Raw genomic sequence first — 288,358 nt, 5'->3', positions numbered from 1 at the left:
TGTTTTTATTTATTTATTTTATTTATTTTTCTTTTAGACAAAAAGAATAAAACACGGCAATAATGATTCTTGAGGTTAACAAAATGAATGTGTATACTGGTCACCGAGAAGAGGCTTACAAAAAAAAAAAAATGTAGAACACAGAAGGAAGTGGTAAGCCCACAAATCACGATAATTTTTCCCGCCATACTTTCAGAAAATATTAAGAGAAGTTTGCATGCATGGCAAAATCATCAACGTGCATGACTAACTCCAAAATTTAAAGAAACAGAAATCATTTACCACTTTCCAAGGAAAAAGAAACTGAACAAACAAGCCAGTAACAAAGAAGCACACACACACACACACACACACATACACACACACACACATACACACACACACACACACACACACACGCAGAAAAGAAAAATCCACAGAATACAATCAGGAGGTTCCAAATTAAGACAGGAAGAATAACCATGGCAACTGCATGTTTATGCAAATCTATTGTGTGATTATGTTAGGTATATTGACTGTAAAATGTCTACGTCATTACTATTGTCTTTATAACAAGCATGTACCTTTTTAGAAAAGCTAGGGTTACGTACGAGCAAAGCCATGTTGCGTACTCCATAAAGGGTGAAAATTCACGATTAGCTGAGGTTTAAAATACCAAAGACATTAATTAAACACACACACACAGACACACACATTGCTAAACCTCGTAAGCCTACATATTGCATCGTTCCTTTCTACAAAAGTATTAAAATGAGGGAACTTTACAACGGTACAAGCCTTAGCAGCTCGGTATGCCGGTGCATTGAGACATCCACTTCCATCTGTTAGTCGATTATTAGGCAAAAGAAAAACAATAACAATGAATAAACAAGAGATTACTAATTAATAAACAAAAGAAGATTGGCGATAGGTAAAGTTGTTTTGCTCACAGGTTTGTACGTTGTCCACTTCTCTGAACTGATTCACTCCATCATGACACCTTTCCGGGAGTTTGATACACTAGTAAAATTGGAGACAAACGCGGGAAAACTCAATCGAATTCCCAAATTGATTCATTGTTACCGTCTGCATTCGATATATTTATCTTACAGACGATCCACTTGAACAATTTTCGTCTGGCTCAGCGTCTGGTGCACTGGATCTTGCTGCAGATTGGACAAATCCGACTTTGCTCTGATTACAAAATGGAGAATGGCAGAAGCTGTAGCCTGTAACCGCTTCGTAATGGGATATACGTTTCCGCACTTTTCCACCAAGTTCAGATTATTCATGTCAATCTCAGTTAGAGGCAGTACGAACTCTTCATTACCGACATGTCCAAAGTGAATTTCTATGGTACGGAGAGAATTTTGTACGGGTAAACACTGTTCTTGATTTCAAAAGTATTAAGTCTTGGATTAAGACTGTCCCCGCTTAGAGTTGTCAGCGCTTGAAGCGCGGATTCATTTTATGCCATCACTAACGGAAATGAAAAAAAAAAATTACTAAAGAAGCTTCATGAGCAGGAAAAACAATCTAATGAACGAATTTTGGGATCATGACGTTATTTGGGTTTCGGGTTTCAGTTATTCTTGATGATGGTAATCACTTGTGAAATTCATATTTCCTCTTCCTGGGAAGTAGAGAGGGAAAAGGAACGTCGCTTGAGGATTCCCCCCCCCCCCCCCATCTTGTTCCGCGGCCCTTGCTGAGATAGTTGTTTTAAAGGCGATACAATCCACCGTTTCTTTCTCTATGAGTTTCTCGCTTAAGCGTATAGTTGTATACATATGCATAAGATGAATTATTTCAATACAGTAATAAAAAAAATCAATGTAATACATAGGCTATATAAACATATTTGAAAGTGGGGAAAATTATCAAATTCATAACCTACATTAAACTATTCGAACAAAATAATTGTGATTTTTTTTTTTTGGGGGGGGGGGGGAGGTCCATGTTAAAGACAAGTTTATTGAGCTGTGGGCCACTCAACCAATGTGAAATACAACAAAAAAGTGTATATGTATAATATGATTATATATATATATATATATATATATTAATATCTAAGTGTGTGTGTGTGCATGGGATGCGTCACCACTTTACACTGATAAAGTCGCAGAGAGGAAACAAAGAGCAGTGCATTTAGCTGAATAAAACAATATCTTCGTTTTAAAACTCGATCTAAGCCCTTTGCGTGCAGCATATCTTTATGGTATTTTGCGTTGACCTCCTATACCCAATTTGCTGTACGAATTGCAGCATTTAACCCCCAAACCGATTTCCTCGAAGAAGCTTGGTCTACTGGACGGGATGTCCTAACATATTCCGCGATGGGTTTCTAGAAATGGACGAGACATATACATCATTGGAGTCTGAGATAAATTAAAGAAACCTCAATCAGAGCAATCTAAAGTGTGACGACTTTAAGAGGCTTCTAATGCCCCTCGGCTTATTTTCTTTCTTCCCTGCCTTCTTCTCAGTGCATCTCATCCTTCCTCTCTTTCTTTGAATTTGCTGAAATTCGCCGGATCTGTTTTTCCTCGTCATTGACTTGTAAATCAATTCAAAGTACTTGAAATACTTACTCCAGAATGGAGACCGTATATCCATGCGCAAACAGCCTGAACTCGTTGTATAAGCATATTGTAGAGCGATGTAGTTTGCTTGTCCGTTCATTGGGTGCGGTTTGATTTTCGATCTATTCCATGTGGTCACTAGATAAAGGGGTAAATTAAAACATGCAAGCAAAGATGACTTTGAGTACCCTACGACAAACAATGCGATGCTGAGAAAGCGACTTGCCTGTGAAATCTTCCGGATCAGCACATTTGCGATTTCCGATAAGACGACGAACAAAGCTCAGATTAACGATTTAAAGACATACATTGTGTGTCTCTCTGCGAGAATAAATTTTGAGATAATACACGGGAAAAGAAAACAAAATGCAAAAGATCTGAGAGTTTCTTCATATCTACTCAAGATCCCGTCTTTATCCACGGAACATTTTCATTGCTTCTAAAATGGTAAGATAGGCTTACATTAAAAAAAAAAAAGTGTTTTCAGATTTAGGGTGACCAGACACTATACAGCAGTACTATATATGTTTATGTATTTTCATATTATGTACATGCAGTTTTATATTGTTTGTGTACTATTAAATAAAAAACATTTAAAAATTCGTCTATACTATAGTATCCAGCTCTGATGAGGATATAAAATCGAACATTTTTTTAGTATAATGTGACTTTTGGACAAGAACAACAAGAAAACATTATGCTTTCATACGAATCTCTTACCGCATAACATCGGATCACTCTGCCAAAATGGATGGAAAGATCGCTCATTTTGTGGTTTGAAAACGCGTGAGGTTATCTATTGCTTACAGGCAACATCTGTCGGTACTTTACGTGCTGCTGACATTAAAAAAAAACAATCTTGCAACAGAAAAGGCTACATATGAAATATCACGTTATACTCATAGAGCCATATCAAATTGCTCGAGTATATGCCTTCTAGAAAGAGCACGTTTTGTTGTTTTGCTTCTGCGGTTATAATCTGTCTGTTAAGTCAATTTGCAAAGGAGAATTCGTGGAACTGTTCGTTGTTTGGTAGCATGCTTCATGTGACACATTGACGTATCATTTTCCCCCTAAACGTCATTTCGTACTTCTCCCTCCCTCTCCCCCTCCTCCTTTCTCCCTCAATCCCTCAATCTCTTTCTCTCCCTCCCTCTCAGAATACAGTCTCTCTTTACAGTGGCGGATCCAGTTAAGGGGGAGGCATCGGGGGCGACCCCCTTTCTTGTTTCAAAATAAAAGAAATAAAAAAGACCAAACAATGAAAATGGGCGTTTGCGTTCTTCCCCTTTTGATTTTCTTCCAGAGAAAATTGCGATGAAGCATTTTTTTTTATTGTCAGCCGATGAAACCCGGAAGTGGCCATTATTTATTTATTTATTTATCTATTTATTCATTCATTCATTTTTGCCAGATGATTAAACCCGGAAGTGGCACCAGAAATATCCCCCCCCCCCTTAGAGAACTTTTGGATCCGCCCCTGCTTTGTATATGTCCCCTTGTTCTCCCGTTCTCCCGCTATGTATCTCTTCCCCCTCCCTCTCTCACCATTCTCTAACCCCGTATCCCTCTCCCTCTCTCCCTCTTGGTATTTTCCCTTTCTTTCACTCTCTCTCTCTTTCTCTCTGTACTTCTCTCGCCCTCCCCCCCCCCCCACCTCCTCCGATTGGCCATGTCTGCATGTGACCCCATTCAAATCTCGCAGGTGTAGAGAAAGTGGCAGCCAGTCTTTGCATGCCGCCTGCTTACTCCGACTCGGGCCATCAAGTTTCACGTGGCGAGAAGCAAGGCTTCCAACAAACAGCGTCCAAAAAGAGAAAACACAGACACTCATCAAGTTAAGACAAAGACAAAAACAGAAAAACAAAGAAAACATGTTCGAGGTGGAACTCCGCGTTTTCTGCAAAAGTAAGAATATATATATATATATATATATAAAGGATTTGACTTGAATTAAAACTTTTTTTAAGAAAGATGAATGAATACCCGATTCATTCCATCGGTATCAGTGATTAGGTTTGACAAAGATTTGCTATAAATTGCCCAGCTGGAGTATTTTTTGGAAGAGCATTTCTTCTGACAATGAGTGACAATAACAAGACGAAATATCTGGGCAACAATCCCGAAGTCATGAGAGTGCTAAATATTCTACGTTTATTCTAATAATACCTGTATTTGCATATATATATAATATAATATAATATAGATATATTATGCATATGGATATATATATATATATATATATATATATATATATATAACATATAATAGAGAGAGAACATTGCAAATATATCATTTCAAAGAACGTAAGACACAAAAACATTAACGTGCACATGCACACACACACACACACACACACGCACGCACACACACACAATTATGTCCCATACAGACGTAAGAAAACTTTGCATACAAACACACGTTGTTGAATTGCAGTCTTCCCATGCTATCGTATGAAGATGTGAACCTATCCTTGATTGTTAGTATACCGTCACTGATATCCGTAACTTGTTAGATTTCCACCAGACTTGAGGAGCAGTCTGGCTGATTCAAATTAAGCTTTCAAACACACACACACACACACACACAAACACACACACACAAATACACACACAGAAAAATAAGGCGACACTCGTCACAGAGCTGGGAAGTTATCACACAAGTTGCAATCATACCGGGTTTGCTAGTGCCCATTAAATTGCCTGTTACAATCCTTCGTTCCTAAATACTCAAAACTGAAGGCACTACACCTACATTAGTGACTTCTGACATCATAATTTCACACCTGTCATAAGCAAGGCTAGGTCAAATTGGACATCCATTTCACTCTCTCCTTATACTCATGAAATCACTCCTTAACAATTTTTCAGTGTTATCACAAACATGACGATATGTTCATTTTTTTTTAGAGAAAATTCTCAGAAGTAAGGTTTGATATGATCGATTCTGCTTTCATTTCTAAGTTTTTAAAGAATAGTCTTTCCAAAAAAATATGTGTTTGATTTATCGGTCTTTGATATCTCTAAAGTAGTAGTTAAAAGTCCACTGTGTGCTACATCAAGGCCTGTGTGCACAGTGTCTGCAGCAAGTCACTGCCCTGTCCATTTTTTTATGACGTCAATGTTTGTTGTTTTTTTTCCACCGCCGTGGAGTCAAGTTATGGAAAAGGAATCTGTCTTCATCGGAGTGTAGTCTCAGTGGCGGTTGGGGGGGGGGGAGGGGTGCGTGCGCCCCCTTTATTTATTCTTTCTTAAAGGCGCCCCCTCTTTACGGAATTTCTGGATCCACCTCTGAGTCTGCCCAGAGAGGGAACGGTCTTTGACCCCCACGCTGTCCTTAGGACGACATGTGTTTCATTCATCAGATTTACAGTCGTAGCTCCCCAGCATGATGTGTATCACGGCTGACCGGATAGTGCTCTGGAGATCGAAGACGTTGTTTCGCCCCTCACTGTGTTTACTGCGATTCATGGCGACAGAAGACACGACATGCGGGAACAACAACCCCAACAGGGAAGCAATGGTACTTATCTAACATATTATGCTTTATTATCATTAATGTTTACAGTGCCACGCCATATGTACCATATAAAGTTTCAACATTGTCTAATTGTGAATGAAAAATTGTGAATTCCGATTTTATCAAAATGTGTCTTAATGAGAATAACATGAAAATATCAATCGAATTGGATGGAATTGAGCAATGTGCTTTTCAGCATGAAGAATTGGCCTATTCCCATTCCCGAAAGAACGCGGTGACATTCAGGGTGCATTGCACTTGCAAATGAAATAAATCTCAATCAAAAACGGTGCACTCACTTTACAAAATAAACAAACACAGATGAAGTGTTTTCATTTCCGTTTCCACTCAGCTTGAGTCTGTCAAACACGCTGCGATCAAAATGTAGGCCATGACTAGAGTTCATTGGCTGCTCTATATTCTTAACAATTCGTTGCGCATTGTTACGTTGGTGACGTAAATTCTTTGATTTTGGGGGTTTTGTCCCCTTCGAGCGTCTAACAACAATATATATAGTTTTCAGGTCTGTGAGACTGTGGTAAAAATTGGCCTACTTGCATCGTGTAGAGAAGCCTATCCAACAAATTCTCTACCAACATTTTTTTTTTTCTTCTTGAAAATATTCCGTTCGATATTACCTTTATTGTTTTTGTTGTTATTATTATTATTATTTTTATTTTTATTATTATTATTATTATTATTATTATTATTACTATCATTATTATCATTATTATCATTAATATTATCATTATTATTTTGCAATAGATGTGGTATGTACCACCATCACAAGTGTAAGAATAGCCATTGGAAGCCAACAATTTATCCGGAAAATCAATGCAACAGGACACATGATAAGCCACATCATCATTTTTGTCACATACTTCCTGGTTTGCTTTAAACTCTCGACAAACCCCTCCGGTTATTTCAAGGTAATTATTGCCAGTGAAAATCCGACTCGGAACAGTTTGTTTTCGCTGCAAGAAGCCGTGATTGAGCCAAAACCATGTATCCGGTGGTGATTACTCTCAACTAACATTGGGTAAGGTATCCCTCCCTACCTCCCTCCTTCAGTCTATCTGATAACCCTAAGCACACTGCAGATGAGACTGTTTGAGAGCAATCCGTATGATGGACGGATGTTTCCAATCTGACGGTATTAGACTGGATTTCGAGGAGATCAGACCAATCCCAGATGAGGCGGAGAGCAGACAATTAAAAAAAAACTCAAAGCTTTCAGCGATGTTTCACATAATCCTTAGTCACTCTCAATGTTTAAGCGAATCGCGAGAAGTAAAAAAAAAAAAAAAAAAAAATCAAAAAGATGACCTTCCGTGTTTCCCATTGATGGATGAACCTAAACAATCACGACATCTGTCTTTTTGTTGTTGTTGTTTTTTTTTTTTTTTGTTTTTTTTTGCAATTACAATGTACTAGTATCACATGTCTTGAAAATAGCCAAACTTCTTAGTCTGTCTGCCTGTATACATAAACATCAGATTGTATGTAGCATTTTGATTTTGATTTGATTTTGATTTCTAGAGATTTCTGGAAGAAAGAAACTGCACTTTTGATCATTTTGGTTTAATTCACACAAAAAAATACAAAAGTAAAAATATACCCATTATTTGGGGGACAATGTTCATTTTTGTTTAGCCAAATAATGTTACACACGTGAAAATTGTTTTGTTATTTCATCAAACCAACATAGTTTGAGTTAATCTGCAAACTCTCGAAGAAAAATATCCATTTGAGAGAAAACAGTTAAGTAAGATGACTAGGAAAAAAAGAAATGAAGAGTAATACAAATAAAAACGATAGATTTTCTCCATCAATATTCACGTGTTCGAATGGGAATATCAGACACACACACTCACACACACTCACACACACACACACACACATGTATATAAATTATATATAATATAGCACACATAAAATATATAAATAAGTATACAGAGATATGTAGATAAACAGACAGATGGATCGATAGATAGATAGATGGATTGATTGAGTGATTAAATGAATGAGTGAGCGACAGACGAATGCTCACTGTTACAGCAGACTATCAAACTTTCTTCATACACCTCCTATATGGACCAAGCGAGGCAATATGGCGGGGTTGTCTGAAAACGCAGAGCGATAGGATTCGTTTAAGCCTTGTTTGTTGATCTCACGTGATGTCGAATAATTATATTGACATGACCTAATTCTTGTGTGAGACGAAGTTAGTCTACATAAATGCTGTCATGAAGCTGGAATCAATGCCCCTGGAATTGCGATGTGTTCGTTGAAAGTATCTGACTGCAATTTTGTAGAGAGCAAAGGGGAGCAATTGGGTCTGCTGATGGCCGCAGAATGACTAGCGCTATATTCAATCAAAACAACTCAAAATCATGCTTATTCATAGGTTCATCGTCTTATTTTTTTTTTACTTTTTTTTTGCGCAAATATGTCACTGAAAACAATGATAGATGTGAATGAAGACGGCCGTTGAAGTTCCCATGTGTATAGATCACTTTAGGCTGAAGTATTGCATGGATTTATGGCAAGCTAAACTCGTGTCAAATTGGTCCTTGTTGTGGTATTATTGCCACGTGTCTTGATCACTCGATAGCCCGTGACGTACTCTGATTATGTTTATTTGTAAACCGTTTTGCTCGAATCCGCTCTAGTACCTGAAGATTACGGGGTAATATGAACACACCAGATCACTTTCTCCCAGTCAAAGAAATTTCCATTCGTTGACGTGTATTGTGGTTGACGTACGATTTGTGATTGGAATTGATATTAAGACGTAGGTGGATTTATGTGGATTTCCCTAAGATCTTATGTGCCCTGAAATTCAATCGCCTTGCTCAGTCACTTTAAAATCACAGTCTCAATATTATTTTCTGTATCTCTCTTTTTCTCTCTCTTCCTAATCTGTTCATCACTATTTCCAGTGAAAAACATATGATTGTGACATTTTAATAAATTTTACCTTTAATTGTGTCCCTATTTTTTAAAGACCCCAATCTTTCTCTCTCTTTCTCCTCTAGATAGTTTTTGTTTTTATTCATTAAACAGACAGTGGAAGGAAAAAGTTTCTATTAACCCTGCAATGCATTCTTCATTAATGCCATTCCTCCCCAGTCTTTAACCTCCCCCCCCCCCCATTTTCCCGTTTCCTGCCACTTTCTCCAGGCTTATCTGTTTTATTTCAATCATTGATCGGAAAACCAAACTATACACTTATCCTCGAGCGTGTATACTTCTTCAGAGTCTGTTTTCTCCTCATTCAAATCAGGGTTACATTATTCCTAGACCAGATGAGACAAAAAAAGGCTCTAGTATGTTAAAGGGCAAAACGAAATGAGACTTTTCAATGTGAGATTGTGCTACTGCTTTTTAATTGCTATCAACTGACTTTCATAGTAACGTAGACCAATCATCTACATGAGTGAAGAAATAAAGAAAAAAGAAACGCAAGTGTTGTTGCTACTTTAATGAAATACATTCAAAACAAAATTAGGTCTTTTTGTTTCAACTGTCTAGAAAAGCAAAGTTATTTGCCAGCATTTTAAAACCTCCACACAGTATCACTCATTGATGAGCACTTGTCAAAATAACTGATTGACGTGAGAGGTAAAATGACCGGACCGTCCATATAATTATTGATGTAGTCCCTTGTTGCCATAGATTTCCTGTCCGGATACAAGTACGTCAGAAACAACTCTAATAGCGCAATGCACGAGTAATCCTGAGGACGATTACTCGGCACGAACTTTTCCACAAGTAGCTATTAGCTCGTAAGATACACACACACTGTGTTATTCTGGGTAAACACTGGTGAGCATGTCGGAAGCTTTTTCTCTAATCTGGCATGAACGCTGGTCCCATGGTCATCGACCTTGCCTCGTGCTTGCCGGCTCGTCGACGGCGGGCGAACAGCAAGATGTTCTCGGGCCCGTTGCGAGCTCGTATCAAGGAGCGGTAGGTAAACGCAAGCGTCTATCGAGGGTGTGTTTTTCTTTCCGCAGGCGACGTTGAGCTATTAATACCTCCCTTGAGTGGGCCCTCATACTGAAGAGCGCCACGGAGTGTGTGCGTTTTTTAGGCGTGTTGATCTTTTTTTTTTTCTCAGTGCGAGAGAGGGAGATCCAAGGAGAGATAATGCAAGAACCTCTCAACTGATATTTGCAAGTCTTTTATATTTCGGCTATTAGACAATGTATACAATCAAGGGAGTGCCATCTATCAGCTCTCTAACATCAATCTATAAGTGATAGCCATTTAAAACCATGCTTCTGATGTACTCATATCAATTAGTGATAATCGCTGGCATGAAAATGGCTCAATATTACAGCATTTCGCGCGTTTCTAGGCACGTGCACGCTTTCACCAAGATTTTTTTTTTTCAACGAGTCTAAAGTCTGGGATTTAACTTTATGACACGCTTGGGAGAGACTTTAATATAGTAATTTTTCTTGAGTGGAAGGAATACAGGCTTTCCTTTTAATTTTTCTTCGAGTCAATAAAGAGGATTAGAATGTGATATTGTCGCAACTGACATTGTTGCATCATGTAGCTTTTCTGTTTTCTTCAGTAACATTAATTTTACTGTTTTTCTCCTGTTTAAATCATTTCCCCTCAGTCATAAGGACTAAATAGATATCTTGTGTTGCTTAATTTCCCATGTCTGATTTATACTGACCTCCGACTGAACAAGCTTGTTTTTACGTAGACCCCATCATACTTTTCCTCTGCTATTTTCATGAGAAATATGAAAAATAAGTTGAAATTGAATTTGAATGTGAAATAACATCGATCAAGGGGATCAGATAACGGACAGTCGATGAAAGCAAAATATTCCAAGCTGTGATTGACGTGCTCGCACAATTATTATCATTGCGCTCAAACGTTGCATTTTTGGGTGTGCGTATGCGTGCCTGTGTGGATTTTTTTTTTTTTTTTTGCCGTTACATATAGACTATCTTGTGAGATACGAGTAACAATACAGCACAATGCATGGTTTTACCCCAAACAGATCAATGGGTGTGAGGTTAATTGTATATGTGCGTATGCATGTGTGTGTGGGTGCGTATGTGTGTGCGTGTGTTTATGCACATGTAATTATTCTGTTTTGTATAACAAATTAATGTATGGGAGGGATGGGTGATAGGTTAAAAAAATGATGAATTTAATTTCACCATGAGATTTTAACTTACTGCAGGAATTGTTGAAATGCTGTATTCTCAAGAGTGCAGATTATGTAATGAAGCAGATATTGATTAGTTTGATCAAATTGATCAAGATAGCTTATGAGATTTATGCAGAATTTTATATCACTCTTCTATACACGTTATGATTTGCATAGAATATTTCATTGTATGTTCAAAAAAGAAGAATGTGATTCAGCACCACCAGTGAGAAGAATACAGCTGCTTAGTTTTGTTCATACTAGTTTCATTGTGAAAATGAGCCTGATACTGAATGAAATTCAAATTAAGAATATAAAAAAAAACTGTTTGTGTGTGTGTGTGTGTGTGTGTGTGTGTGTGTGTGTGTGTGTGTGTGTGTGGTTGTGTGTGAGGTGTCAATGTACATCTTCCGATAACATCCTGGCGGGTGACTTCCCAACTTTGCTACAGAGTGTGTAGACTGAAGTGATGGGACTACAGGTTGTGAGTGACTTAACGCGAGTGGATTGTGTGGGGGAGGTTGGGGGAAGGGATCCTTCACTGTGTTCCGAAAAGAAAACTATGAAATGGCAGCTCGCATACAGGTGCTCGTCAAAGGCCTAATCCGAACTCCAGCTGGTATGAGTCCTCCATCTGCAAAAGACAAGAAGTTCAGGAGGAGGGTAACTTAATCAGGATGTCACAGCTCTCCACGCCTGGCATGATATAAACTTTAAATTTCTCTTGACTAACGCAGGCATGTCAGTGCTTGTTTTAGGAGTCATAAGCTGAAGAACAAGATGTATATCATAAAATTGATGTTTTTCGCTCACTCCATCGATTTTGACATTTATGAGCAATGACGCTGTAAACAGCACTATTAATCAGTGTTTGGAACAGGTAGTGCGCCACTTTGCTCGCAACAAGTGGTATATGAATAGATACTAGCTTTCTTTGCAAATACTTTTGACAATAAAGTTATGTCTGCTTGATAAATGGTATATGAAAATGATAAATCTACTTTCTGAATCGATGGAGTTCAGAATAAACTAATTCAGAACTAATGAAGGTACATAACTCGTTGCCATCTTTTCCTTGAAGAGACTTTTGCATGATGCCACCAGTGCAAACATCAAACACTAATAACGATAATGATAGTGTTTCTTGTATTTACGTCGCAATATAGAGTAATCGGTGTGACTATGATAATAATATATTTGTTACTCACTATGTGGGGACAGCGGAACTTGGAAGGGGGCTGTCCTGGGGCTGCACTCAAACCCTCGAGCTTTTCCCCTCAAGGAGGGGGGGGGGGGCGAAGCTTGACCCAACTAACCACTAGCACTACGCCCCCCCCCCCACACACACACATACACACAGACACTAAAACTGTTCAGCAGCCCCAACATCTATCTGTATAATGATAATGAATGCATCATGCTTACAACGGTGAGTGCATACAGTACTCACAATTTTACCGATGTACAATACCACATTATGTATATCAAGATATTGCACATGATCATACAGACATGATGATTATAAAACACATACAAATATGCATCTTTATACCTATCTACTAAAACTTCTGACTTTCGCCTTTCTTTTGTATCTTTCTTCCTCTATCTCTATCTCTGTCTCTTTCTTTCTCTATCTATTATTTCTTCCTCTATCTCTGTCAAACTGTTAAAAGAAAGAATACCTGTCCTTCGCTCCGTCTTTCCATAATGCAGCTGTAGCTCGTTAAGCTGTCTGGTCCAATACGTCGATGTATCATACACGATTCATTCTTCATTCTTGTGTAATTTATCCATCTGCGCTGCTTTATCTGCCACAGACATCATAAATTAATACAATGAATCAAAATATCCCAAATATATTTATGTAATGATAATATACGAGTCACAGACAAAGTGAAGCATTGATATCATGGCATACTCTGAGTAGGACATTTCATTTTTATATTTTCTCCCGCATAAGCTCAAGGTCAGGAACGACATTCCATAATGCATTTTGCCTCCTGGGAAATCCCCCAAATTAGCCTTGGCACGCTGTGGCATGACCTTGACGCTCCTTGTCTATCGGTGTGTGTGTATCCGTAGGCCACTGTCAGAACGTCGTGGTGCGCGTTCCTTCTTCGGTGCTATACATACAAGAAAGCTACATACCTATCATGCATGATATTCACTCGTATATATGATTTTTCTTCTATTACGTTGTTACCAGGTACACTGCTTCAAAAGTTCGTTCTTGCATTGATTTTGTAAATAGACACAACAGAAATAAATCAAAATGAAAACGTTTTCACCACAATGGGACAATTGTTTCGGAGTGCAGTGCTCATCGTTTATCTCAGACAGTGTCATAAAGAATGAGGTGCTGATATATTCTTCAAAATCAAACATTTAAAAACACAATCAAACATCTAGTACCATGCAATTGACATCTGTGTCACGTGACTGTATTAAGTCAGACCCACGCTGGTTGACTTTAAAGTTGTACTATCCACATTGATATCCTAAAAATTTTACTCATGTGGTAACCATTCACGATTCCGTTGCCTTTTTTCGGTGTTTGAGTGCAAACTATAGTGATTCTTTTATTAAGGGATGTCCCACATGGATACCCAAGTCATCACTTAAAAAGATAAATAAAGAATCTCTATTGTCACTTTATTGGCAACACAGGTCTTCATCGATCGAAAAAAAAAAAGAACGACAAACCAAACAAAACAAGATGATGGACAATGGCGTTGTAGCCATGATAAAATACGACGCCTATCTAGCAATCAGGAAATCGTTGTTTCGAGTTCACTTCGAGTATGTTATGGCCATATGTTTTTTATCATGGCCACCACCAGAACACTACAAAATCCGTGTTTATTTGCGTCAATGAAGGACAATTTGTCAACCAGTTACAGTAAAACCAACTCGACGCGAGAATTCATCAATTTGAATGCACTCTCTACATGATTCTGACTATAATAACCAATAATCCTGCATTGCTACATGTATAAAGGATGGAGGAAGTACAAAAGGAAATCAGTGAGCCTGTCTAACCGTACTAGTTTTCTTGCTTAGAAGGGTAAATCTGAATAGCTCATAATATGCTATCCAGATGAAAGTTTCTCCTCACTCTCTCAGTCGCGAAATCCTATAACTTCCCTTCATGTTTGCGAGAAGAGATCTCGAAGATGACACTCTCAATAAGGATATATTACACCTAGATATCTAAAATGGGCAGGCCAGCGTCGAACATTCTACCAATCGAGGTTAACGGCCTTTACACAATGGGGTGAGATGAAATGGATCGTACTATAAGATGATGGAAGAACTGGGTCGATGCATGTTTCAGACGTATTTCTAAGAGACCCACTAGTCTCCTTCCATGACGAGAAAGAGAAGGAGAGATAGACGATGAGACGGACCGACAGTCAGACAGAAGAAGATAGATAGATAGATAGATAGATAGATAGATAGATAGATAGATAGATAGATAGAGAAATATATATAGAGAGATAGAGGGATAGATAGAGAGATAGAAAGATAGAAAGATAAATAGATACATAGAAAGATAAATAGATATATAGAAAGATAGATAGATAGATAGATAGATAGATAGAGATATATATATAGAGATAGAGGGATAGATAGAGAGAGAGATAGATAGAAAGATAAATAGATACATAGAAAGATAAATAGATATATAGAAAGATAGATAGATAGATAGATAGATAGATAGATAGATAGATAGATAGAGAAAGAGAGAGGGGGTGAAGAAAGATGTGGGGGAGGAATGATGATCCTCGAAATATGAGTGCCTAATAATGATCCCCATGCACACTAGTGGGCGGGACGGGTTGGCAAGAATCGCGGCAGACATTCAAGGCATTTAAAGTTTGGAAGAGTATGATTAGATTTCCAGGGGGTTTTTTTCTCCCGGACCCAGATCCAGTCTTATATTGTGAGTTACAACAGTATCACGGTAATAATCATCAAAGCAACAGCAAGAAGACAGACATACAAGTTCACTAAGACATCACTAAGACATCAATCGACATGAATGAAATCTATATAGGACTGATTTGAAACATAATGAAAAGAAAACGAATCATTCAGATTTAAGAGCTACTTTTCATATAGATTTTTTTTGGATGTTCTTTGCATAATCGGACAACAGCAGTCCTCAACTAAATGATTTAATAAGCCTCAAACATAGCATCCAATGTTACGTCTCCCTATATACATGGACACGCACGCGGACAACATGTGTGTACATCTAAACATATCATCATTTTTATTACTATTTTCTGAATGTTTCAATGTTTCAGACACATCTCACACGAGAAACGAAAAACAGTGTAAATAAGGGTGTGATATGAAGGATGATGGAAACCTTGATATAAAGGGTGACAGTTCTTATCAAAGAGGATGGGAAGGATATGAGATCGCCTCCAATATACGATTACGTTACGTTTCAGTATCGTGGTGATTTCGCTCCATTTTACCATCATAAGACGATAGAAAATACGTGTGCAAGTGAATATGCGATACATTCCGGAGAGCCGAATAGTGCAACGTGTATAATACCTTGGAACTATCGACGATTTAGCAACAGACGATTTTTATGTGGTCGGTCCTTCTTGCAATTTATTCATGATTTCCATCAGCCTTGAATGTGTGTTTACTCTCCCCCCCCCCCCTCTCTCTCTATAGAATTCATCTATCCTTCCCTTAAGCCCTCTCTTCTTCTTCTTCTTCCCTTTCTCTTTCATCGCCGTCCTTGTGTTGCTTTCCTTTTCTCCTTCTTACTCACCAATCTTTCTTCTTCCCCTCTTTCTCGTACCTTTCTCTAGACATTTCCACTTTTTATGCTTTTTGTGATATCATCAACTCCATTTAACCAAATTTGTACATTTCGTCTCATATATTCATGTGGCTAAACCTTCATCTGTTTTCGTTTCAAATGTAATTGTCAAATCAGCTCATTCCGTCTTCCCTCCTTACTTTTAACTTAGTCGGAATGTTATTTTATTATTCGTTTTTTTTTTTTTCGTTTCTGGCGGTGGGGAAATCCCCTCCGTTGTACGTATTTATTACGTCATTATTTTGAAATCAACAGCTTGTCTGGTTGCGACGGACAAAATGTAGATATTTGTCACGCTCGATGTAATAATGTAGATCAAGTAGACATTATTATATCACCAGGGGTATATCATGATGGCGCAGGAGACAGCAGTGGCGGTTCCAGGTGGGGCGCACCAGCCGCGCTCCCCTCCCCCTTATTTTTTTTTTAAACGATAGAAATAAAAAGAAAAAAATGGAGGCGCGTGCGACCCCCTTTAATTTTGTAATGGCGTCCCCTCTTCACGGAATTCCTGGATCCGCCCCCAGAGACAGTGCCAAGAGATGCTGCTTTCCCGACAAACATGCAGATTACAAACAAAATGTAAGAAAAAGAACGTTTGAAAACGTGGATAGATGATGATGCAAGCTAAACGTGCCTACCTCTTACATTCCCCGGACAGCTGAGTCTTATACTTTCCTTGATGATTTTTTTTTTCTCAAAAAAAGAAGAAGATAAATAGCCCATTGACACTCGCTGTAATTTTTCTCGAGGGAATTTTGGCGTGCAATCAATGATGAGTGAGCATTCAGCGCTCTGTATGACACAGCCGTGCCCAGCTACACAAATATTGCTAGCGGTATACATGTCTAATACACAGCCTCCCTCCCCCCCCCCCCACACACATACACACACACCATTCGTTATCAATATCATGAATGTTGTGTGTTTAGCTGACACGACCACATACACACACACACACACACACACACACACACACACACTAACGCACACACACACACACACGCACACACGTCTTAATGCGACTCCATGCTCTTTATCTCTGGAGGGCGTGGCACTCCAGAAACCAAGAGAGCAAGTTACACACACCAACTTACTATTACAATCAAACGAGACATACTATCCTTGTAACGCCAAGTTATGTCGCTAATGTGCATAAATCCACCTTAGTTCAGTACGTGAAGTCAATTGGCAGCTGTTCATTATGTCTACCACTGTTTGAAAAAGAACAACTTAGCCATTTCAGTTGTCAAAATCGGGCCTTATATCGGACCGTATAGAATGTTGTGCGCTGTATATCATAAGCTTCGGTTGTTTGGACATTAAATTTTGTGTCAAGCGGTAACGTGTAGGAATCTATAGAATATTCAAAATTTGTAATCTAACAGCAAGTGCGACATATTCTGTGTGTGTCTGTGCATGTGTGTGTTGTGTGTGTGTGTGTGTGTGTGTGTGTGTGTGTGTGTGTGTGTGTGTGTGTGTTTTGTCCTCTGTTTATGGCACTGAGCGTGTACCACGTGTCGTCATGGTACTGTCATGGTAGCCCAAAGTTACGTAACAATTAATGCAGTGTCCAGGGACATATAATAGGAAAATAAACGTTTCAACCGATGGATAACAATCAACACATTTGTAGAGGTTCATATCTTTTTAGAATCTTTCAGGTAGACATAAAATAATGGAATAATATATTCTCATGTCTGCTTCGATTTTTAGTGGTAATACTTTACTGGAAAATTTGAACACTTGGTTTTAACACCTATGATACGTCTCGAAGTTGTCTTTTTCATTTTCTGTCTGGAGTTGAATTATTTTTAGCTTCGTACGTCGTGTATCCCAGATAACAGAAAACCCCAGAGCATCCTCCGTCTGGTTGAGAGCCCCGTGACAACTGGACGGCATGCTTACGCGGCGCCATGTATACCACCGAGTCAATTCCCGCCGTCGGGCCAGTACATCACGCACCTCTAGGGTTTCGTGTTTTAACCATCCACCGCCAAGCGGAATTCCGTTTACGGCCGCCAAACATGGACGACATCCTTACCAGCAGATGGCGTAACCTTCACGGAGACCTGAGCAAGAACCCTTGAGAGCCGCTCCAAACCCGGCCATGTTAATTAACAAGCTCATTTTACCACGCCTTGTTAATGACTCGACAAGGTAGGGAAATTTGGCGTTGTGGTGGTATGTGTATGAGTTAAGTTGATGGTATCAGGGGACAGCTCAATGCCGTTCATGTAATAACTCAACTTTGTCTCTATTGAAAACATGATTGAAATTAATTATTCTTTCATCCAGAGTAAGTAGGCCTAATGTAATGGTCTATTGTGATGCGCATATCCATATTACAATGTTTATTAATATCAGTTCCAAATCAAAGGCCCGGGATCAAGCAATTTATTGATTCCTCTGGTTTGACAGGGTTCATTTCATGTCTGCGGAAGAAAAGATAAATTGTGAAACCCAAAATAACCCGTAAATCAATATCTTTCAGAGCTCAGTCTAAGCGCGATCGTGACGTTGTCATCGTTTCCTTGATTAAAAGCTAGTGACGTCAATCTTATCTTGTAACTTTTGTTTTCCTGACTTACTTTCAGATGATAAGGTATACCTTTTGACAAACATGCAGCAATCTGAAATGATATGGTGAAGGTCATTAGTCATCCATTCAATTGGCTTCTATGAGGAATATGTCATTCTCATGAGGGCTCTGTCGATGAATATGTCACTATCATTACATTCATTCCGATGATAGCAATCAATCACAGGGAAGCATTGATTACAATTTCGGCGACGTTTGTTCAGCATGAATTATTATCATCATGTAAAAAAGCAATCACGTTGTTCCAAAATCGTGTTGTTAGGTCATTGTTGTTGTTGTTGTTTTTCTCTCTTAGCTCCTGCACAGTTCAATACACAAAACATAACTTGTCTCTACCAACAAAGAAAGCTATTCGTCGGATCGTCGTGCCGGCTCAACAGACGACTCATTCACAAGCGCCCGTCATGTAATGCTTTAACCCACCATATCCGGCAACTGACTGCGCCATGTATCAAACCCATTGTAAATTATTGCTTTATAGGAAGCAGTGAGTTAAATGCGTTCTGGCTGTCATATCATACACCCCCCCCCTTTTTTTTTGGGGGGGGGGAGGATTCATCTAATATCTCATGAGGACAACCATCTGGAGAAATATATGCAACCTGAAAAGCAGTGAGGGAAGCGTTATGGTGTATTGGACTCTGAGACTCCTTTAAACGAGGTTCTCAGTTCGAATCGTGGTCGAAGCATGCATCTTCGAAAGAGATACTTCATCACGATGTTCTGTTGACCGAGGTGCAGAAAACAATGAGTACCTGACATTGCTCGAGTGATGGTGAAAGTATATGACTATCTGGAAGAGAGATGACTGCTCCAGGGGGTGTTTCATAAAGCTGTTCGTAAAGTTACGAACGACTTACGAGCGACTGGTGATCAGTTCTTATGCTGAATTATGGAAATTCTGATAAGTATAGCACATCAGAACTGATCACCAGTCGCTCGTAAGTTGTTCGTAACTTTACGAACAGCTTTATGAAACAGGGCCCAGGTACAAAGAGATCACGTGACTTATCCTGCCTTCCACTGTCATCAGTCTGACTGTCTAAAGGTTCAGATTAAAAATCATCCACAGATATATGTCGCCAAATTCACAGAAAGCCGAAGAGACTGAGGATCCTTGCAATGCTTGTCGCGAATTTCGCTTCAGTTTTTCAGTGCATTAAGATGTTATCTTGTCAACGCATTTCGATTCCTGTAATGGGTAGCTGATTTCCTTTCATTTTCTGTGCGTATGTGTGTGCGGGTGTGCGTGTGTGTGCGTGTGTGTGTGCGCGCGCGTATGTGTGTTAAACACCACCATCATTAACTACTTTTAGCCCGCCCTTTACGAGGTGGACAAACACCAATCATCCTCCCCGTCTTGGTCTCAACTTTCAGCGACCCGCCGTGGGCAGTAGCTCACGGAGGCCAGCTAAATTGGTGTCCCCGCCATCTCTGATGATGAAACACGAGGGTGAACGTATCAAGTGGCGCGCAACTAGATCGCCAGGTGGTTTCACGGTCCATTTCAAAAACTAGGAGGCAGAAAGGACCGGTAAAGAGAACGAGATAATGAAAGATCCAAAGGTAGACACAGAGCCTTAGATAAAGGTGACTGTATATTAAACTGACCTATCTCCATATTTTCTTTTATTTTGTCTCTCAATTTCATTGTCTGCGTCCTTTTGTACATCATTCAAAGAACATGCCTGTCACTTTCTGTGACTAAATTTATGATATTGTTTGCTTGTTTGTTTGTTTTTGTTTGTTTGTTTGTTTTTATTCTTCCACATTTCAACGAATAAACCATAAACATAACCAAAAAAGAAATGCATGGGTGAATTGTAAAATACAGCATTTAAGACAATTAAACATGCGAAATATGTATATATATATATATCATCAAATCATTCTGATTATAAAGCATATTTCACTCTCAATTATTAGTCACACACACTTACAAACTATAGACTCGTATAAAAAAAAGAATTACAATGATGCAGTGATATACATCACGAACACAGTAAAAATGGGTGCAACAATACGCTGAAAATAATGGTAAGAATTCAGTGCCTCGTGCAGAGATTTTCAAGTGATCCATCTTGAGTAATGCTCGTGATTATGTCATATATGTAGATGTATTCAAATGTATGTAAATTATTATATGACTCTAGATACACACACAAAAATAGCCACAGCGAAGTTTTATATTACTATGTTAACATTAAGTGTTTGATGTTATTAACCATGCAAAGCAATACATACATTTCATATTATACTTTAAATGCCAGTAATTTTTCATTGTGCTTCATTTCTTAAATCCATTACCATGCATGTAAATTAATATCGAAGAAAAGTATCAGTTTGGAATAACACGATTGAGTGGTTATGTTATGTTTTCGTACTGGGAACACATACGAATCACCTCGTAGTTTGCAATAGCTTACCATGACATGATTTTTTTTTTTTTTTGCATAGTTTTCCGGGTTTTGAGTTTTTGTTTTTTTCCTTTCGACATAATGCTTATCTCACTTTATGTATTCCCATTATGTCTCTTTGCTGAACGGAATTATTGCGTTTGGCTGCTATGTTTGACTTTTCTTACAAAATAAACCATTTCCGTTGAATGTTTATTTCGTTTCATTTCAAGTTATAAGACTTTCGATTCTTTTTGGTTCAATATCTCTCTTTCACTCAAAGTGAAATTAGATACTAAGTGAAATAGCCCTTTGAGTGGCAAAATCTTGGATTTTAATCGTAATATGCACCGATGAAGAAGCACAGAAACTGTATACTGACCCGTCGTGTCATCTTTTTCTCTCGACAGTAAGATACAAATCAGTCAGGATATACTTCTCCCCCTTCAACCACCATATCAATTATCCTTTTCTCTATCCCTTCTGTGATAAGGGTAGGTGTCGAATAGCAACTAATATTTTTCTTGCTTTTTTTTTCTATTTCTCTGAAAAATCTTCACCGCGAATTTTCGATGCGAAAATAAATATTGAAGGCTAAAACCTTTCTTCAGGTTTTCTTTACGTTTGCTTTAGGATAACTCAAGGTTTGGTTTGAGATCTAAGCTCCCTGAACAAAGAAGGAAAAAATGGGAGATTTGGAAAAGAGAGGAAGTATAGCCTGGGGACTGGTGGGGGGAGAGTTAGATATCCTCGTAGGAACCGTCTCTCGCCCACTCATTGACCAGATATGGTTTCATGAACGCTAATGCCGCCTTAAAGGTGATATTTTATTATCAACGTCAGGGGAATAAGGAAATATTACTGAACAAAAGAGAAAAAGTACTCGATCTCCTGATGTATAAAACTTGGTAATGATAAAAGTGATGATAATGATAATAGCAATAGTAATAGCAATAATAAAATATATATATATATATATAATAACAAACTGTATTTCTTCATAAATCAAAGCATGCGATCATTCTGAGGTTATACTACCCGCGTAAAGGTAAGTACAAAGATACAATACACTTTTCAACGCAAGCGACAGTAAAGAAATATGCACAAACATGATACATTTGTAGAGTACTATAATGACATATGAAAATAATGACATAAAGTATATCTAACATTTATGTAAATACTTCTTAAAAAGAAATATGTTATATGTTTACTAGGATAATCAAGTAGTGATATCATAGATAGGTTTAACAACGTGAAAATAGTGTTGAGCAACATTGAATTCGATTGATAAAGCTCCTGATTTTCCGAGGATTTTAATCCGAACCATAAATATACCATTTAGCTTATTTGCGGGTTTAGTATTTTGAGGAAGATAAGAAGGCAAACCATTCAGACGACAAATTCTTACAAGATAGAGTGAAGATCTTTCGAGAACATTTCACGAGAATGTGAAAAAAAAAATGCTATAATGTGTATCGAGTATACCGATTTCATGTGAATCTACGTAATATTTCTTGTGTAATACCTTCATTTTGACAGTGGATTTTCATTTCATAGCCACCTTTCTGATTGCTACAAGCACCCCCCCCCCTCCCTTGAACAGATTCACTACACCAATTCTCATCAGATTATTTGGGATATGTCCTTTCCGCAAGACGAGCATAAAGCTAGCTGATTGAAGATCTTCTATTTGTCATATAGGCGTAAAACTTGCACCACGAAGATTATTCATTTATCAAGATGTGTCACACATTCAAACAGGGTCACCAGAGCTTCAAATTAAAAGATTTAATAGGTCCGAAAGGGCCACCATAGATATAAGTTAATGTCGAGCGCTGTATCATGTATAAGGGCTGGAAACAAATCAAGCTACGCTTAAGCTGTATCGCCCTTCTGTATTCCTTTTGTATCACGTATAGACTGACATTAAACATTGTAAATCCCATGGAGACAAAATTATTTGTAAGCAACATATCCAACCGACAAGCGTACATTTACCATGATAACGAAGGAACTAATCTGATCAAATCAAAACAAAAATCAAATTATCAAAAGACTGAACACACAAAAATGCACAACGACTGAATATAAGTACAAGCGTGACAATAGATTACATCATCAAAACAAAACTAAGACATGATTACAACAAGAAAATGGATAGAAATATGATAAACACCACAATTTTAAACCCAGCTGGTACACAGTATTTGACGCAACGAAAGAGAATGAATAAATTATATTAGACTTTAATAAATATTGTAATATATTAGTGGACAATGATGGAAAAACTTGAAGAAAATTAACAATAGGACATACGACAATTTGGAACAACTAAAAAAGTTATAGAGATAAAACTGTAAGTTTCTATTATGACTACCATAAACTAACATGATTCTCTATTTACAAAGGTAGACCCTGGTGTGAAGTTGATATCATGCAGTGCTGGCATCCTTCATGGTAAAAGGCGAACGGAAGTCTGATCGATGACCATGTTGTCAGGTCTTCCATCTTCGCTCCCGAAAGCAATATGAATTATGAATCATAAACATTTCCGCGGTATAGTATCAGCCCAGACCCAGTGTGGCACACAACCTGTCATCTCAAGAGATTGAGAGTGACGATGGTACAGCAGGTGTGTGAGGAGGATTGGGAAGGGGAATGGAGTATACTTTAATCAAAGATAATGTCAAGTGTCGGGCGGATGGGGAACATTTCGTGATAATGTCGACGCATAGCATATTATTGTGGTACATTGGTTAGCATTTGTCAACTCCTATATGTTCTGCACACAAACGCACACACACACACAATACATGCTTATGAATATATGACTATGAAATAAGTGTCTGTGAAATATATATATATATATATATATATATATATATATATATATATATATATATATATATATGTATATATATATAATTCACTCTGAATTGTTCCATTCATAATTACAATACCAGGAATGCCCGAAATATATACACACCATTAAATCGGATTTCAAAAACTCAAACTTCCATATTTTACCAAGGCCCTATTCTTTGGAATACCCTTCTTCCATCAATCAAGAGTAGTAAGACTTTAAGTCAATTTAAAAGGCTTCATAAAAATATATTTTCAATGAAATGTATCTGAAACTGTAAGTATAAGTATGCATTGTTTCCACTTCTGCCTCTTTTCTTCTCTTTTCTTTATATCTTCCACCTTTGTTTTATCAATTGAATTTCTCTGATAATTGTTCAGCTGAAATGTATTGTTTGTAGGGGATCATTTCCAACAAGCCTCTTGTGTGCTTTCTATGATCCCTCCGTTCAAAATGTATTAATTGCAAGGCAATTGTGTTTTGATATTTGTAAATGTTATGTTTTGATATGGGAATAATGAATGAATGAATGAATGAATATGTCCAACATCTCGAAGTATGATAATATGGGTGCTTCTAGTTTTCCTATCCTAGGCCTGAAGACAGTGAAGTTGTAGTATGAAGGCACTCAGACACTCAGCAGAGCCGAATACGCTCTGTTTGAAACTGTTTTTAGCTGAGTTCCCCTGCATTCCCTCCCCCACCACACCCCTACCCCATCCCATCCCCCTGCCCCCATCCCACCCCCTCACACACACACACACTTTCCCCCCTCGCGACCGACTGACATATCGCGACGTGGTGAATTTCGCAACTCATCGTCGCCCGCGAAATGTTCCTTCCCGACACGCCGTTCCTCATCAGCTCATATCCTTGTCTCGATTTTATTGCACTACATCCGCAGAGACCATTGGTAAAATCCCCTTTATTGGCTTCTTAATATAACAGGACACCTCGTGGAGATTTTGCAGTACATTTGTCTTATATTGCCGCTATTCTCAAATGAGTGTCCATAAAGTGCTTTATTTCGAATTCACTTCCATTCGAAAGCTCTCATCACGGAGGAAATGAAAATGAAGTAATCTCATGCAATTCACGAAAATACCATGCAGATGAGACGGAGTATTCGCACATGGCTATTCTATAAATGCCATGTAATTTATATATATATATATATATATATATATATATATATATATATATATATATATATATATATATACACTGGACAGCAAAAGAAAGTACCCACTTCTGTCAAAGGCCGCATATAAAAATTCACCACCTAGAAATAAACAATTTTGGTACACAGGTATGCTGCATTATCCATTTGTAATCACATAACCAATGCAAGTGATTATCTTTATTACAAAGAAAAAAAAATGACATGCACAGCATCTTGGTCATTGAATCAAAAGTCCCACAAAACAGCACTTTCCACCATGCAAAAATGGCCACTAAATGGATAACATTTTTAAACAACCAATATGTCAAAGTGAACACCTGTTTTGTCAAAATGATGTTAATGAGTGTATTCTGTATTTAGGGATGCTACCCTTCCTGATTATGCTAATTCTCAGAATAAGATCAGTTAGCTCTTTAGACTGGACATTACTTTACTCTGATCTAAGCAAGCTTCCATTAGAAAATTATGCCATCTTGTAAGGCTTGTGAGGCTCATTCTGCTACATTTTGTGACTTTTGATTCAGTGACCAAGATGCTGTGCATGCCATTTTCTTCTCTGTAATAAAGATAATCACTTGCTATTGGGTATGTGATTACTAATGGATATTACAGCATACCTGTGTACAAAAATTGTCTATTTCTAGGTGGTGAATTTTTGTGTGCAACCTTTGACAGAAGTGGATACTTTCTTTTGCTGTCTATATATGTATATATATATATATATATATATATATATATATATATATATATATATATATATATATATACATAATATTACATAACAGCACCACATACTGCAATAACCCCCCATACCTCCTCCTTACCGTCTGATTCACAGAGGATCATTCCAGTATCATTAAGTCGCGAGTAACTTATTTTCAACCTGACTAAACAGTGTGAATACTTGTGAATACCGCGTTCTCTGCGGTCTTGGCGTTAGGCAGACACCTCCTTAAAATATCTCCGACACTTTTTTTTTTCAACTGAATAAAACATTCAGCGTTGAACTGAACGACGCGTCCTTCGAAGTAGCTCCCATTAAACTGTCTGTCTTTGAAAATGTCTCCTTTTTTCGAGTAAGAATTTAATTCTAGGTCTTAAGATGTTAGAATGCAGCAATTCAAATACGACATCAGTTTTTTTTTTTTTTCTTGTTTGCAACTAGTCCGTATTAAATGGTGCGATAAGCCCAATCCCATCCCAGCTCATCCGCCCCTTCCCCTTCGTCCTACTTTGCAAACATGAAAAACACTAAGCTTACCCTTGGGTGTTGTAGAAATTCGGAGGTTTTACGGTCGAAGGACAATTAACCACAAAACTTTTCATTCATTCAAAGCCACGCCCCCTCATCCCCAAGTGCCCAACGCAAGCACGCCCGCAGTAGACAAGTTCAAGCGCAATTCGCACTCAATACCCCGTCAAGCTGTTCGCTGCCGTATGCGATTAATACCCCCACAAGGGCTTAAACAGTGACCGCGGTGATCAATTCACCGAACAGGGGCGTCTCTCTGCTATTGACCACGTGTTACTGTGAAGGTCGGGTCCAGGGCGCCAAACGCAATTACAAGCGGTCATTGCTTTGGGTCAGGACGGTATCACGTGTCCAACTGTCCGAGAGCAAAGATGTTTTATACACACGCTTAACCAAATTTTAGAGATCTGGGGCATTTACTAGAAGGAGAAGGAAAAGAGCACATAAAAAAAACCAACAACAACCAACTTCTAATGCCTTCAGCGAATTATTTCATGTGTGATTGTACGTGCTCAGCTGGTGGAGCATGATTGCCGATTAATGCCGAAAGCTGCGCAGCGTCTTTCTTTGTAGCATTAACTGTATTCCGCCTTTTCTCACCATCTCCGTCCACATCAACCTCGCAGCACCAGTCATTCCTAACACTAAATGGTTTGCAACTTGAACGGTACAGTCTTCTGAAGATGTGTTTTATGTAGAACACCTTGGACCATCCTGGAGATCCTTGTGTGTCAATTCATCTTCTTCTGCAGCCTCTCAATCTGATTACCCCTCCCTCTTACTCAGTCAGTCACCACTGATGGATTACTCGCTTTCCTTTTAGAAGTCATACTGGGTAGCCACCCAGAAACTAGTGCCCTCGCCGTGGCATCAGTAATTTTGCTGTTAAGTTAACAGCAGTCGTACAGAAGACACCGAAAAAGTACATGGGAAATCTCAGTAAGATGTGAAAAAAGACTCACTCATCAAGAATAAATCTAATTTGTCGCCTACATCTGCTCAGTAATAGCTTATTCAGGAAGTAAATGTTGCATTTCTACGTCATCAGCTGAGTAAAACGCTACCCCGAACTGCATCGAATATTAGCTATTTGGTGCCGTATGAAAACCTCTAAACATTTCACATCTGCCTTGCACAGCAGTGACTTCACACATGACTTAGAATAACACATTCTTCAAACGGACAAGACAAATGAATCTCAGTTCATGTCCTGTATTTATCATTCAGTAGTTTTATACTTTATTACAAGAAAGACATTGAAATTATGTTGTTTCTGTTGCTGTTCTCAATCACACGAATAGTGGCGATTAATTATGTTCCCGTCAAATTGTCGTTATAAGCTTCCGTAAGTTACGCGGTCGTATTTTGCGTTCCACACTGGCAATGATTCGGTGCCTTCGTCAGCATGAGCCTGTGAGGGTGGTTGAGTTTCTTCGCCGTTTCAAGTACCGATATCCTTGAGGAGTTAAGCTGCAGACTTACCGGCAGAAATTGGTGGGGCAACCTCGGCGGATTACGGGCGCACTTTGCTGCACTCTGCAGCGGCTCCTCGGGGGACCTCGGCGTGTCCAAGGCACGATTCAACCGATGCTCGAGACGTTCTTGAAAAACGAAAGATTCGCCAGATAATCCCCTCGCGATCCCCACCCGTAGTCCTCTCATCCGAGGGACGGTCTACTGATATGGTTGTTAGATTTAGGTGCTGTCATAAATTGTGATGCTCAGATTAATATCCGTAATAATCCTACCTCTCTCGTCGTCCCTATCTCTCTCCTTTTTCTTTCTTTTGCTATCTATCATTTTCTGTTGGCTTACTATTAATGTCTTATGCTCCAGCATCCTATTAGTCACATTGATATCATGCCCTGTCAGTTCCGCTCTGGAATGCCGTGTTTGAAATTAAATCACGTGGTTTGCAGACCAACCAACTGAAGATTGGTTATCTTTAATAGCAGCCAGCGCTATTACGTTGCATTACGAGACTTGCTGGTATCATCGCAAAACGTATCATGTCTAATTTCATTTCATTTCATCTATTTTTCTGTTTCCATCGCTGCATCGGCCATTTTGAATACCTTTCAGTCACGTAGTGTGCACTAACATCACACTAACTGACCCCAAAAAAAGCATAATGGTTTTCTGTTTATTTTAATTTGGAAAGAGAATTCATAATTGTCTTTCGGAGTTGTTGTAGAATTTCATCGGGATGTATGTATATATGTATATATATATATATATATATATATATATATATATATACATATATACATATACATATATAACAGAAGTTTATCTAAGTATTTAGTTTTAACCTACCGTACGGACTTCATCTCAAAAAGTTAATTGACTCACTGAAGAAAGACGTATAATTCCGAGTGCCAGTTATTTTTGTTTTGGTGACCAGCTTTTTGATATTTTGTACGCAGTGAATGGCTATATGACAAAAAAAAAAATAGAACAAAACAAAACAAAACAAAAACAACTGTTGTTTTGGTTGTATTACACGTCATGTTAGGCTTTTTATCTTAGCTAAGAGGATATCAAAACTAGAGTCCCAAATACAATGTGTATCAAAACAGTTTTGTGTAGGTCCTATTTTAGTCCGAGTTCCGCAGAGTATTTTACTCTCTCGTTTCTTACGGTTTATCTCTCCTTTTCTCTTTTTTTTTGGGGGGGGGGGGGAAGGGGTGGATAAAGAATCGTCAACGTACTATTTTGCACTCACTGGAAGAATGTTGACACAAGAATTAAAAATTGCATTCTATTTATCTAAAATCCGGACATCATCGAGCTAAATTGCGTGAACTTTTCATTTCTTAAAGATCATGACTAAGTGAGCTCTGATGACGACACTACCTACGCATTGCGTATGAATAACATGTCACAAACACGCTTGTCCGCAGACTGAAACGTAAGACCTTCGCGGGGGAGGCGATTTGGATTTTTTCATGTGTTAGGGATGTGTTTATATTTGCTTAGCTCTCTTTCAGATTGATTATGACATTCACCGTTGTTCACTGTTGGGGAAAAGACGGAATCTAGTTACAAGTGCAATAAGGACTCAAGTAGTGCAAATACGCGAACACGATTATTTTGATGAAGAGGGGAGAAGAGTCATTGTGGAAGGTGGGGATAAAAATAGAATGAGTCTAGGAAGTTCTCCGTAGATGGCGCCAATCAAACTTTAATTACAGTTGCTTACACAAACCGTGCACCTTCAGTTCTGTTGGAAGAACATGATAACTTCGGAGAGCAATCATAAATAGAAAAATCCACATCTAAGCAACTTTTCAAAAATACCTTGATATTATTTTGACATTAATATGACATGAATACAATAAACAATCATTGACTGTATACATCGTCTTATACGGTCCTTCATACTCGTTTGTTGATGTTTACCATAATGATGAAGATTGTCGACATATTAATCTCTCCTATTACTTTTATTGTGACTATTGCTATTATCATCATCATCATTATTACTATCAATTTAAGTACTGCTGTAATCATCAGTATCACAGCTATCTATTCAGCATATTGGCAAATACCTGTAACAACAAAGATACAGAAAAAGAAAAAGAACCGTTGCAGACCTTTTTTTCACTCTCTGTTGAGCATGCAATCAAGAGAGCACGAAATGAATTATTTCTATCAAGAAGCACAGACCCGTCATCTTTTCTTGTGATTTATTTTTTGGTACATAGTTTGTTGTCCCGATGGTATTGTTCATGCTTATTAATGATTTATGATATAATCACCCGATAGATAACTCTCACTGATTATTTGACGACACTCAAAGGTCAAGTGCAAAAACACATCCGGGACATTACAGCAGCTAGATATTTATGAGAAACAGTACCTTAGAGTCGTGTATGCCTATTAGATTACTCGCATACATAAAAAGTAATTTTTATTTAATTGATGATTAATTATATCAAATATATATAATGAAGGAACGAATGGTTGGAATAATATATATATATATATATATATATGTGTGTGTGTGTGTGTGTGTGTGTGTGTGTGCGGGCGCGTGCGTGTGTGTGTGTAAGTTTATGTATATTGTGTTTATTTCGTAAACTTATCACGAAAATTGTAATATATTGGTCTGCGTGGTGTAACACAAAATCGGGTCTTTCTGTAATCATTTAGAAAATTTTGACGTCAGAATATATTTTTTCTGCAGCCAAAAAAAAAAAAAAAAAAAGGAATATCATATTGTAGGCGCAATCAACAAGCCCAAGATTTATTTGATATCTCTAAAATAGCCACAAAATGAATCTGACCGGTAATCGCGGTGGGGGAGAGTGTATGGCAGGGAAACTCTATCGTAAACAACTCAAATGATAAGAAATATATTTCTCACTTTCAACACCCATTTATCAAGAAAAAGAAATATAAACTTCAATTATACGTCATATTGTTTATCAGTATATTTTATTCTAGCATCATTCAAGACGATAAGCTCCTCATATACGTAGTAATGGCTAATGAAGTTCTAATTGTGGACATACTTTGTATAAAGGTATTGGTTTACGGTGCTGGTCTCTTTCCTCATTTTTTTTTTTTTATTTTTTTTTTTGCAGTGATTTATCATTCGACGTCAATTCAAGAATTTTTTTTTGTCATTGCATTTTGTCAGATATTTCTATAATACCTTCTTTAATAAGGGATCTCCTTCTAGAAATTTTATCTGCCCTTTCGTTATCAGTACATTTGAGACATCTCGTAATAATATTATTGTTCTGATCAAACTGTAGTCTACATTCATCTTTTCCGCCATTTTTCCATCTTCATCTTCGCAATGAGTTGTAAGTAACAGTGTAATTAGATACGAGGAACTACAGGTATTTTAGGTAGGTTGAGAGAATGAGGGAGAGAGAGAGCGGGAGGGGGAGACAGACAGACGGACAGACAGGGCGAGAGAGAGAGAGAGGGAGAGAGAGATTAGGCTGTGTTTATGGATTGCAACTAAATTATTCACGACAGTCAATTACGACAGTTCATATCGACCAATCAAAAGATGAGAACTAGCAGGAATTGTTTACATACGAAACACATTGCAATCGAAGTGTTCGCATGATAATCCCATTACATCCCTAATTGTCTCGTTCATGTGCTCTAGTGGCGACAAATTGACGTCATAATGCCTTGCCTACACTTGTTGATGACTGATGAGAGATTTCTATTAATATAATGTTGACAAGCGTCCAAAGTGTCCAGCGCAGCTTTCTAACTGCTATAATAGGATAATCCTCAAATTTATCTACATGATATGAGTGATTATGTTGTTTACTTTATGTGGGCATTTGTTTGTTTGTTTGTTTTTAATAGACAGATCTTTCAGCGGGGGTGAGAGGAACGAATACACGTAAACTGATCAAATTCCCGAAGAAGACAAACAAGGATTTACTGGCTTGCTATAACAGATAACAAGTATAAATATGATTAATCTGTCAGTATTTCCCAACACACTTGTTTTTTATGCTACCCTTTGAAAGAATGTAATCCTTTCTCGCGAAAGCTAAAGAGCTGCACTGCTTTTCTGAACACTTCATACCTATTTTGAGATTGTTTCTTTCTTTTCATTTCTTTGTGTTTGATTCTTGTTTGTTTTATTTGTTTTTCTTTTCTTTTGTTGGTCGTAGGTACACCCAATAAAGAGAAGATGAATCAACCTGAGCAAAATATTCCGATCAAGTTTGTTTCATCAGAAATATCATAATGAATTGGCGGTGACACGACATTTGCTTCTGCGACAATTGCTCCGGTCTTATTTCCTCCAAGAACTTAGGGTTAGGGCTAGGATTGTGATATGTTTTTGTAGGTTTAGTTTGAGGATTAGGATTAGGGTTAGGGTTATGTTTGGGGGTAGGTTTAATGTTTGGCTTAACGTGCGGATATTTCATGGGAGTAATTATCGCAGAAGCAAATGTCATGGAACCAAACTGTCAACTCACTTTGTTATTATTGTTCAATGAGGTCAATGAGTTCGTATTTGAACTGTCATCATTCCATTCCCACTGCCCTAACCTCCTCTATATGAACGAGCAAGAGCATCTCGACGTGAAAATTTACACATGGGACTGTGCGACGGCTCCGTAACGTACAACGACACAGGAACCATAAAAAGAAAAGAATTAGCATGTATATTAAAATTCAGCACCTCTGAAAGCATTGTGTGTTTGCTCTTCTACGCGATAGGTGGCTACGGGCTATGTAAGATACACTTCAGACGAGTAAGAAGCAGTGTAAATTGGTAGCTACCGCCCTGTCTCTTCCGACGTTTATTCCAACCACACAATTTTCTGGCGAATATAAAAAGAGAGCGGGAGGGGGCAAATCGACGATAATCTGATAAAAAGGAGTGGGAAAACTGTATTTTTGCTGGGAGACTTGCTATAATTAGTTCCCCTTCCCTGCAGACGCGAAACCGCGCGGGGAATTCTTGTTCCAGATTCATACCATTATACAAAACGTCGAAAACTTTCGTGTCGCGCGGGAACGCTTGTCTTGTTTTTGCCAACACCCGCGCCTTGTAATTTTTTGATCTGCTGTACTCTTTCCAGCGTCAGCCACACGCTTTCAGTTGTCATTAAACTTTCCTCGGTGGTCTAATTCTGTCTCTTTCTGATCCCAGAGTGCCGTTCGAGCTTTCAATTATTTTCCATTTTGTCTGCAATGTATCTGCTTGGTGACAATCATGGCCGACTTCGCCTGTTCCTATGCGGATTCGTTTGTTCTGCTTTGCGTCAAAACTCCCTTACTTCCGTTGACTCTTGAGCCTCAATGTTTATGTCAAACGTGTTGTGAAAAGAATGATAATCGCAAATTTTTAATATTCTTTGTTCTAAATATTAGAACTTGGACCTTCTTTTTTTTTCGAACGTTAGGTATTAGATAACTGCGTGCTTTCTAGATAGGGCAGCACGCAGATGCAATTTGTAAATTTTGTGAAATTTTCACAGAAAAAATGCCGTATATTGCTGAATGACGCGCCATTTCTCTCAATATCGACGGCTTATTGATATAAATCCAGGACGCTTACGTTAAGATATGAAAAGGTCATGGAAATTTGGCGCACTATTGTCGAAATAAAAATAGCATATGGGTCTGTATAAAACCCAATTGTCTTAACAGCTTTATGTATACCCCCTTCAACAAGTTCGATGTTAGTATTGTTACTGGCAGGGATGCCGATATTGTTGAACCCATTCAGGATATTGAACTTCATCAGAAATTGCAATATGAAAGATGAACAAAAGTGATTCTGACCTTGTTTGTATAGAGAAGAGGTAAATCTTATCTTTATACAAACAGAAATTGTTTGTAAGCGGCAATTCACTGTTATAGAATCATCAGTCAAACATTGAAACAAAGTAGTCACTGCTTATTTTGGCATGGTCGCCTCCCAGGCGTGCTTGATCACCTAAAGTCATCGAAACTACGCTTATTGAAGGTTAGTATAGCAGTTAGATTGATTTCATGCAGAAGCACACAATTCATCAAGTTGTTTTGGAGAGATGTTCGTGTTATATTTGCCATTTGCCCTCCCGCTGCATGAATGTCACATTAGAAAATTTTGTTATTTTGTTTTGTCTGTGTATGTTTTACTTTCTTTATCGACATGATCTAGATCAGGACCAATGTGAACGTAGATACGATGAAATCGTCTAGTGATTCATAGATTTCTTCGCTAAACTCTCTTTTCAATTCAGTAATTCCGGTCGAAATTTGATGGTTTGTCTCTAGATTCGGTTTTATATACAATTTTCTAAACATTACTCCGACTGAAATACGGTATGATCTATATTCGGTGATACCCATTTAAACTGGATAAGGGAGAAAGCGAAGACGTGCTTACCGGCCTGACGTGTTCAAATCATGTCTCATGCATCTTCTCATGGTATAAATGAACAATATTATTTTCAGTCAATACTGAGGCACGCGGCTCAGAACATTGCTATCCAGCCAGCCAATCACCTTTCAATGTGAAAGTCAAATTTGTATTTGAGACCATGTTTTCAGCGTGTCGGAATGCCAAAGATATCACAAATATGATTTCCCTTTTTTAAGAGTATATTTATGATTATCACGTGACTAACTGGTGAGACTCGTAACTGTCAGGAGATCTATTCTATTCTATTCTTCATTCTGTGAGAGGTTGAGATTTTTTATAAACATATTTTTTGTTTGTTTGATGACAGGGTTATCTGAACACTAAGACAAACAAATTTGAACACTAAGACAAATCTGAACACTAAGACTGAACACTAAGACAAACAAATTTGATTTCATGAACTTGAAACTTGATTTTCCATGCCATCTTTTTTTCTTCGAATTATTAAAGCTTGTCCTCATCACGCAACCTCCCTCGTAGAGATAACTGATAACTGATGTTGAAATGTCATAAATACGAAGAAAAAAATAAAGGGACAATCAAGTTACCATGGAAATAAGGTCATGAAATTCAGAGTTGAGACTCTTCGTTGTCTAAATCACCCTGTGGCGGAGCGCAGATGCAAAACTAAGAAGCAAAACAAAAAACCCGAAAAACGATGACATGGCAGCAGCCTCTGGGGCTAAAATGACAAGTCAACTCATGTCTTGTGTTTTATGGAAAAATACGTTAACCATGAATATTGGCAGAATACGGAAAGGGCGCCAGGGGCTAAAAGAAGATAATTTCATCGAGTAATGCCAATGTTCTTCTCTCGTAATGTTGAAATCAAATTTGCTCATGTCGTGCAGCAGGCATGTTACCAGTCTCGTCACAAGAAACAGCCGATGGCATTAGATTCATATAGCTGTGTATAAAGCATCAGTGGAAAACATTAGTTCACGTGAATGCTGGCCCCTGACAATTTGATGTGTCTGTCATGATAAAGAGAGGAGGGGAGTAGATGATGTGGACAAGGTGTGACGTCACATCTCACAGTGCTCCACTTAACTCAAGACGGCGTTTTGATTTGATTGACGCACATCAATGTGATTGTAGGCATATGTTACCTGGCCTAACATCATGTTCAAACTTGCCTTTCTTACGGTGATACTGAAGTCATCGTATAATTCCATTTCGTGCGTCAAAAGCTGTGAAAGGATAGCGGTGAGGTTGCGGCGGTTGAGATGAATACACTGCTAAACCTGTCGTTTGACCGCCGTACTTCGGCGGCCACAATCCTGCACCTCTGGTTGTATTCACAGGGGGTAAGGTCAAGACACTTTCGATATCACGTGCCAGGGGATCTTGATCTAATAACGTTTCTTTCCAGCATTGCACGAGACAGATAACATTACGGATGTGAAGAGCTGACTCGGGTGTGATGTCACACAAAGATTGAAATATCCCTGTCCAATAATAGCACAGTTTACTCCCACTCGAACTCTAGCAACTGCATTTGGTGTAAAGTTGTGAGGGTGAACACTCACTCCTTTCAATAATTCACGTTGTCGATGTGCGTAATACTCTGATTCCATACAAACTGGCTCAAATTCTAACACCAATGGGCATTCACATAAAATAATGAATGTATATTTGCGAATATTATTATAGATAAGATATTACTCAATATGAGAACGCATGTATAACCATTTTCACAAACCAGTCATTGGATTGCAGTAATCACTGACTATTCTGAAGGAAAAAAGCTTTAATTCTATATAAACAAATTTCATTAGTTTCAGTTTCAGATTTTTTTAATATTTCTCAACGTGTATGGAAGGAATCTGTATGGCAAAGTCAATAATTTTCACATAAAGATATAAACAAGAGTACTCATAATATAAGAAGTATATAATCATGCAAATATTATGGTATACGTGCATATATTTCGTGGTATATCTTAAAGTATAAACAGGTGAAGGGCACCGTCATCGATTCGCTTGACTTGGATAACTGCTTCTGCATGGACATTAGGGTTTCTTACGGTTCTCTCTTACTATTAAATGGAGGAACAAAACACATATACACAGAAATAAATATACAGAAGTCAGTATATTCCCTTAACCTTTTTTTAAAATCTGGGTCCGTTTAAAGTCATGTGCGTTACTCACAATCATACGCATGTAGACCCACACAGATTTGAATGCAATTCCTTTTTCCGTTTCCTTTTTCTTCCGACGTACAGTTTATTCATTAGATTTCACCAATGTGCCAACCAATCTCATGTTTTACTATGAAATTGCATAATTCATTTATTTTTCGTCTTTATAAGAATCCTGTTCCGTTTAACGTTTCAGTCTTTCTTATGAGAGAGAGAGTCTAGCCTCTGAATTCTACCCAATATTTTGATAAAATTTTATGTCGTTATTTTTTTTCCCTCATACCTCTTTCGCCTCCATGTACCAGACAAGCTATACTTTTGCTTTAGAATAGATGATGTGAACGACCTTTTCCATGTATATTAAAACCCCGCATTTGTATTCACCTATAATGCTCTTATTGTTTGGCCGACCATCCCACACAAAACGAAATAGATAGCGAAAAGAACAGCCATGTTGTATGACAAACCTGGCACCATATTGATTGAATATGTTGCCTATAGACTGATGACCTAATCTGTACATTCTGGATAAAAATCAAAATCTAATCCTAACAGTAAACCTGCCAATCGAGAATTTTATCAAGATAAAGTTTTCAAAGAATCACAACAATAACCGTACTTCATTGTCCTATTTCAAAGAATTCTTACCATTTTACTTGTCCTTGCAGCAAGGGGAAATTATGGGGTATAGTCAACTCACGACAACTTGTCATGATACTGGCTCAATAAGCCACGACTCCAGTTCAAGAAACGATAATGCAGTGATATTTGTAATGTCAACGGATAATGTTCTCATGCCAGGGAGATTTCGCGACATTACAATTACAGAAGGATTATCTTTCTGTCGTCACATGAAGTCCTCAAATTACATGTAAATTTGTCACACACTGTCTGTCTATATCCTAAGGCAATGTAACATGAAAGTTTACGATCATTGGCAGTCTCATTTTAGTACCAGATAGTGATTGGTCAATTGAAATAGCTACTTATTGATCTTCTCCGCGGTAGATTGATTAAGTTTAAGTTGCAAGGATGCAGAGACCACGGATGGCGTCATAGCCATATAAAAGCAAAACTTAACTTTCATAGGATGATGAGTATACGAAAGCAAAGTTCATTTCCAGTTCATCTCTTCCATCATCTCTATCTGGTTTTTTTTTTTTTTGTTTTTTATTTTATTTTATTTTATTTTGTTTTGTTTTGTTTTTTTGCTTCCCCTTTCCTTGTTGTAAATGAGGAGGAGTGAAAATATCTTATTTTGTTATGAGTGTTGAAGAAAATTATTGCCAATTATCTGCACACATAATTATCTTGGACATTTTGGCCCGAATTCACGAAGGTGGTACAAATGAACCCATGGTTTAAACCATGGACAAAAACTATGGAGCGCCAAGTGTCGCATGGAATATTTCGTTACGAAATCAGTCATTTCGTCGATGAAATATTTTTTTGTAACGAAATGACAACATTTTGTAACTAAATGGACATTTCGTCAACGAAATGATAATTTCGTTAACGAAACGGTCATTTTGTCGACAAAATGACCAATTTCGTAACGAAATATTTCATGCGACACTTGGCGCTCCGTGGTTTTTGTCCATGGTTTAAACCATGGTTTCATTTGTACCACCTTCGTGAATTCGGGCCTTTGAATTGAATCCTCAAGGTACTTCACGCCCGTGAGTTGTTGCAGTTTTCAACTGTAGACCGACGTCCAACGTAAATACTCTGATACTCTTGTGTATGTGGTAAAGGATAATTAGCATGCTAGGAAAACGTAAAAGTATCAACAAAATGAGCACCAAAAAAAAAAAAAAAAAAACGTTTGTGAAGATGGATAATGTTTGGATGCCATATCAGGGTTCTAATTACTCCTGTGAAAAATTGCCAGATAGGCTTTAACTGGTGGACATGGTGGAGGTACATTATTGCTATTAATCACTGTCAACACATGACAAAGACATCTAAAATGCCACAACAGATTACTTTCTCCGCTTCTTTTTTACTTCCAATGTCGAGGTTTTATACTTTCATTGTTATTGCAGCAGAATGTTAGGATTGATAAAACCGACACTCGGCGCACATTTTTGGTATGAAAATCAGGACGGAATTCTATCGATTATCTCAATCCTCGACATGGATGAGCGTACGACCTCAACATGGTTATTGCGTTGATGACGTCACCGGGAATATTAGTACAAAACCTGCCACAACTCATATGCGTAATGGAACGCGGTGCACTCAAGGAGGTACTAGGCGAGCTCGCCTAGTACCTCCTTGGTGCACTGTGACGAAAGTGTGGGAGTGTGAGGTATATACTATAGTTTTCAGACACGAGTATCATGAGCAAACAAGACCCATACAAACACTCACAACCCTCCCATGATCGTATGAAAAACATTGTATGTAAATACTCACATTTTACACACACACACACACACACACACACACACAAATATATATTGGCATATATTTCCCCATATATAATACGCTTAAAAGCCATATTCAAAGTTCTACAATTTGAATTGCTTGCTGTTGTTTTTGCTTTTTGAGAAACGGAAACATCGACATTCATTATCTCCACTGAATTTTAATCATCACGTATATCATGGCACTTTTTTTTTGTAAAATGATACTCATACGAGAAATAATTTCATAAATTATTCTATCCTCCTAGACCTACTAACTTAGAATTCCATCAACAGTGTTTAAAATCTGTTTACCCGTGATAATGAAGGAGTTGATTTTTTTTTTTCCTCCAGGTAATCGGTGAGATATCAGTGCAGTAAAGAGCGAGGTGTACTGTCCTGGCTGTCAATCTCAGTGCTGGACCACGAGACAAAATATTCCCTGGCCCAGAATCAATCATTCATGTCACGAATTCATGGCGACGATCGATCACGAATCTGGTCTCTGACATTTTTTCCCCGCGATGAGTTCGTCATTGTGTCCCCTTTTCGAAGCCGCTAAAAAACAAGGCCCACAATGAGTGGATATCGATCTGGATACGCGAAGGGGAACTTTAGAACGCTGTCCCACACGTGCGTGCTACGCGCGATATATTGTGATGATTGAGAGTCACCGAAGTTTCAGGTGCTCTGCGATTCGTCATCTCTCCACATTCCTTGTTTTACCTTTTTTTAGCTCAAATGTCTCTATGTGAGCTAAGAATGCAGACATGCAGCAAGGTAGTTTGGGGTCAGTAGACCTTCTCTCCCTCTCTCTCTTCACTAAAGCTTCCCTCAACACACATACAAACAGACATTAAGAGTTCATGACATTCCACATGGAAAACGTTTGTCCGATTGCCATTTTATTGATAATCAATTTTTCTTTACGATATTTACGGAGTGGTTTAATTGTGCGGCGACACGACGTTTGCTCCTGCGACAATTGCTCCGGTCTTATTTGCTCCAAGGACTTATGGTTACGGTTAGGGTTGCGGCGAAGTTTTAGGTTTAGCTTGAAGTGAGGATTAGGATTAGGATTAGGGTTTTGCTTGGCTCACGTGCAGATATTCATGGGAGCAATCGTCGCAGGAGTAGAATTCACTCCACTGTCAAGTAGCAGAAACAATCATGTTGTCCTGTGAATAGTCTTCTTTATCATGTGTATGTAAGACTTGATTGCAACCGTGGTAAAGTATAGTAGTGGCAATACCACAGTAGCAGCAGTAGTAGTAGCGTGTGTAGTAGCAATAGGTAGTAGTAGTAGTAGTAGTAGTAGTAGTAGTAGTAGTAGTAGTAGTAGTAGTAGTAGTAGTAGTAGTAGTAGTAGTAGTAGTGGTAGTAGTAGTAGTAGTAGTAGTAGTACACTCTAAAAACGCAAATGTTGAATTAACATTTAAAAGGACCGAGGAGTGACAGCATTTTTTGAAGTGTTGCATCCAACTTTTAAAATAACATTTTAAATGTTGAATCTAGCAGGAAAACCAACACTTTGAAAATGTTGTCACTCCTCGGCCCTTTTAAATGCTAATTCAACATTCGTGTTTTTAGAGTGTAGTAGTAGTAGTAGTAGTAGTAGTAGTGGTAGTAGTGGTAGAGTAGTAGTAGTAGTAGTAGTAGTAGTAGTAGTAGTAGTAGTAGTAGTAGTAGTAGTAGTAGTAGTAGTAGTAGTAGTAGTAGTAGTAGTAGTAGACGCATAATCGTAGTTCTGCGGAAGTGAAAGGGTAAAGGTTATTAAAGGGATTTAGTACCCCAAGGAATAAATGACTTTCAAGAATAATATTGCATTTTAGAAGACACTAATTTCGTGGCATATTCAAGTATACATAAAACTGATTAAATTTCTACCAAAGATTAAGATTTCAAGTTGGTTTTGTTTTTGTTTTTGTGAAAAAAAAAATCGGTAACTAAAGTCATGTATTTGATTTTCTTCTGTTCCCTGTTGACTGTTTCGTTATTGGTGTGCGCAACGATGCCGTATTAACACACGAACAATGGCAGTGTTGTTGAAATTGATGCAGACACATCTATCTATGGCCAAAGTCAGCTTTCGCTTCATACCATCAATCGAAATCCTCGCTCCTCTCTTCCCGTTGCTGCTTTAAAAACACTCACACACCACTCTAGCGTTATCCGCAGTGGATTGATGAGAAGCCGTCGATATGGGCGGAATAAGGTCCTTCAACACGGCGCCTCTAGTTTCGCAATCGGACTTGTTCATATCTCTACCCCGGAAGTACATCCTGGGGGTGATGTATGACACGTCAGTAGAGTAAATACCCCTCATTGTCTCACTTCACGCAGCCTGCCAGCTAACCTCCCCTATTTCTATATATTTTTTTCCTTATCACGCGCGGGGAGAAGCGGTATATGAGTGTATAATACATGTATAAGTATATTATCATTATGTAGTTATGAAGTATATATATATATATATATATATATATATATATATACATATAATATAATATGTGTGTGTTATGTATGTGTTTGTGCGTGTTTTTGTATCTAAATGTGCGTTTACATTGGACTGTTTTATCGTATGTTTTGTTTCGTTTTGTTCCGTTTTCCCCTTTCATTTTTGAGAAAACATGCATACAAAACTTATATATTTACATGAAAAACACAAGCAAGGACATCTAAGTCTTGCTTGATTTGCAGCGGAGTAAAAAAAAATATTAAAAGAAAATCCTCGAAGAGAACCTACAAAATGCACACCTTGCCTGCCTCTTAATCAACCTTAACCAGTATAAAGCGTTTAGTCTCAATAGTAGTGGACTGGAGAGCTTTTCTAATTAAACAAAGTGGAGGAATGAAAACGGGCGGGGGGGGGGGGTGGAGGTGAATAAAAATGTTGACGGAAGTTGAATGTTGACGGAGGCAATTCAGCTAAGGACAATCTTCGACAATTCTATGGAGGGTATACATAGTGACGTAAATCATGTAAATGTCGATGTGCATCGAAAAACGAGAAAGGGCTATAGATTGCGCGCTGCCTACATACATCAAATCTCTGAGACATGAGTCTGGCCTGTAAAGACACCTTGGCACATTCAAGGTGTAGCGAAAGTTCGATGCAGGCTTTTGAAAATGCTATAATCAAATAGAATGTATTCATCCAACATCATTAGTTTCACTTTGCACGCGAACACATTATATCCTAAGTGGAACTTTTAGTAACTCATGCAAGGAAGCCATTCTAAAATGTCATGTGATGGATCATAGAAGGTATGCAGCACGCTAACCGATTGAGCCACATGCCATAAAAGCAATTGTGGTTGATTGTACTCCAAGAACCCACAGCAATGTGTGCATCCATTTTATAATCGTGTGAGTTGGTCCAAGGTTGTAAGTAATCGTCTGATCATCCCATGCGAGGCGTCTCTCCCCGTTTTAGAGACCGTATAATCGTTGTTTCCACCATCATTTCTACAATAACAACCTGACGCCATGGGCTTACCCGCTTGCGTCATAAACACAGTTAACACAAAATATGAGATAAACTGATGAAAAACACAAAAGAGTATTACAAACCCCCACAAAAAGAGCGGCAAATGAAGAAATTAAAGACCTCGTTTAAACATTGTTACCACATTGCCTGTGCTGAATACCGTCTGCGCGTAATGAGGCGCTAATATACTGTCACTCGTCACCCTCCCCCCCCCCCCTCGCTTCTGCATTGCTTGTTACACAATCAGCGCATTACAGAATTCGTATAGTCATATCCTATGGGGGAATTGGCCTAGATATCACGCTAAATATTACGAGGATCCAAGTGACATAGTTTTAAAGTGTTTAACTCCGGGTTTCACGTGAAGATGTGCATGTGTTTTGTTCTTTTTTTCTCTGACAGTGCTGGAGTAGAGATGTGGGGCACGGCGGCACAGCGGTGGGGACAAAGCCGAGGACTACGGAGGCTCGGTCTCAAGGAATGCGGGATATGGCTTGCAGATATCATAATCGGTTTAATTACAGCCGTGTGTGGGCATGATGCAAAATATTCGCTTGACCGTAGGCTGTGTGTACCCTCTCAAGAATCCACCGTCCACAAAAGTACCCTTCTAAACTCTTGTTATAGCTCGCCTCACCTAAAAGCGAAGAATCTGGTATCTCTTTCTTGCCAAATATAATACCAGGGCCCCTGCCCCTTTTCTTCTACGGCATCTTAAAATACTCTTGTTTCTCTTCACTTGAACGCGAATCACAGTGCTACATATTGGCAGTGATGATCAACCCATCCACTTACTGTCCACTTGTTGATATGAACATTGCGCCATAAATGTCCAAAAGACCCTTCTGTGCTTACGTTTCAAGCCTTTCCGATAACCTTTTGTCCAAATCCTTTTATTTACATCAGTTCAGCGACTGGGCATGACCCATATTTCCACGACATAAAAGGTTAGCAGAAGATGAATCAGAGAAAATCAGTAGGCCTATTGCACCGGTGCATGGGAGAAGTATTCACCGGTGAAGATCATGGTATTACGAGTGCCATTTTTACCAGCACAGGTATAGGAATTAAAAGAATGGTTGTGGAACTGACAGCAGTTGTAGTATACGTGTCGTTGCAGGAATAAGAACTGCGGTAATGATAACATTTAGCAGTGGTAGTGGCAGTAAAGGTATAGAGTATACAGTGTTCAGAGGAAATCTTCTCGTAGCACTGAATAATCTCGTCGAGTCCGTGTTTGTTATGACGGGGTTCGTCTGTATAGTCGCAGGTAGTTATTTTGTGGTAATTTATGAATAGCAGTACAGTGTAGTTGCAGTGCAAGGTAGTAAAAGTGTATAGTAATAGGAAGGACAGAATAATCGTATAAATTGCAGCAACAGTAGAAGTAGAAATAGGCTTGCTATCATTCGTAGCAGCGGTAACAAACACTGAAATAATGATAAGAGTGACTATACCACTATTAGAGTAATTGACCAGAGTGGAAATGCACTCTGAATAAACAGAAAATGTCTTCCTGTGTTTTTAGGTAATTCAGATCAGCGTAAATTGGATTTTTTTTTTTATTGTAAGAAGATAAAGGGGATCTATGGGAACGAAGAGTAAAGGAGAAAGAGAAAGCGAATCGAAAGAAATAAAAAACAACAACAGAATCTCAGATATAGAGCGCATCGCGAAATCTTGAATGGTGACCAAAGTATCTAAATTCTGTAATACTAGACAGTCGGATAATGTTCATGGGGAGAATTAAGTGTTGCTAGTCATGTCGGATTTCGCGGGCAAAACTTATTCTTTATCAGTAGAGAGAAGATTCTGACCGCATTCTGCGCACTTGTTGGAGTAGATTATCCCCTAAAGATAGAAGCAGCATGAACCCATTTATGAAATTCAGTACTGCCTCACGCTGCAAGGGAGGACATGCTAAAAATGAACCGATGTACGATTATCAATGAAATCGTTTTCCCCACTGCCCGCCCCCCCCCCCCCCAACTCCTTTTAAGACACTCAGTCAGGAGTACCTTAGGATTCGAATTTCTTTCGCCGATTCATAACTATGTCGTTCAATAAAGAGCGCTTTACAAACCAAGCGTGTCTTATGACTCGTAGATAGGATTGATATATTGATAGTCATTATTATCACCTCGATTGCTTTGGAAACGACTAGAGAGAGCGCATCACTCGCTCGCGTAGTGTATGGGAACAAAGACTCGACGGTAATATTTGCAAGCGACCAAGTGCGTTGGCCAATATCGCGCTTTTACCCAGGGGAGAAAATAATGCTTGCGGGGCGAGCGAAAGGAAGAGTGAGAGAGAATAGAGTCAGTGTAAAAAGAGAAGATGATATTGAGATAGGAGTGGGTGAAAATTCGGGTTAAAACAGCAGAAAGAGATTATTGCATTCAAGCACACACACGAAAGCTCACAAATAGTGAATGAAGAAGAGGGACAATGTGGAAACGGGGATATAGATTTTTTTTTAAAGTGAAAAAGGGGAAATTATAGAGACAGAAGATGTTGGGGAGGAAATAGCACAATAGAAAAGGGGAAAAGATGCCAGGATACTATGGGGTAGTGAAAGAAAGGCTGTGTTTCATTCTCTAATAATGCAGTCAAATCACAGTACAGGTGTAAGCTGACACGGGGAAAATGGTAGGAATTACTGGACAGCTACTTTTGGGTGAAACGACACATCATGTCGTATTCAAGTGAAAAAAGAAACAATAAACAAACAGATAAACAAACAAAACAACTATGCCTATGTAGTTAAAGAAGGTTCGGACGAATATCAAAAACAAACAAAGATGAATCGAAAATTGAAAGGACAAGGGGGTAAGGGGACTAAAAACCAGCGCATATTAAACAGAATAAAGCAAAGGCGCAATTCACGCCCAAGAGGGCGCTCTCCACATTAGTTCTCAGTATCGGCAAAATTCACTTTCACAGAGACTTCCTTTCACAGGCTTCACTCTGATTTGAATAGAGAAAGTATGTAGAAATAAAATTAGTTAAATAAACATGATTTGTTTTTTCTTTCATGTCATGCGTGATAAGAGAACTCTCTACCACACGATTTCTACTGCTCTAGCTGCGCTGTTGATTGAGTTAAATCATTTTCTTCATTGTCACTGTTTGAGTAAGCGACTACATAAAATCACTGAGCATATTGGTAACTGGTGAACTGTATAATTGTCCCCGCCGAACGAGTTCGAGCAGGGGACTATGAAACGGGCTCCGTACGTGTGTGTGTCCGTGTGTGTGTCCGTCCGTGTGTCCGTGCGTCCGTGTGTCCGTGTGTGCGTCCGTGTGTGATCAAAATCTTCAATTTGCTACTTCTCTGTCATTTATGAGCCAATTTTGATTCTGTTTGCTTTATATGATAGCACTATGTGGGAACTTTGAAACTTCTACACAGAATTTCAGTTGTGACCTTTGACCTTGACCTTTGACCTGTATTGTACATTTTGCTACAAAATGCTACTCCTTCACCATTTCTAACCCGATTTCGATTCCGCTCACTTTATGTGATGGCACTAGGTGAGGGCTTCAAAACTTCTACACAGAATTTTGACCTTTGACTTCTTTGACCTTTGACCTTGATTTTTGACCTATATTGTACATTGGCTACAAAATGCTACTCCTTCACCATTTCTAACCCGATTTTGATTCTGTTTGCTTTATGTGATGGCGATACGTAAGGGCTTCAAAACTTCTTCATAGAATTTTGACCTTTGACTTCTTTGACCTTTGACCTTGATTTTTGACCTCTTTTGTACATTTTGCTACAAAATGCTACTCCTTCGCCATTTCTAACCGGATTTCGATTCCGTTTGCTTTATGTGATGGCACTAGGTGAGGGCTTCAAAACTTCTACACAGAATTTTGATCTTTGATTTCTTTGACCTTTGACCTTGATTTTTTTACCTATATTGTACAATGGCTACAAAATGCTACTCCTTCGCCATTTCTAACCCGATTTCGATTCCGTTTGCTTTATGTGATGGCAGCAGGTGAGGGCTTCAAAACTGCTACACAGAATTTTGACCTTTGATTTCTTTGACCTTTGACCTTGATTTGTGACCTGCATTGTATATTTTGCTATAAAATGCTACTTCCGGCGGGGACATATATTACGCACCGCGTAAATTCTACTTTTCCTTGTTTTGAAATACATTGTACATATACCAGTGGAAGTCATGTCCTGAAGCACGGCTTTGAAACTGCATCCCTCTCTTCTCAGCATTATGCAATTCATGCTAAGATATGGTTGTAGGCCTGTTTTTCAATCCTTGGGATTAAAAAAGAGAGGGACATAGTACATGTATATGAAGCATACACAATATCATGAACTTTTACACATGCTGAACAGAGTATATTATGCACAATAGGTGAGAACCAATAATATATTGAAAAAATTATCTTTATTTTGGACATCAAGTATTTGTACTTTATCACACTCAAAAATTACATGTTAAATAAATGCACAACAATGGGCATTTAACAACTATGTCTTGTACCTTTCAGTGAAACGATTGACACATCATCTTAATATTCATGTTTATTTCATTTTCTGATGCTTACGCGAGACTAGCTTGACTCTGCCTCTATCACACACACTGTGTAATGCCACATACTCTGACAAGAGATCTGCAATAAACTGCAGGCAAAAAAAAAATGCTAATTATTTAAGTTTTTAGTCAAATATTGATTTGAATTTCAGCAAAATTACCTTAATTTGCTTGTTCAATTAATTGAGTTGTCATGAGATAAAGAGCTTTCTTTCCAACATGTCCTCTCTATGGCCATGAAGAGCGAACTTTAGATCTGCAATGTGAATGCCAAGACAGTGCAGCCTCTCATGCTAGACGATGGAAACAGCTGTCTCGCGCATGTGCAGAACACCATTTTTTTTTTTGCCTGATTAGCTTCGTCTTTGCATTCACATCGCAGATCTAAGCTCACTATTGAGGACACCACTTCAACAGTCAGTTCAGGATAACAATCGCCATTGCACAATACCAATAATGTGTACAGAAGAAGCAAAACTTTCTGCATGAATTGCTACCACTGTATATCCCAGAAAGACATAGAGGGTGATAAGTCCTTCAGTGCTAGGGTGGGAAATGGTTGACACGACTACCTATCATCATCCCTGTCAAAACAGTCAAGAAATATTGCAGACACAGCAGGACATGACTATGATTGGCAGGGGAAAAAAACAGATGGTGTAAAATTGTATGAGTTTAGAAAAGCACATAAAGAAAAAAAAAAAAAAGAAGAAAGAAAACCAAAAACTCTTCCAGTCTGGGATTCAAGCAAAATACAGTCAATCTCACCCAAGTCGAATCCAAGGGAACCAGGGAAAGAAAAAAATAGTTTATTTTACACACATTTTGATTTAAAAAACTTATTTAACATGTGTCTATTACCATCCACACAAGAATTTTTCTTCAACTTAGCCATTTTTCACCTTATGAGGCGTTGACTTAGGCGGGGTTGACTGTACTTGTCAAGGTGATGTTATGCGGACATAAAAATTTTGCTCTATGTATAAATACTAAAATATATGTGCACCGCCAATTTTGTCATATTATTTACACACGGCTATGTTTTGTGAGCACTTTTGTGTGACCAACACATACACATTGAAATTAGACCATAGCTCTTGTGCCAATGATGAAAACGTCAACGTGACTAACAGTGCATTCACATCCTACACGGTTAGTACAGGTTCTGTGCTTTATTATGTTGGTTTGTAGTTGCTCTGTACTAAATTACAGCCTCCTGTCATTGTCATTTGATGAATATAAATTGGAAAACCAACCCCAATGCACATGTGTTTTTACTGTAAGCTGGAATACACATCTTAACTAAAAACACTGCAAATAAAGTCATTTAGAAAAAAAATATATATATTTTACAAAATTTGAAGATTCCTCTTTCATATTCTAGCTACGTTTTCTAACACATACATGTATATCGCCATTATGTTATGTATATGCAGCCAATGCAGGAATAACTGCAAGCTTTCTACAATGAATACACAAACCCTGAACAATGGAAATACATGTATTCCCACTGAATGGAATTTACATATGATTTTGCATACTAACTACATGGCTGATTTTTTTTTTCCAGAATCACAGATATTAATGAGTCAGCCCAGTTTGAAAAGTTCATGGCCATTCAATACACGTCTTTCTTTTCAGTAAAGTTCAACCTCACAGATCAGGATGCTAAATTGACATCACATTCAAGAATCCATATCACAGAGTGTACCAGTTGCATATAAAATTATACCTTGCATAATCATGTAGGGATACAAACATGAACACTTGCATTTTGTTTAGATGAAATGTGTTTGAAATCATCACCCTAAGAACCTCTTATACATTCAATGTAATGTGAAGACACAGCACTGAACCACACATATGGCATAAATAGTGCTAAGTATCTACATCAAGTTTTTCCCAGCTTTATGCAAATGCCCATATACCACGAGGCTTGGGCACTTTGCAGTTTACCTTGTACAGACCAATACTTGTATGACAAGAGATTTGGGGTCACAAGATTGTTCTCATAATGACAAAATATGGATGTCCATACACTGCAACAAAAGTGTGAATACGTAAGACTAGACCATTGCTGTACATCAAGGCCTACTCGCAAGTCAGATCATCATCTTGCTGGCCTATGTTTGTATCACATGTTAACAGTGTATTTTGTGTCTGGAGTATTGTGACAGGAGCATATTATGTACTATTATATTGAATATCAAATTTGTAAATATGTATTGGTAAACTCATATCTAAACTGCCTGATATCTTATTTTGAATAGTCAGTATATTTGTGGCTCCACAAGTGCAAACCTCGTGTAAGGAAAAGAGAATCAAATTGTGTAAAATAAGGTATACCTACAGCAAGCTATAATTTTAGTCCCCTGGTAGTTAATCAAGTTATTCTATGGCAACATGAGGTCACCTATAACAATATTTCACCTGTAGTTCCCCCCCCCCCAAAAAAAAAAAAACACACAGAACAAAAACAAAAACAAATGCTCCCAAAAGACAGAAAATATCAAAATTTTTTACTAGTACAATTGCATGTCTTTAGGCATTAGCATTTTGCTGAATTTCCTTGCATTTCTGTTGTTCTTTGCCCTAAGATAACTGTACTTACACTCACTGTGTTTCTCTTTTTCTCAGTACAGCAAATGAGGAAAACAAGGAAAATCTTAAGGTCCTGACAACCTCCTAACATTAAGAATTGCTCCTTCAAGGTGAACAGCACAGCGGCAGAGTAGTAGAATCTGAAATGTTTCCCTAGGGTCATTCTTCTTTCATTCACCAGAGTCCCTCAGCTGACTGTGTCCACTCAACTGTAAAGCATCTACAGCCCCGCTTCGCTCATTAGACAGTCGCTGAGGTAGACCTCAAAGTCTTCTTTGGTTTCCCCCTCGTCAGGGAGAGATGGGGGCACCAGGTCACCGACTTTCACACCCTCAAGGATGGCAGTCTTGGCAGTGTTTAAACGATGAGCAATGATCTGCATTTCTTCCTTGCTGCATGTCCCTGTGAACGTATAAGTAAGAATCAATATGATGTCAATTCATTTCTTTTTTTTTTTTGGGGGGGGGGGAAGGGGGGACTGAATTTAAATACTTTTTGCAAGTATGTCTTGTCCAACTGACACCTAATGCTTACTTTTAAAGACATCTTATGTAATTGTATTGATTAGAAATGACAATTTAAAAAATACATGTACTTATTTTGTGACCTATCACTACAAGGACCTGACATACACTTTCATTCTTTTTTCAGTATTTTCCAAATGTCATGGCTCTACACTTCCCCACTTTATCAAGAACTTATAATGTATATGGCAAAAAGTGAGCCATCACAAAAATACACATTTTGAGAAAAATCAACTTTGAAGCTAATTGGAAGACTGTGTATTGAAACACCAGTAGCCAATTTGAATATTCTGTAATCTCTTTCCTCACATTTCCAAATTCATTCTGTACTACTGAAATGACAAGAAGCAAAAAGATAATTATCATAGACTGACTGGTTATATGATAATGAACACATGCTACACTGTAATTTTTGTTGCTTATATTTACGAAGAAATACATCTGTTTTTCACATACTAATTTAATGGGAAAAAAAATCTTTAGTTGGATTCTTTTATAAACATAAGTTATTGACTAGAACAAGCAAATAGTTCGAGTCCCTTTATTTGTTATAATATAATCATAGAAGTCTTTAACCTTTTATAGAGCTTACAATGCTTAACAAACACATAATACCTGAACATGTGACAAAATACAGTTCATATTCATCACAGACATCGCTAAACTAAAGGGTACAGGTCTGAATATTATCTGAAGTCAACTGGATGATGTCACAAGCATTCAAAAGAAAGGAAACACAACTTTGTTGGCCATTGATTTAGGTCCAACACCTGTTACTCTGATCCCTGATGCTATTAACAAATAGTTTTGTTAAAGGAACACTAAAAGCTTGCAAAAGATAACTTATATATGCCAGCAATTTTCTTCAATATTTATAAGTGAAATACGTTTTTCCTTAGCTTCTTGTTTTCCTAATTATAAGTAGAACAATTACACTTGGAGATCACTGGTCTTCTGAAGAGATACTCCCCTGTTTCATTCCCTTCTGTGTTAATGAGGTTTTCCATTGTTTTCTGTGACCTTATTCCAGCAGGGTGGAGTGCTTTCAACTAATTCAACAGTCTTAGCTTAATGGTATGATACAGTTTTGGTTTAGATGGGGCTGCAGGTTTCTAACTTTGTGTGTGTGTGTGTGTGTGTGTGTGTGTTTGCGAGATAATGAGAAACCTCATATGAAATATGAAAGAACATGTATTTCTTGGTGGAATTCACAGTTTATTTGATGAAATTTGGTCTTAAAATGGCTGAGATATCCAAAAATGTGATAGTAATACAATGCGACAGGCCACAACTTTTAGTAGGATCTCCTTGTTTTACCTTGTTGTTGGATATTTCAGTCATTTCAGAACTGATTTTCATCAAATAAACTGTCAATTCCCCATAGAATTGTATGCTCTTTAACATTTCATAGAGTGGTTTCTGAATATCTCACAAACATTCAAAGCTGAACCCTCACCTCAACCAATATTATACCATCACTTTAACGTACTCTTGATCTCATTTGCACCGATCCCAAAGCAACTGGTTGAAGAATCAATTTGCTAGGATATTTCCACCACTGGATGTTTCACATTCCCTTTGTGCTGTATTCCTGTTGAATCTTAAAGAGGCACTAGACGCTCAGTTTGAAGGGCCCTTGATCCCTTTCACAAAATGTCTCAATGCGACTTGCTATGAGATTAAAAAAAAAGGTGTCTCACGTCTATCCGCAGAGTATTCATTTCCTCCGCCAACTCTGTAAGTGAGTCATGGGTAAACACATTGCAGGCGAGCTGCATGAATAGTGGCGAGTGTCTATTTACCAAAGGGGACTCACTACAGCCGGAGTTTTCCACTCTGTCACCCTCACAATTCATTCTGCAACCCTGCAAACGAAACCTACTTATAATGCTGCATGGTTACATCCTTTGTCGCTGCCTCCCTTATGCAGATCTAGAATAGACCAATTTTAACTAGAATGCTGGAGATGTGAAGTAGAATGTGTACTCCATAGCTTATGAATAGAATCGTTGGCATAAATTGGGCTAATCTTTCAAGTTTTAGCTCTTTCACTGGTTCAAAGACAATATACAGTAACTAAAAACAGAAACTTGATTAGCTGGTGATTTTTTTTCCCTTCAGATTTGGTAATTATCGCAGAATGTTAAATTCAAGCCCGTCCAAGTGACTAGGATGTCAGCATATAACAACTATGCACAGTTTTTATTTGAGTGTAATCTGAAAGCTTTAATACAGCAGGCAAAGGGTGCATTTACAACGGCTCCACCCAATCTATTATCTACAACATTGCTGCCACTGATTGATAAATTGCCCTTCATTTATGTCAGGGCTGCACACTAACCCATTTTTCTACTGGTTCCACCTGTCTGTCAGACCAGTAGGTACCAAGTTTGTTTTTTTTTTTCTTCATTTTTTGAATGGTCCATTCCTGAAAAAGTTACTGGTCTGACAGTGATTTTCACTGGTCCTGCACTGTCAGACCAGTGCCAGTGTGCAGCACTGTCTATGTATTAAAAATATGCATCAATTTTTCAGTGTTTTAGTAGTAGCCATGATCAAAAAAAAAAAAAAAAAAAAAATTGTGGGCATACTTACTCTGCTTGGACTCGGACCTACAACCTCCCGATTACTAGACAGGCATTGTATGCACTCGACCATCAAGCGTCTGCCCGACAGCCAGTGCTGGTTCCTACTTACTTAAACCTTGTACTACATACAACCTGTTGTCAATGCATTTGACATCTCATCAAGAATAGCTCTAGCACAAATTCTGTGGTATTATGGCAGCCTGAATCGGCCTTCTTGCTGTCTCTTATTACTTCAAATCAGTTTGCAACTTTTGTATAAATCTAATGCATATTTAATACAAGCAGAAGACAGAGGCATATCACATTCTATAGAGTGTGTTATATTGACAATTGAAAATAAACATTGATAATACAGTACCGACCTCTCCTATCCAACCTCTCCTATCCGGCCTCCCTTTATCCGGATCTCTCTATCATCTGGATGGGATCTCTGCGCATTTTTTTTTTTTTCAATATTATAATGATTCCAGCAAAAAGGGGGATTTTAAACTCAAACAAAACTCCTACACAAACTCACATAAAATAATTCCAAGCATAATTAACATACATTCACATCTAATTTTCATCTAAATAATATTCACTAACCCTAAATCACAGCAGGAATGCATGGACAGAGAATCAGAGAATTCTGAACGCAGACCAGCTGAGGAGGACGTGACATGTTGATGCAAAATGGTAGCTACCATTGGGTAGGCAGTTGCTTGTATCAAACATCAAGCCTCCCATATCCGGCCAAATCCTTCGTCCGGATGAGCGCCGGTCCCAACATGTCCGGATAGAAGAGGACGAACTGTACATGTATTTGTCCGTTCTTACAGAAGAGCAGGCTTCGCCACTCTAAATACGCACTGATATACACACAACTTACACAATGGACACCTTTAGACCTCTATCTTTAGACTGTTTTCATATCACAGTCACAGTCAACTACATACAATTTAGGTCACTAAAGAGCAGCTTGACTGACTCAAAAACAGATCTAAACAACTCATTTTATACACACTCTCAAATGGATTAAGATACTCAACCCCCTCCAACATGTATAGACTTCACATGAAGGTTTCTACTTGACACATATCCTATATGGGGCTTACCCTTGGAAGCCAGCATGGTCTCAGAAATGCACTTTCTCAACACTTGGTCTGCCTGGTGTAGAAGGCTAGCAGCACACTCCGCTCGGCTTCTCTCCTTGAAAGGACAAGACCAAGAAACAATTCATCTTATTACTGACCTTTAATATGGTAGCACACAAAATACTGATTCATAAGGGCTATGTCTCATGTATGATAAAACTGTTGATGTGTACCAGTAATGTACATCACTACTAGCATACTGTCTTCTTACAAAAACCAATATATGTGAACATATTTGTATAAGAACAGAGGGGTCTCACACTCACCTGAGTATTGTAAGTTTACCTTCCACAAATAAGTCAGTTCGTGGTTCGGCATGAGCAAAAAGGGTCATTTGTACGATTAGAGCATGTTGGTATTCAAATTCACTGAGATAATCATCTGTGATGTAGTAATCATTCATGTTTATAATACATGAAGCTCTGCCACAAACAAACTTGACAGTACAGTCATTAATGCACATTACATTAACTCAGAACGTAGTTGGTTTCACACACACAAAAAAAAAAAAATCTTTTAAAAGGTTCTCTAATTTGGGGGTTCTAGGCAATGAGGGGGGCATCCCAGACCTGCCATGAATAAATTGAAAATATGTAGTCATTCATAGCAATAAGTAAGTTATATCTCTTTTGGTTCAAGAGAAGACAATTTCTAAAGAGCCTTTAATGTATGGGCTTCATGTAGGACTATGCCTTGGTGAGGTTCAAAAGACTCACCTTGGCTTCTTCATCTGCCACCTCTAGAGGGGGTACTGCAGACTGGAAGGCAGCCTGTACCAGCATCCATACGGGAGCACTGTTAGAATGAATAGGGATGATCACAGTTAATGTTGTTCATAATCATCCCCTACATAAACTCATGGCATGCAAGTAAAATTAAAAGGTTATTACAATAGATGTACCAGCCAGAATCTGCTAGAAGTGGGAAGTGGTAAGAGTTGAAGTTTTGTTTTGTTGTTTTTTTTAAATCAATGCATTGCTACAGTGATTTTTTTTTCTCCTACATGAAAATTCAGATAATGATATCATACTATCAAAGTTAAGGCTACGGTTACAACCCCCAAAATCAGCCTGCTCGGCGACCGGTCGACAAGTTTTTAGCCAATTTCGGTCGGAGAACAACCGGCGAACGACCAGTGACCGACCAGGCACCACTGATTTTTAGGGCATTGGTCAGTCGCCACTGAAGCTTTAACGCAGAGTTAAAATTTCAGCAGTAACCGACCAGTTTTCACTCGCTGCCCAAAATACGCTCGGTGTCCGAACTGCATCCTCCCAGGCACTGACCCAATCGAGCGGTCGCCGCCAAATGATTTAGGGAGCAAAAATAATAGAGACAAAAATGACAAAAGCACAGAAGAAAACCGAAGGAATAGATCGAGCGGTGGCCGTCGAGCGATTTAGGGACTAAAAAGAATAAAGATAAAAATGACAGAAGCACTGAAGGAAACCTGGGACTAGATGGCGGAGAGAAGCCAGGGCAATGTGGAGGAAGCAGGGGGAGGGATAGAGGCAAGGAAACCCCACCAACATCTCAGCATCTCAACATCTCAGCAACCAACATGAGGGACATGGAAGATAGGGACAACCGCTTTGGGGCAAAAGAGATGAAAGCTAAAAGTTAGTGTTTTACAGTTAGTAATATATGGTTTGGTTATCTTATCATTTAGTAAAGCCCTATTGAATGAAGAAGTCATGAATGACAAGAGATAGGGAAATGAAAATATGAAATTAAATAAGAATAGGAAAACACTGTTAAGTATAGAAGCAAACCGAGATATTTTGGAAAATTCTATTCTATTCTAATCTTTGTTCCATCTTTGGTTTTCCTCCTTTGTTTGATTTCCTAATTTTTCTAGTTATCTGTGGCTTCACATAACTGAGGTTTGGTAGTTGATAACTTAACTCTTAAATCTTTACCCTCGAGTTTTATCTTAATTAGTCAATTAATTGATTATCACATCACAAATCACATATATGGCTACATGAATAAACCCAGGTAGCTCTTGAGAAATTTCCGGCAGAGACCGGCGGGCGGCCGCCGATACGCCTACGGGACACCAGTAGATGACCTATCGTCCACCCGTCAGTCGCTGAGCGATTTCGTAAGAATCGGCCGGTGACCGGTGGGAGATCGTCCAGTTGCCAATGGGACATCGCTCGGTGACTGCTCAGTCTCTGCACGGAGAAGATCCCCATACGGTATTTCGCAATTTTTTACCTGAAATCAACCGGTGACCGATGGGAAATTGACAGGGCATCGCTCAGGCATCGCTGAGGTTTTATAGCCTGCTTGACATCTCCAAAAACTGCTGGGCGTTGCCAAAATTTCAGCAGCGACCGAGCAGGCTACAAATCGGTTGGTCGCCGCTCTGAGTTGTGACCGTAGCCTAAGACAGGGACACTGGTCTCTTGCACTTCTTATCGCATACTAGATATGTATCTATAATTACAGAGTGTACATAGTGGGGGCACTATCCAATGATAAATCGTTGGAAGGAATTTTCATGACAACTTCTCTAATCACACTGATGCCTTCAACTAGATTATTTCATTTCTTTTCCAATCCAACAAGTGGTGCTAATGGTTATCATTCGAACTGGAGTGCTGAATAAACACATTGGCCCGAATTCACGAAGGTGGTACAAATGAAACCATGGTCTAAACCAAGGACAAAAACCATGGAGCGCCAAGTGTCGCACGGAATATTTCGTTACGAAATTTGTCATTTCGTCGACAAAATGACTGTTTCGTTAACGAAATTATCATTTCGTGGACGAAATGTTCATTTAGTTACAAAATGTTGTCATTTCTTTACAAAATAATCATTTCATCGACGAAATTACTGATTTCGTAGCGAAATATCCCATGCGACACTTGGCATTCCATGGTTTTTGTCCATGGTTTAAACCATGGTTTCATTTGTACCACCTTCGTGAATTCGGGCCATAGTGTCGGTTTATTTCACTGGAAAAATAAATGTAAAGATGAAAGAAATTTGGCAGAATTTACAACCCAGGATTCAGAATGATTCATGCACATTTTTCAGAGACATTAAAAGCACTTAGCTTAACTTGCTATGCTCTTTCATCACCTATTCAAACTTGACCTAGTTGCCTAGTTGTAGATTAGGAAGCCCACTCGGGTGTAGCACTGCACCTCTGCTTGAAAGAAAGGCCAAATTGACACACAAAAGGGATTAGGGAGATTAGATAATCTCTATTCACTGACAATGAGTTTCCAGACATCATTGCTAATTGGTGAATAAAGCACTCAAGCATGGGTGTCTATCGACAACCAAAGCACAATAAGGGTTAACTCACAGAACCACATGATCCACTGGATCTTGGACATCAACCAAGAAAGAATTCTTCTCCCAGGGGGCCTTACTGGCATCCGGTAGCTCCATCTTGGTTGCCATGGTTACAATGGTGTTCTCTGGAATCTCATTCTTACGGCCGCTGTTCCTGTCCAGGGCCACTTTTGCACTGCAAGTGAGGCCGACTTGACAGAATCCTGTGGAATCTAACGTCAAAAATGATATAACAGAATCAACATCACCTGGTGTACTCAGCTCAGTTGGAAGCGAAATACATGTAGATGATATTCTCACATGATTTATATTCACATATCTTTCATCCCTTTCAATCTACTCACATTTCATATAAATCATCAATATGCTGCATGAATGCTCTGTCTGAATGCATATGAATGAAATCTAATTTGGATTACCTTTACCTCCATTTCACTATCTGCCCTATCCAAGATGTTTGATTGTATTAAACTTAATCTGATGCTTTTAAAACTACAAGAGTATTTATAAACAAATATATACAATCAGGCAAGAAAATAAAGCAAGAGACTCAGTGGATCTGGTGCTCACTGAGTATCACAAGTTCATCTTTCACACATTCGTGCAGACTATTACCTGAAAAGAAAATATAAATTAAGGGGGCTGGGGGCTGTCCAGAGGGGTATAGTATCAATTTGAACACGTTTGTAATTATAGTAAATATTGGTCAAAGTTGTACAAACTTTGACCATGAGTGTTCACAGAGGATCAAAATGTGAAAACTGGCCCTGAATTTGGTCTTAGCCACAAGGTGGCCACCCTGGCTCCTCCATAAACTAACTTGAAAGTACATTCACTGATGTTTTCACTCAGAGTACTTCTGGTTTTATAAAATATTTATAAAGATTCTCTAATTTTGGGGCTGTGGGGTTCCCTGGAGGCCCCGGGGGAATGGGGATGGTGCCCATTTGTACACATATATATTCTGTCTCCCAAGCGATAATACTTGCCAAGCTTAGTGGTGGGAGTTCCCCTGGCTCAGACCTGAGCAAATTTGACATGACAGTCACCAATGTACTTACTCATAGCACTAACATAGATCTATCACTTCGGGTTTTAGAGAAGATTTTTAAAGATTCCTAAAATTGGGGGGCTTTCTATATCAGCATTCACTCAATCCACATGTACCGGTATATTTGGATTTCATTCCCCAGTAACTGGTGGTATTATAAAATCACAACATGTGGTGACCTACATTTTCGAGCAAGCTGGAAATACTCATATCTCATGCTCCTGTAGAACATGTTGTCATCAACAAGGAACAGAATCTGGCTGCAGTTCGTCTCTCCTCCACTCCCAGCCAGGGAAGCAGTTAAACACGCAAGCAGCTGCCTCCAGACTACCTCCCTGATCACCTCACTACCTTCGCTGTCGTCGCTTGGAGGCTCCTCCCCTCTTGGGCCGGGATCATTTTGGAGATCTGTGATGACCTGCGTCAGTGATCTTTCTTTCTCTGCCAGCTTCTTGCAGATATGGTCCATACCAATCACAATCTGTTTTCGGTATTCCTTCCATGCAGAAGATCCCTGAAAAAAAAGAAGAAGCTGTATTTAAGCATTCTTATATTACTCAAAACAAAGAAGTCATCTCTTTTCTCAAAACTTCCAGCAAAGGTTTTGAGAAAAAGAAATACACACACTACCTTCCCATGACTTTATCCTCTCAAGAGGTGTGAAACATGAAGAAACCATTCTTGTATTATTACTAACACACATAACTGATTGCAGAAATATCTGCAAAAATTAGACAATATTTTAATGACCTGCTGAAACATACTCATCAATATTCAGTGGGTATCCAAACTTTCAAAGTGTTCTTTAGGGCATGCAGCTATAATACAACTAAACTCTTAATGTTAGTGTAGTTAGGCCTTTCATTTGGCTTCCGAAGATGTTTACAAAATACTACCTGTCTACTAGTACCCAATTGATACACAGCCCTGTCGCTGTACACAATAAAGTGTCGCCAGATGCTGTGCGTCTGGTCATGCTGTTAACTATACTGGAGGTCTACCAATCCACCATGACTACTATTATAAGATCTACTAGTACTATCACTGGTTAAACCAGTAGGTTTGCTGGAGTAATACTTATTGCTCTATGTTTTTACAAATATATTCTAGTTACGCACAGTTGAGCCAGCCATATAACGTTACATTGTAACAGTTACATGGAGACACGAAGAGATTTGAGATGTAAAATATGTCCATTAATGTTAGAATTAGTAGAATAGATGCAATAAGCTCATTGGACAATCGTTGCATGAAAATGACAATGTATGTAGAGTGGGTCATACTGCACTCCACTGGGGATCAAACAGATATGATATTTCTTAAAACATTTCTTACAGAATAATAACTGATCTGAGGGAATTGAATACCTTCATTTTGGATCACGCAGGTACCGGTAATGAAAATTTCTAATTTATTTTTAACAGAGCTGTGAAAAAGTAATTGTTTTTGTTTGTTTGTTTGTTTGTTTGTTTGTTTGTTTGTTTTTTTTGGGGGGGGGGTAATTAGTTGTATTTCATACACAAAACAAAGGAGGAATCTCACATAACAATAACATTCTACAATATCAACATGATAGAAACATGATCAAGACAATACAAGTCAAGTCAAGTCAAGACTAACGTTAGGTTAGAGTCTGACCGGAGAGTTGAAGAACCCGACTTTAACCAGTTGGCATTCTACTGTAAATTACTGACCAAAATCCAAAGTACGCCAAAATTAAATAGACTAGCACAATGATGACAGTGAAGTCAATGGCAAACATTTCTTAACCTCACTTTCATCTTTGTAGTCAGATGTTCTTTGGAATTATGACTAACGTTAGAGTCTACACAAACCTGTTCGTCCTTTGCAAGATCCAGGCTTCGAGGGATTATCGTGTCATAACAAATGTGTACAGCAAGCACGCCCGATCTGCACTGCGTAGTCTGCACCGACGCCAATTCACCTATAAGTTTGCATAAACTCGTCTTTCCCGAGGCCGGGATACCGCAAATAATACATAAACACGTATCCGTGGAAGTCATCTTTATTCTACAGCTGTTGTGGGTTTCTGTAATAGATAAATCTGGCGAAAATGTCAATATTTCGGAGCAGGATTCACGAAGGGCGGTAACATAATTCTTCAGTCCATTGGCTGGGATCGAGTGCACACAGCTGAGTATGATCGATCACAGTGCTAGTACTGAACGGGATTTCTTTTCCTACATAGGATCTGACAGCAGTTGTTGGGAGTGGGTGAATGGAAGAATACGAGTAATCGATCTGCCACCCACTGCCAAAGTAGTAAGAAGTAGCACTTTGAGTTCTGCTTTGAGGGATTTCCAATATAGATTATTGCATGGAATAGTGTACACAAATCATCAATTATTTCAGTTTAAGTTCGTAAATGATAATTTATGTTCTTTTTGTCATAATGAGGAAGAGACGTATAAACATATATTTTATACATGTGATTTTGCTAGGAAAGTTTGGGGAAAATGTAGTACTTTCTTTGAATATGTTGATTGGCAACAGTTGAGTTGGGAAGAGATCTTTTTTGGTATAGAGCTACCAGATAAAGGAAAAGCTCAGTTAGTTAACCATGTTATAATTTTGGTGAAGAAATTGCTTTTTTTAGGAAGGAAAAATAAGACACCCCCAACGGAATATTTCATTAAAAGGTCTATAGAGCAGGATAGGTTAGAAGAAGAAAAATTAGCAGTTATACGTAATACGTTGTCAATACATTTACAAAAGTGGGAAAACTGGAAAAAGAATTGAGAATTTGCTTTACGTTTATTTAACAGAGTATGGTCTGCCGCACATCCACCAGGAAATGCCTTTTCCACGCACTCGTATTAAGTGTTATAATGTAAGTCAGGACACACAGGTTTCAGTTGCTTTTGAGGTTTGGTTGTGATGGGGGTTCTGGAAGGGGGAGGGGGGATGGGGTGGGGTAGTAAGGGGGAGAATGGACGGGGGTATTGAGTAGGGGGGTGGCGAGGGGGTTGTTTTTGTTTTGTTTTTTAACAAAAAACTTCAATCAATGGATATTGATATTTTAGGTTGGATTGTATGAAAGCTGAAAAGAAATATTTTTGGGGTAAGTGATTCAGTTAATAGAATTTATTATGTAATGAAAGAAAAAAAATTGTTAAGAGATTGAGGAATTAGTAATGTAAAACCAAAAAAGAAGAGATGTTTATATGGATTGTATATATTGATTGTGAAAAAAATGTACCAGAGTGTATCAAAACATGTTCAACCGATGTAAAGTTTTGGTATCAGTGTTGCATCCAATGTTGAAAAGGACTATAAAATTGGTCCGGAGATTTTTGTATCAATTTATTTGTATATTATGTTTCCATTGATGAAGAATAAAATATTCTTTAAAACAAAACTGCCATAATGACATATCGTGTACATAACGATGACATAGCCTCAGGTACAATGTACAAATATAATAAAGAGCAATGTAATTGAATTGAATAATAACCAATGTAATAATGGTTTACTTCTTACAAAATATTGATAACATTTCCATGTAATCACGCCATTAATCTGTTGGAAACAACAAATACTTGTAAAATACAAACAATCACTATCATATTTTCAATGGCAGGTCTCGGAAAACAGAATGTGTATGGGTTTAGGGTAAATTAGGGCATATACAAAAATAAGATTACAGCAAGCAGAAAGAGAAGATAGAAAAATGTGCCAGTGCATTTAATTAGTGTTATGTGTAAATTTTATATGTCCATAAGCATAAAATATTTCATTTTCTATGATGGTCCTCCAAGGACCACCAAAAGAAAAGATATGGTATTTTTTTTTTGCCCTCTACATTATAAGCTAAACTGAACAACTTTATGAATTCAATAAACAAACCAACTCTAATCAGTCGTTAAACTCAGGAGGAATGCAGTCTATAAGTTTAGACAAGAAATTGCAAAAAAAAAAAAAAAAAAGACGACAGCACCTTGAAGGAATATCACGATGTCCACACTCAAAACTGAAATGATAAATCCAACATTAAAAAAAAATGTTGTCAGTCCACGAACCCTTTAAATCGTAAATTCAACACTCAAACTGTTGCATTTACGATTTCATTTTTAGAGCGTAAACATCGTTGTCACCATCTAGTATTTCTCTTTCATTTTGTGTTACATGAATACAGTTGTAGTTGTTGTTGTTGGTGTTGGTGTTGGTGTTGGTGTTGGTGTTGGTGTTGGTGGTGGTGGTGGTGGTGGTGGTGTTGGTGGTGATGGTGTTGGTGTTGGTGGTGGTGGTGTTGGTGGTGGTGGTGGTGGTGTTGGTGTTGGTGGTGTTGGTGGTGGTGTTGGTGTTGGTGGTGTTGGTGGTGGTGTTGGTGGTGTTGGTGGTGGTGTTGGTGGTGGTGGTGGTGTTGGTGTTGGTGTTGTTGGTGTTGGTGTTGGTGGTGTTGGTGTTGGTGTTGGTGTTGGTGTTGGTGTTGTTGTTCATTTTCCATCTGTGAAGATGGCTGGATAGCCCATATTCAGCTACACTAAGCTGGTCTTCCATGGGGTCCAGTTAGATGTGGGGTGGGACCACTTCACCGGGTGCGACCTGCTCTTTGCGTTGAATGAATGAAGCGGGATCTTTTACGTGCATGAGCTGTGACTCTCTCATACACGGGACCTCCATTTTATGTCCTATCCGAGGGACAGAGTGTTTTGCCTCTTGCTAGAGGGGACGGTATGTTTACACACAACATTGCTCAGTCCAGACTCGGGTTCGAACCCGGGCCGCGTGATCGTGAGGCAGACGCGCTACCGACTGCCTCACCGCCCTTTACAAAGTTTATCACTTTGTAATGATAATAATAATAATGATAATAGAGTGTACCGCCCATATACAAAATGAAATGGTATACAAATCCAATATTTTGAGTATTTACAAGTTAAGGTTTGAGGATTGACAACATTTAAAACGTTGGATTTACAATTTATTTTATTTCTTTAGAGCGCATGCACAGAAAGTACATATGACGTGCTCGACAAAGATTAATTTTAAGAAGTTTGGCTGTGAAATGTTCTTTCATAACAATAGCTTCAACTCGTCATGTAAAAGGTATGTAGGACGGACGGGGAATTCTACCGCAGAAGTGCAGTGTATGACCTATTTAGTAAAATCATCATGATGAGTTTTGATTAATTCATACTTTCTATTTTTCCACAGTTTGAAATTTCAGCTGGACAGCTGATTTTCAAAGGGGCCATGAAACAGATAGTGTACGTTGTTTATATTAATCATTATAATCAATGTTAGGTATTGAAGGAGTGTAAACAATATAGTTATAATAACAGTGTTTCTGATGGTTTATTTTTCGGAGAAATATAGTGATATCTCCATATATTGTGAAATTTTTATATGGTAGGATGTTTGGGGTTACAACTGACCTCGTGCATCGTAATAACTCCAACACTATCACCGGGCCCAATGGTAAACAATGGCTTTATAGCTTTCAACATTATTTGATGTCTGACTAAACAGATACATGGCCTCATAAACGTAAACAGAGGTTATGGGACAGAAAGAAAGGTGAAATAAAATGATAAGATAGAAAATACATCATTGAAATGTGTGTGTGTGTGTGTGTGTGTGTGCTTGTGTGTATGTGTGCGTGACTGATATGGATTGTGAATATAGGGGTATATCTCAACACACACCACATCATTTTTATGATGATAATAATAACAATAATAATGATAAAATACTACTACTACTACTAAATTGAAAAAGATATAATAATAATGATGACAATAATGATGATGATGATGATAATAATAATAATAATAATAATAATAATAATAATAATAATAATAATAATAATAATAATAATAATAATAATAATAATAATAATAATAATAATAATGATGATAATAATAATAATAATAATAGCAATAATAATGTATGTGTATTTCTATGGCGCTTTTTAAGCTCACTGGTGCTCCTCATAGAAATTTAATGTAAGAAAACTAGCAACCACATAAGGATAAGGCAAAGGCAAAATAACAGTAACAAAATGAAAAAATTACATAATAGTGATACAGTAATCAATGATAAACTATGTGCCCCTCCAAAAAAAAAAACAACAACCAAAAACAAAACTGGTGGCAGGGTTATCTGTATAATTTTTCAAGGGATGTTGTTATCATAGATCAGATTAAACTTGGTAATAGTCAACCAAAGATGTATGTGTTTTGTTATAGTGTTTCTCCACCGATTGTATAAACTTATTCACATTGTATATTGCCACTGGTGTCACTGTTTCATGAAAATACATTATACATTCTCGTTATTCAATGATATACATATTCTTATGTTCACATTATCCCGTTAAATGGGGTCATCCCACCACACCGACACCCACGAGTCATACAGCCCGCGAGTTCGACATTGAAAACAGGTCCATGAGTCATACAGCTCACGAATCATACAGCCCATGAGTTCGACACTAGGCAAATAAAGCCCATGAGTTCGACACTGGGTAGAAACAGCCCACGAGTTCGACAGATACAACACGGCGCGTATAATGTGTCGGTCTCGTGGGCCTTGTTGGCTTAGTGTCTAACTCATGGGCTGTATGACTTGTGAGCTGTATGACTCGTGGGTTGTATGACTTGTGAGCCCCGGTATGACTTGTGGGCTGTATGACTCGTGGGTGTCGGTCTCGTGACGTGCACCCGTCTAAATTACACCAGATAAATAATACGCAGTGACACATTCGATGTTATTTAGTCGCACGGGAGAAGAGATCTGATTTTTATGTAATTTGAATTTTTGTCATTATAGATTCTCTGCCCTCCTACACAAATTTGCACACCTGATGGGGTAAACGACTTAGTGACAAAATGTGTCTTCTGCCCGGGCACCACAGGCACTTTGCATCATATACCCTCAAATTGCCCAGTTTTTCTAGATAGATACGAGCGGCGACATAACAATCTGCTGAGGTATATATGTATAAAACATTTCTTGAAAATCTGTCCAACGGGACGATTTACACTGATCTAGAATTAGAAGGGCACTCAATCGCCGGGGGCACCCCTTACCTCCCCATATTCTCACTACAAATTTGCGCCCAGATTTAAGAAAACTAAGGGAAGAAGAACAAAATATCACGATTGTCGAACTAACTGTTCCCTTTGAAATGAACCTCGAGGATGCACATCAAAGGAAAGTAGAAAAGTATAATTCAATTGTGGGGATATCCAGGATAAGGGCTATGCTCAATGTTGTTCTATGCCTATTCTCTATATGCCGTTTAAAATGAATTCTGAAAACAACAAGTTCCAAAATTTCTCCGAATGATTTTTTTTTTTCCAGACACTCTCTAAACTCGCCATACTCTCCTCTTTTTCGATGTCTTATGCCAGAAAAGAGAGAGCTTGGGGGAGGTACGGCATCTAGATCCATAGGGTTTCATTAGTTAAGCAATATTCACACCCACCATTTTCGCCTTGAAGTCGAAGTGGAAGTACAGTAATACATGTATGTTTGCCGGTCCGTCCGTCTGTTCGTAATCATTTTATTTGTATATATTGTGTGTGTGATATAATTTCAGAATATTATTTGAGGTATAGTAGAATTGTTTGTATAATATACGAGCGCAGGTGTTTATGGTTTATAATTATGTGGTATTGGCTGTAGATTTTTTTTCGGGGGGGGGGAGAGGAGGAGGTTAGTCGCAGGTAGGAGATGGGGATAGTAGGTGAAAGTCTACTTTTGTCATTGCGACTGGCTTGAATTTCTCATAGATTTTTGTGTTTTGTTTCTGTTGGGAAGGGAAGGGAATCTGAGGTCAAATGATATGTTCGGAAAACTGAGATGAGATTATTGTTATACACTGTAATATTATGGGTGAATGGGCAATTGAAAAAAAAAAAATGTTGAATTTTCTGCTTATAATTTTTGTTTTATGTTGAAAATAGTTTATAATATATTTGCAAACTGAATGGGTTTTGATTATTAATAGGTGGTGGGGAGGTATGGGGCACAGAGCCAAATAAAGATTCAAGTTGGTGAAGATGTGATGAGATGATGATGATGATGATGATGATGATGATGATGATGATGATGATGATGATGATGATGATGATGGATGATAAGGCTTATGTATTATATGTTTGTATATCATTTCATCATCTTTTAACGATGATTATTGGATTAATATTGTGGAAGATAATTACACCACTGTTGTTAGTGTAACGCAGAACTAGTATATGCATTGATATTTGATTGATTAGTTAATATTTTACAGTTTATGTTTGATATGATATGTATATTTTGTGTTGCAGTAATGTAAACTCCAATATTGTTTTTGTTTTTTTACCCCATGTAAGTATCTTAACCTGCCTTTGGTTTTGAATGAAACGGTGGACCTAATGGTTCTTTTGTATACATGTCATGATAAACAACATTGGCAGAGTCATTTTAAAGTCAGATAATCGATTCATTGAATTTACTAATATTGACATGAATGATTGAGTCCCACCTGTTAACATCTTTGCATGCCAACGAAGCCACAAAGTTATGTAGGAAACAAAATTACCTGTAGGGATCGATCAGACCACGACTCCATGATAACATTGTGTGGAATGCTGTGTGCATGTGTGTTGTCTGTGTGTGTGTGTGGGGGGGGGGGGGGGGAGGTTGTTACTACGAGCGAGGGGACATGGGGGGGGGGGTTGGACCGTGCGGCGGCAGGCCAGTTCACGTCGTAGGAAAGAAATCGCTCGGAGCGCGGGTTCGGAGTGACCTTTCCCGGCGCTTCCCGGCATCACATATTTTCATACAAGATGGTTCTGCTCACTTCAGTTCGGCGTGATAACATATTTTTGGCATAAAAATGATGATGCTTTATGGGTCTTTTCAGAATATGAGATTAATTTACCACCCTTTTTATTACGGTATTACACGCTGACTAATTTTGGCAAATCGTGTCTCTCGGAAAGATGCATGTTCTTCAATGAAAGAAAGGTCAAATATCGGGCATAGGACTCGTAAACTATTTGCAGGGGTGTTCCAATATTTGTAAAGAAATAGAAATTAATAAATCATTCGTGTATTGAGTAGTTAAGAGGTAATATTTCACAAAAGATATTTTTAGAATGTCTTTCAATTATTTTGAATCATTTTGAGGTACATGAATTATTTTCTTCTGATATATTTTTCATACAGGTGTAAATTTGTGAAATCGACATTACTTCTACGCACTTCCGGTTGACCTTGTGTGTCGTAGCACTGCGATTGTGTTCTCGCAAGTTTCATCACATGGGCGAAATCGACAAGATACGGAATTGATGTTCCAACATATTGTGTAATTCCCTTGTTTTGAAAGACTACTGGGCATCGCTGATCACCAGATTGTCGTTCATATAACTGAAGACTGCTATCCAATATTTGGTGGTTGGTGAATAAAACGCGGCGCCGTACGGCGTTTACAGCATCCATTCATTTGATTCGTGGCCCCATTCATTCCTGTGCAAAGACGGGCCAACACGAGTTGCGAATGTGAAGTGGTTTCCCGAATTCGTGTCTTCCGCAATACGTTCGCAACACACACAGAAGAACAGAAAGAATCGGAATCAGTCTAGAAGTTGCAGTGTGTACGCTCTATAAAGAAAGATGTCGGCACAAGAAGAGACGGCTGCAGACAGGAATGTCGAAATATGGAAAATCAAGAAACTGATCAAAAGTTTACAGGCAGCAAGAGGGTAGGTTTCACTTCGCTAATCGCACACACCAGCACATATTCACGCGCGATTGCCACTTCATCAGCACTCGCCATCTGTTTGTGTGTGTGTCGGTGTGTGGATCCTGATCGTGGATACACGGCCACAGCTGCACAGGCAGCATGGTTGAAACGAAATGTGTTGTCACATGGTAAAATTGGTAGAATTCATTTCGATGTCAAAGTAGGGAAAATCGTTGAGCATTCACAGGATGATTCAATAAGCATTCAAATTGCATTGCTGTAATGGCATACATAATCAGTGATATTGATAATGTGGTGGGGTATCAATCTGTATACAGTGCACTCCCGTTATAGCGAACACGGTTATAACGAAATTCCGGTTACAACGAAGTAAAATTTAGGGCCGCAACATTGTAAACTCTATGTATTTTCATTGTTTATTCATTCGGTTATAACGAAATTTCGATATAACGAAAGAAAATTGCCGGTCCCGAGGACTTCGTTATAACGGGAGTCCACTGTACTACCGTAGCGTAGGCGTAAAAGTGGATATTTTTGCGCGACTTTTTTTTTTCGCGCTTGGCCGGGTAAGATTAGTTTCGTCTGTTTTTAATTCTGCGGAATCAAGACATCAATTACTGGAACATAAGGCAAGCAAACATTTTCGCATGCTTTTATTTTTCGTGCTAGTTTCTGGTTGCGCAAAATGCGCGAAAATTTCCACTTTTACAGTATGGTAGATTAAACTACCAGTACCATGGTTCGCATTCGGTAAGTGGAAATGTAAATTTTACCGGTTGTAGATTGTAGCCATTTCTAAACACAATCAACTTGGTAAATAACTTACTGGGCGTCGGCATAGGTAATTCAGGTACAGGCATGGCAGGGGTCCATCAAGGTTCATCCTCCGGTGCCAAAATTTGACTGCGTGCAAAAGCTAAGCAGGTTTCTACAATATTCCGGGGGCGCGCTGTAACCAGTATACAGTAACTTAACGCGATTTTCTGGGCTGGGGTCGCTGTTGCGGTTAACGTTTGTACATGTACAATTGTAGCAGGCGGTCAAGTTATGAACATCGCTATGCCTATGATCGAATTTAATGGGTGGCTTGCATTAATTCCAGTAGAATGGTGGGGGCTAATGTACTTTATTTAGTTTTGACAATGCAGGGGTTTAGGGGCCACTGTTTTGGCCTGACTTTGACCATTGACACTTATTGATGATATAATCCTGCTAATTGAATGTTTTACTTTCAGCTGCTCAACGATGCTATTGCAAACCAAAGTCAACAATCAATAATGAGATTATTGCCTATTGTCGGATGCCTATGGAAATCGCATAGTAACCCATTCGCTCCTGGCTCGCTATCCCCAATTGTATAGATATGCATACGCCTAACTGCGACCAGCAGCCCCATTCGCATAGCGTAATGGGGCTGCGGACTGTAGCATTCAGGATCATGACAGGGTAGTATCGCGGACAAATATCAACTTAAAATCGAAAAATTTATTCAATTTGAAGACTCACCAGTGAAGTTGAAGTATTGACAACAGGGTTCGTGCAACGTTTGGTTCTGTCAATAGTCCCTGTCTGTTCGAATTGATGACTTAATGTGACTGGGTTGAGAGGAACCTAGGAGAGCTACACTGAATTGACGGCCAGCGCATGCGCACACAGACATCTTATCCAGTCAATGGATTTGAAATTTGTGCGCATGTGATTACATAATACTGTAATTCCCAAAATATCAATCAGAGTCATTGTAAGGTCAAAACTTTGCGTGGCCCCTAAACCCCTGGATTGCCTTACTTTTGGATCCATGTTGGTGTCTCAAATTCTACCAAACCAAATTGTACCAAATTACAGGAAGTAGTGTCTACTTGAATAAAGAGCTTATTTTTGATTACTTGCAAATTTGAAACTAAACCAGTTATTGTGAAGCGTTGAATCAGTATAGATTTTTATACTGATGTTGTTCGCTGACTCTTTGCAAGCCTGTACATTGCGATCGTGCTGACACTGCCTGCGCAATCTGAAAGTGAAGGTTGCCATACATGTATATGCATAGAACATATCTTTCAAGTAAACAGAAGCTAAAATTCAGTGTACCCGATAGAGTGTATTAATTTTAGATTGAGTGATTAATAGATTGTGGCAAGTTGAAAGAAGTCAGTTGAGAAATGTGTGTTTGTGTGTGTGTGTACTGTGTTTGTGCCTCTGTCTGTGTGCATTCCTGTGCACTGTAAAAACTGTATTTCTCAACTGACTTCATTCAACTTGCTACAGATCTAATCACTTGTACATTGATTTTTGGCACCCAGTTTGCGAGTTTGCAATCTGTCTCTTATACACCTCTACATGTATGCTGTCTCAAGGCTAGACCTTTCAAGATTTCTGATTACTTTCCTGGTTGTGTCAGTGATCATAACCCAGTGCTGCACACTGGCACTGGTCTGACAGTCCCTGACCAGTAAAAATCACTGTCGGACCAGTAACTTTTTCAGGAATGGACCAGTAAAAACGGGAAAAATGGGGTACCTACTAACTGGTCCAACAAATAGGTCAGACCAGTAGAAAAATGGGTTAGTGTGCAGCCCTGCAGAACTAGAGCTGTTTCAAATAGAGATATTGCAGCTAGCAGAGCTCTCCTTAGGTTTTGTACACATCTGGACTTCTGTTGGCTGCATCAACCAACCAAAACCCTGGCTAATCTCCCCTCAGGCTTAGTACCGGTATGTAGTTTTATGGCACTGGCTATGGCTAATCAAGTGTGGTAAGTATTTGAAATAAGAAGTGTGATCTAAACACTAACGATGGAGCAGCTTTTTACCAGTTGGGCAATTCCGCGGTTAGTAACGTTACATTTGAACAAATTTTGATATTTATTTTTACTAGTGAATCACCATTTATTCATTTCAAGTGAAAATCATGTTAAAAACAATCATCCTTCCCAGGTTTATAATATAGCAAAGAATGAATACAATCCAATGAATATTATTGCTATGGCAACTAAAAGGGCTGGTTAGTAACGTTACGAAAAAAGGACATGACAAAAAAATCAATGTCTCATAACAAAAAGTGTGCAAAAATTCAAGTTAACTTCAAACAAAGTGTTGCATTAATTTCAACTATTGCATCATGACAAATGTTCACACAAATACTTTTAGCAGTTTGACCGATAATTTGTTAGCTAGACCCCCAAAAGCATGGTTAGTATAAGTAACGTTACGGTTAGTAACGTTACATTTGTCCGGAGTAATTCTTGTTTGTTTGTTTGTTCATTTTTCCATCTATGAAGATGGCTGGATAGCCCATATTCAGCTACACTAAGCTGGTCTTCCATGGGTTCCAGTTGAATGTGGGGTGGGACCACTTCACCGGGTTAGACACCCTGCTCTTTGCGATGAATGAATGAAGCGGGATCTTTTACGTGCATGAGCTGTGACTCTCTCATACACGGGACCTCCATTTTATGTCCTATCCGAGGGACAGAGTGTTTTGCCTCTTGCTAGAGGGGACGGTATGTTTACACACAACATTGCTCAGTCCAGACTCGGGTTCGAACCCGGGCCGCGTGATCGTGAGGCAGACGCGCTACCGACTGAGCCAACTCACCGCCTGCAGGTCATTCCACCCTTTTGTAATTGACAAAATGTCTCAAGACTTCTGGAGTATTTAAACGTATTCATCTTTTACCCTTTAGCAAAACTTACAGTTGAGGAAAAGTTTTCAAAGGAACCCACTGTAACTTGCATTTACATGAATTTCAGCATCCCCAGTCCCACATGTACATTTTAAATGATGGTTTTAGATCTCGCAAAACCAATGAATATGAAAAATAGAATCCACTGAATGTGAACATCCATGGCATTAATTGATACCTAAATTAAAGAGTAAGATAAAGAAGCACATTTCTTCTATCCATGTCATGTCCACCTAACTGCGGAATTGCCCAGTTGTACTCTCTTTGCCAGAACAGGGAATGTGTATGATACATTTGATTGTTTCTAATTACAGCAACTGTAATACAATTACGAAAAAGATTCTTTATCTTCTTTTATCACCTACAGTATTCATGTTGTGCTGTTTCAGTCCCAAAAACTTTGCATGCTATACTTGATATCCGTGCATAAAGGCAGTGGTGTGTGCATGCAGACGCATTTCTTTCAAAAACTTTGTCATAGATTGGTGCTTTGTCATAGATTTGTGATTAGTGCACATGTAAGATGGTTAACTTCTTCGCAGTTCCAGTTGGCATTTAGTTCAGTTTGTACAGGTCTTTAGGTTGTCGTCCATCCCCACTTGCTCTTTTCTCTGTTTCTCTGATCACTTTCATTTCTTACCTATTCAGATATGATCATTCATTGCATCCCCACATTTGATCCTTTTGTTCAACATTCGGTGTTTGTATCACCCCACATAGTTGCAATTTCCGTTCTACTTTCTCTCATTGGTAGTTTTAGTGAATTGGGTTCTTACATGAACATTATAGGGTAGTTGGCCTCCTCCAATGCTGTTATCATTGTTGGTTCCCGTAGCTGAGTTGATTAAAACACAAATTTTTAATATTTTCATTAGCATTTTGAATGATAGTAAAACATTTTTTTTTTTTAATGATGCTGTGCCAAAATCGATGCACGAGGAGACGTGAAACTTGACCTAATATTGGTGCATTTGCTGAGTCCCAGCACAGTAAATATTTGATGTAAATTTCCCATTACATATCCACCAATCAGAGCGGTCATAACATCATGACATCAAAAGACAAATTTGGAGATGTTTGTCATGTGAACAGTTTTTGTACAGCCCTTGCATTTTGGTCATCAACACAGCAACAACACTAGGCTGAGAGCCAATTCAGAGCCAATTCGATCAAATGGAAAAGCAGTCAAATCTATAAGGCATTGTTATATGGTTTAGTGATGTTTCTTTGTTACATTTGTAATTGTTGTTATCATTGTATTGAAAAAACTGTTCATGCTAATGGCACTCCATGGCAAGGTCCCAAACAGTAACAGCCTTGTGACTGCACAGACTGCACTTGATATCTACCCTAATTGTTCTGCCCTGCTAGCCACTGGATTTCTCTACCCAGCTCAACCACAGCAGCCACCGGGAAGAGAGTACCATACCTTAGAGACGTTCAATTTCCCACTTGATCTTGAAACTGGTAACAGCATGTTATTCAGTAGTCACTCTGTACCATGTACATGTAGTATCACAGTATGCCTATGGTAAACTCACCAATCTGCTACTGTACTGTATCAGTCTATTCTTAAAGGGATGGTACAGTTTCGGTTGAGATGGGATTAGAGATACAGGTTTCCAACATTTTTTGATGATGATTTTTTTAGATACCATGGTAATGAGAAACCTCTTATGAATTATGAAAGAGCATAGAATTCTAAGAGGACTTCAAAGTTTATTTGATGAAAATTGGTTTTGAAATGGCTGAGATATCCAAAACAAAGCAATCATTGTTTTACTTTTTTTTTTGGATGTCTCGGCCATTTCAAAACCAATTTTTCATCAAACAAACTTTGTATGCTCTTTAGCATTTCATAAAGTTGTTTCTAAGTACATGTATCTTGTAAAATGTTAAAGGCTGAATCCTCACCTCAACCAATACTATACTATCCCTTTAAAATCTCCTTGACTCTCGCAGGGTTTACTGAAAGATACAATCTTCCCACCTCCCCTGCTCTGCATTATCTGACGAGAGAGTCCACAATATACTGTACAAGCCTTGCAACTTTAAGAATTTATTCTGCCTCTTACAAGATGGTAGGGCAGTGATTTGGCCCAGTCAGTTGCCTCCCAATCCACATGACTTACAATAGGTTTGATTCCTGTTGTAGGTTAAGCTCTAAAGAGGCATAACACTCAGTCCCTCGTACAGTATATAGAATGAAGGTCCGGTGTGTGAAAGAGTCACAAATCATGCACATAAAAGATCTTGCTTCATTCATTAATCACAAAAAGCAGGGTGCTTTACCCTGTGAAGTGGTTTGCCTCACACCCTAGTGGACCCCATGGGAGACCAGTTACAAGTATTGTAGAGCTGAGTATGGGCTACTCAGCCATCTTCTCAGATTGAAAATGAAACAAACAAACAATGTCCCCCTACATTTTAGTTGTTTGTAGAGAATAAAGAATCTAGATAGCTCTATGGATTCTTTGTTATTTTGATGTGAAAATATTGGCATTCCAGCTGCATTACCATACTGATGTTATCACATTACAATATCTACATCTAGTTTCAATCGTCATGAGCATTGTATGTAGCACATGCAGGTGACATGTCATACATACATATCTCACCTGCCAAGTACACTCAGATGGAAATAACACTTGACCAAAAACTCATAGTGTCTTGACATTTTCTTTGGAGGTTGGACAGGTACATGTCATAGTGACAATACTAAGTGATTCATTTTTGTTTCCATATCATGTTTTTCGTGATGGGATATCGTGGTGATCTGTTTAGCCAGTTGTTGTCTGCAGTGGTTAGTCTTATTTCGTTGTTTTGTTTCAGTTTGTTATGAACTGTCAGAGATAGATTCTAGTGGTGCCCAACAATATGCAATAAATCCCATTACACAAGGGTCAGTAATAATGGCCAGTAGAATATTGACACATACTTGATCTACATTGTGTATAAAATCAAGTCATTTGTCTACAGCGTGTGTGTATTTTTGTTGTTGGAGAGATAGTGAAAGTAGTGTGATTTGAACAGTCAGGTGGGATTCCCAGTCAAACATGCATTGCCACATCCCAGTTTTGATTCTACTCATGGACTCTAAAAACAGCATTGTCAATCTGTTATCAGTCCTTATGCACAGTGTCAAAGTAGCAATGTTGTATAGAAAAATGTACTACGATCAACCTTGCTTCTCGCATAAGTTGAATAATCGCCTAAATCAAAAGTCTTTTCAAGTCCTTTTCTCTTTATATTCTATTGATTTTAATCCCTCATATGAAAGTCAAATTTTCTCTCAGTCGAAGCTATTTCTTCAGTCCAAGTAGATCCAACTTAGAAGGCAAGGTCAGCTGTACATGTACAGATGATACAAGTACTTAAAAGTGAATACCATGTGTTATGTGTTCATGCCAAGATTATAGCAGAAGTAAAGAAAATACACATTGTATCTTTTCAAGATTTTGCTTAGTCTTGCCACTATTCTACCATTAGAAGTCCTGAAATCCCCAACAGTAGCAGTCTTTAAATCACGACTCAAAACACATCTTTTCGTTTAACTGTTCGTTATTATCAAGCACATCAGAAGCTTTTGCAGCGCAGATATGTCTATAGGTTTTGCGCTTTATAAATTGGTATATTAATATACTGTATATTATTATATATTCATAGAGTTGAACTACAGATATATTAACCGACATTGTACAGAACAAGTTGTCCAGAGAAATCAGTCTAATTCGTACATGTCTTTCCATGTGCTTGTGTTTGTTGTACAGCTGTATTAGTCCTTGGACATTTATTTTGCCAGTCTGTTTTATAAGTGATTGTATAATGAATGACCCTAACCCGCTAAACTACCAATTTGAGTACCATTGTAAGCAACTACAATACTACCACCTAGTTAATGTTGACATAAAAGGATAGAACTGCTAAGGTCAACAGAAACGCTCTGAATCTTTTTTAAAGTTGAATATGGAGGTCAACTTTGGAATATTTGACAAGTAAAGTCCAAGGTGTTGATTGTCAAATGGGTTTCTTATGTCCCAGTCATTCGAGAGCATTTTGGGAGAATGTGTGTGGCATCCAGGCATGATATTTTTTTTCTCAAGTCTGTACACATTGTGCTATTTTCATGTACCAAAATCACCTGAAAATTTTGATTTCCTTTTTTTTCTCAAAAAACCTCAATATCGTCCCTGGTGGCATCCTCTGATTTGCATCTCCTTGTTGAATGCCGATGAATCCTACTGACCATCACTCGTATCAATGCCATTACCACATTACCATGTGTATGAAACGATATCCGACAGTCACTGGGAACTGGGCCAAAACAGCTGGCAATGAGCGAAGTGCTTCCACTGAAGAGATCTCTGATATAAATCTAAAATTATTGTCGGCACAGATACTGTGATGGATCTTTGGTACATTTAAATGTGCATTTATGCTTACAAGCCTTTTGTAATTAGCACACAATTATAATCATGACTTACAATTGTAGTTAAATGGGAAAATGCTAATGTGTGATTGACATTTATTTAATGTGATGTACAATATGTACGTGTAGGTGTTTGCTTTCTGTAAGTACCCCTGCCAGACGTCTTGTTCTGCCTTTATTAGCATCTCTGTTTACTTACAATGGAAGGATTTTCAGCTTCATGCATTTACAGGGTGCTTTCACAGATTTTAAAAACTGCTCTGGATTATCAGTTAATTTCTTCAAAAGTGCAAGAAAATGAGGATTAAGATGAGGATAAAATGATGTCTTAGTGCTTCCCACAACAAAAGTGGGAATTCTGTTAATTAGAGTGCCCAAGGACCTTGCATGACTGATAGAAAATTCAAGATCATCGAACTGGGCAGTCAAAGCATTTCATATCTAAATGCATATAAATATCATAGACCTAACAGTTTGTACATGTATGAACTATGAGCAGTATTTGAAACTCACATGACCATGAATTTGCTCAAAAATTGTTGGCTGTCCTCGAAGGCTATCAGCTGTAGACAATAAAAATCAATAACCAAACCCCACACATACTGTATTATTCATTTTCCCTTCGTTATTCAAGAATTCAAGAACACTTTCCTTTTAATTGTTTCTTTCAAAAAAGTTAAAGACCCCCATCTAAATTGTATGATGGCCTTGCATTTTATATTCCTACCTCTACCCGACCTTGCATACAGCTGTAGGTACATACTGTACATGTAGTGTATACCAAACCAAGTAGTATGTCATGTGGGAGGATTATTTATAACAATTAACACTATGTTAACAATTCAAGACTTATTTTCGTGTATTTTGCTAGGCTATCATTCATGTTATAGAGTCCTGTATCATATGGCACGGACTCGCTGCAACTGAAGGATGATGCTATTCTACAGAAAATGGCAGACTAACTGTAGTTCAGAAATGCAAATAGAATTGTGAGGAAGCTGTGTCAGTCCAAGTTGTTACTTTGCAGATTAGTGGTTTTGGCAGAGCCAGTCAGCAATGCAGTGAGGCGGACTTTTAGTCCTGAAAAAACAGTGGATATTTAATCATGAGTCAGCCAGCAGGAGTGCCATAACCTTCCAGGGTTTTGCCGCAAAAAGGAAGTGAGGTTCGATGGTGCACTTGGATAGGAATTGCTGTCGATGTTGCAAGACACCTGCATTTTATGAGTGCCTGTGTAGCATGGTTGAATTGCCACATACACCACCAATAAACTTGTGAATTATGGATGACTTAACTTGAATTTGTATACAGCTACAGTAGGCAGGTAACGTAGAGTACTTTGTACTGCACATGATGTGTTTTGTTTTCACTCTTAGCCAAATTAGTTGTTGCTACACGTACATTGTCACAGTTGTGTACTTTAAGCAAACTTCAGGAGTTTCCATATTATCGACCCCCTCAAAAAAAAAAAATAATAAAATGACAGAGAAGAGGTACATTGATATGTGCATTTTTTCTAAAAGGAAGGCATCATACTGTATTTTCAAAGAGACCCCTTGAAATCACTAGTGTGCACATACTGTATGTCATTGAAGCATGCCTTTTAATGTTGAATACACTAGTAAATCTTCGTTCTACGACACAAGCACTTTGATTTTTTCCTACATTGGCTTTGCATGCCAAGCCAATAGCATTCCTCACAACCTTGAAGACAAGTGGTGTCGATCTCTCTATGTGCTGAAACATCTCGCAGAGAAATTCATCCCTGTCTACAATAAAACTGTAGTATATGAATCTGCTGATGAACTGACAGTGCATGATAAAAATGTATTTATGATTTAAAAAAAAAAAATCTTTCTGATATATTTTGCATTGTGATATGTCTGTGATAAAGTCTGGGTTAATATCAGTAAGTCAGCATTCATGTGCATGTCCACTATGCAGTAGAGTAATGTGCCCACTATAGTGGCCCATCGAGATGGTTTGTTTACTGGTAAATCCTTTGTGGACAGGCATGAACTATTTTCAGCCGGTGGTGGGCGTGTGTGACGACATCACTTCATGGATCCTGGCAGGGGTACATTGTACCAAGATGAATCCCCCCCCCCCCCACCTCCCAATCCGCCCCCATCCTAATCCGCCCCCATCCACCCACATCCAAGTATGATGTCAGTATGATGGACATCAGTCCTTCAGATTGAAATATGACATTTGCACTTCATACTGTGGTGTGATTCATGGGGAATGATGGTCACTCATCGTGATGAATATTTTGATATAGCAGTCACAATGCTTTTTCATAGCTTGAGAGAGGGGGATGGGGACAGAGAGATGCTACTAAGAATTATGATGGAAATGAAATTATTGAGAGTGAGCAGCTTTTTGCTTCTGTGTTCTGGCACAGTAAACATATACTATAGAACATGTAAATAGTGTCTACATCTACATGTACAGGTATTCAAACATTGCACAATCACAGCAATAATGGCAATAAGAAGCTTACATACATTAGACAATGTAGGCAACATTCCAGGTTCCTGCAACATGTTGCAAAAGTGAAAATTGCTTTGAGAGTGCAAATGGTTATTCTTTGTACATTATAGTTGTATGAGTTGATATGTTATTGTTTGTGTGTGTGTGTGTGTGTGTGTGTGTGTGTGTGTGTGATGTCATGTCATACACGTGTAGGTAAAAGTTTTAGCAGCATGAAAAACTCAATTTTCAATTGTGATCTCTTGACAATAGGGCAGTTTGACATTCTTGGAATGCAATTGTTGGTCTTATTGCATCAAACGTCCCTCACATGTGATGAGAGAGGATTGAGGGGCGATCATTGCATGCCAGTATGTATTCATCACAATGTCAGTAAAGTGTATCGTCGTGCTGAAATCTCCACAAGGGTAGTGTTACATATTTGGTCTGGACAGTAAATCCCATGTTTGGAATGACAACTTCCTGTCATGAGGCATGTTATTGGACCATGTTTTGAGAGAATTGTATGAGATGACTCGTGATTTTCTTTCTTTCTTCTGAACTAGAATAAGCAATAACCACAGCGCTGTCAAGAAAGTACTTCATTTGAGATTGCACAGTGCAACCAAAACCAATATTGCAAATAATTTTTTTCTTTCTCTTTCTTCCCATCCCCCCCCCCCCCCAGGGTTCATCTTTTTATCTATTTATCTATTGCATGTCTATCCTTTACTTTTCCATCATTCTTTGTACTTTTGCTCAGTGGTCCTAGAAAAATGCAGTATGATGTTTACAATGTCTACTGACACATTAATAACAAAAGTCGCTGGTACTGTGTGTAAATTGCACATCATTACTTAATGCAAATTAATTGCCAGTATTCCAACCTGCAACACACCATTTTGTTCTCACCTTTTGTCACAGGCTCTGATACACTCTTCCCATTTTCCCTCAAGACTTGTTCTTACGTGTACATTGTATAAGATCACCACATGACTGGCAAAAACCATATGCATGTGCTGTTATTAGAATTATTTAGAATTATTAGAATTATTAGCAGCATGAAATAACACAAATTGGGGCTGATGGCCTTGTTCGCGGCATGAAACTTTCGCAAATCACACATGACATTTAATACATTTTGTAGGCAAACACTTTTGCATACATTTTAATACTTTCATGAATACTTTCTCGCAAAATTCACGAAAGTTTCATGTATGCAAAAATTTCTGGTTTTACAGTAATGATTGAATTTGAACAAACTTTTTCACCTTGTGCATTTTCCCTCAGTGTGTGTATGTGTGTGTGAGTGAGTGTGTGTACTGTTTGTTGCTGATTTTAATACCTCACATTTTCTCAATCTATAATTAATGTATTCTGGTGAATATCATACTCTGTGCAGTAATCACTTTACCCAGGCTGTTTGCCAACAAGAAGTCATGTTAAAGCACAGTGAACGTGTCGATGTTAGGACCACTCCTCCAGCTTGTCAGTGTTGTTCAAATTACGCCTACATCTATGTACAACCCAGAAGGGGATTGTAGAGTTCATGGAATATTAGAGAACCTCACACATCATGCAATGTAACCCTAGGCTGTATGTTGAGGTTAGCCTTCGTACAAGACCCTCTTGCTGTTGTCATTTGCAAGAGGAGCCATCAAAGGGATGTTTTGTGTGAAGGAGTCAAGCCTCCAGGGAGAGGCAAGCCCAAATGATACCCCATTTATACACACAGCTCTGGGCCCAGGAGCGCTCCTGAAGTGCTTGGACTTATGCCCCTCAGAGTCTGTTCATACAGAGAATCACCGCTTGCTTAGATCACATCTGAAGTGGCTAAAAGGGGCACAGTTTTTATGACAGCCTTCAGAACTTTTGACGTGTAAACTGTATGAATTAGCCCGCACTGTGTACATGTACCACTTCTGGAACCCTCCAAACATTGGCAACTTTTCATACAGAATATAGGGTGCTTTAGGAATGCTCCTGAACCTAGACTCAAGAGGGACATCTCAACAGACCCGTTTAAATTTCTCTTAACTTACAATACAGAATTCTACAATCCATAAGTTGAACTCTTATGTAGGGAAGCGTATTTATTAGATCCATTTGGCACTGCCGGATGATGGGCAAATTTAGCAGTTACATCGGTCAAACCAACTGATTTCCGGTATTTCAAGCCTTATTATTCAGTATGGATGGGGCTTTGGTTAGGCTTTGCCCCAGTTGTGATGGTAATCACATTCACCGTTCTCAAACGGCATTCACGCTGAAAGCACACAGCTTCTGCTCTCTTTGCTGGATATTTTTTTTTTTTTCACAAACAACAGGGTGAGTGCCTTGAAAGAAGGCTAAGTGTATGGATGGTGGAAATGACAGGAAAGTGTGTGATTCAGTGCAGTATGCTAATTTTCCTCCTTTCATCATTGCTTCTCCTCTCATGCAGGAATGGCACCAGTATGATCTCCCTCATCATCCCACCCAAAGATCAAATCTCCAGAGTCGCCAAGATGCTGGCGGACGAATTTGGAACAGCCTCAAACATCAAAAGTCGAGTCAACAGGTAAAAGAAGAAAAAGGATGTAGAAGTTGGGGAGGTTTGGGATGTGATAGGGAGGGAAACACTCTTAGCCCCCCTTCAGTGACTTGTACTTACATTCTATGTCTATCAATAGTTTTACACACTGGTACACACAAAACATAAAACATATATCTGTGAGGCATTGACAAATATTGTGCTTTACAGCAGGAAAAGTAACTCTACCATTTATGGTGTCATAGTTCAAGACAACTAGAGCTTTTGTGTTTTATATTGTACTAATATGGTTTTAGCTTATTGATATAAAAATAAGTGTTAAAGATAATCTATGTAATTTGAAAAGGACAAATTTGATATTTTACAAATCAGCCTCTCCTAAGAGCAGTATTATTGATCAAGAAGAGATGCCGTAACACTAGCAGTAATAATTATGATAGGTATCATTCTCATGGTCTTGCTGTTGTTGGGGTCAGTGTACTTTCCATGCTATGATGGATGGATAGATCAAGCTTGCTTTCACCAGAAAAAATGAATAAAATTTAGCATTCTGAGTTGATAGTTTTTGTTTTGTTTTGTTTTGTTTAGCTTCTTCAGACTTACCACTGCTCTTCTAGAGAGCCCTGTCAGTATCATAACCCTAGCATTACTGGGTGATACTTTCTGTGATGCTATCCCAGACAATAAAGTCTCCTGTCTCTCCCCCACCCCCCCCCCCCTTATTCCATCATGGAAGATAGCATTGCTGTTTTTTAATTTGATAAAATTGTTGGCATACCAGTTTGTCTGTCAGCACTTTGCCTACCACTGTAGGGGGATTTTTAATCTCCATGAGTTTTAGTGTTTCACTTTTAGATTTACATGCTGAATACTTTGTTTCCCTGCCCCCTTTTCTTCCAGACTCTCGGTTCTATCAGCAATCACATCAGTACAACAGCGTCTCAAACTGTACTCCAAGGTTCCGCCCAACGGCCTCGTCATCTACTGCGGCACCATCGTCACGGAGGACGGAAAGGAGAAGAAGGTCAACATCGACTTCGAGCCCTTCCGGCCAATCAACACCTCCCTCTACCTATGCGACAACAAATTCCACACAGAGGTATGGCGTGCCCAGCCGCTGCTGGTGTATTCAGAATGGTTATCTCAACACTTGTCACCATATCTGGCTCACTCGTGACAAGGGGACATCATGTCTGGTCCTATATTTTGTATAGAATATGTTCACTTTAGGCAGACAATACTGTAGCAGATATTACCTCAGAACTTATGGATCAAGTTACAATAGTCCCTGCATGAACAGCATTTTGCTGAAAAGGGGACAATTTCTCCACCAGGACGATTTTTCTGAAGTTGTTTTCACCATACGTTTTTGTTGTGATTCCAAATGTCGGGCTTGATTAAAGTAGAAATTCAAAGAGAACGAAACACAAATTTGATAAGAAAATATTGAATTTGAACATCTGTCCTAGATGTACACAAAATATCGAGAGAAAAGAACAATCCCAACTATTTTTTATTAATTCTTGAAATCGGATGAAAAAGTGAACCCGAAATGCCCCGATGAACGGTCTGCCGATACCCCTTCCCGATGACGTCACGCACTGGATTCGTACTCTGAAAGTACACGTTCGCTCCATAGACTACTACCGTGAATTGTTTTCAGTGTTGTGTTTAGGAGCCTAGCAAGTCCAATTATTTAGTTTATCAGGATTTTTCTTGCATGTCTCCTTGGAGTTCACAGTTTTTCCTTACATTTCATCCTCATAAAGTATGAAATTTGTGAATGCTAGCGGCGCATAAAAGAGATTTCTTTCAGACGTTTTTGTCCGCATGTCGGTTCCGTGCCTTCAAAAAGTAGATCCGGTCACAGCAAGCTGGATGGTACGTCTCGCTCTCAGCTGGTCTGCATCGGCTGTTCATGCACTGTGCTGGTGTGTGGTTCGCACTGCGTTGTGTGTGTTTGCGTGTGTGTGAATATATTAGTGTTCGTGCTCTGATTTCTTCCTCGGTCTAGTGAGAGCTGTGCGTAAACACGTGTGTGTATGGGAACATTTACTTCCACCTCCCTGATTGTACGTACGGTGTACTTCGAACATGTGCGCCAGCTCCATGCCCTGGCCCCTCGACGTTCGACGCAAGACTTCCTGCAGCCACCTCCCTGCATGGACCTAGCAAAAAGGTCCATGCTGCAGCTGATCACTCGCTCTCTGTGCATGTTTTTGTTTGTAATAATAATGGATGAACATAAACTCAATACTGTACGAGTAATGTTCGCCACACGTAATCTGTGTATTTCGTATACTGTTCTACGAAGCGAATTGCTACTTACAGAGGTGGAAGAATGAGCCGTGAGGAAGTACTTCTTTTTCCACATTTTTGTCTAAACCGCCGCCGTCATTCATCGTACATACTGATCGTCGAGACTCTAAATCGTACTGAGCCGTATGTTATACTGTTTTTCTTTTTTTTTTAACGTCAAGGCAGACATAAGACATTTACTTTACCATCAAACGCAGCTGAATATTACTGTTATTCATTTCGAAATGTTATAGCAAATATCCGACATTTATTTTAGCATCATATGGAGCAGAATGTTGCTGCTATTCACTTCCAAACGTAAAAGCAATCATCTGACATTTATTTTGGCATCTTCTGGAGCCGAACGTTATTCCTATTTACTTTCGAAAGTTAAAGCAAACATCCGACATTTATTTAATCATCGTATGGAGTTGAAAATTATTGTTATTCATTTTCGAACGTCAAAGGGATCATTCGACACTTATTTTAGCATCTTCCGGAGCTGATATTATTGCTATTTACTTTCGAATGTAAAAGCAATCATCCGGCATTTATTTTATCATCGTACGGAGTTGAATACTATAATTGTTATTCATTTCCAAGCGCCAAAGCAAACATCAAACATTAATAACTATTTTACCATCGAACGCAGCTAAACATTACTGTTATTCATTTCGAAATCTTCAAGCAAACACCCGACAGTTATTTTAGCATGGTATGGAGCAGAATATTACTGCTATTCACTTCCGAACGTAAAAGCAATCATCTGACATTTATTTTAGCATCTTCCGGAGCCGAATGTTATTGCTATTTACTTTCGAAAGTAAAAACAAACATCCAACATTTATCTAATCATCGTACGGAGTTGAATATCATTGTTATTCATTTCCGAACGTTACAAGAGATCATTCGACATTTACTTTTAGCATCTTCCTGAGCCGAATGTTATTCTTATTCATTTCCGAACGCAAAATCAAATATCTGACATTAATTTTTGCATCGTAAGGAGCTGAATCTTACCGATATTCATTTCCAATTATTTTAGCATCTTACGGAGCCGATTGTTACCGCTGTTCATTTCCAACAGTAAAAGCAAACATCCGACTTTTTTGGTGGCCCGATCGGGCCACCAAAATCTTAATTCATTTCTGAAATATTGTCGGCCCGACGTGCGTTTTTTGGTGGCCCCGGGCCACCGGGCCACAGTTAGTGTCGAGCCCTGTCTAATGAATGTAGATGCTCGCAAGTGTAACAATGAAATATGATTCGTCCCCCCCCCCCCAAAAAAAAAAAAAACCAAACAAACAAACAAAAACAAAAAAAACCAAAAAAAAATGCAAGAATGTTTGTGATTCCATAGCTGCGTTTATCCGGACATGAATCTAAAAAAGGAATTACAAAACCTCTTTATTATCATCATTATTATTATTAACGAACCATCAGAAAATCAAAGCTAATGTTACGTTCAGATTAACATTTTTTTCCTTTTTCATTGTCGAATTAGCAAACCTTTAGAGTATCGACTCTCGAGCTAGCTTGTTTCATTTTCGGATAAACGAACTTTCACAGTAACGTGCAAATATTATTTTTTTAGTCGGGCATAAGGAAATGTTCAGAAAACGTGTATAGACGGGTGGTAAAAAAAGGAGAAAAAATAGGTTTGAATTTTAGTTTGGCATCGCGTCTGTTTGCGTGGTGCTCGTTATTCCGAAAAAGAATAAGATTCACTATCCCGATGGTAGTTATTTCGAAACACGCATATTGCATGTGCGGATATTTGTTAATCCGACAAATTTAATCATGGTTTGTTTAATTTGATTTGTGGTTCGAAAAGTTCGTTTATCTGAAATTGAATTACGCCGCAAGAAATTACTTATTTCGTTTTCGGATAAACGAACATTCAGAATATGGAATGTTTTTGAGTGAACAGGACTTCAAAATAACGAAACTTAATTTTCATCTTTTTCTCTTTTCGATTTAAGAACGCTTTTTTCCCAGTTTTTGGATAATTGAACCCTCGGGAGTGACGATCTTTTAAAGTAACGACCAGTAACCTTTCTTTCCCCCCCCCCCCCCTCTCTCTCTCTCTCTCTCATATGTTTCTGTCGTAGTTTGACATCTTTAATTTTTTGTTTGTCCGGTATTCATTATTCCTAAAATAATGAAAAAAGAAGAAGAAGACGTGAGATACATTTGTACGTATTCTATAATTCGTTATTCCAAATCTGAAACACGCAAAATCCCTGTGCCAATGTTTTTCTTCCGAAAATATGAGGGTTTGTTAATCCAAACATTTTTTGTAGCATTATTCTGTAGTTTGGTTAATGTGAAAATGGGGAAAAGGCTTGGTAATCTGAAAATGAATTGAATTTGTTCCCAGATTAAATTTCTTATTTCTTACGTTTTAGATTAGCGAACCTTCGGAATAAACAACTTTTAGAGTAACAATCAGCAACATGTTTTCTCTTTTTTTCATAACTCAGAATAGTAATAATGTACAAAATGGAGAAGTATTTTAAAGCAGGAAAATAAGGCATTTCAAGTTTAACACTGTTTATTTATTTCATTTTTCTTTATCGGTAAGTACAAACAATTCTTACAAGAAATAGAAAAGGAAATAGAGAGAAAGGGAGAGAGAAAGAGAGAGAGAGAGAGAGAGAGAGAGCCCTATTATAGGCAAATTAAATGAGAGAAATAAAGAATCATTACGTTTGTAATCCTGGCTGGGTCTTCGACTTGTCAAATATTTTCCCTGTTCATTCCTCCAGGCCCCAGACTGTTCATGACCGCCAAGAATGCGCCAGTACGCGCGGTTTCTTTTTTGTCAAATGGTCTCTCTCCTCTCCCCCCCCCCCCCCCCCCCACCCAACCCCATCCCCAAGTCAGGCACCTTGCCATCGTGGAATTTTTATTGTTTCTTGGTAAACTTGGTGTTCACTTTTGACCGCGCGTTATTGATTTGTGTTATTTTTATCTTGAATCGCGCACTGTGCTCGGTATCCACATTAGTCCAGGCTAGGCTCCATAGAAAGTGCACCTAACCTTGTTTTTTAATATATACAATGTTTTTTGATGGTTTCTTGTCAATTCGAGGGTGCTGATTCCAAATCCGATTGATGCCACTCGCGTAACCTTGAGCATTTTCGGCAAAATGCAAAAATCCAAAATGGCCGCCAGATATGCTAATTTGGCCATTATAATCCCAGTTATGTCAATTTTATGACCAATTATTCCATCAAAGTTCTTAAAATTTTTGTTCCTTGAGTAATTCTACTCGCACATGCACGAAATATTTCATTAGAAGAGGTACATTTAATATTTCAAGCTTATTTTCAATTCAAAATGGCCGCCACTCCTATACTCATGTACTATATGAATGGCAAAAAAAAATATGCATAGAAATAGAAGACGAATTTTCAGTCACATACCTACGCTTTTATCAAGTTTTGCATGTGCAATGCAAATCTGATGAGTGCCACTAGCAAAACAAGCAAACAAACAAGCAAACAAACAGAAAATTTATTGTTTTTAGGCTTATTGTATTCTTCTTTATACAAAACTTCAAAATGGATCCCATTCATATACCCTTGCACAATATGAACGACAAAGTGTACATGGAAATAAACAAATTTTCTTTTATTTCTGTCACTCAGGTACGCTGTTTTATTTGTGTGCTGATTATAAATCAGAAGGTTGTTAGTAACAAAAACTGTTTTATTTTTTTGATGCAAACATCCAAATTTGCTACCTAAATCTGAATTTTTCCATAGGAATTTGGAAAAGTCCACCAAAGCTTGAATTGACGCCAACATCAAAATTGTTTATCAGGAATCATTACATATTATGAACATTTGATACCTACTTGCCTTGAGATGGTCAGCATCATAATATTCACTCTGATTTACTGAATTAAAAGGCTGAATCCTAAATGATAACACAAATGAAATTTCCAATTACCTGTCCTGTTCTACATTATCTAAAAGCGATATTATACAAACCTTTCAGTCCCCTCATCCGAGAAGGAACATGAGGCACGGGAAAGTGGAAAAAAGGGACCACCTCACTTCCTGTCGTCAAATCTTTGAAATGAAAACAATGCCCAAAAGTTTTTCATGTTAACCCAGATGAATTATATATGGTAGATGAATTTTACCACCATCTTTTTTTCGGAGTGAATGTGTTTGCGTATATGATGTCAAGGGAGACTCTGAGATCTGTACAGTGCTGCCTCATTCTGAAAACAGTGTTATAACAACTTCACACTGCTTGTCTTTAATCTTCAGCACTTGCAGATTCAGGATTGCTCTACATGTAGGTAACTAGACCAGCTGTGTTAGGACTCTGAATGATGGCCTCCTTAATGGTGGCTGTAAACTAACTCCACTAGAGCTCTTTTTACATGGTGACATAACATTCACTTCACGTAGGAAGTTTGCAGATGATCTTGACTTTACGTCTCATAGAAAGTCCTTGGGTGACATCAGCCGAGTACTGACCCATCGGAAGACAATAGAGGAGTACTTCACCTTCTGGAGACTTTGCCCCAACCTTCTCTAAACACGATAGCATTGGGGCATTTCATGAAGCGTTTTGTCTGACAAATTTGTCTGACAAAGTTGCTCTCAGCCAATCAAATGCAAGAATTTTAGTAGATTATAACAGTTTGTCAAAAAGAAAAGGTCTGACCAAACGCTCCATGAAATGCCCCCTTGAACAACCTGCCATCAATGCGTCTGAAATCCCACAAGCCTAGATTTCCCTTCCGTAACTTGAAAGCTTTGACCCCAAAACAGGTTGGTGCAGATGCTGGTCGGATGTCATCTCTGATACCACCCAAGTTACCTACAACTGTCTCTGACCTGGCAACAAAGCCATAGGTCTTCAACGGGTGGTCAAGCAAGTCTTCATGTCTTCATTCTGTTTCTATGGCAAATAATCGTCCTCTGACCCCTGAGGAAGTGCTGAACATCACCAGATGTGGTTGCAATTAAAGCAATTGCAGGATTAATATATGCATCTGTAGCCTGAGAATTCTGTAGATTTGGGGCTGATGTCGCCTTCTGCCAAACATCCAATTAAAGGGTTCTTTAAAGACAACAATAATAACAGTTGACTGAATGAAATCATGATGTCAAAGTGTATATTAACACCTGGGAACTGTGAGAGAACTGAAAGAGGTATCTCACATTGCTCCTTGGTTGATGTTTAATGAATAGTTTGTACGGTATTGCGTTTGGACAGTTTCGTTTAGGCCTTCACCAGTTTTTGTTGTTTTAATTCAAGAAGAAAATCAAGTTTGCTCGATAATATCAAGGCGGTACTTCTAAATTATATCATATCAAAGTGATGGAGGTTATGATCCATTTCAAACTCGCCTCAGGACTCCTCCCTCCCATCCTCCCCCCCCCCCCCCCAACTCCTTGCTGGAAAAAAAATACATTGAAAGGGTTTTTAGTTACGTCATTAATGTCCGATGTGTTTTTGTCTGCAACCATGTATCTCTGCACTTACTGAGTAGGATTTTTCTGTACTTTGTTGATATGGTTTTATGGGATGCATATTAGAAGCTTTGCTTTCTAGCTTCCCCTCCATTTTCAACATTATTAGATAAATACCATGCATCTAGGCTTCTTAATATATTGTGTTAGTATAACATTTTTATATTCAACCTCCATGTAGAATATGATGGTATATTGATTTCTTGCGAGACGTTTAGTGAACTTGTTGAGACAAAATGAAATATATAAGAAATTGTGTTAAACATCGTAAGGTTTATGAATATTAAATGCTCAAATATACATGTAGGCCCTCTATATTGTAAGTGACACCCAACATATTTGAAATTACACATGCAACACTTCATGACAGCGTAGGTACGGGACTGGAAATAAAGTAAATTTGTTCTATATTTCCATGCATATGTTTTGCCATTCATATAGTACATAAGCATAGGAATGGCGGCCATTTTGAATAAAAAATAAGCTTTAAATACTAAATGAACCAATATGAAATGAAAATTCTCTTGCGACTGCAGATGGAGTAACTCTAGGAACAGAAATGTACAAAGTTTGGTGGAATAATTTAACATATAATGCACATTATTGTGTTTATCACGGCCGAATTAGCATATCAGGCGGCCATTTTGAATTTTCGCATTTTGCCGAAAATGCTCAAGGTTACGCGAGTGGCATCAATCGGATTTGGAATCAGCACCCTCGAATTGACAAGAAACCATCAAAAAACATTGTATATATCAAAAAACAAGGTTGGGTGCCTTCTAGCCTGGACTACATGGAGCACGCACAACCAGTGGCAGTGACTACCCGACTCACCTGTAGGCAGCTAACGGCGAGCAGAAATGGCAGTTTTTTCTGCTACCGCTATTTTCTACTGCCAAAATAGGCTAATACATCGTACTGGAATAAAAACCTTGTTCGATATCGATGAGCGTTGATGTGGCATCGCAATGCAATACCCGGGCTTATACAGGTAAAGTCAGTGTTTCGACAGTTGTCGCAATCGTGACATAGCTAAACAGTTGTTAGTTTTGGGCTTGCGTGTGCATGATTTCATGGGTTTGTTGAAGGGAAAATGTGGAGAAAGAAGGTGGCTTCATTTGCCTGCCCGATTCGGGTAAGCATTTCTCTCCTTGTTCAGAACACTTGTACGACTTTGATTTTCACTTGCCCGAGCAATCGGGAAGTGCTTATGTTCGCCCTGCTATTAGACCTTGCTAGCCTAGTAGTACCTCCTTGGTCTGACCGGTTTGAGGCCAGCAACTAGTCAGGCGCAATGGCGTGATAGCTATCATAGCAGATGTCATTTACGGAAGTTTTACGAGCGTGTGCACACTGGTGAAGCAGTGATGCAATTGCGAAAACACCGAACCTTGTCGATGTCGAAGATTCCACTCCTCTTCCCACCTCCCTGGTTAGAATCTCGTATAGTCGTACAGTATTACAGTACATCGTATCGGGCGCGAATGTAAACAAACACACGTGGTTATGCAATTGTTCCTACGCCAATGAAAGTACTTCCACGACTTCGCTAATCACGTAACAGGCCAGGCACGCAGGCAGTGAGGATGGTGGTGCGGCGAGCGGCTACAATGCGGATCGGAGCAGTAGAGCCACTTCACCGCGGATTAATACAAGTACATACTGCATGCGAGCAATCGCGAGCTACGAGACTGGGCTGCACAAGTTGTTATCTCGATCCTCGTTTAAAATCTCTCCTATTTTGATATTTCGCCATTTTTCGTAAGTCTGCTTGTTATTGTCAACATCACCATGTCTTAGATTACCAATCCTGTCATGGACATCCTCATGATTTCCAATCAAACGCCTCATGTGACTAGCGAAACTTGAACGTGCTAACGTTACAAACGTAAGAAAAATAAGATTACCTAAGTAGCTTGAATTCCTGAATATTGACAAAAATATCTGTAAGAATTACAAAAAAAAAATCGAGAGAGAAATGTTTCTTCATTACTATTAAACCATGAAAAGTTATATTTCGTTCAATTCGACTTTTACATAAGGAAATAAAATGCAAAAGAATCAGGTTGTACCTCCGTTAACATTGTACACACATTCATCGGGCAGAGTCCGCAAATCCAGTGCGTGACGTCAGGCGAAACGGGCATCTTTCCTGACGAATTGGCCCTTATCAGGCTCCAGAAAACCGCAGTTTTTCGTGAGCGTTTACTTCTTTCTAGCAACGCAAAAGCGAGGTAACAAAATTCCATTGCCTTCTATGTCTTCTGAGCTTTCTACTGATGCCTAAATTGCAGAATTTAATGATCTCTTTGAATGTCTACTTTAAGGTAAACATCTCATTCTCATAAGTGATACATTTTGTACTATTTCAAGACTCCCAAATTTAATGATCCATATCTAACTAAAGTGCACTAGAGAAGTGAAAGTTGTACTTTCATATAGCAGCCGACGGTGATAGAGTTTGTAAATTATGATTTTTTTTTTTTTGGGGGGGGGGGGGAGGGGGGCAGAGGGGATGATAATGGCATTTGCATATCATTTTCTTTATTTTTCTGTTTATCAAGGTCATGAAGAAATACAAATCGTACCCACAGTTGGGTGAATGCAAATGTTTTTGCTCACGTAAGTAACAGTTGAGGTCTTTCAGTCAAATTGAGATTGATACAAGCTGATATGCAATGTCATTGTCTGAACCTGACTATGTTTTTCAAGATTAGTTACATCCATGCTTTGTTCCCTTGCAGATGACATTCAAATGTTTGATCAAATATCTGTCAATTAGATATCAATGAATCACATGGCATTGAGAGTCAAATGTTGTGTGAATGTCTGTATGACAATAAGATTAAAGGGCTTCATTGATGGCTTCATGTCACAATTCTTCTTAATACTGTAAAACCGCAAATTTTCGTGTGCATGAAACTTTCACAAATATTGCAAGAAGCTTAAACTTGTGAGGATAAATTCATGTGAAAGTTTTGGTCTACACAATGCATTGAATGCATTCATGGTCATAAATTTGCAAATGTTTGTGGTTATACAGTATTTTTTTTCACTCTGTCTTTCATTCATTTTTAGTTTTCTGTCTATCTCCATTGACCCAGGCTTTGACAGCACTTCTAGCAGACGACAATAAATTTGGCTTCATCGTTATGGACGGTAACGGGGCCCTGTTTGGCACCCTGTCAGGGAACACCAGGGAGGTGCTGCACAAGTTCACCGTAGACTTACCAAAGAAACACGGTGAGAAATAGGAGAAATTCTCATTCAGGCTAGGTTTTATACCTTGGTGCATATGAAGTCTTTCCTGCCATCCATTCCTGTTTTGAAGGAAACAAAGAGAAACATCTTCTGACTTGTACCAAGGACTAATGGAAACAATTCACTTTTAATTGGATTAGAAAAAAAAAACCTTTGTTCTTTGACATTTCACTTCAAACAAGCGTGACAGTAAGTTATGAAAATATACATGTACTGATGTAATGAGTTGGAAACCAAAAGTAATATCAGTTAAAGCAACATTAAATGATGTGTGACTTGTGTTAAACTTCAAAAATTAACAAAATATAGGCAAATATTGTCAAATCAAAGACTAATTCTAAGATCCCTGTCACGATTCCTGACTTCACATGCAATTTTTCAAGACCCCCCCCCCCCTTTTCCCCTTCACCAAAAGAGAGGAAAATTAGGTTAACAAGTGAGTATATATATTTTTTTTTTCAGTATGAGCGATGTCTGTGACTCAGATTTGTCCTGATTTCTGTATTCCCCAGGTCGTGGAGGTCAGTCGGCCCTACGTTTCGCCCGTCTCAGGATGGAGAAGCGACACAACTATGTACGGAAGGTTGCGGAGACAGCGGTCCAGCTGTACATTAGCAACGACAAGCCGAACATTGGTGGCCTGATCCTGGCAGGGTCTGCAGACTTCAAGACAGAGCTCAGCCAGTCAGACATGTTTGATCCTGTGAGTCTTCTTAGAAGGGGAAACCATTCTTGGCCAATCCTTAGCTGTCTAGTCTCCTTCACTCCACAGGGTTCTCCCCTGAAACCTTTTAGTATCTCTTCAGTTTCATGACATTTGCTCCTGTGACAATTGCTCCCATGAAATATCTGCAAGCTAAGCCAAACCCAAATTTTACCCACAAACATAACCCAAATTCTAATCCTCACATCAAACTAAACCTAAAACCCTATCACAACCCAAAACCTAACCCTAACCCTAAGTCCTTAGAAAAAAAATGAGGCCGGAGCAATTTTCACAGGAGCAAATGTTGTGTCACCATCTCTTTTGAGTACTGACAAAAAAAACACAAAAAAAGGAAAGATCTCCCTCATTTGGGGACTATTTTTGGCCTGTAAAGATCTATGTATCACTGAAGTATCTCCCCAATTACTCTATGGAACTTTCCTGATTTTGCTGTCTGAATGTGAATAGCCCTGCCAATGTATCTTTTCCTCCTGTACTGTCAATTCTTTTCTTCTAGTGCTGTGTCTTTCTCTCCTTCAGCTGTGTGTGTCTGGGATGAATAAGTCTCAGTTGCTCCAGCTCTCAGCTTTTTGTAATGCTACCGGAAGGCATGTTCCTAGTTCTATTTGACTCTTTGAAAAGAACAGTGTTCATTCAGATATTAAGAGATCTTTTTCTCAAACACTTTAAACAATAGCTTTCCTGACTTGCTTTGCATACACTCGCCAGTGAAGAATCATAAGTGATGCTAACTGCCACCCTCAGTGAGGAAAGAGTTATGACTGATTGTGGAAGAAGCCTTTTCTGTCGGATGACGTATCAGGGCAATTACCCCCCCCCCCCCCCCCCTGGCTGAATACTGATTAGTGATAAGGTTAGAGAAAAGAGTATGGTTAGGGTTTAGGTTTAGGGTGGGGGGGGTAGGGTTAGGGTCAGGGGAAGGGCTGGGGCAATTGTCCAGGGGGTAATTGCCCTTGAACCATCTGTACCAGCGCTGGGTCTTACCATGTAACTGCATATTGGTATATGTACAGTGTTGAAGTGCCAATGTCGTCATGTTTGCTCTAATCTCCATGCTTTTTCTCTCATTTCTGTCTTTCAGAGGTTACAAAATAAAGTGCTCAAGCTGGTCGACGTATCGTACGGAGGAGAGAATGGATTTAACCAGGCCATTGAACTGTCAGCTGAGGTCCTATCCAATGTCAAATTCATTCAAGAAAAGAAACTCATTGGTATGTTGATCCAGTGAGCTGGCCATACCTTCTGTTAATTAGATTTCAAGAGCAATGCCCAGTGCAGCATTTGTTTTGAGAATATTACCCATGCTGTAATTTTGTCTGGCTTGACATTTTTAGTGCAGTCGTTATATTTCAGGTCAATATTTTTCTTTACATGTCTCTTTGCGAGATCAGTGATTGAAGGATGTCAATTTTTCAGTCCATGATAGTTTATTTGTGCAGGCACTCGTACAGTCTACTTTCTCAGTAATTTATTAGATACACCATAAATGCTGTTCTAAGACTGTCTGAAATTTTGTGAAGACTTCTTATACTTTGGTACAAAAATATTCCTGAGACCAGATATGTGAACTAGGGTTAGACACGAAGGTCATGTTTCACAATCCACTCTACTCGGGTTGCAGAAAGAACACCAGACATTGATATCAACTCCTGTTGATGCAGACTCTATGTAATATTTTCTTTCTTGGAAGTGCAAATTTATGCATGTGGAGTGCAACTTGTGTTACTGCATATCATCACACAACTGTAAGTCTAATTTGCTTCATTATTAAGGTAAACTCTATTGCATACATCATTTGATATGCACAAAATGTCACCCCTCCAGTCCATGGAAGCATGATTAAAATGTATTGCATACTCAGTATGTAGGGATTCCATAAACATGACTGAGAATAGAGATGTAATGGGTGTAGAAACTAACTGGATTATGCCTTTCAGTAAGGGAAATGTATAACTTTACAACATGTTAGCCTTCCATAACCATGCCTGTGTTCGTAGCTGCTGAGAGTACAAAGCAATAACACTGCTAGCTCCACTGAATTCCCTACACTCTTCTAAGAAGGAAAGTGGAAAAAAAGAAAATATGAAAAGGGTTACTGATTTCTTGAAATGTAATGCCACAGTACTGGGTTTAATCTACACTGTATGTGCTCGGTACATGTAATATCAATCACGATGAATTTTCGTTCATTTTGCTCAATAATCTCTCTCCCTTTCCCACCAGGGAAGTATTTTGATGAGATCTCACAAGACACAGGGAAGTACTGCTTTGGGGTTGAGGACACATTCAAGGCACTAGAGATGGGTGCCGTCGAAATCCTCATCGTCTGGGAGAACCTTGATGTCGTCCGCTATGTTCTCAAGAACCATTCCTCCGACGGTAAGCCACGAGGAAATTCTCTTGAGATCACAGCTTTATTTACCTCACTCATGGCGTTGTATGAGGGATTTAATATTGCAATCATGAAACTTCTTGTAGATTTAATGAGATCCAAGCATCAAATTCCAAAATTGCTCAAAAATTTGTACAACTCTTCATTTTGGCAATGTCTTTAGCATATTGGGAAAATTTCTCTTCATAGTTTTGGTGTCACCTTGGTATTATTTCCATGTTTGCAGAAGAGAACTGTGTAAAAGGGAGAGTAAGGTTTGTAGTCATCTCTAGACCTCCAAGAAGTCGACACCATCCATCCCTCGGGATATTCCCCTCAAATTTTGCAATGTGTCAGAAAAAAAAAATGTAACTTGAATTAATCATTTATTTGTTTTAACTGACAGATTCAAATTATACTGTGTTCAATTAGTTCATTCAATTGACTTTGTATTTCATTTATGTATGAAAAAGAAATTCAGAAATATGATCAAATTCAAATCAAATCAAATCAAATGTTGCCTTCCTTCTCGCTTTCTATCAATTGTATCACATGGTGTAGCCATTGGCTGTCTTCATCCAGAACTTGCCAAAGAGAGTTCCAGAATTCATCCCTCTTGTGTACTCTCAGTTTACCTTTTTATGCTTTCCTGCTGGTTACGTCAATAATGTCAAAATAATTTTTTTCATCGTTTTCTTGCAGAGGAGAAAGTGCTTCATCTGAACCCTGAGCAACAAAAGGACAAGACCTACTTCATTGACAAAGATGTGAGTTATATGTATTTTTTTATTCGGTTCATGAAAAGTATGTCATAATTTTAATGCCACAGTCACATAGACATCCCGGATCACCCTGGACCTCCCCGGATCTGATCCGGGGAGAGATCCGTGTTGACGCCGGGAGGCCAACACGGCAACTTTTGGAGGTCAGAAACATCTGGCATCATCTGGGGATTGCCGTGTTGGCAGAGCAATCTGGGGTGGTCCGTGTGGCTGCCGTGTAGCTGCCGTGTTGATCTGTGTAGATGCCATGTTTGGCCGTGTAGACGCCGCGCTCTTCCAGCCTTACCCGTGTAGCTGCCATGTTGATACCGTGTGTACAGTCATACCAAAATCCCGGATCTCCCCAGATCTCCCCGTACCTCCCCGGATCACCGTGTACATCCTTGAGCATCCGTGTTTATATGTGACTGGGGCGTAATGAGTTTAGGTATAAAGTTGAAGGTGATGGCCAACTGACCTTTGCCATAAGTTATATTCTCTTGTCTGCAGCATTGTTTAGCAGAAAACACTAACTTGTTCCACAACATTGAAGTGTTGTGGAAGGGGGGGGGGGGGGGTGTAGGGAATGAATGAAATTGCTCAAGTTTTAAGAATTGCATGATTTTAAAGACTGCTGACACTCTTGGTGGTATAAGAGTACAATCATACACATAGTGTGAACATTGAATAGGAATATGTGCAGTAAGTAAGTACAGTGAAGAGAGTAGCAAGTCATATGACCAGGTAACTATTTTACTATCCCTGTCACACCTCGTGTTAGTTAACTGGCTGATGTACAAATGGAGTCGTAACATTTTCAGATGTTTGATCATTTCCACCAAATCTGTCACTGACTGCTGGATTTAAGTTCACCACTTTCATGCTTTATGAAGTTCTCTATTGGGTACATCCTGTACAAAAGTATATTTGCTTTTGAAAAACTAACTGATATACACTAAACTATACCTTTTTACTGCAAGAATAGGTATACAGAATTGGTAGTTTTAACCCGATGAGGACAAGTCCGGAGTATACTTGGGCAAGTGTGTATGGGAAATGCCTGTTGTAGCAAAATTAGCCCGTCCTGAATGGTTTTAAAAATTCCAAGTTCTGATATTTTCATTTGACATGTCCTGTTTTGGGTTAATGATTAACCCCCCCCCCAAAAAAAAAACAACAACAACAACAACAACAACAACCAAGTGTTGAGGGTTAGAGTGAGTCATCATGTTGTTTCTTGGTAGATTGAGCAGTCAATTTGTTGCAAAGATTCTTGCAAAGTGGAATATTGTAGCAGCTTTCAAGAAATTTGGATAATTGTTTAATGGTCTCAAGGTATTGTATAGATACGCCAGGCTTTCAACTTTTGTGTTTGCTGCCAGTGTTGTCATGACAACGTTAATTCTTCTCAATGTCTTCATTTCCTCTCTTAGAAAAAGAGTATAGTAGGGGTCTTTGACACAACTGATGGTACTGTCTCTTGCTGTGTTTTTTTTTCCCTGTCTGGTAATCAACACTTGGCATTTATTCTGTCTTGTTTCCAAATACACAGACTGGTGTAGAAATGGAGTTAGTGGATTCCCAAGCATTGCTTGAATGGCTGGCAAACAACTACAAATCATTCGGTGAGTATCATGGAAAATGGTCTCTGCTTGCTGTAGAGTTTGACAACTGCATCACCAGAAATCATAAGAATGGTAGATGGAGAAAGCACAAATGCGTTTATCTTTGCAACTACATTCAGGACTATCTCTGTTTTCTTCTGTTGTCCAATGACTTTAAAAGCTGAGGAGTATGTTATGTTTTTAATCAGTTATTACAAATTTTATTGAGGAAGATCTAGCCCAAGGATGTGCCTTTTCTGAACATATTGGTGCCTTTGTAAAAAGTTACATAAACTATCTCCTCCAGAATTATTAATCTTGCCACCCTATTTAAGCTATGCAACAGATACTGTTGGTTTGTTTAGTTTAGTGCAAGCAAATCATTATTTCAGGGTTACTGTAAAAGTGGATATTTTCGCGCTCAACCAGGTAAGAAGAGTTTTGTGTGTTTTTAATTCCGCGGAATCAAGACTTCAACTCCTGGAACATATAGCAAGCGAAAATATTTGCATGCTTTTATTTTCGTGTTAGTTTCTGGTTGCGTGAAATACGTGAAGATTTCAACACCGTGAAAATTTCCACTTTTACAGTATATTGGGAATTGATTTGGAGGTTGATGTGTCCAGGGCTAGGGCTGGAGAGTTTTTTACTCGGCTTAGACTTTGTGCTGTAATGACGACCAAAACGTGAAGAAATTCATCCAAGTAGGTTAAAGGAAAAGCTGCAATGTATGTTTCAATGATTTTATCTTGTGTGTCCCCAAGAGTGATGAGTAAAACTTGAGCTGAGTCTTATGTCTTTTCCCTGCTGTTTGTGATGAAATGGCCACAGACTGTGGGATAATTTACAATTGGATGTCGATAGACAACTGTCAGAAGTGTACTAGTCTCTTTAGACGGAGACTGGGGGGGGGGGGGCGGGGACGTGAATAAGTAAAGCAGATTTTAAACCCGCTGAGAATGAGTCCCGAGTATACTTGGGCAGGGGTCTATGGGAAATGCGTGTTGTAGCAAAATCAGCACATCCTCAACGGGTTAAGTAATCATGCTCCTACCAGAAGTTAATTAAAGAAATGTACTGTATAAATATCATTTTTGTAAAACCAGGTGCAACATTGGAGATTATCACAGACAGATCACAAGAAGGCTCCCAGTTCTGCAAGGGTTTTGGGGGCATCGGCGGTCTCCTGCGATACAGAGTGGACTTCCAGCAGCTGGACTACGACGAGGATGACGACGACTATGGCGACTACGATGACTAAGTTCGTGGACAGAAAAAAAAACAAAGGGAAGCGTATAAGTGAGGCAGCAATCGTTCGACATCCACACATTCATGGACCGCAGAAAGATGATATCATTTTACAGAGACACAAAATGACATTATATCAGTAAAAGCACCTCAACTTCTGTTTACCATCTATCCGACTTTCTCTTCAGTGGGACTCCAATCGACAGCAGGATGGCTTTTCTTCCCAGAAGAATGGCCGGTCTCGGACGTCGGACATGATCTAATCTCCGAGGCAACCAAGATGGCGCCCCTTGCCTGTTAGCTTGAAGCTTCGGAATGCCTCTGAACTTGACATATTTTGTCTTCATGTTATAGGAGAATTTAGAAGCCTGGGTAACACGTGTTTGTCACACAAGTACCCAAAATGGGATCCAATCCACCAGATGTAGGACAAAGCTGCTACTCCTAGTTAGAACCCATAAATTTGCTGTCACGTGACAGTATGCCGAGGATTTCATGGTTGCCTGGTCTCTGCCATATCTTTTGGCAATATTTATAAAGTGCTATTCTGTTTAGAAGATTCTATCTTGTACAGCCCTGTACTTCTCTTTTAATAGGCAGAGAAAGAGCCAATAAGAGCTGAACAGGATGAAATTTGTACCCTGATTGAGACGAATTAAGCCCTCCTTTTCCCCTCCGTTCATCGTGTATTATTTTTAATGGCATGTCATGGTCCTTGGGGGAAGCTTACATGAAATGATACAACAGATAATCTGTAGCCTGTCGCAGCACAAACTGGATTATCTGATAGTTTAATGAGATTCACCTCTGAGCTCACACTTCACTTTCCTCTCCCTCATCTTTTTTTTTTAAATCACTTGACCACAGTGATATTGGGTGCCAAATCTAATGGTAGGTCTGGGGAGGGGTCACTTTTTTTTAGAGGGTATGATTGTTAATGCTTTTAAATTAATGAGTGACATGCAGTGATCATTGAGAGTAGCTGGTTGAGGCATTTCATGCCGCACTGCTCGTATCATTCCAGCAGTCTTTGAGGCAAAGGGGTTAGGGTATCATGGAAAACACAAAGAAATTTTTGCTTTTCGCTCCTTGTCTGCTGTAGTAATTTTTTTCAGCAGTGATGCAAACAATATGCTTATCAAGAGTTTGAAGAAATGACACACGTTTGAAATAATGTTTCCTTTGGGTGTGCTACAGTTATCTGAGGAAAGCATCAGAGCAATGTGGGCTGATGTCAAGAGAGCTTCATGTTGGAAGCCCGATGAAAAGCTGCGACTCCTGTAAGCTTTATTGCGGCATAAAACTTTTGTGAATTGCTGACCATGAAAAAAAAAAAAAAAAATAGCTGTATTACAAAACCTTTGTTTAGTAACAGCCTGCATTATGTCTGTAAAGCCAAAGACTACCAATATTTGCCTCTAATATTTCTTCCAGAGCTACCTTTCTCCCTATTTTCATTTGTCATTCATTATATTCTTCAAACTACAATCGCCTGCAAGATTAATGACTTTTAAGGCCTGCAGAAGAACTATAAAGTTTTTTGGTCCCTCTGTCAAACGGTGATGCCATCACTATATTTTGCCAGGTGCTCAATGCCTTTGCAGTAAAGAAATTCTGGTTGCCAGTGTAGGAGCAATTATTTATTTATTATGAATTAGGTCTGCAATCCCCTCTTGGAAGTTTATGCTTTGTGGCATTCGTTATGCGTATCTCCCAGTCACGGCTTGGTTCTACCTCAATAGATGCATGGACAAATTTGTACATATACTTGATATTGAGTATTACTTTGATTTCTCAAATCATTTGCATGGGAGGTTTTGAATTTCTGACTTTGTGGAGTGGCATCTCGGGTTGTAAGAAGACTTATTTCTATTTAAAAAGGTTCATGCAAATTAACAGTTCCTAGTAACACACAGTGTTGTGTGACAAGTTGTGCAAAGCTTGGCTCACAGTCGGCGCCCACCCCAACCATGAAATCTGAGGTAATCGTTGAATGAAACCTTTTTAAAAAGCCTCCGTGAGGTTCCCTAAGACTCTGTAGCGATTCATTATTGTGTATTTTTACTTCTAGAGCACTTGTTAATAAAAAAAAAAAAAGAAGTTGTATATTCAGGGCATAAAGTGGCTGTGATGAATGGTGAATCCAAACATTGTCTGTCTTCTCATCATTGTGGTATGAAAGAATGTCACACGGCTGTTTGGAAAGAGACATACTTTTATAGTGGATTTGTGGAGTAAACCCAGCCTCCCACACTGTACAATGCAAAGAGACCAATCAACTTAATGTGATAATGGTCTATCTTTGTCTCTTTTTTGTTGTTGTCATGTACGACACTTAACTATGAGAGTATTTTATTTCTTTTGATAATGTAATCTACAAAATCCTACCATGTGCTAGATAATTCTCTATCGGAGAGTCATCACGGACCACAGTATATGAGTTTTATTACATCAGCGATCAGCATGCATCTACAAGGTAGCTAAAACTGATTGGTTAGCTGCAAGATTGGGGCGGAACTCGAAACCACCATCAAGATGTGCATGTGTGTTTTCAGAAAAAAAAAAAAAAAATGGTTGCCCTTCAGAGACTGGATGTATGTGGCACAAGTCTATCCGTGTGGGAGTGGTCAGTGATATCAGGCACTGGTAGTTAATGGCTGATGGAGACTACATTGGGAGGGATAATAGTATGTGCTTCTATCGCTCTCTCCAGGCAGCTGTGGTGGTCAGGCCTGCGTGGTGCTTGACCAAACCAAGCCACAAAAACCAGTAAAGGCATTGTGTCATTCCATTGCTGCAAGTAGCTACATCCACACAGGACTGTTCACACTGTACCTTTTGTCATTTTGCTCTCTCTCTCTCTCTCTATGCCTCTATCAAACAGATACTACCTGCCAACTTTATCATACTCAAAGAAGACTATTCAGTGGTTGTTAACCCTCTGTTAAAGGGCAGCCATGATAAGTAGCGTATGCTTCCATGTTTCACAAGGACTATAACAAATTACTAATTCTAGATGTGCGAAAAACTTCTCTATCGATAAGATCTCAAAAAGAGCCGTTCTACCCATTCATATGATAACAATACTTAACAAGTGTGAACAGACCTTCAGGATGTGCATATTTTCCTTTGTCAAAGATATTAAAGGTTATATATTTCATGTGATGATAGCAATGAAGATGCCTATACTACATTTCCCCCACAGATAATGCATTGGCCTTTGCAGTCTGTATGCATGTAATGGGAGACCACAGTAAAGTCATAAAGTGGCAAGATGTAATCTCCTGCAAGTCACCATATTTTTTGTTTTTTATGTCACTATGTTTTGAAGCTGCCAAAATAAAAGAAGCAAGTCTATTGTGGAGTCACTACTATGTAGGAAGTATCATCAGGTTCCTGGCTTGGAAGACAGGAGCATCTCAGTGCACCAAAAGTTAGAAGTGTTCGTAACCAGTGATGCAATAAATGTGAACCCATCACATTAGACGCTGTTTCCTTTTACCTGATGGGCATGGAGCGTTTCAATTCATTTCAGAATTGTTTGCGATCACTCGTAACTTCTTCGTGCAGTGGGACGTGAGGGCATTGATGACGACCATCATAGATGACCATCATAGATGACCGTCATAAATGACCTCAGAACCACAAGCTGGACGTGTCTCTGGCGGCGATGTTTGACACAAAATCTGTGGAAGTATATTGTAAGATTTCACAACTAATTATGAAGTATTTGTAAAGAGATCTTTTTGTTATGTGGGCATGGAGAGAGAGCTTAGATTCACTAAGATACTGAATATAAACTCTGACTTGGAGATTTATCGCATGAAAGATGAGAGATGTCTTAGTGTCAATATGTTTGGGCACAATGGGACGATACTTACACTATCAATTGTTTTTTTTTTCTGTTTCCTTCACTCTTTTGTCATGGCATAGTTAGAGAATGGCAGATTCTATGTGCACATTATGCACCCAACAGCTTCGTACTGTCTTTTTTGAGACTCGGTTACATCACTGACAAGGAATGCTCAGCGACTTACTCAAACCAAAGCATGTTTCCACGTAACAAAACATTGAGATCCCATCCTTCATACCGTAATTGTGGCTGTATGATTAAAGGACATACAAAGAATAAAAGCATGCACACAAAAACACTGTAAGCACTCGCGTTTGACCCATTTCTACCCCAGCCCCAGCCCCAACCCCAATCTTCCCAATTCTTGCTTAGCGGGAATGACTGCAACTGCAATTTGAAAACAGAAAGAAAAACACACACAAAAAAAACAAACATCTGGCTGGAACATCATTAAGTGCAGCTTTTTGACATAATCCACTTTATATGGCAATCTTAAGATTACAAGCCGTGGTTTTATCTCAGAAGGAGTGACATATCGCTTCTTTCACCTGATGTATAACTTTATTTCCCCTTCTCTCCTGTTTCTCTTCCATATCTGCATTTTTTTAAAAGATATATGTAATGAGGTATTAGAAACTGTATAGGCATTTATCTAGTCTTGCCTAGCTAGACTATATTGTAATGTTAATAATGATAATATAAAAATCTTGCAAATGCTGCATGTTGACATTCTCTTTTCCAAAATTGTACAAAACACCTGGACAGTTCTGTAACTAATAATGAGTTAGTTGTCATGTTTGGACCCTAGATAATTCAGTTATTCAGGATTGGCATCTCTGGTAAGGCACTGTCCTGTTTTTATGGGAGTATGAAATGAATACTAATGAAAATGAAAAAGTTCTCATGCAGTGCAGTTTAGATTAAAAAAAAACATGTGTATCCACCAGATTTCTTAGGTGGGGTTAAAGCTAGTTAGTTGCTTTCTAAGACAAAAAAACTAGGTCATTAGTAAATTTCAGGACATATACTTGATGTACTCTTACCGGGCTTATATATCATTGTATAATCTCAGAACATCCCCCCTCCCCTTCCCCTTCACCTTCACCCACCCCCAACCAAGCTCTCCCCCAGTAGACTAGTCTGGTCTCCATCCCTACAGCGCATAAAATCTTAAACTCTATGCAAAGACATTCCCTGCCACTGAGATGTGATTAGAAATCAAGTGTATATCCCCGTGCTGTGGTGTAGTGTGTCGATCAAGAAGAAAGTGTTTTGTACTTAGCTGCAGACAGATAGTAGTGGCCATATGTGACCATTATGAAGTGCACTTATATCATACATATGAAGGCAGAGTACAAAGTTTTGTGCAGTCACCGTTATGTTCTGTGTCTGATTAGCATTAACAAGTTAGTGTTGGTGATGGGTTAAACTTACACACCCCATAATGACAAAAGCTTCCTTTTTTTCTCTCTTTTTTTTTTTTTTTTTTTTTTTTTTTTGTTAAGATAAAAATTAGGGGCATTAGGTGGATTTCAAGTATGGCGTAGCATGGAGCAAAATCTATATGCATCATGATATATTCCATCAGTTCAGTATATTGTCATGCTTCAGTGAGTGCAAAAATGACCTTGTGTAGCCTGCCTTGTGTGTCAAAGGATGGAATGAGTGCTGTCCATTTGGACGGCAGGGGAGTCGTTCAGTTTACCAAATAGATAAAAGAAAGAAATATATGCATAGATAAAGATGACCATTTTAATGAGGTGATCATGAGAGTTGGCTGCATGCAATATCTTGAGTATATTTTCATTTATGGTTGCATTCTTTGGGTTACACCACAGACATGCTTGGCTGTGTTAACATGTGGGGATGTCTAATAACTTCCATACGGTGTATATCTACAGCGCCAAGTTAGTGATTATTGATGTAAAGGTTTGGTGATGGTCAAGTAACTTGGCATTCTGTGGCTTCCCAGTGGTTGAAGGTCACTTTTAGTAAAGTCTCAACCATCGAGACTGCTAAATTTTGGTAAAATGTGTCTTTATGTATTTCTGTGAGAGACAATATTTATTTATCCTTTTGATGGGGGGGGGGGGATTGGAGGGGAGGGTTGGGAATATGTGGAACTTTTTTCCCCCTGTGACCAATTGTTTTAAGTCTTTTTGTCGAAAAAATGTAACTCTATCCTCTATATGGAACCCTCCCCAATCTGTCAAAATTTGTGCGAAGATGATTTCATTGTATGAAATGGTCAGTTACAGTTACAGTGCTTTGATGATGATAGGGATAGATCACTTGTAATATTAAGCCATCATACATCATTAGCCGCCTGTGCACAGTACAGTCAACTGTACCTCTGTGTATTATGGGCCCCAGGGGTACCTGAATTCCAGTTTGTCAGTTATACACTTGTATATGTTTTCCAAAGTTAACTGAAAGTACCAAGTAATCTCCATTTCCCCTCCCCACCTCCACCAACCCCCCCCCCCCCATATTTTCACTCCATTCTTACAGGTATCCTTCAACAGTTATTAGTCATGGGGTACCTTATTAAAAAAATGTCACATTGCCACTGTCGAGTGAATGTCGTGGTATTTTCTACCAGTCAATGTTCTCTTATGTGAGGCTACATCAAAATCAAAGCATTATTTTCTGTGCTGCCCAACGATGTTGCAGAGTGAATGGCGTGGACCAGTAGACCCTGTCTACGTCAGATAAGGATGACGAGTGCTGCGTGTAAAAACTGTTATATACTGTGGATTGGTGGTTCAACGAATCCCATCTCCAGTGGCCTGGTGGACAATGGCACTGTTAGGCAGGCAGGGAGTAGACCCATTGAAGTGCATTACAGAGAATATGGAATATCGAAATGTATGAAGACTCAGAATATCTTACTATACCTCAAAGAGTTTTCCCCCTTTCTGTGTTTTGTTTTGGTTTCATTGAAATGTCTCACCTCCAGTAATAACTGGAATCACATCGCTATTTTGTGCTCCTTTGTTCCTGTTTTGGTCCGAGCTGGTATTCTGTGAGACTACCGATATCTAAGAATGGATGAGATAATCCTTGATAGTACAATGAGCATATATGGGTGAATATACTGCCTGAATGGGATTGTCTTTAAAAGTGCATACTATGTATAAACCCGGAAACACCTGTTTGTATTGAAGAGCAGTTCAGTGGGTACCTTTCCGTGCCGACTTCACACATTACTGCTCTTGAAGTACTCGACAGGGCTAATTCAAGGCTGTAAAGAGACATAGCATATTCTGTTGCAATAGAGTAGTTTTCATGTTTCGAGCTAAAACTGTTTTTCAGGAAAAAAAAAAAACCACTCAACAGACAAGTATGGGTGAGCATGTGATTCAGGTATCTACAATTGTAGGATTCTAACTAGTTTTTTCTTTTCTTTTCGTTAGTAGTAATGTCCTGTTTTTATGGACATTTCTATCATAGACACTTCATGCCTACCCAAGCATGTGTACACATTATGTCGTACTTGTGACATACACTTCCAAGGTCATATGAAAATAAATATGTATGTATGAGCCTGCTGTTACGTGATATTTAAATTTGATTTCTTTTGTATTTTTTTTTCCTCCTTCTGTTACATTCTAAGTATCTTGAAGAGCATGTTATAATTTATCTGATTCAATCAAATGTCATTTTGTATTACCAAGAATTGTTCTCTCTCTCTCTCTGTTATTCTCCATGTGCCCAAGCCCGTGCGGGAAGACACAAATCAATTCTCTCTCATTTATTAGAGAGTCCAGTGTAAGACCTATGTTTGAATGCAGTGCTCATCTGCCTATCTCGTAAAGAAAATAAAACCATCAAAATTCTTATAAAATGCTGTAGCAGTCGCTGATGATTACTTGTGTTTCGATGTTACAGGTAATGTTCTTCTTGAAGACACCATAAAGCATTTTGGGGCTAATTTCGCCTCAGCAACCCGTGCCGTCCCTGCGACCCAACTGTTTAGCTTAATCCAATTCAGGTTGCAAAATTATCTATATATCTTCATACACTTAACTCTTAGGGTATATGACAGAATTTTGTTATAATGAATAGAATATAACCGCCGGTCCTGAGGACTTTTTTATCACAGGAGTGCACTGTTCTCATTTCAAGACTATGCACGTGCACATATACACCCACAAATCAACACAAAACAGGCAGACAGGTTTCTAACGTGATGATGCCTGACGAAACTAATGCCTCTTGTTTTGTCTTCTACAATGACCTCTTCATTCAGTATTCTTCAATGATCGCTCATCTACACTGACTGCTTCAGTTAGCACACAGTATCGACCACGCATATTGTGCCATACAAATACAAAGAAGAAGTCTAAGAATATGACATATAAGAGAAGGAGTGATTGCTCTGACCTGCATGAATAAGATACTCTTTCATGATAATTCATATTAAAGGCACATGGTCCTCGTGGTTTAGTCAAATGCGTACGCGGGCATACAGCGCAAGTTTCCTAGAGAGACCTACGCTAATGACTTCTCTTAAGCGCTTATGCTGTGACCCATTTCCCCGAGTCCAAAGAAGTTTGATCCACTGTAGTCAGTGGTCCAATCACAGTTCAGCTTGTGATTCGGCTGAGGGGGATGACAGCTTTAGCAAGCTTCTTCTGTGATGTCATACTAAGAAGCACATATATGCACGCACCCTGGCATTACTACAGACTGCGTGATGCGCAGAGAAGACATCGAAGGCAACGTTACCTAGCAACACCTACGCGCTATACTCTTGATGGCAGCTAAACTTCGGCGATCTTCATATCAATGCTAACGGTGATCGGCAGTATCATCAACAGCGCCCTCTACACTACCGGGACTATGCCCCTTTAACATCCTTCTCTCCTTCTCTGGTCGCCTCCCATAATTTCCTCTAATTTTACAACTAAAGGTGTATACCAATAGAGTAGGACCATGTGACCCGCTGCAATAAAAGGATCCTAAAGTTGCTGACGGCTGAGCCGAGAAAATCAAGTTTGAAGTCACATTATCAAAATTGGTCAAAACAATCGGATTTCTGTTTTTGGTATAATTTTGTAGTCTAATGTTTGGTCTATCGTCTGCCAAAATTTCGAAGCTAAATGATCAAAGGAAAGGCAAGAACTCAGCATTTTTCTGGGCCATGATTTTCCAACTTTCAATGTAACAGAAATGTGTCCGAAGATTTGGATTGAGCGCCACTACTAGACTCCACCCCTAGCAACGAGGGAGTGATCTTACTGGTCAGTGCGTGACATCCAGATTACTGATTGGTCGTGCATAGACTGCTGGCGCTAAGCTTGAATGAACATCGCGGAGGTCAAAGCGTTGAAAAGTGTCTCGCCTCCCCTCGATTATGATAGCGTCGGAAGGAAAACTTTGAAGGCATTTTAACTGATTTCCTCAACCACTTGACATGCGCTTATAAAATCATCGATATCTCCGCAACCAAGTACTTTTATGAGTTGTGCTGTATATGAAATGCAAGTAGAAGAGTAGGGGAATAATTTAATGCCATTTTCAGAAAATTGTCCCCCCCCCCCCCCCCGACTTTCGGATCCTATTGTTGTAGCTAGCGGGTCTCATATCAGTATCAACACTCATGCATACACGCACCCTTCATAAGCTGACAACATAAGGACACAATAAAGAAGTTTGTCAAATGGAAACACAAACATTTGTATTGTCTGAACCATATGCTAAATCCAACATTCATAACATTCCGTTACAAATACAAGGGAATAGTGATTTTGTCAATCAAAACTCAGTCTGGCGTGTCAGACTTCTTTTTTTTTTTTATTTCATTTTTATTTCATGTGAACAATAGAACGAGATAACCATACAAAAACTCATCCATGTCTTGTGAGCTTAGCTCCAACCCTTTAACAGCATGGCTGCCTTTCTTCTTCTAGCATTAAATTATTGCAAAATAAAAATTACCTCACACAGGATATTAAAAAAACCACCAAAATAAATTTAGTTTTCAAATAGCATTAACTTGGGATGGATTCTCAGTCTCATATCTTGTTGACACAATGACAGAATAATAAAGTACCTTGCATTGCAACTACACCATATGAGAATCATTACTCTTTAAACACCTTGATATGCTCTGAAATTTTACAGGCAATATGATATGCTCAGAAAAGTATTATTAATGTACCAGTTATTAGATATGTATTGGGATAGTAATAAAGATGTCACGGTATACTGCACATAGACATGTACACATAATGATGACGAAATCGATCACACGGAATATCAGATACCTCCTACCTCCAAGGCAGAAAGATATAATGTTAAGAGAGATTGCCACTATTTCCCAAATTCCTGCAAATGTGCATTATCACTAAAACGATTTATTCTAGAGGGGTGATTGTAATTCCTATATGGGTATCTGCTTTTGTTAGTTATTGTCTCTAAGTGCTGTAAAACAATGGTAGTACCATCAAAAGAAAATGAAAGCGTTCATTTTTTTTTTCTTTTCGTAGGAAAGACAGCCGTAAAAGGAGTTCACTCTCAAAAGTACATACAAGCAGCCATGAAATATATGACATGGTAGAGTAAAGCAAACAAATCATATAAGAGTTTGTTATGCACTTCATCCTCTAAAGAGTCAGAAACCATTATACTGGCAGTATATTCAAAGCGACCAATAGTCAGTAAATCTACCTACAAATATACACTCTTTGAATTCTGGTTAGGCTGTAGTTTCAACTGTAGATATATACCAACCGTATTGCTATTGTATGATGTTCAAAAGATCATTCTAGATTTCTTGAAATTATTGCCATGCATAGCATTTTTCTGAATATTTCATCAGTGTTTCTTACAAAACAAAATATGCAAGAAATCAAACATGAATTTTTTTAAAGTCATTTTCTATCTACAAAACCAAGATATGTACAGATATGGCTTTTACATGTACATATTCAGTAAATTACCAAGCAATTATATTGCATAAGAACTGAATCTTTCATAAATACAATTTTTGTTAAAATTAAATAAGATAAACATCTGCATTCCAAATCAAGAAAGAAATATGACTTACAATTAAAGCTAACGAGTTGCATAAACATGAAAGTAACGATGTTGTCCTGGCATTTTTCTAATACATTGTATAACACAAATGCATGTAATAACAATACATATATAATATATTTTATAGATGTCCATATCTTATTTACACATAAAATATTGTTTGATGTCGCACATTTCTTCTAACTGCTAGACATGAATCCACCCTGATGAAAATGTATATATTCTGAGGTTTAATTTCACAGCTCATAGCAGTTAGAAATAACAGCAAAAAGAAGTGTAGCAGTAAGCAATAATGTCATAACTCACATGTGCAATGTTAAAAAAGATTGCATTGTATTTGAGTGAAGTATGGATGTGTACACCAAAATGTAGCAATGCCAGCTTAAACATGGATAAAAGGAACAGAAGAAAAAAAAAATTAACGCTACGTCTGATACATACTTGAATCTACAGCTAAAAGAAACTCTTTAGCAATGTCCACAACATAATTTTGCAATTTTACAAGCTCATTTCTTTTCAATCTTTTGAATAGATTTCCACTAGGATCTGTTCTAGATAATCAGTGAAATGTCTTACAATCTGAAGTGACATAGAAATTAAAACAGAGATCCTTCTGTGTGTTCAAAGAAATGTCCATCAGTGGCCAGCATTATCTTGTGAGCTACAGCACTCAAAGATGTAGCAGTGGTGTACTATTAAAAGATTGTGAGATTGCATTGTGTTAAGGTCATTTTCCCTCACTACATCACCTCTCACACGTACAATTTTTCTTGTTTATATTTCGTTCGGGCAGTTTTCATAAAACACCAGAAAAGAAATCATGAAAACTAATTAAAGCATGCTTGAGCCTTGCTTCACAAAGAGCATGCCCAGCAACACAACAAACAAACACAGGAGAAAAACTGAACTGTGTATGTCAGAGTACTGAATGCCTTACTGCTTACTATAAGTAAATGAAAGAATATTCAGAAAGAGCATGTATCCTGTCAAACTGAAAGTACTTAAATAGATGCCCCAGTGGCAAGCTTTTGGCATGAAATTAGGTGCTACACATATCCTCTTAAGCTGGCTGCAATAATTGAAGCACACACACATCACAAGTACAACAAAATACATACATGGTAGTGTATGAAAAGCGTCGCAGAGACAAATGATCAGGTGCAAATGAGCAAGTGTACGCATTCACACACTACACTCAACTTACGAGCAAAATTCTCTGTAACATACCATAAACCAGATATACAACTCACAGTAAGAAGTAACCAAATTTGAAGAGACATATCACAGATGTAGTAAAAGCAAGGAACCCAGTAATTGCACATTTGCACAACAATACTTTGAATAAGATTTTTGTTTCGTTTTGCTTTTTCATCTGCTTTGGCATCAATCACTGTCTACTCTTCTCTAAAATACATACCTTACTTCACCCTCAAAACAAGCAAGTAAGAAAAAATGGCACGGATTAACTTCAAGGGCACAGGAAAAAAATGCCTTCTGTCAATTTAGATCCCAAATATCCCTACACTCCACTGAGTTGATGATATCTTTTGAAGTACTGAAGGAGAAAGTCTTACATTAAAAAAACGGCATCAGTCATTTGAGTTGCAAACACGTGGGGACTGGATTTATGACAGTTGTAACCAACTATCAGCATTTGACTAGTAGTACATACTTTGGTTTTCATTCATCCACTGTTTGCATGAGACCAATAGAACAGGGAGCCAAGTCGTCAAGAGGTAAAACCGGTAGGAATGCTTTGTGCACCTGTGTGCCATACCTGAAAGTGTATCGTTTGAGAGTTTGCCTGTTTTGTAAAAAAAAAAAAAAAAAAAAAAAAAAAATCCTTCTAAACTCATATGTTAATTGCATAACAAGGCGTGGATTACAACACTACATCAACTGTTTACTTTGGTCTCGTATCTGAAAGCAAAGGAACTTTATTACAATGCTTAGAAGGTAAAGGAATTACTGGACCCTTTTTTGTTTTTCTTATATCCTGTGTTCAGAAATAACTCAAGACAGGGGAAAAGCAGCAGTGGATTGGTATATTAATTATGAACATGAAATTACAGTTACATAACCAATTATTTCAAAATACATGTTATGTGTTTGCTGAGCTAGGAATTGAAAAATGATAAGAGACAACCCTAAAAATCTGTGACTTGCTTGACATATTTGTTTCTTCTGAAGAGCATTCTCTTTGGTGTTAAATATTCACAAATATGTTTTTATTACGATTAAATTCATTTGGAATACTTGGGAACATGTCTCTGGAGAAAATTCCATAATCAAGAAACAAGAAAATGCTCAAGTTATAGATCAGACAATATTTGAAAAACTGCATTGATCCAACATCACCAAAATTAGAATAAAGTTGTGTCTGTCTTGTAAGTTGTAGGAAGATCATTGTATAAACATAAAACTTATGCAAAAGGTATTACCCTGAATAAGGGAAGGATCTTGGAAACTTCACCTCTGCTGGTTGATTAATCTAGCATTGTAGTCATCATCACAGTTATATCAATCACCCCCCCCCCCCCCCAACCTGGTCAGAGGTGACTGGAAGTCAGATTAAGTTGTCGGTCAAATGACAGAGCAGAGGGAGCTTTTATTTTTGTTGGCTGCCAGGGCCTCTTTGTACTGCTGGCTCATCCGTGAGGCACGCTTCTTCAGGTCGGCACTTCCGAGATTGCTGCCTGACCCTCTCTTGCCCGTTAGTGACCCCCTGGAAGACCCCTCTGGTGGTGGTGGGAGATTGGCAGTGGTCTTTGTTTCTGTCCCTGGCGAGCTGTCTGCCATTTTTGTGTTGTTGTTGCTCCTGCTTGTTTCGAGGGGGAGATCAGTGAGGCTACCCCAATCTAAAAAGGAAATGAACATTCTATGTAAGAGTTGTGTCATAAAATGGGGGAAAGGAATATTGGGGAGGAAGGGTAGCAAAAGCATGTGGGACTGGGTGGGAAATTGCAGCAATGACTCAACAAATCATTCCACACAGATTTTATAACTTCTGCATTCAGTTCCAGTACATACTCATATTTAGAGAAACTTAAAAATTATGCATTTCAGCAGGACTTATTCTTGTTCATGACTACATTGTAGTTTAATTGACAATTTACACATGCTTCTTATCACATTATCATTTCATGTCTCTTTTACAGCCCTGCAAAGTTATGATTTTACTAGCTGAATCTCCCTTCCTCAAAACCTATAAAAAGTCAAACAAAAAATAAAATATAAACATTTCAATCACATATGCTTTGTGTGGAAAGACTACTGATTATTCAACAAATTTTTTGCTACCATTTATCGCAACCACAATACGTACTTTATGTTTTTAGAACATTTCAGTATATTCTGAGACCAAAGACTCTCTTAATCGTCAATTCCAGGCAAAATAATGATAATAATAACAATAACAATGATAATAATAATAATAATAATAATAATAATAATAATCACGAATCCTGAGAAAAGTACTGGAAGTCTAAGGTTCCAGGATGGAACTTGACGTGATATTAATCTCCAAGAGATATCTTGTGAAGATAGAGATACCAATAATAATAATAATAATAATAATAATAATAAAAATTAATAATAACAATAACAATGATAATAATAATAATAATAATAATAATAATAATAATAATAATAATAATAATAATAATAATAATAATAATAATAATAATAATAATAAAAATTAATAACAATAACAATAATAATAATAATAATAATAATAATAATAATAATAATAATGATAATAATAATAATAATAATAATAACAATAATAATAATAATACAGTGTTATTATTATGAATGCATGCATACTACACAAACAATTTTTGATAAAATGTATTTACAAAATAATGCAGTGAAACATGAAGCTCAGACTTTTCAGCACGATGTCATGCCATGCCAAATGAGGAATGGGGAAATTGCAAAGAGTGACTTATATCTATTCACAAATAGCACTGCTTCCAGTTTGTTAATACATGTACAACAGATGATCATGATGTGAGCCTCATGGCAGTGCAGTGCAGTGTCATACTCAACACAGGTATAAAGCTAATGATAACATTTGATTTTGTGAATGAAAAAAAAAATAGGAGAAAAAAACAGTACTCAGATGCCTACTACCAACCAATATAACTTGTAGCTGAAGTTAGTGTCATGCAATGACATCCATCAGAAAGAAAGTTGGCAGTAAAGAAGTGCCTGTGATACATTGCATTCATAATGTTTGGAATGAAATATGAAATATAAAGTTATAATAATATAACTTCAATATCCTTCATGTTACCATGCATTTCAGCACCCCACCCCCCCCCCCCCAAGCTTTGCTGGTACTTTGCTGTACAAAAGCACAAAAACACACATAAACAACAAAAAAAACAAACAAACACTTATCAGCTCCCATAAACCATCAAGTTACTTTAAAATCAATCCATGCATTTGCCATTGCATAAATGCTTAAATGACATGATAATGTCATAAGAAAATAGAAATTAAAATGAAAATATGAAGAGTTTTTTTTCTCTCTCTCTCTCTTCACATAGTGTATGTTCTGCATAGTTTGGTAATTAGATGCATGCAAACAGTTACAACTCTTTGCTTACCCCCTCCTCTTTTTTTTTTTTTTTTCATTTACAGTAGCGTAGTCCATCCTCCTTTTAAACAATCCCCTGAAGTGTAGATCTCTGAAATATGGCTATTCCCATGACATTAAAAGCCCCAATAAAGATGCAAATACATGCACAACATGTTTAGCAACTGCCAAAATATATCTTTAAAAAAAAATCATATATATTATATATCGGAATATTGCACTCTTGTGATTGCAATAGCTATATTTTGGGGTCAAAGGAAAATTCAGGATCGGTCATTTCACACCTACACAATCTTTCTCTTTTTTTTTTCTCTCTCTCTTTTTTTTGGGGGGAGGGAGGGGGGGCAGATGCCTCTGTTTCACTCTGTTTTGACTGCCCAGCTTCCAAGTTAACCTTCTCTGTCACCAGTTCCCTATGAAAACACTTCAGTGGGTCAAATCTGCCATAGAGGGACTGTCAAATTTCATAGGGTGAAAAGGAATCAGCCATGCATCCAAGAGTTGTTGCAATGTCAAGGGCCAAGGCGTGCATGAAATAGTGGGTAATTCCTCGTCCACTGACAGACTGGATACACATTACCCACTGACTCGTGCTTTATAACCCCCCACAAAATAGATTAACATTGATGGCAGAGTCGCTGGGTGTTTGTGCAGACGACCGCACATCACTGGAGCTCATTGATAAAGATATTTATGAAATGTGTCTGATCGACTGAAAGAATGACAAGAAACAAAGAGACGTCACTTTCAAATTTTCTCGGGACTCGAAGGCCACTCGACTAAGCACTACAACCTGGACATCTGACATCATGGTCCAAATTTCATGAAGGTAGTTTAAATCAAATCCCATCAATCAAATTCAGTCCACAGATGAAAACAGATATGGAAACGGGTATATCGTGGTACCCTGTTAATGTGTCTGTCTTTACGTATTCATTATAATATATCTCTTGGCATATGCAATGTGTAACGCATATTTGTGCATAGGAAATTTGTGTCATCCACAGACTAAATTTGAACCATCTTTGTGAATTCTGATAGTCAGGATATGTTATGCTCTGTTCAGACTTCCTTGCTGCTATATCAGAATTTCATCCTCATCTCTCTATTGTATTGTCTTTGTCTGTTTGTCTGTCTGTCTGTCTGTTTGTCTCTGTCTCTAGCCCACCTAATGCACTGTTCTTCATTGATCTTATGAGGCAAAATTGCTTCAGTGCATACCATTTTGTGACACAGAAACAAACTGATTGATTTTCACACCTACATATGATTAAATTCACCTTCATCTAATTTGCACAAATGACAAAGAGTCATATCAGCCTGAAGGATAACTTCTCTTAGCTTCATCATTTAACATCTTAAGCTCTGTCCTGTCATAATAAATGAGGTTGAGTATGAGTCCCCTTGAACCAGTTTTCTATGAAATCTCAGCTCAGATCTTTAATTTGGCTTGAGATGAGCAAGAACAATATTCCACAAGCATTATTTTCTCGTAGATTTTAGCCACAAATTTACACGAACGAAAGCCAGGAAACCTTGGCCGTTACAGCTTGCAATGATACACAGACTGAATGGAAAATGCATCGTTTCTGAATTGGAAGGATACTTAAAGGGGTAAATAATATCACTCCAAGACTGAAATGTTACCAAGACCTCCCCCTGGATACATATGATATATATGCCATATATATGAAAGCTCATGGCATAAGCATGGATATCAATTAGCACATGAATATTGATCTGATTACTTTTTCTTTGCTTTTCGCAAACATACAAAATGAACACAGATCTAATCACAACATTTACAACATTGCAACAAATTATCTCACTTCCACTATCTGTCAATGACATTTATGTCTAATTACCCTCTCTCTTTTTTTTTTTCTTTTTTTCGTGCTTTGCATTCTCTTTTTGTTCTAAATAAAGAACAAACAAACAGGCAAATATTTTCTCAGGGACACTGGATAAAGTTGTGTGCAATGTGTGCAAAGTTTAAGGGATGCTTGTGACTCCAGGGAAAATTATGAATACTAGCTGTTGTATGGCAAGCTGTTTGTATGGGGGAGGGGGTGTTTACTGGTTCTTTTGCCTTTGATAATTTATATGGGGTTTGGCATACTTGCAGTATTAGTTTTAGCAGTCCCTTGACAGCTGTCTCGAAATTCACCTTGACCACAAACTCTAAGAATGCAATAGTGTATCACTATTTTAGAGCCCTACGGAGCATGGAACAAATACACACTCAAGTGCTGCTCTGTTTTGTACAAGCAGTCCCGGCTCGGTATCAAACCTGGCTGCAATAGTGCTCTGAGTCTGCTCAGTGCATGGTTGACCTATGAAAGGTATCAGACAGTCATTACAGTAAATCACAAATCTTGAATACTGAGCCCAGATCTCACCTAAACAAGGCATTTATTGGGTTATCACAGCAAAAAAGAGAAAGTCACGGAGGGAAGGATAGAGGGAAGGATAGATGGATGGATAGATAGATGGATAGATATAGATAGATAGATAGATAGATAGATAGATAGATAGATAGATAGATAGATAGATAGATAGATAGATAGATAGATAGCTGGATAGATGGATAGACTAGACAGAAAATATATCCCGTATATCTTTACATCCTTTATAGTCTTATATTTCATGTAGCTATAAAGATACTCAAAGAATTGCTTATACACGTAGGTCCTTTTTTATCAGGCAAACATTATATTGTGATCCAAAATTGATTATTGAAGCTTCATGCCCCAATTCCTTCTTAAGATCTCTGAAGCTTCTCAGATGAGGGGTTTTCCATTTTAGTGTGGCAGGCCAGTGGTGTAATATAGTAGCAAAAAGTCAATATAACACTGACAATTCAAATATGCATAAATGTGCAGCACAAGACACGGGTGTGGGATGGGGGGGGGGGATTTACTTGAGTGAAGAGGTAACATGAGGTGGTCACAATGGTGTGCCATTACAGCAGTGTCAATCCACAGTTCATTCAACAATATGACTACAAGAGGGAAGTGGTAATACTGAACATCAGTCTCAAGTGTGTGTCTGGGAGAAACTGTAACTAACTAAATGAGAATGCACTATCTTCAGTTCTCTCTCTGTCAGTGAATAACAACAAAACTACGCCTTCCTCACGGCTCTTCTTTTATCTAGCTCTACTTACCTGGAAGCTCTTACTTAAAGTAAAAACATATCATCGTAAAGTTCATTCACATTCAGTAAAATATGTTTGAATGAGTAGAGGTGTGACCACACAGCAATGCTTCACATGAGTTTTCCTGTGGCTATTTGATAAATGAACAGGGTACAAATAGGTAAAAGGGGTGGGGGTGCATGAATAATGCAAGAGCATTATTAAGTTACTAGAGGACATTTGTGAGAGAAAGGGACAGAAAGAGAGAGAAACCAACAGACAGATACAGATGGAGAAGGTGAGAGAAGAAAAAAGAGTAGGAAGGAGATAAAATGATAAAAGAGAAGAGAAGAGATAGTATTGTAGATGCCTCTGTAAGCAAGAGCTATGGGTCAATTCATCTAAACAAGCATTTTCATGAATAAAAAAAAAAAAAAAAAAAAAAAAAAAACTTAACTGTGATTACAGGATGGCTAAACAAACTTAACTACTTTGGGACTTCCTGCTACTCTTGTATCTTACACTCACATGTAACAACATTTACTTTGGTACGCTGGAATGAAAGCATACAAATTGTGTGGGAAAGGGAAACAAGCACTCCATTCCTTGTAGTTGTCACTACTGGAACCAGTCAAAACATTGGGTTATTGTACAGAAAGCAACTACAATGGAATTCTATGAGTGAGTGTACATAACAGCAAACAAACCAACTTAAAACAAACAAATGAGGAAGAAATAAAAAGAAGGCAAATAAAATTTCAAGAGAGAGGAGCACACACATTTTTGGGGGAGGGGGAATGTATTTGGCTCCGGACATTTCTGCTATTCATGTCGGTTTGTCAGACTTTGCAGACACAAGCTTGGTGTTTTTGATATTGCAATAAATCAGGTTATGTTTTTCCGTCCTTCTTCTCAATGCAATCAAGGGAAGCATATTGGGAGGGTGGGGGGTGGGGGAAGAATACAGAGTTGGCAGGCGTGGAAGGGGGCTGCACAAACTTCAAACCGAGAACATGTTCTGCCTGACACTTACGGAAATTATCTGCGTCTGTGGGTGCACGTGTAAGCAGATTCCGGCGCGGATGGGAAAGCTAGTCTGCTCCAAGTGAAGGGATGTGTGAGGACGCCAGAAGTATGGGGACGGGTGTGTATGGGATGGTTGTTAGAATGAACAGAACACAAATATATATATAAATATAGTTACCAAACTAGTTTGTTTGTTTTTTAAGTGAGAGGAAAGAGCAGTTGAAGACTGAGATAAAAGAATGGTGACTATTGAATCATTCACACTCAAGAGATAAGAGAGTGCTTGTTACAGAGATATGTTGACAACCCACTGAAAGATGTACTCTGTTTGTCATTGTACAGGTGCATTTTGATTTGTGTTTCTGTTTCTGCACCTGCACTCTGGTCTGTTACAGAAGCTGTGTCAGACTGCCCAGTATGTGGCTAGTTCTTGACTGGAGTCTCCATTCTCCATGGAAGAACTATGAAATATGACCTGCAAATATGATTCTGCCAATTCACATTAGAATACTCTCCTTTGAGCAAGCTTTTTCTTATTTCTCAGGAGCGAATGGGGTCAGAGACAAGACTGATGTACATGTATGTGAGAATTCAAAAAGATAAGCAGTAGTTTCAGGTTAAGAAATCAAAGAATAGTTTTGTACATGAAAATGGATGAAAGAGATGCTCTTGCACTAGGAGAATATTTGACTGGTCATGTCTCTGTTTATAAATGGATGAAACCGTACCTGAGAAGGTGACAGACAGAGTAATGGAGATTGGACAGATGTGAAATGAATGCAATGCCATAAAATGGAACACTATGACTTGAGAGCATAGGCATGATGAGGTCAGTGAGACAAATTTCATTTTTGGTATCAATTATGGTTAAGACCTTTTGTCTCTCCTCTGAATGATCTTGTTTGGTTTCACACTCGTCTATGGACTAAAACAGGTTGCACTCTCTCAGCCATTGAATTCTACTTTGGTAAGTGCCTATAGGACCTCAAGTTATGCTTTGATCAGCCAAGGGGTACCACATACCATGGACCATAAATGACTGTTGTGAAGGCTGTTGAACTATACATGTACCAGGGGTCTGGTGCCATAAAATACCCAATGTGACAGCACTCTACTATAACACCATGGAAATTGGCAGATATCCTCAAAGCTTATCAGCTGCTGTTGCAGAAATTGCTACTTTAATCATTACTGTCACAACATCAAAAATTTGCATGCAGTATACCACTATCTAATGTTTTTGTTTATCTCCTGTAAAAGTGGAAATTGTCATAGTGTGGACATTTTTGTGCATTACGTGTGACATGAAAGTAATGCAAAACTAAAAGTACACAAATGTTTCTCTCTTATATTCTGATTCCATAGATTTAAGAACATGTGAACTTCTTCTTAACCAGAGGAGTGCAAAAAGAGAAAGTACTTGCATGAAAATTTCCACTTGTACAGTATGGCTTTCTATCTACCAAGTACCAAATTGATACACAAGGGCTAATTCAGACGGCAAACATAGTTAGCATTAATGAGCCTTGTTTGAACTCAATGAAAGAGGAGAATTGTATGAGAAAACCCCATATCCAGTTATGTGAATGCAAATGAAGAATGAAGACAAGTAAGATATCAAAACTCACTCCCTTGTTCACCATATTATTGATGTTGTTGAGATTTTTCTCTTACAAAATTATGATAAAATTTGGCATTCATGATTTGAAAATCAAAATCTCAGTCTGCAGGCTGTGTCTCTAATGGAACATGAAGCCCTGGAATGTTAGTCTATGTATGGTACCATGCCAACACTATTTCTACAAACCGACACTTACTTTTCACTCCCACACTGTTTGAAGAAATAGAGAGGTCATAACATTATGATATCTCCTACATGTAGAAGACACACATCATTGAATGCAAGCACAGCAAAGCATCTACCTAGCACAATTCTTTGAGAAGTACACTTACTGTTGTTTGCAAAGTATTTCCAGTTATATCAACAAGGCAAACTAAGGCAGTATGGTTATATAGACAACATCGTCCACATGTTTATTTGTACAATGTACATATGAAGAAAAAAAAAATTATCAATAAAGCTAGAACAAACATGAAGACGATACTTCCAGGGCTGCCAACAATCAGACATCAAGAACACAGAGGTTTCGACAGGCTATTACTATTAGGGAGATTCTCAAAAGATACATGCATCTCAATAGGAATCAACAATTTTTGAATCAGGGCAGCTTCTATTTCTTCTCGTTCTTTTTTTTTTTTTTTTTTTTTTGTGTTTAGAAATTGTTTATTTGTCAGTGAGCCTACTGCCGAATCAGGAACTTGACAGCGCTGTATTTTCTATTCATGTTTTCTTTTGCTATATTGATAGTGTATTTAAATACACAACACAACTGAATGTTGTTGCTGTTTTTTATACAGGTTACAAGTTGAGGTCCTCCATTAAAATAACTAATTTCCAACACCATTCTGATATCCCTACAGATTTTACACAGGACCTGAAGGTCACCTTATACTGGGAGCTTTAATGATACTTAGACAGCATATTTTTAGTATTTGTATTTAAACTGGTTTGCAAATTTGGAAGAACAAATATTTGCTCACAGGTAGATTGTGGCATAAAGATTTTATTAGATTCATTGTTTGTTTGCTTTTTTGTTTTGTTGGAACTGGACTCTTGATGCTCTTCATGTTTGGACAACAGCCAAGTTTCAAGTCGTGAGAAAAAAAAAAATGGCCTTAATTTTAGTCCTTAAAGACTGGCATGTACATCTCCACATCATAATAGTTATTATAATTATAATTAGTTATAATAATTTACTATGCAAACTGATGTAATTTCAAGGAAATTTGTCAAAACAAAAGTTATTACTGTTCCTAAAAAAAAAAAAAAAAAAAAAGACACACACACAAAAATATGGTGGGGAAAAGTCATTAAGTTCCTATTTTCAGTATAGCCTTGTCTTTGACTAAGAATAAACAAGAACACATGAAGAACACAGTACAGAAAACGTGATTACACGTACACACAAACATTACCAACGAATCAAGAACAAATGTGAGGATCAAGCTTGTTATGGTTCTCCATGAGATTAGGGGAAAATGAAATCAGTATGTGTGAAATGAAAACAAAGAGTAAGAGTTCATCAAAATTCAGAAAACAATCTCAAAGAATTCTAAACATGGCTGTGCATGTATGTCTGTACAATTTGTGGATGACCGTGTATGACTTTATGCTGAAATTCATCTGGACGGAATGTGAATACCCATGAAGGTGCATATTCAACATGGAGTGAAACAATATAAACGACAGTAAAAACCTTGATAAGGCTCTAGGTTATTGTGCTAAAAAAAAAGGGGGATAATCAGTACTGAAAAAGCAAGCAGAATTACATTTCTCTATTAAAGTTTCTAAGATTCATTAATTTTCTAAGATGATTTCTGTATTTCTATGCATGGATTTCGTCTTGACCATATCTCTCCATTAAACACTTTTGAAAGACTTCAGTATCTACCTTTCCACTTCCTTGTTGAAAAAAATAAAACTAACAAAAAGGAACATTACAATATATCTTTCCTCTAAAGTCTCTTGTAAGCCTACTTCCTATAAATGTTGTTTATGCTCCTGCCTCCCCTGTTTCCCTTTCTGCATTGTCTAGATTTCTCTATGCATCTCTCTTGCATGTGGTTACATTCCCACAATCCACTGATCCTACATTACAATGAAATATGATTTGAAGAGCAATGCCATTCTATTCATCCATGACCAATAAGTACAACCATAAATCATATGTTTCAGTCCTATCAGCAAGGCCATTTACCCACACTCTGATCTTATTTCTGTGTGGGTGTGTGTGTGTGGGTGTGTTTGTGTGTGCCTGTGTGTGTGTCTGTGTTTCTTAAGAGCATTATCATCACAATTCATGTCAATTTCTATAAATAAATTTACCAGCAGTAGCTTTTAACTTTTGTTGTTTTTTCGTTGTAGCCCTTACTACATGACTAGTTTATCAAATGTATCACTGCCCTACGGTTACAGCATACATTTAGTGATGGGTGATTATACACATCAGTATAGCATACTACAACATTACTACATACTGCATTGTGTGGGTATATACTATGCATAATATTTCAAGTGATAAATGATATTCACAGCACATATTATGGAATAAAGTGAACTGATAGATATGTTCATATCTACAGCAGAAGTGGAATTACTGATCTAATGAAGCATGACAAAAATTTGCCGATGCTGCTCCCTACATGAAACACGTGCACCGCAATGGATATTAGTGTTTTTGGCACACAGGTATGGAGGTCAGTGATGACTTGTGCAAGATAGCACAGTGGGTTTTTGTTGTCTACATTGGGGTTGATCTGCCACCGCTGGATGCTACTGGAAATGGAAATTATGGCATGGGTCATTTACTCCCTGCTGTGCTTGTACTCTAAATTTTACAGGGCACTGGGATCTACAATGTTACTCGCTGCATTCAGTTTCAAACTATACTAGCTATCTTTTGGAAGATCTGAACTGACATAGACTAGCACTCACTTTATGCAAAGAAATAACTAACAAGTATTTCATGTAGCAAGCGAGTGCAGGTTTCATTTATTTCGTTAAATGTGAAGCATTTCACTACGGCCTACTTAGTTTGTGTGTGTGGGCAGTTGTGGATGTGTTCATGTTTGCTTGTTTATTTGCAAAGACTGTGTCACATTTCATACTCCACCTCTAACCTTTATCGACCTGTTGCTGCCGATGCAATTTGGCCTGCTCGTAGCGGTCCGCCAGACTCTTCCATTCCTGACGGTTTTGTTCGACCCTGTCCAGCAACGGCCCAAGGGCCGGCTCAAATGCGGCAAAGTTCTGGGAGGACGGTTTTCATATGAGCACATAGCCGCAGTGGTACAAGACAGGCAAAATTCAACTCATATCATGACAGGATTTGGTTTGTCTTTTAAATGTTGAATTCCCTTCCTTCTTTTCAACTTTTTTTCCTTGTTTTTTTCTTTAAAAAAAAAAGAGACTGCATTTCACATTACAAATATACTTTTTTGGGTGAAATTACTTCATGAATGCATGAGAAAGAAACATGCCATTAAAGCAAAATGAAATGCCATTGAAAATTTTCTGTACCCAAGTCATTCATTTACAGGAGTATGTCAAATGCAGAAGTCAGTGAACAATGTTTTCCTGCAGGGTGCACGAAAGGTATTCTGTTTCCCCTGACACTCTGCCTCAACCTCTTTCTTTTCCCGAGACTTGGCATAATACCAGGGTCTGCCTCCAATGATTCTTATGATATTTGATATTGAATTGTCCTCATGACAGAGAATATAACATTCCTAGTTGGGAACAGAGTCACACTACCGATTTTCATATGAGATAAAAATGGGGCATTTCCTGGAAACTGATGGGGTTACCCATTCACGGTCACTGTCAGAATCCTTTCATTCTTAAATGCTTTGGGCCAATGGTCAACTCATTCCGCTGCATCTTAATGAACCATTCTTTGTATAGCGTGTTTTCAGATTAACAGGAAGACAATATGTTTAAGCACACAAAGTATAGATGCTTAAACCACATCAGAGCCAAACCCACTGTGACAGATAGAATACAATCACATGGAAATCATAGAAAACACGAAAATGATCCACATGCTAATTCTTCCTGTCTTTGTTTCAATGATAGGAAGACTACAGAAAGCTCCCAAAGTGCACGAGCCTGCAAAGCATTCCGTTAGTACAGCAGACAAGATCAGTTTTGAAGTGGAGTAATGAATGCAGACAGAGGAGAACACAGAAGAGACAGGACAGGACACTTGAAGACACAAGACGGACACCCTCACGGGACATCAAACGCGTTACGCATCACATGAAATGTGTCGTCCTGCGCCGACTTGGGTATATTTGCTGTTGGGACTGGCCCCTACGTATGTATGAGCTTTGTGAAGTGTTTTATCTACACTCAAACATCTGAGGCATATCAGAGAAATAAAAAGAAAGAGATGAGACATATGAAACATATTGGCTTTTAGCATGTTTTCACATTTTTGCCTGGATGTGATGAATCGAGAAAAGGCAAAGTCAAATTAAGGGCAACAACAGTTAAATGGTTGTAATGACTGCTTTACCTAAAACACACAAACAAAACAAATGAGCAAACAAACTTGAACCACAATGGAGACAATGGCATTTTTAAATGAAATGATTTTACGTTAAAAAAAAAAGTAAAAGTAGAAAACAAACTCAACTTAATAACACATAAAGTACACAACAGAACAGTCACATCATAAATAGTGGAACAACAAGAAAAATAATAAGCAATGATGTTTGCTGTAAGCAAAATTAACAAAAAAGATAAGTTTTAGTTGCATTTTATTCTATTTTTTTTTGTTTGGCTAACCATCTGGATCTTTTCCCTCTGACAAAGCTTTCCAGTTTTCACGGTTGCGCTGCGTTCCTGCTTCAAGTGGTTTGAGCTCTGGCCACAGATCAGCAAACATCTAGGATTTGTTTTGTTGTTTTTTTTTTATTTTGAAGGGAAGGATAAAGGTGAGGGTATAGGATCAGAAAGAGCAAAGCCAGAGCAAAGCAAAGGGAGGAGGCAGGAAAAGTGTGACAGAAAGAAGCAGAAAGAGAAAGCAGACACATTTGGTGTGAAAACAATTGACAGAGCAACGGAAAAATCAAAAGTGCAAATGCATTCAGGGTATTACAGTCACATATTTAGGCAGAGGGTCACAGCAGTTAATTATCACAGCAAGAATAAGGGGAGCAAACAAGACATGCGGAGAAAATAAGCGTTGATTCAAGAATATTACCAAAATGTATTTGTATGTGATCAATCATTAGTATAAGAAGTTGTAAGAAGTATACCATTTTGACAAAAGTATGTATTCAGTGTAATACACCATTTGAAAGTAATAGCAGCAGAGTTTTATTGCAGATTTGGTTAGTTTCGTGGTGTTTATACACATGTGAGAAAAGTGTTAGACATAACATAAAAGGTAAAAGGGCACACATATTTAAAACAATATAACAAAGGATTGAGGAGGGGCTGACATTGAAGGTGAAATTTTGTACGAAAATGTTGATTGTCATTGTATCAACATATTATTTTCATATCATTGAGGTGCATGCATTTAAAATCACAATTACAATGAATTTGTACAGCATTTTCGAACAGTTAGTATGTGTTAATAGAGTTTATGTGCAGGTGATTGTATGGCCAGATCGTCACATTGAAAATGATGTTACATTGCACATCAATACATACAGGACAATCACTCAACATCGCGTTCACAGGCACATCAAAACATGCAATCAAGAGATTTGACGATAGTTAGGCCACGTAACAGATTTGACCCCACAGCACGAGAAGACGTTACAGCAAGAGTAAAATGGAAACAGTTAGCCATGAAGTGACCAGTGAAAGGATTTGACGGACATCAAACCAAAAAGCAGAGAGGATGGGGAATGGAGGTAGTAGCAGAAATCACAGGTGACATATATGGTGACCGGTGCCGTGAATGATCAATGGAAGCGGGGGGATAGAATGAAAACAAAAACATTGAGGTGGATTTAACAACAACACAATAATACTTGTTAAAATCAAGTACAAAATCCTCACTGAGCACCTCTGCCCAAAAAAGTTATAAATAAACAATATATAAGACATATTTGATAGCATATATAATGGCTACATATTGTACCAGCTACCAGCAGGAATACATGTCTCAGAATCATATCTTATCTTATATCATATATGTAATTTATATCATGCTATATACAACAGACTTTCATGGAAGTGATAAGGTGTCCAAATCAACAAGAATGAGGTGGTAGGAAACATGAATTACATACCACAATATTTGATTTTAAAAAGATATACTGTCTAGCAAGAAATAATTGCTGCATGAAATTTTTGCTGATTGGAGCCAATGGCCTTTTTCGGGGCATAAAATTTTCACAAATTGTCACTGGCATTCAATGCATATAGTGCAAACAAGAACTTTTGTGTTTATCTTAATTCCACAATTCTTGGTTTTCACAAAATTCACAAAATTAAAATGCACATGAACATTTCTGGCTTTGCAGTAATGTAAATAAGTACTTTTGTGAGAAAACATTGCTGCATTGCACAGAGTAACAAGCCAGCTACTTTCAAACTACCTGTATACAGTTCATACTGTGATTACAGCAGGGGCTAGGCCATTCTATTGTTATTCTAAAAATCAACTTTTTACTCTAAAATCAGTTGACAAAAGCATTGACATGAGAGGAGGGAGTTTATCACACTCACATTTTCAATTTCATGTGGGTTTTTTTTTTTTTAACTTTTGATGAAGATTATATACTTTGGGTTCCTCCACACATGACATATTTCATTGTAAATTCTAAGGTACAATAGCATTTAGCAAGGTAACATCAACACATTTCTCTACTGAACTGCTGCAAAACAAATATAAGGTAATGAAACATATCAATGACTTTGGTAAATTAACTTAACATTCATATTAAGTATTTTCTTGAAAGCAAAGTATGAGACTGGCATTGTGAGGTTGACAAACATCTGACAATTTAACAAATATTACTTGTTCATGATACAATTTATTCTGTCTCTATATAGCTTTGACCACTCTCATGTTGACAAGAAATCAGTGAGATTATCATTATGTAACATAAATTGCAAAGTACTTATCACGATCTCCTCAATAATATACATGTGGATGGGACAACTCACAAGATGAATGCATGCACAATGCAGTGGAGCAATGATGCCAAATATGACACATGGTGCAGCCTTATACAATGGTCTCAAAATAATTGTCACTTTTTTTTTCTTTTTTCGTTTTTTGAACGTGCAGGTGCCAGCAACTAAACATTGCACCCCATCCAGACCCCCCTCACAATTTTCATGCTTTCATGCATATTGAACACTTTTCATGATGGACAATTTCTCATATAAAGTCTTCAAAAAAATCATATTGACGTATTGGCTCTGATGGGATATAAAGTTTTTTTTTTTTTTTTTTTTTCAAAAGACATGTCTGTTTGCTCCCCTTCTGGTAGACATAAAACACATATCTTGGCTCAGATGCGGCCATCAAGTTTGGAATTTGTATCAAACATACTTGACTGACAAACTGACCATGGTTCATTAAGTGCTTTTCGTACATAATTATAAATTACACATATAAAACAGGCATGTCTTTTACAGACAAGTTTTCTCAGCATTCAAAGAAAAGAACAGATAAATGCACAATACCACAGATGTTACTGACATTTCCATGACTCCACAATTTTGCCCAGACTCCAAGATTTAGGGTTTAATTGATAAAAGCAATGCCACTCTTACACAGTTTAATGGCTAGATATACAATGTACGCCACATCGTGTTCACAGATGTAATCACTCATAAATGTATCACACTTTTGAAAAGTTCTGTGGTCTGTTGGCTGCCAGCGTGACATCTAGTCACATCAATGAAAATACACGTAACTATGCAGTAACTCTCTCCAAATATTTGAGGATGTCCATGGTTTGGTTGTTAAGTTTTTCCATGCCAAAACCCACGCCTGTAAATGGGAATTTGTACATATAGTCATATCTATGATAACATGGAGTTCTACTATCTTTGTTTCTTTCAATTCTATACATCAGTTTCTTTGTATTTTTGGGCATTGTCAGCAAATTTATACTCAAGCTGAGGAGACTTGTCCATAAGGCATTACCATCAGAATCAATTTGTAATTAAAAATGCATGTGGACACAAACCTGCACCAATTATGAAAATCAAGTTGGGCATGTTAAAGAAGTTCAGAATGTGAAAAATTATGAACTTGTTACAGATGAAATGCAGTTGAAGCAGTACATGTATCAGATGATACGCTTCAAGAATGGCGATAGAGACGGATCACATCTAGAGACATGTGAGAGTTAATAAGATTGATACTAGAAAAGGTTGGCTGGAGTAATCAATGTGTAATGAAGAAAGATGAAACAACAGATCGATCGTTAACAAGAAGGTACAGGTGGACAACCACCCTAGGTCCAACCTGCTTCATTACTGGGGCCATAGAGAGCAGGTCAATAAAAGACCATCAGCTATATGTCATGGAAACATTGATCTGTTTTGAAGGCGTAGCTCGTCTTGGCCACTGCTGCATATAAAACATAATTTATAAACATCTTCAATATAACAGCACTCTGTCATAAATGTTATTTACAGTGTAGTTGTTGTGTTTCAATTTTGCAGCAATTGATTTGCATTCATCAGGCTGCATAGCATGGCAGTATTATCATGATTATATTCATCTCGCAATCTATACTGTCTTATTGGCTGGAAAATGGTTGTCAACTTTTGACAAGCCCATGGAAAGTCGAGATGGGTTGTGGGTATTCAAAAGAAGAAGAAAAAAAAGGTGGAATGAGATTTGGGAGAGGAAAAGGAACGAAGCTCTCACCTTGTAGACTGGCATACAGATGCCATCGATAAAGCCCACCTGCATCTTGGGGAGCTCGTCTTTCTTCTTGCGGTCCATCATTGCCTGGGGACAGGTCAATCAGATGGGGTACATTTTATGCCATTTGCCTCCTCTATGCTCCTTGGCAAACTCTCTTCCGCAGACGTGTTCCTCACTGAGAAAACACCTTTTAAAGTTCATCCCACATATCTGGATCATACCCTGACATTTTCAAGACAAACATATTTCCTTCCGAGTCTTCTAGCCGTACATGTATAGTTTATCAAATAGCATGCTATTATTCACGCACTGCACACCTACAGAGCTCTCAGAAGCAGTAGTTTCAAAGTGGATTATATGCCCCAATATATGCTTTACATAAATATCACAAAATGATGCCTGCATTGGTTAGAATTGTCTTATTGATGATACCCCAAAGGAATACAGACTCTGTTACTGAGATCTATTTGAGGTTTACCATAAATGACTCCCTTCCTGTTCTGAGAGATGTCCTGCTAACCAGACTGAATCCCTTATCTCACTCATTTTCCATATGCTGAATTCAGAATGCCACTCGTTGGCACCAATAGACCAATAATGAGATCAAATTCACTTCTTCCCTCTCCCCCCATTTACCTCCTCTCTCTCTCCCTCTCCCTCACTCCCCCATCCACCAACACTCCCCAGCTCCCTCACCCCCCCCCCCATCTACCCCTCTCTCCCTCTCCCCCCTCCCCCCCCCCCCCCAGCAATGCCGTTTCTCTGCCACCCCATCCCCTCCTCACCATCGGCTCCTCTTTGAGCTGCTCTCGCTCCATGTCGCCCTGCTCAAAGAACTCGCTGAAGACCAGCTCAGCCACTCTCTGCTGGATGCTCCAGGGCTTGGCAATCGCCGACACATCGCAGGCTGTCATCAGCATACCCCTGGAGGGGATGAAAAGGGGGGATGGACGGGGAGAAATGCACAGACATGACCCTCTGCATTCATGGACACGATAAAAATTCCACTGAATGTGATATCAAATGAGGCAGGTGAATCCATACGGTGCAGAATGAGCATTGGCACTAGCTGTGTGATGACGGAGAATCAAATAGCTGACATTTTCAAACTGGGCTTGATTTTTTTTTTCTCTCTCATTTTACCTGGTTCTTCACACATGCACATAGTGGTTAATGCCCACCAAAACATCTGGACAGACACCCAAACAAAAGCTTCTACAAGCCAATACATCCTCTTCGAGGTTACCTCAACAAGTCTCTCTTCTCCTCAGCCTCCCATGTATTCTCCCCTTTCTCCACAAGCTTGAAGAAGTCACTCCTCTTCCTGCAAATAAAAAGGGAAGGAAATAATTCAACCTGAAACAAAGAAACACCCAAGAGAGAAAAAGAGAGAGAGAGATAGAACAGGAAGCAATGCTTGCCTCCCTATTGATCCCTCAACACTTTCAGTCACTCTCAATATCTTTGAATAGCATCAATGAATAAACTGAGTTCTGTTCACATTCAAGTTTGAATGGCACAAATTTAATAAAATAGGTAATTATGTTCATGTATCTAAATTATTTGCAGATGCATTAATCTGTGTCCAACAAGAAGAAACATCTCATACACCATTTAAGGCTGCTTAATTCAATAGGCTCAAAAAACTCTAATCAGATTTAAACAAAGCTACATTATAAAGTCTTTAATAGGCATGATAATTTATAAGGACCATTGCTGTATTCTGTGAGGAGGTTTTGCAAAGAATTAGTCCTCACCAGTAACTTTAGATTAGAATGTAACTTAAGCATGATTTTATTCATTTTGCTTGCTATTGATTCTAAAAGAATGCCACCATATACAAGAACAGCCTACATTCATGTGGGCTTCAACACAAATGTGTACAGTAGCTATGGATGATATATCAGCAGGCTTTTATTACCAAAGTAGTAGACAGAATATACAGCATTTCAAACAGGACACTGCAAACATTATCTGCAGCTCAGAAATTACATATGAATTGCCTCCATTATGGCCATGAATACTTTTCAAGATATGAACATTCTTTAAACAAATTGTAACTATTCTGCAGCAACATTTATTTGCTCCCTTGTGTAATCACATGTGAAAGTCCTGTACACTTCGATGAAAAACATTATCACAAGGTTGTGCACATACATAGAAATTAATTGAGATACAAGCAAAAACAAAAATACAGCAAAAAACAGATATTTACACACTTGTATATTGCCGAGTACAATTTAATATGGTAACCAAGAGATACTAAGTTTCTACATACATGTACTTGCAGTCTACATTTAATTAATTTCGTGAATAGCACCTGACTTGTGAAATTCGCGAAAATAAAAATCTCACGAAATATTCGGAGTATATAGTATCAACAAACATTTTCCTCTCTTTAAATGCATGTAATGTACGAAAAGCAGACTCACTGAAAGGATGTGTGCAGAGATTCTGATCTGTAAGATTGAAGGGCTCTTTCGTTTTTAGTATCTTTCTATGTGTGTATGCTTGTTTGCATGTGTGTGTGTCTACCGGTATGTTACTGCACTGTGTGTGTAAGTGTGTACAATTCACGGTAGTAACACATACATTATGCATATCATGCTCTTGTCAAAGCGTCTTTCATCCTGAATTGTTCAAACTAAATCTCACACTTTTGCTTCTAAATAATTCTGGTACTTTCCTATCCGAAAAATAAAAGAGAACAAAACTTCAAAATGATATAGATTGACACATCAAGTAAAAGTGACAGTAAAAGAAATGAGAGCTGGGGCAAACAAATGGATGGAGGACCTGAGGTAATAACACTTTTGGAAGTAAATTTGTTCAAGTGTGACAGTAGACTGAGAGGGTGCTATGCACTATATCTTGCTGCAAAGCATTACCGGTACATGGGAGGGGCGATTGTTCCTTCAAGAAGGTATAATTGTAAGAGTAAGACGGTTCAGACTCATCAGAAATGCACAGCAATTTCATCAGAATTCAGTACTTCCTATTTCTTTTCCCCTGGGCAATGAATAAAGAAATTCTTTTGCACTGCACTAAGAAAGGATTTTTCTCTTCTTATTTTTTTTCTCACTTTCTCCTTGACACACTGAAAGGCACCATAATACCCCTAAATCCCTTAGGACTCTGTGGGAATGCAGGGATTGCTGCAGAGGACTGCAAGTAGCGATAACTCCTCCACTTCTTCCTGTAAAGTCACAGGCATGTGGTTTTATGCAGACACTGGCTCAAGTTACAAAAACCCTCTGCGGCTCTCACTTGCATGTTCCGCGCACCGGACGCAGTGATGTCAGCATCATCCACCCATCTCACTCAATTGTACGCACCACTAGACACGCCAACTAGCCAGCCACAGATAAATCAGGGACGGACGGCGTGACTCCCTTCAGAGTCAAGGGAAGTTGATCCATCGGGTGAGCATGAATATCGAAGGCAGACAAGCTGCAGCTACAGACTTGAAAAAAAAAAAAAAAACCTCTGACTTTCTCCTTTTACCTTAATGCAAAAAGTCCTCATGCACTAATTGATTAGGTCAGCCCTTTGTCTTCTCGAACAGATCTGAGAGGGCTTTTGAAATGGCTGCAGGGTTTGTAGGCAGGGTTATCCTACACACAGGAAAACTTGAAAAGAAGGTGCACAACGCTCGTAGCTAACTCTTTACGAGCTACATTTGCACGCCTGACTCGGTCAATGGCGTGCCAACTTTGCATATTCTGCTCAAACGTACAAACTCAACCAAAACAATCAATAAATCGCCAAATGCTGCAGTACAATGAAAGTGTTTCTCGCAATTTCATGTAACTTGCAGTTTAAGTGGTGATTGACTATCAAGGGGTGGCTCCTACTGAATTTGCAAGTTAATTCTAAGTGGCTGTCACTGTTTTGTGTGCAAAAGTTGTGCCTCTTATACAATAATGTAGCTACTGGTCATTAAAGAAGGACAATCATAGATTTGTTGTACAATTTACATCAAAGCAAAGCTTGACATATTCTCTACAATTACCAAAAACTCTATAAAAGTTACATAGATTTGAAGAACAGAATGTTTTCCCAAAGCATGACTATGTTGCTGTCTCAGAATGATGTGGCACAGAGAGGGTTTAGATCATGGCACATAAAGAGTTAAAAAGGACTCTATTAGCAGATATCCCTTATACTTATTGTTGCAAAGCAAGGTGCTCTCAGGCACAGAAAAAACAACAACTGACCAGTAACATGACATACAACATTAATGGTTTTGAAGCCGTGTAGAATTGTGACAGGCATACATGTATGCAAATTCACCAAAAGAAATTAACCCTAACTAGGCCGGGGGGCCTCTGAGGCCCCCCCCCCCTCGACGTTCCGCGCGAGGTATCGCTAACGCGAAAAACTATCGCCGCGAAGTTTTATGACTTTTTTCTTTCAAGTCTCACGCATCTTTTGACACCAAATTTGCGATGCCCGGGCGGCCGGTTCCGAAGTTGCGCATGAATATGTACATGCATGTCAGACCAAAAATTGCTCAAAAACGTGAATTTGTGTGCTATTTCAATGCAAACTGTGCTTACAGGCAAATTTCATAAAAGCATGATTATTTTGGGGTTTTATTGATTAAAATCAATTAATAACATATTTTCTTGTTCGGAACAATATTGCGGTCAAGTTTCATCGAAAAAACAATGAAAAACATAAAGTCAAAAAAACAAAGAAATATATAAGAAATTCAGAAAACAATAAAAATACTTAAGAAATTTTTTCTGTTGGCACAATTTTTTTCTCTTATATTTGCTCAGGACACTAAAAAGAATATTTACACAAAAAATGTGCCCACTTTGAGCTTTATTTAGTGATTTATACCAAATTGCCCAATTTCATGCATCATTATGCATAAATTAGCATAATTTAGCATAAATGATCATTTTTAAAAAAATTTAACTTTGTGGTACTTTAGATTACATCATAGGCAATGTGTGTGCCAATTTTCGTCACGATCGCACAGTCGACGGCCGAGATCTGGAGGGGGGGGGGGCCTGGGAGGCCCCCCCGGCTCTATGATCTACCTAAATAGCCCGGCCTAGTTAGGGTTAAACCATGCCACAACATCATAATATAACCTCCACAACCTTTTACTGAAAAGAGTACACAGATGCTTGGTCTGGCTTGACAGGGCTGCTAAGCTTTGGTTGAAGAAGATTAATGAAAGATAAAAATGATCATTGAAACAGATCAACACATCCTACAGGCACAAACCTTACAGCGAGTAAGGCACCTCCGAGAGTAATTGTCCCCTACTATCATTGCCCCATCTGAAAATGAGCTGATCCTTGGCCAAAATATTCAGTACGGTTGTCACCATGGAATTTACAACAGTTTGATTAAACCAACTTGGTACATATGGCATTGATTAGATACAGTGCCACATGGAGAGGCATAATGTGGAGGTTCTTGCTATCATTATACTTGTCACATCTTGATTAGTCCATGGAAGAAGCGGGATAGAGGCTGAACAAAAGGAGATTCAAACATTCAGTGGGCAAAAGTAGTCATCATCTTTTGACACAATAATGTTGAAATCAAATAATATATTTTGTATTTGTATCTATTTACTTACACTCAGGGGATGGATAGCCCTGTGACATATTTTTTGTTCTGAAAACACTAATCACTTCTAAGCAACTATTTGGATTATGCAATTAGTTCAATATGTAAATGTTTGTAGTAGAAAGGGATACTCTCCAGTGTGCAACAAAAATTATTATTTTCCAACAGCCCTGTCCTGCAAATAGCGCCCAAAAGACGGACTTGGAAAGGAAAAAAAAAACCTGAACAAAACAAACCAAATTCTGGTGACACAAAAATGTCAGGCAGGGCCTCACACTGGCATACTTCAAGATCTGAACAGAATGTAAACAAGACGTACCATTACACAGTATCAGCAAAGAACTGTGTAGAATTTAGCCTCAAGCAAAGAGTTCTGGGTATTATTACAAATGCCCAAATACACACGTTTTTTTTCTTTCTTTGCAATTTGGGTTACAAGAAAAATGGCAATTTAAGGATTCATATATATGTTCAAAAAATTGTTTAACCTTTTGACAAATTTTATATCATTTCATGGCAGAAAATATAATCTTTTTTTTTGCCTGCCCCAGTACATATCCTCTAATTGGCTGAACATCAATGTACCAGCACATGCACACATGACACTTGCCTCAGTGTGAAATATACGGTGCGCGTTGGAGGAAATAGGGTTTTGGTTTTGGGGTTTGGTTTTTTTTTTTTTTTGCATGTGCATTGGCATAGTGATCATTTTGACAGACTTTAGGATTTTAGTACCAGGAGACCAGATTGATGGGGTACATTTTAGATTATTTAAAATCCACAAAAAATAATGATGCCATATATCTCAGAATATTTCAGCAAGAGAAATACATGACAGTGCATAACCACAACATTGTAAATCAGCGCATATAAACACAATATGCCAAACATCAGTATGTCTGTGTATTACATGGAAAATTCTACATCCACTCTGTTTTGTGCTTTCGATAGGATTTGGAACATGTGACAGTCAAAACTAATGGAAAATGAATTTGAGGGGGGAAAAATGTATACATGTAAAAAGTACAGCAGGAAGCGAACAGACTTGAATTATTTGTTATCAAATTACCGTCATAAATTATGACTTCTCTCTTAACTCGTTGAGGACGGTTTGATTTTGCTACAACACGCATTTCCCATAGACGCTTGCCCGAGGATACTCGGGACTCGTCCTCAACGGGTTAAAAATACAGAAACTTAAATGATATGAAGGAGGTTGATTTGTGATGCTGTCACAAATATTTCCAGCCTCAGGAGTGGATGGTCACATGGCATTAACTTTTAGCTTGTGGCGAGCTGTGTAAGGTGACATGAAAGCATCCTGATAGAAGGGTAAGCAAAATACACTGTAATCCACAGAACCAGGCAAGGAGACATACATCTGAGTGTCACATGCAGACACAGTGCAGAGTGCTAAGGGTTTTGCTACAATGTATAACATACACAGCCACAACGATCGCCGCAGCGGGCTGTGACTTGTGTTTGCTTCTTCTTGCAAACTGTCTATTTGGCAACCATCTAGCCAGGAACTGGTGTAACTTTGTTGATTTAGTTACCACATTTGCATTGCGGAAAAATGATTGCTGCCTGTGTGTCCTTTGAATACTTGCCTGACCGATATCTGGTTGCCCAAGGCAATCGGGCAAGTGGGTTTATAGTGCCCTGCTATTAGTCATAGGTCTGACTGGAACAGAAATTATACAACAGCAAAGCCACCAGGACTTACAGTCAATACCTTCTCTCTCTCTCTCTCTCTCTCTCTCTCTTGTTTAGTCTCATTCTCCTATCAACCAGAGAACCTCTAAAGCAGTGATATAAAAAAGAAATACATGTATAGAAAGTATATTCTTTTAGTATATCATTTTCTTTAGTTCATTTCGCACATTTTTTTTTCCTCACTTCTATAGACAAATTCAATCTGCAGGCTTCACTGTTAAATCTTCATTTCTCCTTGAAAGTCACCTTCCCCCATACTCCACTCCACTCTACTGCCAGATCTTCCTCCGGCAAGGACATAATATGTTGCTTATAACACCATCTCATCTGATGTAGACATTTCCCACATTAGAAACAAATCTCGGTGTCAGCCGCAACTGATCCCGGCGAAGTTGCCATTCAGCTCCATGGCAACCACATCTCCCTGCACACCTCTCTTCCGCCGAAAATCCCCACAAAGGCACATTGTAAAATTAATGAATAACTAACTAGAGCTGCGTGCGACAAGATCATCTCAGCATCTGCCGGAGTTTGTCATTACACACATGCTGACTGGATCGGTGGAAGGGGGGGGGGGATGGCATCTTGCTCAGACTCCATAAAGTCCGAGTGGATTTGCCCTTCAGCTTCCTCTATTCAGCCATAAAAAGAGTCTTCTTACTGCATCAGATGCTAACTACTCCTGCTTTGAATCATTTACACCTTGTGGCACAGCAAGAGTGAAGCAGTAAACACAAAAGATGCAGAGCAAGCACGCTGAGACGTGAACAAAGGATTTTAAAGATGGTGTATTTTCCATGACTGCTTTTTTTTTTCTTTCTCTTGAAAGCACAGATCTGACATGCATGCACAAACACAAATAAGTACAAATATACAGACACACACACACACACACACACACACACACACACACACACACTATCACTATCACTCATAACACATGGCTTTAAAACTTTCTCTTGCATTCACCGTGAAGAAAGAATTCTTTACCCTGTCCACTTCCAAAAACACTTTACGAAGGAATAGGGCAAAGCTCAAGGAAAATGTTTATTTATTTATTTCTTTTTGCTCTCTCACTCTTTCTCACTAAATGACTACGAGTTGTAATAATCCCCACTTGGAAAATGCCTGGTCGTTCCAAAATTATTGTTACTAGAAGGGATACAAAATAATGTGGGACTGTGCATACTACAAATCAATTTAAGAGAGAAAGATATGCTTGAACGTATGTTTTCCTCAGTGAGAGACTTCTGAGAAAATATCAAATGTCTTCAAGTGCTTTGCTGTTCTGACAATCTTCACTCGAATGAAATGAAGAAACAAGAGACATGAGTCGGCCCAGGGTAAGATTATGTTTTTTTGTTTTGTTTTTTATGTGGTGATTGCTGAATGAGACGATGGGCTCTTGAAATCGAGAGGATTTGGCTCATGTTGGATGAATGAAGCATCCATCATCTTCTGGTCAGGTGTCTGATGAGAAGAGATAATTAGATTTGCCTTCTGAGATGTTGAGTGTCTTCACAGATGTGAGGATGAATGGGAAAAGGATATGTTGCAAGTTGTGAAGTGCTTTCCCAGAACCACCTTGGATATGTTAAAAGTACACATGTCCTACAGCAGTGCTCAATATCAATCAAACCATGAGCATAAGTCTCTCTTTTGACATTCTCAAAAGGAGATGAGCAAAGAATGCTAATGTGTGGACATATGTTACTCACTACAGTAACAGACTTCTTGCAAAACATGTGCCATCAAATTTGGGCTTTATCACTATCAACAATCATATGGCGACACACACACATACACACACCCACACACAAACAAACAAAAAACAAACAAACAAAGCCTGACACAACAGCCTCAAACCACAGCACATATCAACTCAGTACTAGTAATCATACAGCATAATACATACAACCTGACTGATATAACCTTTATACATAGCAGTCTCAAATGCAAGTAAAAGTTGCAAGTTGATTATTCTTCAATTGTCCTATGACTCTTTGATCACACCCCATTTTCACATTCAAGTGTGATTTTCTTCAATTTTGTCTCCCTCTACAAATTAGATCAAACTTTCACTCCTCTGAATAATATCTTTCTTTCATTTTCACATTCTTTATGCAATAAGCAAACAAAGAATGAATTTTTTTAAAAATCTAAAAAGACATGTAGTATTGGTGTTAATATCTACCTATCAGTATGTGATTTTGGTATGAGAAGTTAATACCTCGAGGGATTTTGACATGTGGTTAGGTCTTTTCCCTCCCATGGAATATGGCAGGGTTTGAAATGATAGTTTCTTCAGCAATTTCCAATGTTTTAATCTTTCCAAAGCATTGAGACAGAAGAAAATAGATATGGATCATCCTTTCAGATGAAACACGTGATTAAACAACTCCAATTATCCAAAATTTCATGAGTTTCCCACTGAACTGCATGAGGATGCAATAGAAATTTGAAACACGTACTACAGTTGTACACATTACTTGCAGAAAACATATCTACCGTATCAGCACTGTTAAAATCCTCCTGCCCCATGTATTTGTTTTCAAAGGTTGCTCTCCTACAGCAAAGTTTTTCTGTTCTTTCAACACCCAAGCAGCATGCCATAACCTGCCCCTCCCCCCATCCCCTTCCCAAACCATAAGAAGGATGGAAGTATTTTTGGAAAGCCAACTTACTTGAAGTAGATGGCTAAATCTGTTGACAGGATGGCGCTCTCAAGGATCCTGATGGCCTCGCGATAGTCCTCCGGCGACAGAAACTCAAAGATGTTGTTGCCCTGGACAGATTTTATCAATGAAAGGAAGGACATACTGACATCAATACAAAATAAGAAAACTAGAAACAAAAACATTCAAATACATTGCATTCACGCCCATACATTACAATGTAAGGCCAAGCGATTTCAAATGACAGCTTCTCAAAGAGACGACATTGCCCTGGACAGATTTTATCATGGCAGAGAAGAGGAGGGACGCATAATACATCAATTTCACCATGGCACACAAACAGATCCAAATGGGAATGAAAAAAGAGAACAAGTATGAATGTAACTTGTCAAGTCCTGTTCATTCAAATATAAGGCTAAATTATTTCTGGGGCAAACAGCTACATAAATCTTGATATGACCACTCTTGCTCATTTGATTTTGAGACACTCATTAATCATAAAAGATGCTCCTCTTTTTTTTTTTTCGCATTCAGTGCCAGAAACCTTGCATGCAGACAAATCTGCTGGAGATGTTAACAGAGTCAGCGTATCAAATGAAAGGGATGGGTTCGGCGCACAAATAGGCTGCTACAGGGTATCTTACATAATGTGACAACCATGTTTAATGAGACTGCGTGAGAGAAACATATCTGCGGGTCTTGTGGGATTCATTTCAGTACAGACATTACTTCATTTAGGCTAACAGGGCTCCAATATAATACATCCTCAGCTGGTCAACCATGCATTCCAGTATAAAGCTAATGAGTGTGTGTTTGCATGATTTACCATGACTTAGGTATAAAAACCACTAAGCTCTAATATGCCAATACACATTATATCCAACTAAATATGCTACAGCAGCATCCATATATTTTCCATTTGGGTTTTTTTTTTCCCCTTCAACATTGTAATGTAAAGTTGTTAGGTCAACTGCCTCAATCAAGACATCAATGTTTCAAATCAATTACATCATTCTTAATTCCTTGATTAGCTATATCCTATATCATAGAGTAGGTGTTAAGACCACCACTCCTCGTTACTTTCAGTGATATCTATTCATCTCCATGCTATGTGGTTTTCAAGTATGCATGATTTCAGACTTTGACCTTGGCCTCTCTGCTTCATCAGTTTTTACCACATCTAATTAGGACCTTTCCACTCATGAAGGTGTTGTGGTTGGTACAATAGAGCCCCATACTTTGGAAGTTGTTAATAATTAGTAAGATACCAAATTAGACCTTGCCATTGATATCCATTCTTTATCACAGTCCTTCCACACTGATTACTTCATTAATTTGTTATACTTCAAACTGGCATTGCTTCTGACACATATCTGCCAAATCACAAATATGTAAAATAATACAGATGGACAAACAGCTAAACAAATAACATAGATATACAAAAGAAATCGAAAAGATTTTCATGTACTTGGAAAAAAATGTGATCACACATAAAACAAAAATAATAACTCAATATATTTCTCTCCACATATTGCTCACTGTACAACTATAAATGCAAATTGATGATCAATTCTTTCATTGGAAGAATTTGTTAGGATGATTTTTTCTGTGTTACATTCTTTCTTTGGGTTCACCTACCGTAACACACGCCTACCTACTCTCTCTCTCTCTCTCACACACACACACACACACACACACATACGCACATACACACATACACACAGTGATCTCTTGGGTATGCGTGTACCATTCTTTGCTCATTCTATCCTGTGTATCCCACATGTTGATATCCTATGCAGCTCCCCCCCCCCCCGCCAGCTTGATGGAATAAGGCCATTCATTGTGCCATATGATACCTTGCACCCTACAAGGCAATCTGTGTAATGAGATGCATGTATGTGCATACACACACACACACACACACATATTATCCTCCCACGAGAGATCAAAGTGGGAGAAAGCACTTAAAGCATCGTTGACTCCATCAGACATGATAAAGAAGATACAAAATGAAATGAAGGAAAACCCTCATGGAACAGATCCAATTTTAGAGGAGAGATCAATTCAGTTCACATCATGCTTAGATACACAGGCATGAGCAAGAGCAGATAGCATTTACACAGGAAGCATGCCTCCAACACTTTCTTTTATTTGGTTTTTCACAAACCACGAAATTGGGAGGCTGGAAGGAAGTACTCTTAGAGTACAACTATTCATTACTGCTGTCATGAAGAGTTAATTTTGAGACCATTTACCATTATCTCAGCACACTCAAATTTTGCTTCAAGGAACAGATTTTGTTTCTCTCAACATGGTTTCTAACAACAACAAGAAGGATTTTGTAAGATCTCGATCTCTCTCTCATAAGAAAAAAAAAAAATAGCTAAACACAGCACGATGGGAAATCTTGAAGCCCATACTACACAGAACAGGGAAAATGACCGAGTGCCATCAAGAAGATGGGGCACAGCTATCAAAGGTCAGGACGGGGAGGGAACGAGGACTTGAGCACAAACAACAGACTGAAGAGGAATCGGTGACCCACAGAATGGTGTCAATTGAGCTCCCCACTGTTGAGTTAGGTTTCGATTGAAGGGCTCCCAAGACAGCACCCAATTCTGCAGAAAACACACACTTACGACACCCTCCTTCCATGAAATCAGTCAATGTGTCACAAACACCAAGTGGGGGGATGACGAGTGGAGGAGGAAGTAAGGGAAGAGAGGAGCGGAAGAAAATGGGAGAGAAAAGTAGAGCACACACCACACACGTATGGCTTCAGGAGATAGACATGGTGGCAGGTGGTTATGATGACGATAATGATGACAATGATGATAATGATAGTAATAACAAAAATAATAATAAAAATAAGAATTACAATAATAATAATAAAAATAATGATGATGATGGTGATGATGATAATAATAATAATAAAAATGATAATAATAATAATAATAATAATAATAATAATAATAATAATAATAATAATAATAATAATAATAATAATAATAATAATAATAATAATAATAATAATAATGATAATAATAATAATGATAATGATGATAATAATAATTATAACAATCATCATTTGGCTTTGCCACGTTGTAAAACACAGCGGTACCAGCGATCTACAGTGCCCTCTTTAGTTCGTCTGTTTAATTCAACTCCTTAGGTTTTGTTTGTTTTTTTTGTTTCTTTGTTTGTTTGGTTTTTTTTTTTGTAAATGTGAAATATGATTTGTAAGGTCGCTCTTACGATCCGCACGATATAGTTGTAGAAATGATCACTTTTTGGTTTCACCATGTTATAGAACACACCGTTTGTTTGTTTTTTGTTTGTTTTTTGTTTGTTTTGTTTTTCTGCATAACTTTATTTGCAGTAGGATGAAATTGATTTAAATATCTGTGTATGACTGCATTCATTTTTAGTTGCTGTTTTTTTTTACTCCAATATTTATCTATCAATATGATAACTTTTAAAGTTTTTTAATGTGTGATTTATTTATAATGAATTTTATCATATGTACATTGTATGTTAGGGTGTGTGCAATTTCTCTTCAGTTGATGCCTTATCTTTGTTGTTATTATTGGTCCTATCAATTTTTATGATAGTGTGAGTATAGTTTGTCTTTTTTTTTTTTCGGGGGGTGTCCATATGAATCAGTTGTGTAAAATGTCAGTTTGTTTTATTTCTTTTCTTTATGTCTCCCTGTTGTAAAGCTGTAAAGTTTGATGTAAACCAAATATGGTTAGTCTTCGGACTTTTATTTGGTGTTTTTTTAATAAAACCGAAATTGAATTGAATTGAATTGAATAATAAACATAAGAAGAAGAGGAAGAAGAAGAGGAGGAAGAAGAAGAAGAAGAAGAAGAAGAAGAAGAAGAAGATGATGATGAAAAAGACAGCAAGGAACAACAACAACAACAACAACAATGCTGGCAATACTGTCTCTTAAATCAGTAGAGTTTCTTCATCACTGGTACCTCACTTCAAGAGGGCCCTGTCACTACTGATATCTTACTGGGTACAGCAAGCAAGAAAGATGAGGAGACAAAACACATGAAGACAGACATCTTGGTGACAGAGAGTGGGAAAGAGTATGAGACACAATGTAACTGCAGTATCTATAAAAATCAAACAAATGGATTAATCTAACATACATGTAGCAATAACAATATCTTGAAAGACTTTTAAAAACTCAATTAACCAAGCTGAGAGTAGAATGGTTTAAAAGCACAAAAGAGAAACACACTGACACATCTCAATCATGGGAAGACACACACGCACAAATCAATACAAATGCGATAGGTGAGCGTACACGTAATGTGGTAGCGTCTTAATGTTTGGTAGGATGGGGAGATGTCACAAATTGCCAAGGGGGGGGGGGGGGGTAGTGAGAAATCTGAGCAGAACGGAGCTGCAGACAGATGGGAAGGATGAATATATACATCCGGCAACTCTATTGAGAACAGGGGATTACCGCGATGACGATAGAGGGGATAAGACTTTGCTGCCTATGGATGATTTCAGCATCAGCGGCAGTCTCCCTCATCACAAGAACTCGCAGACTGAAATCTGTCGATGGCACCACTGCTGTCATCAGCAAGACCTCAGAGATGTCGCCATTACATAAACAATCATCATTACACCTCATCTTTCTAACCCAGGATAATCTCTGTCTCTGTCTCTCTCTCTCTCTTAGTCCCATTCCTTTTTTCCTCTCTCCCTCTTATGATTGCTTTTCACAAGCACAGGCCATGGCTTCCATATCATCTATTTATATTGCTTAAATGAGAAATAACTTCCCTATTAGATTGCTTGGCTTAAATCTATAGTCCTCTAGTATTTTCTTTTCTTTTCTTTTTTTATAGATTTACTTGTAATTCTAATCTCCAGAGAGCTTTCCCCTTAAGCATTTTATCAAGGCAAAACTGTAAAGAAAATAAGAGAGAACATTGTCAATGGGGATAATAATGCAGATGGCAAGATAAAAAGAAATCAAATACATATATTTTTAAGACAAAAATACAGCAACTATTAAACCCTATTTCACAACACTTTGTAGCACTGAAGTATATGTTTCGTAATCTTCCACAAGTGGGATAAATGTTTGCAAGTCAAGCAGTTATACGTGCTTAAGTGATATTTCACTACCTCCTGATGTAATGAAAAAAGCAATAACTACATTCATTTGCAATTACTACCAATCAGCACAAAATGCTTGTGATTCTTTTACGGCACATCCACGGTCAAAGACTGGGTACAGCCCATACTTTTCTGATATGAAATGTGACTTGACAACTTCACAATGGGAAATGTGGAAGCATCTCTCTGAGCAAATCGTTTCTCAAGTTAATGAGAATGAGCAGTCCTGAGTGATCCGAAGGGGAGGGCTTCGGGGAAACAGGAAGAGGCAGAGAAGCTGCAGGGCGGGGAGGGAGGGGGGATGTATAGGAGGAGGGGTCACGAAAAGGAAACACAGAGATGGTGGAGGGATGAGAGGAAGAGAAGACTACTTGGGCGCTCATGGATGACCTTATTGAATTATTGCACGACAATTTGGGGCTAAATTGAATTTGCGCAAATTTACACTTTAAAGCCCAGGGGTAAAACGGAGTCCACTGGCAATCAGGAGTGCATGGGATGGACTGCGTAAAGCGACTTCAGCTGCGTGACCAGATCACCCAGGCTTTGATGTCTTACTCTGCACACTCAGAATATGAGCATGCTCAGTAGAAGGATAGTGCCATTGAGACTGGATATGAGGGATTCCACGTACAGTCAAACTTGCCTTAGTGGCCCCCTGTCTATAGCAGCCACTGAAAAATCTCCCCAAGAGAAAAGCCCTGTTAAAGACCCTGTGTACAGCGGCCACCTGTCTAACGTGGCCATCAGCCACAAACTTTGTTTCCCTGAGAAGATTTAAACCTGTCTATAACCTGTCTTAAACCTGCCACAGACCCAATGGAGCCGTAGGCGAGCCAGAAATTCAGCGTGCTTTTCTGCTTTGTAGCCGTGCAAGTCATTCCTGGGCCATGTTCAGTGATCGCCACCACTGCATTCATCACTCATTCAGTCGTAATACTGCACTAGTGTTAAGCTTTCTTCACGACTGTAAACATGTTACTGTGCAACAATTTCATAAACACCGGCACTGTTCAATGCATGAAACACAGTGTGCATCATACATTTGTACACACATTCATGTACATGTACATGTAAGTACTTAGAGATTTATACAACGATTACACATGTACATGTAGGCAATGCACTCAAAGTTATAACGGCCACTTTTTTCATCTCCCTTGGGTGGCCGCTATAGACAGGTTTGATTGTACTAGAAATATTAATGATATCGGCTTTACTGACTTTATATTTTGGGGATTTGCATGTTACCAAAGATTGTCATAGTAACAAGCTACCTCAATGACGGATAGTTCATGATAACAGATTTACCTCACATGGTGGCCATAAACCTCTCAGGCTAATTAAACAAGTGGTTAAGTTTCATGATCACAGGCACTGTAATTATCAAAATGAAACCCTCAGATGATAGAGGAGAGCAATTCACAGGTAGTCCAACCCTTGGCAGAGAGCCAAATCAAATACTTAGTAACCAAACATAGCATGTTATTTTTCTTCCTGCATGTGGGTACCACAGGCTAAAACAAGAACATTTAAATACCGGAACTAACATCAGTTTAAAAAAAAGAATAAAATGATTTTATACTGTACAACATCACTGATGAATTTTTTTAAAGCACACAGTATTCACAGAAATTCCTAAATATGACAGCAGAGCTTCTAATAAGACAAAGACACATCCATCATAAGCCATAAAGAATGAATAAAGTCAACCAATCTTAATTATTTCAAGAATTGTTATTTGTGTTTAAGGTGACAAAACTGACAAATCTATAGACAGACTTGAAAAAAGGGGTCTGCGTTTTCTCCTAATGGCCAAGTAATCAATCTTGAAGTACCAGTTGGTGCTGTTCTTTGCAGATCTGCACTGACAGTTTGGTGTCAAAGCAAAGCCATTAGAATCTGCCTCAAGTGCTGAACCGCAAACACCTTTGGTGTGGAATATTGATAACAGTCGAGGCAAATGTGCAAATGAGGCAAGGGGCCCAAATCAGGCCTCTATCAAACATGGTCTGCTGGGAAGTTAATGCGGCTTGACATTCACTCAAAACAGCCAGAAGGCAAAGAAAATATGAAGGGCTATAATCCTTAGAGTGAGTTTGCGGGGAAATGTCCGGAATCCAACAGCAGCCCTCTGGCAGGCATAACCCTTTACACTGCGATCAATGGAAGTTTTTGTGTATTGACAATGCCAATGGAATGTAAATACTTATTTCTTTCTCTCAGCTATAGTTGTGTCTCCTGCTGTAGATGTGTGTGTGTGTGTGTGTGTGTGGGGGGGGGGGGGGACCTGAGAAAGGTATACATGCTTTGTACTTATATACATTCACAAGGGGTTTATTACATGCTCCTACCGTTCAATCATTTTTGAAAAAGGATGACTATGAATTATGCTTTTTATAGCATGAGTTATTTCAGCTCCTTAGTTAGTGAGTTTTCAATAACTCCACAAATGCATGAAAACACCATGTCTAGATCTATTATCACTTCTGTTTTAACCACAGAATGTTTCAACTACGATCAAGGACACACGCTACCTCAGGTCTGCTTTCATTTGCTCTCTCTATCCCTCTGTCTCCCCCTCTCCATGAACTCTTAGACAGAATACTGTCTCTTCTTTTCAAACAAAACTGGCTGCTACACATGTTACAAAGAAGAGAAACAAAAATTATAATAAATGTATGTATCTCACCCCCCCCCCCAAAAAAAAAACAAACAAACCAACAACAACAACAAACAAACAATAATTGAACTACAACAACAAAAACCAAGCCAGAAACACATGATCCTCCTGACTGGTTCCCATCTTTTGAAAGAGTGTAAACCATGACAAAGCATCACTGCTACTTTTTTATGCCATTTTTTTTTTTTTTTTTTTTTTTTTTTTTACAAAAGACATATTCTTTTATAATAGTCCAAACTCTTTCATTAATTTGTCACTTTGCGAGATGAGAAAGTTCTGGCAAATCATTATGAAGTAGCACATGTCTATACATAAATTCATCAAAAGAAAAGGGAAAAAAGGTTTTTTTTATCCAATAGCCATCGAATTTGGATGATAATTAGCACAGGCATGGACAGGACAACAGGACGCTATCTGCCACCTACAGAAGCACAAGTGAGGCACGTACTTTGATGTGGAGTTATTGGCATGCTGGGTGATGGGATAGAATGTATGATCATCATCAATGCTGCATGAAGACCATTACAGAAAAATCACTCCCTCAGGCACAATTCGCCTATTTTCAAACCATTTCAGGTGATTACTTTAGCCATAAGGTGAGGTATTCTTCTCACGAGAGGATGATAGAAGTATATTATCTTAACCACCACAATAGCTTGCTAAAAGCACTTTCACATAGTCATATCTCAGCTAAGGAGACATTCTATGTGACAAAAATAATATATCTTAGCTGAATTCTCTTGTGTGTAACTTCCTTTCAAATTCCTCACAGCAATGTACCCCTGAAGAATTCAAGCTTCAGTAACAACAAAGAAAAAACAAAAAGGAAACAAACAAGCATACAAAAAACAAAAAAAAACATAAAACATAAAACAAAATATTCTTGCAATTTATAGAAGAAATGATCAGCAGGGCATATGCCAACATCAATTTATCTACCTACAAAATACTTCATAAAATATACAGTCATATTGCCATCAGAATCTCTGTCACATGTCACTCAGACTTTCCTTTGGTGAAGGAGGCAATCATCCTACAGAGATGAAGCATAATCAGCAATTTTCTGCACAAACTGTTCACAGGGCCTTGCTTCCTTCCTGTGGTTAATCAACCTGATTACCTTCTAAACACAGAATCTGGAGAGAAAAACAATGACGGGCAATCACAGACAGACAGACAGACACAGATATAAACCCAAATACACACAAACACACACACACATACACACATGCACACACACACACACACACACACATACACTCACACACACACACACACACACACACACACACACACACACACACACACACACACAGACACACAGCCTTGGAAACACACACAGGCATTGCAGACTGACTGAGACCTTGGCATATATTCATCAGTTTACTGCAGAATTCCACGCACTGATAGACAGGGGGATGGCACAAGTGGAATGGAATGCTTTCCCTCCAAGCATGATGCAGTGCAGCCGAGATGAAGGTGAGGCTGCACATTTTTAGTCATGCTTTCAGTATCGTAATGAGGTAAATGAACCCTGAAATCATGCACTCAGTAGCTCCTTCCCACAAGGTTGTACTGCTTTATGCTTCACTGGCTCTTGAAGGCATGCACAATGACATGGAAAAAGAAAATCAATATCCTAACTTTCCACCTGCCTTAGATATGCAAAAGGGTGTAAATCATTTGTAAATTGATTAAAAAAGGTAACTTTATACATTTATTCAGGACTCTGTATTTTTTTTTCTTACTACTTCAGGATGCTCCCACACAAGGAGGAAGAAGAGCCCTTGATGAGAAATGGTAATCCTTCTCCCAAGATCTGAATCTATTTGGGACTGGGGTGAAACCAGGCGGCAAATCTCAGAAATGGGCTAATCATCAGAGCGATGCAAATCTAGGGTGGCGCTAACGGGCACTGCTTCGTGAGTTTGAAAACTCGACCCTGATTACAAACCCCCAAGAGTATGTTGATGAAACATACATTTTTGACAGCACAGTCTTTACAGACAGGCCAGGCTCTTTAACATTTACCATTTCCCCCAAAGATACGGCCACAATACAATTGAACAAAAGCATGGTTAAACTTGATCGTGTGGAATTTTATTCACATTTTTCTTCCCCTATACCAACAAGCTCACTCACTGCAAACGGAGCAAAACATCAGCATGATGACATTGTGGCAATTTTCTACACATAAATCCCAATAAAACAGCTCTGGGCACCCTTTGTAGAGGTCTCCAGCTTACAACACAATAAATACTACGTGAAAACTCCTCCAATTCCTTTTTCCACACTCCCTTTCCGTAAGTAAACAGGTAGCGAAATTGCAATTTCCTTTGACTTTTGGCGATGAAAACAGGAATACTGCTGGCAAAGACATGTGAGACATCATGTGACTGCCATGCCGGTAGCAAAATTCTTGATATCACTACTGCAATACAAAAAAAAAAGGAAAAAAAAAAATGGACACCAAAAAAAATAAAAATTGTTGAGGAGAAAGTGATTAGCTTTTCATAGTTTTTTTTTTTTTTTTCTTGATGTACTACCAGCAGGTGGAATGTTTGTTCTTGTTCCCCATGGAAATCCACTCAAAGTTCATTTCAAACGTTTGTCCTCTCATGAGACGAAAACAAACAGTCAGAGCACACACGTTCTTTACATATCTGCTAGTTTCCTTTTACCAGATTAGTGACAGCAATTGCAAAGATACCTTTTAAAATGGTTTGAAGGGGCCAGTAACACTATAATGCCAAATGAGGGGAGGGGGGAAGGGGAAGGGGGAGGGAGAGGGGAGGGGGAGGGGGTGATGGAATGATGTACTTGACGAGAAAGCCATTCTCTTCAGATGGACATAAGCATGCTACTCTAACTTAACATTTTGAGATGGAGTAAAGGAGCCTGGGAATCATGAATTTTTCTTGGCATATTTTGAATGCCACACACTTGACAATATACAATATACAACAAAAAATTACACTTACATAATTTAAAAAAACACTCTACAAAAGACACAGCAAAAACCACACATTTCAACATAGAAACAGGATATTGACTAATATGTGCAATAGCACTTTTTTCGCTCGTTCTCCACATCATAACATTTGACAACACAGGCATATAGCATCACACAAGGCAACTTTCCAAACTCACCTCACTGTTCAAGATCATGATGCAGTGATCAAAGTGATGGTGCTCCATGGTTGAGGTACCGTACAACAGGGACAACGGGGAAGACGTCCTATGGAAGAAATGCAGCAAATAACCATGAAGAAGTCTACTGCTGAGAAGGAAAGACAATACATCGACATGGAGAAGATGTCCATAACAAAAATATATCATATGATTACACATACTGATGACATTCCTACTTAAAATCAATTCTGAGGGATGGTTCAGATTACATCACATTACATAAACTCTACACAATATGAAAAAAGGTACACTAAAATTCACATTTCTAATTTTCTCATAAATCTTTTTTTCAAGCACACATTGAGAATACTTTGACTCTTAAGTTAAAGGGATGATTTTGTATTGGTGGAGATGGAGATTGGGCTTTTAACTTTTTGCAAGATACCAAGAAACCCCTCATGAAATACATCTAAGAGGAATTTAAAGTTTATTTGATGAAAATTGGTTTTGCAATGGCTGAGATATCCAAAAACAAAGTAAAACCAAGCAAGCCCAATAAAAGGTGGGACCCACCTTTTATTAGGTGTTTTGGATATTTCAGCCACTTCAAAACAAATTTTCATCAAATCAAAGTTGAATTCCTCTTGAAATTACATGCTCTTTTATCTTTCATAGGAGGTTTCTCATCATTTCACCTAAAAATGTTGGAAACCTGAAGTTAGGTGTCAACCAAAACTATACGATCCCTTTAATGAGAGAAATATTGAAACTAAATTTCTTTATTCAAAAGAAGCTCAGTGTACTGATATCTTTGGACAACTTTTCCTCAAGATTTCTCTCTTCAATATCCAATGAAGACAGGTTCTACTTTCAGCTTTGCAGAACCAGACAAGCTTGATGAAAAGAGATACACACATGTGGCAAAGTAATGATGCAGGAACCAATCACAAGGGCCATTCATCAAGGTGGCTGGATATTGCCCTGACATTATGGCTCAATTTGTGATGATTGAAATGTTCATACAGACAGAAAAGGGTTCACGACGTTTGAGATCAGTGTGTGTCTGTGTGTGTGTCCGTGTGTGTATGTGTGTGTGCACAAATTCATCTTCCTTTTTCATTGTTTTTGTTACCTTGGTATGTATGCTGTCCGCTTGTATTCAGTATGTTTCATTTCATTTCCTGTCATATATTTTCATATATTTTCATATTCAACAAAGAGTAGCAGTGTACAAAACACAGAATGATAAAAGCAATACACAAATTCTGCATACATTGAAATATGATATAAAAATGATAAACTGAGAAGGCTACAGATGCATGATATTTAGTGAATAATGTTTGAGTTGGTTTTTTTTTTTTTTTAATTTGATATGATTAATATAATTGAATGTGTGTAATTGGGTGTAGTGTGTGTAAACGCATGTGTAAGGTCAATTTTGCAGATGTCAAGTATTTACGGTAAAAGGCCTTGGTGCAATTGTGCAACACAAGAGACATATAGGATGCATCTTGTACTTGCAAGGCAACTGCTTTAAACTTTTATCATGCTCTCTCTGAAAGATGATGAGTTTTCTTACGAATCCATGCTTCTTTAAGAATTCAACATAAACATGCAAATTAAGCCAACAAGTGCAAGAGTATTTGAAAAATCATGCATTCCATAAAATTTTCATTTTCAGCACAAATATTCTGGTTAAAATAAATGGAAATGTTAGAAGAATAAGTTCCTTGTGCAAGAAAAGGACTTGATAGTTCTGCATGAAATATCACACAAAGATAAGTTCAAACAGAGAATAATAATGCACAATGCACAAATTAAAGACTTCAGCAACTTTCTGTTTCTATTCAATGGCACATTTATCAACAACACTCATGTCAAGACAATTTGACATATTCAGGAAAATATTGGCTGCATTCACCTTGTCATATACATGTAAGAGAATGTATAAATTCTGGGGGCTCCATTCTATAATGCTCTTTCTTTCAACAATCTGCCACTTACACTAATTGCAGCCACCATGGCAAAAGGTACACAACCACCAATCAGCATAAAGTACCTTTCTTGTCGGCCCAGCAGCTGCTATTATTGTATTGTTGAACAAATGAACATGTGCTGCAGGGGCTTCAGAAGCCGCGAACAATTCCTGTATTCTTGTTACACTTGAGAATTGGTGTTGATTGGCGTTTACATCTTTATTGAGGTGAATATTTTGTGACTTGCTTGTTCAACTACTTATTTTCACTGTGTGTAACTGTGCTCATTTTTTTTTTTCTTTTCTTTTCTTTTTTGAGGGGGCGGAGGGGGAAAAAGAGAGTGAGGAATAGAAATATACTGCACTTTACTGTAAACCAGCTGTTTCTCTCTCTCAATGTGAGAATGCACATCTCATGAATGTGAAATGAAAGACTTACTTGACTTGGAATGTGTTGTTGGTGCCTCGGTGATCCAGGTCATGACAGAGGCAGGCAACGATGAGGGCAAATATTTCCAGCTCTGTCATGACAGATCTCAGCTTCCCCGTCTAAAACATACAAAAAAACAAACAAACAAATTTAAAAATGTAAGTCAAACAACCCATCAGTTGCTGTTCATTACTCACAAAGAGTAACTTTCATCTTATATAAGTAGTAGCAGGTTGTAGTAGTAAGTTTCTGTCTTAATACAACAAAGAACATATATTTTAAAGCTGCTGGACAAACACAGTTGATTGTATAAACAGGACACAGCTTGTCTCCCATAGACGAGATTCATACACTTAAGAGGCCGTCTGAAACAAATACACAAACAACATGGTATTGATCAATAATTTATGGATAGATCAATACGATGCTGAGTTATTGTGAAAAATAACTGCCAAGACAGTGGCGTTGAAGATGTTTTGAGGCTTGGAGCTGACTGCTAACACGTCAGAGAGCTGGAATTGCAAATTGCAAAACCTGTGCAGTCTACAGATTCGCCAATACATTCCCCTCACTTTCATGCAAGACAGGTAAGATAACACAGTAACCTTTACTTGCTACTTGCACATGCAGAATTATTCATTGAACATGATAGCTTGTTTGCCTTCAAAATGCAGCTACTTCTCAGCCTGCATGTCTTTTCATGTCACGTAGAACAGACTGTCTGAAAGTGCGGAGTCTTGAATCTACCCAAATATTTGTTTGATAGTCCCTGTCAGAATGTGCCAAACCATGTGAATCAAAATACATCTATTCCTAGATCCTTTAAAATGGAGAATTATAAGACATGTTACTGCCATGGCATGATTCACTAACACGAAACCGCTCCTTCAAAAAATTGTTGTTGTTGTTGTTGTTTTGTTTTTTTTTTCTCCTTACCACTCTATCAAGCCCAGTGCAGCTTCATTAATAGTTAAAGGTAAACAGCAGTCAAATATTTGAGTACAGGAGTAAACAGTCTTCCCGTATATCTGTATATGGAACATAAGTTTGATAAGTAAGCCTACACAATGTTGAGGCTACCTATCCAAGCTTTGGCTCTGAAGGTCTGTAAACATGCCACTACCGATATGGGAGCAGATGTGAGTTGTCCTACTCAGCTGATCGATACCTTTCACTGTTTAAAAATCAATCAATTGCTATATCATCCACTCTGTGCATTCCACTTGACACGCTTCACATTTAAGAAAGGGATGTTCTACTTTTACCAGTGCTTTTTAGCCATTAGTGGCTTTTCCTTGCACTTTATTCAAGATTAACAAGTTTCACCACTTGAACAGGCAATACAAACATTTGAATGAAAAAAAAAAACAAACTAAAAACCCCTGTTTATTCCTAAAGTGGAAAAAAAAAATGAAATGAGAACACCTACAATGGTTTCATTTGCAAAAAGCTACTGGAAACTAAATGCATTATGTATGTAACACACACAGCAATATTACAGTCTTTTCAGTAGAAGGCTCACCTTAACTCTTTGCTATTAAAAGATTAACTCTTACTTTTGTACACCTCAAAGACCATAGATCCTGCACATATCTAATTTCATTCCAAATGTCCACAGTAACGACGTGAGTCTCATGTGATACTTTCATAGAATTTTAATAACTGGAGATGAATACCCATTAAATGTCATTGAAGTATTTCCCCTTGATGCAAATGACTCAATGAATAAATCAAGGACAATACAACACAGCGTCAAAATTACATAGCTTTGATGTCTCAAAGACCTCATAGAGTACACCACGTCTCATGCATTTTAAATGAAATCATGTGCAGAACATTCTGCGAACCAAGAAGAAAGAGCGGCAGTAAGAGGAAATCTTCATTTTCTGCACACCAAGAAAGCTGGCAGCCGGCAAAGTCATCATACGCAGTGCTCAGGAAATAACTCAGACGTGATTTGCATAATGCATCATTACTCTTCTAATGCTAATCACAGTGCCTCATGAACAGTAATCTGCATTTCACACATGAGCTCCAACATTCTCCTTACAGCACTGAATCAATTGTTCATCACAAGTCTACGACTTTGGAGCTTAATATCAGTACATATCAAATGTATTTCCATGTATTGTATTTGAATTATTACTATATACCCATTTAATTCCTCGCAACTTGGAGTAGTCTTCATTAACCCATTGAGGACTGCTTGACTTTGCTACAACACGCATTTCCCATAGACGCTTGCCCGAGTATACTTGGGACTCGTCCTCAACGGGTCAATGGACCAGTGCATATATATTGCATGAATATTGTCAAGTTGGACTGTTGCAATCAGGGAAGTAGCAGATTTCTCAGGTATTGCACATCACATGCCAAGCTATATCCAGAACTGTGATCATTGTATTCATATTAGTACACACGTCCCTTTTGATAGAAACTGTATCTGATTAAACTGAAAATCAATTACATTACTGCCATTAATCAGGGCATATCAGATCAGGTACAATGCCACACGACAAGCACCACCCTGGTACGACTCACTTATGGTGTCGTTTCTAAATTGACTTGTATTCATTCTGTCCCACATGTCCCACATTTATATTCATTTACATGTGGATGACAATCATCTTCTTTGTTGGAAAAAATATTAATAAAGAATATCCATATCTGTAGCTGTCTTTGAATCGATATCTGTCAAAACAGCCCCTCTATAAACATATTGGCACTAATGGAGTGTGCCGACTTCCAAGTAGCACAGACCTAGTAGTACATGTGCACTAAAAATGCAAAAGGACAGTAAAAGACTCGTATACCTGAACTTGGCATACTGAAATGCTGTGGTTTACCGTGTTATGTTTGGACTTTGGTAGATGTCATATGTTTTTTTCATGAGACGGAGAGATCAAAAGCTTTTGCCACTTCTCATATACATGTATAAATATATATGAGTTAGCCCTTGAGCTGGAAGTTGGAAAATTGAAAATTGAAAATTTGACATTTGAAATCGCTACCTGCCTCTCTTGTCACTTGTGCACTGACCAGAATATGTCAAGACATTTTCAACTCATTCGAAATGCACAAAATTTGTTGTATAATTGCTGCATTCGGCTGTCTGTGCGTATTGATTCTACGGACAAGGTTCCATGACGTCACACATCATTGACACTCACCCGCCTGAGTGGCAAAACTGAAAAACACTAAACGACACCGCAGACATGATATGTGTGCACTGTCATGTGTACAAATTACTATGATGCTACAGTCCCACTCCTGTGTATATCTGTTGCGATCTGCACGATATTCTCGACTTTTTTGCTCTGCTATTAGTTCTGAGTCTTGATTCAGCGAGTCAATAGAGAATTTCAAACACCGTGTTAGTTGGCACTTGTCTGAGCTGAGGATGCGCACCATGACTGTGTTTATGTTTCCTTTTCATTTGGATATCTATTAGATAGATCTAGATCTAGGGCTGAGGGCAATCACCTTGTAAACACCCCGCGTTTGTTTTTCTTTATCATTTGGATCACTAGTATTCTGAGTTGTAACTTTGTCAACTGATGGCCCACAATGTAATTTTGTATCCACGCAGATATCTTAAATCATATTTTACCAAATCACACCAAAATCACAGGAAACACTTCGTGGCTTTTTTCCAGTCACGTAACTTTGAACCAAATCGGTGGTCAGGAAACATTGATATCGTCATCGACTTTCATGTTGTAGCTCAGAACAATTCGCTTTCGCAAGAGATCACTGTCAATATCCTGTACGCTGCCTACACTATCTTCTATCTGATATGGTGCAATGTATATTGTTGAAGTGAAAAATTATAAATCAATGTACATGTACAATGATTATGACAAGTTAAAAGAAGCCTGCTGAGAGAAATGTGTGAGTGTGTGTGTGTATGTTTGTGTCTGCTTTTGTCTGTCAGTACTCTATGTGTGTCCGTGTGCACTCTTCCCTCCAGAAACTGTATTTCTCAACAGATTTCACCGAACGTGCCAAACTCATTAGTACATTGATTTCTGGCTTGCTCCCAGTTACCTGAAAGGTATGTTGCATGATAAGCTAGCAGCTAGACTTCAGATTCAGATTGTGCAGGCAGCATACGCTGCAATCGCTTGCAAAGAATGACGTTTTATGAGTGACAAAACAGACGTTGACTTCGAAGTCAATACTCCCTATGAACCAATTTATTACAAGTTTATATGAATGGTTGGAAATATTTTTAAAAGCTATATTTCTTGTGATTTTGGTGCAATTTAAGATATCTACATGGATACAATAGAAAATTGATAGGCACTGCTGCTCACTTCCCTGGGAATGATCTGTTGTAACCTGGTATAAAAATCTGACTTTCTTGCCATTAACACACACTCACCATCTATTTGTGCAGCCATGAGCAATACACAATGCTTCACCATATATATACTTTAAACTTTCAAAATACCGATGACAAGTCAATATCTAGCACATCTGTTTCAAAGTTTCCAGGCTTCTCACAAGATCTAGGGTAAGCGATTGCACTATCTAGGTAGCTAGCAATGCTCGTACCACGCACCCGCCTGCCTGGCTGGCCTGATAAATCGCACGCAATGGGAAGTGGGACATAATCCTTTGCCTGCTTGCCCGCATATGGCAGTATTTGCCGCATGGGTTAGTGATGTCATTGGAGCCGCTAAAGTTTCACTTTTATATTCTCTTACACAATATAATCTGAGGATCTAATGCTGATAAGATACAACTCCCCATTCAAATTGCTCTGGTGCACCTGGTATGTTTCGTATAGAAATCTCCATCACACGTCTTCTGCATTTCGTAATATCCAACATGTCCCACAGCAAGTATCACAAAACACCCATAGTCTGACATCACAATTCAAATTCATGTGCATCTGCCTGTTCTTCTGCATTTCAACTTCCTCAACATGAGCTGAATGTTATAGCTGCATATTTTGTCAACTTAAGATATTAACCCATTCATCTGTAAATTATAACTGCAATAAAAAAAAAAACCTCTGAACCTTGACCTATGGCACTTAACATTTGAATCCTAAAGCTACAGTGCATCAGATTACTGGATGGTAAGGTATAAAGCAAGCAGGGTTGACACAGACTCACCATGATGATAGAAAACATAGTCTGAGCCACATTGAATGCATGCCGCCAATTGTGATAGATCACTGGTCTGTAGTTCTTGCGGACACTCAGAGTCCACCTGCAGAGTACCTGTATGGAGGAAAAGACATGGAAATCAAATCACTTACTGTAAAAGCTGGGGGGGGGGGGGTCGCACAGGTATCTTTGCAAATACAACGGTCACAGAAATTTTCATAAGATGTTGCTTTCACGATTTGACACGAAGGATATCATGAGAGCACTGATGCCTGTCCACTTGCAATATTTTAGCGTGTTGTTAAATTCATGGCCCAACAGTGATTTGCAAAATTCAAGAAAGTTATAGTCTCATGAAAATAACTGCTTTTACAGTAATCCTTTGTGGTTGCCAGCACACGTGTCAAACATGGAATGAAATCTAGTGTGATTCATGTTAACCTCAAAATATACTGTAAAGCAAGAAATATTTGTGGTATGAAATTTTAGCGAAATAGAGCTGAAGACCTATTTCTTGCCATGAAATTTTTGCAAATTGCCACTAGCATCCAATGCATAATGTAGACAAGAACTGTGGTGTGCATTTTAATTTTGTGCATAATGTAAACAAGAACTTTGGTGTGCATTTCAATTCTATGAATCTTGGTTCGTTCAAAATTACAAAATTAGAATGCATGTGAACATTTCTGTCTTGACAGTAGTCAGAATGAGATCAGATATAGAAGAAATAGCCTGGCTAAAACTTTAGTGAGAAGAATGTGTGTGTATGTGTGTGTGTGTGCGTGTGTGTGTGTGTGTGTGTGTGCGCATGTGTGTGTGTGCTATATGAAGAATAGCACACAGTCACACACATACACACACACACACACATTCTTTTTATGTAATGTCACCTGAATTATTGACCATTTAAAAAAATCTAGATAAAAAACAACACTAAATGACAAAGTTAATAATACAATATCTGACAATAAAATATATTAAAAAAAAAAAAAAGATCATTTATGAGATATATCATCCATAATTTAAATACCATCGAAAACTCAAGTTTGCAAGTCTGGATAGCACTTGTTTTTGTTCTTTGTTTTTTGTTTTTTTTAATAAATTCATTATTATTGTTGGGTATACCCTGCATGGTTATTACATGATGAATGACTCCACATCCTGACATCTACAGTGTTCGCTTAGTTAATGAAAACATGCAACTACTGTAATTTGATGAAACAAGTGCCTCTAAGTAAATGTGTGTTGTAATTACATTTGAAAACAATGTTAATGAAGTGTTTACAGGCTTGAGAGGTTGGTTAACAAATAGATTGTCTTAACTAGGTCTCACTATATGCTGTCATTAGCCTACATCAATGAGAAATGGTTTTCTACTTAAAGTGCATTTCAAGCAATAAGCGATTTCTTTGAAAGTAAAATTTTCCTAAGCACCATAACAGGCTAACTTTCTTCCAGAAATTTAATTTGTGCATTTGATAGTGGAGTATATAGAAATTCAAAGGTCTAAAATTCTGAAGCTGAGCGAAACCTATGCATGTTACAAAATTCACATGATTGTAGCAAATACAGACAAATCTAAGCCCTATAAATCTCCTTACATTTTGCTATGCACAGAAAAGTGAAAGATGAAGAATGAGAACTACAACGTGTATTATACAAAATGTATTGTATATATTTCCAAGGGGTTTAAAACTGGAACAAAAATGATCACACATAGAATTTACAAATGGCTTCACTACTCGTATCAGAAAATGTATGATATGAAATCACTCATCATATCATCGTGCAAAATCCCTCTGTGAGTATGTGTGTGTGTGTGAGTGGTGTGTGTGTGTGTGTGTGGTGTGTGCACATGCAAACTGTGTTTGTGTGAATGGCTGTCAGGCTTCGCATTTGTGAAGTATCTGATAACGTGCTAATGAGGTGTCTACGCTTATAAAATTGGGAGGAGCGATTGATGGCGGCACGTTGTGTGTGTTCATCTGTTGAGTAAGGACTCTCACCTCATATGGGATGTGGAACCGCTCGATGAGGTCACACTCGATGAACATCCTCAGCGTGGCCTGGACTGTCTGGTCCTCAGACAGGTCAAAGTCGTTGAAGCTGAACTCGTAAAGCTTCAGATTCCTTGCCGACGGCACTCGCAATTTCTGTGTAAAAGCAAACCTGTTTGCATCAGCTATCAACATCTTATAAGCAGTCCCCACTCGAGATGAAAACTGAAGATTTAATGATGCATGGTACATCTTCACCTTGCTTGCCTCATACATGATGTAATGTATGTGTAAGTTCATGAAGTTCCCTCAAGACTCCACAGTTTGATGTTAGCACATTTACATCAATTTATGACAATCATGACTTTTGGTTGACTGCACACTGCATTAACCCAAAAAAACTTGCTCAGTAAAAGCAGGTAGAGCAAGTTTTAGAATCTGTAGTTGCTCTCCAATCATGCGTGAAATAAAACTAGAAATACAATGGAAGAGCAGGTGTGGCTTCCTCTTTCCCACTTCTAGCTGACACTCCATGGGTACAGTGCCATACCATATGCACTGCCCTGATGCATCAAACTTAATGACACACTACAAGAAGGGGCAAAAGAGCACTTGTAAAGACAATTCTACATCTTAACGAAAAAAACAATGTTTTTACGATAGATATTTTCTATTCCCCCTCCCCCCCCCCCCAAAAAAAAAAAAAAAAAAAATGAACATCATGCCTTATTTCCAAAGCAGGTTTATAGTTTAATACACAGCTACATTTCATGACAAATTCCTAGAAATAACCACAATGACTACTCTGGGCAGGAGAAAACATAATAAAATGCAGTATGTCATACTATTTCTTTTGTCCTTCTTCTTCTGAAAGGAATGAGGCTTATGTAGCAGTGGCCATGTTCAGTTAAATTCCATGTTTTGTAACAAGTACCATGTGCAACATCTTAAAGAACAGAGAGAATATAACATAACATTGAAACATCTATACATAACATTGAAACATCTATCAATATTCGAGAAGAATACAATCTCTTCTTAGTCACATCCCACTGACATTCCGAACAGATTTCTCTCCGCCTCTTCCTTTCAGACTCCAAACTACATCTGTGAGACATCGAGGACCCCTGGTGATACATGGCTCGAAAAAACCGCAGAAATTCCCTTGCGTGCAGTTTGTGTCTGCAGCCGCTGAAGAGCAGGCGTGTTTGTGCATGCGGTGGCCATGCACGTCTGTCAAATAAGAGGGGATTAATCAACAGGATCTCTCACTGTCAGTGCCAATACTCTAAACCGACAAGACACACAGTCAATCTAGCCATGGCTTGTTCCTCCCATCTTGCATGGAGCTGGCTACGCTCTGCCGGAAATATAGCACCATGGTTATCTCTGGGCTTTGCGCTTTTCTTCGGAGGGATTTTTTTTTTTTTTTTCACTCTTTCCCGCAAATTGTCATTCTTCATCTCCAGCTATCGCTCCTCCTCTGTATCCTCTGTGGCAAAAGAAATCTTAATCCAGGAGGGGGGGGGGGGGTCCCACAGGGAATATTGCTTTGTCAATAACAGAGAAAAGGTCAGTACTCATAGACAATGTACATGGACTGGGGCTTAATAAGGATATACCAGAGGCAAACCTGATCAGGCACATAGATAGTTGTCCTAATGCAGCCAGGGCTCAGGAGCTATGCACCCCCAGGAAATGATTGATTCCACAATTGAATTCAATTCCTCTGGATTAATTTGGCAGAGCCAACCGCAGTGGGTTAGGGTTCCATAAAAATTACACAAGGGGGGGGGGGAATTGACTGGGACTGAGGTTGGTAAGTTTCAAAACAACCAAAGGATATCTGCACCAGCAACATGCTAGATATGAAAGCTGCATGAAAGAAAATCTGAGAATCCCACTGTATCCCTTTGGATCTTGCACATTACATCTGGTAAGCATCTGTATACATTTTTTACTCTCAAATTTATCTGAATTGTGTCATTTTTGTAAAATTTGGCATACACTTAGCTCTGTAAACTATAGGTAAAACACATAGTTTCAAAATTCTTACAAGGAGCCTATCAAAATAAACACACTTCTTCTTTTCTGTTCATATGAAACAGAAAAAAACCTGTCACAAATTTTGTTTTCAAAACGTTCGTAAATATTTGATAATGTGACACCATATCTTAAGAGAACACTAGAGAAAACCAGGGAAGCATACAAGTGATTGTGCCAATTTATGCGCGCAGCAAATCATCAAGCACAGAGAAACAGTATGATACAATTATTGAAACATGCTGAGATAATGTACACTGATAGATATCACCTTACATCAGAGTATCTTGACAAGATTCTTTGAGCATTTTTTCCAAGGACAAAAGAACAAAAGGGTAATATTGGTGTTACATAATTATGATAATAATACATTATATTTGTAATGTGCTTAACACAATGTTTCCAACATGGTAGTATTTTTTTTTTTTTTTATACTACTGACTATCAACTGAACTCATTTGGCAAGATGTACATTATACAAAGTATCTTTCTAGTCGTAAAACGAAAGGCAATATTGAATGACACAGACAGGAAAAACAAGACCTGTATGAAAATGGACAATCTGACGATAAGAAATATGTTGTAACAAGGGACACACATTCTAAACCCAATTTCCTTGTTTTTTCCATTGTTTGTCTGAGTGGGTAGATGTGTTGAACAAATAATGCAATAGGCAAATATATCGTAAGCTTTCCTGTTCAAATTGGTTGAAAAGGGTGCATGTATGTCCATTTTCATCACACCTCTTTCAGCTGCCTATTCACAAAATGCAATCTATCTCATACATGCGATACGACAGATTTAGTGCCCCGGAAGATTAATGGAGAGTTATTGCTCTGTTTGGGTGAAGGAGCCTTCTCTTGGGAGTAATTTTCCATGCATCTGGGCACTAACTCAACACACTTGCATCACCACAACAGTGCTCTTCGACACAAACATGTCATACGAGAATGCACTCCAGAATCATGAATATCACTGATATCCTCGAAAAAGGTTACAGTTTTCTGCTCATGGTTAGAGGTCAAAAATAAAAACATTCCAAGGTTTCTTGTTTTTTTTTTTCATATGTTTGTTGAAGGTACCTACAGACTCAGGAGGTGCCACAGCTTTATTCTTGCGACAAAACTTTCTTTGTCTTTCTTTCTTTCTCTGATGGACTTTAAATCCTCTTCTGAAATTTGCAGCCTTCATGTTGAGTGCTTGTGTTTGTTTGTTTGTTTGTTTTTTACAAATACCACAAGAAAACAAGTTTTGCAAAGCTGAATAGCAGGATTTGTGATGTGAAATTACCCTAAGTGAACATTCCATTTGAATTGCATCCCTGAAAGTGAAGATAGAGCCTGAAAAGCAATACTGGGTATATTCTTTCAAAACCAGAGTTGAATCAATAGCATGAAATTCCCTACTCTGGGTTTGGGGGCAAAAAATTTATGAGTGTCATGCAGTCTCCCAAAATGCCAGCCAAGTGACAACTTTGGATCAATATGTGTCAATCAGTTTCCCCCAAACTTTGGGCACACAGGGGATCTTGTGTCATACATGGGGTCTTGTTATTGATCAGCACAAATAGACAAGGAACTGTCACCCTTATCATAGTTTCTCCTCATTTGCAGGAAAGAAGTAGAAAACTAGAAGATGGATCTGCATTAATGTATAGATGGTATGTTTCGTTGATATTGTAGTATTTTACTTCTCCATTTCTTCTATTTTTTTTACATATTCTAAAGTTAAAAAAAAAATGATATTTACATTTTTCCTTTTTTATGTTGCTTCATCTGAATAAATGTCAGTGAAAGTGATTATGATTTATAAAGAGAATTGTGATTATTGACCAGGAAAGAGTTATAGTTGAGTGATTCAAATACATACACACGTGCAGATCAGAGTCTATTTCCTATCCCACGCCAAGAAGGTTCAAGGATTGAGTCACCAGCAACAACCTTATTTCCTTTGAACTCACGATTGATGCCGCCACTAAAAAATATTTGAGGTATGTGCCAAACAGGAGCTGCCTCACAGACAGGAAGAAAATTGATTCATGTCTCACTGCATAATGACCTATGGAAGATACATTTTTAGGATTATGATCACTTTTCGCAATCCCTGCTTATAAAAGACGAGTGGTAGATGCGTGGTACATGATAGTATAGACAAAGGAATGCAGGAACAAAAATTGAAAAAAGTTTGATGAAATATTAAATAACTCAACCTGACACGTCTTGACACTAATCTGACATTTATTATATTTTTATTTTATTATTATTATCAGTAGTAGTAGTAGTAGTAGTAGTAGTAGTAGTAGTAGTAGTAGTAGTAGTAATAGTAGTAGTAGCAGTAGTAGTAGTAGTAGTAGTAGTAGTAGCAGTAGTAGTAGTAGTAATAGTAGTAGTAGTAGTAGTAGTAGTAGTAGTTGTAGTAGTAGTAGTAGTAGTACTAGCATTACTACTGTTATCATCATCATTAACCCTGTATGCAATGAAATGTCAATAGAAAGTGTGCATTGCATAGTCATACCACTTGATTTCATCTGTCTTGGGTCATTGACAATACGCTTCCTTCAATGGTGATTCAAAAGCTTTCAGAGTTGAATATCTGTTTCTCAGCTGAACATTTATTGAAGGCAATCATCTTCTCCCCTATTAGCCTCATGCATGCATCCTTCAATCTTGGGTTTCTGAGCTCTTCAGCACCGATGCAAAGGAGAAAGCTGTATTTCATAACTAAACAGCTGCAAAGCCAATTATGCCCTACCTACTGTATGTCATACTCTTTCCTACACTTGGCTTAAGTGTCTTCTTGCACATTAGAAAGACCTTGCCCTGTATGGAATATGATTGCTATAATTCATATCGTATGTCATCAAGGATGATAGAGAAAGTGATGAATCAAAAACCAACCTTGAGCTTTGTGACTTCTTCAGGCTGTGCGGTGGCGTGGTACGAGAGGACATCCAGCGCAACCTGCTGTTTGGCCATCAGCCGCATGGCGTTCTCGTACATCTGCGTGTTGTGGATCCCCAGGCCACAAAAGATGGCAAAGGCCTGTTGGGTAGGAGCAGACAGAGTATTTATGTGCCTTTGGCAGATTGGATCCTGGCAGCAGAGCATAGCACCAACTGTCTTCCCAACTGATATGTGTAATTGTTCATCAGGAGGGAGGTGTTGGCATGTGCCCTATCAATAGACATTCACCATAACATGATTTGATTTGACATGACAACATCATCTGGCTTCTAGCAGGGTAAATCAAAGCACCTTGAGTATTCATAATGATGACGAAATGCACAACCCATAATATCACTTTCTTTATCATAGTACATTTGTCAATAGTTGATGATAATAACAAAGATGACAATAGTGATGATGAAGATAGTAGCCATGATAATAAGATAAGAAAAATAACGGTAAGAACGATAATGATAAAAATGATAACAATATGAATAACAATAATGATAATAAAATAGTAATTATAAAGATCTTGTCCCATGTTGTATTCGATCGCCAAGAATTGACACACAAATCACATTCCTTTGCTACAGAAAAAGTATATATCACATATATTATGCCTCGCTCAAATTTTTGCAATTATAAAGGCTTATGCTTGTCCAAAGACCACTACGCATATCAACTGAATAGTGATTTGGCATTTAAAAGTCTTTTTTTTTTCTTTACGCTATTTTGAACACACAGAGAAAAGAAAAAGAAACCCAAAACATGGCTCCACCACCAGTTGAGGGAAGGAAACAAATTAGTTTAAAAAGAAGAGACACACACACAGCGACAGAGAAAAAAAACAACTGGTAACATATAAAAGAGAGAGTATGAGTCCAGCAGAAATCTCTAGAAGTGCCATTCTTATTGCAAACTTTTACATTTGGGTTGCAATCAGGGTCACATCTTTTTGATTCACCATTCTCACTGTAGAAAAAAAAAAAAAAAAACTTTTGGGGTTGCAATTTTTTTGCGAAGGACTGACCCGCTCATTTCATAAATGGCAAGCTTACTAATCTATGTATCAAGGCCAATTCAATATACCTCAGTGCACCAAAGCATGGTAAAAAGAGCAAAGAGCAACATGCGGAGTGCAGTGTGGGCTATAAAATCTTGAAATTTTTTACAGTCACCGTTCTCACTGCCCAACTCAGAAAAATAAAAATAAAAAATAGGACAAATTGTGCAATTTGGAGCACAACCTAAATTGATATTTGCACAACCTAAAAAATCATGGTATTTCTGTTCTCATTGTAAAAAATTTCAAAATTTGAGTTGCGACCTTAAAAAAAAAGCATTATTTTGAGTGCAATGACAACGGCACTAGAGATTCAATTTCTGTACATTCATGTGACCTTTTCCTGTGGATAAAGCTCTTAAATTTCCTCTTGTCCAATTCTTTCTCAGTCCCTATTTTCCCTACATCGGTAGGGAAAATACAAACATTTATATTGGCATCACTCAAAACCTGGGCCCCATTTCATAAAAAGTTACTATGATAGCAATTCTAGTGGGAATAGAAAGTGTCATGGTAATGACAAGACACCTGCTTCCTGATTGGATGTTGCCACCCAAAGTTGCCATTCTAGCAAGAGTGGTTATCCAATCATCTTTTATGAAAAAGGGATTTGATATAGATTCCTGTACAAGTGCAGTTTCTTGCTTTTCTAGAGCCCTATCAATATAAGAACAGTCATAGACACAACTGAAGACATAGACGTGTTACATTACAATAACAGGAAGAGCTGTATCTGATTTACAAGAAATTGAATTGCTTCCATTATGGAGCTTTAATCATCAGATCTATTCTGGTGCAATTGTGCTGATGATGTCATAATACCATAGTGATGATATTTGCAGCTTTGTTAAATACCCATGTGTGCAATGGTTAAACGTCATACAAGGAATGGTGATTTTTGTGCAATGGTTAAACGTCATACAAGGAATGGTGATAAGATAATGGGGGGGGGGGTCCATATATAGGGAAAATTGATACAGACAGCAAGTATTTGTGATGAAAACCAGTGATGCAACAGTATTATCCAAGTGGGGATTGGAATAATAGTGATAATAATAATTAGATTTATATAGCGCACAATAATCTAGAAGATTCTCTTATGCACTTTAAATAACTTAAGCTCCTACATCAGGAAAAAAAAAAGTTATCAAAGATTTTACAAATTGCTTAGTGTCTGCCTCAGCTGTAAGTCTGTCTGGCACACCGATTCCCAAATACAGGCATTGCAACAGCAAAAGAACGATCTCCATATGAACAGGAGGATGAAAGTGGTATCAAATGCTCATCAGAAGAGCTGAGCCGAGATTTCTTGTAGGTGTGCATGGAAACGCGAGTATGGGGGAGGGCAGGGAAAAGGGAGAGAAAGTAAAAGGTTTTTTTAGAGGTAAAGTTTGTCAGAGTCTGAGTGAGTTCAAGAAACCTATAACTTTCATTCTGCATGATACATAACAGACATGGTGCATGCACAGACAGACAACATTACTGGATGTATCTGTCACAGACAAAGTTAACAAGGAAAAAGATGGAATGGAAGTAAAGTGTGGCAGCACTGCAGAGTAACTAAGTAGCCAGAAGAAGTATTGCAGGTGATTTGATTAGCTGTAGGTAATAGGGAGAGGGGAGACAGTACAGACAGACAGATAAACAGACAGATGGATAGGCAAGATGCCACAGACATAACATAACACAGACAAGGAAAAAGAAACGGTGACACTACTATGTAGAGGTGTGCCTCCGCACCTCCTTTACACAGGGAAATTTGAAGCATGAGACAGCCCGCCGGGGTTGATTGATTCCTTCTGCTTTGGAAAATTGGTTCCCGAATTTAATCACGGCCTGCCCATTCAATGAGTTACATCATGTCTCCTGTGCATGCTTCTGTCCTTATCGCCATGGCCTGGCCCATCGACAGGTTACCGCCGTATCACTAGGGAAGTGTCCTCTGACAACACTCATCCAAACAAAAAGATTTCAAAAGAGTATGAAAGATGCTATCAGGTCTGCAAATTTAATGCTCCTTTCGTAACTCTCAGAATGCGCAAGAAATCGACCCCGTTTCTGATGACCGTGATACACTATCACCTAAAAAGATGCCTGAAAATCTGTTTCATGTCATCTCAGGACATTAACACCTGGTACCATGAGTCATATTCTTGACTCAATGAACAACACTAAATGAGGGACATACCATATCAATGGTGTGAAATTCTGCATGGTTCAGGTTATAAATCCTGTCAATTCATTCCATGTAGCCTTCCCAATAACACATATTTGCCTTGTCTGGGAATAAAAAGTAAACATTACAGTTGCAAAAAGCAGCCATTAATTAACAAAAACCCAGGGGAGCTTGACGCTAACCACAACTTCTTTATTAGATAAACTCAATTTGGAATTCTTCAAGTGTGTCTTATTAACCAAATTGCAATAAGTGCCTCACAGAGGGGCCTCATCAACAATATTCTTTCTTCATCTATGAGGGTATGTAGGTTCCCTCCACACACAATTTTATATATCCATCATGAATGTACCTTTGAGAATGATTTCAGTTGATCTCATGCTATGTAAATGCCATTTGCATATGCTGAACTTATAACTTATAATCTGTGTGTTACTTCACATTGTCATGGATGGATGTTGTAAACACAACACTGTATGATTTGTGTTGAAACTTATGAAATGAAATGAAATGTACTCATAGTAAAATTAACCAAAAAACAACAACAACAACAACACACTTTTGGCTACTGAAGACAGAATGGAGAAATCAACAATAATTTGGTTTCAAGGGTCCTACCCAAGGGCACCTAAAAAGCCACATGTTACAGCAGAACATCTTGCATTCCCCTCCCCCAAGGAAAAATTCTACCAAATCTGGCTAAACTTAAGGACAATTGACTTTAAAGATCAAGAAGGAATAATTTTCTGTGGCATATCCAGCAGAGAACACAATGCAGCCACTGATTAGACTATAATTCAAAACTCTTAGCCTGAGCCTGTCTACATATTTTCACACAGCACCCGTAAGAAACACTACTTCTACATCTACAGAAGATGTCTGAATTCAATGGATCGCATATAAATGTACACAATCAGTCGCTAGCATGCGGGTCTGTACGCTATGTGCAGATGAATGAGGTGATCTCGCACATATGCACGCAACACGCAAAGTCACACTTTCGCAGTTTACTTGTGCACTTCCGGTAATGCGAATTTACTGTGGAGCAGGCATGGGCACAGCACATGTGGTAAATCATATCTAATTTTCTCCTTTTATCATGACTAAAGTATTTTCACTTCACGATAGAAATGCATTTTCAGCGCTTACAATTGATATTTCTTTTAACAACATTTAGTTGTTCCTAAGAAAACCTACAAAACTATTGTAGCTTTGAAATAGATACAGTTTTCTGTGTTTTTCATAAACATTATCAAATTGAGCTTATACTGTGAACCGTCACAGCGTTGTCAACTCTTTGTTACAGAAGTTACATGTAAATAGTGCTGCCGCTGTTTGCGCCTTAAGAGGTAAGATGCGATAGCAAAAACTGCCAGTGTCTTGCCCACTGGGGCTCTGGTAATGGGCCTCTTTATTCCCATTTGCAACAGAACACAATCTAATTAACTTTGTAGTCCCCCATCCTTTGAGATGACACCTGCAATGTATTCCCAAAGTAAAATCCATGCTTGTCTTTAAACAAAATGAGCATTCACCATTACCACAGAATACTACCACATAATACCTCCCCAACATGCTATCACAGCTATCACAGAAGTTGGTACACAAACATTTGAGCTCTGAATACAAATTTGTGCTTCTAATTTAAGAATTTAATACCACACTGCTATGTCATTATGATTACCACAGAAGAATATAAAAATGAACATAAAACCTAAGTTTCAACGTCCAAGTTGTTCCACTTGAACAAAAATAGCTCCTCTCTCTCTCCTAAAACTCTCCTAAAATGGAATTATTGTACATTGAAAGCTCCTTTATACACAGGCTGCAGGCAGAGTTGCCATGTTCATAGCTAGCAGAGTGCTCTCACAAATGGCAGTTATTGTCTTCAAAATATTGCACACTGAGATCCTACAGCAAGAAAATGATATACGACACAAGGAGTAAAGACAATATCACGACTGGTTCTTCATCTCATCTTATATAATATACCAAGCCTCCTTCTTTTCTACTGCCTTATCTGCTCATATCTCTGTATTATTGGCAATATTCCACAGTGTCAATAGATACAAGATCAGGATTGTTTCAGGCCAAATACACACAGAAAAAAGGATTGAATAACATGCAGCAATGGTGGCATATTGAAAATGTCTCTTCCATCATTTCAACAACAACAGTAATTATGTAAGTAGGCCTCTATTATCAGACTTGATATGATCATCATAATGTATTATGAGTCCATAATCCCATGACTTTGGGTGTGTGTGTGGGGGGGGGGGGGAGGGGGTTCAAAGGAGATGGAGACTTTTTTGTGCTCCTTTTGACTCTCTTCGATATCATGTTTAACCATGCAGAAGTGGCTACCAGCAAGTACAAATTTTCCCAGTAAATGATAACAATGACATAATGTCCAAATACATGTCAAAATTCCTAAACTGTACCTTGATATTTATAATAGCAACTATTCAAGTCTTCCCTGTATTGTCATAAGGCCTAAGATTAGTATCACATTTATGACATACATGTCTGATTTTTAATGGGCTCAACGCAAACTTTTTGGTCTGGTGGGTTTAAATCTGAAATGTTGGCTGGCCCCCCCCCCCCAAAAAAAAATAAATAAAAAAAATAAAAAAGATATGTAGTGGCCCATAATAAAAGCATAAGTAACAATCCATTCTGAATCTTAGTTGTCTGATTGGGCAACCAAAAAAAGAAATTTGTTGTCTGGACACCAATTTCTGGTGGCCCAAGGCCACCACTACTGTCCAGCCCAACATTAGATATCAATTTCATTATTGAACTCTCTCTACACAATTATGAATTTCAGCATGTCTTTGCATAAAAAAAAAATAATAATAATAAATAAATACAAAAAAATACAAAAAATACAATCTGGTGTGTTTCATATCTTATGAAGAAAGGCATCAAGGAACAATATGCACTTTGAGTTGGTGTGCTATGTATTTACAACAAACCATTGTCTGAGATATCTAAAGCAGCATTGTCAGCATTGTGAATCTTACACTTCAGTCAGATCGCAACGCGGCTGTTAATGAGCTCAAATAAAAAATTCATCGTACGCGCAGGTTTTTGCGTATGTCCTTCTCAGCACTCGAGATTTTGCGAGATATTCAGAGACGAAGTGCATGGTCAACAAGATTCACTTATTGACGACAAGAAGATTACTATCAGTGACTAATTGACATGGTTTGTGTATATTTGAAATAAATCACACCTTTTAATCCTTATATTATATAAAATAAACTTATGATACCATTATTCTTATCTCTGCATTATAGCAAAACGACCCTAAGACAAATTATAACAAGGCTTTTTATTTATTGTTCACCCGACCCGTTCAAAGGTTGAATCACCTCATTAATGATATTCAACGTTCTAGAGATACTTGTTATAATAGCACAGTAAGAACTGAATTGGTCCCTCGCTTAGAAAACTATAAGAATTGAAAGTCTTGTCGAGTAAAAATCATGGTGTGGCAATTTGAGATACATGAATGATCATGCGCTCCCACGGTATCATTAGATAAATTACTCGGCGATGTATACAGTGGATTAATATGGAATAATTATTCTAATACAAAATAGTGAGCCCCAAAGAACTTGTGTGTGCAAAGTAAGTGCTAGATCTTTTATCATTGATTTATATGCTATTCATTAATGCATGTTACTCTATCTAGTTGTGTAAACAAAACCCGAGCCAAAGTTGAGCTGTCGATCAGAGTGGAGTGTTGTTCTTGTTGTTTACGTGGAGATCTTAGCTGCAGTTGCCTGAGCCCGAGCGCGTATACATACATTGTGCGCACGCACACACACACACATTGGGTCCTACACTGTCATCTACACACAATGTATTACTGTATGTACATAACACGTTTACTGTCATTCTGCAAAACTTCATTCAACGCTTCACTCAGAGGGAATTAACCAATCAGGTACGCATATTCTCGGCAAACTGAAATCTTGTCAAAAATTAATTGTACAACGCAATGATTTATTTGACAACCTAACCCGTTCAAAGAATCAGTCCATATGAAGTCATTATGTTTTCATAAAATGATATTTCCTCTTTCATTTTATACCTCTCCCATTTTGGTCCACGTTTATTTACATTGGTCTAGTGTACCCCCAAAGTAAAATGAAAAATATGCAAATTTTATGTTTTATAATTTCCTCGTTCAGTATATTCTATATGTCATAACCTTTCAAATGGTCAAATTTCATCAAAGTACAACTCTTCAGCTTTTTATTGATGTATAAATCATGTAGATTGCTAATGTCGTTTAGATTTACACGGACTCTAAAAATGTGGTCTTCCAGCTCATTACGTATTCATGTCCGCGAGGTCCATGCATACGCGTACGATAAATGCGAAGACTTTTCAGGGAGTTGCATTATGCATTATTTTCTTTTCTTAATAACAGATAAGTAATACATCAAACAAATCAAAACAGAACTACTAACTCTTTATGGTCTATGATACATAAACTTGGTAGGCAGGCATTCAGGGGCATCCACTTGTGGAGGATTCAGTTAAAAAAAGAAGAAAGAAAGAAATGTGTTTGATGGGCAATAAACGTCAGCACTGGAATGCTTTGAACTGCATCAAAAGTACAACTGATATTTTCCCACATTCCAACAGCATCTAGACGAAGAATTTAAATTCTCTGTCATCAACATCCCTTTTTGTTTGACCTAACCCCCCCACCCCCCCCCCCAAAAAAAAAAAAAAAAAAAGAATCCTCTTGATGTACTCTCTTTTTGATCTTGGTCACAATTAATAAAACTTTTACTGATATCAAACTAGTACCTTTTTTAAATCGGCATCACATATATTATGCATAACAGAGTCAGCTTGTGCATATAAGCATTATGAACAAGAAGGCTCTAACCATACATTATCATTGTCAATGCATTCATAATTGCTATTATGAACTTGGCAGTGCCAGGTGTACGACAAATCTCTAGCAAGTTTTACAGCTCAACACAAAAGCACTGACAGCATACCAGATTTGTAATTTGGTAGGAAATCAGAAATCTTGATTAATAATTCTCCTACCAACATGCAGCTATACAAGTTGTAAATGTTACTGTGTATGTTCATATCTAATGAAGATCCTCCTCCCCCCCCCCCAAAAAAAAAGAAAAAAAGAAAAGCTTTGAGAGAGAAAGAAAACAGAAGAACGAAAAGCTGCTTGACTTCAAGTAACATCAGTACTGCCATGATGCAATTATGAGCGAGCAAGTGGATTGGCTGCGGCTTTCCTAGTTGTGGGGCTTGGACACATTAGGAGTAATTGACCCACATTGGCAAGGCAGCAATGTAGCTCTGCATCCACTCAGACAGCATGATACTCAAGATAGAGAAAATTACTCTCTGCAAACACATTATCTCTATTTCATAACACAACTGCACCCAGGCCATATGCACAAGTTTTTCTGTGACTTTTAACAAAGTCACAGGCACATGCAAGCACACACACACATACAAATGTATTGGGTTCAAACTGCAGAACTCTCATTCTGAGCAATGACAAACTGACCAATGCTGTTTGCTTGAAAGTATGCAGATAAAAATCATGATTAATGATGTAAAACATAGCATCTTGTAAATCATGGTCATGTTAAAAAATTCTACACCCAAATAACAGTGATGAAAGGAAATAATTCAATGCTTCATCATTCCATTAATGTACTAATAGAATATCCTGTCTCAGTTAAGATTCATTAGATTCACATTAACTTGTTGAACTTACTTAAAGATAGGGGATACCTTTTACAGACCTCCCAAAATGCAGCAAAACATTAAATATGAACATAAGGGGACTTGTTTAGGCCACTGCTGAGAAATTTGGAAGTCAACAGTTATCTGCAATTTGAATAATGCACAAAACTCAACTACTCAGTAGTTCTGTGTGTCAGTCACACTTAAGCCTTTTTGTTGCAGTCTTCTGTATTTTTTTTTCATCTATAAACACAAATCTAAAAGTATAAGAGCTGATGTAATAACATATAGTGTCATAGAGTGTGTGGCAAGAATGTATAGAAATGTTTGTAAGTTTTGATGAACTTTCTTCACAAAATATACATGATGGACACACATGCAGTGCATGGGTCTGCAAAGGTAGCCTAGTAATGTACTGGAATTTACGGTGAGCCCTGTAAAAAATTCAATTCAAAATCTAACGGTCACTAAAAATGTACTAAATGTTACCTTCCACTTTCAATACTTTATGGAAGTTTCTAAAATGATACTCTCTTGAACATACCACTGTATTTATACAACTCTTCATTTAAGGCATGCAAATGGGATTCCCTACCTTTAATGAGCACTCAATCAGTTACATACATCAAGATCAATCATGCAGACTTTGGTGCTTATTTTGCATGCTAACTTTGGGTTTTGGAAGAGGGGAGCTAATTCTATTCACAAATGGGCAACACATATGACATAGGAAAGTCAAGTTCTGTTTTTGTTTTGCTTTGTGTTTTTTCAAATATGTGAAGATTTGAAAGTGGCAGTTCTGCTTCATGTTCACAAATCTATCTACGATCACGAACTTCAACCAACTGTGAAGGTGCTATTGGCATTTCATAAACCCAATCAGCAGCTGTATCAGAACCTTGCACAATCTCCAAAGATATATGACAACAAATATTTTGTTTTTGATCTAAGATTGCTAATGTACCATACAGCTGCTTCATATGCCAGAGTTTGGATGAGAGCAGAGCACTGAGGGGGGTGAGGCTACTCACAGGGCAGACAAACAGGTAGATACATATGTTCTGCTGGATTTCTCTCCTCTTTTTCCTTTTTGGCATTTGGTGTTGATGTCATATATTCCTACTTAAGAGGTCACCACACGTTGGGTTAGAGCCATTGGCACACCGAGGATGTGGCGGGCACGCAGGAGAATGGGGGAATTAAGCGAGGCATAATGCGGAAACTGCGAGGCCACTAACATTAAGAAACATTATTTGGCTGTCAATGGCAGGGGGCTCAATGGCTCTACGTTAATGGGCCATAATGACCTGACATTAGCATGGTATCACGAGAGAAGAATGGGCTTTTAAACTCTTTACCGACAAGCTCAGATAGGTGGAAATACCATTATAGACTGACGATTATTCTGCATAGCTCTATCTCCCGTAGAGTTTGCCATTGGGCAAGTTACCACTTTACTCTCAAAAGTCTATCCTACAAACTGTGTACGTGCTTTTCATACACCCGAGCACAGCATCTGCTACATGCATGACCACCAAGGAGTCTACTCCATTTTAGAAAATAAATGTAATACATGAAATATAAAAGAGAGCGAGTAAAATCATGTTCATACCTTACTCTCACCAACTAATGGATAAAACAGACCTGCTGTGATCAACCTTGCTTTGTTCTGCTGACTGGAGGAGGCATGCTAAGCTTCCAAAAATATTGATTTGTGCATTTGTTTTTGTTTTTTGTTTTTTGCATGCGCATGTATGTATGTGTAGACTTCTAGCATAGCTTCACATCTATACACTGCTTTTCATCACTTAAGGACATAACACTCGACACAGAATGGTTAAAGCCACAAGACAGGAAGTCAACACAAAACTTATGGGCAATTTGTGGTGCTTGCTAGGACCACTACATAATGACCCTTGCCAAAAATGAACGGCACGAGTCTGGAATTTCAAAGTCAGCGTGCCGTGTCTTTAATCAATAAGTTTAAAGGGCAGAGTTTTAAGTTTTAAACGATTAAAGCTCACGAGTTGCAAAAAAACAACAACAAAAAAACAAGGAAATTTAAAGATTTTATGTACAAACTTTCTGGCAAGATTTGAGGTGGTGACATATTCAACTCACTGTTCTAGTAAAATATTGACTGTTTCTTGAAAATAGGCAAAACTTTACAATTGTATAACTTCTCTAATTTCTATCTGATTTTGATCAAACTTGGTGAGTTTGTGAAACTCTTTCTTTTATGATAAACTATTAACTAGTTCAGAATTCCCCTTAAGACTTTGTCAGTCCCCTTCAAGCAGTTGAAGTATATGAAAGGCTTTACACAGAATACGACAAGTTAAAAAGTGTTCCAGTACCTACCATGATTTCAATGTTACTGCACAGCCATTATTTGGCTAAATCTCATCTCAGGTGAACAGAGGACTAACAACAGTAAGAATGAAACCACTCAATACATCAGGTTAAGATCGACCTACCTCAAAGAGGTTTTCATCTTGCTCGGTGAAGGTCTGCTTGTTGCCCTTGTTCAACATCTGGGCCACCCCAATGATCTTCTGCTCGCTATTGTAGATTGGCTGGCAGAGCACAGATCGAATCTTGAGGTCAGCCTCGACCTCACACGTGGCTTTGAACTGTTTCTGAATGGCAAAGTCACTGATGTTGATCGTCTGTTGAAAGCACAAAAGATAAAAAAATATACTATAAAAAGCAATTAGCACACAAAATTCATATTCTGAGAACAAGGAGGCATCCGACAGTATCAAAGATGACATATCACGGGAAAAAACAAACCACAAATGATATATAACTATTATATAGCAATACTTTCTAATCTCTCTAAAAGAATTATTTGGTAAAACAGAAGTAAGAAATGTGCATAAACCATCCTAGTTTGAAATATACTCAATGGCTAATCACTCCTAACCTGTCATAGTGGCAACCATAGGGCATTTTTACACGTCTAGACTGCATTGGCACCATGAGTTACAGCTCTACATTAAAGTTTGCATCAGTCTCTAATTTGAGCATCATGTTAATGAAAGAAATATGATGCTGAGACTGTAATAAAAGTTTGAGAATGTCCTTACTCTATTGTGACCCTGGCTTCTTCATTAATCATTATATTCACAGATTGCCTTCATGGTTACCCTCCCCCAACCCTATTCCTCCACAACTCAAATTTGTTTGCCACAGAGTGTGATATCAAAATTACAATATTTGTTGAGGGCACAATCCATCAATCAAACTCGGAACCAATATACTGCAACCCTACCATTATCCAACACCAGCAGGGCCGTATTTCTTTATGGACCAGCTATTCAGCCGCTATCCAAAACGCAATAAAGCTTAAGTGATAAACATGGGGTGGAAGTGAGACGAGCAAATCTAGCAACCAAGTTGGGAGTAATTAATGGCATACGTCACATAGGGACGAGTGACAGTGATAGGGTCCAGGCATGGTAGAGCAACCTGGCAGTCAGAGACACGAGATGTACTCAATTTTAGCAGTGATAGCAGGGTGGCCACAAGCCACAAGAGGACATAAAAGGCATATTTACATACACCCAACATTAAATAATTTCTGAACTTGAAATGTCGCTATGGCGACTGGTATGCCTTCGCCTTAATGCATGGTTCTCCTAATAGGTCTATGGTACAATGTCTTGACAATGTGTGATGAGTTTCACATAATTGGCAAAATATTAAAATGACAGGTTTGTCACAAATGTGTTGAATGTTCACTTTCCTTGAACTAGGTTTAATTGGATGGATGACTATACTGCCTAAGAGTGCAGGTATTAGGGGATTTGAGGATTTTTACTTCACTTTTGACCCTTTTATTTATAAGTCTACATACAATGTATATAAATTGACTAAACTTTCAAGGTACGGAGAAAAAGTGTAATTTCACTATCAAATAGTAATTTTTTTGCATTTTAACTTGACCTTTGACCCTGTTCCTTTGACCTTATAACCCTAAAATTCCCAAGAGAATCGCTGTCAGGTAGAACATGCATGCAGAACTGTAGATATGTACTAAATTTCATGATGATACCTTGAGTCACCTTCGCAATATGGACCAAGAAATGAAATTTAGCACTTTCACTTGACCTTTGGGCAAGAAACTTCCAAGAGAATCTCTACTGGGTTATACATGTATATATCAAGTTTCAAGAAAAATTGGGCAGGTATTGTATTTGAATATGAGGGAAAAGGTGAAATTATGAGAAGTTGACCTTGACCTTTGACCCCTGATCTTTGACCCATCACCCCCACATTCCCTAGATAATCATCGCTAGTCAGTACATGCATATGTACAAAGTTCCATGAAGATAACTTGAACCATTGCCAAGATATGGAGAAAAACGTAAAATTTTAACATTTTCACTTGACCTCTGACCTTTGACCTTTGACCTCATGACTCGAAACTCTCTCTGGAGAATCTTCATTTGGTATTACATATATACACCAAGTTTCAAGAAAAAAAAAAACCTCCAGGCATTGCATAGATATGGTGGAAAAAGTGAAATTTTGAGCATTTGACCTTGACCTTTTGACCTTTGACCTTGAGCATGTGCCCCAAAAAGTTGATAGGTACAACTTCGCCCACTCATGCATATACATACCAAGTCTCATTAGGATACCTTTAAATGTTTTTTTAGCTACACTGTCCACAAAATTATATTATATTTGATGTACATTCCTTCATTGAGAAGTATGACAATAAATTGAATTGAATTGAATTGAAAATTCATTACGGACGGACGGAAGGACGGACGGATGGAAGAACGGACGGAAGGATGGACAACTCGAAAACATAATGCCTCTGGCGACACTTCGTGGCGGAGGCATAAAAATTGATTTTTGCAATGCCATGCAAAAAACGATAATTCTTGTGGTGTGGACATATTTTTTATTTTTTTTTTTAACTTTTGCAATCAGCATTGTAATGCAAAAATCAGTGCATACATACAATGTAATATATATGGGCCGTGACGCGAGAAAAGGGCCCTTAGGGCATTAAATACCGAAAATGAGTTTTCACCTCCACATTGTAGAAGGAACTCTGACGCATTTAAATATGCAAACCTTTTCCTGAAATTCCACTCCTAAATGCCCCAATGACGACATTCAAAACAGCATGTTTGGCCCAAATCCTGTCACTTTTTAATGCGTCTTTGCATGTGCGCGCAGTTTTCTAGTTGATCTATTTTGCGCGTATTGCTTTGTCAAACTTCCGCGCCGTTTTCTGGCGTTTGCGCGCAGCGGTGCTAAGGGCCCTTTTCTCGCGTCACGGCCCATATATATATATATATATATATATATATATCGTCGCTGGGGTGACAAGACCTTGTATCTGCAATTTTGGTGAAAATGACTTTTTTGGATTAATGGTCAAATAATGCGTGAAGTGATGTCCTGTCCAAATCCCAACTGTCTTACTCCAAAAATGAAGCCACCAAGGCATGTCAAAGGAAAGGCTATCCCATTCACTATAGTGCTTTGGCCGCCATGTTTTTTGGCTCTCCTGAACATTTGACACTTTGTAGATACGAGGTCTTGGCGACGATATATATATATATACCAACTTTTATGAAATGGGGCCCGGGTGTGTGTGAAAAATACACAAAGATATCTTCTTCTTTTTAAATCTCATAATGCAACACCCCCAAGAGGTCTGAACACTCAGGTGTCTGCAGTCATGCTGCAGTCATTGTGGTCATTGTTAAGGCAGGCACAGACTGAGATTCACAGTGCTTTACTTACAGCCAACTGATTTTGGGGCAGTGGCAATAAATCCAATTTTTACTTTGTGATGCAAAAACTAATAACTCCTGTGGTGAATGCAGCTAAAGACAGATTTGACGAAAGGAATATTGAGAAGGTAAATACGCTTTGACAAAAAAATTGCAGTGAGTGGAAGAAAAATGTGGATGTGTGTGTGTGTGTATGTATGTATGTGTGTGTTGTGTGTGTGTGCGTGTGTTTGCATTGATGTATACGTGTTGTGTATATTAAATGCTGCATAGTACACAAATTAAGGAGTTATATCATTATATAATCACTACCAGTATGTATTGAGCAAGACCAGCGTACTAATGCTGATTGCAAACAAATGGCTTATTCATTTGCCAAGGTCTGTTCAGTGGCCTTCAAAGTAGGCCATAAAAATGGCTTACCCTTAAAGTGCACTCTCCTGTCAACTGATCTCTTCATAATTCATACTTCTCATGTGAACATCCGTGTTCAGGATATTATATAACAATCCAAAAGAAAAAGAAAGCAAGCTAATATCATCCGCATCAAATTTCATTACTCGTATTCACGGTGACGTATTGCAATCATAAGCTGGTTGTTTTCACAAGGCCAGAATTGTGGTTTGGGTAAAGGACTGGACATCACGATACACAGAGCAATGTTTCCCGTGAAACATAATAGAGGTAGTATCAACAAAGACTAAATTCAATCAGTCAGCTTGTAAAAACAACTGTCAAATGATACATCCTTATCCTCTTGATTACTGAATGAAAGTTCACTCTCATCATCTCTGTTGCTTTGTATAAAAAAAAAGTGGGGATGCCAACAGAGAAGGCAACATCACTCATAGTAGATAAGCAGAGATGAGAAGAGAAACAACAATGGCAGAATTATTAATTCAGACAAAACAAAACAAAAACAAAACTAGAAGAAAACCGACAAACAGATCCACTGCAGCAGGAGCAGACACACAGGCAGGGTAGGAAAAGAGACACCATTTAAACCTGAACCCTATGAGACAACTTGCAAAATATATGGTATGTTTACATCTCAAGCAGCCCATTTAAAAAAACAGACTAGATTACTGGGTAAGCTCAAGAATTATTCTCAATCAGATAAATCAAAAAAGAAAATATTAGTCAAGATGAAAACTTGATGGATTATTAAAACAGGAAATAAAGGCATCAGAAGAACTGATTTACGGAGAATTCAGAAAAGTAAAGGCAAGCAATATAATTGAAAACATTCATACTTCGGACAACGACAAGAATTTCACAGCAGAAAACTGATGGAAGAGGTTTTCTTGAGGGAAGAAAGGTTGCTCTTTTTTGGGGGAGGGGTTGTCGACACTAAAATCAATTATAAAAATACATGTAGAATTCACTTTAATCTCCTTCATCAAATCACAAGAAAACACAAAGTCAAACAGTGCTAAAATAAGTAGACAGTACATAAATGTCTCCCAAATAAGACAGAATGAATGGGCTATTCAAACTTGAACACACTTGAACAATGTTGTAATTCTTCTTAGATCTCTACACCCAAGCCTTTCATAAACACTTTCAAGATCCAGGCATAACAATCACAAACATTGCTAAACATCAGGGCTAATGTACACAGGAGGTGTCAAGGAAAACTGGAGAGTAATATGAGGCTGTAATTGCAGGCATCCAAAAATGACCTGCCACTTTCCTCCACTGAATGGAGGAAATAGGCTGTCGCTGGAGGCACCTCATGTCAACACTCAACTCATTAGTCATGCCCATAAATTGGTAGCCTGTGCTCCACCTTGGCGGGGAGAGAGAAGGGGGCAGTCACAGAAGTCAAAGGCTCAGAGTCAAGCTGGACAAACAAAACCGCACTTTCAGTTTTAGAGCGTGAAATTACAGAAAGATCAAAAAGATTCTTTGCAAAGCGCGTCTGCCACGCAGTCTACACAATTTCCTCTCACTGCCATTCTTACAACTTAAGATTTGTGAAATCTGAAGGGCTAAAACTTTCTAGCATGCAACCAACCCTCTGTGTTTGGACACATATTGCATTTCGTATAAACACCAACAAGTTTTATTCCCTTGTATCGAGAGAGAGAAAAGGTGCATTGTACAGCTTCGCAGAAGAAAATCAAAATGGCACACTGATTCAAAGTACAAAGTCATAGTTAGGATGCTGTCAAAACTGAGAGTAATCTGATTCACAACATTTTGTATGATTTTTAAGAAAATTTGCAGTTGCCATGGTAATGCATTATGTGCTGACGAAAAAGGTGTTTTCAACATCTACCTACAATAGCAGTCACACATGCCATATTTGGGGTTAAATGCTCAAAAATTGAGGGAGCTAGGTTAACCCACATATTTTTGTATGATTTGTATAAAACTGCTATTGCCATGGCAACAGATTTCTAAACACTAACAAAAAGGTTGTCTAGCAAAACTATACATGACATTGATCGCATATACCAAATTTCAGCTGAATTGCTTTACTACAGAAAGTAGTTCGATCCACAACCTTTTGCGATTTTTACAAAAATTTGCTGTTGCCATGGCAATGCATTACCGGATACTGAGGAAAAAGATGTCTTCCACATCTACCTATGATAGCAGTCACACATGCCAAATTTTAAGTCAATTTCCCAAACAATGAGAGAGTAGTTCGAGCCATGACATTCTGCAGTATTTAATAAAAAATTGTCATTACCATGGTAACACACAACTCCATAAAGAAGAAAGAGGTGTCTCGCACATTTACCTATGTCAGTGGTCACACATGCCAAATTTGACGTCAATTGCTCAAAAAATGAAAGAGTAGTTTGAGCCACAAGATTTTGCACCGACTGCCCGGCCATCCAACCTCAGAGTGATTCCTATATACCTCCATACACATTATCTGTGGGTGGGGGTATGATAAATTTTAGTAAAATTTTGATGAAATTACTTCAAACAGCTTAAGGGACACTGATTGTGAAGTAATAATATAGTCTTTATCCAAAACTCTCCCTTTTTTCCTCTCAATTTTCCCTGAAAACGTAATCAGCGAATGATCCCTGTGAAACTCCATCCTTGACAACTTCAGACGAAAATTTGATTAGCTCCCCTTTACAGCTGTTTTGTGATAAAAATAAAAGAAAATAGTCTTGACGAACAAAAAACCCGAAAGCATAACTCCAGTACCCCTCGTACTAATAGATTTTCACAAACCTGCTGAGGGTAAATCAGTTGATGCGTGTGAAATGGATTCTAAGTAACCTTGCAGAAAATTACATTTAAATCACATGACATTTTCCGAAGGTTCCCTCAGAAGTGATCCCAGTAAGCCACTTTGTTTCCTTCTCTCACTTAATCTGAAATGTACAAATACATAATGAAAGCTTGGACCTCAAATGCATGCTCCCACACCTTTGTATTTAGGCCACTCACATCTCAATCAAGAACATGATATCCCCTTTCCAATTTCAATTACTGGCATTTAAGTAGCTGAAGAGTGGATGAGCAGCCACCAGCATATGCCCCAGATGAAATCCATTATGGAGTAGCTTCAATGATGGAAAGCGCCTCCCCCGTCCTCCCTCCCTCACACCAATAAGATGCCCAGCACTCAAATTGCCCCCTCAAGGTCCCAGTAATGAGTTTTTATTACTTAACACTTTAATCTGTCATCAAGGATAAGCAGGCTAATCTGGCTTGTTAGCATTGCATGATTGGAAAGGCTGGTCACTTGTGTGCTACAAGCATCTCGTTCATTCCCGGCTGGTGGACGGGATGACATGGTTTTAGTGGGAGGGTGGAGAGATGGAGGTAAGTATGACAGACAGATGTGGACAGAGGTGACTACAGAAAGAAAGAAAGAGAGAGAGCAAATGGAATAAACAGATAACCTGAGAGTATGTGTCAGTTGAGTGGATGTGATACACAATGAGTGTATGTATGTTTGTTTGTTTGTTTGTTTGTTTGTGTGTGTGTGTGTGTGTGTGTGTGTGTGTGTGTGCATGATTGAGGTAGAGAGATAGAGGGAATGAAGGAAAGACAGGAAAGCACAGACACAAGACAAACTGATGCAATAAGAGCAGAGAAACAATCTCATGATCTGCCACAAACAAACCGGAAACTAAAGTCGCCAATCTAACATATTCATAGCACTAACTTAGCTTTATCACTTTAGGTTGATAGAAGATTTGTAAAGATTCAATTATATTTGGGATTTGTTTGGCTCCCCCCCCCCCCCCCATACCAGGGAATAGTGCTCCAGGGGGCCCACAGGTGGAGAATGGTGCCCATTTGGACAAATATCCATTCTATCCCCCTAGAGATAGCACCTGCCAAGTTTGGTAAAAATACATGTTCAAGAAGATTTTTGGAACCCCCTCCCTTCCTGGAGCACCTAGGGGGCACTCTTGGATCTACAAGAACAAACTTTGAGCTATAGCCATCAATGTACTTATTTATAACATTAACTCAGTTCTATCACTGGTTCTAGAGAAGAAGATTTTTGTTGGATTGTCTGGGGCCCCCAGTTGGGGCCTGCTGCCCATTTGAACAAATTGAGATCCTATCCCCTTAGGATACTAACTGCTAAGTTCAGTGAAAATCTGTCATGGTGTTTAAAGAAGAAGATGAAAGTGTAAAAAGTTTATGCATGACACACGGCGGATGCCAAACGATGAATGATCGCAATAGCTCACTTGAGTCTTTGGGAAAGGACCGCTAGAAATATGTTTTATATTTAATCCAGTGTATGGATACTTTATAATGTCATATCTCAATGCATCCACTCAAACATTGGACATTCATACATGCACCAGGACAAATGTGCCAGAAAGCTTAAAGATTTATTAACTAAGTTTTCTGGACCTTGAATTGTAAAATTTTTATCTATTTTTACTATCTAAATACCTATTATACTTATTCCTGACTGTAGCTCCCTCATTGTACAACCAAAACCACTTAAACCATGCTGTGCCATTAACAAACAATGGGAAATAGATAAGATACCATTGGATGACGTAGAATGTTGCCATGGAGGAATGTATCATCTCACATGTAGAGCAATCTAGACCTGACGAACTCCTAGTTACTTCTTCAAGTTCTTATGCATACATCTAAACATTGAGCATAGATGCTGACACACAACCAAAAACAAACAGAGTGCGCCACAATGGCACATCTCACGAACCCCACATAGTATATTGCCACATACTCAAACGGGAAGTCGTTTGCTAGGAACATATTCAGAGAGCGCAGACCCCAAACTGTGATGTCTATTCACTCATACCCAAACAAACATGAAGGGCGCTTTAAAAACTGGCGCCGGGGAAAATATTGAGTCAAGTGGAGATGGAAAGAAATGAAGAGGAACACAGGGAGAGACATTTGCCCTACTCAAACATACTCATAATCAACTCAACTCACCTCTCCACTGCTGGCTACGTGACGGGCTATCGATGAATTGATTGAATTCTTCAGCATGGCTTGGCTGGAAAATTAATGGGGGAAAAAAAAAATGATAACCAAAAGACAAAGGAGAAAAACAAATGATACTGTTCACAACACAATGTCTCATACGTCACTATAAATCTTGATTCTGTCGTGCAGTAGCAACTAATGAAATCAGTCTTATCGGACGTATGCCCCAAAGATTAGATGTTTCAGGTGTATTTGTAATGTCATGGTCATTCGAAGATTTATTACTGGCAATCATATGCCCAATGGGAATTTAACATCAGCATGATGTGGCAGAGAAGAAAATATATATTACATACATGCACCTCTGATGCTTTCTGCTTCTATTTCTTTATTTCGGCATCACAGATATATTCTAGTCCAAAGCTATGTGATATTGGGAAAAAAAGTCTTCCGAGCCAATGACATCTGCATTTTAGTGCATTTATTTGTAAGAAATGGGAATACATTTTAGAAAAATATAGGTCTAGCAGGTGTGGGTGAAAGTCACAGGTCCACTATTCTCCCTATGATATCTGCTCAAAAATACACCCTGCTATGGTAAGACATACACTGTCATCATCCAAGTAGAACACATGAAGCCATGCATGAAAATGCATTCACCATTCCCCAAAGCAGCAACATTCTAGAACCATCTCTTGCGCATCTGCAAAACTCGGCAAAGGAGGCCCCGAGTATAGTACCAGACAGAACTGGGGTGACTTCATTGAGCATTAGTATGATCCGACTAAAACATGATACATACTCTATTGTCTTGATCGACTCCACATCGTCATCCATCAGTGCGAACCCCTTCAAGAAGCTGATTTCCTGCTTGAAAGAGAAGAGGGAAAAGAAAGGAGGAACAGATGAGAACCTGTACGAACACTCCAGTGGAAATAAAAAATGGAAATATCACAGTTCATGCATGATTCCAGACTGATAAGGACAGATACATACATTACACAAAGGCGGACATGTTTTAAAGGTCTCAACATGTTATTATCAAACCCACGTTGAAGAGTGCTTGTAATTCAATATACACCTACAAATGTAGTCAACTGTCAAGTATACTTTGATATGAGCTTATAATGACTTTACATACTTACAGTCTGCAATACTTTCTTATTGCAGTGAGTGGAAAAGAAATACAATACATATATGTCATTATTCTACTAAAAATTAGAATAGCAAAATGCATTACACTCCTTGTCCCCCTTCAAGTATTTTGTTTTCCAATCAACTGACCCTGGTAGATTCCCATCAACATGGAATTGCAGACCATGTATGTCAACAAAACATGGCAATCCATATACTCATATGTTCAAACCAAGTACTTAAAAAAAAAGGAGAGAGAAAGATTCTAAGAAAAGTATGTTTCAGAAACAGCAGTGTACCAGTTTAACAAAGATTCAGTAATCGGGGCACAATATATGGTCTCACACCCACAAAACAGCTGATTGGATACCTATTGTGTTACGTGAATTACAATTCATGCACAAATGAATCAATCTTTCTTCTTTTTCTTTTTCTTTTTTTTTTGTACACTTCCCTCTTTCCCACTTTGATACTTCTGAAATGGGAGGAACCTCAAAATGGCAAGCATCATATCTTTGCTTCAAGGTGAACCCAACACCGAAAGATCTGACACTAACTTCACGTTCAACCATGCAGAAACATCTGTGTTGACTCTACATACTTGCATTGCATAAACAGTCCCTTGATATACTTCCCTCCACAGTGTGCTGATATTATTACAAGGATTTTTTTTTTTCAATCTCAGAATGCCTTGACAAAGTCACTTCATGCAGGAGAGGGAAGGAGGGAAATTGATTTGATTTCAACTAATATTTTTCTCTAGGCAATAAATCCTCTTTGCTTTGATAGACGTAAAAGCTGAGAGGTTTTAGATCTCAATAGTAACAACAACAAACCCCCCCCCCCCCCCAAAAAAAAACAAAACAAAACAAAACAAAACCCAAAGAACAACAATTCTTAAGCAAATAAGCGAGATGCAATGGAAACACTGTTTTGGCTACAATGATTTCAACAGTTTTTGACTTTGTACACATGGGGATTTGTCCATAAATTATTCATGGCATGTTTTTTTTTTTCCTGTTGTTTTGAAATACAACATTTAATACCACACTGAAGTATTTGACTGAAAAAGCCATTTTTATTCAGCTTTTCACGAGAAATAATTTTGCAAATGCCTGATCACTTCAAAGGTAACAAGAAAGTAAAGCTTCTGGGTTACATAATTGATATATTAGGTTAAAATAAAAACAACTGAAAATTCAAAATACCCTACAAGTACAAAATGATTAAAAAACAACAACAACAACAACCTTTAGACTCTTGCATACTTATATGCCCAGGAAGCCAGATTCCACATTAAGATATGCTATTCCTCACCTCAAACCAAATAACTGACAGTCTCAACAACTCTGACAAACATCAGAATCATCATACGTTTTTAACCAGGTCTGTATCCGATAACGGGGGTGCCCAGAATTACCTCACAGCTCCCACAGCAATAGCTCTCACACCTTCTCATCATCTGACAACAAATTCAGTCAATGTAAATCATCAAAATCACTTCATCTACTTTCTCTTTTTATTCTTTCTCCTTCACTACTAGCATCAGTAAACTGTTAGTGTTAGATTAAATGTCTCAAAACTTGGTTGTTACCAAAACACAGAAAAAAGACAGAATGTTCACCTGTGATGCAAAACTATCAAATGATTGCTAATATTGAACAGGTTCAGAAATATGTCAAAGACATGACAAGTGTCAACACAAAGAAGAAGCAAGATTCAGCTGAAAACGGCTACTGTAATGGTTTCCCCTTGTTTGGCAGCTGATCTTACTACAAAAATGTGGCAGTTTGTGCACAGTCAATCTCGCATGAGTTCCTGTATGAGCCAGAATCGGAGCTACATACAACCTACTGACTCTTACGTCCAACAAAGTGACTGTCATTCATTCAATTGACCAAGTTTGCCGGTCACACTCTCCCTTCCCATTATCAAAACAAGAGCACCAAAGCAGAAAATGCAACAATGGCCAGCATTAGGCATAATCCAATAACTGGCGTGAATGCGCTAGGCTACAGCTTTCCAGCCCAAAACATGCTTAGACGACACAGGTGCAACACCTGTGGCAAGTGTCAAGATTGGATTCGCAAATTGGTATGTAAAGCAAAGGGAGAAAACGTTAAGTTCAAAAAAAAAAGAAAAAAAAAAGAAGAATGCAACCCCACAACTCTTCATTTAATCTTGCAACTGTCAATCTTAATGCTATTGAGGTTGTCTTGTTTTTTTCTTCAGCACATCCCCCCCCCCCCCCTTCCCAGGTAAACAAGAAAATCAAAATCATGCTGGACTGCTCTCTATTAAAATCTTCAAAATGAAGGCAGGAAAGACATGCAGTAGTCCATGATTTGCCAAGAGCTTAAATCCCTTACAAGCCTTATCCCTGTAACTATTACGGAAAAAAAAAAAGAGGGTAGTAGTATCCAGGCCTACCAGTACCCCAAAGCACACAATCATTTATTTAAGCTGAGAGCATAGAAAATTAAATATATTAAAACAGACTAGCTTGCCTAGATACAAGAGGACAATGACTTCATTAGTTGCACATATTTCCATCTTCCTTTACTTGTGTCTAATAAGCTGTAGACAAAACAAAACAATGTCAAGACACTCCTGAGATACCAATGAGTGTTTCAGGGGAAGAGAAACTAAGAGTATTTTCAGGCAAAGTAAACAGGCCAATAACAGAACCCGTTGCTAGGTTGCTTATAATTCCTCATTCTACTCTCTGATATATCTGACTTGACAGTGCGAGGAAAATTATTGACACTGTCATTATTGGTAGGAGACAAACAACATATTCTTGGAACTCATTATACTTTGGCAAAAAAAAAAATAAATCATCTAGAAATTTCTCATTGTCAAAGCATTGTACGAATAGGATATTGCATCCCCACTGTATTTGTTCATGGAATGTAACCGAGAATTTTCATTTCAAATGTGTGAGGATTTTGTGGCCGTCATATACTTCATGAAAAAAAGAAAATGCTCATTTAGTTGCAGTTGACAATGAGGTCCCTTGGCTTCAGCGCATAATTGGGAAGTTCAATTTCACAAGATATTGGCATGTTCACACATCCTATACAGCCCACTTCCTTTGAACAAGATTCATGGGGGCAAGCTAATTTCAACCTACAAAGTTGTACACTGATACAGTAGGTATATGAATTTCAGGTTGATTTTTTGTTTGAAGAATTCATAAACATCTATTGATATTTCATACCTTATCTTTGATATTGGAATTCCATTCTATATTTAGCCTTAACCAATATAAGTGGCTTTCATTTCATAGTTTCAGCAAAATATTACTCTTTATTCATTCCTTTTGTGAGCCACTTCGTGAAAATGAGAAAAATAGGGAAATTGTCTCTCAGAGCTTTGTATGTGTATGGGTACACCTATGTTTGTTCCATCTTTCGATACCACCCCTATCTCAGGACTGCACTAAATTTCTACCCCCCCCCCTTTTGCAGGCTTTTCACATTTTGTTTTTCCTGCCTTGTAGACCCCCCCCCCCTTAATCAAGAACATTGCTCAAGGCACCCATCCCCATTTCAACTTCCTATCTCAAGACAGACACCCATCCCCAACCTCCCTACCTCATCTTAAGCAAACTGTCATCACAACACCTTAAGAGAGATTTTTTTTTTTTTTGGGGGGGGGGGGGTTAAGAACAGGTTTTTAAACAGGATCTTAGAACTTATTAGACATTTAAGAAATCAAACAAACACAAATTAATAATCTCATAACATTAATGTCTGTTAATTTGTAGAAAAAAACCCTTTAAATAGAAAGTCAAATACACCACTTTTTTTTAACAATTCTCCCAAAATTTTCTGCACAAAAGGTGTCCTTTAGCCAGAGATTCACAGAACACACTTGTGGTCCATTTGACCCCTAAGTTGAGTTGGGGGCCGGATAAATATACTGTACATACACAAACAATATATGTGGGTGCGTGTTTATATCAATGTAACAATGAATTGTGTTTGGTTTACACAAAACAATAAGACACTGTTTCTCTACCAATTTCAGTATATTGCTGCACAATAGAATCAACACCTCAGAGAATTTTCCAATAATTCCTCCTTTCATTCTATTTTTTCTTTCTCTTGGGTGGTGGTGGTGGTGGTGATGGCGGTTAAGACTTACGCAAACTTGAAATACAAAGGAGCATGATAGTGCTGTATCAACTTAACATTTCGTCATCATGTGAGACACAACAGTGCACTAACCAAAGAAGAAAGGGGAAGGAAGAAAAAAAAATGCATGGATGAATGCCACTTTCTTGGGAGGGTGAGGGTTGGGGTTTAAAGGACAAGTCCACCTTCATATGCGTGTGGTTTGAGTGAATGCAACCATATTAGTAGAACACATCAGTGAAAGATTGGGGAAAAATCGAACAATCCGTTCAAAAGTTATGAATTTTTAAAGTATCTGTGCAGTCACTGCTGGACGAGAAGACTACTAAAGTGTTTGATGTCACATGCATACAACGATACAAGGAAAATACAAAGAGAATTCCACAAAACTTTACTTTCTGAATAAAGTGCACATTTCTTCGACCTGTTACTAACGTATGTTAAAGGTAATATTATTCCCCCTGTCTTCTAAAAGAGAGAAGTCGAGTATTCTTTTGTTATGCGGGAAAAGTGAAAATATGCTGAATTTTCTTTATTGTTTCTTTATATCGTTGTACACATGTGACATCACAAGCTATATAGTAGTCTACTCATCCAGCCGTGTCTGAGCAGGAACTTCAAATATTCATAGCTTTTGAACGGATTGTCAAATTTTCCTCAAACTCTCACTGATGTGATCTACTAATATTGTCGCATTCCCTCAATCCACATGTCTATGAAGGTGAGCTTGTCCTTTAAAAATAGCCTTGGGATAGGTTGGGGTCACGACCCTGAAACACCACAGTTTGCACAGGTCCTTCTTGAACAGCCACAGATGTGTGTATGTCAGACAGGTTGTAAGGCTACAGAGACTACACCTAACCCAAACATAATGCTACATATCCAGTCTTGCAAGTGTATCATGGAGTTTCATGCATATATCAACTCAACTTTTTTCTATCTCTACAGACAAAAGTGTCTAACTTGTTTAAAGGGTTGGGTGGTGGTTGGTTTTTTTTTCTGTTTAACTCATAGAGAATGAAAACGAGAGCATCTCTTGGGAAAAAGAAATCAATGCTGCTTGGTATAAGAAGCACAAAACAACAAGGGGATATCCAAATAGTAGGATATGTTGACTTTATCTTGACTAACCAACAATCCAACAGAGACCTGAAGACTCAATGGAGTACATACATGCTGGATTGGAAACAAAGGGGAGGCTTTGTGAAGTTGCCACAGTTTTCTCTAGGTACATTTGCAAAGCCTGCATTGCTCACTCAAGTTTCTCAGTTATCTACTTAATTCTTACATGTATGAAACTTTCGGTATCGAAAGTGCAACTAACATATTGTTTACTCCATCAATTGCATTGATGTGAATATCTTTGAAATTGTTATGCCGTGACCCAGTACATAAGTGCTCAAAGCATCAGTTTGATTAAAGATTCAACTACATGTATATAACCAAAAAAAAAAAAAAAAGAGTAAAGAAAATCCACCTTTATAAATCATGCACATACCCATATATTAATCATGAAGTGCTACCTCTTCATAAAAAACTCTTTTATCTTTTTTTTTTAATGCTTTAAAGAAGACAATGAATTTGTCATTCTACTGCTCCTTATACTGGAGTTAAGATTCACTGCCATAAAATTGACATCATATTGTAACTTCACATCTACTGTAGAAAAGACTGTGGCATAATTGTGCCATATGAAAAAAAAAGAATATATATATATGTATTTGAGAAAAAAAAAACTATGAAAAATCAGTGAAAACAGAGACAGCAGTTGGGAAATCACACAGCAAGGGTCTGAACTTGGGAACAGTAAAAAATGGGATGGGGAAAATACTAAACTCATTAAGACAAGGTAAAGCCTGATGGAATGGGAGCAACGGATTACCTTGACTGGTTCCCGCAAGTTTAGAGTTAATCTCCTCAACTGTAGGCAGGCATACAGCAGGGGAGAGAAAGCCAAGAGGTGGACAGACATACACACCAACAGATCTATAGAGGGTGAGGGCAATGTGGAACACCCCTTGCCCTCTGCTTTAAAGTCACACAACTTGGAAATTGTCTTATTCTAACAGGATCATTGTTCAATCTGTCTCCTGTCTCATTCTTAAAATAGCTGCCTCCAAATCCACTCAAATCATCTTTGCAAAGGTGGTTTTGTAGTGATAACAGCAACACTCAAACAGACTGATAAATACAGGGTACACTTTTATCGGGAAAACAGAAAAGCAAGTAATTCTTTTTTTTTTTTTCCTTTGGCTTATCAAATCTTGTCAAACTCAATGATAAAGACATGCATACATTTTGACAAAATGATGCAGGGCACTCTCACAATTTATGATAACACATATCATTTGATTAAATGGGTCATTTAAACACTGCTTGGCCACCAAGAACTTCAAGAAAATTGGGTATCATTTTGTGAAATAATAACAGAGCTATTTCATTCCTTTGGAAAGGGAAAGAACTGGTTATGTCAAGGGGAAAGTAGTAAAAACAAAACACTGAAACAGGGTAAAGGTGTGAGGTATAGAACCAGCTTTGAAGAAGAGACATAATACTCATTGAAGCATCCAAGTATAATATTTCAAGGTTTACAACTGATAGACACTGCAAACCAAGAAAAGATAAACAGAGGTAGTAAGATGAGAATAAATGCACAAGTTTATACTGTGTTTGATGTATCAGCATCCATACATGAATTTGGAACACAGACATTTATAAAGTCGATATCAATAACTGCGATAACGAGAAATGACTTAACATTTAAATCCCTTGCCTGTGTAATATTCAGGGCCTGGAGTATGTGAGTGCTGGGCAACATTCTGGCTACAGCATCTTGTTGGGATGTTGCATTCAGGTCACTTTTTGATACTGACTTTGAATAATCAGTTTCTATGTTAACTCTAATTGCTTATTATATATGGAGGAATTCATTTCCACTTGATATAAAGATTCAATCAAAGCTTTCGTTTGTTGGGAAATGACTTTCAATTAAATTGGAACTTGGACATAGCACATATTGAAAAAAACAATAAAACAGACTGATTCATCTTTATGAAGAATAAATTTTTAATGCAAAAAATAACATATGGATATGTCAATATATAGATATTCATCATACACAATACATTAATCTTACTAACTCCAAAACAATACAACATATATCAAGAGATTAAAACCAAAAAACAGGATGGTTAATTGAAATTGCAGTCTCACGGCAGGTCATCACACTACATGCTTCAAGTAGACAGGGGGGAAAAAGAATTGATTAGTATGAGCTTTATGCATGCAGTGGTTATGATGGACCATACATTTTCTTGTGCACACAGAAAGAAACAAAGCAAGATTAAGCAATGAGGTGCCTCTATCATAAAAAGGCGTGAAGAACTGGGTGAAACTGTATCCATGTGGTGGAGCACACACACACGCACACCATCACACTAAAAACAGACTTTTCATTCCGAAGCGTTGTCGTTATTATTGTGTTACCTTAATGTCATTCGTTGGCGCATCAAAACTGGAATACAACGCTATTGAATGTCGCTTTCCTCCTGCCATTCTCAGCTGGCTGGGCAAGCTCTAGCGCAATGAAGAAAAATAAAAATAGCAGTGCAGGAAGAAAAACAAACAAACAAACAAACAAACAGACAGACATGAGATGTAAAATGCAATGACAAGTGAAAAAGTGAAGTGATAATAGTCTGACACACAAACAAAAAGAAATCAGATGAGGATTAATGTAGAGAGGTGCACAGAAAGCATTGTTGAAAAGAGAAATGGAAGAGAAAAAGAGCGGTGCAAGCCTGAAGATTTAACACATCTTGCATTTTGTGGAGTTCTTGTAAAGTGTTTTTCCTTTTGCCTGTTCCTTACACTCACCACCAGTACACATCCTACACCATAAAAAGGTATTGAGCCATTCACAGTTAATACCGGCAGGGGCAAAGGCCTCTGCCGGCACAATTTTCAAGAGTCATCATTTGGTTTCACACCTATTTTTAGTATTCTGCTGGCATTGACATTTTCCTGGGCTACACAGGTCCTACATTCAGCATCACAAACACGGTGCTAAGCTATCAGCTTTGAAACCAGTGAAGATTGCGTGAGGTTTTCTCTCAGCGATTTGTCAACATGCACGAGTTGATGAACCATCACCTAAAAGTGATAGCCAGTAGCATCATGTTTGATGGGCATGCACAGAAGGGAACTCTTTACTATCCATGTGTTTACTGATAAACTGAGCATGTGCAACATGCCAGAGCTCTATGCTCTTACCCTTTATGCATCCAGACACAGAGCTTTAAAACTTGCCAAGTTTTTCATCAACATTCTGAAATCCATCCAAATTTGACCTTGCACAGGTCCATCCAAATCTGAGCATGTCTCTCTGAACAGCATTAACATTTCCATTCTAAATCACATGAGGTCAAATTCCTAGCAGTATTTCTATTATTAGTGCCATTCTCATTGCAATAAAAATAACACGAATAACACATCGTGACCCAAATTTTGAATTTTTTACACCAAGAACAGAAATAACACAATTTTTTTTTGTGTGTGTGTGTGGGATGTGTGAGTTGGGTCGTGATCCAAATTGTACAAACTAGTGCAATTTTTTTGCAAAAAGACAGGGAGTTGTGTAGTGAGAATGGTGACCGCAAAAGAAAAGAAAAAAAAAGAGATTTTATATCCCACAATACACCCCGCCCGTCGCTCCTAGCTATTTTAATCATGTCATGGCACACCACAGCGGGGCCTATATTGAACGGGTCTTGAGACATAGACTAGTAAGCATACTATTCATAGCATGCACAGGTCAGCCCTTCGTAAATAATCGTGACCCAAAAAGTCTTGTTTTCTTTACAGTGAAAACACTGAATCAAAAAGACGCAACTCTGATCGCGACCCGATATTCGACATTTTTGCTATGAGAGCAGCACTAATCAGAACAAACATTGATCTGAAAACTGCAATGTTTATACTAAAATCCCAACATTCGCACCATGACACTTCAAAAAAGGTGAGATACTTTTGTTTGAATTTCTACAATTTATATAAAATGAAGTACTAGTGCGCATTAATATCATATGATGAAAGCCTTTAAAAAAAAATGCTGAGCAAAATGTGATGAGCCTGGTTTATGAGAAGTTGGCACTAATAATGTGTTCCATTTGCAGTTCACATATTTTATGACATAAAATGTATGACCCACATCTGGGATCTTGCCACATCAAAGTTTAAATGGCATATTGGGTTACCCACTCAAGAATCATGTATACGAGTTACATTCTAGTTGCACATAACTGGCCAGAAACATAATATGTGCAACACTTCTGGGGCAAAGATTTATTGTTCAGTAAATGTCACCAGTGAGACAATCATGAAATAAACATGTCTACTCCACTTCATTGAAAATTTATATACATTACAGTGTCATCTACACAGCGTTATGAGATGTGCTACAATTGCTCGTGAGGACGCAAGCTGACTTCAAGCTCCTGATTTGTACAAGAAGACTGACCTAGCAGCAAGGGCCATCATAAATCATTTCATAATCAAAGAATTTTCATGTTGAATTGATGTGTGCAGTTTTGAAATTAAAAATAAGAACAGCGAGAAGGGGGTGAGGATGGGGGCAATAGGAGGCCTCCACCAGAACAACTGTTCCCTCCTCCAGAGATGAAACACAAGGCAACATGTTTGCCCGCTGTGTTTTCCTCTCACTAAATTTATCACACAGGATGAGGACGGGCATGTGATAAGAGGGGATGGCCTGATCACCTCTCCCTTGCTGGGCAAGTCCACATGACGTCAATGGGTAGGGGATGCCAGGGTTGTCCTAAACTCAATTGGCCATTCGTCAATGTATTTTAGACGCCCTCTTTATGCTCCCTGTCCCGTTTTCTCTCTCTCCCCCCCCCCCTCCCTCCCTCCCTTTCATTTTCATTCTCTTTCTTTTTCTCACTCATTCTGTTTTTCTGTTTGAAGGCACCAATATATTAGCCTAATGTCTGATCAGACACTTTCCTTTCCCACTGGGAGGTTCTAGTCAACAACCAAAAAGGGGAAATACACACAACTAAAAAGTTCACAACCTACACAGTTTCTCAGAGTCTAAATTCCAAAACAATGGTAACACTGCTGAAGGTAAAATTCCTTCACATCAAACACCAGAAACACGCTCATCAATTCATGTGTTGACATTTTATTCGTTGCTCATGGCAATGTCACGTTTCAGTAGAAAATAATTCAAGTTAATTGCAACCACAAAACCCTTTATCACAATGCAAAGTATGCTTTGAAACAATGACAGCAGCACAAGTATTAAGCCCTTACAGACAGTCAAATATACCTGAATCAATTTTCTGTATGAGGTAGTATCACCCAAATCATATCCTTATCATAAATCTGATCAGGATATGAAATTTTTAAATTATCTGATTAAGATAAGACATATATTTATTTAGCAATTTCACTGCTTTTTAGTGATCACTCATGCATTCAATATGTAAAAAGAAGATCAAGTCATTGATTCTATCAGACATTTGTTTAGCTACACTGACTTGTGATACTGAACTAGCTTCAATACGTAATGATTGCACTCTTTGACAAAAGAACACTAAATTGCCTGTCAGTGGGGGAGAGCGCGGGATATATAAATCACTGAGCTTTTCATCTCCAATCATAGGTGCAATATGACAGCATGGGTGTAATTGGAGGCTTACAGTGAGGAAGATGATACAGAAAATTCAAGAGAGTATTAAGACTACTCAAATTTTCAAGATTACCACCTCTGCCTCGTGACAGCTGTTTCATAGAAGGGATTAAATGTAAATCAAACACATAAAAATATGTAAAATTTGAATTTGTGAGATAGATAAAAAAAATCTCAATTCATGTCCCCTCGCTACTTTTTATAATTTTCTATGCTACAGTGCAATATATTCTACAGCTCCTAGTTGCCACCAAATTATAGTAAGCTCAGCTTTGAGGAAAACAGAGAGGTTGTCTGTAAAAGAGAGAGAGATAGAGCTAGACAATCTGGCCAGCAAGACATAATACCTGACCTAGCTGAAGGAGATTTGATGAGATATAGATTCCCCACTAAACCTCTCCAGGGGAGATGCTTATCTGACAAAACGAAGAAGCTTAAAAATCTGGAGGAGCTCCCAAGAACCCAGCTTAAGTTGCTATCAATCACACAGGCTAGTTGCCTTACCCTTTGGACTGGAACCATCCATCTAAGCTAAGCACAAAATATTTTCTTGTGTATGTTATCTTTGCCTACTTTCTTCTCAGCCTATTTTCTTTCTAAACATGTTTTGGAAGGTATAGTTTTTTCCATTTCATGTTTTGTTGGGTCTTCTAACAAATAACATTTTTCTTTTGATTCACACATTCTTACCATTATTTAGTTGAAATTATCATATTGCAAAGGGTAATGATTTACAGTCAGTTGTGTCTGCATCAGATCTGACATTCCTTCCTACACAACAACAATTTTCTTTCAAATAAACAAGAATTCCCTCACTGATTACAATATAACTGAATATATGTGGAATTTCTCAATTTATTGCTTCTATTTCCTTTTCAAGCTGACAAAACTCTGATTATCACATGGATGTCCATGCATAAACACAAAATTTGCTCATATTTGTAATTAGTTAGTATATATATATATATATATATTGTCGCTGGGGCGACAAGACCTCGTATCTGAAATTTTGGTGAAAATTACTTTTTTGGATTAATGGTCAGATAATCAGTTAAGTGATGTCCTGTCCAAATCCTAGCTGTCTTACCACAAAAATTAAGCCACCATGGCATGTCAAAGGAAAGGCTCTCCCATTTGATACAGTGCTTTGGCTGCCATATATTTTTTTTTGCTCTCCTGAACATTTGTCATTTTGTAGCAATGAGATCTTGTCGCCCCAGTGACGATATATATTTTTCAATTAGGTACTGTTACTGTAAAAGTGCAATTTTTTGCGGTGTTGAAATTTTAGTGCAAGAAACTAGCGCAAAAGTAAGAGCATGAAAATATTTTTGTTTGCCATCTGTCCCAGTTGTTGATGTCTTGATTCTGCGGAATTAAAGACATGCGAAACTCATCTTACCTGGCTTAAGAGTGCGAAAAATTACTCACGCGAAAATCTCCACTTTTACAGTACTTTTTTTTATTCCAACTTAAGAGAAAAAAGGGAAAGATTGTGTGTTTTCAGTAATTTTAGGACACAAATCTTGCTTTTCAAGAGAATTGCTTTCTGATACCTGACTTCAATCTCACACAAACTGATTTCAGGTAAAGATAGATAAATGAATGATAATAATTATAACAAAACAAAGATAATAACAGTATAACAACACTGCAAACTGAGGCAAGCAGTTGCTGGGGCCCCTATTTCACATTTGGAAGTCTGACATAGAAGAAGAAGAAAAAAACCTTACTGTCAACCCGCATCAAGATCTCATTACATGACGAGAGTGCTCTTCAAAGCATTTGAACACTTCTCCACATGAAAAATAGCTATTGCTGCAATGCGCCGTAACCATTCCCTTCTTATCATTCCTGAATGCTGAGCACAGCAAAGAAAATAGACTCTGAGTGTATGTGTGCGTGTTTGTGTGTGTGTGAGTGTGTGTGTGTGTATGGGGTGTCATCTCTCCTTCTCTCTCTGTTTCTCTCTGGATGGTTTTCACGGTAGTGTGAGCAAACACCAGAAGGCCCCAAATGTGCATGTCAAAATGCTGCAAATCTCATTTTGACTCCACCGAGATCGTGGGTGAAACTGCCATTTGTCGGAGCTTTGTGTCAGGCTTAAAGAGATCTACGCAAGTGATAAACTTTCCCACAGAAAGAGATAGGGGTTCTGAATTTTGTGATATTTTCTGTTTCACTGGCATCGTACAGCAAATGCTATGCCTCTTCAACTGAGAACATTCTTACAACAGGGTGTGCCTTATGTCCTATTCCTCCGTCTCTCTTCATGTGCTTCCTTCTCTTTCATTTTGTTCATCATCTCTCCTTCTTCATTACTTTCTAATTTTACTTCTGCCCCTTCCTTCTTTTCTTCTTTGACTTTGTTTGATATTCGTTCCTCTTCTCTTTAATCTTTTCACTTCCTTACCTCCATTTTATTCCCTCCCTCTTCTTTTTCACATCTTCCTTTTTGTATCACTTCTGCCTTTTCTCTTTTTTAATCACTCTCCCTCACATTCTTATATTGAGAAGTGATATACTAAAACACAGAGAGAAAAGAAAGAGAAATAGTGCCTCTGGCACCCTTGGTGTATAAAAATCAAGGAATAAAACATAAACTGTAGGCATCCATTTCTCGCCTAAGCCGCTCACAGGAAATACTAGGACTCCAGATAACATTCGATACTACAATGAACATGATGTATGGGAGATGATAACTATACAAGCAAAGGAGTCTATTGATTTCCCTAACAAATCCTTCCCATCCCTCTAAACAAACTCGCTCTTAGTCATGTTCGTGAGTGACTCTTCATCTAGAATTTCTTGAGGCCTCTCGGCTAATGTAAAGGGCCTCACAAACATGGTCTGGGCGAAAAAGGGCAGCATTTCTGACAACTTGTAATGCATTTGTACAAGTGTTTCCTAACTTTTATTGAAGGTATCTGTCGTTTCACTAATTTCAATAGAATAGAAGTTCCGACAAATATGCCATGTATAGAGAAAACATTTTAAAGCTGATACACATTTTAGAGGCTAAATAATATGTTGGTAAAAATCTCAATGCTTGTATAGTGATTGATATCTAGTGACTGCTTTAATATGCATTGATAGTCAATCCACATACAAGCAGGAATAGACCATTAAGATGTCATGCTGTCATAATTTGCATTCAAATACTTTATCCCAGCTTAAAATTCAGAAGCATGTGTCTTGTTGCCGGCATTCTATGGGATCTGGTATTGATATTCACAGAAATTGGACCATTAGACAAAAGTTCTGGAGGAAGGGGCCCAACCGGGCTAAGTTCTCCAGGGCACGGAAACGTGATCCGATGCAACACGTTGAGTGCAGCTCCCAGCATGACTTGGCTATTAGCCTAACCATTTGGGAATAAGCTTCATATCCCTGTACCCCTTCTCACGCTGGAAAGTTTAGTAGCAATTATCCTTCAACTACCTCTTCCTCATCCTCTTCATTCTCCTCCATCTTCTTGCACTTCCCTCCCTTTTGCTGTGGGTTTTCAACTCTCATTTTGTCCTGCATGCTAGGGATATTATACAAAGCTCCCAACAGTCTGAGAGGACAGTATGCCAAAGCAAGACCATGAACTTGCCATGAGATTACAGGAAACAAACCAAAGTGATGAGAAATATTCACAACCCTACGTTTAGACAAGTGCCTTATAAAGCTCTCTATGACAATAATAATAGAAGCAAACAGCTTTCTTGTTTAATGCAGAGTAACAAAAACCTAATGGTTATGGAAGCCTTTTAATTGGACAATTGGCCCAATTTTTTTTATTCCCAGGTAAAGTTATAGGTTCACGTAACTCAAGCAAGTCCACATATGGAAGGTACGTTGTATAAGAGAGATATAGTCCATGTTCTGAATGCATACTGGTGGGTGCACTGCTATACGTCCTGTTAGCTTGTTTGGTACATCAGTAAACAATTTTCCATCATGCAATTATGCAGTCATGAAAGCTCTCATTGTTTGCTCTTGAAATTGCAGCTATCTGCCTATGAACGCTCATAGCAGAAAGGAACAGGCAGGGGGATTCTCTGTGGTGGCACTGTTTGTTTGTCTTCGATCACTTTCTCAGGTCCTCACAAAATTGAGTGTTATGGATTTGGTGCCATGTGTATGAGCCAGAGAAAGATGAGGGAAGCATGACAGCCTCCAGAGTTAGGAGACAGATACAGAGAGAGTAGTGACGTGATTGAAATGACAGATCAGGATGCATGAAGCAGAACAAACAACTGGCATCGTGCACCGGCTGCTCTGTAGAAGGAAAAATGGTGTCCAATGAATGACAATATTGAAGGAGAGCCAAAAATAAAACCAAAATTAACAAAATACACACACACATACAAACTAATAGAGTGTCTACTGCAATGTATTTATGAATGATTTTTTTGTCTTTTTTTTTTTTTGCATACATTAACTGCTGACCACAGTGTTAAGGCAAGTGAACATTGATGTTGATTGCTCTATGAGATGGCAAGTTAGATTAAAGATGGCTCTGTAGCTTTAAGATGAAATGATGAGGTTCCTACAGTGAACGTTTTGTCGCACATGATTGAGGAAACATACCGAATCTTCTGTGGTCTCCAGGATAAAGACGAGACAGCGTTGACATTTAAGCAAGCCCACAGCTTCCTTCATGATCTTGTGGACGACACTGTCGAGGGACGTCTGCTCCTCAAAGATGCCTTTGGCAAGCTGGAGCAGCATCTAGTGAATGAATGACAGATTGAACAAACAAAGATGAACAATGAACTTCATCAGAGAAACACTGTCAGTCATGAAGTGCATTATCACACAAAGAAAGGAAGCAGAGCACAATGCTTGTACAATGTACACTGCATCAACACATGGCATGATGTCCTGCATCTGTGATACAAAGTATAAATATCCACATGGGCCATTTACTTCAATTCAATTCAATTCAATTCATTTCAATTCAATTCAATTCACTTCACTTAGTTTATTTCCATCCAACAAAAAGTAATAAATAATCCAAAGCATACATTTGATCTAATGATTTGTAAGAAGTTTAAGTCATAAAATGTAATACAAATATATGTATGAATGAATTGAGAAAAATAATGCATACTTTGCAAGGAAAACAAAGAAGTAAATAAAGCAATGGCAAAGAGTGATCTCCTGAAAGCAAAGCCTGCACGATGTGGATCACTTGATCAACAATATGCAAATGACATACTCATCCAAAATTTATCTACTTTTATATGTTGATTTACACCAACTATGATTGTGTGGTTTTGACGAGGTTGGTTACTAGCAGGATGTGTATGCACAGCTAGAGCATATCGTCTGTTGAGAATGAGAAGGGCGTTAAGTGATCTTGAACACTATGGGTTTTGTGGCAACTTAACGCCCTTATCATTCTCAACCGACGATATGTTCACCGATATGTATGATATGTTTCCTGATATGTCTGATAATAGCACTAGATTTCAAACAGTAACAGCGCTTGTTTTATTTAAAGTTACATAGGGAATTCAAATGCAGAATATCAATGATACGGTACTGACAATATTCACTGAGCTGTTTGTATCAGGAAAATATGGTTAAAAAACACAGTATACTCATACACACACAGTTAATCACACAACACACACACCAAAAATGCATACGGAAAGAAACACAAGATGCAATATTGTAGCAAGAACATAACAACACATCAAAGAATACAGAAAAAGAAGAAAGGAGGAGCAGAGGAGAATGAAGAGAGGTCTATGAACACACCACTCCATCATCAAGACTCAAATAAAGCAACAGAATATTAAAGAACATTGATATTATTTTGTCTGCCAACCTTAACCAATCCAATAAGATAGATTACTGTATGTATGCACAGGCTTTACCACAATACTCTCCTTCAAGTAATATTTGCTGTTTTTTAAATGTCACACTGCACAAAAACAGTGGGCCATAATACCTCTATATCTCACACTTGATCAACTCACCCACGTGCATTTATTAGAGTAATCATATTGTCAACAACTTCTTGGTTATTACCAATGAACTGCACAATTACATGAAGCATTTGTCAGAGTTTAAGTTCATGATATACATATTCAATACATTAACTGTGGGAATTGAGGCTTGATTGATTGTTTGATTTGAATTTATTTCCATTTGTGTTCACAAAAAAGAAACAAAGACAAAGATAGAATAAGATTCAGCCCTGCCAACTGTCTGCAACATGCATGGATAGCTCTTTGCAATAGCTGCAATGGTCCAAGAGAAGTCATATTTGGCTCTTCATCCAAACTTATTTTATGGTCTAGGGGAAAAAAAAAATCTATCATCTTTCCTCCATCATGCAAGAGCATATAGTAACTGGATCAAAGAAAATTGAAAAAAAAAAAGTGAGTCATTGAACTCCTCTTCCATTACCTCATATCAACACTTGAAACCTCATTACATCAACATCCTACTAGAATTCCTTGCTCCTATTAAATACTATCATCAATCAACCTAATCCAATCAGCTACACTCGGTAAAATTCTAGCCTTAGTCTACTGCATTGAAAGCAACACAAAATCAAACACTAAAATATTCTAGCCACAAGCTCCTAGAGGATGATTTTAAATGGAGTATGTGCTCAAATGAAAACAGACAATTTACGCAGACAGGGACTGGCACTCATTAGTGGCATCTGCGCAGCCATCCATTCAGGCATGCTGTCTTGACTCCAGTGACCCGCCAGGACAGAAGCATGATAAATACAGAGTCGCACAAGCTCTACGTGACTGCGATTAACCAGGAAAAATGCGTATCATTTCAATCAGCACATGCAACCCATTGGAAATTCCATCACTGGCATGGATATCCAAGAGTGGTTTTTGTTTTTGTTTTTGTTGTTGCTGCTTTTTTCGGGGGGGGGGGGGTGGAGTAAGGCTAAACGGGCTGCTTATAGGCAATAGAGCTTCCCTCATCAAAAATCATCTGGATGGATACAAACAGTTTGAAATAACATAACCAATTTGCACAGAAATGAAGCAGCCTTGAAGCCAAATTGATTTATGCATGAACTGGCATTGGACTACATTTGTGGCATTCATAGGGTACCACTCCTGAACAGAACTTGACAGGAGTATAACGGGGTGAGAAATATGAGTAAAATAAGGTAAGCAGGTAAGCGAAGGCACAGGCCCAAAAAGGGATGGAATTATAATTGCCTGAAAATTTCAAAGGGAGTTGAGCATACATTGACTTTTGGGTCTTATGAATTCTGTGGGTGTCCAATTACACATCATGCATTCTATATGCAACACACAGCAGGCTGTAATATCATAAATCATTCAAGCATGGAGATAGAAGACCCTGGAAATTCCGATACTGTGAGGGTAATCAACCAACCATTGATCACAGCCACAGAGGGGATCGGACCTTTTCCCCTAACACAGACAAGCCAAAATGAGTTCAGGGAATGCAAATTGTTTTCCTTTGGTTAAGTGGAAGCAACAATGCTGTGGTGGTGCAATCACCTGCAAGTGGGCATGTGGGGCTAGATTGGGGGCTAACTACAAAGTTTACAATAAAGTTTTAGAACCAAATTGATAGTAGAGTACCTCCTGCAATAAGCCAGTTCGGGGTTAGCTCATGGGCACATCGGTACAAATGACCTTTCTTCTTTCTCAGTTGATTAGGCACTCCACGAGTTTTCAAGCGAGAGAAGGTATTTCAGCTTACCGGACGTAACAATTTATGGAATTCATCAGTCATGTTCAAAGAAAGAATGAACTTGCGTAGACCAGGTGACCAGAATGATCCATCAATTAGCACTTTGGAAAGCATCCATTTCATTATTTCGCATAGAATGTATTAACAATCTTTTTCTATTGATATTGCCAAATACCGCATTTGCTGTCAGGTGGATGTGCTAGCAAGCACCATTCATAATGATCACTTGAATAATCATTACATCACAGATGCTTATCTCAGTGAATAAAAAACCAACATGCTCTGCCGGTACTGATGACCTTTTTCTGCTCATGCTCAAAGTGGAACCCCGAACTGGCTTATTCTTACACCTGACCTCTTGTCCAAAGTGTCGCATGGTGCAGGTAAAGTTAACTTGGATCTGCAGTGGCAACATGGATGAACCATAGATTCTCAATTATAAAGGAACTTTGTTCTAGTCCACTGGCAGCAGCAGTTGTTCCCTTAGACATGTCACTTTATTTTCATTATCTGGATCCTAAAAGGGAATTCGAAGCCATCAATCCAATTGCAGCCGGCCCAATAGAGGCACAAAAAAAAAGGGTCCTACTAACACATCATCGCATTATGCGGGGACTACACCTATTTGTCATATGTGACCATGCATCACAAAACCAACGAAAAGTCGCATGCCTGATTTTTTGTGAGGACTCAAAATAAATGAAACAGGTCAACCTATTCAACCTTGAGTGTCTCATATTTTCTGGAAGAGCAATACTTCTACATTATTCTAAAGTTTGGAATCATGAAACGAATGGGAAACTGTGTCTTTATAGCCATTTTTCTAGAATACTTTATAATATTGTAATCCCTATAGAGGAGTTGATTAGATATGCCCGAGAGGCCCCTTTTCATTACTTAGAAATCCTTTACATACTCTTCACTTTCAATTCTAACACCTTTTAAAAGGACAACATTACTGCTTTGAAAGTTGCTATTATGTGGTAATGGACAGAATGTGTTCACAGAGCATGCTCAACTTACTCTGATAATCCCTTCATTGTTGCTGATATGGTGCTTTACATCTTTTTTCCCCCACTCATTGCACAGCTGGCACGGCTTGGTAATTAGTGCTTGAATAGACCTTAAACTTCGGAGCCTCTTTTCTTGGTATACTGTTTTCCAGAATGTATGTTCTCTTTCCAATACTTAGATAAATTTTTTTTAAATCCATTTTCATTTGAGTTATACACCATTTTAAAGCTAAAGGTCTGCTCTTGAAGAATCTGCCCTCAACTATAATTCATATCTGGTGACTTTTTGTTGTTTTTGTGATGTACGGTCACATATATTGGTAAGGGCATGGGTGTGTCTACCACAGAGAAGAAACAGTTTTTTTTTCTTTCTTTCTTTTTTCTATTCTCTATCAATTGGTCTATGTATAGCTTCTATGATACAGCATACATTTCAAACAATTGAAATATATTATCAGCATGTGATCTAGCACAGTTTGATATACTGTACTTCCATGAACACAGAACACATCAGTAGTAGATGTTAACACATTTCAAATAATGAATAATCCAATGTTTTATTACTTGGAAACAAGAATATAATCATATTCTCAAAAGCATCTAAAGCAAGGATTAGATGCAGTATGAGTGCAGGTGCTAAGGATGATTTAATACTAGGAAAAGGAATAAAGTGAACCATACTTATGCCATAGCCTGGTGGCATGTTATTACAAGCTTTTACTCTTCTTCCAAATTGAGCTCCCCATACTGCAGTAACTGAGTAAGTGGTAAGAGGTCCAGCTGTGACACCCAGAAACCACCCAATGGAAGCATCAGAACCCACTCACTAGGGTGTTTCAATTCTTGAACTGCTTATAGGGATAACACTTCCTGGAATGTGGCAGGCATTGAAACATGAGGTCAGTTGAGTAAATTCTATGCATCACGCGGAAAATAAAAGCATACAATTTCTTTTGCATGATATATGTTCCAGCAATTAATGTCCTGATTCTGCAAAATTATAAGACACACAAATTCATCTGACCCAACCGAGTGCAAAAAAAAAAAATTACTCAAGTGAACATATCCAAAACATATAAAACATCTTAACTTAGAGGTTTCAGGAGTGAAAATCAAGGTTAAGAAGTTAAAGTTGAAATCAAGAAAATGAACTCATCATGTATTTGTAAGTATACAAAATGCATGTCACATGCGAGCAAATATTAAATCAATTTGTATTCATACAAAGATATCATCACTTTGTTACTGTACCTGTAGTAAAATGAACTACAGAAGTAAAACCAAACCAAACTGATATCAGTCAAAATGGCTATGCCTTACAACTGTCCCCTGTACTTTGATTACGAGGAGAATCAACTCAAAAATTTCACGCATCTATTTCAAATTTCCTGTGCTACTGTGTACTGTTTGTATGTCGTGTCTACAAATTAAATCTGGCAGTTACAGGTTTCTTATTAGATTTCACACTGAAGCAGATCATTTAACCCACACCATCTCCACTCTGAGTAATTGCCCTCACTGCTCCAACCTGAAAGATTTCAATGTGGCCTGAACCTGAAAGTAACCTTGCAGTTCTGATTTGTTTCATTGTCAGTGCCGTTGAATATCTGTATGTGTAACTCCAAGGTTCATAGTATACACTTAATTTCTGTGGCTTGCGTGAGAATGACGCTAATGAAAGAAACCTTGAATTTACAATAAAAATTTGTTCACACTCTGCAGAGCCCTCACTGCATCAAACCAGGGTGCATTAAGGAAAGGGGGCACTTACAGGAAACATGAAATCAGCTGGGTCTGTTGCACAAAAAGATGTGATCAAACCTAAGTCAAAAATTCAAATGCAAATCAGGTATTGACCAGTCAGAATCGAGTATTAAAAGGGATATGTTTGATTTTCTGATGAATATTTGATCTCAACTTTTATGCAACAGGGCCCCTGATAACAGAAACCATCATAATGCATATTTCTTCCTTTCTCTATGTCATCCCTGTTTCAGTCTAATTCCAGCTTTTCATCACCTCTTCATCTTTTTTTTTCTACTTTTTCAGCTCCTTCCTCTCTGTTTCCCTAATATTTCAACTAACTCCTTTTAGTGTATAAAGCAATAAGTATGAAACAGATACACATACATTTGTACGCACACACTCAAAATGGTGATCATTGTTATCAGCACCAAGGAATGTTTGATAAAGTAATTTCGGTGAAAGCATGCTGAGAAGCAGTCTCTCTGGAACCGAGTCATGCCATCTGCACTTCACACAGTTGAAAATCCCAATTATGCTGCATCTATATTCCATTTTGGACAGAATTTAAAGGCACACCATAGATGTTGGAAGAACAAACTACTGCACAGAGACTGTTACTGAATTATACACAATGCTGGGGAATGCATATTTGGAAGTCGCATGAGTTGAGCAATATTGGCTCTGTTAGAAAAAATCTCAGAACTTAAAGTGTCCTGTCTGTTACATGATATCTTAAAGAAGACTCTGGCTCTTATTTTTTTTTCACTTTTTATTTTGTTTTGTCTGTTTGTAATGATGGAAAAATTCATGATTGTTATCTAATAAACATGGCTCTGAGTGTATGGGTCATTTTTCTAACATTGTTCCAAAATGTCCCCTCTTCTTCAGTGTCTCGCCTTTGGTCTGGCTCAAGATGATTGTATATCCTACAGACGAATGTGAAGAGAATGATGAATGAGGGTGCATAGGGCTGCTCAAAGAAATGGCCTTGGTATGCATGCAGTATATGGCAAATGTCTCTTGTTGGCAATTGAAATGGAGGAAAATTCAACATACTGACTTTGCATGACTGATATGAGCAAAAAACAGACCCAACATTAAAGAAAAAAAAATACAGGCACAATACAAATAAAGGGAGAAATGTGCCCCATCCATCAAGTGGGGCCTAGTATTGAAGTGTAGAGCTTTCAATTATGTCTACTGACAGTATCACGTTTACAAGGGGGCACGCTTTGAACTTTTCAATATTTGAAAAGTTTCTGAGGTACTTGCTGACTTGCTTTGATAACCAACGTTTTATTGATCTGAAAGGATTAGATTTCAATCATTCCTCAGTTTGAAAGCTCATTTGATTACCCTTTCCCTCAGGATTTACAGATTAGTGTTTGTGAGTACACTTTTATGTTTATGTTTCTACAAGTCTTTTTTTTTCTGTTTCTGTTTTTGTTTTTGTTTTTTGGTGGGTTTTTTTTCCAAAATATAGACCAATGTACACTGTTTTAGATTCAGGGTAAAGAATTCCAGACACCTGGCCCATGATGTTTCAGTGATTTTGGGGGTAAAGATGATTCTGAGGTCTTCAAGACAATAATCAGATGACTGACATGTTGCGTGAGAGTGAATTGAAACAAGGAATACATCCAAGAATGAAATCTGACATCTACCAATCCCTCATAGTTGTACCAAAAAGCCAAGTATTTGATTTCATGGGTCCAGATCAATTCTGCTGCCCTTGCTCAATGATGACGTAACTAGTTAGACTCAGAAGATTGTGATTTCCTACATGAGTTTAGCTTTTGAAAGATTTCTTCTTTTTTTTTAATTCTTAAGTGAACTACATAGAGTTGTGATTCAACATCTCTCATGCTTCATTTTTGTACAGTACACAGAGATACATGTGGCATCATTATTATTATTATGATTTCATGACAATGATATTTCCAAAGCATTATGTATCATGGAACACACAGTCGATTCAACATGTTCCAAAGCCTGCATGGAGAAGGAAATGGTACAAAACTATCAATGGGTAATGTGCATAAGTGTAGGATAGGATTGCACACATGTACGTATGCCTGAGAAGTCCCTTTAAGCAAAATTTGAGCTGCGTTACGGTTCCAGGTTTAATCCCAGCTTCTAGTGAGGAAGTGCATGGGCAGGAATGCGTGCCGGAGCTGAATCAACATGGCCTGAATTTATTTCCCCAGTTGGGAGCCTGGCTTCAGGTAGATTGAAATGTCTGTCTGTCTGTGCTCATCACTCTGTATGATTAGAATTTGAACTACTGAGATAATTTCAACTCAAGAGCCCACCTCGCAAGCAGTCAATGGAGTTTATACTCTCTGTACAACAACACCTCTCTGTCTGATGCAAGCATGTTCTTTAGCTTTTAGTGTTTTCTACTTTGTTTTCATTCTCCAAGTATTTTCCAGTGCACTGCAAGAGATTGTAGATTGTAGCATTTCTTTGTCCGTGCTTCAGCAATTTCACTTTTTGAAAGCAAAAACCTGTTTCACATCTGGCTTTTGAGCTCTTGTGATAAAAATCTCACCATGAACTAAGCGCATTAATTGGTTTCAAGTGCATGAAACATAAAGGGGAGAGGTAGACCCTATGTCACCGTTCATTGTCCTAAGTGTGATCAACTTGGGGAAGCACCTGCTGCAGCCTCTCTGTGTGCATTTCTGACTAGTTTCTGCAACTCTGGTGAACAACTGCATATTGACTGAGTGTTTGCACCAGTGCACATCATTAACACACTCCTTGTATGTCTAAGATGTAAAGATACATCTGTCCTCATCTCTGTGGCAAAAATAGAATATGGAGCACCACTGAAAACCAAAAACTCAATGCTCCGTTTCATATGGGGATCTTCAACATTCCATTCATACATGGAATAAGATGATCTTAAGACAGAAAGTCTGTAAAGTTTTGACATTGCTTTCACTTGCTTCATCATGCCTGTTTTTCTATCACGACATGAAATGAGGAAAAAACACATGTATAATTTACGTAGTACATTCCGGAGTAATTAGAGCTGTTAATTGTTGCACACTTAATCCCTCTTTCCCTCCTCAAATGTGATAAGCATTTGATCCAGTCAAATATCACTTCATGGCAATTTCTGTCATAGCTGCAGTTTGTAATTTTCAAAATTCTAGAGGATCTCAGAATTAGAGCGTATATTCAGGGTCCTGCATCAAACTTTTTAACTGATTGTAACTTTTCTCAGTGTGTGGTTAGCCACTTAATTTCATTGTCATCCTTATCAAAATTTCAAATACACAAAATGAGCCCCAGCTTGGCAAAGAAACTTGCTCCCTTGCAGATTCTAAGAAGACATATTTTAATGACTCACATTTACTTAACCTTTCATAAAAGAAAAGTGAACCATGACTTTCTATTCTATTCTATTCTATTCTCAAAAACAAAATCAAAACAGGTGAGTTCAAGTGAATCGATCACATTTCAGAATGCACCAAATGCTTTTTTTTCCATTTTGAAGAAGCATTATGAAATGAGTAAAAAGAAAACAAAAAGTCAAGCCATCAATCCATCCTCCCCCCCCCCCCCCATCAGTTGAAGATGTTCTGACACCACAACATTGTAATATCATCCTCGTCTAGTCTCATCTTCCATAGCTTCGTCCCATTAAGCCCTTTGCCTCTGGGCTCTGATGCCGACCATCTGAGATCTGGAGAAGAGATATCATGATGCAGTCACCAGAACTGGGAGCAGCGAAGGGTTTCAATCCATTAGGAAAACATCAGCATCCGTTCAGCAGTGTACCACAGAGGCTTGTAACTTATCACCGCCGTCTGAGCCTATCAATAGCCGTTCAGCAAACGACTCAGTGAAAAAATCAAAGGTCTGAACACATCTGCAAGGACCTTGCAAATAGGGAGTACAAGCATTACCCTCGTAACTTTATCTTTTCTAGATGCTCAGTCTAACCCTAGAGAGAAATACTGGGGTTTCCCATGCAGGATATCTGCAAGATCTACAGACAGTATGACAGAATTGATATCATACATTTTTTGCAATCAAACCAACTTCTATTCATACACTCATTCTATTTACAACAGACTTTTTTTCATTTGTGATATAGAGAAGATAATCTTAAAGACACCAGTATGAATTAGAGGGGTTGCTTTAAAGTCCCTTTACAAATCAAACGAGAGTGATAAATAAAGTTGTTTGACATATGGAATGCAAACCATTACATATACCACACACATATATATGACTCTACTGATGTATAGCATTTAACAGAGAATGGGAGGGATGAATGTTGGCAAGCTTGTTCTGTCAATCAACAGGCATATGGTTGATTCTAACAATTTGCTACACCTGTGGAGTAAACAGATCAAATATGGGAGAGGGGAATCAGTGCATCGCCTGAAAACCGGAGTGACATACACAGTTTTGGAAGACATGGTAACCTGATGTAAGGAAATCAAGCTACAACAACATCTTCCATGCACCTCGCATGTGGCATTTGAGACCCCAGAGTGAACGTATGCAATTAAGCAAATAGCTGCAACCAGTACAGCGCTAAAAGCAGTATGAAGAACATGTCAACGTTACTTGAGGAAAAAGAATAATCATTTTTTGTTAAATTCATTGCATTTTTATTTTTTATTTTTTTTTAGAGAGAGAGAGAGGGAGGGTAGGGGTGGAAATTTGATGTCAGAGAATGCCTGTAAAGCAGAGGTAGTGTCAAAGTCAAAGTCAGGAAATGCATGTTATAGCAAAATCAGTCCGTCTTCAATGGGTCAAGAGTGCTTCAAGAGCACTCCACAGCCCCTCTGAGCTGTGTATGAACAGACAGTTGGGATCTGGAGCGCTCTAGAACTTATGCCCGTATTGAGCCTAGCGCCCTAAATTCTGTATAAATTATCACCAACATTTTGAGTGTTCCGGAAGTGGAAAACAGCACAAACTGGGCATAAAATTTGTATGTTTGAAGTTCCCACGCACTCAGTGGTGACGACAGTTATGCCACTCTCAACCACTTTGCGTGTGGTCTCAGCGAGCAGTGATTCTCTGAAAGAAATTGTTCAAGACTTATACCACGGATCACTGTCTACGCTCTTGTCAATCCCATATTTTCATAAGAGTCTGCAGCCCAATGCACCTATTCAGCAACAGTGGACAAACAGAGTGTGTTATGGACGGCTCATGCATGTTAGCTGACAAATGTTTGAAAGCTTGAAAGCATTTACAAAATGTACAAAGACACACATTAAAGCACTGAAACACACACTGTCAATTCCTTGGCTTCACATTGTGCCTCCCCATTTCTACTTTGAGAACTGAGCTTCAACCTGAATTCACACACTGTCTCTTTTGAAATCACATATTGTTTTTCTTTTCTCCTTCGAATTTCAGTTCAATTCACAAGGTGGCACACTGACAAACACAAACATGCCACAACACTGCAAATAAAAATGGGTACTCTGGGTGGACAAAAGGGCTTTGTTTTTTTTCTACCTCTCAACTCTTCTATTTCCAGTGCAGTCAAAACCATTTTTTTTTTCACTTTCTAACAATAATTTTTCTTTAATACAAACTCATTGACAATGCACCTTTTTCACTTGTGTTGCTTTGTCAGGATGGTGATACGTTGTTCCACTCGGCTAGAGACCTAAATCTTCAGAGATTTTCTCTGCATTCCCAAGTCATCTCAGATGAATGGCCTGGATTGTGCCTAAGTCCTCCACATAAATTCTATTTGGCTTGAGTATCCAAGCTCTCTGTACTATAGGATGGAGAATACCTCATGACACAGTTTTCCCCATATTCTATCAAAGTCTTGACTGGATTTCTTCTTCTTTTTTTTTTTTTTTTTTTTAGCACTTCTGTCTTAACCATGAAAATGTAATATTAATCATTCAGCCACCAAGTTTCTGCTGCTTTGCCGTTTGTTGTGTGTGCGTGTGTATATGTGTGTGTGTGTGTGTGTGTGTGTGGGTTTTTTTCCCCTCTGGTTTCTTTCTCCTCATGGTTAGTGCAGAAAAGACAGGATATATGTTTTGAGGTATAAACCTGGTTGGCGTGAGAAAGGGTTTCTGCGGATATGTTTGGCAAAACTCAGAAAAATCCCCTTGGAATGGACGGCAATCATTGTCTTTACACACCATTTGAGGTGGAAGCAATGTATCGCACCTTGCCTGGGGGAGGCCACCGTCTCCTGGGTAAGCGAGCTGATTTCTTTTTCCACCCTAAACAAACTCTCTTTACAAGCTAAAAACACATTCCCGTGGCCAAGGGATGAAGCGCGTGGGTCATGCAAAGAGTCAATAACAAATTACTTGAGGAAGAGGGGAGCGCTGTGGGAAGCAGAGACACAGTTTGCAGGGCACTCGGCCGGTCGTGTCTGCTCATCAATTTAGCTCATGTAGCTTTCTTTTTTTCTCTCTCTCTTAAAAAAGTGTCAGCAAAAGCGTCATAAATCTACTCTGAATTCAATATTTCATAACGTTCATGATATCTCCCTTGCGCAGTTTATTTCGCCGAGCCGGTGTATTTTGTTCGGTCTTAAAGGTCATGACATTTCACGCGGCAGGAGTCAGCAAAACGAGTGGAGAACAGAAGAAAGGAACACCACATCACACTCGGGAAATGGGGACGTTCTTCATGACTGAACACTGGAATGCACTGTCATTCCAGAGCTGTCCAACAAAATTGCAGCAGTGAGTCGCCTAGAAGAGCTCTTACAATACACACAGACATGCTAACAGAAATGCTTGACCAGATTTGACATGAAATATCAAGACAAGAAACATCACCGCTGTGTCAACAAATTATTTTGTCAGACATATCTAGCCTTGGTCTGTCACTGAATCAGATGAAAGCTGTGATATACATGAATAAAAGACAAAAAGTCAATGCATACGTCTTTACATGACTTGATTTTTCATTTGTGCATATATTTTGTATTTACTTTTCTAACTTGTACTTCTTACAAGTTGCAATATGATAGAATTTGTCAAATGTATATTTTGTATTATGTATTATTTCTTTATGGAATGAAAATGAAGTATAACCGAACTAAATTGAATTGAATCGATATAAAGGTAATGGTAAGTTATTGCCATGTCAGATTAGTTTATCACAACAGTCCTTCATATACCATCAGAGCATGAATCTTGTTCAGAACCTGAAGTGCTTAGAAGTTGTGCTTTAAACACTTAACAGGCAATTGCATTAGTATAATAGTAATGATATGATTATGCTTATGCTACCTCAAACATCAAACTTAGCAGTTCAAAAAAAGAGTCATTCATTACACAAGTATTTACCAGACACAATTCAATTTCCCCCTTATCAAAAGTGAGACCAGAAAAAACAAAATCACCTTGATTTACTGTATTTCAAAGACAACTTTGTGTGGGTGGGGGTATAATAATGACTTTGCTCCATATATCAAGTAACCACAGGAAAGCATATGCAAAGAGTTGTAGCAGATATGAAGTAAACAATGCAAAAAGAAATTTTGGAAAGTCATGCTGCTTGTATCTAAGTTATGAAGTTGCATTGAAGGGGGAGGAGGGGGAGATCAGAGTCACACTCGCATTGTATCCTTCCCTGCACGGCACATGTGTGCTTTGGCAGAGAGGGTCATGGAGAAATTCCACTGTCTCTCATCCCATGGCACAACACACATCATACATCATATACTGGACAAGGACAGGGCCAAGGATGAAAGAACCCCCATGGTGAGCAGCAAGGGGTAATGCCATGCGCAGCATGATCATTCTCAGAATTGCATATGCCTCAGTGGATATTATTTGCAATATATGAATATTATATTATATGAGTATTATATGTCTGCAAGTTAGTCCAAGAGCATTAGGTCAAAATAGGCTTAAACCTGGACATTTTTGGTAACAAGCTGATTTTTTTCAGGATAGGTCCAGAAATATGTCTAGAATAACATACTAAAAGTCCTCATAAATCCTCCTTGAGCATTTTCCGCAATCCAAGATGGCGTCCAAAATGGCCGCCATTTCCTGAAATTCTTAAATAACTTTTCAACCACAGAACACAAATTCAAAATTTCAATGTCGAAATATATATAAAGTAAAATAAATATATACATGAAGTAGTATTCAGGGAAAGGGGCAATGGGAGGGTGTGGAAGAGGGATTACCCCAGCCCCAACATGAGGGAGATTTTGCATTTTCAGACTTGATATCAAGACATCTGATGCCCTATTGGTGAAATATTAGATTTTTGTTTCCATCAAAAAAAAGGGGAAAAAATATAATATTCATTGAAGTGTGCGGTCATAGGGTTGCCCGCTCCCATACGAGGGAAATTTTTGTATTTTCAGATCTGTTGCACCCATTTGGTGAAATATCCGATATTTGTTTTCTATTTAAAAATGTTAGGAAAAATATATATTACAGAAAGTGTCAGGGAGGGGGAAGTGTGGGAGGAGAATACTCCTTCCCATACGATAAATACTTTTTGGCATTTTCCAATTTGAAATTCAGAGATTTAGGGCACTCTTTTGTCATATAAATAAGAAAATATATATTTATGGAAATATGAGGGGGAGTTGTATGAGGTGAAGCACCCTCACACAAAAGGGAGATTTTTTTTTTTTTTCCAGACCTAAAAATTTCGGGGTTTACGCTGCGCATTGTTGATGAAATAGTAGATTTTGTTTCTATTAAAAGTGTAAGTAGAATAAAGACTAGAACATTCAAGGCAATGAGCGAGTGGAGGATGGGGGGGGGGGGGGGGAAGGACCCCTTTGGACTAGAGGGAGTTCATGCATTTTTATGATCATCATTAAATAGTGCACCCTTTGTGTCATATTGAGAAAATTGTCCATCCTCAAAGAGTAGATAATTCATAGCCTCAGTATCCCCAACCCCTCCAACACGAGGGAGCTTTTACACTTGAATTGAAATGAAAATAATTATATCATTTGCACAAAGTTGGTGTGATAATTAATTATAGAAATTGTTAATCAAAGGGGCATTTGATTTAAATCGGGGAAGGGTTAAGAATTGCAAATCACCCTCTAATATAAGGAAACTAACTTTTGCATTTTATAAGTGAAGGATCTGGTGCACACTTTTTAATGACATACTCAGAAATTTGTCAATCTCAAAAGTGTACAAAGTCTATGGAAACAGGCTGAGCAATGGATGTTTTGCATTTTTATGATTGCAATTCAATGACAAAGTGTATATACTTGAGGTTGAATATTTGGAAAATAATGATTGTGGGGGGGGGGGGATGCATCCCATCCAACCTGTAGGCCGACCCATGTTATGCACATTTAAGGGAAATATTCCAATGGACCTTCTGAGTTGTTGAATCTCTAACGGTATATTGAATATCTTTGTCTCTTAAAACAGGCTAAAAACAGCAATGTTTTGATAAAACAAAATGGCGGCCATTTTGGGCAACATTTGGTTTTCGGGAAGAACTTGTGTGTGGTTTTATTAATACTTATGTGCTTCATGATCTCTGAATAAGTAATTCATTGGGTTCCTTATGTCTCACAGTATATATTTAGACATTTCAATGCATATCACGGTTACACAGTTGCAGGGTTATGAGAAAAAAGGAAATGTATGGCGGCCATTTGGACACCCTTTCTTCTTTCTGAAAGTGCTTAAGTGCTTTATGCGTGTTTCAAAATCTCTGAATAAGTATTACATTTGGTTCCTTGTCACTCAATTCATATATTTTGACATTCCAAGTGTGTACAGGGGAAATCTATTTTGCAAAATCATGAGAAAAAAATCAGGAAACGGCGGCCATTTTGAATGCCATCTTGGATTACGGTACTTGCATGCTTCAACAACTCTTAGTATGTACTTTATTGAGTTCTTAATGCTTAAAAACATATATTTAAACATTTAAATTTTGTATTTGGGTTACCTGCTTGAAAAGTTATAAGCATTTCCAGAAATGGCGGCCATTTTGGACGCCATCTTGGATTACGGCACTTGCGTGCGTCAATATCTCTTGAAATGTACTTTATTGAGTTCTTCGCACTTCAAAACATGTAAAGACACACAAATTTTGTATTTGGGTTCTGTGGTCGGAAAGTTATAAAATTTCAGGAAATGGTAGCCATTTTGGATGCCATCTTGGATTGCGAAAAACGCTCAAGGAGGATTTATGGGGACTTTTAGTATGTTATTCTAAACATTTTTCTGGACCTAATCCTGAAAAAATCAGCTTGTTACCAAAAATGTCCAGGTTAAAACTAATACTCTTGGACTAAGTATGAAGTTGCTCATATTATTGAGGTACTGAAAGTTTTGTTGGCACTTACAAAAGGACCAAATAGCAGATTTCAAGGTGCAGTATCATTTCACCATGCAAAACAGTCATCCTGAATACTTTTGTTCATAGTATGTTAAAAGAAGAATGCATGTGTAATGATATCTAGATACACAAACAAGAACACAGTTGCAAAGGCCTTCAAATGTGCACCTGTCCAAGAGAGATGTGAATGTACAGTGACTTCGCTGCTGCTCTATTCTAGTGCTACACATAAATGCTACAGCAATTGTACAGAGGTGGGTGTTGATTAGCTATTCTACACTTACTCTGCTGTAGTTAATTTTATTTTCACAGACAACCTCTTCCATGTTTTTTTCTACTCCCAGAGTGCAGCGCTACTTTCAGCAAAGCATTGTGCATATAATTACCACGCGCTTTGTACATTTCAGAATTTTTATGCGTAGTCACATTTGTAAGATGACTACAGGATGTACGTAAATGTGTGTAAACAAATAATATCACAGTGGAGTTATCATGGTTGTTGTAACTTATTCAACACTTTGGCCACAATTCACACAGGTAGTTCAAATTTAGCACAAGGATTATGCAAATTTCATCTACATACATACATGTGAAAGGTCCATGCCTATTACATGCTTGTTCATCTATAGATTGATACCCTGTTTAAAGTCCCCTGACTAGGAGGACCTCCAGAGGACATGCCAGACAAAAACAATTTTTTTGTTTGTTTGTTTGTTTGTTTTTGTTTTTTGTTTTCATGGGGGGGGGCTTTTTTTTCTTTTTTTTTACTAACTCAGCAGAGGGTGAGACAGACCCCTGTTTAGAGTTCCCTGGTTATCTAGTACAAGGTTGGTATATGTTTCTATAGAAACCAGTGGGCATGCATTTCTCCGAGAGAGGTGGGCAGTTTCTTGTGTGTATGATGAGCACTCTGCCACAAACAGCGCAGGTTGACAGAAGTGTGTGCCGTGTTCACATCGAGACCGCATAAGAATCCCCTCGTCTGCGGTCAACACAGCACAACCTCTCGATGTAGGAATAGACTCGTACTAGGCTGTCTAGCACAAAATTCACACCAAATTCATGCCAGTTTCACTCCAGACTCATGCTTTGTGCCATGACCGTTTAGGGCCCCTGTTGTCTGAGGTAAACATGGCACAACCTCTACAGGCTGTGTGTGTTTTGGGGGACTCTAAATGGGGTATCAATCTTAACAATGAATTTGACTCAAACCACCTTGGTACACTGGGTCCTTGTGTTATAAAATAATGTCAATATAAAATTTGTGTGATAACACTGACAGTAAGACTTCTAAAATCCTTTCAATCAGAGTAAATGTCGCAAACTGAAGGAATACCATCTTTAGTATAACTACAGGCACAAGCCAGTAGCATAAAAATGACACACAGTACTGTAAAAACTGTTATTTTTGTGAATATTGCAAATCACTGTTGGGAAGTGACTTTAACAACACACAAAAATGTTAGTCACATAAGGTGCACATAGTGCACATACGGATAGTCTCAGTGTTAAAGCCACTGTATACCACCACTGAGAGCAGTGATCAAAAATAGTTTTTTTTAAACTTGAGTTATCACATTTAACGCATATTACGTATACTTCAGTTGTATTACAAAACATCCTACCAAATACAATTTTTGTAATACAGCCACATGAGGAGATATCACTAATTTTCTCAATAATCCACAACTGTAGGGGATATATTCTAGAAATGATTTTAATGAAACTATTGTTCACAATTTGTATATTCAAAAATAGTTAACATTGATTATACTGATTATCATTTTTACATTGGTTTTTTCTATCCCTTACTCACATTCTAGAAATATTTTGAAGCACTAAAGCTGGGTTTCTTTTTTTTTTTCATCTGCACATGGTAAATAGTGCCATTAAATTGTGAAAAACAACATCTTGTGAATACGTCGGTGAACGCCGCATTCGTGAAAATAACTGTACACGAAAATATCAACTTTTACAGTACATTCGTTCATACTGGTATCTAGCGTGTGAATCCATACTTTAGTTAGCTTAATGCACGATTTCTGTACATATGTTAAGGAAAAAAAAAAAAAAGACCACATACGGAGTACATTTTGAAGAAAGTGGCGACAAGGTATGTAGCACACCACACTGTGTTGATAATTCCATCACAGATAGAATCTCAGATAGAAGTCTCCCACCCTGCCTGCCTGATACCACCCCATTCTGGCCATCTCTCTACCCCAAAGCTGCAAATGCTAATATGGGCAAGTAAGTTTGGTGAATCATTCTGCAAAATCACACCGCAGTACATTTGGTGACTTAAATGCAGATGTAATGGTCTGCTCCCCCCCCCCCCCCTTTGTCCGTCGGGTTTAGGCATTTTGTGTTCCCATCGATTTTACATTTATTTAGCACATGACTTCTTCGACATCAAATTTGTGGAAATGGCCCAGAGTGAAGGAGGCACAAAGGAGTGAAAGAAGGTAAAGGGAGAACTGGGCAAACAAAAAGGGAGGGGAATAGAGGAATCACCAGATGGAAGTGGGGACAGAAAAGAGTGTGAAGATGCATGGCAAAATGTTTCTAGTTTCCGGTGACTTAATTGAATCGGGCAGTCCCTGAATTCCTGTTTCCACTTCCTTCCTTTTTTTTTTTTCTCTCATTCACTTTTCCAAACACTCCTCCAGTTTCCACTTTAGATGAGTGTGAAGACAATCCTTACATCCCCCCTTCTACCTCCTCACTTCCCCTCCCCACCCTTATCCCACCTACATGGCTCCCATTCTTTCTCACCTGATTTCTCTTGTACTCGTTGACAGACATCTCAAAGAGCTGAGCATTCATTATTCCGATCCCACAAAAGGTCAGGTAGTTGCGAAACACCTGCAGAATACATGGTGGCAAAGACCAGAGCGGAAAGAGAGCGGGAGAGAGCAAAGAGTCAAAACATGTCGGAGAATTCCATCGCAAGTCAAAACAAGCAGCAAAATCATACATCAAATTAACACTTCTTTCAATTAACAAAACTAACAACAGGTGACCAGATGAGGCTGATTGTTACATTTAGCGGCTCTAAAGAAACTGCTCTACTGACAAACTTCATCTACTTTCAAAGATTGGGCTCCATATTTTTCTCTTTTTCTCATATGAATAAACACATATCCATGTAAAGGATTATCATAGATTCGCTACTAGATCCAGTGGGCAGTGGGCATTTTCCTTTTGAAGCAAAAATTTAAATGCCAAGTAAATGTACATACTATGGTTGTATATCAGGGAAGATCTATGAACAATACAATACTCTATGAAACCAGCTTGAAACACACTACACATAGCCAAATATGTGGCAAACAGTTACTAATTAATTACAAGTGCATAAATGAAGTAATGGGGGATAGAAAGACAGTGCAGATTAAATTACCCTCGCTGGATTATCAGACTGCATTCATGCTAGTTGGGGATACAACACTGCATTCATACACTGCTCTATGCAAAATTGAGTTATACCACAATATTGCCACTTCAGTCATGTAAACATGATGAAGCAAGTTGGTCTCAGAAGTTACTTTAGAACGACCACTGGTATACACTAATGGCCCGTCATTAGTTACTCCTGCTTGTTAGGCATCATAATTGCCTGACCACCCTGAGGATCTGCATTGCAATTGGATGAAAAATCCCTGAATTCCTGCAGTGCAAAACGGTTGCTGCTCTGTTTGATGGAACACGAAAGTGGGAATGGCGTCAGTGCTGCCGTCTCTCCTGAGCTTCTTCGATAATGGAGCAAAGCCACAAATTGTGCTGAATAATACATTACGTTGATGAATAGTTGCCATAATTCTACAAAGCCACTCCGTGTGACAAGCCTCTAGTCCATTATTCTGCTCTGCTGATGACTGTGTCAATCAACTTTTCAAGATGATTCTGTGAATGTGTTTGTAATTACTACAGTATGGTATGCATTTTCCAGTTCTCTTTCAAGTCCGGTTAAAAGAAAAGGGTTTATTTCTTATATTCTCTATCCCTCTCTATCCCTACCCTCTTTCTCTTTGTCTAGATCTTAATGTCTCTCATATTCTCTATCTCCCTCTCTTGTTCTCTTTTCCTCTCTCTCTCTTTCTCTATCAAACATGCACGCCCACCACTCTCCTCCATCTCTTCACGAGTTCAGGGGTGGTGGCTATGTTTACACTGCATACATTTCCCCCTCTCCTAACAACAAGTCCATCATTTCTCTACAAAACAGTGGCATTAGTGGAGGACACGCCTTGCATTCTCAACAGCTCTACATATGCGTGCAAGGCCCGATCCACTTCCTGATGGGCATCTAACGAAGAGGCTTGCAAACACACCACGAACTGCATGCAAAAAGGGAAGACTGCGAGTCGCCCCTACATCTTTCCAAACACAAAAGTTGAACCTACTTTCACATAGCTCTGAATGTTCCTTGAAGTATAAGACCATTGACATATTCCCATTTGCTAACAAGTTTGCTCCACCAGGATAAGTACCACTGACTATCATACTTTATACAACACATGTATGGAATCTTGCCATCTGATTGGATGAATGCGGGTCACATGACATTCAGAGGAATCAGCTATCCAACGCTCACTCTCAATGGCAGTGCAATAGTCGACTATTGAACGGTACAAGCGAGCCGGCAGTGCAATAGACCCTAGGACACACTGAACTTGTGTATTGTACGCTAGCTAGCTGGCATTAATTGATGGTATACGCGCACCCGTAGGGTTTGCACCCGTAGGGTTTGCGCTGCGCCAGCACGCAACCGGTTCACCACCACCGTACCAGTTCCACCGTTAACACGCACGGCCATGCCACTACGTTATCATGGCTACAAACCTACTGTACCTCTTCTCACCCGAGCTTTGTTCTCGTCTCTGATGAGGATCTCCGCTCATTGCTAATCATGAGTGAAGTGCAGCAGCAAATACTAAGAAAGTGGTCAAATACAGTATGCTTTAAATAGTGGTAAGCAAACTCTCTAGCCCTATATATATAGGGTTTAGTTAGGCCTAGACCTTTTTTCAAGACCTACAACAGATCGAGCCATCCAGTGGCAGTACGCTACGTATAGCTATAGTGATTAGTAGGCATAAACGTTTAGTAGGACTAGGTAGGCTTTCGCATAGTTCTCGACCTACTTATTTAGGGTTAAAGCATATCTATCTTGGTCTAGACTCTAGACCATGCCTAAATATTTCGATATCATGTGTTGTATAAAACAAATATTCAATGTTTATGATTCGTGCGACGGTACCGAATATTACATTCGGTGCAAGTTTAACCGTTCTATTCAACTCCGCTTCGCGTCGTTGAATAGAACGGTTAAACTTGCACGCTCATGTAATATTCGGAACCATCGCACTCATAAACATTGAATATTTGTATACTAGCTGATGGTGTCACACGGGAATTGATATTTAATATTACTGTCCGTTCTTTTGGGCTATCAGCCCAAGAGATTCAATGTGTTGGTATCCTTGAGTTCATTTTCCTTGTGTCACAACTGATCCTGAAATGTACTTTGGAACCAAAACAATTACTGATACTTTGCAACTGCCTCATTGCGAGACAAGCTAAACACTAAACACTACACTGCACAAGCATATTGAGATAGTAATCTTTTCATTTTTTGGTGAAAGAAATTTTAACTTGTACAAAAAAAAGGAAAAAAATATGCCCTACTTCATTGTATTCATAAAATAAAAAAAAATAAATTGTATGAAATTCATATAAATTAAAATAAACTGAATTTTTATTTTACATGAAAATCAGACACTTAAAAACAAATTACTTTAAATCTAAACATGAACAACAGGCAAGGAACAGCACAATCGAGCAATGTTCTGCACTGGCACACGAACAAGAAGGCGCATCTTATTACTGATGACCATCTATACTTTACCTCCAAAAAGATGCACATAATGCTACTCTCTCCTGGTCCACTCCGCAGTGATATTCATATCTTCATTTCAAGTGATACTACACATGCTCTGTGGGACAAGTTAGTGCTTTGGGGGATGAGGGAAGAATGACCAAACATCGCTTGTCTACAGTTATTTATATTTATATTACCCGGACATTTTACAGAACATAAGGTAGTATGCCAACAAACTTCTTTGAAAATGTTCCTTTTTTCTGAAAAGCCATAATATTCCTCAGGCATGTTCCAAGCTAGCTCTACACACACACAAACACACATACACATACACGCACACACACACACAATACAATGCTATGTCTGTTGTTTTTGACACAATAACAGGAATAAAAGGCCACAGACACTTTAAAATCCTTTACAACTCTATGTTGGATAACTGCCAACATAGCCGAGACAGAAATGGTCACAAATTCAAATTAAAGGGACAAGAAGCTACTAATTCTTGCTGATTAAATCAAGCCTAAAGCACTAGCCGTTCTGAGTCAATATTTGTCCACAAACTGACATGACAGAGATGGTCGCATAATGCAAGGTTGCGCCAAATCAGGTTAATCTTACTCAAGAGTGCTCATAAGTCATTCTTCAGCACTAAATTCAGATACGAATTATGTCCTAATCATCTGTTAGAATATCGTCGCTGGGGCGACAAGACCTCGTATCTACAAAATGTCAAATGTTCAGGAGAGCCAAAAAACATGGCGGCCAAAGCACTATAGCGAATGGGATAGCCTTTCCTTTGACATGCCATGGTGGCTTCATTTTTGGAGTAAGACAGTTGGGATTTGGACAGGACATCACTTAACCCATTATTTGACTATTAATCCAAAAAAGTCATTTTCACCAAAATTGCAGATACAAGGTCTTGTCACCCCAGCGACGATATATATCCAAGCTCCCTGCCATAATTGGAAATGCTCGCCAATTCCTGCAGGCTCACAGCTCAAGAAAACAAAAACAAAAACAAGGATTTTCAATGCTGCAGCAAGGTGTCATTTCAAAATGAGTACAGGATAACTACAGACTGTGAGGGTGGGGATACGAAGAAAGGGGGTGCTTGCATCTAGAGAGCATGAAAGTGGAGATCAATGATATCTTAAGGTAAAAGATATGGCTTGCATTTCCACATTACATCAAGTCATCTGCAAGGCCCACTTACACTCAAGGACAGGCAATGCTTTCACGAAGCTGTAGAAATCCATGACAATGCTACAGAAAAAGAAACGGCATCCCCTGTTTCTTGGGGCACATGTAATACAAGCAGCTTCTAAGCTCGGGGGGGGGGGGGGGAGGGAGGCAGGGGTTGGCAAGATCGTAGAGGGGTAGTGCTAAAATGGCAGCTGCATCCACACACTCCCTGCATACAAATGGTGTGTGACCACAGATACTAAATCATCATGAGAGTGTAGCTTTGCATGTAGAGGGTGAGATATCAATTTCAGTCTCATTTCCCTTTATACTAGCATGTCAAATTCCCAAAGGTTCTTCTGGGAGTCCTTTTCTTTTGTCAGATTTAGGGCAGATTTGGAAAGTTAAGCGGAAAAGACTAATTGGCTGGCCAATCGATAGACTGCTTTTGAAAAGCAGGTGCCTCACTCAAATTTCTTTGTTTTTCATTTAAAAGATCTACGTCTGATATTGTATGTCTTCAGTTTGTTCTGCACAGTCTTTCTTATTCAGTATACAGTATGCCCTACTATAGAAAAACTACAATGAATCACACTTTACTTTGTAGAACTTATTTATACCTTGAAATTGCTAAAAACTAGAAAGAGGTGTTTAACAAATTTATCTCATTTATGCCCCCTGATATGGGTAGCAAAACAAACAGTTAAAAAACTCCATAGTTTAAGGTTTCATGGTTCTAAGTAAAGCATGTGCACAAAAGTGCACAAAGTTCTGATACGAATGACTTGTGTGCTTTGCACAGCATTAGGAGAGGACATGTTAGTTTGGGATGTGATCCAGTTCATGTGCCAGTGTTTCATATCTTAGGAAGCAAGTAAGGTATTCAGGTGTCACTAACCAAAGCATGAAAGCATAACAAAAATGCACAATAAACTTGCAAATGGATGTTTGAATGACAACAGAACTCACTGTAATCAAACACATGATGAAAACAGCTGAAGAATACCATCACATATTCATACTTGTATACTAAACTAATGTTATTACAGTTAATACAATTACAACAAATTAAAGCCTGATTTTAAAAAAAAAAGGAAATATGACAGTGTACTAGATTGATTTAACTGCAGTGGGCAGTCTACTGTAGAATGTTTAAAGTCTTCTACAAAATGCCAGACCCTGCCAAAATATGGCCTTTAAATGTACACAAAATTTATTGATCTTTATCCCTGGCATTAAGAATTAAGCATCATTAATAAGGAATATTTATATTTTCTGACTTTCGTCACAAAAAGCTGTTTTTCATTGGACTGTAGCAGTTGAAGCAACAGCTGGAAAACAACGGCTTTAGCAAATGTTCGGGACTTTTAACGGTGACCTTTCGACAAGATTTCTGTTGGCAATTCATATCCTTCCTGCCAAATTATATCAACATTGAACGTTCCCAGCAAGTTAACATTTAAAGCTCAAGTTTACTACATTTTGACCAGCAACCTTTAACCCGCTTTCTTTTCAATTTCCATTTCATCAATAATTTCCTTTTGTTTCTATTCGCAAAATAACATCGCCACTTGGCACTTCCTGCAACAACTGTCTTAGCCAAAGTTCAGTAATACTAGCCCTCTGACCCCATATACTCCAGACATGTACACCTACAAACCTTTAGATTTTGTTGTTATTGTTGTTATCATTCTTTGTGCAGGAAGGGGGCACATACAGTTACCTACATTGTGACTTGATAACTGGGGGGGGGGGGAGATATTACAATTCTTCCTAGTATTTGATGCCTGATATCACTATGTTTGAGCATCAAATAACTTGTACTGGAAGCTTTATGCAGTTGGTAAAGTGAGACTGATGAAAAGTGACAGGTGTAGCAATATTTCTTTGCCAGGCTCTGGTAACTAAAGAAAGACTGAACATGATCAGACACCTATACGACAATATCACCATTGTGTCAACTTCCTGGGAAAGCAAGATTATACATAATGCCTCTATGCCATATAATACCCATGATTACAATCATCATGCCCCAAGAGCAAATGAGAACAACTCGGTGTCTACAACAAAGCTTTCATAATATTCCTTGGGAAAGGTGCTTTTGAATTTCACTGCTTCTTAATTTCAGTGTAGTCTGTTCTCCTATGAATTGCAAATTGCAAGTGGCATTTCTGTACAAAGCTATAAACAAAAACACTAAAACAAGGAACAAAAAAGAAAAGCCTCACCCATATAGAGACAAACAAAAAAAAAGAAAGAAAGAAAATGCTATGAACCACACAATACTTCACATCTACATTGTATCACAATATTAACTACATTCTGCACAGAAATATCATACTGTAGCAAATTTCTAATCAACCAAATAGAGAATACACAAGTGTAGACACACAAACAGAAGAGAATGGTATATGCAAATCATGCCAACTTTCATGAAGAAAACTTGACACATTCTTAATAAAGTGATGGTCTGCCCAGCTACTAAAAAGCAAGTCACCTCCCTCCTGCCCACTGCACAAATGTTTTTGTCCATCCAGCAGCAGCGGCAGCAGCAGCAATCCTCTTTTCTTCCTTTTCTTTTCTTTTTTCCTGCATGAGTTTATTCCTTAAGATGTAGCCAACCACTGACACGGCACTGTTGACTGCTGTTGATTGAGTTGTCATGGAGACGACACATAAAATCAATCCTGTCAAAACATTCGTCTGTAATTACAGGCAGCACAGGATTCAGGCTGGGTAGGAGACCTAGCAGTTAACAGCAGATTGATTCTGCATCCCTAATTGCCTTGCTTTGAGCAGAAATCCTAGACGGATGAGAACAGTTGAGCCGCCGGAGATGGAACAATGGTGAACAGATTTGCAGGCATTCATGATGAATGAAATAAAATAAATGTAAACTGTGAATAGGATTGTCCTTGGCAATTCTCTGAACAAAGTTCAAACTGACAGATATGCACACAATTTAATCATCATCTTAGTATTGCCCATGCCCATACAGGAGGAAATTACTGCATGGTGCTATGAACGGATATGAATTTTAGAAGGTCAAAACAAGAAAAATACACAAAGCTAGACATTACAAATTGAGTTACAGCTGTATGAAAGTATCATTAATAGCCTCATATTTTCCACTTTTACAGCGTAATAATGGACTGTTCTACCGTAAAATGTTAAATATTACGCCTGTCTCATGTGTACATTATGCCAATATCACCTGAGAAAGTTAACACTCCCTAGAGTCTAGTCTAGAGCTTTTAATGTACAGCCATAATTCTGATGAGCTGTAAAAGAAAGAACAAATGCCCTTTTAGCACATTTATTTAGCAAACAAATACTTGAAATTATGAATAAACTGAACAAATCTTCCATCCCTTTTGCTCATCAGGGGAATGGAAAACCTTTGTCTCTAATGACTGCATCAAATAAAGCATTAATCTGACATGAGGTAAAAGCGCATAATCATTTAAATATGGAATAAATGAGAAAAGGTTTGACAAGTACCCTTGCTTTTTCTTCTCTTCTGCTTATATTTTTCTTTTCTTTCCGGCTCATCTTTGATTTTATATCGCATTTAAAAGACAAGATTTTTTACGAAACAGATTCGACACTTTGCTTCAAAAAAAAAAATGCCATTACCACTCAAAATACATTTTGCATGAGTGCAGATGTCAATTTATGTATTTCTTTTTCTAAGTACATCCATTTTATTCATCTTTTAAGATGGGATGTTGCAGTAAATATGAGGACAGAATGTATTTTTTTTTTCTAATTGCATTTCTGTTCTTGTCTTATATGCTCCTGTATTCCACACTGGGCACTTTAAACACTAAACAAAGCAAAAGCCAGAGCGCAGCCAATGTTAACATATGCAACTCAACAAGGGTGCCATGCCCTCTTACTTTTGAACGTAGATGAAACTTACATGGCCGCAAGAACAACAACACAGACAATTATGGCCTATCACAATATTTTGGAAAATTTCCTCCTGTGGATGATTCTTTCAAGAAAATGATTTATCATGACACAACCATAGTCCCAGTCACATTACAAGAAACTACATGTAGATTCACTTCCTGCTTTTTAGGACAGTCTGACAGCACACTTCCCAGCAATATTTTGCATCTACAGTTCTTGTAAGTTGGCAGTGTGGCCACACATGGCTGAAACTACAAGAGGAGCTTGTTACATGATAACATCGACTTTATGTTGGTTACACACATCATGTAATCAAATTTCCCGTGACATTCTAGGAGGGTGGGCAGTTTTTGCCCCTGTGCACATGCAATTTAAGGACCAAAACTGGGGATAGTTACGCATTGCTCAAATTACGCATACATGTCACTTACAGCTACAATCAAAAGCTATTGTTTTTCCACTGATAAGTACCATGTACAATGGGTAAGGAATGATGCACTACTCTCATTCATTTTGAAATGTGAATCAAAGTACATTCGATTTTTCCATGGGATGAATTTCTGCATTTTTTCTATTTGAGAAAAGTGGACAGCTTTGCATTTGCACTTTGATTGGTGGTTTACACAACAGATTAGAGACCGATAGACACAGCTAGAAAACCACCCCCAAAGTTCTAATAAAATGCATGCTGGCCATGCTGGCTGGCTTGGAAGAAAGTGCCCTTACCCCCACATGCTGGACTGTACAAATTGAAAGCCTCGCCCCACCCTGGTGGTTGATGTGGACTGACAGATATGGCACATCAACAGAAATCATTTAATAGGTAAAGCGGCTATAAGTCTACATGCCTCTCCTCCCTGCTCCTCCTTCTGTGCCATTTTAGTTTTACCCTTTGCCATTTATTCAGCATCTACAAATTTACCTATTACTTCCTCATTCTACGATTTTTTTTCCCCTCTATTCCTTACTGCCCTGCTTTTCAAGCTTGGCCTTTTCTTTTATTTTTCTACAATAAATTTTGCAATCTTCGTTCTTAATATCTGTCCCTGTTACTCAGTTCACTCATTGTTCCTGTTTCCCCTTGTCCAACTCACATGTTCATCCGCTCCCATGCCATGAAACTCTTGAGCTTTTTTTGCTTTCTTCTGTTTTTTCCTATGACATTTACCTTGTAATATTCTGTTTACCTGCTCCTGCCAGCTTCCACTTATCATCTGCTAATATCTTCGCCTTTGTTGCACAGGCAACCATTCCCCACAGTATTCAATCCTATGACAAACTCACTTCATCTGCCATAAAGGAATACATCCAAATCTGTTGTAATTTCTAGCAATTCCTTTCTTCTCACTCAGCCGCCTTTGCTGGAGAAAATGTCAACTGTACTTTTATGTTGATTTCTCTCTGAACTTTGCTTGTATGTTTGCTCTCTCCCTCTCTCTCCATCTCTCTTGCTCTCTTTCCCTCTCCTTCTTTTTTTTTTCTCTCTCTATTTTACAAGCGCCATCTTCACTTCTACTGTAATACACTGTTACACTGTAACTAGGCCCTACCTGGTAGTCTGTACAACATTGCCTAACATGACTGTATTCCTCACCTTTTCCTTCCCTTCTTTAACAACTTCCCTCTCCCCATCTCCCTCTCTCCTACTTATGCCTCTTTCTCTCTCTCTCTCTCTTCTCTCAGCATCTGAATCCTTCCTCGGAATGAAATTAGACTGACTAGCATGCCTGAAGTTTCATGCATGAGTGGTAATTGGTGCGTATCACTTCACTGGTTCGACCTCTTGATTGATATAAATCCCAAGATATTCTCATTTAGCCCCAACGCAACTTCTCTCTCTCCGGACTTGCAGGTGAAATTAGAATCAGGCCCCAGTCTGTCCAGGAGGAAGCTCAAATTCAACAGAGTATGGAATACAATGTGGGCAAATATTGACTTGCCAGAATAAGGGACATCTGCCTTTAGTCTGGGGCTGGGCACTTCACTCTGTCAGGGGCATACAGCTGAGGGGGCATTTACTATCTTACCAGCCTCTTCACGCAAGCTTTCAAATATGTCACAACAAAAGATATGCATTTAACGTATGGATGAAAGTGCACTCTTAAGACAAACAAAAAAATTGTGCTGGAAAAAAATAACAATAGTGCAATATGTATAGATAGACTGTATGTGTATGTATGTATGTGTGTGTGTATGTATGTGTGTATGTATACTATGTATAATACATAAATGTCTTGAGAATTATGTGTCTTTGTGCAAAATATTGAGGATTTACCATTAAGGTAAATATTGGCTAATAAAAAACATGATCCCCATCATAGACTCTGTATACCTGGTAAATATATTTTCGTCAGTCAGACAGTAAGTAGTGGAACATTAGAAATTCAACTAATTCCCTGAGAGAATCATTTAAATACTGTGGCAAGATCCCATGTTTATTCACACATTATTGAATCTGCATGCATCTTATAGTGTTGGGAACATGAAATGTACAAAATATTTCTCTGAATTTGCCATCTATGTGAGATACAAGTCTGGGAACCAATTTTGTAAGTGGACAAAAAAAAAAGGCACAAAATTTAATTACAGGCCATTTCCGCCTGGGACTGAAGCCCACTTTCCAATCAATAGGGCAAAGCATCCGTATAGCAGAGGAATTCGGGACTGGTGGGCTTGTCAAGCCTCAGACGGCAGCATTAAAGCATCTTGAGGGACTTGACTGTGAATGCACTTTCACATGCATCTCCCTAATTCCTGTTTACTTGTTTGTTTGCCAGTTTCTTATATTCTAGAGAGTCCAGCAGGGTTAGATGACTATCATAGGCAACAAGCCACAGGATCTGATCAAAATGAAATTATGACATCTTTCTCTTAGAGTCATACCCTCATCTTCACCAATATGTACAGGAGAGGAATAAAAGCACATTCTCTGATGTCCATCATTCACACGAATGATTTCTTGCCCCATGCCATTACAGACCCTTAACGTACATGTGCACGCATGCATGAATGTGTGCAATGAATATGAAAGCATGTGTGTGTAGGTGAGATGTGTGATGTGTGTAGGTGTGTGTGGGTGTGGGTGTGGGTGTGGGTGTGTGTACACAAAGGGCATCTACATCATACACAACAACATAAATCAAATCACAAGTACAACCTGTCGTTAAATTCAGCTGAAGAGCGTTAAGTACAAATCAATGACACAATGGCATTTACAGTATATCTACAGAAGATGTGAACATCACAAAGATGTTGTCACTGTTCAACATGTGGAACACAAACAATTTGTAAATCAGTAATTTTCAAGAAGCCTTACATAGGCTCATCGCTCATCTCAGTTTTGGTGAGAAAATAACTGAGTTTACAACATCATCAATGTTACAATTCCAACAGCCATCATGACAAACCTTAATCACAAAAATTTTAATTAAAAAGTCTTTCCCATAGTTGATGAAAGCATCTAATTAAAAGCTTATTTTTGTTTGTTTGTTTTGTTTTTTTTTTCAAAACTGATTTCTTCCACTGACATTGTAAAACTTTCATTTACAAATGAATAAAGGTAATGCAAAATCCAGATATAGATATTCTTACAAAATAAGGAGGGACCTGCACTTTTGACCATTGACCCAATTAGCAATATCTTTTTTTTTCTTTTTCTTTTTCTTTTTTGTTTACTAAAAGTGCAGGTCAATTTGCATTTGACAGATCTCAGACCACAACTTCAAGACAACTTGTGAAGTCAGATTCTTATACCAACCTCTTCATCCTTGCCAGTGAACTCATGTGACCCGGTGATCTTGTTGATGACCTGGGCGACACCGACCACCTCGCCATCATGGTTGCAGATGGGCATGCACAGGATGCTGTGGGTCTTGTAGCCTGTCATCTTGTCAACCTCTGGGTTGAAACGCTTGTCCTACAACAAACACCAGAATACATGAGGGCATTAAGAACATGAGTCATCCAACAGCATGAATCTCAGTGAAATATTTTTCAAAAACTAAACATATTCATGATAACATTACAAAGACAAAAATATTTACCTCTTGTGTCCCTTATGATTAAGGGCAAAGACAGGATATTTAAGTGCTACTTCTGCAGGAAGAAAAATCTTAATGGTGGCTAGCAGATTTCTTGTCAACTCTGTAACTTGAGATATATGGTAATTTCGACAACTTACTCAGATATGCTGATATTTCAACTTGTCTTCAAACACAAAAGTTTGTCTAAAAGCATACATGAAATGCCGTGACAGTCACACCCCATCACATTACAATCACCATGGTGCAAGGTGATGTACATAGAACTAAAACCCAATACATGACAGGGGGAACTGGTCTGAAAGGAATTGACTGACAGGAAAATATGTATAGCTAGTGGCTGGCAACCATTTAATAATTTCGGACAACATGATGGATCAGGACACTGTTGACATGTATTGTGACATAACATTGAGTATAAATTACTGTACATGCCAATTATTTCGCAAGTCAAATTTTTGTGAATTGTCAGGACTTCCCACAAATTTTGTGAGTGGTTGAATTCACAATCAGGGAGTGCAGGAATGAATGGATAGATGTATGCGTGCATGTCACATTCATGTCAGAAGCAGAGTTGGTATGTTCGCGTAAAATTGCAAACAGCATCCGCTTAGCAAAATTTAAAAGCTATTAAAACAGATGTCCTTTTCATTAGTCATTAAAAGAAGACACAAAGAATAGATTCTACAGGTCATATGAAATACAAATCTTAGAAACCAGCAATGCAGAGAATAACACCCTCTTCAAGGCTTTGCTAGGTACTGAATTTTCATCTGCATGCTACAGCTGTAACTGTACAGAACTCAAGATATCTAGAGTTGATACAATTCTTCATATATGCAATTCTCCAGACATTTTTTCCCATGATCATGCCTGCAGGGTCAACTACTCTCCAGTTTGGTTGATTCGAGAGATTTGACCTTTGCTGAAGAGTATTATTGACCGCACCATGCTACTCAGTTTCCAGCTTGGCCACATGAAATCCACACTGGAAGTTTTCTTTTCATTTGGATTCACTGTGCTTATTTCCAGCAATATGCAAGAATCATGTTCTTTGAACACAGAATCTTTTCCAAGAGCAATAGAGTTATATCTTTATATGTCTTGCCAAATCTTTAATCTATTCACTGTTTTTCATCACCACTCTCCACTCTTCCTTTGGTCAACATAAGTACATGTCCTAAGATTGCATGCAGCAATACCTGCTGCACAAATATGTCAATTTGTCACAATGCATGACAATTCAGCTACAAGGATGCAGTTTTGTTTGCGACAGTCTGCTCACTGCCCTCTATGGCTCATACATTTCTCAAGTTATCACATATAGTCTTAGACACAGACGAAACTATCATACACTATGTCCCCACATCTCTACATTGGTAGAGTCCTGTATAGCACTTCAAATGCAGAAGAGATTCCTCAGTTAAGACAATCAAGTTTTACATTTCAGAAATGCAATCCTGCCAATAAACACAAACAAAATTTTAATTTCACTATATTTTCTCATGTAATGCAAATCCCACAAAAAAAAAACCCCTGTTAAATAAATTCTTGTCCATTGGCTGCACACTGAGTGACAGTTTGACATTTAGATAAAAGGAGGAGGGCAGTCATGGCTTTAAACTCATGCCACTGTGATTTCCATCACAGCCCTCCCACTCTCTTTGGTGATCCATCCTCATTGCATGCCAGCTCAAGCCTGACATAAAGCTACCCACTTTATGTATCTCAAAAAACCACCGACTCTAGCTGCTTATGTCAGGCCCCAATGCCTCACAGAGGTAGATTTTCAGTGTACAGGAAAATGCACAGGACAAGGTAGATAACACTAAAACACACAACCCATCAAACAATAACACGATACTGTTTTGACTTGCAGAAATGTTCAAAGTGAACAATGGTAAGATGAAAGATTTAAACCTTAATGGATTCCTTGCTTCGCATTTGACATTCCAGATTGAAAACTTACTTTAGACACAAACTGAAGCTTTCAATGTATAAAAATAAAAGCTTGTGTGTGAAAATAAAATGCGTAAGAAGCAAAAAGGTACAAGAGTCATCAACCGGGAACACTTTACAGGGAATTGTTAGCAAACTACTTGATGTGGATTGAGCACTATCTGCTGATTGTGCATGTACTGAATCTTTAATGAATTGAGATCTACACTTTATAGGCTTTAGTCAATTTATAATTTATAATTGCACATCCTTATAATGATCCCCATTCTGTTACATAAATACCACCTACTAGTCTCGTAAACATATTGTTTCCTGAAAAGAAAGGGGGAGGGAAGATTCACTATACACTGTCAGCAGGGTTTATCAAGATGATCATTTGAACTGTGCACAATCTGCTATGTTCATGCCTTTCTACAGCTCAGCCGACAATGTGTGCATTGTCATTAAAGATATGCAGTCAGCAATAAGGTCTTTGCACCCAAGATAAATCACTCGAGCCATGTCTGGCTGAGAGATGAAATACTCCCCAAATATATCACAATGCCCTAATGCCTGACTAGGTCTTAGCCACATGAAATGGATACTCGAAATTGCAGCCATCTGGTGCCCGCTAAGCTTCACTTGGTATCCTTGTGAGACACAAGACATGGAAGGTTGATGTGACAGCAGTCTATGATCAAGTGACAGGCATGCTTCCCACTCATGGCCACAGGACATCTATCTAATTCTGCATCGGCGTTACATCAGAAGCATCATATCCTCTTGCCTCCCTGCCATCCGCCAATCTCAGCGCCTACTTACGCATTTCCAACTTTTTTCATGTAGTGGCATATCCATGATGGTGTGATTTAGGACACATTAGAGTCTTCTGTGCCTCAAACCAGTAATTTGTGGTGATTTCAACCACTGCCTGCCTTACTCTTGTTGTTTAAATGGCAATGGAAAATATGAGAATGTTCTGGAAGTATTAGTATGTCTGGATTTTTCTGGAAGAATGATTAATGTCTGGTTGCATAGTGAATGATTTTGTTTATCTTAATATTCGTCTGTTGTTGCTTTATATAATTGTTTCTTCAGTTGCGTCATTCTAACAAAACTCATCATTCAAAAATCTTTCATCTTTTTTTTTTTCCCTCTTAGTTAACCTATAATACAAAACACGCCTTCCTCTCCTTTCATCTATCTTTATCACTGTCCATTTGTTTTCTCTTCAAACACAGCTGTTTGACCTTCTCTCTCATATACCTGTCACTTACTGTTTGATGTCGGATAACAATGTTTATCAATAATTGCCTGATATCACAACGATAAGAATGACACATGCAATGTGACAAGCTAATTCACCTCTAATACAGGGGGAACACAACCAGATTTATGAACATTTGCACATGTCCCAATAACAAAGGAAAATGTCAGGGCTACTCATCTTACACATCATGAAATTATATATCAGCTAATGCCACACGCCAGGAGAGAAGAGGGCAGGATATACTGAATGGAGTCTAAATTTGGCTGTCACTATTTGGCATGATAACCCACTGACAGGCAGATTGATCAACTGCCTTCTGCATGAATATCTCCCTCCCCATCCACCTTCCCCCCCCCCCAAAAAAAAAAAGAAGAAAAAAAGAAGAAAAAAAAGAAGAAGACAAGATGGGTTATGCAGAGCACAGCACTGTTGCAATTAGTATGAGCATTGCTCGCAGATGTCAGTGATTTATGAATTTGTGTTTCCAATGGTCTTCACTTCTTATCAGGCATTCTGGGAGGGTGACATTGACATAAACATGAGCTGAATGATAGATTATGAGATACATGGAGGTCTACTGGACGCAGCTGACCATTATCCAATTACATCTCTCGTCACACTGTGGGGCTCCATGATCATACATCATTTGTCAGGGGATGATCAATGTTTGAATGTAGTGGTTGAAAAAAAAAATTACGCATCAATCCCAACAGGCTACTTTATGGCTAGGTGTTTTAGCACTTTGTGCATTGTAGAAAAATTGGTTATAGATATTGCACTACAAAATAACAATAGGTTGATTAATGAACATGCACCTTGCAAACAAAAGAACGTAGCAGAGTATAATATCCGACAGAATGCTTTACACAATTCTCTGATTTATTAGTTTCACATATCCACAAATTAAACTGGTTGTTTATATCCATGTCTTGATATTTGTTGAATTGTATGTAGAAATGTGTGCAGAACAGAAGTAACAAAATGTACCAGAAGTTCAACACATACTATGAATACAAAAAGGCACAAATGAAAGAGGAAAACATTGTAAACATCAATATAGTACTCTTCCCCGTCCTTCCTCGTCCCCACATCCTCATCCCCCCCCCCCCCCCCCCGAATTTTGGCACCACACATGTACAGTGAATGAAGGAAGATGATAATGCAGGTAGATCAGGTTTTTTAATCCATGTCGGGTGGAAGACCTACATGGTGAAATATCAGCTTTGCTACAGCTCATGTTTTGAAACATTAACTCTGCAGATGCATATGTGCCAAACTGATGAGAGTAAATTTTGAAGTGCAGTTGCCTTTTTTCAGAGGAAAGGCAGCATCATCGAAGGAGTAGGGAAGCAGGCCTGGCTGCATTCCCATATCAGAAGGGAAGCATGTGAAAGCGCATATTGAGTGTAAGTTAAATCTCAAAAGATGGCCGAACAAAATCTGGGTTGTGGGTATCTGCATCAGCATGTGCAAGCCCTATCCACAATCTGTCCCAGAGGCTCTGGGAGGAGAAGAAGAAGAAGAAAAAGAAGAAGGGGAAAATCTCTCTCTCTCTCTCTTTCTAATCATGTGGTAGAGCAGTAGAAAAGGCTGGAAAAGTGGGTCAGGGAGAGTATCCCCTTTCACTATTTTTCAAGTCTGCGTGAAAAGGTGACACTTCAACAATGTCTCCCTTAAACACATTTAGTGCAGTGAACGTGAACCCATGTTTAACTTTCAGAAGCTGAACAGCCACCTACAGGCTCTTGAAGGAGGCCCGGTTAACTGTACATATCTGCCTCCATGTGCCCAAATGGGATTTCATCTGCAACGGATTTTTCCGTAACTATCACCTCAGAGGGAAAGGATGAGAGAAAAATTAAGCTTGTTGGTAAACAGAGAAGTTCTAAATTTGATAATGCTACACTGGAGGAGAATTCTTCATCTGTTTCACCCACTGATGTACTCAAGCTTATCACTTCCATTGAGGAAGAATATAAAACTTGCAAAAGATATTGATGTGTAGGTCAGCTACACGTAGGCCTAGTCAATACATGTGATGGCTGGCACTCACTCTGTTCTGTCCACCACTGGACTCTAAGATTTAGCTTCACTTTCTGGAGGCAAAGTTCATTACTCTAAAGAAATCCAATCCACAGAAATGAGACATTTTCATTCCCTTGACACTGGTACACTCCTCATCAAACAGCAACTTAGGGGCAGACAAATTTAAAATGGTGAGACAGACACACAGTCAGAGATGCAGTAACTTTGTATTCTCCATCATTGAACTATTGAGGAGAGTGTATTCACTCACCATGAAATGCAACCATCCGGTATTGCACACTAGGTGTTTCAATTTTATTGACATTCTGCTTTTACTATACATATAACATCCGACAGGTATATGGGTGTAAATACAGTACATATCGTACATATAACATTTGTATCTCGCTATTTCATGTCTCAATTTATCTTTTATCAATCATCTTGTGCTGATTTTTCTAGAAAATATCAACAATTCAATAAACAATTACCTACCCTATGACCAACAGCCATGAGGTTACACACAACCCATTCAAGAGTGGGTAAGATAACTCATTCACAGCCTACTATCCAAACAGTAAAACTAATCGAAAAAGAGAATGAAATACAAGGGCAAGAGTTCTTTTTTTTTCTTAGTATGTTGTACAGTTATGTCCCCCCCCAAAAAAAAATAAAAAAATAAAAAAAAATACCATCAGATTTTTGCATTGATATCTTGTAACTTTCAATAGGATCAAACTGTCTGAATGCTCTTTCAGGGTCTAAAAATATAACATCTTACCTATATTTTGTAGAAAACCCCATTTGATTTGGTTAAGTGGTCACAGAGAAATGTGGATCTTTGTAAAGCATGACATGGGTCTGTTTCTTCCAAATTTAGCACTTGGATGCTCTTGGAACTGCATTTTAATGTGTGAACACAATGGATAAAACATGGAGGGAAGTGATTCCTGACATGCTCTACAAAGATCCTCATTTCTCTTTGACCACTGAAGCAAATCAGATGGAGTTTTCTGTAAGATGTGGGTAACAAGTTTAATAGTTTCATACCCTGAAATTGTATTTGGATTGATTCACTGTTTTTAAAGTTATCGTTATGGAGGGTCCCATTGTAATTTTTGGGAGGACATACGGTATAGTCAATACAAAAGGCTCACTTCTTTACATTCTGTTCCCTTTCACCGTTTCACTTTCATTCAGGGTTCCTCTATTGATCCGAGTGTGCAGTTTGACATAGAGTCCTTTAAGGACATTTAGTGTATACACACAATGAATAGATGGTTGCGTGTCTCCTAGTCAACCACTCAGGAGCTCATCCTTTCCCAATAAACATCAATCATGTCATGATTACTGTGGAGAACTGTTGCCAAATCGTTGTCTCGTTCATGTCAAAAGGTATCCTAATTGGAATATCCGAGACAAGTTGACTGGAGATGCAGTTTGATTGGAAACAAATGTGTGATGGTAGCAAGATAAGAAGAGAATATCCCTGTTACTCAGTGGTTGTGCAACTGCATGTCAATTTCTGGAAGATACCCTTTTTTAATTTCCTTTTAACTACAAAGATCATATTATCATGAGCCAATAATTGTCTGCTCTGATGCTTAATTACACATCAAATCCAAAAGTCTTAAAAGCATGATAATTCAATTTGTGCTAGCCGACTGTAGAATTATGGCGATAATTTGTGTGATTCCTAGACTGGGCTACATTAGCACACTAATTTCAAAACAGGTTAGACTCACAGTGAATGTGTGTGCATTTCCATTTTGTATTTGGTACTTAATATGTATGCATGACAACTAGGCGCATCAGCAAGCACAAATGAATTATTGCACCACTCCGGTGGGCATGGCATACCTGCCAAAATGTATCTTCCAGAGTACAGGATAGTGATTAAAAATCCATTAGTAATCATTATGATCACAACCTACATACCAATAACTGTACCTCATTTACTGATCCTACTTGCATTATAAAAAACTTGCCACCATAGAAGAGCCTCTTTTCCTTTTCCAATGGTCATGACACTGTGGTATGCACATGACTTGTTGTTGTTGTTGTTGTTGTTGTTGTTGTTGTTGTTGTTGTTGTTGTTGTTGTTGTAGTTGTAGTTGTAGTTGTAGTTGTTGTTGTTGAAGTGGTACTAATAGTAGTAGTAGTAGTAGTAGTAGTAGTAGTAGTAGTAGTAGTAGTAGTAGTAGTAGTAGTTGTTGTTGTTGTTGTTGCTGTTGTTGTTGTTGTTGTTGTTGTTGTTGTTGTTGTTGTTGTTGTTGTTTTGTTGTTGTTGTTGCTGCTGCTGTTGTTGTTGTTGTAGTAGTTACTTAATGATAACAAGAATAGGGGGCCCTGTCCAAGATAATTTGCAATGTGACATTCACAGGTAGAAAGGAAACTAGAGCTTTTACTAACTGTGAGTGTGATCAATATCTCCACCTAAAACTGAGGGAGTTAGCTGAAGTCTAATATTTCTATGCTTTTATTGAAAAAGAAATGAAAAAAAAAAATGAAAGGATATTAGATAATTAATTGTGCACAGGCAAATACCTAATGTCATCACAAATCACCATTTTTTCCATTCATGTAAATTATGTCACTGCAATGAACTATGACAGAGCCTCTGGTTGCATTCTGGATTCAAATTTCATCATCCAATCTGCAGTATTACTCTAAAGAAGACACCTCCAATGCCACAAGATATGCTGTAATATTCAGTCCATCCAAAAAACCCATGAACATGCTCACCCATTCAGCTTTACACAGTCAGGCTGCTCTTGATTGAAATGCGTGACATAATCCACGCTTTTTTCCCACCCAAATCGACAAGCGGATGACATTCCAGCAGAGCGCTCACTGAGTATTACTGGACTTCTCGGAGAGACTCACCAAACAGTAACTTGAGCTGAGAATGCAGTAAGTGAAGAAAATCATTTTTCCCCCAATGTGCTTGAACTCTTAAAGCTTCATGGGTTGAAACATGATACAGAGAGATTCCATACAATCAAGCGAACAGATAATTTGCAGTACATCTCCATGCTTGCGATTATGTCCAGTATGATGCAGTATTCGAATTGCACTAAATTAACTGGCTTGTGTGAGATTTCATTTTATCTCTCTGTGGTTTATTACCTACAGGCCAGAAACAGAAAGACAAGAAGAAACCTGGCATGACACAGTTAGCATAGATAATATGCAATGTACACTTATTTTGAAGATTTGTTCACATGGAATGATTTTAATCAATTTTGATATTATTCTAAATGATAGGTAATCATTATATCATTCCATCGATGAGCAGACATCGAAAATGAATTCTGTCTTCTCAAAAATAAAAATGAAGATAATTCAGAGCAAAACCATATTCCTAGCTGTTACAATAATGTTATAGGGTACAGAACAGCATTTTGATCACGGGCTAACATATATAATTTAGAATACCCACTTTAATTAAAATCGGTTGTCTATGTAATGTATACACAAAAAGAATCCATGATCTCAAATAATTTAACAATCTGATGAAAAATAGCCTCGTCATTACCACAGTTGACCTGTTTAAACACTACATGCATGTCTGTCCATAACCTTTGACTTGCTGGCACTAACAGTTTGATCTAGTCTTTCACTAATGCTTTAATAGGCAATGTTCGATATGCTGCCAGAGTGGATTACATTTTTTTTTTTTACATGAGATCTGAAAAGATTATGGACTGCACCAATGAACATTCCTTTCTACTAGAGAGTCAGTGTGTTTAATTAGTGTCATTATGATGTTCTCCATTTATGTTTTCACCCTTGTTTTTGTTCACACTCTTGCATTATTGTCCCTGCTCTTTGTGAAAGATGATCAACACTTTCAAATTTGTTTGTGATATAGCAATGATGTTGAATCATCACCACTGTAGAACTGTAATTATGATAACAGAGAATTTCACAAAAATGGGCAATATCCATGTACTGACAATAAAAGGCACAGCTTAAACCTGCAAAATCCATGGTCACAATACAAAATTCATAATTGAGGTTAATGTTAATGACACATCCAACATACAATAATAATTTCACTTTGGTGAATTTGTATCATGTGGTGAGCCACACCTCATTGCAAACAAATACATTTCCACATGAGTGTTGTTCAGAGAATAAGATTATCATTAACACTCTTGAGCTCTTCCTTGTCAGGTTACAACATAAATTGTACTTCTTTCCACAAAAGTATATATATGTATGTATATATATTTAACAAGAACACTAAGTAACACCTACAAAGAAATGCACAGCTTTGCAAAGGTAGCAATGGGCTTCAATGGTCCTGTAGACGCAGACAGAAAAGGGCATATTCAATTACAGATCTGTTATACATGGGATCTGTTCAACCCAAGCACGACATCGCCCAAGGTACAGCAGGAATATCAGCCACAGATTACGAAACACACCCCAAGTAACCACAAAAAATGGGGGCAGAAATAAACATCACCACACTCCTAATTGTGCCGCAAGCCTCCACATCCATCATGCACTGGCGGGAGAGACGACACAAATATTCCGGGAAGGAAGAAGCCGAGATGTAAGCAGAAGGCAAGGGAATAACTTGGGGACAGAAACTGGCCATCTCCATTCCAGTAGGGCCCATATTAAAATGTGACAGAGAAACGTGTCATTGGCAGTTTAATAGAAGGAGGGAAATGCATGGCCATTGCTGCTGAAGGTCTCATATTGTTGCCATAGACTCTACATTGAGTGAACACTCTGACTGAAAGGACTTTAACTAATGTGCAGTTGACATTACTGCTTTGAATTAAGCTGAAAAATAACCTGAATATTTTTAACTAGATTCTAATCTTAATCAAATATTAGATTAATGTGACAATAAATCTACGTAGTTACAGAGTTACTCGATTCTAATTTCTCAAATACATGTATACGAATTTCACCTACCGTAGAACGATTACATAGGTTACGACAAAAACTTAACATAATTATATATTTTATGAAAATCTCATTTGATACGAAAAGTTCTGTGCACAATTTCACACATGTATGAACTATACATGTACATATGAGGCCTTTCAAACACATCACTGATATTTTGCATCACAATGCAATAAAAGTATTACATGAATAGTAGATGATCTTGAACACAATATACTAGCTTACATATTGAATGTACATCATATATGCATGACTAGCCCAAGTGCAGTTTTGTTTACAATAGAACGGCATAGACAAGAAAAAGAACTGCATAAGGCCAAATTATGCTTTTGGAAGATATACTTTGGCTAAAAGTTATATACTGTAGTGCATGAAAGAGTATCTTTTCTTTCTTTTTTCTTTAATAGTGAAAAAAGTGTACACACACTGATTTATCTAGGCTGGACATAGTGTAGTCTAGATTCCCCACGCAAGAATCAGAAAGTATAGTTCATTCTACCAATCATACATCTTGTGATACATAAAAATATACTATATACTAGAGCGAGAGACAGACAGACAGAAATTGAAATGCAAAAACACTTCTGTTATCATGAATCAGTTACAAACACAAGAACTGCATACTCCTACTGTCAGCAATTTCATTATTTCATCCCCTCAACAGTGAAATGTCTACCTTAGCCCTAATGGTTCCTGATATCCTCTGTGTGTGAAAACATGAGTGTAAGGGGATAATTTTCCTGGTCAGACGGCATATCAATTTGCTATAATGCATTTGTGAAATGACTGCTGTACAAAATGTCATTTTGGTTGCAATAAAAATCTATGCATATCTTTTGTTCAAAATATATGTCCATCGGCAAAAATTGATATTCAATTACAAGAAGGGAAATTATCACACGAGGAGTTGAGGCAGTAAAATCTAAAGTAGCCATAATGTACATGCCCTACATTATAATCAGGGGCCCGTTGCATAGAATGGAATTTTGTTTTAAGACTTAACCAGGGGCCTGTTGCATAAAAGTTACTGTTATGGTAACTTTGCCATCCAATGGTAACTTCCATGGAATTCTTGATTTTGAATGACTGTTGAGTATTGTTGCTATGGTGGTTACCAATGGATGGCAAAGTTACCACAATAGTAACTTTTATGCAACGGGCCCCTGGTTAAGTCTTAAAACAAAATTCCATACGTGGTTATATTTGCAATTGAGAACCACAGCAATAGAATGAGAAATGTCATCCCTTCTGTATGATCCTTCTCAAGTAGAACAGTTTTAGAATAGCAACATCCAACTTTGCAGAGACTATCCATGGAACCATGGGCTATAATACATCTTATACATTGCAGTTGTATTGTGGACAGCAATTTATTGGCATGTTAATTTTGTGAATATCAGTTGACTTGCAAAAAGTCGCCAAAGTAACAACACCACAAAAAACATATGGCATACATGGGATAGCTTCAAAAGAGTAGAAACAAGTGATAAAACACTAACCATGCATTTCTCTTTCTCCCTCATCTCTTTGACATTTATTCTTCCTCTCTCTCTCTCTCTCTTTCCTTGGCTGCTTGTAGATGGATAACAAAATTTAGCCTTTGATACCAACTCTGCCTTTGGAAAAGTAATTTGATTACACAATATGTGCCAGTGTTCAGTCAGCTGGATTTTGAACAGCTAGGCATTTTCATGGAAACAGACAAGAAATAAAAAGGGACTGTAATGTTGGAAAATAAATGTGATTGATCGTTCAAGACACTTTCCACAAAGCAGGAGCACCAAATTAGATTACCAGTACACAAAAGGAAAACATATGCATCAGTGCCATGGCAGAGATGATACAGAGAAATCTCTCAAAATCAAGTATTAGAATAAAATGGAGTGATGGAGTTTATGTTGTTGCAACGGAAGAGTAATTGTGCGCACATAGTTTTTCTCCGCTAAAAAGGTTATGGCAAGGACTAACAGGTCTTGCGCTGGATTTGCATGCTTAAAAATTATTTGGTGCAGTTGACGACATATTTTCACATCATCTTGCCAACTTCCAATTATACAGGCCAGCATAATTTAAGATATGGCACAATGAGAGCTGTAATGGCTACTGTCATAGACCTTGGTTTTGTGAAAATATTCACAATTATCACATCTTATACAACAATCAAAATTTCAAAAATAACAAAAATGTTCAATGTTGCATGGCTGTTGCATACTCATACTGCCGTAATAACTGAAATAATTGCAGATTGGGAATGTATGGAAGCAATGTGCCAAACACAGACAAACATTCCACTGTGCTAATTGTTTTCAGTAAACCAACATTTTCTGACATTCAAAGGAAAAACTGTTTTGCCCATTCTGAGTCCCTTCAATTTTTCTTGCCCATTTCATAATTTGTTGTGCAACAATGATAATTATTTTGCTTGCCAGTGGTACGATTCACTTTTGAATCATTTCTAAACTGATGTAAACACACTGTCAAGATCAATCGTCCATCATCATTGTGAATCATGAGAATTCCTTTCTCTTCTTTTCCACTGCTTCTTAAACCACTGCATTTTTAGTCAGGATTAGTACTATCTGGATTCTCATCTAGTTGGACGTTGTAAAAGATGGCTGTAAAAGAATTTCATGAGATTTCCTTTCCCTTCTTTTCAACTGCTTATCAACTCCACCTTTTAGTTATGATCAGCACTATCTGGGTTCTTGTTTAGTTGGACATTGTAAAAGATGGAGTGCAGAAGAGAGAAATCTACTCAGAGCATAATTATACCGGTATTAGGAGGGAAGCATGACCAGGCAAGATTTCTTCTTCAATAATGGCGTAGTTCACATAACTGAAGCTTCTACGCACTTTACAGTCATAGCCATTTCAGTCATTTTTAGGTTGTTTTCATTTGAAGTGATCAGATTTGATTCTCTATCTGATACAGTGAAACCCCGTTATAACGAGGTCCGTGGGACCGGCGATATTACCTCGTTATAACCGGTACCTCGTTATAACCGTACGCATCAAAAACAAAGAAAAACATAAGCACAACATGAGATAATTCTTTATTGTAATTCTTGTTTGTTAATTTTTCCTAACACCAGCGCAAATAGAGCACAATACAGGCGTTGTTTACCATAACTTGCGAGGTATTTTTACGCTGTTGATGCCCAGCGGGAATGCGATGATTTCATGAATCATTTCGGCTGTAATGATCGTTGCGCTCGAAGGGATTAAAAATGCGTTCTTTATTTTCTTCCGAAAATCTCTTCGCATTTTGTACATCCGTTCTTGAAAAATATGCGACAGGATTGAATGTGGAAGGTTACGTTGTGATCCTTTTTACGCAAATCTGTACCTCATAGACCATTCTGAAAGAAAGAAAAATCTTCATTGTGAAATGCAGTGTTAAAATTGTGATAATGAACAAACCCAGATCTATTCAAACTAATAAATACGTTTGTTTCTTTTTCTGATTTAGGTTAACATGCGTTATTCAATTATTTTTTACGCTACTGTCACCTGGCGAGATCGCGATAATTTCAGAGTAACATACATGCGTTGTGAAGTATTTTACGCTGTTGGAGCCCAGCGGGAATTCGATAATTTCATAATCATTTCGGCTGTAATTTTATACAATGTATGATCGTTGCGTCCGACGGGATTAAAAATGCGTTCTTTATTTTCTTTCGAAAATCTCTTCGCGTTTTGTACATCCTTGAACTGTTAAATGCGTTTGTTTCTTTTTCCGAACACCGATTAAGTAGGTTAACATGCGTTATTCAACTATTTTTACGCTACTGTCACCCGGCGAGATCGCGATGATTTCATCAATTATTTCGGCTTTAATCTTACACACTCATATTTAAATTATCATTTGTTAAATGATAATGAACAAATCCAGATCTATTCAAATTAATAAATGCGCTTGTTTCTTTTTCTGAACACCGATTAAGGAGGTTGACATGCGTTATTCAACTATTTTTACGCTACTGTCACCCGACAGGATCGCGATGATTTCATTAATTGTTTCGGCTTTAATCATCCACACTCATATTTGCTAAGCAGCAAAAGAACTGGAAGTCGGAACTAAAAATGGAAAGGATATAATAATGAGTTGCACACGCATTCCAATTGTCCATTTTTGGCCACAAGTGTCGCTACATGGAAAGTTTTTGAATGCGTTATCTTTTTTTTTTTTCTCGTTGCGGTGTGGTCTGCCCTAATATCACGCACGCCTATCTCGCGGAAAAGAAAATCGAATGATTATGTTTAATGATTTAGTAGGAACATCGGAAGGCATTCCTGTGTCTTATCGCGTGATTTAGAAGAAAACATGGAAGGAACGGTTCTCTGCAAAACGGAAAAAGGCATGGATAGTGTGAATTCGGTTTTCAGTGTTTCGTTTGTCACGTGTTTGAAAGCGGCAATTTAGTCAAGAAATGGAGCCTCGTTATATCCGATCAAATTGCTTATGTTTTTCTTTATCATGATGCACCGAAATTGTCCTCGTTATAACCGGAATCTCGTTATAACCGTACTCGTTATAACCGATTCGTTCTGCCATAGGTTTACACGCAAAGGAAAACGGGACCGACGCGATCACCTCGTTATAAGCGGTTCCTCGTTATAACCGAACTCGTTATAACGGGGTTTCACTGTAGTTCTGTTGCACTTCATAGTACAGTACATTGTTGAACACTTTTGCTTGTTAGCTACTCCTTATAATGTGTAGTTCTCACATTCAAAGCATACTTCATTCTGTACCAACTGATATATATCTGTCATGAATCTGGATATTTCTTCAGGTTTGTTCACAAAGTTAACCTGAGATCAATCAATGTTATTTGCTCATTTGTTTTTGACCAAATTAAAGGCAGTCCTGTGAAATTATCTATAGTCTCCACTCTTGCCCACTGTTACACTGGGGGCTAATGCGTTGCTTCAAGTCGGCAAGGGTGCAACCTGGGGCCAAGGCTACTTGAAAGAAAGCATTAAAATTTATGTCCCAATTACAGATATGCATGAGGTGAGTATCATTGACATGAAATATTGCACCTATCCAGTCATATACAGGGCTAGGCAGATGGTACAACCAAGTTAACACACTGTGATACATACAGAGATTTGCTTTACATAGTAACAAATGCTCTCCTAAAATTATGTACACACTCACATGTGTGTGTGTGTGTGTGTGCATGTCTTATCATGACTCTAATAAACAGTATTAGCCACCAATATACTATAGTGTACATATATGGTATCTTGGTGACAGGATACAAAACACTTATTAAAACAATTCAGCAGCTACAATCATCATTATGCAAACTATGGGTGACATGGAAAAAAAAAATCCATACATTCATATCCAAACAAGATAGTAACAGATCGATGCCACTTTGAAAATGTCAAAGTATTTTGTTATAAGATAATCTATTTGGCAAGGGACAAACAACAATTTGCCTTCATTTGCTCAGAAGCAAATATATTGGTCTTTCTCTTTCTTGCTTGGTTTTGTAGGGGAGGGGGGTTGCCACAGACCACAAAACAATCAAATATGAGCATTATTCCTATGCGCTAAGAAATAAATACATTTTCTTTCTTTTTCTTGCTGAGTTTTGGTGGGGATCTTGTCACTGAGCTCAAAACAGTCAAATAACCAATGAGTATGATCCCTCCAGATGAATATATAGAATGATTCATTTGCTTTAGATGTTTTTCTTCATTGCCATCATATTGTAATTCTTCTATCACTGCCTTCCTAACTTTATCTTTTACCTATTTACTACAGACTAGTCTGTTTCATCCTTTTCCCTTATATCAGAATACTTTGACTTACATTTGTTTTGTTTTCAGTTTGTTTTTGTTTGTTTTTTATCTTTGCTTCTAGACTGCTTACTACTTCTTTATCCATCCATCCACACCAAGACTTCAACTGCTTTGATCAAATGCAGCAAAATGAAAGACGAGCCCCACAGCAGGCAACAGGACAATGAAAGAGCCAAAGGGCTTGATGTGCAACTGAGCTTACTCATGACTTTGACCTTGATGGAGTTTTTCTATTGTGTGCCCTTGATGGTATGTCATTAACCAAATTGTAACTACTTCTTCAGGGTCCCTACTCACTATAAAGCATCAAATGTATCGATATATAGCATAACTTGCATGCATTACTTCTGGAACAGGAAATAAAAGAGTTGTTTGAAATTCAAGATAGTTTTGGCCCTGGGCCTCTGCCCAATAGGCACTCTATGTTACATTTGAATAACTCTGTTGCACTATACTGATTAAAATCTCACATTCAGTTTAAAGTTTAAGTTTCCATTTGTGGGATGTACCAAAACTTTTAAATCATCTTTACTTTTTTTCTTTCTTTCAGCTTTGAAAAGTATGATAACCACAGTTGTATGAGTTACTATGTCAGCTGAAGTAGTCACATTTAAGGACTCAGCAGCATGGGGGATTCATGGGTGACCCATTTCATTTGCTGCCTACTACATTCAAAAACCAAGAATAGCACGGGTCAGTAAATATGCATCAAAGTGTACTCTTCTCATCTGCAACCGTCAGTTCTAGTCCAGATTCTACAGACCTCTGTGTGTGTACTTACACAGAGATCACTGACAAAGCTTTACACAATACATTACAGAGATTCTTGAATATTATATGCGAGCCAGGCCACCATTCCCACTCCATGGTATCCCCATGCAAACAGGCCTTTAAGTATATAAATACCTGTGTATCAGTGTTGTATGAGCTAAAATGAGCCACCACTAAAATTTTCATGAGCAATTTGTACCTGTTACCACTAAAGGAGTGTCTAAATATATTATGCCTTGGTTGTACTAGTTCAGGATCTGGAAAATATTTCTCATATTCACCATGTGGGGCATTATGGCCTCCATTCTGGGCCTCCATTGGGGCTACCTGTATCATAATATGAACATATTTGCTTTCCACACTCCAAAGAACAATGCCTACAATGTTTGGTTGAAATCTGGCCTTTTGATTTTTAAGGAAGATGAAAACATGACAAGTTTCCAACTTCAGATCACGCACTAAGTGCAACAAACAAGAAAAGAAGGCAATAGCTCCTTTTAGGCCTTGGCACATGAGAAGAAATAAAAAAGATACTCTAAATTAAATTCAAATATGGCAACAAATATCTTTGAAGAATATATTTAATCCCTTTCACAAACAGCAAAATTTGTAGCAATCTGTGCAAATTTTGTATGGATTTCAGCAGAACTGTAGATGCTGAAGGAGGGGTTACTTTTAGAGATGGGTGTATAAAATGCACTCTCAAACTATCCGCATTGATTTCCAGCGGATAAATTCTCTTGTAGGCAGTTTACACTCTTATTATTCATAGTTTATTTTGACATGCTTCAACCACATTGTGTAACATCTGTCCTTATAACCCCTCTGTAGTGTAGGTATTTTCAGAAATTTCTGCATTGTAAGAATTTAAGGCTTAAGGTATGTACATCCAGGAATTCATGCAAGGTTCTTCATCTTAAGATATGGACATGGAATGAAGATGAGAAAATAGCCATGCAAACATCCATAAGTCTTTAAAAATGGTTTCAACAAAATGGCTGGTCAATGTTTGAAAATGGCCATGCTACTTTGGGGCGAACCATAACTACTGCAATGTTGACTACATTTCAGGTCATAGAACTGATGTCTAGCATTACTCGCTACGAGTACTACGGAGGGAGAGTAGATAGAAATTGGCAAAAAGGAGCAACCGAAAATGTCAGTTTGCTCTGGCTATCAGGTTGCAAATTATGTGTACCTTCCATAAAAGAGATAAGCATTGATGTGGAAGGTTCCTGGGATATTCTGATGCACCAGCAAACTTGCATCATGCACTCGTGTGATGTTGCCGATAATTTGCATGCATGCTCAGACAGGTGCACATTACATGACTTGAGTACACGATGTTCCCTTCCCTTTAGCTTACTCATGCTCCAAGCTAGCTCACAAAGACGACTAGATACTTTGCTGGAGTCCTCATGATCATGGCATTTTGCCTCCTGCCAGTCTGAACAAAAATCCTTATTATGTCTCCTTTTCAGGTTCCACAGTAACACTGACTTCATATCTAGCCTCTAGGCATGTCTGCTGACACCAATATCATATCAACCGTGATTTTACAATCTAAATATATTTCACCTTTACGATAATCATATGTGTTAAAAGGATGTTTACAACACTGCAGATATTCTAGCACAGAATATCAATGTCATATCTACTGTATTTTTTCAATATGTTGTATATGTAGAAGACATACATGTAGTATCCCATAGATAAAATTAGGTCAACACCTCAATGATTTACTTTGCTGTAAGTGTAATGCATAAACAGTAAAAATGACCTATTTCTAGACACCTAAATTGCATGTGACTTGCATAATTTACAGAATATAGGAAGAAGTCAGTTTCTGTACTTACTTATAATAAATGCAAATCATTTTCAGATTTGAGTCCCTGCAAATACATTTTGCAGTGAATATCAAAAAGCACGCACACACACACACACACATATATATACAAAATACTTAAGACTGCTTCAAATAGCTGGTTTCCCAAGAGGGTAATGACTGTTACTCTTGGTATCTAACCCATTTCTTAGTAATGAATGTTAAATACCCCATGGGGTTGAGTTACAATGTAAGGCCTTAACACATGAGGTGAAGGAGAACACACTTCTCTCTGGCTTGAAGAACTCTATGCATTATGACATCACACAAAAAAAGTAGCCAAAATAAAAGTGATTTGGCATTGTAGCTGGGTACTGAAATTCATGACTACCTTTCGATGTCCACAGTAAAGCACATTATTGCTGAAATTTCAATCATATCTCACATTGCATTAGCTGCATCCTTAAATTTTGCTTTTAAGTCAACTCATGGAGGTGTATCCACAACACGCAGAGTGAAATATCAAAGTTGAAATTCTAGACATACTGCTGCCATATTTGGTGTCCAGCCCCCAAGGCTGAATGTAACACACATTACCCAGAAATAATACATAGTATCAGATATTATGCTAAGAAAGTTAACAAAAGCAACATTTCTAGAAAGAAAAAAAATACACTTAGATTTTTTTTTTCCTGTGGTAAAAATTGCTACTGTGGACACCAAATAAAATTGACAAACTGTCACTGGAATGTATGCTAAATGAAAATTCATGTTTATCTGAGGAATTGTCCTAAACTTCATGTTATCTCTCAGGGCTGTCACAAAAAAAAAGCTTAAAAAAAGACCTAGGAAATATTTGTAGAGTATTTTGATTGTTTTAACAGGAAATTGATATTCCAAACCAGGTCACATTTCTATTCAGTAGTATTGTTAAAAAGTATGCATATATCCCTATAAGGCCAAAAAAAAAAAAAAGTGTTTGTTTGCCCTTAATTGTCAAAACCCAAGAGGGTCAGTAGGTCGTTTTTTTTTTTTTTTTTTTTTTTTTTTTTTTTTTTTTTTTTTTTTTTTTTTAATACAGGGTACCCTTTTTTCCATGTCAATGCACTCAAAACTCCAAGAGATTCATTCAAATTTACGTCTTGCCAGGGCCCGGTACGCGAGGCAGAAACGCTCACTGACAAACACTAACGTTCATCTTTGTTAAATTTTGCAAACAGCTCCAAAAAAGTACCTTCCAGTGAGATGCTGGCAACTGAACTCCAAACAGTTTTGGTGCCATGACAGCTGGTAACGGATGCTGCAAAAGTAGCCATCTTGTGAAGGGCTGCACACTATCCCATTTTTTCTGCCGGTCCGACCTGTCTCTGTCGGACCGGTAAATGCCCCGTTTTACCATTTTTTACAGGTCCGAACAGAAAATTTACCGGTCAACAACGACAACATAAAAAAACATTAAATGACTTGCAAACTTATTTTCTTGTTTTTTATGGATGTACCCCCCCCCCTCATGTACATTTTACAGATTATTTTTTTTTTTTTTTTAATTGCATTATCTATTGCACAAGAAATTTAAAGACAGGAAAAAATTAGAATGTTTCGTTTGTGAATTAGTGTAAAATGATAATGAACAAAATCAGATTGTATCAAATGCGTTTGTGACTTTTTCTAAACATCAGCGCACGAACTTGCTGCGTAACCTGCTCTTGGTGGTCAGTTGGATTGCGATGATTTAATGAATTATTTTAGCTGTGATATTTTCTGATGCACGCGATACAAGGGGTTCTTTATTTTTCTCCCCATAATCTCTTCGCATTTGTGCATGCGTTCTTGAAAGGTACACGACATGCAGGGCCGAATTCGCAATCCTTTTTGCGCCCATTTCCACCTCAAATATAAGCGGGATTGTGACGATTTCATAAATTACTTTGGCTGTAATATTTTACGATGCACGCGCCAAAAGGGGTTGAAAATGCGTCCTTTATTTTTTCCCGATAAACTCTTCGAATTTCGTAAGTGCGTTCTTAAAAGATGTATATACCACACGGCCGCATTCATGATACTTTTTTGCGCCTATTTCTACCTCAATTAATGTCAGCGGGATTGTGACGATTTCATAAATACTTCGGATGTAATCTTTTGTGATGCACGCACCAGCTAGAATGGTTGAAAATGCGTTCTTTATTTTTCTCTCCATAATCTCTTTGCATTCCGTAAATGCGTTCTTAAAAGATATACGACACGGCCAAAAATCATGATTCTTTTTGCGCCTGTTGTTTCCTCAAACTTCAACGGGATTGCGATGATTTTATGAATTATTATTCGGCTGTAATCTTTATGATGCACGGGTCAAAAGGGGTTGAAAATGTGTCCTGTATTTTTCTCCCTATAATCTCTTCGCATTTCGTACATGTGTATACGACACGGCCGAATTTACGATCCTATAGCGCCTATTTCTACATCAAATATCAGCGGGATTGCGATATTTCGTTAATTATTTTGGCTGTAATCTTATGTGATACATGCACCAGAAGGGTTGAAAATGCGTTCTTTATTTTTCTCCCGATAATCTCTTCGCATTTGTGCATGCGTTTTCAAAATTATACACTGCATGCAGGGCTGAATTCGAGATTCTTTTTGCGCCTATTATTGTTTACTCAAATTTCAACGGGATTGCGAAATTTTCATGAATTACTACTCGGCTGTAATCTATATGATGCAAGCGCCAAAAGGGGATGAAAATGTGTCCTTTATTTTCCTCCCGCTAATCTCTTCCCATTTCGTACATGCGTTCTTAAAAGGTATACGACACGGCCGATTTCACGTTCCTTTTTGCGCCTATTTCTACCTCAAATATCAGCGGGTTTGTGGCGATTTAATTAATTACTTCGGATGTAATATTTTGTAATGCACGCACCAGAAGGGTAAAAATGTGTTTTTTATTTTTCTCCCGATAATCTCGTCGCATTTGTGCATGCGTTTTGATAACCAACACAGCATGCAGGACTGAATTCAAGATCCTTTTTGCGCCTATTATTTCCTCAAATTTCAACGGGATTGCGTTGATTTCATGAATTTTTATTCGGCTGTAATCTTTTATGATGCACATACCAAATGTGTCCTTTATTTTTTTTTTTTTCTCCTCTATAATCTCTTCGCATTTCGTACCATTGAGCTTTTGAAAGGTGTACGACGCGGCCGGCCGAATTCATGATCCTTTTTGGGACGATTTCTACCTCAAATATGTAAGCGGGACTGCAATGATTTCATGATTTTTTTTTCTGCCTAGTATTATCTCTTCACATTTTGTGCATGCGTTCTTAAAAAGTACATGGAAGGGCAGATTTCGTGATCCTTTTTGCGCCTATCTTCATTGTGAGATCATTCTGAACGAATGAAAATATTCATTTGTGAAATGACTGTGTAAAATGAAACTGAACGCAATCAGATCCATTTACTACATCGCTGAATATCGAATGTTTTTACTTTTCTAAAAATCGACACAAGTAAATTAGTTCTAACATGTCAACTGCCACGCTGCTGCGAAGCCAGGATTGGATCGTGAGTAAAATGACCCAGAAATGCGTGCGCTTCTAATTCTATCAATGCTTCTTGTCTGGCATGACCGCCGATCGCAAGCAAACGAAAAGCAGATACATGCTTTGCATGTATTGCATGGCATGGCAGTGCGTGAGCAGCGCCAATGCGCAAGCTGGCGCGAATACTGGTCGCCACTGTGCAGCCCTGCATGAATTGATTGGATTTCGTGCACGTGCACGCATGTGAGCCAAAAAGGTAGCTACATTGTAGCATGCAATGCATGCTATAAAACGTAGCCTGTGGACCCGCGCGGCCCGAACACAATTACGACGGGTCGATGAGATGAATAAACAAACATTTTTAGACTTTTTTTTATTCTTTCTCTAGCTTAAAATGGAAAATTTTGTGTTTAAAACCATTCACAAATTTGTAGAAGATGAAATTTGTGGAAAAAAATAAACTTGAAAGAGCAAAAAAAAAAAAGAAAAAAAAAACGCGACCCGAAATTTCCGTGATTTTCGGTCGGTCGCGAAGGGCAAACAAACCATTTTTTTTTTTTTTGGCCTAATTCTGAATAGAATTTAACATTTCATGTGTTCTTTCCATCTCCCCAAAACAACAAACATGCTCACACACACACACACACACACACCCACACACACACACACACATGCACACACACATAAAACCACATACTGGTAATTTGCTATCATACAATAACACTAATTGATCTAGCTGTCATGGGAGTTTTACCTTGCTTGCGCATGAAATCCAGCATGATTCTGAATGGAAATAACAATTTTGTTTGTCATGGAGGATTATCACCATCTTCAAAACATTTAAAGGGGCATAGTCCCGGTAGTGTAGAGGGCGCTGTTGATGATACTGCCGATCACTGGTAGCATTGATATGAAGATTATCGAAGTTGAGCTGTCATCAAGAGTAAAGTGCGTAGGTGTTGCTAAGTAACATTGCCTTCGTTGTCTTCTCTGTGCATCGCGCAGTCTGTAGTAATGCCAGGGTGCGTGCATATGTGCTTGTTATTATGACATCACAAAAGAAGTTTGCTAAAGCTGTCATCCCCCTCAGCCGAATCATGAGCCGAACACTGACTACAGTGGATCGGACTTCTTCGGACTCGGGGAAGTGGGCCAAAGCATAAGCGCTAAAGAGGAGTCGATAGCGTAGGTCTCTATAGGAAACTTGCGCCGTGCGCCCGCGTACGCATTTGACTAAAACACCGGGACCATGCACCTTTAACTTGGCAGCATCCTTGCTATTACAAAGGGATTTAAGACATGCACTCTGAGTCTTAATACACTCTAAACTTATAATCTTAATTTCAAAGTATCAGTCTACCTCATATCTGGATATAGAATGAGCATTGCATCAAGGCATATCATGAGAGTGTCAGTGTGCAATAGACAAAGCTTGTTTAAGACAGTATCAAGCCTTCTTTCATGGCTTGGTAAGTGCTAGCAGCAAAAAAATAAAAATAAAAATTGCAAATACAGTGCTGACTAGTTATTTGTATATATAAACATTGTACATGGATGTGTGTAGGTACAATTTGTATATGTACAACACTGTAGGCTGGGGTTTTTAAAAAAAAAAGTTTGTTTTTTATTTTGTTTTTGTTTGTTGTTTTTGTTTTGTTTTGTTATTGTTTCTTGTTTTGTTTTGGTTTTTGTTTATTTGTTTGTTTTTTGTTGTTGTTGTTTTTCTGATGGTTCAGTACCAGGGAGGTGTTACAGATGGAGTGGCAGCTCCAAGTAATCCCGGAAAACACATGCTTGGGTTCTAAAGCATTCAATATAATGGATGTCCAACATTCCTCTTCACTTTGAAGTGATGCTCAGCACCACTCCAGTTCCATGATGAAATTTGGAGAGAACATTTCACATCGCATTGAATTACATGATAATCTTCAATGTAAATTGTTGAATAAAATACTTAAATGTGTTCAGAGCAGTTATGAAAGATTGTATGTTGTAAACATGTATTTCTATTCTCCTCGTAATGTACAAATCAAAATGAAATTAAAATTTCTGTAAAACCAGAAACATTTGCGGCATGAAATTTTCACAAATGGGAGCCGACTGCATCTCAGGATGAAATTTTCAATTGCCACTGGCATTCAATGCATTGTATACACAAGAACTTTTGCATGCAGTTTAATTTCCTATAGTATCTTGGCTCCTCACAAAATTGGCAAAAATTTCTGATTTTACAGATCCCTTTCATAAGAATGCAATACATTTCCATATTTGGTACATTTGTGCTTGTCAGATTTTCATCTTCTAATCTGGCATATTTCTTATCTTTCAAAGGAATCCATTGTACTCTGCTGAAGTGGGTTACAGCTTGTTTTTCTACTTTTTTGCTGTTAAAAGTGTGGTTTTGACACAGCAGTTTGATTTGCTGCTCGAATACACTGGTTTAATAAAATAAAACATATTCAAATTTATTTTAATTTTATGCATGCTTTTCACACAATGGTTCTTTCGCCAACCTGAAAGCTTCCAACATAGCAACAACTTAGGGCATATAATGCAAACCAGATAACAAGTATTGAAAAGTATTTTGAGGTACAGGTTAATAGATAAGCTCGTTACTCCAAACTTGATCAATATGTGTACTCTACATTTGCTAACTTTGTAACGATACTACAGTCTACATGCCGTCTAAACTCCTGGGAAGCATCCCCATAACAACAGCAACTACAAAAACAAATGGAATACTTCCATTGACCAAGCTAACTAGTTAATTCTTAACTCCCATATTCAGGCCTGACATACTCCAATTCCCTTGTTGCGTTCCTAACTCTCATCAATTTTCAATTATGTCCCTTACAATAACGACATTGTTGCTTCAAGCCAACCACTTATGATAATTGTTTGGTTCATTGTACACGTGCAGGCTCAACGTTTCTGTCAATATCTCATGACCTTAGGGCTCAATGCAGAATCATGAAAATGAAGCCGTGAAATATTTGCTCCTTTCGGCACTCATGCAATACTCTTTAACAACAAGTGTGCACACGTGGGCCATTGGGGCAGACAAACTTGGCAGACTCTCGTTAGTGACATAACAATGTGATTACCTTGTTATCTTTTAAAACAATAACCATCTACAAATATTCAGATATCTAGTTGGTCTTTTGAAGGGATTCATCCAATCAGTTACTAAAACATGATATATTCACGGCATGAAATTTTCGGAAATTGGAGCCTACGGCCTTTGTTGAGGCATGAAATGTTCGCGAATTGCCACTGGCGTTCAATGCATATAGTGCAGACAAAAACTATTGCATGCATTTTAATTTCGGGAATCTTGGCACTTGCGAAATTTGCGTAATAAAAATACACGCGAACATTCCTCATTTTACAGTATTCCCAAATGAGAAATGCCTTGAATACACTACACTGTTAACAATCCTTATGTAACATTTTAAGGCCTTGGCACACCGAGCACAGTAATGGCAAAGATCTGGGTTTCTGCTATGGTGCGCCAAAAGGAACCATTCTGATTCTTTTACAATATCACTTCCCCACCAATAATTTTGGCACAAAATAAATCGTCAACTGGTGATTTCGTTGCTCTTACTTTGACATAAAAATAAAATTTTGGGTGAGTTTGTACCGAATCATTGATTTTTACTAACTGAACCAGACATTGTTCCTTTTGTTCCTATGCAGTCTGTTGATCTGTGCGCATGGTTTGGGTTTTTTTTTTTGTGTGTGTGTGTGTGTGTGTTTCATTGGGCATGACTGTGTCTGAATGCTTGGGTTAAAGACCTGAACACACCATGCATGTCTGTTCCACCACTGTGAGCTCACCTTGAAATTAATTGCAGGTTCCTAGGCAACTACCCCAATCCCATCGGTCATATGGTGTGATAGGTGACTATGGCAGCTATCATTATTTCCTTCTTTGTCTTGGCTTGACCATGAGGACAAAGCTTAGGTCATCAAACACACAGAGTATCAAAATGTGACACCAATATTGAGGCCAACTGACATCAGCTTCAGAAGACATCAAGACAATTTCTAGGTGTTGCCATGTTATCTGACATATTTCACTTCTTATGTAACCTATTAACATCTAAAGCAGATGGCAAATATTCATTTGATGGACTTTGATATGGCAAACAAATTATTTCATACTAAAGTCTGGGAAAATGCAAAAGACACAGGTCCAGAGTTAAGAATTGAAATCTCGGCACCTATCTTTTAAGATATATCACATCACCCCCATGTGTGCCATCATTTCAAACAAGCAAAGAAACAAACAAACACTACGATCTACATAGACAAAGAACATTGTTAGAAAAATATCATTTTAAACACTTCTCTAGTTGCACATTTTCAAGACTGTTAAACCATGTTATAAAGACTCAGTATGGTAAAATGGGTATGTGAATAGAATTCGTCTACAAATAGCTCTACAGAAAACAACATTGGTTAAGAAATTAACATTATGAAAGTGATTCCCATGTATAATTATTCATATCAATGTCTGTTTAAAGCTAGATATTCAAAATGCAAGTTCCTTAAAGAGTGCAAACTCTGACAAGGATGACATGGACACTGGGGGGGGGGGGGGGGAGGGATGAAACTTGTACCCTTCTCACTGGAAAGCAGCAAGGCATGGCCTGGCAAGACTTCTGGGCTCCTTCAAGGATGCATACAGCCTGGTGCCCTAATCACATTTATCAAAATCGATTGCTTGCGCCTCAGAGTGTAGTGATGCGATTCATCATTTCAATCCGCTGCACGCATGTTTTTAGATGCACGTCAGTGCCTGCAATGTTTCCCATATTCTTTCTTTTTCACCCTTTTTTCCTTCTTTTTTTTTTCCCCGACCAAACAAGAGGGGTGGGGGTGAAAATTCCCTGCTTCCTGTGCTGCACTGGCCCTGCTCCAACATGCAGGGCACATAATCAGTGGAATAACCTAGCTGCTAGTTTACCTGCCTAATTTCAGTCTCTGGGCCCCTGGTTAGCTTTGTAGCAAGTCAATATCTGACATTATTAATAAATGACAAAAACATCAACTTCTCTGTATAGGCACAGGGAGTCATTTGTTGTTGTTTTTTGGGGGGTTGCTATAAGAACTTACTAAACACCACAGATTTGACAAACGCTGAGCAATGAGATAGTGGAGTCAACATAAATAAAAACAAACTTACACTTTTGATATCACAGAGATTATAGATCAAAAGCATCAAATGATGCTCTCATATTCTCAAAAAGAATTACATGTTATCTGGACAACAATAGTCTATGAGCAGAGTGCAGGATATACAAGTAGCATGCTTACCCTGAGATACACACCAAATGTTACATTCTACTCATCAATGTTATATTATCTCTTCTTTAATATGCTCCCACCAAAAATGATTGGAATTATTTCTGGATTGATGCAACTTATAGATCCTACATTGCCTCGATCCAAGAATGAGACTGTATGAGAGAAACTTGCCAAGATATAACTCATCTAAATAATTCCTTGCTACTGGGAATTTTATAAACGTTTACAAATTAATCTTTGATGATGCCATGACCACAGTTTTGTCCCTCTTAGGCACAAGTACTAAGGCATGAAACAGGCAAACCAAACTCAAACTTAATTATTCTCTGCAGAGAATGATTTATGGTTTACATGCATGGTGCATATAAATCTCAAACAATGAATGACAAATGTGGTGCATTATCATGAATTGCATCAAACACCCAGCCATCATTCAACAAGGATGATCATGACAAATGCCTTGACAACACAGGAGGATCATTGGATTATACACTTGATGGATAATCCCCATTACCAGCTCCTAAGACCTGCATTTTACATCTCATACCCACAAACATCCTGTATACCATGTTTAGAAATCTAGGTGTGCAAAAGCAACATAACATTATAAAGATAAGAAAATCCTTCAAACATCCTTCATTTGAATAATATCTAATTGACATAAATTTGCACAATTTCTTCCCTAAAATAGGCGATATACATAAGACAGTTTAGTTAGGATTTTGATAATCAATCAGTTTTCCCCTCTCTTTCTCTGTGAAGAACTGATATTTTCATTGTTGTATTTCCTTACATATTTCAGCCAGTATGTCAGAAAATTTTGCCAGGAATTTACTCTAAAGCTTTGAGCAAAAATGTTTTGCTACCATATGAATGTATACTTTTTAATTTAATATGCAAATCATACAAGTATATCATCATATAACTTCATTCAAAACCAAGTCATCAACTCATCAGCTATATGTTTCATATCTAAAAGGTCTCAAATATTTTAATATGAAAGATTAATGGGTATCACACCCACCTGAGTGTGACAATGTCCCCTTCTGTGCACTGCCAAACAATTCCCAAACTTAAACACTATTATATGTATCATATTTTTCTGAACGGTAGCTTGATAGGTATAGATAGGGGCACAACATGCATTTCAGGGAATATGTTTAAAATTGGAATATCCGTTTCTCCACTTTTTGTTGTTACCTTGTATCTTAATATTTATCACTTTGCACCTTATCATGGGACCTACATGGATTAAGACATATCAACCATTATGAAACAGCTTGGTTGTCATATTTATGGATTAAACAAGGTAAACTATACTGTATAGAACAAGTTCACAAGTTCAACAAAATAATGTATCATAATTATGAGAACCGCTAATCGAACCAGAATAACGACATATGAGAGCTGCCAATGGAAGCTAGCCATTTCTAACTTTGAACGTGTCCAAAGTTCAAAACGGCCAGCGCCAGATCTGTCAATGTCTAGATACGTCTGCAAACCAGCTAAAAAAACAAAACAAAACGAATTTAAAAGTTCAAGAAAGATACACCTTCATTTTTCAGATGGAATCGTCTAACCGTGTAGTGAGACAGTAGATTTAGTGGCATATGCTTTGATATGATTACTATTTCTGCAAATCAACTCACAGTTTATATGTGAAGTGCAAAAAATCAACTCTTTCCATGTTCACTATCCTAGAGCTATCCCATGAACCTATTCTTTTTCAATGAGACACATGTACAAAACAAAATGAATTCCACCCTGTTTGGATACACAACACAAGAATATTAAGAGTCGGTCATATCTTTGGCTTGGCCTCATCCCTTCATTCCCTTTCTGTAATACAAAAAAAAAAAGACCCTCTCTCTCTTTCTCTGAGATAAATTATGACAACCTTTCAATGATCCAGTCAAGGGTGAACCCAATGCTATTAAATCTTCAGGTTCTAGAAAGGAAGATCATGGAATCTTGCTCAGTCATACACATGGAGATGTCAATACAAGTGAAGGAGGGAAAAAAAGTGATCTTTCATTAGACCTACACCCTTATTTCCTTTAATTCTGCCACTTCTCTATGAAGCTACTTCACATGAGTGCTGGTGATAATAATTGTGCTTATAAAGTGAGACCAGAAATAAACATAATCATAACTTATAACAGTGAATTGAACAGTGTACAATGCACAGAGTACCATGGACAAATGTATAACCCCAGTAGAATTTATCCTATCTGAAAATAAATACCTTCCTATGCTTCAATCACACTTCACTCATAAAAAACGAGGCACTAGCTTAGATATCACCTGTTATCATCTTCAAAGAGGCTAATAGCTTCACACCTCCCTGATTGAAATAGTTTTCACCTAATTACCAAAAATACGGTGTCACATCAATTGTAGATAAGACATGTAAGTGCCTTAAATCAAATGTGCAAAGAGTGTAGCTTGCCTTGTTAAATTACAAAACACCTTGAAAAAAGTGCAATACACAGTCAGTGCTGGGGATAAGGTGGTTTATTTTGTTGGGGTTTTTTTTTCTCAATTCAATGGCACGCAGCTCCAGACATTTGCTATTGCAAAATATTTTTTAAGAGAATGATCAGACTGCAAATTCCTACACACACACAAAAAAAAATAATAATAATTCTGGCCTGCTTTCCTGAAACTCCTTGATAAAGAACAGGGTAACTCTCTGAATTGAGCTGATGTAAATTGAATTTCTTACTGCATATATAATCTGTACCCTGATAGCAAGAGTTTTCATAGCATAAGCCCTGCCAAGCAGTGCAATATATTACATGGTAGATAAACAAAAACAAAGACTTGCACATACATGTATGCACAACATCAAAACAGAAATTCTCTAGGTACAAGATATCATTTAAGTACACATCTTTGGGATAAAGAACACACCGGAGGTATCCAAAAACTTGGTACATGTACTTCAAAACACAACACCATGCTTGCAAGACATCCATTAATGAATGAATAACCCTCTGTATCATTCAAGGTTAAAGAGAATAACTGCAAACCTTGCAACCACATGCAAGTGAACACAAGTATGGAGTCAACATTAGTTCCCCCAAGTGGGGATTACTTGTGTAATCCTGTTGAACAGATCTCTTGTACAAATGGAGCAGTGTCAACACAGGCTCGCTGCCTAGCAGGCTTATCAGAGCCATAAAGATTTCTTGCATAATTGGTAAGATACAAATCCCATTGGCACTACGAGACAGACACACATGCACGCATGTGTTTGACCAGGAAGGACTACAGGGCTGGTAATTCCATGCACGAACATAATGGGAACCATCTGCGTGCCATATGACACAAGCTTGCACTACTTTTTAACACAACTTGAACTACCTTTGGGACCATATGAGAACGATTTTACTTCACCTTGTGCCACAGTTCAAATTTTAGTATGACTACACTGAAACCCAACAGCTATGATATTAACAGTCTGAATTTTTGCCTCTCAATATTCGGCTCAACTACATTACTCCTTTAAAGTTATTTCAAGAAGTCCACTTTACAATCAATTTTACTGTATTTAGGTCACACATCTTTCTTTGCCTGCAAATTTATTGATCATGCAGGTTGGTTGCAACCATCATCTATAGATACAATGTACATTTTCCTTGATCACCAACCATTACCGGTAATCATGTGCATCTCTCAAGTTAAATCTCAAGCACAATGACAACTGCCTCATTATATCAGCTTGATTGAGATTTACAGTAATGTAACTATTCCTTAGCTAAGTAGTCTTTAAGATGTTTGCAGAATTTCCCAAGGAGAGTCACATCACCATCAATTTTTGCCGAACACTGATTTCATAGTTTGGCATATCATGCATCTTCAAAAAGCAGTAACAATGTCCTTCAAAGACAAATATCATGCAAGAATGCTCCCCTTACAATATCATTATTGCTCCCATGCTCAGTTCATTACAGTTATGCTAGATATTCAGACATTTCTGGCAGAGTGTTTCCTTGACGACCATATCTAATTACAAAGTTACACAAGTTGCTGGTACACAGTGCATGTACATGTACATATTGAGGCTTTACTGGTGAACCAGGAGACAGTCATGCCCGTGGCTGATCGCTAGACTCTGCATAATACTTGTAATGCTCTTCATCATTCCGCGGCATCCAAATCATCATGGTTCATCTAATTCTGGATTTCAAATCCCAGAGGGTTGAGACATAGTAATTATACCTTTAAAAAAAAAAAGAAATAATATGCTCCAGTCACTCTAGGTTTTCATAAGCTTAAAACACCTCAACTGAGACAAAGGATAGTTTGCCTGGAAGTTGGCATATATTTGATTTCATTGAACATTACCCAAAACAAAATTCATTGGAACATCCTAAAACTACTATTTATTATCATTTATTATCTATTTGATTCACAATATCCTACACAGATCATTTGATTTACTATATCCCGAGTGGTTCCCAATTGATGTGTTCTCTTATTCTTTTCTTCAATCTGTACATGTATATCTCAGTTATGTTCGGATGTACACACTGTATGTTTTATTGTCTTGAATATTGATATAAAAAGAAATGACCGTATTTCATTTGTAATATGTTTAATGCAGAAATTCCCAATTCATTTGAATTGAATTGAAATTGAATTGAATTTGTTCTGTTTTATTTACTAAATATCCTGCAAACTTTGCTGATGTATTCTACAAACATTGCTGCGCATTCACTCAATCCACATGCATATTTGTGTTTCCTTCCCAATTTGAATGAAGATCTGTTTTTAAAAAAAAATGATGGTGCATGGTTATCCCAAATCATTACCAAGGTGCGGCATCATGCCAATGCAGCCTCAAGTTCTACTGTTGTAGAGTTATGGTGATGGTAATTGTTCAGTAGACTGACTGAATTTGCAGGCCCACAACAGCACAAGATGATACATTATTAAATTGAACACAAGGCAGTGATTTCTGTGCATTTTCACTGTATAGAATTGTTCCATGTACAGAACAATAACCCAAATGTATTACACATGTAGTCACACTATTGCATCAATCATTTCTATTCAGATGATTCCTGTTGTCCACATTTTCTTCTTGCTTCATAATATTAAGGAATTTTGTTTTTGCCAAGTCCAAAATTAGGGGCATTAGTATCCACTTTGCATTTAAGGCAGCATGCCTCTAGTACCAGAGGTTTAAGCACAGAACAGAGATACAAGACAAAAAAAAAAGAAAAATGTATTACAATCTACTGCATTTACACAACACCCTCCCCCCCCCCCCAAAAAAAAAAAATAATAATAATAATAGCAATAATAATCATAATCATATTCACTCTTTAAAGGGATCGTATAGTTTTGGTTCAGACCTAATTTCAGGTTTCTAACATTTTTGGTGAGATAATGAGAAACCTCTTGTGAAATATGAAAGAGCATGTTTTTTCCATGAGGAATTCAACGTTTATTTGATGAAAATTGGTTTTGAAATGGCTGAGATAGCCATTATAGAGCAATTCTAATAAGTGTGGGACCCACAATTTATTACGATCACTTTGTTTTAATTTGTTTTTGGATGTTTAAGTCATTCCAAACCCGATTTTCATCAAATAAACTCCGAATTCCTCTTAAAATTCTTCATTTTGACCACATTTCTTTGACCAATAGTGCAATTTTATGGAGCATTGAATCCCTGAGTTTTAACTTGACCATCATAAACTATTTTGTACATTCTGTAGAGTTTATTATTATCTCAACATACCGATTTTCGCTTGTGTTTCGTCATCTTTCGTAATTTAGCATGTTGTACTAAACGCTTACATTGTTTCTTTGGAACCTACATCCTACAAGCATTGCTTTTTAGTAGGTTCCTCATATTTACACATCATTTTATTACATGTCCTTATACATTTGTGAAATTATGTCTAAAATTGAATGTTGTGTTATACATATTTTACTCTGAAATCAAATGGAATATGAAGCCTGAATATGGAATGTGGAATATGGAACTTGAATTAAAAAAAAAAAAAGAAAAAATGGTACGCTCTGTACTCTGTATGCTCTGTACTACTCCACAAGTGTTTTCTTGGTATCTCGCAAAAAGTTAGAAGCCCAATTCTCATCTCCACCAATACTGTACCATCCCTTTAACACTTTCCAATCAAGTTATTGATTAGATCTTTGTGAGAGACATGGAGGTGATGAACCTAACACATTTAGCATTAATACAAACATAATATTATACTAGTACTTCTACTCTGTCACTGACATTTTCAGCTTTGGCAAGCATACTGGACAACCTGGGTTGAATGGTATTGTAATTCACAGCAGAGGAAACTTACCATCCAGTTATGGGGCTGATTGATTAACAACCATTAAAATTGATTGACTTAATGATAATTGATACTTAAGTGGAATCCTATCAGAGAGACTCTTGGTATTCTATGAAAGGCGTGAAACAGCACAGGTCACTAAGAAAAACCAGTGGGTAAATTACGTTGACAGTGAGAAGACATGATCATTGCAATAGCAAGACAGCCTATACACAGCATACACTCTGTACCCGGTTCAGTCCAATGACTGTGTCACTTTTCATTTTAAATTCTGCTCCTGTGGAGTATGACATTATCAGTTTTTTTCCAGAAACACATAAATGTGTCTCTGCTGAAGATATATACAATCATTCTTAATTTGTCATTGCTCATGAAAATGCCAGATGAAACTAAATTAATTTCTTTAATCAAATTCAAGAGAGATCCCACTCTGGTCTTCGTGGCATGCTATGTAACAAATCAATCAGGAAGGCAATTTCACTGTGCCAGTAATAAGCCATTTACAATACTTGACTGACATTACGCTAACTTTTGTTGATCTACTATCGTATCACATTTAAAGGGACTGTACAGTACTGGTTAAGGTGAGGATTCAGGTTTATAACATTTTTCAGTGAGAAAATGAGAAACCTCGTATGAAATATGAAAGGGCATGTAATTTCAAGAAGGATTCAATGTTTATTTGATGAAAATTGGCCTTGAAATGGCTGAGATATCGAAAAAAGTGATCCTAATAAAATTGACAGGCCAAGACTTTCATTAGGATCTTTTTGTTTTTAATACCTTGTTTTCAGATATCTCAGTCATTTCAAAACCGATTTTCATCAAATAAACTTTTGCTTCCCCTTAAAATTGTATGCTCATTAACATTTCATAGATCTGAATCCTCACCTCAATCAGAACTGTAAAGTCCCTTTAACATTACTCAAAATACCCTTCTCTTTATCTTTGTAAATGTTAATTACCCTAGAACACATTGCACAGGTCTATGTCGACAGCCACACTATTAGGCTGGACTCACTGCATACAGGCATTAAACCATTGACTGACCTTGGAACAATGGCAATCCAATTAGTGGACACCGCTTCATTGAATAAAATGTCATCTCAAATTACCAGGTATACATATTAAAAAAAAAAAAAAAAAATTGGACAACAACTGTGTTCCTAGTTGCGTGTACTATGGAAACAAAACAAGAGCCTTGCACAATGTTAAAGGGGATGGCTAGTACCTGATCAGTGGGAATGCTGGGGATGATTGTTCCAATCCTAGTGGGATTCATTTAAGAGTACATTATATATCTACTATTGTGTGAAAATTATTTGATTCAGAATGGTCTCATATTCAAGTAATGTGCAGTTTAATGTTTCCATGTTAGCATGCCTGTACAGTGATGGGGCGATCGTAAACGGGTATATAATGTACTCTTAAATGAATCCCACAAGGATTGGAACAATCATCTCCCAGCATTCCCACCGATTCCCACTGATCAGTTACTAGCAATCCCCTTTAACGACAAAGATAATTAATGTGCAATAGTGGTATTCACACTGATGTAAAAAAAAGCATGATACAAATCTTGAGATTTGTACTGCAATCCAAATCATGATTTTTGCCAATGTACCTGGTATATGAAAATCTCACTAACAGTGTGATCATGGGTGGTATTCTGAGCCTGTTTCAAGTCTGTTGTGAAGAATCTATATTCTGAACACTGTTTTAACTCTGTTGCAACTTCTGTTGTAACTGTTTCAGCTCATGCTCTAATAACACTGATTTACTTTAATATGCAAACTTATTTTTATTAGAAAAGTATGAGAAAAAGACAAAAGAGTCATTCTTTGATTCCAAATGATCATGCATCCTGAATTTCAAAGAGATTCTGTAAATCTCACATAACTTCATGTAACAAAACATAAAGAAAATCAAAATCTTTCCAGAATTATGGGAAGGAATGATTTTCTTTCTGATACTGATAAATTCCAGTAAATTTGCATTGTTTAAACAAGTTACATTCAGATGGTGATCCTTAACTTCAAGTTAAGCTAACTTCAAGGACGAGTTCTTGCCCTAAACTATGACGCATGTCCACACAATGAAGCTTATCATAAATGGTAGCTAATCTCAATGATAAGCTTCTGCCCTCCATAAATCCGAGCTAGTCCCACTCGACAATTAAACCAGAGAACCAGAAGTTGACCCCAGTACGAGGGGCAGTGTATTTGCATTCGGGAAGTTGACCCGGAAAGTGAAAGTGAATGGGGGTTTACAGAGAGGTCACGCTTACCTTGAGTTAGGTGATTTTCTTGTCCACACGATGCTTACCTTCGAGTGGGGACCAACTGCGGCTCGTGGATAGAGCGCTAATCCTGAGAAATCTTGTGGTTCTCATCATCCAAGTTAACTTCGAGTTAGCTTACCTTCAAGTGCATCTACACGGTAGTTAACTACGAGCTTTACTTCACCGTCAAAGATAGCTTAACTTGAAGTTAGGGATCTCCATCTGAAGGTAACTGTAGTCATATTTACCAAGTGTTGTTTAACAAACAGAGGTTCACTTACACACTGAGTGTATTTTGGGGGCTTGGATTAGCAGAGCAATTCAGTTCTTTCTTTTTTTCTTTTTGTTGTTGTTGAAAGGATTGCTTTGAAACCTGAAAAGGAATAACAAATTTCCCTCTTGACCTATCTCAAACCATGAATTACTTCTCTGTCTTTCTATTCTTCACTGTGTAGATGTCCTTCTTGCAATCTGATATCCCTTTAGAATGATTTTGATAAAATATTACGTAGTATGAGTGAAACATTGTTACTGATATGACAAGTTTTATGAAACGGGACCCAGGTCGACTCATACATTAGTAGTTACAATGTCGTGTTTGTGCATATGTTCACATGGCAAAGACTTCATACTACAGATTATCAGTTCATACTGCTTTTACCATATCTAGCTCCATAATTAAAAGAGCAGTTAGCAAGGAAACACAGAAACACACGCTCACACACACACACACATTAACAAATCACAACTGAGGTTGCACGGCTTTAATTGTAATGCAACAATGGACATTACTACTTCACACTTACATGAAAGCAGGGCAGTGGCGCATGACTCACTGAGTTGCGTACAATACTCCCCACCCCTCCCCCCCCCCCCAAAAAAAAAAGAAAAGGTATGAGATACAGGCCTAGACATCTAGTCAGATATCATACCCTACAGGTAAGGGTAGGGAATTACTTTTCTTTGGGGATGGGGATGGGAATATTATGCAGCTTGTATTCTGTTATGGCTATTCTGAAACTTCATAAGATTTTCATTTTTTTAATCCTTGATGAACATTTCACAAACTACATGTAAATAGGCCATCTTTCAGAAATATGCCATAAAATTAGTACAAATTTTGACTATAAGATTTATTTGAATATCATAATCAGGTATTTCACAGCAGCAATATGCCAGCACATCAATTGATAGGCCTAATGGTATGATGAAACTTTACACTATTTCCATTAAAGCACAAGTTCTGTCACAAATTTGTGTTCTCTTGCTTAACCTCACAGGCTGGATAACAGCTAGTTATTGAAAGCCATGCAATCTGCATATGGTAAACCATTTAATGTACAGTATCTCATATCTCACAATCAATTCTATAATTATCTTTAAACTTGCAAATACAGTCACCACACTCCCTGCAAAATGTAGTTTAAATGTCACAACAAAAAAAAAATGGTAGTTTAAATCTAGTCTAAAATGCAAATTTCATCTTTTAATAAATGTTTTACACCGATTATGCCAAAAGAAATATTACATTGAATGCATGCTGACATGTATATGAAGTATGGGCACAGTACACCCATTTCATGCTAGTTTTATTTCATGATCAACAGCTAAACTACAGATTTTAATTCAACTACCCTTTGTGTGCTTGGGTCAATATGGCTACTTCATTCCCAACATGAATGAAAATATTACCTGCCACACTCAGTGGTCAATGCATACATCATGTACCATGCTCACACAATGTATTAAATCTCAGAGACAGTGCAAGCTGTAGCTTCACAGATGTTACGAATTGAATCTTTAGTATGTTTACAACATGTATGCCTTGGCATCACTTCGAAGACCTGTGAGTCTTCAAATGTGCCCTTAAGCACTGCACATTTGCAGCATGCCCTTTGCAGTAAATGCATGATTCAGTGAAATATGAGCTTGTGGGACTGCTAGGTGTCCACTTTAGCTGAGAGAACATCATCAACAGACCGACAGTCATCCAGCCACTGTAGTTTGCACACCACAAAGGCACTGAAATCTACAGGCCGCACGAACATGTGGAGAGAGGCTACCCAACAGCTCACACAGCCACAGTTATTAACCTAATCTACAGCACATAAAGCATGCTATGAGCATTATATTTCCTTAATGCTATTACCTTAAATAGATGATGCCTACTACACCTGCATTCGTCCATTCTAAAATATGTGCATAGTGTGATGCAAATTGTTCATGTTCTTTGCAGCTCATGCACTAATGCTGTGTTGTTGTTGTAGAAGCAAGCTAGAAATTAACAAACCATAACAGCAAATATGATTTTATCAACCTTCCTACAGAAGGGTCACTGCTCAGAAATAATGAATGTCATTTTGATCGCTCAAGACTTAAAATTTGATTGACCACTGTGTATACTTTTCTTATAAAAACACAATAATAAAACCAATGATTACAGTTTTATGAATTCAACTTTGCATGAGCAATACAGCTGTATAAGGTTCAGATTTGTCACCTCTTCCTTATAAAATTTCAACAGAGCCATTCAAACTGCCACAACAACAACAACAACAAAATTGTGACATTTCAGCAAAAATGCCAGGCATATGTGAAAGCCTCTTGAAACAGCGCTGATAACAATCGCCTTGTGTAGTGTAATTTTTTTTTTTGCTTCACATGAGGTTTTTTATGTGAACCCTACCAGTTGAAAACTAGCAATTTTTGGAACATGACTGCCACTCAATAAAGGATTTTTCCCATGGCCTCAAGTTACATACATGCACCTTATACAGCTAACCAGTCACCCTATTGTTGCATTAGTTGTGCATGTTTGTTCAGGGTGACAAAAACTTTGGTTTTTCACCAGTGCAACATAACTTCACAATTTTTCATAGCAGGTGTGAATGGAAAGGTAAAGTATAATCCTGATCATTAATATTGTTATACTTCTAAATATGAATAGTAAAACACTATTTAATTGCATCAATTATCCAATATTACAATTTTGTTTTTTCAACAATTACTCTTTCATTATTGTTTTGTGGGTACTCTTTAAAAGAAAAATAAACATGGGGGACATGCACTTTGTGATACTGAATCTATGTTGTTTCGAAGTATGTCGTAAAATATGGGTATGGAGAATGGACATAACAAGGAAAGGGGAAAGGGGGATCATGAAGAAGATAACATTTAGGGCAAGGTACCCTGACAAATGATAAAGGGGCAAAGTATTACATTATGTCATTGAAGAATATGTGGGGAGCATAGCTACTTAGCATTAATGGTGGAAGGTAGAAAGCATTATGGCTTTTCGAAGGATAGGGGAAAAAAGGGCACCAAGTAAATTACTGCAGGTTGGCATTTACCCTCCCATGTAATTCATTCTCAGAGCGTACACAGTGTAACAAGGTAGCTATTGTTATGGATGGCACAGAAGTGTGTTAATGAACACAATTTCATAATTTGTCCTTGTGCTCCCATGTGACTTAGTAACTGCACTCCAACTATGTCAATTCTTCTCATAATATATTTTTCTGCATTTCTGCACCTGAGACTGCATCAGAGTCCGAACAGAAGTGGTCTGGGAAAACAAAAACAAAAACAACAAATTCTAGCTTGTGCAATATGCCACATCAACTTCATTAAAAGAAAGAAAGAAAGAAAGAATAGCTAGACATGCACACTCTGCCACAGACACTCCTTAGTATCTCTCTTAGTGCTTTTCTTTCTTGAAAAATAACTCCATATGTAGCCTTTTGCACTATGTAGTACTCAGGTAGTGTGCTCTCAACCTGTTATCATCAATGCCATTCCCATCTCTCAGCACTGTCTATAAAATGGTGCATACTTCAAGTTTTCAGTTTTCTATCAATCAGCATTCTTTAACTACGCTTTCCACTTCAAGGTTCAAACCCTCTTGGCTCCTACAGTATGTTGTATTTGTTCTCACAATTTTTTTTTTTTTTTTTTTTTTAGGGGGATTTTTCTTTGTGACAGTTTTGTTTTACATAGATCATGCCATCTAACTATTTTCCTGTTCACCTCTTCAGTCTTGATTATTCAATGTGCAGGCATTCTTCATATTCTCTTCACTGATACCTTATATCCTCCATGTGTCAGTAATTTGTAGGAACGGAACAGCTGAATCGTGTATGCAGTTACAGTTTTCAGCATGCCCAGCTGACTGGTACACTTGTACCAGTAAAATGTCAACGTTGCTACAGGAAGTGTGATGCAGTGATATCACGCTTGACACATACGTGTACAAGAATATAATTAAACCACTGTCTTAAAACAGAGTTCAATCACAGCAAAAGATTCTCACTTATACTGAAGCTTAACTAAACATTAACAGAACTATCTAATCTTTTTCTCTCTTTTTTTTCTTTTTCTTTTTAGCTCATACATTTAAATGATTCAAATTAAAGCTTATTCGCCAAGGAAGGAGCTCTTTGGCAATGTTCAATGACCGAAGTGTGACACCCTCCCTCTGATCCTTTGTGATCATGAACACTTGATTTATATGCAGTGATGCACAATGTGACATACACACATCAAACCTCATTTTTTTATTCATAGACACATGCAAAGTCTTCAGTATTGATACACATAAACAATATGTACATCATAGTTTTGTATTACTTAAAAGTGGCTTACCTCATACGCATTCTTGATGTTGACTGTCTCCTTGGTCTGAGCCACATGGCCAGCGATGCCCTGACCGAATGGGATGTGGATCTCATCATCCTCAGTGTGCAGTGAATCTTCCACAGTTGAATTCTCATTTACATCAAACAGCTTGGACACCAGAAATCGTTTGTCCTTTGTACCCCGGGCAAGGAACAGGCTGAAGGGATGACAAAAATCAAGAAATCCCTTTTGACTGCTTTAATCCTGAAACATATCCCAGGACAAACAAGCAAAACATTAATATTGAACAAATAAAAAAGAGAATATTAATTCACAGGAATTAGCTGAAGTAAATATAAGAATTTATCAATTGTAATGCTCCCAGACATTTAATTTTTGTTTTTTCATACAACAGTGCACAATGTGTATTATCAATGCTGATCTCTCTTCTCTCAGGATACTAATTGTACCCTGATGAATGATCTTTATACCCCTATCTCACTAGAAAGGCAATCATGGCAACCATGGCAATCTACAAAAAATTGACAAAGTGTGGCAGAATCGCCCTCCATCTCCAGTTTTGACCTGCAAGTCAATTACACCACAGCTTTTGTACAGTCAAACTGCACTGAAGCCGATAGTGGTGCGGTAATAATCCCATGCTGCCGCGTTGTTGCCTCTTTTCTAGGCTGACAAGATGCACTGCTTCTGCGATCAAACCTATCATATGTGACATGCATCCACTTGACAATACCTCACTACAATGGGTATAACTGTAATGCATTAATGCCAGGTTCATGCTATGATTTCAAACAATCAGAATACATTTGGGCTACATGATTCAATTCTTCAGTCAATGCTAGTGTCAAACCAACATGGCTATGTGCAGAATATGTGACCCGCTACAACAAAAGGATCCTAAAGTCGTTGATGGCTGAGCCGAGAAAATCGAGTTTGAAGTCGGATCATCAATATTGGTCAAAACAATCTATGGTAATTTCTGTTTTTAGAATTTTGCAGTCTAATATATTGTCTATTATCTGCTGAAATTTCGAAGCTAAATGATCAAAGGAAAGGCAAGAAAATAGGGTTTTTCTGGGCCATGATGTTTTCGACTTTCAACGGAACAGAAATGTGTCCGAAGATTTGGATTCAGCGCCGAAGCCAGACTCCGCCCCTAGCAACGAGGGAGCAATCTTATTGGTCAGTGGGTGGCATCTTGGTTACTGATTGGTCGTGCTAGACCGCTGGCACTAAGCCTGAATGAACATCAGGGAGGTTGCTGGGAGCATACCTTCTCTTGTCAAGCGGTGAAAACTGTCTTGCCTCCCCTTGATCATAATAGAGTAGGAAGGAAAATTTTGAAGGCAGTTTTCTCGAAACGCTGATTTCCGAAAACACTCGACATGCACTAACAAAATCATGGATATCTCCACAACCGAGTACTCTCATGAGTCGGGTAATATTATGAAAATACAGTGGAAGAGTAAGGGAATAATGTCATGTCATTTTCAGAAAATTATCCTCCCCGACTTCTGGATCCTTTTGTTGTGGCGGGTCACACTATGGTTTCACTCCTAAATGTAATAGCATTCTCAAATGCCAGTTAGAACTTGGTGTGGAATTGCAGTTTAATAGTTAAGTTATCCGTTCAATTAAGAAGGTAAAATTTTTGTAAAATAAAAAACCAGCCTACAAGCAAACTACAAATCGTATCAGACACAGAGCCATTTTCATAAAGATATTTGAAGTGATTGCAACTTAAACTACAGTAAAAGGACAAATCCACCTTCTACATGGATTGAGTGAATGCAGCAATATTAGTAGAGCACATCAGCAAGAGTTTGAGGAAAATCAGACAATCCTTTCAAAAGTTATGAATTTTTTAGGTTTCTGTGCCGTCACTGCTGGATGAGAAGACTGCTACAGTGTATGATGTCACATGCATAGAACAATATTAGGAAAATATATAAAGAGAATTCAACAAAATTTCATTTTTTGAAAAAAAGTACACATTCCCTTGACTCGTTACTGACCATAGGTAATATTATTCCCCCTGCCTTTAGATAGAGGCAAGTCAAGTGCTCTTTAATTATGCGAGGAAAGTGAAAACATGTTGAGGACGAGTCCCGAGTATACTCGGGCAAGCGTCTATGGGAAATGCGTGCTGTAGCAAAATCAAACCGTCCTCAACGGGTTAAATTTCTTTATATTTTCTTTATACTGTTTTACGCATATGACATCACAAGCTGTAGTAGTGTCCTCATCCACCGGTGACTGCACAGAAACTTCAAAAATTCAAAACTTTTGAATAGATTGGCTGATTTTCTTCAAATTTTCATTGATGTGCTCTACTAAAATTGCTGCATTCTCTTAATCCTTATGTATATGAAGGAGGACTTGTCTTTTAAACCTGTCTATAGCCTCCACCAAAGGGAAACAACAAAAGTGACCACTATAGACAGGTCAGTGGCCATTTTGAATTTCAATACTTGCATTGATTAACATAAAATAGCGCACGCTATTCTTTAAAAAACAAAAACAAAAGCAGCAAATAAGCTTGCATTGATGAGATGTTCGCTATGAATGACATTGTTTCAGCAACTTGCAGGGAACCACAAGGCTATAGAACACTTTTCAAAACTTTTTTTCTTCTGCTTTAAAGACAAGTAAAATTGTCAATTTTGGCTATGATTTCTGTGAAGAGAAAACTAAAACATGACTGAAGTTATGGAATTTATTGGGTACCGCTATATAAATTCCTTGCTTAACTTTCAACTGTAAATGATCAGCATGAATTTATTGTTTATCACTTCTAAATTATCAGATCTAAAGTGGATATTTTTGCGTGACTAATTTTTCGCGCTCAGTCCGGCAAGAAGATTTTCGCATGTTTTTAATTCCGCGGAATAAAGACATCAACTATTATGGAACATATGGCATGCAAAAATATTCGCATGCTTTTATTTTTGCGCTAGTTTCTTATTGCGCGAAATGTACGAAAATTTCAACACCGCGAAAATTTTCCACTTTCATAGTAGATTATGACAGCATTGGCTGCATGTGCACATACTGTACAGTAGGTAGCCTATACAAGACTAACTCTGCCTGGCTGCACCCTTTTCACTACAAAGTACCTGGTATTATCTTTAACAATTCAGGCATCAGCTTTCAAATAACAATGTGAATTGCGTATTTCAATCGGCATTCCCATTGTAATTTTCTTGTTTTTGTTTTTATTCATCTGTTTTATTTTCAAGATTTTTTTTTTTTTTTTGGGGGGGGGGCACAAACTGTGTTTTGTTCCACTGTCACTGATGTCATTCATCAGACAGACATCAGTTGGTTACACCATGGTCACTTTGGATCAGAAGAGGCAGGCCTGCAATGACAGCACAGTGGGAACGGGTCTGTTTATACAGACACCACACTGCATGGAGTGAGTCAAGGCTACAACACAAAAGGGCCATTCCCATTGGGAAATTTGACAGAGAGAAACTTTACAAAATAATAAGTGTCCATTCACACTGCAACAAGAATGGACACTGCAACAAAACTTCACAAAATTTCACACCTCGCAAAATTTTGCTATGATCTGCACATGCATGAGGGATGGTCCCAGCATACAGTTCGGTTTAGTTCCGACACCACGACTACAAGCGCTCATGATGTCATGCATTTGTTTATTCCAATACATCATACCTCTTCTCTGCATACACTCTAAATTTCTTCTTCAAATCTGTTACTGTTACCAGTACTTTGTTAATCGTAAACATGAAAGGCTACACAAATCTTTGTTACCAGATCATCAGATTCCACCATATTGTAGGTGAAGAGAATGAATGTTGATTCACATTTTTGAGGTACACTGTATATGATATTCCCCGGCAAGATCAAGAGGTTAATTGTGTTACAACACTTGTATTGATGCTATCGTTACTCTTCCCACACAGTACACAGGCATACCTTCCACAGTCGGTATGGTCAATATATGCCGATGTTGTTTGTGTCCTTTTAGATTTCCCCCACCCCCACCTCCCCCCACCCCCATTGTGTAGCTGACATACTCTCTCTTGCTTTCATTTTCACCCTCAATTTTTTGTCTTGCCTCCACAAACATAGGCCACATAACAGAGAAACTTCATCTAATCATAATCATTATCAGTTTAGTGGGTGTTATTCTTGTCCATTATTCCGATACTGACCAGTCTAAGGGTGATTGATTATATTAAATTCTAATGACGACCTTTAATACTTAAATAGAACAATGCAGTGTACACAATATTTAATGAGCACGAGAGTATCAATAATGTGCTCGCTATTAGTATTCAAGACATAGGTGCCTATCATCCTTTCCCCCATACAGTACTAAGTATTCTAGGGTTAGCAGCATCACAAGAATCAAACATACCAACGGTATTCATATCACTCCCATCCATAGTATTAGTACACATGTACCGTGTATTCACAATTCTTGCGGAGTCTCGAGAAGTGAAGGGGAAGTGTGAGGATGTCACATGACAAACTTTGTGATTTTTCCGCGGTGTGTGTTCACATTCCATTTGTAGCAGAAAACTTTGCATGGAGTGCATGGGGGGGGGGGTGGTGTCATAAAGTTGCTTTATAGCAAACTTTACAAAATTTCTAACTTCGCAGAATTTCATTTGCAATGTGGACGGCACTTAAGAAGTCATTGTCATTGATTATATATGAGAGAGAATCAACACAATGTTAAGCACTCACTGTGTAAGCAGTGATGTCTCACGCAACAAAAACTGATGGCATAGTTTCTTTGGTGGTATTCAATTGCACAAAACAAATTTATGTTTTTATTGCAACTGATATGAATTCATGAGGGAACACCTACAGCAAATTTGAAGTATATTTGAATTGATACACCTCAAGTCACACACTGCAGATCAGGTCTGTGGTTTATCAAACTGCCCTGAAAATAAACTGAACTGTAACTACGAGACTTGCAGAGCAAACTACATCAGGGGATTTGCTGACATATCCAGTATCACCTCTCTCGTGTACATGCAATATGTTTGTCCTCAATGCAAATTTTTTGAAACATGATTTTGAACTGCATGCAGATGACCACATTTCTTGCCAGTACTAGTTTCTCTGGGTGTACATCATAAGGCTGGATGCATAACTTTCATCTCCTTTAGTTATAGCAAAGGACCTGGCAGTCAGTTGTCCCATACTATAAGTAGCTACAGCTGTAAATAATCAAAAACAAGAAAAATTAGTAATTTGACAATAATCTGTGAATTCCCATCCACCAAGTGTTGAAATTGATAAAAACATGCACTAGTAGGTAAGTAGTAAGATGAATACAAAACCATAAGAGTATGGGCTATCTACCAATTCATGTTTCTTATCTTCTTGTTTGTTTTTGTGTGTGTGTGTGTGTGTTTTTTTTTTTTTGGGGGGGGGAGGATAAGGGGAGCAAGAGGATTGAGTGCCACAAAGAGTCACAATTTGATATTACTCCAAGCTCTACTAGAGATGGCAATATATCTTGACAAGTCTGAAATGAGGTCTTCTCTGAGAAACCAGGAGTACATGAAATGATTTACATTGCACTCCAAAACTATAACGACAACTGATATTTTCAACACCCTCATTTCCCATGTGATACACACCATTCCATGAATGTTTTGACATGTTCCAGCACAGTTTCATTTCCCCTAGAAAGAGGCATCCTGTGTGATTTATGTTAAGCTAAGAGCTTCCATGAGAATCCTTGCCCAAAGTGCTCTTTGAAGCTGCTTTGGGAGAAATAAACCACTATCATACCTCCTACAACTGCTGTAAGGGATGTAAACTGTACATTCAGGGAAGCACAACTAAACTGGCTTCCACTGGGATCAGAGATCAACCAATGAGAAACTGACGGTGTCAGAGGTGCAGCAAATATCAAGCTTTCCTCACCAGGAAGAAACATGCTGTGTGTCAGCTGTTAGATGTTCTCATGTTTCCACAGAGGAAAATTGTGAAAAGCACTGTTTACACATATTGATTGCATTGTGCCAGTATTTACATGACTGTTGAGCAAACAGTTTGAAACAATTATTCAATATTACTATGAAAAACATGCATAAGTTGCAAAATGCATAATGCAGAAAAAAATATGTATCTCCACCAGGGCACCTACACTGAAAAATTATCTGTACTGGGGAGAAGCAAACTGCTTTTTGTGTACTTACAATACACCAGAATTATAAAGATAGATGAATGGAAAAAAAAATGTTCTGATAAAAGTTTGCCAAATAATACACTAATTGAAATAAGAATGATAAACTAGACATGTATTTGTAATATCCACACATTATAAAATCAATTCCTGTTGTCTTGATCACATGAACTGGTTTAAAGTAAAATTAATCAACAAATAGATCATGTCAACTAAGAAGCATGGAAGAATCACATTAATTTGGCAGCACAGAGACCAACCGGTACCTAATTTGCTTAGTGTTCAAGATATAAAATATTTGATTAAAAAAGAATGAAAAAAAAAAATATCTGAACATGGTGGAAAGTTCACCTGTAATGAAAAAAAAAAAAATCTTCAGTTAATCAAGGGGGAGAGGGAGGATCACAATCCTTTCTTTTTGATGGTTTTTCAAAACACAGCTTCATTTTGAGTTGAACACATTACGCCTCTCAATGTCTCTTTGAATTTATTGCATGCCACATTAAAAATATAAAAAAAAAAGTTGTAGATACTTCCGTAGGTCAGCAAGAATACCCTAGCTCTTCCCAGCCTAGCAACATGTCCTATGAAATTTATCAGGCATCAAGGCTGATGAATTCAAAACAAAACATGTAGGCTTGACTTTTGTCTCCTTTGATAGTGTTTTATTTATATTTCCAGTGAGAGAGAGAGAGAGAGAGAGAGAGAGAGGCTAACAAATTAACAGTATTTTTTGGAGAGCACACATATGCTAACAAATCATGAAGCGGAAAACGTAGATTACACATCTGGCAGCAGGAAATTGCTACTGTGTGGGAGCAAATCCTTATCTAACCACAAATGATCTAATTGGAGCCTTGACTCTACTAAAGCACACCATTCAAAGCATGATTACTCGATTGAACTTTGCATCAGCCAGTCATTTAGCATTGAAAGCTTTTTTTTTTTCTTCTTTCTTTCTTTCTTTTTTCTAACTCTACTAGGTGTGTCATTGAATCAAAAGGGATGTCAATATGTACAAGAAATTGACATGATGACAATGGGTGAAAAACAAGAACACTTTTTTTTTTTTTTTATAAAGCATCATTGAAAGCTTCAGGATAAACATCAAACATACAAGTGTAACAGCAATACTGAAACACAAGTTAACAAGAGTTTACAAACCTAGCAAACATGATTTGATACTGATATTTATTACACCCCATGATGTGTATTCAAACTGATCAATCACTTTATTGATCTAGAAACTCTAATGACTATAGGAACATCTAGATAGCAACTAGATGAACTAGAGAATCTAACGTTAGACCCTATCCCTATTTCTCTGCATAGATTTCTAACGTTAGTAGATACTACTGTACTTAATGTAGAATCTATTCAACATCCCAATAGACAGGCACCAAACGAATTCATCACAAAGAAGGAAATCTCACTAGAGTAAGACTAGTGAGCTTCACTTGAAAAATACATTTTTGCCACTTCTTTCAGTAAACTGTACAATTAAAGTACCAATCAAATTTAACAAATAATAAAAAAAAAACATTTTGAATGTTACTTAAAATTTTGACTTTTTCATGCCTCCAGACGTCACACTCTACATAACACTACCAGAATTACCTGCATCTGTCTCCATTTGTCAAGATGCTGACATTCATCAAAATTTTGTGACAGAGTGTGTTAAGATCCAGCTCGTCTGCAATGTCTCTTATCAGCTCCATGAAGAGCTCCTTCTCGTCAAGTTGCCTGAGAGCCGATTTATTCCTTTTCAGGGTCGACTTGCGACGCCGGGGTGACAACAGATGCTTCAGGCTTTTGCCCCCAGAAATGTTGAATGATTTGCGCAACGATTGAAACACCCCTTTCTCGTTCAGTTTCATCGAAACATCTGGCCATGAACTCATTTCAGGCCCAGAATCTGCTTGCCTGTGGACTGAATTGGCATGTTTAGATAGCCACTGATCAACCATTTCTGGCGTTGCCTTCGAGACGAATATGTCGCTAGCGACATCGCGATTTGCTTCGAGAAACTTTTCAACCTCTTCTCTCGTTACACTTTTTGCAGCGGTAGCCATCGTTAATCCTTGCCGAATCGACAGTGCTGGGGGAGTGCAAATTGTCTCAGAAGAAGTGATGCCTAACGTTAACCAGTAGGAAGAAATAGGCCAAGGTTTGGGGGTTTGTTTGTTTGTTTTTAACTAAAACAAACGTCTAAATAAAAATTCAACTAATCCACATGTGACACAACAAATGGAACTTTCTTGGAAGGAATACTGGTTGCTTGGCTGTTGTCATTGATGACCAAACTACGGATGAAATGTGATAACATCGGGTGCAGTCAGGGCCAAACGCGACAAGAAGAAGGGGTCTCACTCTCAGCGAGCTTGAGCCGCCGCGAAGTTCAAAGCTTCTTCTTCCTCGCGCTCGATTCGACGGAGATGAGAATGAGCTGTCCAAAGAATGTCAGTGGGAGTCAAACCAAAGTGTCCTTGGCTGGAGGTGAGAGCGAGCTTGTTACACGACACTGAAGTTTCGAATCAACCATTCTGCACATGTTGCGACCGAAATTTAACATTGGATCGAAGTATTTAGTCGAGAGAGGTAAATGATAAGCGACAGCAAAAGACACAAGCGTAACCGTTACACTTTGAGGAGATGTATCAGCATCAATCCCCGCAGGCATTCCCCACGGGCTGCCATCAGCCAGCTTCCACCTTCGAGCAGAGCTGTGATCCACTGAACTAGCCCCACTATTTACAGGTCGCAGACTCTACGTCAGATACACAGCTCAGCGACACGACAATTTCGTGCACGAAAACGGCTACAAGCCGTACTCCGCTAGATGAACACACCAAACATGTTCATATCATCCCCAATTGATTTACGTGTGGGGGAGCTTTTCAGTCGCAAAAAGTAGAACGGGGTACTACTAGTGCGCGTGATCCAAGCGTACACGCTTCTCTATCCGCGATGCACGCGCTGGTAACTGCTAGTATCGTTTGCTTGGTTGATCGTAAAAATGTGGTCGTTGCTAACTGGTTTCTATCGTGTTATCGAAGAAATCTCACGTGCTCGCGACCAATCGATAACAAGAGTTTCAACTTTCATCCACGATCTGTCGAAATATGAAAACTATTCCTTGGCGATTGAGTCGGTGTAATCGGCGTACGCGAGGAAGTGTCAAACTAGAAGAAAAAGAAAGAAATGGGAGTGAAGTTTCGCTAACTTTTGTGATTGGTCCAATGTGTTGAATAGCCGTAACGTACGAGTGACTCTGTCGATGGGCTGATTACCGGTATAGTTTGCTGGGCACAGTGGTCACCAATGAGTACAAAGTACTTGTATGTACACAACCCGCGACAGTCTTATTGGACTTTTGCTTCATACCCACCAACTTCAGTAATTCACTATGATTGAATGAATGAATGAATGAATGAATGAATGAATGAATGAATAAATGAATGAATTTTATTGACTCTTTCGACCCCCTCTCGGGGTATGAGAGTACAAACAAAGAATATAAATAACAATATAACAAACCAGTGAATACAATTACACATAACGACACAAAAGATATACAAGATAATAATAAGACATGAGTAAACTAAAAAGATACACAGACAATCTACATGTAAATAGCAGAATGCATGTACTGTACTACAAATTTAACAAAGAAGGTTGCTTCACTAACCTACCGCTACGTGTCTGTGTAGGACCAACTCTTTTTGTACTATCTATGCAAGGTGCTTGGGTGATTATCTTTTTCACTGTTTTTAGAAAACTGGGACATGATAAGACGAGTAAATCTTGCTAAGTCTTTAACTGAGAGGTACTTTTGGTGTCAAAAAGCTCTGTCATGTGCAAAGCACTTGGAAACCTAATTTTGGTTAACTTTTGGGGCAAATACAAACGTCTCTCCCTTTGGAAATAAGGGCAAACAAAAATAAACTCATCTCCTATGTGAGACGACAAGCGTGTGCACTCTATATCACAATGTGACATGTTTGCATTAAATCGACCATTGTTTATAGGTAATTTATGCGATCTACACCAAAACTTAAATAAACTAAAAGCATCAGATTTATTTAGGGTGATGAGATAATTTTTCAAAAACATGGTTGCTTTTAAATATTCTATAATTTGTGCAAACACGGTTTGACCATACTGCGACTCCCCATTCCCAACAAAAAATATCATTCAGTCTTAGTTTTAGCAAGTTAGCGTTTAAACACATTCTAAAATTTCCATTTTGGCCTAACCAAACATTTGATAGACCAGCTTGATTAAGTGTGTCTCCAATGAATCTTAACCATGGGGAGTTAAAGTCCAATTTTTCATCTTTATGAATGACGGATATGAATTTCAATAGAACGTATGAATATTTATTCACTTGCACTTTGCCTCTCAATATTCTTAGCCAGAAATTAATAACTCTACACATCACATGGTTTAAAATCAATCCTCGACCAGTTTCTCCATAAACCATACAGTCTGTGGTAGATGAACTTACTGATAATAAAGTTCTAAAGAATTTCTTATGAAAAACTTCAATTTGCTTTACATCTTCATATCCACAGACTTCACTACCATATACAATAAGATATAGGCAATATCAAATGGTCAAATAAGTGACATTGAATATCAACTGACAGCTGCATTTGCTCCGCTTTAGTCATCATACTGTAAAGAGCTTTTCTGGTCTGCACTACTTGCCTTGAGATTGCCTTCTTGAAAGAACCATTATACTCAAACTGTACGCCAAGATAAACAAAGTCAAGATAATCACTTTGTTGCTTTCATTGTCGTAGGAACTGTTGCGCAGTTCGATTGAATGTCCGCCTGTTTACATGCACTCATTACATTTCATATATTTGATTTAATTTTACATTTCTCGATGAAGAACCACTTCCCAAATAGGCATGTGGATTGTGTGAATATAGGGTAAAGCGGAAAACCCTCACATTCAAAAGCCTCGTGAATTTCTGTTCGGTGCCGCCATCGCGTGGGAACCCTTCAACAGCTGACTTGTTTAATACACGCGTCACGTGTAGTATAAAGAAAATATAAAGAACATTCCGCAAAATTTAATTTTCCTACCATAATACAAAGAGTATCTGACTTACCTCTCTCAGAGAGCATGGGGGATTATATTTTTCATAATATAATATTATTATTATTATCATTATTACTATTATTTATAGTGCGCTTTTCCCACAAGACCCAAAGCGCTTACAATCAATTCAAAGCATGTACGACAGTATGTGTAATTGGATAAATGTTACAGCTACGAACTAGTTGCTACTAAAAAGATGTGTTTCAAGGCTTTTTTGAAAACACTGACTGATGGAGACTGTCTAACGGTAAGTGGTAAATTGTTCCAGTGCTTTGAAGCAGACACAGTAGATGTCCTATCACCGGCTAAGGTGCGAGTAACAGAGTATGTGAGACGAAGTGGATCACTAGATGACCTCAAATTTCTAGTAGGTGTATATAAAGTCAAACAGGCGTCTAGATATTTCGGAGCTTGATTGTTGAGGATTTTATAGACAAACAAAACTAGTTTGAAAATTATCCGTTGCTTCAAAGGAAGCCAGTGCAACAACTTCAGAAGTGGCTGAGATGGGTAGTCCCTAGAAACCTGAAACATTAATCGGGCTGCCCAATTTTGAAGTCGCTGTACACGATCCAATTGAGTTGAAGGAATGGAAGAGAGAAGAATATATCAGTAATAAGTCAAAGGAAGATGTACTTTTCATAACAAATGGAATTTTATGGAATTCGTTTTATATTTTCTTTGTATCGTTGATATGCAGTGACGTCACGAGCTGTAGTAGTCTTCTTATCCAGCAATGGCGTCACCAAGACTTTTTGATTGGATTGTACGATTTTCCTCAAATGTCATTAATGTGTCTTACTGATATTGTTGCATTCCCTCAATCGATATGTATATATGGGGAAGCTTCCTCTTTACACAATAACTGTATTTTCGGACTGTAGGTTTTCCCCAATTTCCCCCAATTTCGCAAAAGTGTTATCCATCTTGATTTTATGTGCATGTTCAAAGATCAAAACGATTTCATGTTTAGTGCGTTCAAATTCGTTTTTATGTTATAGGCACCCAAATCAATGGTCACAATGTTCACATTGCATTTAAGCATTCAATTTTGGGTTTGGGCACAAAATCAAATTTCTAAACTATGTGCATTAAAATTAGTGTGATATCATAGGATGCAGGTAAGCACATCAAAGCACTTTCAATTTCTTTTTTGAGTGATCGATTTTCACAACTACTGAGCGTTCAATTTCTAAATTTCCACACACATAAAATTATAAGCAAAAGTGATTTTGTCCATTAAATCAATTAAGGTGACTTTTACTGATATCTTCATGATCAGGTTTTATTATGTAAAAATTTTTCTTTTGCTCGACATTTTATGTGAACTTCAGAATGAGTTTTTATTTTCACCATGATCATCACACCGTTTGTAATGATTTTCATTCTATATTCTATTTTATCGTCATAGTTATCGTGTATGTCCATGTATAGCTGGCATTTTAGGTTTCCTATTTCTATCTCCCTCTCTCTCCCTCCTCTTTCTCTCTCCCCCTCTCTCCCTCCCTCTCTCTCTCCCTCTCTTTCTCTCTCTCTCTCTCTCTATATATACGTATATATATATATATATATATATATATATATATATATATTCATATATCAATATATCAATATAATATATATATATATATATATATATATATATATATATATACGTATATATATATACGTATATATACATGTATATATATATATATATATATATATATACACGTATATATATAATGATACTTGGTCTGAATAAATAGAACTGTTGGACTGTCAAAATGCATTACAACTCTACGTCTTCCTCTTTTCTTACGTATATATATATATATATATATATATATATATATATATATATATATATTATATATATATATATATTTATATATATTTATATATCAAACTGAACATTCCCATGTTATTGGTTGTAATGACGGTATACAACAAAACATGAAGATATTAAATTGGCGTTTTTGTTGTATACCCTCATTGCAACCAATAACACGACAATGTTCAGTTTGATATATTTTTATGAAATACATTCAATAATATGAACTTAATTATGTATATCATTATTGTATTCTGTTATGTAACTACGGATTCGTTGATGACATAGTCATTATAGACTCACGTTGGTTGAATTTATATTGTTACGAGTGCAGCCATATACGAGTGAGTCATTTTTATCATTTCACAGCCCTGATGAAGGCCTTAATAAGACCGAAAGCTCGGCAATAAACACATACGTTGATCACTAGCTACGTCCACGAATGCTTTTATCTTCTCGCACCAGATATATATATGTATATATATATATATATACACACTCAGCAAAAAAAGTAAGTTCCCCCCTAACATTTTTGGATGTATCTCAAAAAGTATTTTACGGATTTTCATAATTCAAACGGGAATGGATTGGGAATTTCATTACTCATAACATGAATGGCATATAATTGCCACCAGATATTATTATTGGTGTAAAAAACGCATTTTATGTCAAAAAGCATGGGAAAAAAGTTGCACTTCAGGCTATATGAAGCATATTGTATACGGAGAGTTTGTTTGCAAAAACCGATAAGTCCATTTTTGAAGATTTTGAAGTACGATCTCTGTCATAAAGTACAAAATAATACCTTTTAAACGATACATTTGTCACTACATATAAAGGTACATTCTTGAAGTTATGGTCAAAAGAAGCTAAAATTTTCTTATTATTCTCTTTATTTTTCTTGACCTTTCATCGCAAATATCTCCATTTGGCAAAATATGGACTTACCGGTTTTTGCAAACAAACTCTTCATTACATTTCCTGTGTAAGCTAGCAAATGACCTTTTTAAATTGTGCAATTCTCAGGAATTTCTTCACGTACAATGTACTTCCCTATTGAACAGATGTTATGCATACTTTTTAAACAATAGCCTTTTCAATATGAAAATGTTGCTAGAAGCCATGTGATTTGTAATTCCAATCTGGGTTGATCACATTAATGTGCCTATGGTCATTTTGCGTCATGCGCTCAAGTTTGTTGAGGGAAATGGCATCGAACGTATGGAGTGGCCTGCAAGATAGCCTGACTGTAATCCAGAAGAGAATCTTTGGGATGTCATTAAGCGGAAAGCGAGCAAGAAGGTGAAAGATGACACTTTACTGCAAGAATTTAAGCGCATCTTGCAGAGAGCATGGGCCAACATTGAGCAGTGCCAAGTAAACTTTAGTTAACAGTACGAGGAAGAGATGCCGGCTGGTCATTGAAGCGGATGGTGGACATATCAACTACCAAATACTTCACTGTATGCTCATGAAAAGAAAGAGATAGAGAAATATGCAATCAACCATGCTTAAATGTTCAGAATCATGAGTGATTGTTTATTTGTGTAAAAGTCATTGCAAATCACTAAAGTGCAACTTTTTTCCATGCATTTTGACATAAAATGCATTTTTCACACCAATAATGATATCTGGTGGCAATGATTTGCCACTCATGTTATGAGTAATAAAATTCCTTATCCATTTCCGTTTGAATTATGAAAATCGGTAAAACACTTTTTGAGATATATCCAAAAATGCTAGGGGGAACTTACTTTTTTTGCTGAGTGTATATAAATGTATATATATATCACCGATTTCTCCTTTTCTCATGTCTCACAACATAATATTATATCTTATATATATGTGTATCTTATACATATAAACATCATGCATGTGAGAGATGAATATGCAGGATATATCCAACAACAAAATATGATTTGATTACAGCTGATAACATGGCAAGCGTGATTCTGTGAGTTGCTCGTAACGCTTCAAAGAAAAAGACCATGATAGTAGTGACATTATTAGTTCAATTTCATTTTAATTAAATCATCAGGTGTATCGGAATGTTTTATAATAATAATAACAATGATAATAATGTCTTATTTACCCAGGGTAGCCTCTTCAGTGTTGCCACTGTTCTACCAGAGGGCCCTGCTATTATTATTACCCTAGCATTGCAGGTACCCATTTATACACCTGGGTCGAGAGAGACATAGTGGGTAAAAACATCTTGTCCAAGGACGTAAGCACTGGGCGGGATTCGAACTCGGGTCCTCCGATCGGGAGTCGGGAGTCTTATCCACTATACCACAGCGCCCCCACTTTTAGATAAAGTTTCAGTTTAAATGGACTAACAAAAAAAAAAAAAAAAAAAAGATGATAGT

The 288,358-nt window shown here is 38.0% G+C and overlaps 3 protein-coding genes across 7 annotated transcripts; 1 reads left to right on the top strand and 2 right to left on the bottom strand.

Moving 5' to 3' along the window:
* Positions 1-49,408: 49,408 nt before the first annotated feature.
* LOC140241867 (L-seryl-tRNA(Sec) kinase-like) lies at positions 49,409-60,210 on the bottom strand. The gene is made up of 6 exons (XM_072321622.1): positions 59,958-60,210; positions 58,306-58,636; positions 57,082-57,283; positions 54,476-54,554; positions 53,721-53,814; positions 49,409-49,916 (listed from the first exon to the last, which is right to left on the bottom strand). Exons 1-6 carry the CDS (start codon positions 60,144-60,146, stop codon positions 49,735-49,737), a joined length of 1,077 nt encoding a protein of 358 aa, XP_072177723.1. The 5' UTR covers positions 60,147-60,210; the 3' UTR covers positions 49,409-49,734.
* Positions 60,211-67,374: 7,164 nt separating this feature from the next.
* Positions 67,375-104,060, top strand: LOC140241683 (eukaryotic peptide chain release factor subunit 1). The gene is made up of 10 exons (XM_072321426.1): positions 67,375-67,841; positions 80,870-80,986; positions 81,860-82,058; positions 91,860-91,998; positions 92,529-92,719; positions 93,825-93,954; positions 94,967-95,122; positions 95,817-95,881; positions 97,428-97,500; positions 98,586-104,060. The coding sequence occupies exons 1-10, from the start codon at positions 67,753-67,755 to the stop codon at positions 98,738-98,740; spliced, it is 1,314 nt and encodes a 437-aa protein (XP_072177527.1). The 5' UTR covers positions 67,375-67,752; the 3' UTR covers positions 98,741-104,060.
* An 8,118-nt stretch (positions 104,061-112,178) lies between these two features.
* LOC140241808 (cGMP-specific 3',5'-cyclic phosphodiesterase-like) lies at positions 112,179-281,200 on the bottom strand. 5 transcript variants are annotated; one of them, XR_011902107.1, is made up of 21 exons: positions 280,684-281,200; positions 272,892-273,081; positions 231,937-232,095; positions 219,968-220,057; positions 201,015-201,155; positions 193,211-193,300; positions 185,254-185,321; positions 184,458-184,521; positions 175,770-175,961; positions 164,264-164,407; positions 159,333-159,479; positions 157,333-157,440; positions 152,219-152,328; positions 149,823-149,910; positions 138,854-138,954; positions 130,108-130,185; positions 129,647-129,785; positions 128,862-128,945; positions 124,799-124,898; positions 118,397-118,459; positions 112,436-112,482 (listed from the first exon to the last, which is right to left on the bottom strand). XR_011902107.1 is itself a non-coding variant. In XM_072321558.1 (20 exons), the coding sequence occupies exons 1-20, from the start codon at positions 281,136-281,138 to the stop codon at positions 112,208-112,210; spliced, it is 2,823 nt and encodes a 940-aa protein (XP_072177659.1). In that variant the 5' UTR covers positions 281,139-281,200; the 3' UTR covers positions 112,179-112,207. The 5 variants fall into 5 exon arrangements, 4 of the variants coding, with proteins under 4 accessions (XP_072177659.1, XP_072177660.1, XP_072177662.1 ...); XM_072321558.1 differs by lacking the exon at positions 118,397-118,459 and having other exon boundaries at positions 112,179-112,482; XM_072321559.1 differs by lacking the exon at positions 118,397-118,459 and having other exon boundaries at positions 112,179-112,482; positions 185,254-185,318.
* Between the last annotated feature and the right edge of the window lie 7,158 nt (positions 281,201-288,358).

The sequence above is a fragment of the Diadema setosum genome, chromosome 18 (genome assembly GCF_964275005.1).
Source record: "Diadema setosum chromosome 18, eeDiaSeto1, whole genome shotgun sequence".
NCBI lineage: Eukaryota > Metazoa > Echinodermata > Echinoidea > Diadematoida > Diadematidae > Diadema > Diadema setosum.
The sequence above is the reverse complement of the archived record's forward strand: the minus strand, read 5'-3'. Positions and strand labels throughout refer to the sequence as shown.

Coding starts and splice junctions, on each gene's coding strand:
- LOC140241867 (XM_072321622.1), bottom strand. CDS start 60,146: ATGACTTCCACGGATACGTGTTTATGTATTATTTGCGGTATCCCGGCC. Junction 57,284..58,305: donor TTTCCAGCTTGCTCGAAAAT/GTAGGTCACCAC, acceptor TTTTGACGTTAG/ATTCCACAGGATTCTGTCAA. Junction 54,555..57,081: donor CCAGTGGATCATGTGGTTCT/GTGAGTTAACCC, acceptor TCATTCTAACAG/TGCTCCCGTATGGATGCTGG.
- LOC140241683 (XM_072321426.1), top strand. CDS start 67,753: ATGTCGGCACAAGAAGAGACGGCTGCAGACAGGAATGTCGAAATATGG. Junction 93,955..94,966: donor TCAAGAAAAGAAACTCATTG/GTATGTTGATCC, acceptor CTTTCCCACCAG/GGAAGTATTTTGATGAGATC. Junction 95,882..97,427: donor CCTACTTCATTGACAAAGAT/GTGAGTTATATG, acceptor CCAAATACACAG/ACTGGTGTAGAAATGGAGTT.
- LOC140241808 (XM_072321558.1), bottom strand. CDS start 281,138: ATGGCTACCGCTGCAAAAAGTGTAACGAGAGAAGAGGTTGAAAAGTTT. Junction 232,096..272,891: donor ACATCAAGAATGCGTATGAG/GTAAGCCACTTT, acceptor TGTTTGTTGTAG/GACAAGCGTTTCAACCCAGA. Junction 124,899..128,861: donor TCTGTATGCCAGTCTACAAG/GTGAGAGCTTCG, acceptor AACAAATCCTAG/ATGTTTGCTGATCTGTGGCC.